This window comes from Cuculus canorus, chromosome 12 (assembly GCF_017976375.1).
Source record: "Cuculus canorus isolate bCucCan1 chromosome 12, bCucCan1.pri, whole genome shotgun sequence".
NCBI lineage: Eukaryota > Metazoa > Chordata > Aves > Cuculiformes > Cuculidae > Cuculus > Cuculus canorus.
The window spans coordinates 2,732,101-3,020,458 of NC_071412.1; the positions used below are offsets into that span (position 1 = coordinate 2,732,101).

Below are 288,358 nucleotides of genomic sequence, written 5' to 3' on the forward strand. Positions count from 1 at the left end.
GGCACTATTCTTAGAATCCTAGATTCTGTTCTCAAAACATGCATAAACAAATCACTTCCTAATTTCCTCAAAGAAATTACAACAAATTACAATTCCTAAACCTTGAAGAATATAATCTTAAAAACCTTGTGATATCTATAAAACGTGCAATTTATTTTTAGATCCAAATCATTATTTTTAAAAGAATAGTGATATGAGAATACTACAATTTTCAGCAGAAGGCTTTCACTGCCTACACTGTGTTTTAAATTCATCTTACCTGAATAATTTTGGCATAAGTTACAGTAGTTTACCTTGATGTATAGCAGTAAATTAATTTGGATGTAATGGTACACATTAGTATTTATCTACTTGTGGCTTCATATTGTCAAAACCACATTTTTGGGGGAAATCGTTCTTAATATCTGTAAATATAGGCATTTTTTTCATAACCAGTATTTTTATGTGCATCTACAAATATTTAAATAGCACAGTACTAATATGTGTACTACTGTTATGAAATGATTCATTATATTTTACCAAGGTAACAAATACAGTGTTGAAAGACAAAATAGAAATCACACAGTTTCATGACCCTCTCTGAGCACAAGATGCAATTAAGGCCCTTGGAGTGACCTTCCCTTTGTGTCAAATTGTGCTAAAATATATGTGACAGTTTTTCTTATGGAAACCTCCATCTACCAATGATTAAACAGAGGCTGTCAAAATCATTTATTTAGGTTCATAAGCAGAACTCACAATTCACATAGAGTGCCAAAAAGTACAAGCAACATCTAGCTTATCCATTAGGTTACTTGGTCTCATACAATTATTTCACTTCCTTGATAAGCAGCTTTTGACTACAAAAACTTTAGCTGAGGTTCCAGTTCCTGCTACTGACTTTAAAGTTAATCTTTCCTGCGAAAACCGGTATTATATTTTTTAAAGTAAGTCGACTTGTATCATCTCATTTTGCTTTCAATATGATTACTACCAAAAGCCCCAGAAAAAAGGTACCTTTGCAGGTTTCTAACTAAAATACCATATTTCAGTAATCTTCACTTGGCCTGATGAAATCTAATTAAACACCACTGCCTCTACTAAACTTCTGTTTTCAGGATTTATAGCTTGCCTACCTAAAATAATTAATGAAATGGTTTAAGAGGTATTATCTTTAGAGGTTTTTCTTTTATTGCATTAAAAACATCTGCTGAAATCTGAACTACAAAGCAGCTAAAGCAAACACAAAAGTCTCTGAGAAATGTTTCACAATGTTACAAACTGTGTATAATCTTTGAGGTGTTTATTACTTTCACAGGACAACTCGAATGATTTCTTTTGTTGCTTTTTAAAAGTGTAGTTCGGCTGAGAGATCTTGTTCCTCAGCAGCAACATATGGAGCGTGGAGGTGATCATCTGTGATCTCATCTAAATGTTTTCTAATTAGCAGTGAAAATAACTTCTCTGTGTTTAGCAGGAATTTTAGTCCATTTTCTGTGGCTTTGGGGCAGGAGGGATGAGGATAAGGCACAACCTTATTGATGGAAGAAACTTTGCAGAGAAAAAGGAGTGATGTTTTGATGGGATCAGCTCTCTAGAGGCTTAAAGTAATTTTAAAAGTTAATATGCTTATTTCTTCTGGAATTTACACGTCAGACAATGGAAAGGGTTGTCAGGCACTGGCAGAGGCTGCCCAGGGAAATGGTGGAGTCATCATCCCTGTGGGGTCTAAAAGCCATGTGGTTGTGGTCCTTAGGGGCATGGTTTGGTGATGGATTTGGCAGTGTTGGGTTTACAGTTGGACTCGATGACCTTAAAGGTCTTTTTTCCAACCTGAATGGTTCTGCGTATGTGTTTTATTCATTGCATTCACTTTCCTCTAAAATGTAGCCCACAGGTGCAGATGACAGGGGACACATTTTAGAATATTACTATTTATCATCAGATGGACACCTCAGGGAAATAGTTTTAGTGTAAATGCGAACTCAATAATAAAAATACCACATCCTTTGGCTATCACACTAATGATATTGAAATAGGAGAACCATGGGCACTAAAAATACACTTAAATCTCTTAATATGCTTCCAACTCCACATGCATTTAGAATCATAGAACAGTCTGGGTTGGAAGAGACCTCAAAGCTCATCCAATTCCACCCCTCTGCCCTGGGCAGGGACACCTCCCACTGGCTCAGGCTGCCCAAGGCCCATCCAACCTGGCCTGGAACACCTTCAGGGATGGGGCAGCCACAGCTTCCCTGGGCAGCCTGGGCCAGGGCCTCACTTCAAAAACCATCAGGCAAACAAATTTTAAAAGCCACAGTTTTGGGGAAAAAACTTTTGTGACGGTGAGGCTCAGCATGGCGCTGGCAGCCCCGCACCGTGCGCCGGTATTCCCGCAAACCGCGGGAACGCGCCTCGTGCCGCCCAACCGGCTCCGCTCCCGCAGAACCCCTCACAGAGCACTGCGGCGACTGACCTCGGGGCAAAGACGAAACAGAGCGAGGAGCGAACAGACACCATGTTTCCTTTTCTTTCCCCATTCGCTACAGCTCGGGAATGGCTCTCAGGCAGCAGCACGCCGGGCTAAGGAGCCCAGACCCCCCCAGCGGGTTCCCACACCTGCGCCAAGCGAAGCTCCGGGCTCGCAGCACCGGCGGGAGAATGGCGGCGGCCCCGGCGCAGCCCTCCTGAGGAGAACCGCCGCCCCGACAGACACAGTTACTGCTGCACAAAGTGCAGTGTTTCTATTTAAGCTAAAGTTTCATCTAAGTCACTGTGGTCTTTGAAAGGTAAAAAGAATGTCCCTCTAACAGTATATTTTCTCTAAAATGGTGGGTTTGCACACTCTGTTGGTTCTTCGAAGGTGGTAACGCCCCGCGTTCAGCGCGGTCGGGGCTGAGCAGGAGTGTTTTATTCGGGAATCACCTCCGTCTGCAGTCTTTCTCTACCTCAAATGCCAGGTCAGGCGGAGGCTCCAAAGGAGCGAGAGCTTTGACTGTTGTGGCGCTCATAATAACGTTAAAATCAGTCCTTGGAATGTGATAGAATATGCATAAGGTCTGTGGGAAAATGTATCCATATGCATTAAGTGGGAAATCTATTCCGTCCCAGCTCTTGTCTGGCTGCCCGGGCTCGACGGAGCTCGCGCTGCTCAGCGCTGATGAAGGACTTCCCTTTCTGAACTCCGAGGCGGTCCGGGGGCTCCTTCCCCGGTGTTCGGTGCCCTTGCAGCCGCGCAGCCCTGGGCAGAGCGAGCTGCCGCCGGCCCCAGCCGCCCCCGAGCCGCTCCCCGCCGGGATAAAACCCGTCCCGGCGCCGTCTCCGCCCCTCCGAGCCCTCTGGCCGCCGCTGGCAGGTGTCCCCGGAGCCCAGGAGCCGCTACAGGTGAGGGGGCCGCTCCCAGCCCGAGCAACGCAGCTGGTGAGGGGCTGGAGGAGGTGTCTGACGAGGAGTGGCTGAGAGAGCTGGGGGTGTTTAGCCTGGAGAAGAGGAGGCTGAGGGGAGACCTTATTGCTCTCTACAACTGCCTGAGAGGAGGTTGCAGAGAGGAGGGAGCTGGGCTCTGCTCCCAAGGGACAAGGGACAGGACAAGGGGGAATGGCCTGAAGCTCCGCCAGGGGAGGTTCAGACTGGATATCAGTAAAACAATTCTTCACAGAGTCATCGGGCACTGGCAGAGGCTGCCCAGGGAGGGGGTCGAGTCGCCTTCCCTGGAGGTGTTTAAGGAACGAGTGGATAAAGTGCTTAGGGACATGGTTTAAGGGAGTGTTAGGAATGGTTGGACTCAATGATCCAGTGGGTCCTTTCCAACCTGGTGATTCTATGATTCTATGACTCCCCGCACTCTTCGGGGCGGTGTCTGGGGGCTGTGGGGGGTTTGGCCATGACCGAGCAAAGCAGCAGGCTCTTCACCCGGGACTGGCAAGGCCTTTGGTCTTATTGGGGCACATTTCACCTGGGAGTTTTGTTTGGTCTCCTGAATGTTTGGCATCAACTGCAGAACTTCATCATGTTTCAGCTTTGATGTTCACTATCTAAGGCTTCTGACTCAAAGATAAACTAATGAGCGATGCTTGGCACCTGGGAGAAAAGCTCCGATGCAGGGACATGTCGGAACTCAGAGTATCGGGTCATTGAAAAGGGCTGCTGTGTTATATCAGTGATGTCTTCTTGAGTAGATACACAGAGTAGAAATAAATTTATATTTGTTTTATAGCTGTTTATAGCTTGTCTACATAAAATAGTTAATCTAAGTGGTTTAAGCAGTGTTATCCTCAACATAAGGAGGAGATGGAACTGTTGGAATGGGTCCAGAGGAGGCTACAAGGATGATCGGAGGGCTGGAGCACCTCCCATACGAGGACAGGCTGAGAGAGTTGGGATTGTTCAGCCTGGAGAAGAGAAGGCTCCAAGGAGACCTCAGTGAGACCTTCCAGTACCTGAAGGGGCCACAAGAAAGCTGGGGAGGGGCTGTTTACAAAGGTTTGTGGGGACGGGACGAGGGGCAATGGGGATAATTTGGAGAGCGCAGATTTAGACTAGACGTAAGGAGGAATTTCTTCACAATGAGGGTGGTGAGGCCCTGGCCCAGGTTGCCCAGGGAAGCTGTGGCTGCCCCATCCTTGCAGGTGTTCCAGGCCAGGTTGGATGGGCCTTGGGCAGCCTGAGCCAGTGGGAGGTGTCCCTGCCCATGGCAGGGGGAGTGGGACTGGGTGATCATTAAGGTCCCTTCCAACCCAAACTGTTCTATGATTCTATTATCTTTAAAGGTTTCTATTGTATTGTATTAAAAACATCTTCTGACATCTGAACTACAAAGCAGCTAAAACAAACACAAAAGTCTAGGAGAAATGGGTTTCAAAATGTTGCAAACAGTAATGTGTTTTTTCTTATAACTTTATTGTATTTCAATTTTGATATTTGTTGTCTGAGGCTTCCAAGTCAAAGATAAACTAGTGAGCGATACTTGGCTTCTTGGAGAAAATCAGCGATGCAAGGACACATCAAAATTCAAAATATCAGCCCATTAAAAAGGGCGAAGGCTGTTGTGTTATTTCAGTGATGTTTTCTTGAGTAGATACAAACCTGCAGAGTAGAAATACATTTATACTTGTTTTACAGCCGTTCAGTTTTCTCTTGAAAATAGTTCCGTGAGACTTGATAGAAAATAGATTAGTGAGACTTGCTTAATTACAAAATGGCTCACTTAGAGCTCTCCTCGTGGTGTTTTTGTCATGGTCACTGTTCTAGTCACTGCTAGGAGTGTTTTCTTAATATGTCATGAAATTTTCCCATGTCAGTAATGCCACTGGTACAGAACTATGATCTTTTGGGACTATCCCTTGTTAAAATGGCTCAAAAGGTTTGTGTCAGTTAGTAGGACTGATTACATGAGCAGGCCTTTCTCATTGCTATTTTTTCAGTGTTAAAATTAGAAGTTTACTGTAATGAAATCTGCAATCCATGCATTGCGGTGCGTTGAATCAGTCTTGGACTTTGATTCTGTTTCATAAACAGTGTCTTTTGACTTAAGCTGATTTGACTGTGTATATATATAATAAATCATTCTGAGTTGTTTACTCTAAACAGCTATGTGCTCTATAGCAAAGAAAGCCACATAGAGACCTGTTTTGTAATTGAGAGTAATCAAAGAGCAAAATGGGGAAAAAAAAAAAAAAAAAGAGTTCTTGTGTCAGTGTTTGGAAGTCTTCATTCATGATGCAGTTGATTACACCACTGATTAGTGATTATTACATTACTGTGCAAAAACTAAAGCCTGATGAAATGTTCTAGATGTTTTACTTCCAGCATCTGATCCCAATTTTGTTTGTTATTGAAACATTCTTGAGTACAGTGTACCTGAACCAAAAACATCACCTCTCCGATTGACTGTTTCAGTTTTTTTCTTAAATGAGTTCAAGGTCACTTAAGGAAGACAAAATGAGTGACTTGAAGCTCTGGTGCATATTCACTCCCTCACAGTTTGAGGGTTTTGTAAGTTTTTTGGCCATTTCATGTCCGGACCTTAGCAGATTTTGTGGTTTTTGTATTAAAGCAGTGTAAACAAAAATGAATTCTGTAGGTTTAGTTGTAGCTAGTTCATTACAGAATCTCTGATATTTCATAAAAATGAAAGTCAGTCAAAGCTCTTGCAGATTACATGAGACTCTTGCTTGCATCTCTTGACACAGACTTAAAGTTTATTGCTCTCAGCACTTTCCAAGTTATGTAGGCCATAAACTTGGAGTTGACACCACCCTTTGATTCATGTGGGATTATGTTGGAATCATTGACTTTTTTAAAGGACGTGAATGTGTCTCTGCTCAAAAGACAATTTATGATTAAGAAAATGTAAGGAGCTGTCTCTACTAGCATAAGTACTTTCTCACATGGAAAACTTACTTTCAATAAAGATAGGCATAACTTAATATATAGAAAACTAAGGTTAAAGCCTGTCTTTAAGTCAGTAAGATGCAATTTTGTAGAAATCGAAGCTCACATTCTCTGGAAGCTGATGGTGGTTTTGTGTCATGGGTGCTTTCCTGTAAGAATTGATGAGTGAATGTCCTAAGACCTGATTAAAGCTCTGCTTCAGCAAAGCATTTCACCATTTGAATATGAGTAATTCCACTGAAGATGACTTATGTGATAATATTTGTATGCTTAAGGCTTTGAAAGTGGCAAATAATTCACGTGTGTAGTCCGGTATAGTGCGTAAGCAGCTTTTCATTTCTTTTGGTTGATGGAATATTCAGACACTATATTTCAAACAGTGAACACAAATGAGGTTGGCTTTTCTTTGAAGGCATTTTATGGCTCCAAGCACACTTGTATAATGTATTTCTTTTTCAAATAAACTTTGTATGTATGCAAGGTCCTTGATATATGTGATTTAAAACCAAGTTAGCTAGCTTACATACATTAATTGTTGTCTAACGTGTTTATACAGCTATTTTATCATTGACTGTTGTTGAAACCTTTAGTAACACAAAGAAAGTGGGGAATTTGTTTGGGTTTTTTTGCATGCATTTTTAATTTTTCTGCCTGGCAAAAGAGCATTTCATGACACTTTGCTAGCAAGCTTAAAATAATGTGACAGTTATGGCGTAAAACACTAACTTCAAGGAGGGAGGGTTGTTCTGCTGTACTGTGTGACAGTGTGTAAAGCACAAGCGTTCAGAGTTCCTCGTGTTTTCACTGCTCCATTTTCCAGCTTAGGTGCAACATAAACTATTTTAATTAATGTTGTGTCACCAAAAGGTTTTGAGATGGCCAATTGAATTCTGCCAAGATAGAGTCTTTTGATGAAAACATATCTTTATTGATTGTAGTAGAAGAAAATCATTCTTAAAATGAAATCCAGAGAAAAATCATATCCCTCGGAGAAAATTTCTGAGTGGCAGACTGAGATTAACATCATAAAATTGAATTTGTGCTGCAAACCTTTGATGTAATCAGCAGCTGGGAGATGGTGTTGCCCTTACTGTGCTCCTTCTGATTGTGGTGAATTATTGTGTGGAATGAAATAAGTGTTTCTTGTGTCATTCGTTCAAGAAATACAAACAAGGTATTACTAGGTGGTTCTTGCTAGTTAAAATGGGTTGTATTGATTCCTGGTCCCAGTCTCTTGCTCCCTTGGACTGCAAAAGCAGAATGTTCATAGTCCAGGGGAGGTCTGGGTGTCACTTAGCAATGACTCCTGGAACCCATTAGGGTGTAGCCCTGACAGGTCTCCAGGGAAGTTCCATTAAAACTGAAACTGTGAATGTTGCGATAGGCAGGCAAGGTCTCCAGGGCAGAGCTGCAAAAACCAAAAAGAGGGAAAAGGTGTGGAATACTGAGGGTTCTGGCAGAATATTTTGAAACACAAGGCCGTGGGACATAGGGTAGAAATGTTGATTACTGGAGTATTGTTGGCCTCTATCTAGTTAGCTATATTAATTAAAGTATTTGAAATATAGAAATATTTGTGCTGCTGTACCTGCAGAGAGCAGGCTCTGCATCTTAAAGGAGCTAATTATTAGTTCTCTTGTACAGTGTGTGAAATATGAACTTATTTTTTTATTAGATTTTTAAAAAATCTCTTGGTAAATCTTTTATTATTTGCTTTTGCTATGGATTACTTTGAATGTCTTTGTTACCTTTGTATTGCCTTGCTGGTTTTATTGTCATCTCTTTGATTGTCATTTCACTTGCCTAGCTTCATATCTTTTTCCTTTCCCTACATTACACATCCCACCTTCTCCCCTACAGTCTCTATCCCCATTCTGTTTTCATTTAAAAACTAAACGTCTTTCTCAGCGTTGTATTTCTCACTTCTAATTTATTCCGTTTCTCACACCTACACAAATACACGTGTACCCTGCTGCTTCACAGATTGCAAAGTATTGTTGACCAGTATTTTGAGATTCATAGGCACGATGAGCTTTTAAACAGCAACTTGTATAAATAGCACATCTGTGAGCAGCATCCTGAGCAGCAGTGCGCGGTGTGTCTTCAGGCTTACAAAGGCTGCATTATGTTACTTCTGTATCTTTAGGTTTTGGTTTTTAGATACTTTTATCTAAAGTAAATTTACACTTTGTAAATGCCATGTATGTTACTATTTATGCCTCTTAGATGGAATTGCAGTATATTGTGGGTTGTAGGTGAATATAACTTCTCAGTTGGGGAAAGTTTGGAAACTTTTTAGTTTGGAAATCTTTGCTGATTTCCAGAGATAACATACAACATCCTTAAGGAGACTGCAACATTTACATCATAAAGTAAAGTGAGAAAGTTGTGAAAGCGATATAAAATGGATCAGTAGACTGCAAGTCAAAGCTGTCCTTAAGGAAAGTAACTAGGTTTTTACTAACAGTACCAAAAAATATTGATAGAACTTTTATTTACTTAGACAGACAGTGAGAGAGAATATGTCAGATAAAGCCAATGAATAGACAGGAACAAGAGAAATGAGGTTGATCAGCAATACAAAATACTTTAGGAATTAGTCATGAAAAGCTATCAGTCTCTGCCTAAAATTTACGTCCTAGCACTTCAATGCAGTGATGAATCTAAAGGGGTGGGGTGGAAACTTATGTTATTGTACTTGTCTGTCAAGAACATTGAAGCCCAGGCAAACGGAGTTTTGCTAGACTGAGAAGGCATATGCTGCTCTTATAAATTTGTCAATAATTGATTTTAATAATTTTGTCCCTTCTGTCCTTTTCTTTCCCAAATATTTGTATTTTTAATGCAATACGAATAGTTATGCTGCTAGTCTCAGTAATTTCAGGACTATCAGCCAATTTTAGCATTTTTTTTCTTGTCCACAGTGATTGTGACATGTTTATCTGTACTCTGAAACAACTGATCTATTATTGATAGTTCAGGATTCACGGGAAACACGCAATAAGTATGAATATAAATTCAGAAAAGGGTTTTTTTGGCAGGTTGACTATTACCTGTAGAGCGATCTTTTCTCCTTCTGTGGATAAGCTATGAATTCATAATTGGTAGTTTTTGTTATGGGCTGAGGGAGGTTTCTGTCACAGCCAATGTTTTATTATGTGAACTGTTTGAGATTAGGTCTCTGGGCAGTTCAGTTCCTAGTTTTAAGGACGTTGATTTATGTGAGAACAGGTGAATTCTGAATTCATTTAAAGATTAAAGTGTGTATTTCTTTTAAATTGAGAAACATGTTTCTTATAACTGTAGATAGAAGTTTAGTATTGTTCAAGATGTTTCATACTTAAAAGCTTCCTTTACGCTTTGGAGCAAGCTCTGCGTGTAGATGGAAGGACCAATAGGGAATGGGAGCCGCAGACTTCAGTGGGGGTGAAGCAGAACCCAGGTGTTTAACTTCGAATCACTGAGCACGTGTGCATGCGTGCTCCTAAGACATAAGCAACTTTTTAATTCTAACCTATATGTTCCCAAACCACCTGCTTTACGATTATAATTTTTATCTTGACAAAATGCAGCACAGGGATGTGTGCTCGAGGCTTGAGCAGTAATAATGAGGCAGTGACTGGAAGGTCTGGGATGAGCCTAATAGAGAAGCTAACAAGTGTTTTTTTAAATTTTTAAGGTCAGTGAAGGAGGGTAGAGTCAAGATACGGTTCCTGTATTGGAGTTAGGGCTCTGTGGGGAAGAGCATATGTTGTGTTATAATGGCACTGTTTCTTTATGGTATTATCTGACCTTTTTCATTCTAGTCAGTTCATGAACAGTCCCAGTCAAAAAACCCAAGTGATGAGGAAAAGGCCTCGCATTAATATGTGCTTAGAAAGGCATTCAAGGTCGGACCTCCTGCTCTCTGGCCCCTTAAAGCTTTTCACTGGACTTTTAAATACCTTGTGGCTTCTGTAGAATAAAAGGTAGTGTACACGGCTTCCCAAATGGACCTTTGATACTCTACAAATGAGCCAAGGATACTAAAGGAGCACCACCAAAGTACTCGGAGCTGTGAATATTGGGATAATTTTCCAAGTTAAGAGGTTTGTTGTGTGGTATCAGTCTGAAAAGCGTTCATGAAATTAGAGACAGGATGGTAGACAAGTTAGCGTTGGGATGAACTGGTGTTTTAATTAAGAATGGAAATTTTTTTTACAGTTAACGAGGGAGGGTATTTTGGCACTGTGATTGTAAGGGCAGGACAAAGGTATTTATTAGGTGTAAGCAGGAAGAAATGGGGAGTAAGACTGAGGAACTTGATTTAAAGTTGACTTATGGGTTAATACTGCAAATCGGACATGCTTGAGTGGGTAGAGCGGGAAGAATTTGGCATGTGCTGATAAGCTACGTGCAGCTCAGATGTGCCTCAGGCAATATTTGACTTTGTGGAAATAGTTTTTACCTTTCTTAAAGGAACAGTCTGATAAATATCTTTTGATTTTATTTAAGAAGTTTGCTGTGAGTGCAATGAGCATCACTGAAATGCTTTGTTAAAGCTAAATATTATCAGGCAAAATGAGGATATACACGTATGAGTGTACAGTATTTCTAGAGAAGTCATGGTACTCCTAGGAGAAAAGCTTTCATACAAAGCACTTATCTTGTGCATCAAAATATCTTAAAGTTAACCAAGAAGCAAGAGGAAAAACATTAAGGACTTCTGTATTAACACAGAAGTTCATATACCTTCTGTTTTCTGTTTCTCTTATGCTTCAGTCGTAATACAGAAGGAAAAAGTAAAAAAGATTCTTGTAGCATTTCAGTCTAAATAAGTTCTTTATAACCAATGTTTCATTCGTAGTACTAGCTGTTTAGTAATTCATGACACTCATGGATATCTAAAAGAAATGTGTGCAAATAGATGATCTATACATTAGCTACTTCTATTAATTTGTTTAGGTTTTAACTTCTGTTGGTTGTCTCTCAGAGTTCTGTTACTCATCACTTGCTCAGAAGTAAGTCTTCTGCTAAGAATATTGATCTCGATTCTGTGGTGCTTCTACAAGAAAATGTAATTTATGACTTTATATTCAAAGCAGTACAAATCTGAATTCTGCTATCTTATGGTGTTTTACACTAACTGAACATTCCCGTGGCACAAGTATAAATGACTATATGATATGCAAGAAAATGGATTTTAAAGACTCAGGATTTGGCTTATCAAACCATTAACTTGGCAGTGTAATTTTATAAACCTTATGAAAAGGATTAATTTTATTTGCTTAGCTGATACTTAAATAATATCATTGAAGTTTAGCTAGAACAACTTTCATTTTGAGGCATGAAATGGAAGAGAAATGGACCTCAGTGTTTGCCAGTAAGCATAATACTTTGTATGACTAGATATTGAAGAAGGAAGTTTTAGAAAAGCTAAATTCTAAAGGTGAGATCAATGACATCTCTCAGTATTTTGTGATATGCCCACAAAGAGCTTTTAAATGGAACTAAATATGATTTAGACTAATAAACTCAACCTCAATTAATTTTCTCTTGGATTCCTTTTCCTCTGCCTTTGTTCTGACTGAGGTTGTATGGCAGGACCTTAATAGTCTGCCATACCAGTCTTTTCAGCCCTTTTTCTCAGTAGACCAGCCCTTCATTTAGTGTTCTTGTCAGGAAGCAAGCCCATTCCTCTAGTTCTGTGTCACTTAAGGCTTTTATTAGTAGTAACAGAGATACCTCTCATCTGTGTCCCTGCTTTCAGCCACCCCTGTGCTCAATTTAGTGATGGATTGTATTACACTTTCTTTAAACTCAGCTTAAAAGGCTGTTTCTGTGCTCTATTTCTGTCCTGTCGTCTTTTCTGAATTATCACAGGAAGTGCTCTTCATGTCACTTTGCGTCATTCCTATATTGCTTCCCTTGGCTGGCCGTTACCTGCTGCCGTGCATTTTGCTCTACCCAGTCTCTCATTACAAGATTTCATCTTTACTTTTATTTGTTTTGGCTGACCTCTCCCAACTGCGCTGTTCTAGCACCTTGTTACTGGCACCTGTTTCATTCTAAAGAACTTTGCTGAGGACATGCTAAGGGCTCTGTCTCTCCTTTCTTCAGGAAAAACTGGAGCGCTCCTTTGCCGAAAGATGATTTTTGCTTAGTGCCTGCTCTGAAGTATCTCTTCAGTGGTGTTGTTGCTATTTGGATAAAAAGTAGGTGACAAACTATATTCTGAAAAGAATAATTTAAAATATTTAAGTGACCCTAGACAGTGGTGCATCTGGAGAGCTTGAAATCTGTTTCTTATTGTTCGCTCATGCTTTGGATTAACATGATGAAGTACACACTCAATTTTGACTGCTCAGTATTTGTCAGCTGCTTGTACATTGCCTGCAGACTGGTAGTAGTCAAAACTGCCCTCAGTAAAGTTTAAGAGAATTTCAGCTTTCAGAGGAGTGACTTTACAGTCACAAGTCAACTTCACACCCTTCTCCATCCCTGACAACCATTAGAAACAGGTGACAACGCTCTTCTGTCATTTTCTCCAGAAAGCTGAAAAAGGAAGGAGGTAAACAGAGATGCCTCAGAAGCATCTGTATAGGCTTTCTGGAAAAATGAAGGAGAGAAGAACCTTCATAGGATACAGGGAAGGAGTGTTGGGACTGTTGTATACTCAAGGCAATTTTGGGGTTTTGATGCAGCTGACTTGTATGTACGGAAGTTGTTTGCATTTGGGCTATGGTAGACACTGGCAGCTTACTGCAGGGGTCTTGCCTGTAGTAAAGACACTAATGTTAAAGATATTGCTCATCTGTGTCTGTTTTTAGCAATCAGTCCTTTCACGTAAGTTGACCCAAAGTAGATCTGCTTGTTCACAGACCAAGGCCAGGGTTGGAAGGGACCTCTGGAAATTATCCACTCCATCCGCCTGCTAAAGCAGGTTTACCTAAGTCAGGTTGCACAGGAATATGTCCAGATGAGTTTTGAATATCTCCAGAGGAGGACGCTCCACAACCTCTCTGGGCAGCCTGTTTCAGTTGTTTTGTCAGGTGTGTTACTGGATGCCCTGAAAAGACTCAACAGCAGGACATACATGATTATTTTCTTTTTTTGCAAATTGACTATTTATGTGCCAAATGGTTTATACTGAGATACTCACTGTTGGTTTGGGTTTTTTTGAAGGTATTGTTGGGAATACTCTTGACATATGTTAGACAGTTACAACCATAGGAATTCAAACAGCAGTGTGACAGAAGGCTTGTTAGGTGACTGAGAAAGTGATTTTTCTCAAAGCTTTTGTTTGAAGCAAAACAAGTACAGAATCCAGCTAGCAAGTAGAAGTGGTTTTAAAACAATCAGGAATCGAATTTAATAAGAAGCAAAGCAGAACTTTTTCAATTAGGAGGATTTTAAGATATAAGTACTGGTATTTGAGCAGATGCTGAAATAGTTTCCTGGAAATTCACTTTGTAAGAATCTATTGCATTAACTAATGACCAGTAGTCATTTTGGATAATTCCATTAAATCAATTCTGCCCATTAGTGAATAAAATCTATTATATGATAAATTTTTTTGGACAAGGGATTCATAAGTTGAGCAGCAGAGTTTGTTCATCCTCCCCGTTTCCCAGCTTGAAGCTCTGCTTCCACCTTTCTTCTGGGTCTTACCTCTAGGAGATGCCACTGAATGTTTGACAGTGTAGTGCTTTGCTGTCCTGGACCACGTTTTTTTGTCACCCCTGACCCACCCCCTGTTCTCTCCTTCCAGCCCTGTCATGTCTGGCTTTATCCTCCTAGGAACCACAGGCTCTCTATTGACACCCATCCTGTGCCATCTCCATGCTCCAGCAGACAGCTGCTGAGAGGGAGCGGCACTGCTGGCTGGGAAGGGGAGGGGAGACAAGGTGTTCTCCACCAGGCAAAATAAGAAAGAAGACAGAATGACGTGAGCCCAGCAGAGCTGAGCCATGTTGTGTGGGGAAGCATGTATCTCCTGTTGCTAGTATTTCAGTATTGTGATGGCACTTGTCCCTGTTAACTCTCGTCCCGTTTGATACTGCCTAGATTTAAAATAGTGGCACATGACTGTCCTGCTGCCTATTTAAACTGTTGATGAACAGCTGTATTAGGGAAAGTGTCAGTGTGATGTTTAAACAGCTAAAAACTGTTTCAATGCCTCATCAACTTTTTTTTTTGCAGCAGTATTTTGTAGTTCCCCCTTTCAGATGTTGATAAATTGCCTTTTTTTATTTTCTTTTTTCTTTGATTTCATGTTACTTGGAATCACTGTGACTTGTTTCTGCTTCCAGGTGGTGACTATGAAGGTATCGGTGCCGGCTGTGGCAGTGTGGGGGCAGATAGCTCCCTCTCACAGTATCACTGCTATTATGATTACAGATGACCAGCAGACTGTAGTTACGGGAAGTCAAGAAGGACAAATATGTCTTTGGGATCTTTCATCAGAATTAAAGGTTTGTGTCCATTGCATTACAGTCTGCCAAACGGACACACTGGGATTTTATCTTTTATTAACAATGGGATCATCCAGATTTGCACTTGCTTAGATTAAGTTTTAAGGATAGTGTTATATTTGTTATAGGAAACTTATGAAGTAAGTTGAAATTCTTATATGAGCAGACTTTGGAAAATTTCTCACAGGTTATCATGACCTGTGGATTATAATTCAACATTGAGTGCTATGAGTAATGACAACAAGGAAACATACACAGTTATCAAGATTCCTATCTTATAAAGTCTTTTTTTTTTTCATCAATTATTGAGCAAGGCCTGTTAGTTAAGGGAAAAAATATCTGTGTATATAACCAGAGCGTTCTGCCAGGTTAATGGTGGAAAAATTTGTAGAAAGATGGAAGAAGCAAGATCAAATATATATTTTCGGTATAATTAAGCTGCAAACCTCCTGGCATGTTATTACTCTTACTAATGCATATTTATTTTGCTGAGAATGGAACAGAGTCAAAGCAGTCACAAGTTTTTACTCTGCATTCCTAGAGCTATGGTTCTGTTCTTTTTTTGATTTGGCTGCCCCACTTGTGCTCAAATATAGCTTGAAACTTTAGTTTGCACTTTTAGGGGGCTACCTTTTCCCGTGAAGGTATTTGCATGCAGTGAAGCTAATCAAAGGATTACTTACAGGTGTCATACGAACACATGCTTAAGAGCTTTGCTGTATCAGTTCATTACTTCACTCTGCCCCTTTTGCTGCATGGTGAAGGCCAAAGATATTCTACAAATTGCCTGGTTTATAACATTTGGTGCCATTGTTAATCTACAGTGAATACAAAGACTGTACTTTATGCAAACATATCTTTGTGCATTCCAGAAACATGACTGAAAACCATAAGGTTATAATTCAGATTGACAATTACTCATTAATAACAATGTCTACAAGTAGTATTCTCTTGCTTTTAGATTTTCTTTGTTTATACAGAAAATACTATGTTTAAGTTAAACTGTTGTGTTATTCCTCTAGATTTCATCTAAAGAAATTCTCTTTGGCCATACTGCTTCTGTAACTTGTTTGGCAAAAGCAAGAGAGTTTGAGAAACAACCATATGTAGTAAGTGCTACTGAAAATGGGTAGGTAACTGAATATTCGATTACTCATTTCTTAAATCATTAAATGTATGGCAGGTATAGGTCAGAGTCTACATTTGGCAGGTGGTTTTTAATCCACTTTTTCCATAATACGAAGCGGATAGCAGCAACTTAGGATAATGACTATATTGCTTATTTACAATAGTCTAACTAAGAGCTCATCTCTTGGACAACAGAAGGGTTTGACAGATTCAGATATCCAGTGTAGTCAGGAGAATAATTGTTCAGAAGGTCAACTAGGCCCCATTCAAAGGGACAATAACAGGCTACTGGAGGGAATTGGCAGTTTCAGAAGCATTTTAATATCATGGTGCTTTTCTGTGTTCCTTTCTGGGCTCAGTCTTAAGAACTGAATCTGTACAAGAGGCTAATGTACTGTGATCCAGGTTATGCTTGCTCAGTGAGTATGTGTACAGGAAGTACAGAAAAGACTGCCCTTGAAAGGCATTGATGTTCCTTTGTTTAAATCTGACTTGCTATTTTGGAGCACATCCTTTTCAGAGGCTTCTGAGCTTGCAGCTTTTCTCCTATTTGTTTGTTATGACTTGGCCCATCACTTGAGGCAAACTAATTTCTGCAGTTCTGCTTGGTTAGCATTCAAGAATTTTTTTCTCTTTGACTATTTGATAATCTTTTCAGCTGGAGTCTGAAGCCTGTCTGTTCAGGACTTCAGGGCTTTCCATAGACAATTTTGTCTTGCTGCTCTAATGATACTGTCCTCTCATTTAGAGTTCATCTTTTCCAATTATCAAGACAGCTCTGTTAAAAACCTCTTCCTGTGAAGAGTTTCTATCTGATCTCTTCCTCCAGCATGAATATACAAGAAAGGGATAACTTGAACAAACTGATTCAGGCTTCTTAATCTTCAAAGGTTAGACTGCCCCACTAGCTTGTGGTAAGTAGTTGTGGTTGGTACGTGCAGAAAGGAGGGCAAGAAGTTTATGGGATAAGTTTTGTATTGGCCTCCTGCAATTCAACTCGAGGGTTCAGAGGTGAATCTTTTTCATTTAATTCTGAAGTTCTGTTAGTGCATACTGTTTTGAGATCATACTGGGAGAAAAGATACTGTATTTCCAAAAAGTCTGGGGGAAAAGCATTAAATAATGAAGTTTTTAGCTATAGATGTAGAGGGACATTCCTATTCTAGAGGTTCTGCCTCTGAAGAGATCATTGGACTTGCTTGGAATGTGTATAGGTAGGACTGAATAGACTTCTGGCCCCTTTAAATGTTCACTTTTACCAAATTAATGCTGACTTCTCATCTGTATTACGTAAGGGCAAAGCATCCATCACTGATCGCTAGAAGGTTGCAGCATGAAGTTGAGATAATTACAAATAGGAAGCCTCATCTTCAAGAGATGCAGTGTTTGTCGAGCTGCATTTTCTGGCTTGTGAATCATTCACTTTTGCCATTTTCAGGCTTCCAATTCTTTGTGTTGACAGTGACAGAAATTGTGGAAGATGCTAACTCTCCTATTCCATTTCAGAATCTCTCAAGTGTTTGTATAACTTATTTATTCCAGAAGGATAAATATTAAACAGTATACTTGCACTTTTTATGTGGAAATCTAAATTAATCCATAATGATTCAGAAGTTCTCACTGGTGTCCCATGCATGCATATAGCATTTGCTGTAGGATAGGTTTATAAACATGTGGTATCGCTCACTCCTTGTTAGCGCACACAGTAAATTAAGTACAACACAGAACCTGAAGTTATATTCTGGTCTTGTTTATGCAGGTTTGCGTGTATGTATCACAGTAGCTAAAACAGTAAATTGTAATTCTGATATGAACAAGGAGAAATTCACTGCCTTGAAATATTTAACGAATGGGATTAAACATTTGATTTAAATTATGACTTTTGCTACAGTACAGACATAGATTTCACTACTCTTGCTCAGCTGAAAAAAATGTAAATTAAGTAATATTTTTAGATTATCTTACAGTGTGAAAGTGTATAGATGAAAATGTAAATCACTAAGTAAAATTTCTGATTATAATGAACTCGTCTACCCCCCCATGTGTTCTTTAATTCCTCAGACACAAAATGTAAAGTGTAATACAGATTGTTAATTCAGAACTGATTATTTCAATTGTGGAAATGACAGCTTGCTGTTTAGATAAGATCTAAAAGCATCGAAGTTTGAAAACCAGTTGTTGAACTGTGACAACATACCTCACACAATCTTATTTACAACATTTGATTGGATCGCGTTGCAGTTGTTCTCTAGTTCCATAGCATGTTGCTGGAACCTTGTGCAGATGTTCACATTGTCAAGAGGCCAGAGCTGGATTGCTAAGAGATCTCAGAGCCTCACGGTGGCACTGTTTATTCTTAACAGAAGTTGTGGTTCCTCTGAGGAGCTGAAATCTCTTGCAGCAGAAGATGCATTATATTTTTTGAAATGTGTGGTTTAAGTTCAGTGAAATGAATCATTTTCAGGAAGATGTAGTTCCAACGACAGATAGTTACGGTGACGCGCTGATGAGCTGTAATGGCAGTGTACCTACAATTTGTTGTAGACCAGACTTGGCCTAAAGTCAGGTTTGTTGCAAGGTGACAGGGTATAATTACCAAAATGTCATCCCCTACTAATAACCAGAGAGTTTTCTTACCCAGTAATCAGTAAGAAAAAGCTACATAAACGACCAGAATGCACTTAAGTATGGCACTAAAGAAAATCTTGGTGGCACGAAATAATTCCTGCCAATTGAGTGGAAATGACAGAGAATAACATAAAGTTATCTTTGGCAGGGAGATGTGTGTTTGGAATGTCACTAGTGGACAGTGCATTGAGAACGCAAAGCTTCCTTATAGGCATACAGCAATCTATGTAAGTATAGCAACTTTTCCTTGTTTGTTACACAAGTTTTGCCCTATCAATGTGATGTTTTTCAGAAACATACAATTTTATATTTAAAACTCGTAACAGACCTAATAGGAGAAAAACGTGTTGCAATGTAAGTAGTTTTGTATCTGTTATTTTTCCTTTTTTTACTTCCCTCTGAGAAAAGAGCAGACTTTTGTGTTCCTCTGAACTCCTTAATCAAATCAAACTGATTATTTGTGAGCTACAAAAGTCTGGAAAGCTGTATCAGTTCACTTATTGTAAAGCCTCGGCATCGAGTAGCAAAGTTGAAACTGCCTTAATCTTTACATTTGTCCTGTGTTAAAATTGCATGGAAACGTCAAGTTTTTTGTGTTGTTATTTTGATGACATACTTTAGAAGTACAAGCAGTCTAGCCCCAGAGTGGGAGACAGTCACTGAAGATCTTGCTTTTAAATGTTTGAAAGGTTTTGATGCCTAATTACTGACCTCCAAAAGACTGCTCTGCCCCAATTCAAAAAATGCACCTTCATTCATTGCAGAACTTGGGACGGATCACTTATTTTCAGGGCCACTTTACTTTAACCATTACTTTAGACAGCTTCAAGTGTCTGCTTTGAACTCCTTCTAGGTACACCGAATATCTAGATTTTGGAGTGTGAGGGTGCATTTGAAATACAAATGTTTATTTGATTCTGGGAGGTGGCTTATTTCTGGATATATTGGTAGAAGAACTTAGGGCTCTTAGGTTAATTAAAGTGCTGACTTTGTGTTTTTCTTTGGTGAGGAAGTCTAGGGTAGAACTAAATTTCCAAGTGATAGAAATATGCCACCCTAAGTGGTTCAAACTGTTCAAATGCAGAATTCAAATGTTTTAAAGCTCCTATAAGAAACAGTATGTTTCATAACACTGTTTTGGTTTATGTGATAAATTCAAACACAGTTGTTAATATCAAAGGGAAAAGGAAAAAACTGGATAAACTACCAAATAAAAATTAGAGTAGCTTATTAATAATGTTTTTCCATATACATGTATCTGTGTGTATATATATATATGAGCATAGATTAAGAAGTTCTTTATCTATAATCTTCACTTGTGTATGTGTTCATAGCATATATAGATTCTTTTTACCTATGTATGTATATAGCACACAAAACAATACTTCAATTATAATGTAATGGAGGTTTGTTATGAACTGTGGTATTACTTAATTAGATTTTAGTAGTTAAAGTTATGGAGGAGTTCTGAAGAGAAATAGGCAGATCTGGCCTGTCTGACAGTCCTTGTACGTTTTTTGTGGGGGTCAGAGGCAGAATCTTCATTCTTATGCTTCAAGCAGGAGAAGCAATTATTTTTTAGAAAATTACTTCTTTATTAGGAGAAATGAGCCAAACCTAATTTTGACTAGGCAGTGGCTTTTTTTTTTCCTATAACTTGGGCAAGATTGCTCAAGAAATATAGGAACATCTAACAGGAAAACTTTCTTAGGAAAAATAATAGGTGTTGCTAGGAGGGGTAATTAGTCTTAAAATGTGACCTTCAGATATTTAAAATAAGTAGAGGGGTCTTTTTGGGAGGGTTATTTAGAGGTTGGACAGTTTTGTGGTGGATTTTTTTATTGTTGTAGTTTTTTCTCTAGTTTCCTATAGAATGTTATTGTCTTGGACGTTTAGTGCACACTGATTTTGATAGCATCACCACTGATAATTTTTCTTTACTTTTAGTTGATGTTTTAATAGGTTTTAATTAAACTACCAGCCTATCTGGTCTAGTATGTTCCTTTTGTTCAGTGTAGATGATTCAGCTATAAATAACAGATGTCAAGCAGTGCCAACTGAATATTTGCCATTTGAAATGAAGTTTAACACCAGGGTCAACTCTTAACCATTTGTGGGTCTTAACCAGTGTGAGGTTTTCTCAGAAGACTGACTGACAATACAAATATCTTAGTTCGAGCCTAACTTAACAGTGACAGTAATTATAGATTGCTCCTACTGCTGAGCATTTCTGCCTCTGATCATTCATAATATCTGTGGTAACACTTATCCTCTTCCCAGTTATTTATGCTTCTTTTGTTTTCAGATTTCAATTAGTTAACTAATAAACCAAGAATTATTATCAAAGCAGAAATTAGTGTACAGACAACTTGTGGGAAATTAGGTACAATTTTATGGGTCTATCTGATATTTCCCTCGAACTACATGATTTTTCCCTTTACTTTAAGAATAGCATTTACTTGTAAATTCCGTTTGAAGTGGCTGTTTATGCATTTATAGCGGTTATGTGTACAATTAGATTGATACTACACAAAATGCAAATGTCCTTGCATGTCTAAAACGCTTAGCAAAAATAAATCTTTCTAGTCACTCTGTGCTGCTTTTTCTGTTCCCTAGTACTTTGTTATATGCTTGTTTTTTCTTTTCTTTACATGATTGTTGGGAAAGAATCAATCTGCTGAACACTAGGGTGTTTAATATCAAAACAAGAATATATTCAAGGAGTAGAAATTCTTCCTGGAAAACAATGGGAAATTAATTATGAATCTTCTATGTTCTCACCTGATGAGTGAGGTTTATTAAGTGTTTGCAGAAATGAGGCTTCTCAAGGGAACAAATTCCAAACTGTTCAGCAATTTATAGTGAAAATTAATATGCTGGTTGCATCCAACCCCCCTAATACTTTGGCAGGATAGATGCTGCTTTCGGTATGAAGCACCTTGTACTAAGCTGTATGCCTGTATTCAATTGTTATAAATGCATATGACTTGCTTGTGCCACTAGCAAAATTGTGTGTGGTCACAGCGATACAGTACATTTCTAGTAATGCTACAAGTGTTGATTATAATTCCACGTGTGACATGCTTAATGTGAAAATTATGCATGCATATTTGTGTAGCTCAGTATGCTGACTCTGTTCTTTCCGCTTGTGCAGTATTACCATTGCTCATTCCGAATGACGGGTGAAGGCTGGTTTCTTTGTTGTGGAGAATATCAAGATGTTCTTATTATTGATGCTAAGACTTTGGATATGCTTCACACTTTATCATCATCTCAGTCTTCTGATTGGATAAATTGTATGTGTATTGTACACTCTGCAAGAATTCAAGGTATACATTTTAGACGTATTTATGTAGGCCATTTAAATTAAGATAAAATTTTTCTGTATAGATACACTAGTCCTATTATATTTAATGTCTAATCATGTTTTACGGAGCTGTTACGTGCAAGGTGTTAACATTTCATTGACAGCACCTAAAAAGGTGTTTTAATGCTCCTACTGTTGGTCATGTATTATTTGATATATTTATTGAAGAGAAAACCAAGCAGCCTCTACACTGCTTGTAAGCAGCTCATTTTTTGTACGTGAGTACAAATGAATTCTGTGATATCAGGGAAATTGAGGCACATACCCACCATTCTGTGCCTTATAATAAAATATGTCTGATTGGACAAAATAATTATTTGCTATTTGCTTGCATGTTTTGTATTTCTGCAATTAGTTATTTTTGTGTAAAGTTAGTATTACATCTAAACAGGGTCCTGTAGAATCCATGTTTTAGTGCAGTATCTATACCAGCGTTCTCTTGGTGTTAGACACTGTTTGAAATTGGTTTCAAGTTTACTATTTTACTGTTGACTTTCCACAGAAGACTCATTGGTTGCAGTGTCTGTAACTGGAGTTCTTAAAGTGTGGGACCTGTCTTCATCTTTGAATAGCATACAGGTCAGTCTGTATGAGGTGTGAAAGAGTGATTTGAACAGTAACATGAACGGAGTAATATTCTCAAGTAAAGGATACTTTGAAGCAGAATATGAATAAATCAAAATATTCTGGATATGTATTAAACAGGATTGATTAATTTTGTCACAAAATTCTGAAAGCACACCCTCTTATTACTATTTAAAATTAGTTGAGCCATCGGACAGCTCATGCCTTGACAACTGCAATGTCTTTTTTCCTAGGCATCTTGTCTTTCCATATTCCACATTGCTGAAGATGCAGTGCTTTCCTGCTGCCGTGATAATGTCATTCCATTCTTTGAGCCCCTTCATTCCATCCTTTAAACTCAAAGTACTTCCTCTTCACCCTTGTTACTTTCTTCAGAATGGTCCTTTAGACTGTATTCCTTGACCTGCCTCCCACAGTGCTTTCTTCACCTGGAAAAGGCTCTTGCTGTGTCAAGTGCCCGATTTCTCCATCTTCAAACTTGCTTATTCTGTGCAACTTCACTTGATGTGCACAAGTGTTGGAATTGGAATATGATGATTTGCTTTTGAATTAAACTCTTAGAGCTAGATTCACAAAGGAGCTTTGGTATTGCAGCTAAGTACTGTGGATCATCAAGAGAAATGGCAAAATGTCAACAGTTTTCTCTAAACATTTGTAATATATTACTGCCTCGCTGGGCAGACTGCAGAGCGTGTCACAGCACTTCTTGTTAATGGGTAGAATCAGGCCTCCCAGCAGGGTCTGTCAAATTTCATACCATACTGGTGGTTTTGTCATGTGTTTATCTCCTATGTGGCTCTTCTTTCCTTTTTCTTTTTATTTTTTTTGGGGGGGGGGGTGGTCTTTGCAATATTTCTAAAGCAAAAATACTGTTATGCTGTAGACATTATGGGGACTGTAACAACTAACTGGTGACATCAGAGAAAGCTTCTGGTATGGTGCCATCCGTTTATGGCCTGAGACCTTGTTTTGTGAAGGGAGAAGTGCGGAGTTAGTATCAATCCAGCTGCTTTATATTTTAAACAGCAGCATTTTAAAAAACATTGTTGGACTTAATCAAAATTAATTGGAGCTGCAAGGTGTAGTGAGAGGATGGTTTGCAGTTTGATAGCCATTTTTCCATGACCAGCATACGCCTTCTTTGAGAGATTTTAGTCAAAACAGAAAACATCAATGTTTTAATCAATAATAAATAAAAATAATTCCAATATAATATTTTTGAGCATGATGGTCTTTTAAGTCAAGTATGTGTGCAAAAATGGTTGACGGTTTAGCCCTGACCTGACTAATTTCAGCTACCAAAACTGTACAGTTGGCTCTCAGTTCTCTCCCTCCACCCCTAGGGAAAGGAGAAAGGAAAATGAGAGGGAAAAAGGCTTGGGGGTTGGAAAGTAAAACTACAGCTTTAATGAAATGATAGTGATGAAAATAATTAAAAGTAATAAAATGGGTATATATCATATATACATAACAAGGTTGTGCCCCCCCCTTGGTGACTATACGCCACCACAGGTACTGTAGAGCAGTCGGGAGGGAATGGGTCTGCGTCTAGGAGGGAGCAGGACTCAGGAACTGGATTCGGGAAGCATGGATCCAGGATCAGGAGCAACAACAGATGAGGTCCTCACTGGACATTGGCCATCGCACAAGAGGGATGAGACCCTCGTGATCTCTGTTTTAGACAGTGTGACGCATGTGGGATGGAATACTCTGTTGGTCAGTTCAGGACACCTGTCCTGTCCTTGCAGGTGTGGCCCTTTTTCACCAGCTCGAGGGTGGCCTTGGATACTATAGGAATAAGTATAAGCATTGGCCTTTCTGCATTCCAGCACGGTGTTATCACTTCTGGAGGGGAACACTGTCTCACAAACATGCACTTAGCTTTCAGAGAATGAAGTTGCTTAGAGCAACTGATTTCAAGTCACAAAACTGACTCTAATTTAGGTCAAACCACAACAATGTTGAAAATACATACGTTGTTTGTTTGGGTTTTTTTTTTTTAAACCATCCGTGCATTCAGCAATAAAAAGCTAAGAAAATGAATTACTCTTCCACTACTTTTTAAAGCTGTTAAGTTTGAACAAGATATATGACAACACTATTAATCTCAGACTAACCTGGTTTCAAGTACGAATGGAAACGGGGAAGCAGAATATACATCAGCCATTCTGAATCTCCTACTGTTAGTTTATAAGTTGTAGATATCTTTTTGACTGAGGAATACATAGCGGATACTTATTACACCAGATGCTATTTATGACCTACCTTTAGTCCTTCTCTGTATTCATTATCACTTTAAGTGAAGTCAAGGTCTGTGCCATGCTGAACGTCTTCTGTTTACACGGTGCTTTTACCCTGCTGTCTTCCTATCTCACTTTTAATTAGGAATTATATGTTGCTTTGCATTTTGAAAGTGTATGGTAACAAGTTTATATTCAGTGGTTTGTTTTTACCCTAAAATTAAAAGGTCAGATATCTAGAATAAATCTTACTGCTTTTTTCTTCTGTGCTGTTAAGGAGAGACAAAGTGTGTGTGAGAAGGAATCAAAATCTCTGGACTGTATGAATTGTCAGGCAGTACGGTTTTGTACGTACACAGAGAGGCTCCTTCTAATTGTGTGCTCCACGTGCTGGCAGGTACGTTATTGGGCATTACAGTTTCTTTTTAATTTTGTTAATTTGAAAAGCTGATGAGATATTTACATGCAGATACTTGTTTTCTTTAAGAAAAAGCATTCAGTAATTGCCAGATATAATGGTACACTTTATCCCTAGTCTGCTTAACTGCTTGACTGAGATGAAGTGTTTCTTTTTATGGATGTATTTCTGCTTTAAAAGTTTGATATGAAATTGGCTGAGTAGAAAGGGGATTGCTTTATGTATTATTAGTCAGCTTGAGAGCATTGGGTGCATCATAGTCCCTTCCACAGTGCGTCTCAAAGGGAGAAAAAGATGCACAAAAACTGTTTAAGTAGGACATAAGTAATCACAGTTGGCAAGTCCTTGGTAACTAGGAGTCTTTGTTCCATCAGAGAAAACAGCTTGTGTTCCCCTAAAAGAAGCCAGTGAACTAGAGATGCCAAACTATATCACTTTTTCTTATAGCTGTAAGAAAATATATGCGTTGTGTAGTTACTGAAAGTTATTAGTTTATTTTTAATTTTAGTTAAACTGAACTTCGTAAAATTCTGTATTTCTTTTTCCTAATGTTATGACATTCCTCTTAAAATAATCCTAAGTGCAACCTGTCTACCTGATCCAAACACCACTGCTGTTGGCAGGGAGGAGCAGAAATTTCAGATGCACCTGGATCAACTTTGAATACTACAGCTGTAGGGTATCCTTGAGGTTGCTCTTGGAGTATTTAAGAAGTTCATAAAGTCCACATATAAAGAAATTCAATAAATAGGGTGGATAGGTTTTTCATGGAAAAATCCATGTAATGTGCGTTGTTTTCTAGTAATTTCTGTGTTTTTCCACAAGAGGTGCATGTTTACTGTAATACCTCCATTACGCATTTTAATATTTTAATATTTAATATTTTAATATTTTACTCTTTACTGCTTGAAGTAGTTTTATAGATACATAAGTCATGTTGGATTTTTTTCAATGTTTTAATGAATATACAGCTTTAAAATAATGATGATGATAATGATCTTACTCTTTAATGCCATTTACTTTTTAATGTGCATTAAAGCCATGTGGTAGGTAGTGTAGGGGAGATTCACGTATGTGTTTAGAGTGGCTTCTTAACCCACTTGTGTAATAACAAAAATACAGAGCAAATTAGTTAGAAATTAGGTAATGAATAGAGATTAGCTATGAATATTTTTGTAGGAATTCTTATTCTGAAATCTATTTCCTCATACTGCTGGAATAAATGATAAAAATGTGGCTATGAATACTTTTCCCCATGAAATGAAACTAGGAATGTGAACAAGCAGACAGTATCCTAGGTTGCCCTAGTTGTATCCTGTTTCAGCTTAAAATGGGAAGGTCAGAGGAAGCAAACAATTCATATTTTTTTACTGGCTCTAGAAATGAGAGAGAGGAGAATTCTTGCAAGCAAAGGGGATTGTGTGTTCTTTGCTTTCAATTAATTTGCAAAAAAAAGAAAAATCTCTGTTGCTCCCCAAAGGAAAAAATCTGCTTTAAGATGTGTGGTGATTAGACCAGCGGATTGTCTTTGAAAGAATAGAGACAGAAGCATTTATAGCTTCTATCAAATTCTTTGATGTTGTATTTATGTGCTAAATTCATTACCTACCTCTTTATAAGAAGTTAATATTCCAGTAAAAATAACAAATGCAGGGCAAAATAAAATAAATCTGATCTGAAATCTCCTCGTACAACAGAAGCCTGTAATGCTGCTTTTTTTTTTTATTTTCAGTTTCTTTATCTTCAAAGTATACTATTTGTTTCTGACTTTGTGGTAATGGTACTATGAAACCTACTTTGGCTTTAAAAAAAGGTAGTCAAAAGGAGTCAAGATTATGTTCTACTTGTGGCCCCAAACCAGCTTGAATTAAAATGAACGTGCCAGTACTATTTGTTTCTGTTTGCTTGGTTTTTTCTGATCTTAGGTCTACGATTTCTGTGATTTCTCCTTGCTTTGTACTGAATTCTGTAAAAGTGGCCAGTACTTCGCTGGTGGTGAAGTACTAGCAGCTTACAGACTTATCATCTGGACAGAAGATGGCCACAGTTACATCTACCAGCTGCTAAACAGGTGGGCTCAGATGGGAAATTCACACAAATAGTTCAGGTACAAGATGAACTTTGGGAGGTTTATTATGGAAAATCTCTGCATGTTGCAAATGATCAAAAACCAGAACAAAACCACTTTGGCACTCAAAGATTTACCCTGAGTTTGACAGCCCTCAGTCTTTGTTTGACACAGCGGGGGACACAGGAATAAGATTAGCCATGTAGAACGTGGGCAGCTGGTGCTGTGGTTTCAAAAAGTCGCTTGTAATTGCTTATTCGGTAACTTTTAATTGAACTTGTGAATCATGGATGTTACTTTTCTGCTTTCTAAAAAATACAACTTTGTAAAGCTTTTAATTTCTATTTTTTCCTCACATGATGCAGCGGGCTTTCTAAGAGCACGTATCCTGCTGAGGGAAAGGTGCTGAAAGAAACTGTTTATCCTCACTTACTCTGCTTTACTGATGTGAAGGAAAATAAGGTAAATTCATAAAGGTTGACAGTGAGTTTTAAAAGTTCATTCATTGTTTGTTTGCTGTTATTATCCCTAAAAAATTGTTGACAGTTTTAATTGTTCTATGAAAACAATGAGTAAGGCTTACTGCTTTATTTAAAAATTTGTAGTTACAAACTCAGGGATGCTTATAGCATATTTTTGTCCTAAATTCTGGCCATATTTACTTTTTTGTGGTGGAGGAAACCCTGTATTTGCAGCTATGGTTTGGCTAGTTGTTGAAGTGTTCTTTTCTGAAAAAGGGAGTGGTTTTTATTGTTGTTGTTGGTTTGGGTTTTTTTAAGTGGCCTAAAATAGCTTTAAAAGCTTTTACTTTGAACTCTAAAAATGTAAAACTAAAAACTGCAGAACAACATACAAGCCAGCCCGCAAGCAAACTGTAGGCAAGTTGTTTAGTTCTTGTTCTATTAAGAAATGCCTGCACGTTTCAGTGTAACTACCGAAATAGGTTCTTTCTCATGCGCATGCATCCTAAATTGAAGCAATTTGAATCTGTGACGTTTCATCCAGAATACTGTTATCTTGAGCCATCGGAGGCATAATTGCATGCTGAACTTTCTTATACTGTGAGCAGAATGACAGTACCCTCAGTGCACAAAATTAGACACGTGACTTTTCAGGATGATGGTCTCTGCTTGAAGAAGCCTCTAAGGCTAAGGAAAGAGGAAGCTAAAAGAAGTAGGTCATCTTTATGTTTCTGATTGAGAATATGCATTTAGTCACACCAATTTCAAATTTAGAAGTTACCACTTGGGCAAAGTAGCTCAAGTGGTCTCAGCTATGTTGGTAAGCCTACACCGTTACCCACTTCTTGAGTAGCGCTTTGTAGGACCACAAAGAAATAGGTAAGGAAAAGCAGTTGATTTAAAGTGGAAAATTGACTAGAATTAGGAGGTAGGAAAAAAAAAAATGTAGCAGGGGTTCTTTGGCAAAAATTGAATCAAAACATATAGAAAAAAATTTTTTATGGAGCTTTGGTTCTGGCTTATTTAAGTCTTATTGCTAATACTGTTTATGTATAGTAGTTATTGGAAGATGTGAATGTAATTCCTGCTTGCAGTTGCATCAGTTTGAGCTGTATTTGCATGTGAGCTCAGGCAGGTATTTAAACAGCTTCTGAAAATGTACAAAGGAGACATTTTCATTTGTACCTGACTAGAAATACTGTCAAATATATAGGTTTTCTAGTGTTCTTTTTTCTTTCTGTTGACCATTATATGCTCTTAGAAAGTATTTTTGTTGCATACTCTTGCAAAGCCTGACATTTAATTTTCAGTTGAAGGGCAATAGCAAAAGCCTTTCAGGTTTTCCCCCAGAACGCTGTGATCTTAAAGCAGATAGGATAACTGCTGAAGGGTGCCAGAAGGTCAGATATCATGAGGGAAAAGAAATAGCTAGAAACCCATGGCTTAGCAAATAATAGGCTTACAGTGGTTGTAGGAAGCTTCCCCCAAAAGTATGCATTTTTTAATGTCTCCTGCCCTTTTCTACTATTTATGGCTTAATATTTCCTATGCTATCTGAAAAACATTGTGTAGCAGACTTGTGAAACTACAAGACTGCCTGTGTGATGACCCATTTTGATCTCTATTCTTAAATTATAAACTCGACCATATTACAGTAAAGTTGGTTATTGTGGAATTTACTCATGGATTTCAATGTTGTAAATAAAATAGATCCAAAATATGAAGATGTTATTAAAATGTCTTGCAGGAGCAAACAGAGTCAAGTTGTGTCTACACTACCTGGGAAGAGGTGATGGGTGAAACAAAACAGTTTGTGCTGATGAAGTTTCATCCACACTTTCTACAGTACAGGGCGTGCTTTGGGGGTTTTTGGCGTGGGTGTTTTGTGTTCCTGCACGCTTCTCCCAGTTTATTTTCGTGCAGAAAGAATCCCAATCTGATCCTTGAAGACAGCATTGCAACACTATCCTAAGCATTCACTTCCAAAGTAGATGCCTGGTGTAAACTCAAACATCTTAATATAGACATACCTGAAGATTCCCCATTTTCCTAACTCTTGCAAGGGTTTTGAGCAATTAGAGGCTTCCCTTTATTATTTGTGGTAATATATTGACAGGCAAAGAAAATTTACAGACTTCTGGTCTTTGTGGGAGAGTAAAAACATGGTGCTTTTCCAAGAGAAATATGCTGCAATGAGTTTTTGTGTTGACTAAATGAAACTAGGTTGATGTCAGTAAGTCTGTTTATTACTGATAATATGCCTCTGTAGTATCTTTTTCCAGGTGTCTAAAGGATGGTGTTATAGACTATTACTTATCTATGTAAAAGCATAGTTCTGATCTTTTTATTTGTAGTAGTTTAAGCTATCCTGATGGAAGCTTTACTGAATTTGTTAATTTGTTTTGATATGAAATTTATCAGTTTGACTGCATTTTTTTTTTTTATGTGTTGGTGATACTATTTATAGATTCTCCATTTAGAGACAGTAAACCTAGGGAGCCCTTCCATTTTGCTTTTCCATTTGGGATGTAGGCTTAGCCAAGGATACTGCCAAAGCAGACATGATCTTTGAGGGCCTTGCAGTAGGCAGGGTAAACCTGATCTAAGCAGAACTTAATGGCAGGTGAGGGTTCAAACATTATTTGTTTTATATTCCTACAGCTTTTGATGTAAAAAAACCTTTGAATTTGCAATTAATTATTACATTATCACCTCTTTTGTATCAGAATATTGATTTATTGTTATTTTTGGCAGAGTTTTCCTTTTGTTATGGGCTTCATGAATGAAAGAAAGGAGCCTTTCTATAAGGTTCTTTTTTCTGGTGAACCTTCAGGAAGGATCACTTTGTGGCATGTTCCTGATGTCCCTGTGTCAACATTTGATGGTTCGCCAAAAGGTCTGGCAATTTTGTGCTCTTGATACTGTCTTATTAGTTACTCTAAGTCAATTTTCATGGAGACTTAAATTGTCACGAAAATATTTTTGCACTAGAAAGTGATGCTCATTCATTCATAGTGTGATGATTGTATGTAGTTAGGAGCAGGACGATAACAAAGAGGAGTGTCTAGAAATTCTTTGCTGAACTGAACAAATAAATGTTCTTGTTTCCTTACTCTCTGCCCATAAATACTTCTCTACCAAATGTCATCAAAATTTACTTAGTTGATGCTGCTTATGGTTGTTCATGGGGAGATATAAAAGAAAGGATTTAGTGAAATGTGACCTAGTGTTGGAATAGGAACTGCTGGCTTGCCATTGCTAGGCTGCAGAAAGGATAACTTAGGGCAAGCAATGAAGAGATGAAAATGTGTTTTGCTTTTATTTGGATTTTTTTTGTTTTGAAAAGGAAAAAAAATTAAAAATTCCTGACTCTCTCCCCCCACCCCCTAGAGATCCCAATTACAGCAACGTGGACACTTCAGGATAATTTTGATAAGCACCACTCAATGTCAGAGGGCATTATTGATCATCTTTCTGCATCTGAAGATGGAATTGGAAGTGCAGTTATCAGTTCCTCTGTATATATACCCAGTCTTGATAAGCTCGTGTGTGGATGTGAAAATGGGAGAATTTTTGTAACAGTAGGTCTAAAAGCTGCAAGAGCAAGGCTTTTAGAAAACATGTCTTTGCTGAAAGGTAAGTTTTAACAATTTTGTCCAAATGCATCTCGGTCAAGCACAGAAGACTGTTTGCTTCCAACATCCCTGTGAAAATTCTCTAAAAAATAGGGGTGATGTTCAGGGATTGAATGAGGAAAATGGAAGATTATGATTTTCTTTCTCCCTCTGTAGCTGATCTGTCAGATCACAGCTTTAGTACTGTCAAGGTGCTTTGCACTGTTAGGAGTCTAATGGCTGTGGAGATGGAATCACCTCGAAGGAGATAGAGAGGATCTTATGATTGGACAGTAGTCACCTTTGTCTTTTTTCCCTCTAAAAGATCTTTCTGCTGAAGGAATAAAAGGGTACATCTCAGTAGCTGAATCTCAGAGTACAGACCTTCGACCTTCCTTTTAGCAACATGTGCGAAGTTATTTGATCATATGTAAAAAAATTGTTGTTTAGTCTTTTGCATCCCCCAACTTTTAGCAAGTGTACTGCAGAAAATGGAACCTCTATTCTTAAAGGACTGAAATAATTTATGTACCATTCTGTTTCAGGTAATTTACCTTATAAGGTTCTGAACGGCCATAGTGGCAGGGTCACTTGTTTACTTTATCCCCATGATAAATCAGTAACATTTGATCCAAGCTGGCTGTTATCAGGGGGCCAGGATTCTGTCGTGATCTGCTGGGATATATTTACTGGAGACATCATACATCAGTTTAAGCTGCAGTCTGGTCCAGTGACAGAGCTCTTACAATCTCCAGAAAACTACAGAGTAAGTAAAGGCGTAATAAGTGATATTTCAAACCCCCCCCCCCCAAAGTATCTCTATCTGTGTATGTGTGTGTGTATGTGTATACATATATGAGAGGAAAAACTACCCGACCATACTTCTATCTTGCAGCACTTTAACCTTAATTTACAGTCATTTAATTGTTGTCTTCGAAAGCTGCTTTTAATTTCAGGGGTTGATTTCTTGTCAGTTTGTAATTTCGGTGATTCAGAAAAGAACAATCTTAAACTGGTGGCATAATATATTGAAGCTTGTAACATTCTAGTCACCATTTTTAATATAATTGTTGTCAATCTATATGTTAATCTGAATATCTCCTAACTTCTGAAATTAAAAACTGTAATTAGTAAGGCTAGGAGTTTAAACATAGTAAGAAAAGGTTTGGACCAATAGTACTTTAATCTAAATGTACATGCTTGATTTCGGTTCCTGAAACATTGTGGTGGTCCTTTGCATCTATGATTTTGTGTGTTACAAGATTTAGAATAATTTCATGTTTTTCTTTAAATGAATTTTGAAGTTAAAATTTAGACGATTATTGTACTGAACACTCCAGGAAATTTTCTTGAAGAAATTCTGTCCCTGCTGTATTCCAGGATGCTGGGATTTCAGTCTTTTCCATTTAAAAGACATATTTGATACTTATGGTTGACTCAAAGTTCACTTGCATGCTATCATTAAGTAGTCAGAAATGTTTTGCAGTTGCGTAAGTTCTTAATGCTTGTAAGGCTCTCTTTGGCCCTTTTTCTGGAAACTAGATAGGATTTAATGCTTGCTTGGATGGTGTTCAGTTCTTTATACAAGGCTGAATTTTTCTATAGGGTGAATTCCTTCATGTGTCATCAAAAATTGCTTGCAGGAAGGGAAGGATTTGCAGAATCAGATCCGTGCAATGTGAAATGAAATTGTAACATACCCAATTTTTCATTAGAAGTATATTGCTCTTGGGTTTTTTGACATAGGAGCTGACGTAATTTTATGTTGCACTAAGAGCAGTTTGGTTTAAGGTTATTTTTTACTGCTTTCTCTTCTAAGACATCTGCTTCTGTGTACTTGGCTATATAATCACTGCTTTGATAGACTAAGTTATGGGAATAAGTGGTATTTAATCTTTTTTAAAGGGAAAATCAGAAGAGATCATATGTTTTCCTATCAGGTTGGTTGTTCAGCTAGCCTCTTAAAAGACAAGTTGGAGGTGTAGGCTGAAATGAACCATCATGTCCTAAAATGAGTACATTATGGGAAAGAAATCAGTGGACAACTTTCACCAGGCTTGTTAAAATTATGTGGCTGTGACTCTGGTTACAGTTGAATCTGAAGTTCTTTCTGTTTTGCAGTTAAAGGATGATAGCATAGTGTGCTGTGTGTGCAGTGATCACTCGGTAGCAATTCTACACCTTCAGAAGAGTGTATGTCTCTTACATGCCAGAAAACATCTGTTTCCTGTGAAGAAGATAAAATTTGACCCTGTTGAAAATCTGCTAATTGTTGGATGTGAAGACGATTCAGTTTATATTTGGGAAATTGAAACAGGTAATAACACGGAGAGGTTTTTTATTCCCTTTCCTTAAGATTTGCTTGTCTTGTGGTGTTATACAAACCTAATTTATAGAAGACCAAAGCAGAAATATTAACTCATTGAATATATGAATTACAAAGTTTAAACATTCATATGAACAAGCAAGAAGCAAAGTGTTCATGTGGTTCAGGACAGGTCACTAGTAAAATATGATAGCTTAAGTCAGATCCTCACAATTAGATGATTAGCTGACTTTGCAGTGAATTGATTAGAATATTTCTGGAAGCTATAAATAAAATATAAGTTATTGTCTTCATTAAAAAGAATGAAGTTTTCAGTCCTAACAATCCCAAGTTAGAGCACAAAGTTCTGCTTTCTTCAGCACAATCACGATCTGAGAACCCTTTTGAGTTAATTGACATTCAGTTAATAGTGGAAGGTAATTACAAAGCTCACAACTGGAACAGCTGCCCAGGGGGGTGCTTGAGTCGCCTTCCCTGGAGGTGTTTTAAAGGCGGTAGGTGAGGTGCTTGGGGCCATGATTTAGTAGTAGACAGGTAGGGTTGGAGTTGATGATCTCCAAGGTCTTTTTGAACCTGGTGATTCTGTGGATTGTGTCATCAGGAAAACTAAAGCTGAGTGTTTCATATGTTAAACTGTAGATTCTCAGGTGATTTGAATGTGTAATGCTGATTCCCAAGGGTAATAAATATAGTTATTCAAACTTTGACAGAACTATCAGAAGCTGTAACGGTACTAGACGTTACAATATAGTGTTTCCATGCGACTTGGAGCTGTGTGCTGGGAGGGTGGAAGTACATAATGAGCCTAGAACCACTGAAATGCACAGCATATTAATACTGCATGAAAACGTAGTTTTACTAATATAACACTGACCATAATATATTTTACAAGTTATTACAACACGCTGCCTCGGCTGACTGCTTTGGACAAAAATGTCCCTTGTTTTAAAGTACAAAATATCTATGCTTAATGAATGACTTGGCAAAATGAGTACACCATAATTTACAAGCCTATTGTGTTAGTGAGCTGCTCAATATCATTAAGCTACTGGCACAGGAAATGCCTTCTGGTACTTTTCCCAAATGTCCTGAGATCCTGCTTTAAAAAAAAGGGGGTTAAGATAAGATTAAGTTGAACTAACAGTTATACTCAGTTAAAACCCTTGTTTTTACCCCAGTGTGTTTTTCTTACAGCTACTCAAAAATATGAAGTTATTCTATGAAGTTCTTGTACTTTTGCACTGTATTTTGAGATTTAAATTCTTTTAAATATTTGTGTTCAAAAAATTAATAAAAAATTAAGAAGAGAATGTGTGACCTGAAACCATTAGGTTTGTATATAGCATTCAACTTATTAACCTGTTTTTCTTATTATTCAACAGTCTTGTTGTTGCTGAGTGACTGAAGTTTATGCAAACAATATTGCTGTTAACAGGAGAAGCTGTAAGCTGTAGCTGCCCCACGCTTTAGCATAAAGCAAATAAAACAGCAACAGTGTGACGTTAATTTGATTCTTATCATAGCCTAGTTGCTTGTTTTGTAGCGATTGCCAGAAAGTCACTTTTCCTAGTGGTGAAGTATAAAAGGTAGAATGGAAAGGTATTGTACTAGATGCCTGTTGTCACTAAGGGAAGCTCGAGCAGGCATTTCAGCAGTCGTTAATAAACACACACGCTTTTGTGGAGAAGTTTGTAAAGATGCTACCAGTCTCCAGCTGTTCTATCTACATCTTCATCGCTCTTTCAAAACTTGTTGAAAATAGATGAGAAATTCACGTGAGGGAAATACTGATATAGAATATTTTCTTTTCGTTCACAGCTTAAAAAGGACATTTCTTTAAAACGTGTAACTGTAGTTAGGCTTTTTTCTAAGTACATACCAAATTGAGAATGAGACGTCCTTGAAGGTCTTAATGCCTGAATTTTATTAGCATTTCTTGTAGAGTCATATTTTAAACAAAGGATTAGTGTGCATTTGAAACTGCAATAAAATGTAGCAAATTTTAATAAAGGACCACAGAATATTTTTTCCTTCTAAATCTGTTGTCGCTATGGTTCTTAACTGATCTGCATAATGTATTTTCTGTCAGACGTTAATCACTTTGTTTAAAGAGGGAAATAGATGAGATATTAAAGCTCTAAAATACAGATGTTGAGCATGCAGTGATTATTTTTCATGCATGCTTTTATGATGCATTTGTTATGGATCCGTCATAGTCTGTGCTGTTGTTGTATTTGTTGAGTACAGTCTAACAGCATCTCAGGTGCCCCTGTGATGGGAATAAAAGTTAAAGCTCACCTGGTGGCAAGTCTTGATGTGCCTCTTGGCAAGACCTTGGATTCTAAGGGGACTCAGATCCCACAGAATGTCAGTGCAACACTTAACGACCTTCTTAAACAAACAAACCAAAACCCAAAGAAAATAGAACCCCCCCAAACCAACCAACCAAAAAAACCCTTCTGAATTTCAAGCCAAAATAACTATGCTAATGACATGAGAGAATATAACTTCATTTATCATAGCATAAGAAGTTAATTTAAAGTTTAATTATTAACAGAGCTTATTTCTGGAGCCGTTGGAGTGCCATGAAGTGTAGTAGTTCCTATGAAGGTGCATCTTCAGTAGGCCTTGTTGCCCGCTGATGTCTGCGGGAGGACAGCAGTGTACAACAGGATAGCTTTGTTTTAGATTTTTCATGGGAAGGTTTGTTTTCTGATAAAAATTTCTAAGACTTAAATATATCCCACATCTAAAAAAAAAAAACCCAGCTTTTTACTTTTTCAGCCTTTCAGTATGCTTTTTACTTCCTAGAACATACGCTGCTAACTAGAAGTAGTGCTGACAGGTCATAGGTATTCCAAACTTCTGGGGCTGAGTAAATAATTGCTAAGTGATTCATCCTGTCATTTTTAAATTGAAGCTTTTGTCTCTTGATTTAAAGAAGCCATCTGTATAGACCTGAAAAAAAGCAGCTCCGTGCATGGTGTTAGAGAAGGCCACGTCTGCACTGCTCAGAAAGGTATCTTGCAGGATTAAATGATACTTAGTGTATCCCTTTGAATTATCTCTTGACAGTGGGGACTTTTTTTTATCCCCACAGTGTGGTGTAATGATGTTCTTCCTTAGTTAAAAACAAACAAACAAATCGGGCAAACAATAATTTCTCCCCTAGATTTCTGGATAGTAAATTGCGGAGTGAATTCAGTGCTGCTGCTGTGTGTGCTTGACAACAAGAAAAATGAATTTGACTCATTAATTCTATAGAGACGCTAGGCCAAAATGCAGATCGCTGCACTCGACAATATAAGACCTAATAGTGTCTATCACCGTACAATACCCGAGGCAGCCCAAAGAAGTTACTGGTCTGGAGGCAGAATCACATCTCTGATGCAACTTTATTTAGTGCAGCTAGGTAACTTCACACTAAAGTATAGTGAATTCTTTGTAAAGCATTGACATTTAATAGCATAGGACTGTAGAGACAAAAATGGGAGTGTACTTTTAATGGTCTCTTCTTTGGCCATAAAAATGCTCCCTCTTTAAAAACTAAAGATGCAGTAAAATGTATGCCACTGCTCATGTGTATCACACATTTAGAAAGAATGCAGATGGTTAAAAATGAGGGGGTTTAATTACTGTTTCTGTGTATTTTGTTACTAGTATCAACTAAGAATGAAAGCTACAGTCACTGCCTCTTAAGGAATAGCTGGAACGCAATAAACGTGTTTATTGCTGCATGAGCAGTTAACAAATTAATTTTTTTTTCATTGCTGTTATGCATTGGTAAGTAAAAGAGTAGGGTGAATACCTGGGAAAGCCTACTAGGGTATACTGTAGTTGGTTTAATGTGAATTATATCTGTATTGCAGAAGAACGTGAGAGGTCACGGCATTGATCCTTGAAATTGGCCTGACCTAGATCAAGAGCTGCGTAGATACTTCAGTGCCACTTGGGCAGACAAAGCGTAGTTCAGATGTATGGGAAAGACGTACACAGCATCACAGACAAACCTCTGCAGGAACATAGCGGCTTTTCATTATGAATTTCATCTGTTAGCAAAGGAACAGGCAGTGTTGCCCAGTACAGCTTGCCTATACGGTTACCTGTGAGCATGTTCCCTGTCTCAGTTAAACGGGATAAAGTCTAAGTAGTAGCCTTCTGCTTGGACTCCTGTTACAGAAATGGACATACGATAAAGTTTTTGTTGTTTCTGTAGCCAAAAAGTGTGTTTCTGTGGGGGAGTTTTGCAGCTATGTGGTTAACTTCATGACTGAAGCTTTGCCTCTTTAACTGAAAGTCAGTGGAGGACCTGATTTTGTCAGGCTCGTCTATCACTCTTTGCAGTTTAAAATCTGAACAGTGTTACTGTATTAGAGTTAATGGATAACTGGGAAAACAGCCAGTCTGTTTATAATTTCAAGCTGAGGATTAAGGAATTTCCTTGAATATTTTGATATTTACGCTGTTGCAGAGTCAGCAATAATTCAGTTAAAATTGATAGATGACTTTTCAAAAGTTTAGGGGCATCTAGTACCTATGCCTCTTTCAGTTATACCAATTTAGCTCCAAAATTGCCCATCCGTCAGGTAATTAAGAGGATTTTTAAGCAGGTGAAAGACTTCATTAGGCATAACAGCAGTTCGTTGTCCATTTTTCTGACAGAGGCTGACGTGCTTTTTAGAAAAGCATTCTGAAGTTTTTAAAATATTTAAGTTGTCTTTAGCATGCTTTCATAACAGTTTTTACACTTTACTGAGTGGGAGAAACATTGTTAGAAATTACATAAAGTAGTACTGGCTTAGATCTTACAATTTATTTTACCCTGTCTTTGTGAGATTGCCAAAGATGCCTAATTTTACATAGTCAGTGGGTAGTTCCTTGAGTACAATGCGCCGCTTTTATTCCAAATGAATCGGTATTTCAGCATAGTTTATGCCACTTGAAGTCAACTATACCCTTGGTGTTTAACCCATTTCAGCTAAAAATGGGTTAAATACCAAGAATATAGTTGACTTCAAGTGGAATTTTCCTGATCTGAGTTGACAGTTCTACCTATACTTAAGTCCTCTACCTATGGAATAGTAATTCTTGTTGGTTTTGTAATGAGTGCAAGGAAGCGGGAATGACTAAAAGTCTATATTTGCCTGTGGACTACAAGTGGAGTCTGAAGAAGAGGAGGGGACAAAACCCAAAGCTAGTTGCCTGCTGCTGTAACAGGTGTAGAATGTGAGAATTTGAATCCTATTCTTTTAGTCCCTTAGTTTGCAGAACAAAGTAAAGTTATTGTTATTGCACATGTACGTGGGTAGTGATATAGAAAGCAATGCAGAAGCCATGAACTATTAAAGTAGTTTAAAATATTTTGCCTAAATTTTAATATATGGATACAGCAGCTTTCCATTACAGTGGAATATCTTTCCATGACAATAAATATTGATCTAATAATACATTTGGAATATTAATGTAGCATGTGTACAAGATATGTTCCAAAATTGCGTGCTAGAAGACAAATACGAAAATCAATAACAAATTTTATTCTAATTAAAGTGCAGAATATTTCTTCCGATAGCCACCACTTGAAATCCACTTCAAGAAGGAAATGAGCCGTTATCTATATTGCTTTTGCATTTTCCTAAGCAGTTGGGTACCTGTTTTTTTAAAAATGGTACATATCTGTAGAATAAGACATAGTGGTAAAAGCTCAGTGGGTTTTTTTCTTGCTGTATACAGTGCATGACAACATGTCTACTGAGCCGCATTTCTGCCCAATATGTATCTGGGAGTGGGGAAAGAATTGGTAAACTTTAAAAAGCAATCTTCCTTGCTGAGAGGTAGCGCTCTTCATTTATCAGAGGTAGATTTACTCTTTCAATTAGTACTAGTTTAATATGAGTTTATTCCTCATGGTTTTAGAGTGAATCATCTACTAATTTTCCTGTTTTTCTTCTGCATTCTTATTCTGTTTTATTGTTTTACAAAATATTTATTGTCAATTTAAAAATAGAATAACATCACTTAATAAAATGTTTTGTTCAGTTATCATAATAATACGCAATTAACTTATGCTGGATGTGTTGTATTTTTTCATACTTACCTAGGGCACAAAAGCTGTGTTGGTTTAGTCGTCTTACAGGCTTCTTACCTGAATGCACTGGGGATTGTCTTATTGTGGTGTTGTCTGTGATACAAATGACCTCCCAGTACCTGAAGGGGCTACAGGAAAGCTGGGGAGGGGCTGTTTGGAAAGGCTTGTGGGGATGGGACGAGGGGCAATGGGTATAAACTGGAGTGAGGCAGATTTAGACTGGACATGGGGAGGAATTTCTTCACCATGAGAGTGGTGAGGCCCTGGCCCAGGCTGCCCAGGGAATCTGTGGCTGCCCCATCCCTGGAGGTGTTCCAGGCCAGGTTGGATGGGCCTTGGGCAGCCTGAGCCAGTGGGAGGTGTCCCTGTCCGTGGCAGGAGGGTGGAACGGGATGATCTTTAAGGTCCCTTCCAACCCAAACTGTTCTATGATTCTATGACACAGTCACTACTGTTACTGCTAATACACTATGTTAGAATAAATTCAAGTACAGATCCAGCTCACTTGTATTCACAACGTCAGTGTGAGCAGTAAACCATGTGATGATGGAAATCTGTCCAAAGTGTAGAAAACGTCCTCCTGACCAGTAAGGGTGCTTTCACGTGTCATGTGCTTCACACCGTAGTAGGGCCATCATAAATTTTTGTTACTTGTTTAGAAGCTCTTTTTAATAATGGTTTGTGAGATCTGAAACCAAAGTTGAAAAAGCTTTGCACCATATTCTAAGCCCCTAGCCTGGGGGATCTTGCTTTTTGCGTAGAAAGGGACTTACTTTTCATACACGAAACCAGATTTCTTAATTTTGCAAAAGCACTGAATTAGCTGAATTTTCCATGTTGTGCTTGCTATCCATATGGTGATCATAATGATTTTTACTGCTTTCTGTGGTGATTTTACTATTCTGTGCACTGCTGGGAAATGTAATTCAAAAGGTGATATTTGATAATAAATGTTATTGTAGGCTTTTTGTGTACTTAAAGTACCTGCTTCCCCTTTTTTCTTTTTTTTGATGACTATCCTCACCTCAGTCTTGTTTATGGGTAGCTTATTTTACTTGTATTTTACTTGTTAGTGTTCTGTAACATTTAATAACATAAGGGACAATTAAAGTAATTAAAAATAAAGGACATAACTAAAGTTTTCTACATAAAATAGAATTGCTATAAATAACAAAACAGAGAAATCCCAAAAGATATTATTGAAGTACGGTTCCATAACTCTACACTGAAGAGATATGTCATTGAAGGAAAAGAAGTTTGTGAAGTTAAGCTTTGAAAAGCTCAAAAATATTAAGGTGAAGACTATTTTTGCAAATCACATTGCACAAGTCTAGCTTTTGCAATTGTACATTTGGTTTTTGTGCATCTCTGAATTCTGGAGGACAATTACTAAATAAATACCTATTTAATATTTTATTCATAATGCTTAGTGTGTATTGTTTTCCAGTTTTGTCCCCTATTAGGAATCCTTTTCCGAATGTAATACGTTTCATTGTAATCTGCCACAATGTTTAAATGCTTAGTAACACTACCCACTACCTCAATTCAGAGATTTTCTTTGCTATTACTACCAGTCTTTGAAAACTTAGCATTATGCTCATACTTATCCATAATTTTCTGTATTTAGATAACTTGGTTTCTAAAGAGGGGTAGGCGAAAGACTGACGTGCGTTCACTATAATAAGCTTGGCTACTTGTCATTATATGGGATGGATTCTGTACAGACCACTCTTGCTTGAACAATCAGAAGGGAAAATGGTGCTTCAATTGAAATTGTGGGAACAAGGCATCAGCATTGACTCTGTGTGTCTCACAAAAGTGTAATGTTCAGCTTTGCATCCATGCTTTGAAGATTTTTATGAAACGTGCATATGACTTTAACAGGAATGATAAATGGTTTGAAACAAACTCTTTCGCTGAGAAACGAAAAACCAAATCCTGCTCCCCTAAGGTAGCTGTTGAGCCTATAAAACTTTAGCTCAAGCATTTAACAACCTACACAGGTATCAGTAAGTTAAAGCAGGTTTTTAGTGGGATTTGCAGCTCTCATAAAACGTGCTTAACGTTAGTCAAATACATTTGTACGATCACTTCTATCATGAAAAGAATCTTTACAAAACAATAGGCAAGAGTTCAGAAGTACTCTGAAAATTTCTTGTGATGTTAATGTGACATTGAGTAATTTAAGCTTGTACATAAAGCCTTTTCTATTTCAGAAACCTCCTTGCTGAGGAGAAAATGAAATTGCTATGCACGTAGTGGTGTTGTAGATCAAACCTTTAATCACATTGGTCAAACATGCTGGTCAAATGTTGTTTAGAGATAATTTGCATGTAGTTTCATACGCTCCAGTATTTTTGTAAGTGGTACCAACAGTAATAAGTCTTCTAAATCTCTGGTAAACTCTCCGCAGGTATCACCTGAGTTGCAGAATGTGTGGGGTTTCTCAGCTTTCTTTGTTTGTTTTGTTTGGGTTTTTTCTATAAACTATCATTCAATATGTCTGACAGCTTTTCTCATCTCAGGAAGAAATTGGCGATTAAAATGCTTAGGAAACTAATGTTTAGGTTTCACTGGGTGTCTGTGAGGACATAAGTTGTACCATTTTAATGAAATTCTTAGAACTGTATGAAAGTAAACTCAGTCATTAATTTCCTATACATTTATGCTTGGGTCATTGTAGAAGCAACAATAATTACACTCCTGTGACCCTTTTGTCCTCACAAAATATAGTCATTGTGATCTCTTTGGGTATCTTTTTTCATTTTCTGTTTCTTTCCCTGTTTCTCCATCTTTCTCTCTCTCTCTCTTTCTCTCTCTCTCTTTCTTTCTCTTCAGGTCATTGGTCAGAATTAGATTTGAGTGGGTGCGTGTGGCCTGGCTGATAAATCCTGTGGTTGCATTTCATAAGCTGGAGGCTGTGGTGTAGCTGGAGTCAAAGTCACAGCGGTCACTACCTTTTTCTTTTTTTCCCTCGGTGAACTCCTTATAGCTTAAAGATCTGAGCAGATGCACAACTCAGTTTCAGAGTCCTTGGTAACTACGTGTGGTGAGTCTTTTGTGAAACACACTACATGCATATTTTTTACATGCTTGGGAGCAAAAAAGCCTCTTAATATTGAGTTTCTGTGAAGTCTGTTTAGTGATTCACTTTCTCCAGGCTAACAAAATTGCCTGTAGGGTCCTGTGCTTCTGGTCACAAATGCAAGTCATTTATACATTTGTAGGAGTAAGATGCAGTAACTGTGAAATGGTTTTGTTAGGAAGGGGCACTAGGTCGATCTCTATGCAGTTCATGTGAGTAGGGCAATGAACTTCATCTTGAACTGATGATAAAACCATAAATCTTCAGAAGCGCAAAATGGCCTAATTGTAGAAAGTGTTACTTGATAGAAACACCTGTGGAGTTGTTTAATAAAGTCTTCTTATACATTTGTATAGTAAAATTGCATAATGTCTTAGAAGGCTTTTGGGGAGATGCAAGTTTTTCAGGCAGAGGTGATGTATGACAAATTTTCATTAATTTGAGGTCTTTAGGGGTGTGTATGTGTTTTGTTTGTTTCTCCAAGGCACTTTGAAGTTTGTGTAAAATTTCTCTTGTTTCTGTCTAACATTGTTTTAAAATAGTCCTGTCAATCAATGTCTTGTACACACACTCGTACATTCTACACATCATCAGTTCACAACCACACAATATTTTTGCTTTCCATCATTTTAGAATTGCACAATATAATATTGGTTAGTAATTTGTTTACTGAACAGATTTATCTTCAGTTAGGTGCGTTCAGATATGTATCTGGAATATGGGCCCTTAAGACTGCTTGGTTATAAGAAACCACTTTTGTATTCTTTTTCTCATATTAGGACAAATAAGTCTCATTTGAAATTCCTTACAGTGGTCTCTCAGACAGTTATATTGCATGTAATTCCATCATCCCTTGTGAAACTATAAAGAATAGCCCTTGCACAACTATGGCTTAAATATTAAGTACCCTGTTGCATTACTAGGAGGAGTTAATTGAAGAGCCTGAAAGGCTTGGATGTGCCTAAAGGGAGCTTTTTGTATTTGGAAAAAGGCTCCAGTGATTTAGCTCTTGAGTTCTTGCGTCATGGTTTGACCTACAACATTAATAGTCAGGGCAGACACCATGTGGGTTGAGATCTTCTTGATTTCTCTCCCTCCTCCAACTTCATACTTAAGAGGCATCCTTAGAGAAAGGGAGAACCTGCAGGGAGTGAGTTAACCCAGCTGTGCACTATTGAACTGAGACAAGATAGCTTCTTGGGCCAAGAGGACTGTAACATTAAACAATTAACACTTAATGTAACATTAAACAATTTCTGGTGTAGACAATCTTCCTCTAAGAAAGCAGCTCTGTGGAGGGATTCAAAGTGTGTTAAAGGAAAAATGCACGATGCAAGTGATACCATGCAGTAAGGTAGCAGGTTGCCCTTGTACTATAGTTTCTCTGCACATCTTATGCTACCACTTAAATCCCTTTCTAAAACACGTAAAGGCTGAGGAAACACGGGTAGCATATCTTGAAATGTGAGTGATTCAAAATAATTCATAAACATGAAGATAGATGCTTTGTGGAAGTTTAGTGTTTGGGAGTTTTTTTCTTTGTTTTAATTTATCAGCCTTAAAACTTAACTAATGTTTTACCTTATTTTATGGCATTTTTTAATATGTATAAAACTTAGGTCAGTCTGTAGCTTGCACTTGAATATTTCATAGTTGTCTAAACACGAGTCATTGTTTAGGAACTACTTATTGATGTAGAATGATAAAAGGTAGTGGACCTTGGAAAATTTTGTCTCAAAAAAAAAACAAACCCCAAAAAAGAGAAGGGATGTCTTTTTACCCAGTCTGCAGAAGCTCAGGTAGCTATTTTGTACTTAAAATATTCAAATACCTTTATATTCATATGTTTACATGCACACATACTTTTATGTACTTTGTGTGTACTAGGTTGATCACGTGTGAAATTTAGCTCTATGTGCATTTCTTACAGTTGATGGTTGATCTTCCTTTTGATTTTGTTATTAATAAAGTAAGAGTTAATTTTAAATTGGAAAAATTAACTGGAAATGAGAACTGATTGACAAGGTCAGTGCAGTCAGACAGAAGACTTAAGATCAGGGAGGGTTTTCATTCCATATGTTCCATTTTATTTCCATCCTCATTCCGTTTTTCAGATGATAATAAAGGAATGGAGAGGAACTGCTCACATGTCTTCCATGGTCAGAATTGTCCCCTTCCTCCACTCAACCAAGTTTAGCACATCTACTGTATCTCAACAATTCCTGTTACAGGATTATTGTTCTTCAGGGTAGCTTAGTTGGAGTCAGGGAGAGAACAGGGTAACTGATGTCCCTGTTTCAGGGAGTTGTCTGCAGCAGAAATTCTGGCATGAGGATCGGCTGCATCGGAAAGCTGCTCTTTTTACCTACATATGTAAACCTACTTGATCAATGATATTCCAGTACTTTTCTTTGTATTGCTCTTTATTTCTTTCTTTAGCTGAAGTATATTCTGACAATAGCTTGCTAATGCTGTTCTGAAAATGTATGTTCTGAAGAATCACAGTAATGTGTAGCAGTTTGGCAGAAATCTTCCAAATGCAGGAATCATTATGGAGTGTCTGCCAAGACACTCTACATGCTCCTCTATACAGTGCAGTAGTCACAAGGCATCTCCCTTGTTAAACAATTCCTATATGTAAAATATACTTTTAAGGATTATTAGATTTTAATGGGCCGTGTATTGTTTGATTTATCCTGTTTCTATTTCTTAGATTGCATTTACTTTTCCCTTGATATTGGTTGAAAATATATATGCTTCATGCAGTGTTTGTTCCATGTTTTAAGACATTTGGTGTTGGACTGGTAGCACTAGCAGTTAGGAGAAATTTTTCAAGTGATGTATTTGACTGCAGTCTTGGAGCAGGAGACTTGTAAAATTCAAGCATCTTTTAGTGAGTAACATAAAATTTCTGTTTGCCTGGCTCTACCAGCATAGAAGAAAAGTGGGAGGGAGTTTCTTTTCAGATGAAATAGGTATTTGCAGAAAGAACGATCTTTTCAGAAAGTGGAACAGATCTTGACAGAAAATAAAACGGCTAATATTACAGGTGCTACTTGTTCTGAAAGGTGAGGGTTTTGTTTTGGCTAGTAAAGAAAAGGATTTGTTCTTGACCATGTTCTCTTTTAAATAAAATCAATTCTGAAACAGTTTTTCATTCACATATCTCTATTATGCTGTAAGATTCAGCCCAGTTACTGGGTCACAACAGCACTGCAGTATTGAGGATTTTCAATACTTTAGCTGTGACAGCAGACAGAAAGCACTGGAGCTTGATGATATGACAGGTCATGTGATGTCAGTGGATACTCGTCTTAAGGCAGGAGAATGTGACCTCCCCGATAAAACTGCATCAGTCAGTAAAGGCAGAACCTGGAGAACTGTGTGGACAGCACTAACACCAAGAGACACAATTTGTAGTACTTGGACCAGAAGAAGAATAAGATGTTGTAACAGTCTCTAGCTGTTCACATCTGGTGGTCCAAAGCTGCCCAGGAGAGAGAAATACTCCGCTCATCTGTTCCTGAGACTTGGTTGCCATGGTCACAGCTTTAGAGAGATAAAGACTTTCTTTTCCTGTATTTTGTATGTATAGTGGGGGGTCATAGCAGTGGTGTTGCTGCTGCATAGAAAACCATATCTTTTTGCTTTCATCCATTGTTATTTTATGCTCCTCAGTCAAAAGCTTTTGGGCTCATTTGTGTTTAAAATACTTTCAGGTTTCAGCATCGTATTTCTGTTCTCTTTTCTGTACGCCCGTGTACAGGCTGTGTCTTTTCTTTCTCCTTTTATTTTTATTTTCCTATAAAATCAGAGACAACATGTTCCTAACAAATAACAGTTTCTGGAACAATAACCACCTGCCCCAGTATTCTTTTGACTGTTTGCAATGGTCAGAATGTCTTTGTCACACGTACGTCCTTTCCTCCTCTCCACAAACATATACCCACCCCATTTTGTTCCTTTTAAAGATGTATTTAGAAATCACAGAATACAGGGCTTTCTGCCACTAGCTCAATCAGCAAATCAGTATTTTGGGCTCTTCAGAAGTGTAAAATTCAGGGCAAGGGAGCCCATGAGGGCTGGGCGCTCTTAAAAAAATGAAATCCTAGCAGCTCAAGAGCAAGCCATCCCTGTGTTTGGAAAAGGAGCTGGTGGGGGAAAAAGCCATCTTGGTTGAGCAGGGAGATCTTGAGATGCATCAAAAAGAAGAAGAAGGTCTATGAGCTTTGGAGGAAGGGGCAGGCATCTTGGGTGGACTACAGGCTGAAAGTGAGATCGTGCAGGGAAAAAATCGGGAGGGCTGAGGCCCAACTAGAAATCAAATTGGCTAAATCTGTGAAAGATAATAAAAAATCGTTCTACAAATACATTAACAGGAAAAAGAGGACTGGGGGGAATATTCAGTCCCTATTGGATGCAGAAGGAACAACAGTGACAGGGGATAAGGACAAAGCTGAGGTACTTAATGCCTTCTTTGCCTCAGTCTTTAATAGCAAGGAAAGTTTTCCCCTCTGTGTACAAACCCAGGAGTTAGAGGAGCAGAATGAGGCTCCCATGATCCAAGAGGAGGCGGTTAGAGACTTGCTTGCCCAGCAAGACACCCACAAGTCTATGGGGCCGGATGGGATCCAGCCAAGAGTATTGAAGGAGCTGGTGGATGTCCTTTCCAAACCCCTTTCCATCATCTTCAAGTGGTCCTGGCTGACTGGAGAAGTTCCACTAGACTGGAGGCTGGCTGATGTGCCCATCTACAAGAAGGGTTGCAGGGAGGATCCGGGGAACTACAGCCCTGTCAGTCTGACCTCAGTCCCTGGGAAAGTCATGGAACAGGTGATCTTGAGTGCTATCATGAAGCACATGCAAGAGAACCGGGTGATCAGGCCCAGTCAACACGGGTTTACAAAAGACAGATCTTGCCAAACTAACCTGATCGCCTTCTATAACAAAGTCACTCGACTACTGGATGGGGGAAAGGCTGTGGATGGAGTCTTCTTGGACTTCAGTAAAGCCTTTGACAGTTTCTCACAGCATTCTGCTTCAGAAACTGTCAGTCTCTGGCCTGGACATGCGCACACTCTCCTGGGTTGAAAACTGGTTGGATGGCCGAGCCCAGAGAGTGGTGGTCAATGGAGTTAACTCCAGCTGGAGGCCATTTACAAGTGGGGTTCCTCAGGGCTCAGTGCTGGGTCCAGCTCTGTTCAATGTCTTTATCAATGACCTGGATGAAGGCATTGAGTGCACCCTCAGCAAGTTTGCAGATGGCACTAAGCTGGGTGGAAGCGTGGATCTGCTGGAGGGTAGGGAGGCTCTGCAAAGGGATCTGAACAGGCTGGACTGCTGGGCTGAGGCCAATGGCATGAGGTTCAACAAGGCCAAATGCCGGGTCCTGCACTTGGGGCACAACAACCCTGTGCAGTGCTACAGACTGGGGGAAGAGTGGCTGGAGAGCTGCACAGAGGAGAAGGACCTGGGGGTGTTGGTTGACAGCAACTGAACATGAGCCAGCAGTGTGCCCAGGTGGCCAAGAAGGCCAATGGCATCTTGGCTTGGATCAGAAAGAGTGTGACCAGCAGGTCCAGGGAGGCGATTTTCCCTCTGTACTCGGCACTGGTGAGACCGCACCTTGAGTACTGTGCTCAGTTCTGGGCCCCTCACCACAAGAAGGATGTTGAGGCTCTGGAGCGTGTCCAGAGAAGAGCAACGAAGCTGCTGAGGGGCTGGAGAACAAGTCTTACGAGGAGCAGCTGAGAGAGCTGGGGTTGTTTAGCCTGGAGAAGAGGAGGCTGAGGGGTGACCTTATTACTCTCTACAACTACCTGAAAGGAGGTTGTGGAGAGGAGGGAGCTGGGCTCTTCTCCCAAGTGACAGGGGACAGGACAAGAGGGAATGGCCTGAAGCTCCGCCAGGGGAGGGTCAGGCTGAATATCAGAAAAAAATTCTTCATGGGAAGAGTCATTGGGCACTGGCAGAGGCTGCCCAGGGAGGGGGTCGAGTCACCTTCCCTGGAGGTGTTTAAGGAACGGGTTGATGAAGTGCTGAGGGACATGGTTTAAGGGAGTGTTAGGAATGGTTGGACTCGATAATCCAGTGGGTCCTTTCCAACCTGGTGATTATATGATTCTATGAATATACACTGGGTAAAATAAATACTTCGTAATACTTTCATGGTCGTGCATCATTTTCCTATGCATTTTGTACCCTTTTATTGGAGCTCCACATGTACACACAAATCTGTCTGCGTGCATATATGCATGTACGGAGATGCATGATTAAGGAGTATAGGCAAGCAGGTGTTTTTATGAAAGGAACCTATTTGAGAAGATGCTGCTTACAAAAGGTTTGAAATAGACGTTATGAATGATATACAGATGATTTAAAGATGCAACTCAGTAAGTTTTTGAAATTGACTTTAGTATATCATAGCCTTCTGTCAGGAAGAAACTAAGCTGGTTGTCCAAGGCCTTGTTTTCTAATCCATATTCCTTTCTATAAATGTGCTTTAAAAGAAAAAAAAAAAGTAACTTCTCTGTGTGAGAGGCTGAGTCATATTTCTTGCCTAGTATGAACCCAGAAGGGTTTTTTTTCACTTGATAAGAAGTTAATTTTCTCTTCTTCAAGCTACACATACAGAACGGTAGACTTGTTATGGCATGATCCTGACACTTAGAAAAGTTTGGTAGTGGCAGAAGTGTTTGGTAACCCAACAATATGTTCAGTTTTTTCTTAGTTTACATCTGTAAGTCTGTAGTTTGTAGAAGCCCATCTGTTAGCAGATGAAAGTAAGATAGAGATACATATAGATATACGTCTGTGTGTGTAAAATACATAAAATACCAATTTGCTTTTGCGTACATCAAGACTGCCTATTTATACTGTTCAGGCCATGGTCTTCAAAGAGTGAAATGCTGTTATCTGCATCTTTTGTAACTTTTTACCACTTCTTCTGGTCTGTTTCTTTTTCTTTCAACTAAAAAATTTTGATTTAAGCAGAAATTGAAAATTTGGCTCTGACGCTGTAGCCGAGAAAGAAGCTCTGATATATGGAAAATAATGCAAGCATTAAATTCACTTCCATTTTTTCTATATACTTGTATGTATAGGAGGATAAAAAGTTAGACAACTTGGATCTTGATTTTTGTTAGAAACATGGTTTTATCCTTTTTTGCCGCTGTAGTATGATAGCCTTAATTAATTGGTTCTATGCTATTATAAATCCACAAGATGATTCCATAGAGTAGTCTGGCTCTGAGGGATGACTGGTGGTGAGGCACTCATAGTTGCATCTGGAGCTAACTAAACCTGTTCTGTTCACAAATTTATTGTAATCTCTACCTTAGCGTCCTGCCTGTAGTTGTAATAGTCTTTCTGAAACACTTGATTGCTGTAGTTGTGAATTGCACAGATGAAAGTGAAGCATAAAACAAGAATGGATATAAATATACCTGTGTAGTGGTCTTGCTGCAGAAGTTGATAGTAACAGTTTAGACCTTCACACTTAATGGTAAGGGAGAACAACTGCTTCCTTGGTGACTTTTGTTCACCTCTTGCTCTGAATGTTGCAGGGAGTTCTGTAAGGAAATAAGACATGTTTACAGCTTGAAAGACTACGTTGCATGTAGAAATTGGCCAAAATAATATTAACTGAGTGACTATATTATTTCCAAACTTGCTAACTTTGCAACCAGTCTAATACTTTCGAGTGTTTGCTCATATTTCTAGTATGAATTGTTTAATCTTTCCTTGCAGGCCTCTATAAATATAGTGTTTGCATTCCTGAAATACTGAAATGTTGTGAGCTTTGTAGCCAGTATTGTTTCGAGGTGTTTGTAGACAGTCCAGCTGTAAAGATCTTTGGGCAACTTGCTTTCCTGCCAGTAAGTGTTCAGTTCTATAATGATCCCTGACACTGGCTGCAGATCCTTGGGAGAGATGAAGAAAATGGTGTATTAAAAACAACTGGGGCTGATCTTTGTTTTTTTTCAGTGCAATATTATAGTAATTTGTGGTATTCAATTGATTATATAGGGCACAAAGAATCAGTTGCATTACTTTCTTCTTCTCTGACTTATATGGCCAAGAGTCTTGGAATTAACAAAGGTGATACTACAGCGAACTGAAATGGATGAGTTTCAGAGAAATGATTTCAGATGAAGAGATTTTATACACACGTACACACACAAACACTTACCGTATGAGATCCCTCAATCCCAGTCCAATATTTTTAGCAGGTGTTACTGATAGAACCTCAGTGTTATACATTTTTTCAGCTAGCAATGAAAGGCAAAATTCATGTTGTATCACTGGAGGCTACAAGGAATTCAAACTTAAGGGAAAAAAACATTTCCTGTTCTAGCAGATATTTAATACTTTAAAAATCCTTCACATGTCTTTTATCTCTGCTATTTATAGGAAACATGCCATTTCAGCAATTTCTTATGGGTTTAATTCCTATAGGAAATGTGTAGTAGATAATAGGAGCTCATTTCAAATATATTTAAACTTAGTTTAGGTATCTTTAGTTATACAGTAAATACTATGACTAGAATTATTACTAAATGGAAATATTACTTAAATAATATAACAGTTGAGGAATTGAACTGTCTAGAGCTGCACAAGTGATGAAATAGTCTCTCAAACATTCCTGACCACTAAGCTACATGTAGTATTTTCAGATGTTCAAAACGTGTCAGAGTTAAGGATGTTTTTTAGGAATGGAATAAAAAAATTGAACTTTCCCTTGCTATTTGTAATCTAGAACACTAGAGGACAGCACTAAAATATTACATAAATGTGTTATTGTTTACATTGTTAATGACACAAATGCTCTGTTAGGGCTTTGAAAAGAAAGCAAATGACACTTTTGAATAGAGTTAGGGCAAGTGGTATTCGTGTAATTTCCTTTGCTCCTTTTGAAGGCTGCATCTGGCTTCACATACTGTACAAAATATGTTAAGTTCCTTATGGTCTGAATCTAAGGTATTTGCTGCACTGATTCATTATAAATTAAGCTTTATTTTTTTTTAAGATAGCAATGCTGTGGAATAGACTCTGTAAAATTACATTTTTAAGGTCCAGAAATGAGCAATTAGTTGGCTCATCCATAAAGGTTTCATGATTTATATGTTTACATGAGGTGTACTATGTTAATTTTATGATACTTGCACTGAAATATGAAATGGTATAGTGACCTGAAAAAACTGACTGCTGTTGCATTTCTCTAGGCACGCTGGAACGGCATGAAACAGGTGAAATGGCAAAAGCAATTTTTGCTTCCATTGAAGATTCGGAATGCTTAGTGGCAGATGCGCTGCTTCCTGTATCTCAAGAGTCAAGAAGAAATAAAAGTGCTGGATGCAAACCCTCTAGCTTTTACAAGCATGGCATGGCCTCTTCCAATCTTACTCATACAGAAAAATATCCAGATAAGGTAAGAATGAAGAATAGAGCATTTCTCAAGACCCATGCATTGTGGTCCAAATCTTTACCCTTTTGTCTTCACAGATTTGTAGCTCTGTGTAAGTGGTGTGGAAGTTCGGGTTTAAGTTTATAAAGCCTTGTTCCAACTGGCTCAATTTTTATGCCTTCAACCCTGTTTCATAGGACAAATCGGAAAGATGGGGGAAGTGCCTTATGCAAGGTCACCTCTATCATCTCAGAAGGGTTTTCTCAGAGACTTAGCACTCACTTAGACCCCATTTCTTTATGCCTATGGCTTATGACTGCGTCTAGTAGCAGTACCCTCACAACAATTCAACCCACCCGTTCAGGTGTAAGCGCCTTGGGAAAAGCTCCTTATGGCACAATCCTACTGGCCTTTCCATTATTGCTTTTTTTTCCTATGAAACCAGAGAGTCCTTTTGTCAATAAATGCTAATTTTTAGGAGGTGTTTGTTTTCTGTTAACATCATCGTAGAGTGCAAGTGCCTTACATTTATAGTAGCGTGATTAGATTTGGTGCCTTATTGGTTAAAAAGAGGACTGTGATATCGCTTGTGAGATACTGGGCTGCAAATAGATGCATCAGTCTTCAGGAGAGATTTGGCCAGCACTGTACTTAGCTTTATCTAACAGGGTTGGGTTTTTTTTACTGAAGTAGTTAAACCAAATAATTGTGACTGATGCAAAAGATGTGCTCTTTCTCTTTGTTTTGTAAAAAACAATAGAATGGAATACCATACTGAAACTAGTGGTAATGTGCTGTTAAGGCTGAGAACGTGAGTACAGAGACACCATATACTGAGAAGTAAGGTTGAAAATGCAATAGTCATTCCTTTTGCTTGTAGGATAGATATATCTATTTATCAGTTATTTGCAGCTGTTTAAAAAGCCTGTGTTTGCTAAATGTAAAACCAATTATTAAAACTACCTCTAATTCAATACCATCTCAAATTCATTGAGTAGGTACTACCTTATTCAGACTGGAAGGTAAGATATACAGTTTTCTGAAAACACTTCTCGTGCATCAGGAGTAAATGTATTCATTGAGCTCTTCATATAAGTGTATCTTAAAAATAGGTCCTTGATGTTGTTTGCTCGTGTTTACCACTTTTTAATTTATGGGTTTGGGGAGTTTCATTCTCCAATATGCAGAGGAAGTTGTGTCTGCTATTTCTCAACTCAGAATGTAGATAAAAAATGTCTTCACACAAGTATGGGAAGATAAAAAATGCTTTCCCTCACGTCATATGTGGGAAAAGCCTTCAGAATGGTCCTTTTTCTAGCTTTATTAATAGTGGTAAATTAAATACGGGATATTGCAAAATTCTGTCTGATAAAGTTACAAATTAACCCAAGTCCTCATTCTTGCGTTTTCTTTTCTTGTCTTTCTTTACTGTGGCTATAAATTTACATCTAACTTGGAGTTCATAATGGTTGTTGTTTAACACTTAATATTTAACTTTGACCTTTTCCTAACCTTAGTTTGATTTCTCAAGTTCTTTTTGATCCCATTTTCTGAAAAGTCTTATTAGAGCATAATCCCGCTGAACATGTTGTGGGGCAGATGGTGCACTAGTTGGCCATTGACACAGAATCTGATCTCGCTGTTAGTTTATTAAAGGGAATAGTTTCTTCTTTCCTTTGTAAAGAGGAACAACAGAAAAAGTTATAGTAGTTGTGTTTGAGGTGTAGTTTTGGTCATGCCTATTAAGTAGAAAATGATTTAAAGTGGCTGGAAAGAAAATGTGCTGCTCATGGAATATGAGAAAATAGGTTTCACTAAATTTTAAAGTGTGGAGTTTAACGTGCTTTGTAGTTTATCATGATCTTAGATTGGAAGTAATGTCTCAAAAGGTGGCGGTGGAATTGTAGTAATTTATAGTGCTTTTCTTGATCAGACATACATCTCAGCTGCTCTTCTTTCTTAATAAAATATTCCATTTTCTTCCTTGAACTTTGATTAATTATCTTGTCCTAGTGAAAACTTTTGTATTGAGAGAATATTATTGATATCTCTTAGACTTCCCTATGACCGTCAAAATATCTTTTTTTTTTAGATCACCTTTTTGTCATTGTAGCTGTGTTACTTTAGACCAATTTCCTAACAAATGAATTTCTATACTTGGGGAAACTACTCTTCATTCATCAAAAATCTGTTCTCTCTTGCATCAGGTGCTGCTTCCCACCTCCGTTCCCGTTAGAGCAGGTTCTATAGGTAGGCATGGGAGATGCTGGAGGCTACAGAAAGTAGCTGAACCTGAATATAACAATAGAGGTCCCCTTAATGCTATTTCAGGAGCTCAGTGCGAGCTACACAAAAGGAGTGTGGAGCTCTACAGCTTTTTTTAACACTGTTTTGTTAGTGCTGAAATAAAGACGTGTTATGAAGTCCGCCATTCTTCTTGGTTCTTATGCAGGAAACATTTTAGGTCTTTAAAAAGCTCTGTATTGACTCTTTGAATTATTCTATTTTAGCATCTTGAAATCGTCTCCTGAAATCTGGATCCCATGAAATTAGAGCTCTGTGGATATCAGTTTTCAACATTTCGTACCATATTAAGTCTATAACGACCACACAGATGAAACTATCGTGAAACTTTCAGATTATCAAAAGATTTTAGCTTGAGTGTGTACAATGAGTATTTAATTATCAATTTGCTTCTTCGGCAAATCGTGTATTAAAATTTAACAACACACTAAAATGTTAATACGTTTCTATTTTTAGAAAAAAACCCAACAATGTGGTAAATTTTAACCTGTTTTTTTAAGAGTTCCATTTCAGAAGATTTACGTAACAGAAAAAAAGTGAGGAGTAGCTATTCTGTTGTGTTGGTATTACACTTGTGACAGACCCTTTGTACAATGAGATGATGCACAGGAAGATTGCAAGTAAGATTCAGCATTTTTTCTTAACTCTGTTTTTATCATTAATATTCTATTTAGGACAAAATAACATTTGCAAAGCAATCATCTGTCTTTACTCTGTCCTAAGAAGAAAGAAGGAAAATATCCTCACGTAGCAGTCTAGCTTCAAAGGCTTTTTTCCAAAACATTTGTCATCATGTAAATCACGGATACAAAAGCAGAATGCTTTGATTTCATGGTGTTTTCACCATTTTAATTCTTTTATTGTGCTGCACGTGCCAGTGGGAGTACCAATAACAGATGAGCGTGACAAATGCAGTTAACACAAGATCCATATTAATGTTGTCAAATCCCCTTGATATATTTAAACAGATTTTAATTATTTTCTATGTCAAAAGACCCCAAATATATAGCTTAATAGTTCTTCAAGAAAGCTTTGCTTAATATGTGAATGTAAAACTTATCATAAAAATGAAACTTTTATATTGGCCTTAGTCATCGACGTGGGGTATTCATCAAGTCAGCAATTTGTGTGGCAAAGTGCCATTTGAATAGTGTATTGTTAGAATACTTATGGTCCACTTGACAAGGGCTCTTGCTGTAAATAGTGCAATTTGACTCCAGCTGTTAAAGAGTGGCTTTGACAGGAGCCAAATAGAATGGAGATGCTTTACTGCACCGCAGAAAAATCAATATTGGGTTCTTGTTCATAGTAACCGTTTCTTTGGGTGGTTTTTTTTTTGTTTTTGGTTTTTTTTTTTTTTTGCAGATTTATAAAAGACAATCAAGAGTTCATTTGTGGAAGTTTAAATATTATTTTAAAGTGGGTCTGTTTCAGATTAATGTTGGTGATGAATGCTTGTGTTTAGTAAACAAAAAAAGATTACTTTGTGGATGTACATAAATGATGTGGTAATGCAGCACTATTTCAACTCTCAGCTTATAGGTGGGGATATTAGGAAGCGGGTGCATAAGTTATGTAACTAATGACAAAAAACCATCTTTCCTTCCTCTCTCTATTTTCCTTTTTGTAGTGCTACTGGAGTAACCCTGTCAATTTTCTAAGCACAGAATTTTTTAGAGCAGATTTCTTTGTTGTTCTCCTTGTAACAACCCCCACAGATGTTGACAATCTGGAGTGCCATTGTAGATTTTCCTGAAGCACTCTGGCTAGTGCTGAACAGTTTTCCGGCAGCAGTCAGTGACACAAGGTTGCTATGATACCTGCCCAGTAGCAATAGGTATTGAATCACTGGGCTTAATTACGATAGACTACTCCCTAGATTGTCCGCTCGGGGTGTTTATATGGAACAATCTCTCATTATACCTTTAAGTCATAGTTATATTTGAAAATCGGAGCTGTGTGAAAAGCTGTTTTCTTAAAAAAAAAATTAAAATGCTTCAGTGCGTCATCTGAAGATTTCACTGATGCACATAAAAAGCTGGATATGTCTGGCAATTGTTTTCCTGATGTTCCAAAAACCACTCCTGTTAGAAAGTTTCCTAGCTTTTCAGCTGAAATAGTCTGGATGTAAATCAGTCTTTATCATGCACAGATATTTCAAGTGATTTCAATACTATAATTAGAGCTTCTTCTGGTTAAAAATGTTGGAGGAAGAGAAGAGCAGCTTTTAAAATTTGTGCAATAATTGTGAAGCCGTGGACTGCTGAATTATACAACAGAAGAGCTGGACCAGAAAAGAGAAATTGTGTGCATAAAATAAACAAGTGGAAGGGAGGGGGAAGGATCGATTAACTTACACATGTAACTTTTATACATATATTTATTGCTTGATTTATTCACTCGACAGTTTCTTAAAATACTGTTCCGTGAACATCCATGTATGGTGCAGAAACCAGAGTAAAAATGTCTAAATCAGGCTTTTACATAAGATTGTAAGAATTCCTTTTTATTTATGCAGTTATTAGACATAATTGACTGTTGTACTGATGTACCCGTTACTATAACACTTGTAAACACAATTTAAACATTTTAAATTGACATACCTAGTATTAATTGTTCCAAACAACTTTTATTCTCTTATACATATTCTGCTCTAAAAAAAACATGCAAAGGCAAAATGCTTCTGAAACAAGAAACAATGTACAGAGAGTAAAAATAATAAAAGAAATATCTCCTAAGTTATGTTGCTGCACATAATAAGTAAAAGACAAATGAAGACTGTAGGAAAATAGCAGGTTTTTTTTAGTGTAGTAAAGGGTGCAATTTGAAAACAAAATTGTTATTGGAAGCCTGGAAAAATCACTACTAGTTAAATTTTACTGATGGAAAAATTGATAGAAAAATGGAAATAAGATACAAGCACAAATACCAAATAATACATATCAAATATGAAATCAGGATTGGTACCATAAACAATGGTACGTTGGACATGGATTCCTTTTATTTCTTTCCTTTTGTTATATTTAGAGCATTATTACAAGGAATTACAGATCTTGATAATTTGCATGAAGTGGATTATTAAGAAAAAAGCAAAGCAGAAAGCAGTAGACCATTTTTCCTTTAAAGCTGGTAATCTTTATGTTGTTGCTGCTATGGCATTTCTGTTTTCTTACAGCAGCTTGTGTTCAGAAGCTGTATTTAGTAATTTATTAAGCAGAGTAGGAAAATTGGTCAAGAAGCAAAGATGGTTTTTTATATATATGTATATCTCCCGTGACTGGGATGCTAAATATTTCAGTACTACATTTCCTGTGAAATTTCACAATTCAGTATTTTATTAAGGGACCAAGACAGCAACGTAAGAACAGTGAAGTAAAAACTTTAGAGTTATGACATTAAATTGGTACCAGTTAAAAGGCACCGATAGCCTGGACCACGTCAGCTTTGCTGAAAGTTACTGCAGGTTTCTGAATTGGTCCACCAAGTCAAGAACTTGCTTTCATTTTTTTCTTCATTTATTTGTTTTGAAGTAAAAAGCTGCCATTGTGACACTGTAGCACATTTTACTCTTGCAGATGTGGATGGCAAGTAACACAGGCCGACAGAGCTCTGAGAATAAGTGTGAACTATTTATTTCAATGTTTTGAACGTTTTCTGTATAATTCGATGAACTCTTTTCCTTTGTTACCATACATAAGGTGACTGACAAAATTTTTGTTTTACCTGCCTAGACAACTAATTAGATCCTGTGCTAATGCGAAAAAAAATGCTGATGTCCTACTAGAAATAATCCTAAGGTCAATACAATAGCCCTTGTGAAGTATTTCACATTGAAAGACCATCTATTGAAGCTAAGCTAGCTGTTGCCGTCTTCCTCTTCTTCATCTTCTCCCATACCTGAACTACATGCTGCAGTTTGCTTCTCTGTCCCTTGGAAACTGTAGCAAAGTTTGTATTTTGCTTTTTTTAGGGACCTATCTTTATGGATAGAAACGTGGCATCTGTCTTTCTGAAGTGATATCTTAGTCTCCACTTACAATTGTGTCTTTCGGTTCTGACTGTGGAGCTGTGTAAAGTTTGAGTTTTCCTATCTCATTTTTTATGTTTACTACTTTCTAGTCCCTAAGATGCGATTTCTTCTGTAGATCAGCCTAACTGATTTTTCTTCTAACTGCTCTACCTAATCCTAATAATGCTAAAATAAATCATATTATCTGTCTTATAACCTTTATATTTTCACGTTGTCCAGTGGTATTCTTGAGTATTCCTCACCATTGATGACAGCAGGATGAAGGAATCTTTACACTTGTGATGATAGTCTTTTCTATTCTAAACATTAAGTTCCTGGCCTCTTATAGTTTAATTAGTATTACTTAAGAAAAGTAATTCAGATCTTTGAGACTTTCCTAGGTTTCAGTTCCACTCATCTATTAAGAAAAAGCAGTGACTTCTTCAGAAATACATGGGCACATGAAATGCAATTATAGAGCTGGGACTTGCAACACCAAACCTTTCTCTGCAAAAGAACACCTTTGCTACCCACTAGCTTCCTTCTAATAACTAGTTGAATGTCTTATCTCAATTAAGTAGTAGAAATAAAATACTAATGGATTCAACTTAATGGGTTCAACTTAAATTGTTTCTTTTTAAAACAAAGCAACAGCAGTTATTACATTTCCATTCTTTTGACGTGTTTTTCTGCGTATTAGCACTCAAGCCTTAGTTTGTGCTGGTGGTCCGATTGGCTCTTGCAATACCTGTGGAAAAGATGCATCAGCCAATCAGGTTTGTTCACTTCTCTTGGAAGCCTATGCAGTTCTACTCCCTTCAGTAAGACTGAACAGCTCTCAGGAAGAGAACAGTATGAAACCTGTGGGTACAGAGGTGTGACTGCTGTCCTGATGCATCCTAGAATTATGTAGAATCTGAAGAAAGTCCAACTTGCCTATTCCTGAGTTTAAGAATGGTGTTTTCTAGGATAGACAGGATTTTAATATTTAAGAATTTAATCTCACAATTTCTTTAGTTCTTTTTCTTTACTAGAAAGTCACTTAGGATTTGCTGTAGTACTTTTTACGTACATAAATTTCCTGGGTTGGGACTCTTTATAATCCAATATGGGAAAGGTGTTACCAGAGCAGCCCAGGCAAATGCATTATTTCGGTTGGAGTCAGCAGCTAGCCATGAGCTGGTAACTTAATTTTTATATACGTCAGTCCTTCTTAGGAGAAAGCTACATTCTTGTACTTGTACCCTCCTTCTAAGGTCATGTTGGCAGTATCTCTGTATTCAGCATTATTCTCAGAGATGTTCATGCATCCAGGAAATTGTTCAGTACAATAATTCCTAGATCCATGAGTCAGTGGTCTGTTTTGTGGATTGCTGTAGCATTGTTCGTCCAGCTGATGATCTAGGAAACACAGGAGATGTTCCATCTTATGGCTCTTCTTCTTAAGTGCTGAATAAGGCTGAAAATGTTTTGGCTACCACTCGTCACTGAGCCCTATATATTTCTAAAGATATGATTAGGAAATTTACCTCTATATGCAAGAGAGGTTAATATATTTAGATATCAACAGAGTATTTGAATCTTGAGTATATAAATTGATAAGATTTCATTTATAAGCACCTTTTCCTTCCCTTCTGTCTAAATTTTTCTTTGTACAGAGACTGTTCATGTGAAAGACGGATCTTAACTTTGAGACGAGCGGATCTCCAGTTCATTTTTATATTCTTTCTGTAGTAAAAATGGTAGAAGAAGCTTTGTTAAGGGTATTGTGTTTAGAATTGCCTTTCTGATACAGCATGACTGATCAGGCAGTGAGTGATCTGGATTCTAGAGCAAAGCAAAAGTTGTCTGTGTAAACTTGTCAATATATCATATGTGTTTCTTCAAATCTTTTCCTGAAAAACAAAATGTAGACTTGTTTCCTGCTGTTGAAACTAATGTGAAAAATATTCTGTATATTACCCTTATTTACCAGTTAATCTTTGATATGATGCTATAATTTGTCTCCAGGATCACTTTAATGTGTACATTTGCCTTAAACCAGATGGGAAATTTAAGTTCAGTGCCTGTGATGAAGAAGCAGGCAGACAGTGTGGAAATGAAAACAGACTCATCAGGAGTGATGACATAATTACTGTTCGAAGGCTTGCAAAAGTAACACTCTCCACTGGGATTAAAAATGAGGATCAAGATTCTAGTGTTGGAAAGAAAGACATTATGCTTATGTTGCAGTTAAATTGATAGACAAAGTTTGGTAATGTGAACTCAAAAAAAATTGTAGCCTGTTCTGTGCAGGAGATGGATTCTTATGAGGTTTTGGACATCCTGAGTAATATGACCAGAGTTGTAATGAATAGTATAAAAGTAATGTAAAGCAAGTTTAAAGCAGTTTCTTTAAACTAGTTCATATAGGAAAATTCAACATTAATTGGCACCTTTGTTTGGGAGTGCGTTGGCCAAATGATCAAGCCTCAGGTCAAGCACATGAAAGCAAACTCGGACACCACTATTGACTCCAGGATTTTTAGACTTATTTCCTTATATGCCTGTCCTGAGGTCTAAAACAGCTAAATGAATAAGAGAAAGTTCTGAATGCCCCCTAAAGAGGATCATCTGCCCATAACCAAGTCAAGTGTCTGAAGGTAAGGAATATGAATTAATGTGGTATAGGAACACCGTTACTCTTCACCCTATGCGTAAGTCCAGCATTTCTTTGGAGAGGCAGGCCTGACCTGTCTGCCCACATTGAGTGGTGGTGGATACCTTTAGGAACAGGAACGATTCTCACACTTCCTAAATTCTAAGCTCCGGGGGGTGTTGGCAGGGTTAGACATAAGGGTGGGCACGTATGAATTGCAGATAGGAGTTATATAGGATTGGAAAGTGCATACGGTCTTTATGTGGAACAATTTGCATCCTTTCTTCCTATGCAGGTTCTTTCAGAGATGGCTTATGGTGTATATTTAAGAGTTACTTCTATTTTCTGCCTGCTGTTAGTTACTATTTTAACCTAAATGCATCTTTACACATATCCTGGATTGTTTATCCTTTCAGCTGAGCCAGAAAATAAGACAGTTGTGATTTGCAAATGACAGTGAGTTCATTGTTATTAAGGTGGTTTTGACTTGCTGGTTGAGTTGGGATGATATTAGAATGAAGAAAATGTTTTGGGCGTGTATTCCTGTGAAACTTCCATGACATCCTGAGAAATACGGATCAGAATTTTACCTCTTGGAAATTTATTGTACTGAAAACCATACCAGGCTTAAAGAAACAAAAAAGTATCCCATGGTTTTATCTAATTCAAGAAATTTTCAACACTAAATCTAGTTAAGCCTGTATAACATTCGTTACTTAAAGTTATGAACTTAACAGGGCAGGTCTGCTGATGTGATTTAGCTCAAAATAAAGGCCATTCAGTTTTATTGTTGAACTATGAACTGTATTATTTCGGTTACAAATACGTAAATGTGATTGCAAAGCTGCATTTATATCTAATCAGTACCAATTCCTCAAGCCATCACCTAGGAAATTTGAAGCTTTTTCAGGTTGTATGACTAAACTTTTGGTGCAGTAATTTTAAAGCTTTTAAGAAAGGGATATTTGAGATATTTCAAGATAAGGAAATTTGAAATGAAGATCAAGTCTTCTCTGAATACTGTGTAGTATACAGCAGTTTTAGTCTTCTTGCACTTAAAGATCTGTTTGATTATGTGCGTTATGCTGCTCTAACTGACCAGCATGGTAAAAAAACCCTATGTTACATTTTCTTCTTGCTTGTCTTTTAATGATTAAAGTAATTAAATTAGGCTTTCTAAATTCAGCAGTGACTTTGTACTAACTAAGCACGTAAGTTTTTAGTTTTATCTGTAGAAGCTAGAACAAAAAAAAATACAGTTTCCTAGTCGATAAAGAGGTGTTGTGTTCATGGTATGGGTTCAAGATGTGCTGTTTGAAATCTGAGATTTTTGTGGAAGTTGCTAACAATATTTTATGCTCATAAACCAGTTTGAAGCCCCAAACACAATTTCATTTATCTTTATATTCTAAGCTTTATGGAGTCTGCAAAAGTGTCCATCTGTTCAGCTGAGATTGCTTCAAATAGTGAGTGGTCGGAGAGACTTAGCTGATAAAGGTCAAAGGAGCCTCTTGACCCCGTGATACTTGCCGAAGCAATTGGAGCATAGGGACTGATATACAGTTAGATATAGCTTGCTAACGCGATCTCCACTTTAATTGGTAATGATAGCAGGAATACACAGTAAAGTCATTGCTGAAAGAAAACAAAAAGTATCCAATATAGTAATTTATTACCAGTCAGTGGGTTTCACGCGCTAGGTTGTTTTACCCCTGCAGTGGTCAGAGAAAGCAAAAAGGTACTCTAACACTTAACTGAAAATGGATGCCCTGCTGCTATCAGAGATGCATGGTGGTCAAATGATTGCCTGTGCCATTAGCTTGGTAATGTTTTCTCTATTGTAAACTCAGCTCCCCATGTTCTTCCTGTGCATCAGCTGCAGATTGAAGGCTTTTTCGTTTGTCTTCTATTTGTGCTGCCAATCATCAAGCTGCTGTCCACCAGGCACATTTCAAGGAGGCAATTTTTTTTTTTTTACTACTATCAACTACCATCTCTAGCAACTGAGGGCTCAGAGGATTTAGAAATGAATTTAATGCTTTAATTTACCCGTGCCAGCCATTTTGTGCATTGCTTATGTATTTGTTTTCTGAGACAATTCCGTGAGACGATTGCATATTTCCTCTTTTGCAAAACTGTGCATCAGATAGCACCTGCAAACATGTCCCCAAAGCATAATGCTTTCTTTTATATGTTTCTTTTTATATGTTATATATAATGCTACTATTTTCTTTAAAAAGATTAAAGAGAAACAATGTCTATGCAAATAGAGACATTTACTAAGCTATTCTGTATTTAAAATAAATAAATATAAAAAACCCCAAACCAACGAAAAAAAAAAACCACAAACCCAAACCAATAACTGTGTTATTGCTTCCTACTGTCAAGGATAAAGCATCATGGAGAATAGAATAGAGCTGTCACTGGCAATATAAGTTAATGTTTGAGCCCTAGGTATGGCAGCCATGCTTCAGTTAAAACAGTTTTTCCAGCTCCATGAAGTACAAATGTAAGAGACAGGTTAGGAGTAGTTAAATAACTTTTACAAGAAGCTGTGTGACAAGCTTATTTTTTGTGAGCGCAGAGCCTGACCAATGATGAGACACGAGTCTGAGAAAAGTGAAATTCTGTTGGCCTCCCAGTAACTGGCGTGTTCAAGACACAAGAAATTCTTACCCCTCAATATATATATATATTTTTTTTTTTTTTTTGGTATGTTCTACTGCCCCGCTCTCCTTTTTTTATTTCTGTAACTGAGGTTCTTCATGTTTTAGTCGTAAAAACCAAATAATTCTACTATGAATGTTCTCGATTGCCACGGAAGTAATGAACAATAAGTGATTTAAACATATAAATACTTTATAAAGTTTCACTTGTCTTTGTGGTGTAATTCCAGGTTAGATTACATCAAAGACAGATGAGAAAAATGAGTGTTAATTTCATTGAAGAAAATATACTGATATTGTATTCTGAAACGTCACTTTGATATTTCAGAAATGATCATATCAAGAAACTTCTTAAAGATGATAAGGCGCAGTGGTTTTAGTGACTTCATACTGGGATTTGCTTAAAAATACTTGTTTGCAAGGGTGAAGTACTTCTGTTCATAGGAAGTCTTCATTGAAAGCAAATGAGCAGACTGTGGGATGGTGGTGATTAAATTAGCAAATTTCTTTATAGTCAGTATGCTTCATTATTAAGTAATTACTCTTTAAAAGAGGAAGTCTTGTTTATCTGCCAGATTTTTCTCATGTACTTGAGCGTGCTGTTGTATTGGGCCACAGTTAAAAGCAAACAGTCTAATGACTGTCAAAATAGAAAAGCATAAATCTGCCCTAAAAACATGGGCAAATGAGAAAGAAAATCTCCCACTCCAAAGGAATCAGAAGCATCGCAGTTTCTGTTAATGAAAGAGTCTTCCAGTCTTCTTTGACAGTGCTTCAATTAAGCTCACCCACCACCCTCAAACCTAACTAATCTCACCTGAAAATTAGTTGTTCAGTTCTTGTCTAATGTTTTCTTGAACCTTTGCAGGCAGCAACTAGTGGATAAAAGAGGACACTGATGTTTTTTCTGACTTTTTTAATGCTTATGGATCAAAATATACTCTCTCTCAAGAGAGAAAACTTAAAGGAACACATTTAAATACCTCTAATGTTACATAATTAAAAATAACTAGAATCAGCAGAATAGCTCGCGTTTATGCTTTACACAGCATGATTCATCCTGCAGGCACTGGAAACTTTGGCCCATTTTCTATTACTTTTATCTTGTTATGTTTTGGATAAAGTGAGAGCACAGTGGATAAAGAAGGCCAAAAGTCTGTAAGAAAGAGTCACGTTTAATACTTCAGGACTTACTTTACTCAGAAGTTGATACTACCCACACACAGTGAGAACTGAGCAATTTCTCATCGCTGGTACCAAAGTGAAGTCTAAATATATTTTGAGTCTGGTTTGCCTTCTGAAAATCTGCCATGTGACTTTACCACTTTATTTCCTTTATGTAAAATGAACGTCAAGACAATTCTTGTCAGATCTGTTTTTAGCACAAACCCCACAATAGAATTCATCTGGTAAAGAAAGCTGATGTGTGGAGCAAGTACATATATATAAGGAGTTGAAACAGTATGGGAATCCCTGACAGCTAATGGAAGGGTGTATTTTAAGTGGAATAGTGTTCCTAGAGCAAGTGGGATCCCAGTGGAAAAAGGCCTTTAGAGATGAGAAGGCAGCTAGGTAAAATAACACTTGAATTGTACTTTCCATGAAATTTTTATGTGGTATGTCTGTCTTAAACCTGTTAAAGATAATGGCATGTCTTGATGTATTTAGGGGCAACAGTTAGGATAGACCCCTGCCCTCCCCCTGACACAGGCAGATTTTTCCTTGGGTACTAAGGTGTTCTGGAAGAGATCTGTAAAGGGAGAAGAAAGGAGGTAGAACAACAAGCTGGTAAGTTTTGGGGCAGTAATAGATTCCATGCCAGAAGAAATCAATTAAAGTGAGTCTGCAAAGTTTGTTGCCCCCGCTCTTCTCGTCCCAGCTCTTTAGCAGAGGACTAGGGAGCTATTACAGAAGTGGTAGTTGCTACATGTGCAGTACAGCTTGCCATTTCAAAGCCTCCCTGAATCCCATTCTCTCCTGGATGTAGAAAGCTGCTTCTGCCATGGGTCGGTCAGAGAGGATGCACAAGAGTTTCATGACTTTCTGAATATTTTGATCTGTAGCCAAACTTCTTGCTCTGAAGTGTGCAGGTGAAGGCTTAATAGGGAGCCTTATCCATCAATGCAGATCTCCTCAAGCAGTAAAAGTGTTCCACGTTCCAGTTTTTAGGCAGAAACGTGATCGTCACACAAATGGTTATATTTTGAACAAAGCAAAGCTAGCCTTATCAATATACTATTCAGCTTCAAAAAAGTGTTTTATTTATTATAAAAACAAAATAAATTTAAAAAAAAACAAGTAGGCTATTTTAGAATGTGATTTGGAAATGTATAAATTAAGATCTAATCGTTAATTATAGAAGCTTCATGAGATACTTACCAGTTTTGGTTAGTGACTGCGCAATATTTTAACTGAAATGGCTAATGGTGCTATTTGACTGATTTTGAGATAATGCATGTATACACAAAATGAAATGAATAGGTGCTTCCTACTTCTTAGTTTCGAACAAAAATAAGTGGTAAGCTGTAGCGTGACAATTAAAACCTTTTTTAGCCCTGAGCATGACCATTTTTACCTTTGTGAAAACATGTCTTATTACTAAAGTTTTCTTTCTTGACTGACGAACAATTAAGGGATTTTGTGTACCTTGGAAAAGATCTTTAAGTCCAAAAAGTCCAACTGTAAATGTAACACTGCCATGTTCACCACTTAACCGTGTCCATAAGCACCACAGCTACACATCTTTTGAATACCTCCAGGGGTGGTTACTCAACCACTTCCCTGGACAGCCTGTTCCAATTCTTGACAACCTTTTTGGTGAAGAAATTTTAACTAATATCTAGCCTAAACCTTCCCTGGTTCAACTTGAGGCCATTTCTTCTCATCCTATTGCTCATTACTTAGGAGAAGAGACTGACATCCACCTAGCTACAGCCTCCATTCAGGTTGTTGTAGAGAGCAGTGATTATCCTCAGCCTCCAGGTTAAACAACCCCAGTTCCCTCTGTCGCTCTTCGTAGCAGTGCTCTAAGCCCTTACCAGCTTCGTTGCCCTTCTTTGCACACTCTCCAGCACCTCAATGCCTTCCTTGCAGAGAAGGGCCCAAAAATGAACATGGGATTTGAGGTGTGGCCTCACCAGCGGTGAGTACAGTGGAACGATCACTTCCCTAGTCCTGCTGGCCACACCACTTTTGAGGCAAGCCAGGATGCTGTAAGGCACATGGTCCACTGCTGACCCATGTTCAGCCAGCTGTCAACCGACACCCCAAGTCCTTTTCCACCAGGCACCTTTCCAACCACTCTTCCCTAAGCCTGTAGCGTTGCATGGGGTTGTTGTGACCAAGTTGCAGGGCCCAACACTGAGGGTTGCTGAACTCCATACCGTTGGAGTTCACTCAGCCCATCGATCCAGCCTGTCCAGATCCCTTTGTAGTGCCTTCCTTGAGCAGATCAACACTCCTGCACAACTTAGTGTCGTCTGCAGACTTACTGAGGGTGCACTTGGTCCCCTTATCCAGATCATTGATGGAGATATTAAATAGCACCAGCCACAATACTGAGCCCTGGGGAACAGGGCTTGTGACTGGCCACCAACTGGATTTAACTCCATTCACCACAACTCTCTAGGCGCAGTCATCCCAGAGGAGATTACGCCTGTTCAAACCATGAGCAGCCAGTTTTTCTAGGAGGCTTTGCTAAAGTCTAGGTGGACAATATCCACAGCCTTTTCCTCATCTGCTAAGTGTCACAGAAGGAGATCAGATTAATTAAACAGGACCTGTCTTTCCTACCCCCATGCTGGCTGTGCCTGATTTCTTGCTTATCCTGTGTGTCCCACGTAATGGCACTCAAGATTGTCTGCTCTATAACCTTCCTCAGCGCTGAGGTCAGGCACTTCCGAAGTGGATACGCTTCCTTTGGAGTAACTCCCTGTAAGGCTTGTGATTACGCTAGCAATGCAAGAAAAGAGGGAGCACATTTCACAAACATTTTCATTACAGCAGAGAACCTTAACATTTGCAGTTATTTTAGATTCATACACTTGGACAGTGACAAAGAGAGTGAAGATAATCTTTCAAAATCTCAATAAAATAACTGAAGCTGTGAAAAGTCATATAGTTTGCCCTCTCCGTAATAGCTTCCAGAAGGTTTTTAAAATGAGTAATTAAAGTCTTTGCAATTTTTCGGCTAAATAGTAAAAGGAGATGGAATAATGGTGGTCAGGGGAGACCTGTAAATACAGAATCAGAATGTTGAACATCAAGAATAAAATTTAGAACCAGCAATGGTAAACTAGAAAAGATGTTTCTGTACTGTCTTTCTAAATGGTAATTACCAAAATCTGTAGGTTGTGTTCAGTACATCGTAGTGTGGTGGTCTTTTGACTTGCAGAATTGGAAGAAGCCTCTGTATTACTAAATTAATTCTTTTTTTGACAAGATCCTTTGAAATTCACTGGGAGAATAATAAGGCTTAAATGGCTTGATTCTTGGATGTATACAGTCCTGTCTGCTTAAACGGTTTGGGTTTGAAAGGCAGTCCTGTGATAACTGAGTATGAGTTGAACAGAAATTGTCAGAAAAGAAGGACAAAGAGAACTTTTCATTACTGAAGCCTGTGTTGGCAACAGAGTGGCCTCGAAGTTGGACTGCGTGGGTCGGAGATAAGTCAGGCTTTGGTCTTGCTGCTGTTAGCCGATTGTTGACACTGAGTTACTAAACTCTTAATGCGCATATTTGGAAAAAAATAAAGGCAGCATTTTTCTGCACGTAGAAGGATTTATTTTTGCGATATACTTCCGGAACTTCAGGAAAAGCACAGTATAGGATGTAAATCTCTGTTAATTTGCTCTTCAATATCCATCATTAAATGCTATTCCTAGCTCTCTAGTTCACAGTTAGTTTTATGGGTTTCCTTCCATTGCGTGTCATCTTCTGTTACAGAAAATAGCTTGTCCATATTTCCTAAATAGTGTTTTATGTCTAAAGCTTTAGATGTCCACCCTCTTTCATAGGAATGAAATGCCTATGGCAGAGAGCTAAGATAACTTGGTGGATGCTTTTAGGATCAACGTCAATAAGCTTTCATGTTGCCAATAAACATTTATTGTGACTTCATGCACATCAGATGCCTCAAGAGATTGACACATTGTCACAGTATTTTCTTTTGTTTGGATGGTGATAGTCCTAAAGTTTCTAAATTGTAATCGACCAAATAGAAATATATAGAGAAAATGAGTATGATAGGTCAAATAATAATAGCTTCTATTAATGTAAAAGCTAACTTGTGAATTCCAGTGTTTGCATTCCATGGGGTTCTCCCTGTGCATTAGGAAACAGCATAATTAAAGATTAAAGTAATCCTAGTACTTAACTATAATGTATTATTTTTTAAAAAAAAAGGAAAAGGGATAGCGATAAAAAATAAATCCCGAACAAGCAGTTAGAATCTCTTACTTATGACTCCCTTTGGAGGTCTTTAAATAAGATTATGTATTTAGAGTGCATACTCATCTGGTCGAAGCATCGGTATCTAAATAACAGGAAGCCAAATGATATTATTGCCCAAAACTAAATAGTCAAATAACTTTTAGGTTTTAGAGAGTCACTTTCTTTCCTTGCTTTATTTGTACAATATTAAAAATTTCAAAATAGCTAATGCTATAAAATCATAGTTTGTAACATAAAAGGATTTTGGTAAGGAGTAGTCTTGAGCCTGAGAAAGAGGAGTTAATCAACATTGCATTCCATTTAAAGCCAATTGTTGTGCTATTTACTGACACTCGATGGTTCCTTTTAATATTCAGCTGTTTTGAACAGACACAATTCTCTGTATTAGAGGGATATTTCAAATTATCACAAGAGAATTAGAACAGCGATCTAGAAAAGTACGCCACTTGTGATATGGAGGCTGGCATGATTGTTTGCAAGAGTATCACTGGGCTGAAAAGTTGCTTCTTGGTATCTTTCTCTGTGTCTGTGTTGGTAAAGGTGAAACATCTAGAATGAACACAGTGCTGAGACTGTAGGCTTGTGCGGCACAATAAAAACATACAAGTCGTAAGTGCTTAAAGAAAAGGGCAAAAGCATCAATGAAGAATTTATACTCCCTCAGATCTGCTGTTCTCCTGAAGGTAAAATATATCTCTTTAATAGATATAGCAGAATTCTGATAGAAGATGTTGTGCCAGAATCTCATAACGTTACCACTGGATGATCTTCTCGGTACTTTCGTGGAATGCGGCTTGGCACTGCGGCATGATGACTGCTGTGAAAGAAAGCAGATGATCTTCTAGGAACCTGTGTCTCTCAGATGAAAATTGAGTTTTGTCTCTCTAATGAAAGTTTATTAGGGTATTTTTAATGGTTCAGCACTTTTCCATTTAGTTCAGGTTTTGATATGGTTTTTAATTGCATGCAGAAGTAGTAAGATTTTTGCTCCAAGTTACTATTGGATGTTTGTCGTGGTTTTTTTTAACTCAGAAAATGAATTCCGAAATGCCAGCAGTTTCATAAAAGTATCAGTGAGATGAGAGTCTGTAGAGCAAGAGGTTTGATGAGACGACATACAGACATTCCTACCGTTAAACATTTCTGTGATTTCTCTGTAATATTAGATTTCATATGAAAAAAGAAATAAATGGAAAAGTTCATAATGACCAGAGATGGTATTTGCAAAGCACTTAAATTTATTTATTTATTTATTTGTTTTTGCTTTAAAGGAATTATCCTTTCAGATTTTATGTTTTAAAATGCAGTCAGTAACTAAAATTGAGGAGGAAAACAGGTTTTAGTGAAACATTAGGATCATCCTTTAAAAATTTTAATATTTATCATTAACTGTTTCTGGGAGTATTAATATTATTGCAGATTCTTTATTAGGTGGTAGATATGTTCCGTCCTTTTGTAATTAAAAAAAAAAGGGAGTAAGGAAGCAGCAGAAGAGGCTGCTGTTCTGCCGTGCCCCCATTCGTGTTTTCTGCGTTCGGAAGCCTGCAGAAGCTCTGTCATGCTGGGAATTCACAAACATAGAAAGTTGTGTCGGGAAAAGGGTGGCAGGAATGGAAAATGTTTTTCTTCTGAATGTAGGGATGTGTGAGGCATGAATCCACTCTTGTAAGTGGATCTGGATTGGGATATGGGATCTGAGGGAACTTATTGTTTTTCTTCTCCTTAAAGACTTTAAAAAATTAGCTGGCACAGAAGCCCAAGGCAAGGTGTCTCTCCTGAAGTACTCATGGGAAACTGGGAGTGGGGGAAAAGCAAGAATGGAATGTTCTCCTTACACAGAAATATCCAAAGGGCTACAATACCAGTTTGGGAATTTCCCCCTCAGACTTGTTCTTCCTTAGGATCTTATTCCTCCCTGCATATGGTCTCCATTCACATGGCTTTATATGAATATTTTTCTTCATCTTTGTGTTTATTCTTCCTTTGCCTTCTGTCCACAGGTCCTACTTAGAATCTAAACTGTAGTCCTAATAGAGAAGACTTTCTTATCCTAGTTTTTCTTCTCAAATATTGTGTTCTTTCTATTTCTACTGTATGCTTAGACTACGTTCTGTGATACTAGTGTCCAGGAGAGATTGTTTGTAATGGGCATTTGTGTGGGTAAGTTTTTCCTTGGTGTTTGTTTTAAGGAGCTGATTTTTAATGTGTCCAAAGACATCCCCTCTTCAGGAGTTTGTCACAGCACAGTATCTGCCCTGTGCCAAGGACACAGGGAAAAGAAAAATTAGCTCTAGCTGTAGAAGATGTAAACTTTTGTTCAGAATAATAATTTGTCATTTATTAATGAAACTGCATGAATAAAACTGAGTTTAAAAAAATTCTCAGAAGATTATTTTGATGATTTTCTCATGTTTGGCTGACACTATTACACTTAATCATTGTTAGATTGCTGTTACCATAGTTTAGTACCTCAGTCTAAAGTTGTGAGTAATTGTAGCTGTTCTCAAATCTTAATTTCTGCCAGATTTTAGGAGGATTCGTAAATAATTGTCCTTGGATGTTTGTTACAACAGTAATCCGACATGTATTTATACCAGGACAATTATCACTTCACTGTGTGGAACTGAAATGATGCTTTGCAAATCTGTTGCTGTGAAAGGCCTTTAAATTTGGGGATGAAGTATGGGGAACTTCAGAGACATCCGGGTTGGAAATAGGGTGTCACAAGGACAAGTCAGACATTCACAAGTGTTGTAGTAGCTCTATAGCCTCTTTCTTTCAATTATTTTTGCCTAAGGTAATTCATTTTATAGCTGGAGATCTAATTAAGCAAGTTCTTTATTGTTGCTGCTAAAGTATATGCAACTTAACTCAGACTTAAGTAACTTTAAGATAGTTTTGCATGTTGTGAAATGGCAAAAGGCATACTCTTTATTTGACGTTTATCAAATTGCCGCAAGGCATTCAGATTCTTAAGGCTTGCAAGAATTTTTCACGTTGTAGGATTCATTTCTCTAGCATTATTTTTAAAAAAAAAAAAAAAACAAAACCAAAGCTTTTTTCTTTAAAACTTTCCTAAGAGCCTTTTAGCTTGAAATGTGACCTAGCAAAAGATATACATGCCTAGAGTTTTGGCAAATATACATGCAATTTATAGCATGGCTGTGTAATTGAAGATGTTAGGGAGCCTGTATTATAGTATTGACATGCATATGTTTCTGTATAGCTTAAGCTGTTTGGAAGAAAATCCTCTTTCCTTAGTGAGAACTGAGTGAATATAATTAAGTTTAACTTAATGAAGTTAATAGATTTGGCCATAATTCAGTATGCAATTCTATACTAATATCTTAAAAACTACAAAACACTGTGAACTTGTCTTTGGACGCTTAATCTTTTTCTTACAGTTAACTGATACCAGCTGCATCCAACAGCCCTTCACTATTTTACCAGTTAAAACAAAATGGAACAATACAAACTTTCATGTTCTCTTATTTGATGTGGAAGAACTTGAGGAAATTCTGCTGTCATCTCAACTCAATGGATTGAAGTCATCAAATTCATTCCACAACCACGGCGCGCTAGAAAGAGCCAAAAGTACTACTGAGAAAAGGGCGTTGACATTAAGAAGAAATAAAACTGCTGGCTCCGTATCTCCAGTGGATGGGCAAGTAGATGCTGTTTGCTCCAACCAGGTCTGCAGGGATAACAACGCAGCCAGGCCTTTGGAAGAAAGTGGTGGCATGAAAAGACAGAAAAAAATGAAGAGTTCAAGAAAGGCTAGAATGCAACCATCAGGAAACATCGATGTGAACGTCACCACTGATACAGCTAAACTGCTATTGTCATGTGTCTTACCGTGGGATATAGATAAAGAAATAGACAATCTTTGTGTTAGGCACTTGGGTATCTTGAGACTTCAGTGTCCTGTTTCTTTTGGACTGGTATCTAGGGAAAACCACCTATCGCTAATGTTGCCGGGAGGGAAATATACTGATTATGGTGTGCTAGAAGAACATGCAGAAATGAACTTCTTTCCAAAAAGAGTGCTTGATTTGTCAAACAAATACCTTGCTGCAACTGAAGGACAAGCTGGAAAGAAGGATGGACTTGAAAACAATGCTAATGGAATGAAAGGATTGGAAACAGTATTCTTCTTATTTAGCAGAATAGCTTTAATCAACAGGGTAATGAGCTTACCTTCAGAAGTTATCGGTGAAATTGAAAGGTAAGAACACTTCATTATGAGTCTTTTCTTCCTTCATATTGGCTAAAAAGTGAAAAATATGAAACAAATGCTTTTCTTAAATATGGACTTCTTTCTCTAGAGCTTTTTCTAGGACGTTCTTTGAACAAAAGGAGATTGGGATAAAGTTAAGTGGTTTTATACTTCTCTGATTAGCAGATGAGAAAACTGATGCAAGAAATTTTTTTCAACAGAACAAGAACTTGAATTATCCAGCTTCACACTTTGATTTTCCAGATATCACTTTTCCTTACAGTTTAGACTAAGTAGAATAATGAAGTCTCTTCAGGCACATTTTGAGACAGGCATTAGCACATTTGTACTGTTTTAACTTCCATTCCATGTAAGCAATATACTTCCTTTACCATTAAACCCTTGGCTCCACACATAAATAAAACATGAGAGATGAGAACAGTCTGTCCCAGTTAAGCTACAAAAAGTAAAACCCCCTCAGTAATAATAGCAGCTACTGGGAATGAATGCCTCATCAGCCCTTACGTTGTGAGTACAATCCAAAGTAACATTTATGTTACTCAAAACAAATCTATTGACTAAATGCTTTTTCATCATTAAAGGAAAAATAGCACACTCAACATTATTTAGAGCATACTAATCAGACAATGGGTATTGTTCACAGACTCATGTTGTTCAGCAAACCTAGGTTGGTCTGTATTCATCATATTAGGGACAATTAACTTCTGTGTTGGTGATGCTATGGCCCAGAGGCAAGGAGAAGGACAAAAAATATTGGTACCGATAATGCAAATATCTGTGCATTTTCCACAAAGCTTTAGGCATTCGGCCTGTGTCAAGAGATGTGCACCGTCCCACAGGACAAATGCGCATTTCTCAGTTACTTTTACTGCTAATCACATTGCCTCTTGGTCCATATTCAACACAAGCTCTCATATAAAAGGTTGTTTCCAGGATTCCACATTGAACATGAGTTTCTTTCCGTGTAAGACTTTACGTTTGCATTGTCTCTGCTGGAAAGACATTGTGTAGTTGAAGTTACTCATCATACCAGAATCAAACATTTTTCCCAGGCATACGTATTCTCTCTTTGGAATATATTGCCCATAAAATTGTAAGTATTAAAGATACTGCAAGAAAAAAGGCACTTTCTTATTTTTCTGAAAACTGAACTATATAATTTAAAGTTTTCTGCAGGACATGTAAAGCCATAAAAATTAGCATCACTTGTGGAAATAAGTGAATTTTTGTATGAAGCAGAGGAAAAATTCCCATAAATTTTGATTACAAAAAAAGTTATTGATTTTATTTACAGATTCTGAAATGTTTTGTTTGGGATTTTCACATGGTTTGGTTTGGATTGCCTCTTTTCCCAGAGCTGACTATTATACCTGCTTATAGCTGTCTTGTAGCTAATTTTCAGTTTGGTGCCATTTGTGATGCTTCAGCGTGGGTTATTGCCTCCCAATGGCCTTATCTGCGTAGGGGCACTTTAGTTATATCCATTCAGTTCTTTTCTTGGATTTCGTTTTGTTTGTGGGCTTTGTTCTTGTGGGTGTTTTTGTTTTGTTTTCTTTTTCCTGAGCTCTGTATTTTCCTGAGTTCCTAAACAGCAACTGCAAGTGCTGTGGGTCTGTACAGAGACAACACACTGTTCTGGCTGTACTTGCACGCTCTTCCTTACTTTTGAGGATGTACCTTCTTTTCTCTTCATCTTTTACACATTAAGAAATTAGAGAAGTAGCTACAATTTTTCTATGTTATTTGAATGATAAAGTGTTCTTTCTCAGGGAACTTGATCAGAACTAGACTGTGTTTGCTGCATTTTTATCAACGCAGACCTCAGAGGTTTTAGTCACCTGGACATTTTCCTCTTTACACCACTGGTAGCAGGAAACTGTTTTTCTCATTCTAGCTCTGTCCCATAATAGCACACAGTTTATCTTTTTCCTGCCTTTCAAGAACTGTTTCAGAACTTTAGACTTCAGCCAACTCACTTTTTTTTTTCCCCTACCACTGAATAAATCTAAAAACATTGGAGGTATTTTAAGGTTTTTGCAGTACTTTCTAACCTCTCTAAAACTGCAAATGATGTCCCATTGCAGTCAAGAACCATCATTTTTAGATGTAGAACCAATGAGACTGTTACTGTGCCAGCATTCGTGGAAGAAGCGGATTAGAACCACGGGAAATAATTTCATGCCACAGACATATGATTTATCCTTATTCATAATTTACTCCATATTCATGGCTGGAATAAGTTTTCTTTGTTATGCTGAGCGGTGAAAATAATGTGCTTTTGCCTAATTAAAAATTTGAAAGAAACAAAGCAAATAGTATTTTGTCCAGTTTGCCTTCTAGAGAGTTGGGGTTGTTCAGCCTGGAGAAGAGAAGGCGCTGAGGAGACCTTAGAGCGACCTTCCAGTACCTGAAGGGGCTACAGGAAAGCTGGGGAGGGACTGTTTACAAAGCTTGTGGGGATGGGACAAGGGGCAATGGGGAAAAACCGGAGAGGGGCAGATTTAGACTGGACATGAAGAGGAATTTCTCCGCGCTGAGGGTGGTGAGACCCTGGCCCAGGTTGCCCAGGGAAGCTGTGGCTGCCCCATCCCTGGAGGGGTTCCAGGCCAGGTTGGATGGGCCTTGGGCAGCCTGAGCCAGTGGGAGGTGTCCCTGCCCGTGGCAGGGGGATGGAACTGGATGGGCTTTGAGGTCCCTTCCTACCCAAATTATTCTATGATTCTAAACGTACAGTATGTAGGCACACTTGTTTGAGCAGTTGTTTTAGTTAAAACTACAGCATAGTCAAGGGAAGAAACCTGTGCACTGAATTCTAATTGGCCACAGCATTTTCAGAAGGATTTAGTAGGACAACTTTCACAGCTTTTAAGGTTCCTGATCTCCTAAGAATTACTGCAGCACAAACAACTCTTATGATCTCATCTCTCATATTAGGAACTAAATTAGTAAGAGTTGTAAGGAGTCCTTTCAGTAGCTTATATGTCAACAGCACAAGGAATGATTCTTCATTCTGTGAAAGTTTGTTTTCTGTTAGCCCACTGCCCCAAACTCCAAGGCTTTTAAACTTTTAAAGCCAGGAAAAAAAATATCTGACCAGATTATCCAGTGACTAAGGCTTTTGCTTAGTGTATCTCCAGCTGATATACATAGTCCTGCCCGCTTTGATGCTGGGAAATGAGCTTGTATAATTATTCCTTGTATTGTAACACAATGTCTGCACGGTTTCATGATAATTTTGAGATTCCAGTTTTCTTAAGTGAGCCCACTTTGCCTCTAATAATGAAATATTCATCGGGCTGCAATGAGAATTATTTTAGTGTCAGTCAACTATGGCCTTGATCTGGGGAATGCAATAATGAAGTTTAAATCCCTGTTCTTTGGCACATCCAATGACTTTGGAAGAGTGAAAGAATTTCTTTTTTGTTAAATAAAACACACACACACATATATGCATGCTTTTAATCTGGAGAATCAGAACTAGAAAAACTGAATTTGGTGAATTCATAAGACTATGGGGTTTTCTTGAATGAGTCTAGTATTCTCATTTTGAGTAGAAATTCTGTCTCTGATAGCATGTGTGTATGAATGTTTCTGTTTAAAACATGGATTTGATGGATCATTATTCCCCAATGAAAAACATGTGGTTGAAAAACTCTTGACCAGTTCCTATCTTAAGTTTTTGGCTCATGTTTTACATCAGTAAGTTTCAGATTATTGTATTTCTATGAATTATTAGTATTTGATTGGATAAATGAAATTTGTGGAATGTGAAAATAGTGAGCAGTGACTGACATGCTTTAAATGCACATTATCAGACCAATGCTAATCTGTGTTTGTTATTTTAAATCCTTTCTAAATCAGTATTTTTTAACATAATTTGAACATTTCAATGAAAAAATGTTCATAATCATAAAAAGAATAAAGTGTGAAAAACATAGTCTTGGAAACACTTGGACCTGAGTCTACAACCTGTTATTCATAAGTGCATTTGAGTATCCATTGGGTTTTTTGCAACTTGACCCAGTCTGTGGAAAGGAACCTGCAGTGAAATGTTTCAGATCCTAAAAAAGGGACCAAAACAGGAAGGAACTAGAAAGAAAAGATCTTCAAGAATTTGTTTTCTCCTGCCTCCGTTCCTGATGCCTAAAGCTGAAAGCTTTCAGACTTATTTATTATTGCAAAGCTCTTGAAATACTATGATTGACTGTTGGTTGTACTGAATTTGAATTTGAAAGGAGAAATATTTTTTTTTCAAATGGCACCTAAATATATTTTGTGCAGAGTCACTATAGATAAGTATTTAGTTTAAAACAGCACGAGGGTTTGGAGAGGTTTTTCACTTCCTTTCCCCTCCATCCATATCCTTTGTCTTCCAGAGGTGAAGTTGCTAAGTCAGTGACAAAATACTGAAGAGCAATAGATAAACACTAAATTGTAGCCATGTACTGAAATGCCAAATATTGCAATAATATTTTAAATTATTTAAAACTGTGGAAAAAAAATAGAAAACTTTAAAATAAAGCTGCCACTTTCCCTTCTTTTCCTATGCAATGGAAAAAACAGCAACAAGTCCTTTGTGAAAATAATATTTTGATGCAATTTTTCAGATTTTTTTTCTATAACACAACATAAAAGTTAATTATAATAATTTTTTACCTGAATGTAAAGTTCCTGCATATGAATGGTACTTTTCAGTACTTGTGTATGTGTAAGTGCTTCAATACCAACTTATGAGCAAAAGAATGCAAGTGGCTTTTAAGAAGAAGCAAAATTGATAGTAATAGATAGTAGATTACCTACCTTAAGAAACCTACCTTTAAAACCTTTTGACGTAAGATTTTTGTAACTATTTTCAGGTTTTGTTTAATAGTTCCATATTCTTTTAGTCCACAGAAATCAGAATCCATACATGACAAATGGCGAAATATAGAAGCAGTAACACCTTCATTGTCCAGTTTTTATGGAGAGTTACCAAGCAGTAAGTATCTGGAAGAGTGGCAATTTTAGCTTCTAAGTGTTATATTTTTTGCATGCTTTTGGTTACTAAAATACATAATTTAACTTCAATAATAAAAAAAAGAATTATGTTCTTTAGCTTTGAGCAGGTCCCGTTTGCAAGTACAGAAACTAAATTATTTTGTGCTCTTCTGTAAATAAGACAAAATCAAGTAAACAAAATGTTGACTGTTAAGTAATGCTGTAATCAAGGGTAGTTTTTCTGTGACGGCAAAACATTCAACTGAGTTTCTGAAGGCATTTTCTAGCAATCAGAAAACTAGAAATGTAGTAAGACAAACAAACACTCTTGTCCCCCATCTCCCCCGTTTTCCTCATCACCATTACCTGCTGCCCAGTACCTTGAAAAGGCTCCAAGAAAGCTGAGGAGGGACTGTTCACAAAGGCTTGGAGTGACAGGACGAGGGGCAATGGGGATAAACTGGAGAGGGGCAGAGTTAGACTGGACATGAGGAATTTCTTCACCATGAGGGTGGTGAGTCCCTGGCCCAGGTTGCCCAAGGAAGCTGTGGCTGCCCCATCCCTGGAGGTGTTCCAGGCCAGGTTGGATGGGCCTTGGGCAGCCTGAGCCAGTGGGAGGTGTCCCTGCCCATGGCAGGGGGTGGAACTGGGTGATCTTTGAGGTCCCTTCCAACCCAAACTATTCTATGATTCTATAATATATATAAGCCTTTCAAGCAATCTGTTGCCTTAGTAATACAAGAGTCATCTTGATTGTTCAATAATGCCCTTAGAGCTTTAGATGCCTAAGCTTTTCTGGCTTAGGACAGAATAAAGTAATCTGTTCACATTAATGTTCCACAGTAAAAAACTAAAAAAAATATGGATATTTGTCAGTATACATTACCCAGCAAAACGTGTTCCTGTTACAGACTAAGTCCTGGCTAGACTGATAACACAAATTCTTTCAATTCAAATCTTGACTCTCTACTATTTATATAAGCCTTACTATCCCCACCTGAAATCAATTTTTAGTGCACTTTTTCTTCTCTGACTCTTGTATGCGCCGTAGCTGTAGAACTTGTGATGACAGCACAAATGCCTGTTGGAAGAAAGAGATAGACTATCAAATCAAGTGGCGTTAGAAAATGAGTACATGAAAGGTGCATTGTAGAGATGACTAAATTATCAGTTTTACTGAATAACCTAAAACTTTTGAGGTAATCTAACTTATATCCCATCTTGTATCTAACTTTTATCTCCTATATCACACATGTTAAATGTATTTCTATTTATGTACTTCTATGTGTATCCTTAGTTCATAAACTATGTGTATGTTTTTTTAGGTAAAAGTAGATATCATTCCCCAGACTTCGTGAGTGTTCCATTGCTGAAACTCATCTGTTGTTGGAGTGACCGATCTATAAAGGTAGAAAATAGCCTATGTCAGTTCATGCAGAGTAATCCTTAAGTAACATTGGCTGTAATTTAGTATTTGGACTCTCTAATGTTGCATAATATTAGCATTTATGGTGAAATGATTGCATAAATCATGCCATTCAGAAAGCAGATTATTATTTCAATATAAAATACACTATTTGTGAAACTATTTTGCCTTAAAGTGCATGTTTAGATGCGGGAAAATAACTGTCCTACTAGTCATTAATCTAGGTGATCTTGTGTCGAGCATGTCTTTAAAAATGGGTACCAGTTCTCCAGCAGCCAGGTGCAACTTAGATTACAAATGCTGTTTTATGCTCCAGGAAAATAAAGATCAAAATAAGGGCAGTGTCATGTACCAATATATTAGAATAAACAGAAAATGCTGTCTTAAAAGGGTAAATAATTCATTCCAAGTCCTTACTTATTAAAACACTCTTGAAGAATTACTTAGAAAAGTAAGTTATGGGTTCCCAGGTCAGATACAGCTCGTACCTATTGTTAGTGAAGAATCTGATGTCTTGAGAGATAAATTACAGTTTCTGGAGAGTTGACAGGTAACTATGACACAGTCTGAACAGTGAGAACTAGAAAACATTTTTCATTTTGGAAATATGCATTTAAATAAAGTTGTGTGGTTGTTTGAGTGTTTTTAATGTTCAGGAGTACAAAACAGAAGACAGTATAATACTACAAGGGATTTTATTCCAGAAGAGGGAAATACCTGTTACAAATGTATTTGATTATGTTATTTCTAAAATTGAATGCAACTCTGTGCTGCATTTCTAGTGCAAAGAATATTTTCGTGTGCAGGGTGTACTGCAGGGATAGTTCCTTGTTCTATTAGACAAACAGTAATGGTTTCTGCAAATCTTCACATTCAGTTTAATTCAGAATTTTTTCTTGAGCTTATCAGTTGTTACATCCCCCTTGTTTGCACATTTTCTATATTATTTAAGCATTCTTCTTCCCTCACAAACTGTCCCTCCTTCTCCTACAGTAAGATTTTTTTTTTATTGTTTTTTTGAATCTTTTTAATAAAAAAATTGAGTACGGGACCTCAGTTTCAGTGCTGCAATTGTTATGTTAAATCCATATAATCTCATGCTGACCTGATCAGCCACTGAAACTCTTCATAGTGTAGAGCTGTATGACCCTGGAACCTGTCATAACTGATTCTGTGAGATCTGTGTATTTATATTTTTCAATTAATTTACTGACCGATCAGTTTATACAACGATGATAATCTTATCTACCATAGGAGCTTAGTGGGCAGGAAGATAAGGTGTGGAATAAGCTGCATCACACTTTTTTCATCAGAAAAGGCTTTAAATTTAAGACACTGAAGTGGTACTGCAAGTACCATGCTATCAATGCCTCTCAAATTTTGACATTATTCAGACACAGCTTTGTGGCTGCAATAAGCTTCGTTAACCTGCTTTGTAGTGCAGATTTTGGGTTGTTTGCAGCCATAGTGCTGTAAAAAATTCTAACATTCAAAATGATTTGTGGCAATAGCTGCGGGTATTCAGCAACCGATTAATTGTATGAAACTGTAAGTTTTGTTAATGGTAAGGTGGCTTAGTTAAACTTTTCTTCTATGCAAACACAGATTTATGGCCAATTTATTAATCCTGAGCAGCCTGGTTAAGCACTCTGAGAATCATAGAATCACCAGGTTGGGAAGGACACACTGGATCATCGAGTCCAACCATTACTAACATCCCCTAAACCATGTCCCTCAGCGCTTCATCCACCCATTCCTTAAACATCTCCAGGGAAGGCAACCCAACCACCTCCCTGGACAGCCTGTTCCAGTGCCCGATGACTTGTTCTCCAGCCCCTCACCAGCTGCGTTGCTTTTCTCTGGACACACTCCAGAGCGTCAACATCCTTCTTGTGGTGAGAGGCCCAGAACTGAGCACAGTACTCAAGGTGTGGTCTCACCAGTGCTGAGTACAGAGGGAGAATCACCTTCCTGGATCTGCTGGTCACACCGTTTCTGATTCAAGCCAAGATGCCATTGGCCTTCTTGGCCACCTGGGCACACTGCTGGCTCATGTTCAGTTGCTGTCAATCATTACCCCCAGATCCTTCTCCTCCGTGCAGCTCTCCAGCCACTCTTCCCCCAGTCTGTAGAACTGGACAGGGTTGTTGTGCCCCAAGTGCAGGACCCGGCATTTGGCCTTGTTGAACCTCATGCCATTGGCCTCGGCCCAGCGGTCCAGCCTGTTCAGATCCCTTTGCAGAGCCTCCGTACCCTCCAGCAGATCCACGCTTCCACCCAGCTTAGTGCCATCCGCAAACTTGCTGAGGGTGCACTCAATGCCTTCATCCAGGTCACTGATAAAGACATTGAACAGGGCTGGACCCAGTACTGAGCCCTGAGGAACCCCACTTGTAACTGGCCTCCAGCTGGAGTTAACTCCATTGACCACCACTCTCAGGGCCCGGCCATCCAACCAGTTTTCCACCCAGGAGAGTGTGCGCCTGTCCAGGCCAGAGGCTGACAGTTTCTGAAGCAGAATGCTGTGAGAAACTGTCAAAGACTTTACTGAAGTCCCAGCAGACTCCATCCACAGCCTTTCCCCCACCCAGTAGTTGAGTCACTTTGTCATAGAAGGCGATCAGGTTAGTGTGGCAAGATCTGCCTTTCGTGAACCCATGTTGACTGGGCCTGATCACCCGGTTCTCTTGCATGTGCTGTATGATAGCACTCAAGATTACCTGTTCCATGACTTTCTCCGGGACTGAGGTCAGACTGACAGGCCTGTAGTTCCCCGGATCCTCCCTGCAACCCTTCTTGTAGATTTACCCAAAATATCACTAGTTACCTTGCTTTTAAAATCTTTTTTGGTTTTTTTTTTTTTGCTGTCTTCAGTGGAGAACCCTGAAGGACTTGATTGGTTGATTCCTCATCTCCTTACAGTAATGTAGCAGATTCTGTGCAAACCAAGAAACTGAAAAAACCTACTGTAAATCATATTGTCTACTGATTTTTTGAAGGACTGAGGGAGGTATTTTTCTGTATTAAATTTAAAAAATACATGTTTTAAAAATATTTTTCTAGGATTATTTTTCCCCAGATGATTTTAAAGGAAAGATTGACTTCATGCATTTTGCTGTTCTTTCAGATAAATTATAATTACTTGCTCCCACACTCCCATCTCACCCAAAAACTACTTCATTGTGCTTATCTTTTCATGGAGATATTTAAAAAAAACCCAAAAACCAGCCATTTAATATGAGGAAACAATGGTGGCATTTCTGCCCTTAATTTTGTTCACTCTATATTTAAAATACCCTATATCTCATTACATCAGGGATAAGTGTTTGGTTGTATTTTAGCTTGCTTAAAATAATAATAATAATAATAATATCTTACTGCGGCATTTTGGCTGAAAGGGTGAACTTAAAAGTCTTAATTTAAAAAGTTATCAAAACAGTCCATCTGTGGTGCCATCAAAAACATTTACCCGTTGCTGACTGTAGCTGATATAAGAATATTTTTGCCATTAGAAGGACTTCTTTGACAATTATTTCCTTGCTCTTCTTACTTCTTAGTCTTCAAATGATAGATGTTGAAATGCTTTCTTCCTGTGCCTTTATTCAGGCATTTCAAAAGGGAAAATGCAATATGAAATAATTCACTTCCTTTTTTTTTTTTCCTGCTGTAAGATCTTTTTAAATCTCATTGAGTGAAGTTAGTTCTTGTTAGGCTGACTTTCCTGAAGTCCTTTATCATGTCACAAAGCAGTTATAGACCAAACAAGCTTCCTTCTACAATATATCTTATTCCCTGAGCTGGACAGTCATTTGTGAAGCAGAGCAAACGACACTGTCTCCATAGCCACCCTTCTGTTTTCAGTGCTCATCTCAGCAAAGAAGCTCAATACTAAACGTGGCAGTGAGTTTTGTGCCAAACTTTCATAGGTCAGTAGTTCTACTAACAAAATGTTATGTTTGCAGTCTTCTCATCTGCGGGCAGAGGTTTCAGTTACATGACAACGCACAGGCAGGCTGTCGTACTCGCAGGTTGCCCATCATCTGTGGGGCTCCAGCAGCTTGCCTTTCTGTTATGTACGGCAGTGCCGGGTGTCTGCGCTGTGACAGACCTGTATAGAAATAACTGAGCTTTATTAGATTAATTACTGAAGCCTCCACAATCAGTGGGAGTTATCCATCTGTTTGTCCTAACTCTGAGTTACCTGGACAAGAGTCAACTCGAGGCTTGAAATGATCCTGTTGTATAGTAACCAAGTAGAATCACAGAATAGTTTGCGTTGGAAGGGACCTTAGAGATCATCCAGTTCCACCCCCCCTTGCCATGGGCAGGGACACCTCCCACTAAAGTAGTAAGTAATAAAACCTTGTTAGGACTTGTATTAATTTTGGAGCATCATCAGAAATACGGTTTATACAGGTTCAGTGTACCACATTTAGGTCCTGATTTGGAAATCTATTGTCACCCTGATGTTGCAGAACTGCTTTTCTGTACAAGAAAATGTGGATCCTCTGTTATCAAATAGCTACTTAGCACAGTCTGCCCTTAGGAAAACCGTTGATGCATATTTAGATCTCTCACATAATCATCTGCATGAGGAATGCAGTTTATTTATGGCTCTCTTTCACCAGTGGAAAAAGATAGACACTGCGGATGGACTGCTAAGATTTCAGGAGGAATGAATCATCTCGGGACTTTCTTATCTCTTTCCATTGATTCCTGTAGTGTGCTTGTATATATTTTTTCCTTTCAGTTACTTCATTGCCATTAATATCTAAGAGTAGGTGGGATGAATCTGAGATATATTGCAAAGGACTTTACTTTCATGTTAAGGCCATTGCAGAGAGTTGTTCTGATAAGCTAGTACCTTCTGTACTGATGCCCAAATTGACAGTAATTTCTCCAACAAGCTCTGAATGCGTTTGTTTTCACAGCATTTTACCCTACCTCAATTCATCTGACTTCAGTGTAAGTGTCTGGTCAACTCTCCTGACACTTGATATTCAGGAGTTGAGGAAAGCAGGCTGAATAATACAATGATACAATATTTTTGTTTAAAATAATCTGTATTTTTTTTCTCCCTGATATGACTGTGTTATGGAAGCATCCGGGAGGCAGTTTCTTCAAGGCTTTGCCCTGTATGGCCTGAGCAATAACCACGCGTGGTGTCTATTGACTTCTCTCATTAGACCCACTCATTATAAAGAGAATAGTAATCCTTGGAAGTAATTGATAAACTGTAGAAAGGAAAGGCAGTATAACTTAGTATAGCTGTAACAGTACAGATTGCCTCAAGTTTTGTTCACTTGCCTTTTTTAATTGCTCTCTGGTATTGATGCTGCACAGTCAAACAATTACCTTTCACTCACACCTTAATACCTGTATTTATAGTCAGACATATGTTATTTATAGTTTCTTAGGCATAGAAGCAGCATAATTTCTGTCATATTTCACAATCTTAATTAAAAAGCAGCCAATGTTTACAATTATGGATTAAAACCAACGAACACATATATTAGTAGCCAACAAGATGTATCCAGTGTGTGTTTAATCCAGAAGGACACTGAAGATAACATGGAGACTGTCAGAAAATGAAAGGCGCTTATGTAGACTTGTTTTGTGTTAGAAACAGACAAAGCTTTTGGACATTTTTCAGCCTGGTGATAATGATAGATGAGGTGTATGAATTCTTGGGGAAGATGCAGTGCGAGGACAAAACAGAATGTGAATCCACGCTGAGCACGGTGGAAATGCATATTCAACAAAGTAATAGACAAGTGGCCAGCAGAGATGCACAGGTACCTCCACAAAAACTTGTGCCATTTGCTACAGGTTTTAATTTTGTTTTAAGGTGAAGAGGAGATTTTGTTTATGAGGAGATTACGTGTTACAAATGCTCTCTAGCTGACATATGCAGCAGTGGCACAGGAAATGAATATTTGATCCACATTAGCGGCAGCTTCTTAGCAGATCAGAACACCATGAAAAACACATAATGCGTGCAATTCTTTTGTGGACCTCTCTAAGTTTTTTTTTTTGTCAAAAATTTTCCCAGGACAACAACAACATGTCTGCATTTCCTTTCCTTTCTTAATTATTGTAGATATATTGTAAGAGGCTGCTCTAAAGTCAGGATCCTTATTCCCTAAGCTCGTGGTTGTATAGATTTGAGGAATTGGAAACTGCCTTTGGTTTCTTCTGTAAAATAAAGTGTAGCTATAACAAGATGAAGGTTTGTGCTATGTCAAAACACATAGGGCCGGGTTCACTTGCTGTGAACTTTCACGCTGTGGACCTGACTATGGTATACTTGTCTACAATAAAGGATTTTGTCACAAAGGACACCTACAGCCTTTGTTCTCTTTAATGATTTGAATTTACAAGGGCAGCTAGAAATGTGATTGAGGACGGCCCACGAATTCACTGTACTTCATTAGTGAGATGAAAGTGTCCCTCTTTCCGGCGGTTTGAGGGAGCCTGCATATCCACTTCAGTTCACATTAAACTTAAGTAATTTTTAATAGATGGTCTGTGATATAAATATCATACAAACTTAAAATTTTCATATTCAATTTAAATTAATATTTAAGTGGAGGTGGAGTACGCTGTCCTGGAAACTTTAGATTCTCTCTGTCTTTCAGGAAATTTCTTGTATTCTTGTACTTGGGAATGAACACCTTCCTGAGGGGGGAAAATTGTATTTCTTTTCTGAAGGAAATACCAAATGAAGAGAAGATATGCATGCTGCCATTCTGCACCATGCTGAAATTTAGACTCAGTGAGGATTGCAAAATTTGGGTCCAAGGTCTTCCTGTGCTTTTATAAACATCTTAGGTCTTTAAAATATCTTTCGTCTCCTGGGTTTTCTCTGCTAAAGAGCAGGAAAGTAGTTACTGTCATACAGTCTCCAAACTGCGTTGTCTTAATATCTGCATGTGATGCATAAGCTATGATAAGGACCATTGATAGTCTGTTCATAATTCCAGCAGATGTTCCTTTTGGATAAGAGGAGTTTAAGCTAGAGGAACAGAGGATCACTACTAATAACAAAACATTATTTAACCTTTTCAGAGAGAGGCTAGATACCAAAAATGCTAAAAAAGTCAAAATACAAGGTCATCATTCACTCTATGAGTGCATTTTTTCACACATCATAGAAAAAAAAAAAAGAAGATATGAAGAAGGAATTTCTTCACCATGAGGGTGGTGAGGCCCTGGCCCAGGTTGTCCAGGGAAAGCGGTGGCTGCCCCATCCCTGGAGGTGTTCCAGGCCAGGTTGGATGGGCCTTGGGCAGCCTGAGCCAGTGGGAGGTGTCCCTGCCCATGGCGGGGGATTGGAATTAGATGATCTTTAAGGTCCCTTCCACCTCAAACCATTCTGTGATATTTCATATTAGCTGTTAGTACCATGTGCTTTGCTAACGTACATTGTTATGACCCCTTGAAATCAAGGAGGCAGTGTATGACTGATTCTAGTTTTGAGATGAAAAAAAATGAATGTTTAATTAGTGGAAAGCAGTTGCAACTGAGAACTTGCACCATTTTATTGTTATCCAGTTAACATTTCTCAGTATGTATGTAGAAACCCACTGTCTGAAAGACACCAATAAGTTTTGACTTTCTAATGACCTTCAATGGAATAGTCTTGAAATTTTGCTGTGATTTTTTAAAATTGTCAGATGCTTAGATAAATAGTTGAACTACCGATGTCATCTAATAATAATTTGCATTTGTGACAGATTTTTGAGGCAATGCAAGCAGTGCTGCTGGCTGAAGTTCAAAGGACTATGAAAACCTTGGGAAAGACTGCAATCTGCAGAGAGCCATTGGCCATAGCAGAGAATGGAAATGGTAAGTTGTCATCACTTCCCAAGTCTGAAGAGAGGGCTCTGCAATTCGTTGAAAATGATTCTTTATCTTGTAGACGGCAAATTTATCGGTATATTCTTTTAAAAGAATTTGCTCTAGTACTCAGGACAAGTTAGGAGAATGAATTCATAATACGTTACTTCTGTGTAAGACAAGCCAAATGCCCTGTTTCAGACTTTATCGAGTTATGAGTTTTCTTCTATGGTTGTCAGGGAGTTAAAAGACTTTCACTCTCTCATTGTCTCTGAACATTAAGGAAGAAAATATAAAGTTTCTTTGGTTGTATGACAGTTCTGGAATTGTAAATATATTGGGAAATAAAGGAAGCAGTGTGTTTGAAATAGAATCAGTAAATCATATTGGAAAGAAGTTTTACAAATTTATCTTTTCAATGACATCAGAAATTATACAGCACTAAAAATTAATTGCTTAGATTTTATAACTTCATAATGGAATACAGAATATTTTATTTTTCTTTTAGAAATAACCTCCCTGCAAGGAGATATCAAATGCATTTTACAATTAGATCATTTAATTTTACAAGAAGCTTACTCTTTGGAACTTTACAATGGTGCTAATGTTTATGGTAAAAAAGATTGAACCTGAATTTATGTTATGAAGTTATACTCATTTTTTTTAGCCCATTAGCTGAGTCTTAAAATGAAGTGACCTAAATTTTAGATCCAATCTTATTAGTGAGTCTTCTCTTGGGAAACTAATTTATAATCTCATTGAGTGTGTGTGTGTCTGTCATGAAAATTTGTTACCGATCTGCTTGTTCCAGGATACTAAAAATGATCAGTTATACTTGCTTCAGGCCATGGAACAAAATGGTGTCTCTATAATTTGCACTATTGGAATATGGTGAAACTCAAACACTTTGAATAATTATCATGTAAAAGTTTATAGTTTCCTTACATTGAAAATTGCTTTGAATCATTTTATTTTCATGTGACTTGGGACAAGGTGCTTTGTAACTAAAAGAGCTGTGAAGCTCAGATATGGATTTGGAATCAAATTTCTTCAAGTTTCAGGCTGTTTTTCAGTATGTTTTTTGTCATGGGTTACAACAAAAATGAGACTAACTGGAAGCCGCAATTACAGGTATCTGCAAACTCCAGATGTGTTTAGGTCCTTGGGTTTGTTTCCAAACCATCTATACTAGATTAAAAAACTTTTCTTCTATGTTAAGATGCAGGAATGATTACAAGAGTCTAGTAGTCAATTGTTGTTTGATTCTATTTAAGTATTAAGCCTCACACAAGTTATTAATTACTTGAGCTTTCCACTCTGAACGGGGGATTTGGTTGTTTCTACGTCTAGTAAAAGATTTTTACCATCATTTTGTTCCTAACTCTATTATTTCAAGATTATTCAACAAACAACTAGAAAATTGCTTGGCTAGAATGAGCACAGTGTTCGTGTGCATTTATATTGGTTAGGGCTTCGTTTTATGCTTTATGATCTGAACTACATAAATATGTCCTGTAGAGTCGATTTTTTGACATATGATTGTTCCGCAAATTTGTGTATTCTGGAATAAACAAAAATCATACAAGAAGACTAGGAAAGAGATGTGGGAGTATTTAATATCATATTAGCTTTCTTTTCGCTCTCATGTCCATTCATATTTTACCTTGTTGCACTATATCATAGTAAATAGCACAAATATTCTTGTTTTGGTTTGTGTGGTTTTCTGATAGGCACTGTAGGACTTGATAGGTTTTTTTCAGAATAAAACAATTCTTTCATGATTTCTAATATGTTGAAGAGTAAAACTATCTGTGGCGTGTAATGATATGCAGAAATTAAAAACCCATCTAGGACTAAGTCCCAAACGAATGTAATTACTTAGACAAGTAACTATATCTAGTTTTAGTCTTTCATCTGATAGGTATGTCGTCTCATATCTCATTAAATACTCAGTATTTATGGGTTGTACAGTAGTTGTCATCTTGTGCGACATCGACATAAAGGTTAAATATTGTTTCAGGTATTTAAGTCATAATTCAAAGCTGGGATCATGCACTCTGACCCAAAGTAAAAGTGTCTGAGTCTTGGCTGCCGTCATCATTGTATTGTATTGCATTTTTGTGTAATTGGAATTCATAGATTTGATCTGAGATATTTAACCTGGTTTAACTCAACAAATTTCCACAGATATCAATAGCAGTTTTCTTTAAAAAACAAACAGAACTTTTAGAATTTTACCTTCAGTGTTTCTTATCTTTAAAGTTTATAGTATATTACATAGTTGCTTCTTCAGAAAACTCCTCACTCCTAAGGAAGCTCCTGTATCCTTACTTCATGGCTAAGGGTGATAGCATTTAGACAGCAGCTTCACTTGATGAATAATTTAAAGTGCTATATTTTTCTCTGTGGTTCCACCCAGACAGAAGCATTTGTTAATTGAATAAAGAAATAAAAAAAAAAAAACCCAAAGGTAACCTATAATATATATTTTTAGATACAAAGATAATTAATTAAAAAAAAACTACTCCTGTAAGGCATGCCGGGCAAAGGGTTAACTGTGTTCTGTCCTAATGCGTTCTCCTGTTGTTGCTAAAAGGAAATATAAATGCAAACAGTTGCAATTTCTTTATGTTGATGTCGGAGATAATCATTTTGGACCTATTCCAAACATATTGATAGCAATCTTACCATTGATTTCTCCAAGCTTTGCTTCAGTTCTTCAAAGAAGCTGAGGTTTTCCCTAATTCTTTTTTAATAAATCATAATCCTGGAAAAGTACATTGCATTCTACCCTTCTTGCTTTTTTCCTGAACGCTGATAATCCCTGGTTAATGTTACCATTTAGCAGGTTGTGGTATTTTTTTTCCACTGCCACATTAAATCAAAGGCAGCAATTTTAAAATCTTGGCACTCTATTTATCCACTTCTATTTACATGAGAGGAATGACGTTTGATGATATTATTCACTCATTTTTCATTTTTAGTATTTGATCTTGTGACATACATATCTAGTCCATACAGCCACGTGCAGAGTTTCTTTGATCGGGGGAACATGGTGCTAATAACACTTGTTATTCGATAGCCCAGTCACTGGATGCAAAGCAATTGCATAGTCCATCCTGTAGTTGATTTGAACCCATATCTCGCTCAACATTAATTCATTGCTTATCCTCAGGGCATTCTGCACTGAGTCATCTAGAGAAATTGTTTTGGTTTTCATAGGAATATCTCAATATTTGCAAAGGTAAGAGTTAGAAATGCGATTCTCTCACCTCCTGATGTGTGGCATCTGTAGAACTGTGGTCTCCTTTTAGCTACTGTACTGGAGCAGCTTCCCACGTGCTGTCCTTGGATGCTTATTTCCTCTAATGCATAGGGAGCCAAATCTCTCTTATCTGAAGCAGCATCTATAGCATTTGCATTGTGTGGAATTCTGTGGCGAAATCTTTTGTAAAATATTAAGAACAGGATTTATTCACCTTTTAAGAAAATTGTGAGGATATTCAACTGTTTAGGATATTCGATTGTTTCGGATATTCATGCTCAGCTATTAAATTGAAGAATCAATGTATGTCATATTCCAGGAATGCCAAAAACTGGAAGAGTGAAAGAAAAGCATGAAGTACAGCCTTTATTCCTAAATAAGGAATATTATTTTAATTGCCTCTTAGGTTGTGAAAAATCTACTTGTGAAAAATCACACCGCTAAGTCTAGCTTGCAATAAATTTTGGCTTGCACTTAAAAATTCCTAGTTTAAGAAACAGCTAATGATTCAAGCTTTTAAGTGTATTTGAAAGCTATTAGCTATAACCTCATCTTTGGTATGTGGTTTTGGAGCTCTGTAAACTATTCAATTAAATAAATTGGTTCTTGCAGGGAAAAAGCTCCTGCTGATAAATACCAGAGTGAAATTAATGGTGGCAGTTGAATTCCATGGGTTAGTGGAAAGAATTGTCAGAGACTTATCTAGAATATAACAATATGTTTTGTTAAAATGAGGAATCCATTCAGTAATGGTAAATCAATGAAAGGTGGGATATAACAGCTTCTGTTCACTAGAAAAGTGTAGTGACCTGCAGCAGAGGATTTCAAACCCTTCTATTGTCTGGGTTTCAGAAATCCGTCCAGTTGCAGACAACTTTTTTATGTCAACTCTTAGGAAGTCATTCTGTGACTCTGTCTTTCTTTATAGCAAATGAATCTCCTTCCCTGCCTGCAAAGTCTGATGGTTTTGTCCGGGAAGAGCAGATAAGGAGAAGGGTTGTTCTTTCTCTGATGTTTTCTTTCATACTGTCATCTTGTTACAATCTACTGCCTTTTCATTTTAGTCCAAATATAAATTCTGACTCTGTATTTAAACAGACAGAAAAGACACAAAAGAAAATCCTGATCCTGAGTCTACTTAACTGTTGATATCACAGAGATTACACAGGATTTCAATGAAAGCCTATACTTGGTTCCCCGATTGCTGGGGAAATGACTTTTAGGGGTGTAAAATTCATTGATACTCTTATTTGCTGTAACTACGTTAATGTAATTTGTATTGTTTGTGTTCTGGTAAAATACTACATGCCTAGAAAACTTGATCAGCATCTGAGGAATCAATTTCTGCTTTTTGCTAACATAAAAGTACATCTGTCTTTACGTCCTTATGCTTTCCAAGTTTGGATTTGGGCTTTGTGATGTATGTGATGTACTCAGTCTTTGAACTTGTTTGCCTCACTGTGGCTCGGTTCCATATCCAAAGTGAATCGAGTAATCGAGCAAAGTCTGGAAAAAGGTGTCCAGACAGAATATGCTTGAGTCCTAGAAATGGGCTGGGATGAGGAACAGCAACCTCACGGAAGGATTTCTGTTAAACAAAAGAAGAAAAGGCTAAAAAGGAAAATGGGATACAAAGAAACCAGAGGTAAAAAAAGTCTAGGAAAATGGAGAAGAAAAAAATTATAAGAGAAGCATGGCAATGTGAATGTGTACTAAGGATTACCAGTTTTCCAATGGAAAACAGAGTCAGGAAACAGCTGATTTTAAAAATCAAGAATAGAATTTGATCACACTTCTGGTATGATAATGGTTAGTGAGATTAGTTGGAACAAAAAAATGAGGAAATTCTTACACTGTACGTGATTTTGAAATGAAAGAAATGTAGAAAACAGAACATTAAATACATAACAGGTAAAAATCCACGTAGCTCAGCAACATGAGTTTCAGACGTGAGAGAAAATGCTCCTTTTTTTAGTACATTCAAATCGCGTGAAAGACAATTCAGTTGTCTGCAAGAAAACCAAAGACAATAAGAAACATCTTTCATCATGACAGATATTGTAAAGGAAAGCAAGCAAAGGGTTTCTCTTAGGTTTATAACCTATTTGTTTATACTCACAAAGCTTACTGATTTCTGGTTTTTTAATATCTACATATTTGAAGGAACCTAAGGTGATGCACCCTATGCAGACTGTTTAAAGATTTTATTGCTGTAGAGGAACCAGTAGTACTTCCTGCTGCTTTCTCAGAATTCTCAGTCGAATTTTTCAGGGGTATTAAGTATCTTCAATTTAGTGTATGGAGGGTCTACAGTATGTCTCCAGAGCTTATGCTTCCACTGGTCAAAAAGTAAGTGCAACAGGACTAATGGATTGCATCCCTTAGTAGTGATGAAATTACATTTGCACAAACCTACCCTAAATTATTTTCAAGAACAACGTTTCTACATTATATCAAAATTCTGTTTCCAAAATATAGTGAGAGCTGATCTGGTTGGGTCAAAGTAGAGTCCTGCTCATATAAATTGAAATCTGACTCGGGCCATTGTTTTGATGAGTCAAGTATAGATTTTGGTAAAAACGAGTGAGAATGTTCATGTGAAGAAGTCTTTATGCTTCAGGAATTCTTTTCATGTATGGATCCTCCCAAGTGCACAAACTGAAATGCTCTTCTGAGCTTCACAGTATCCGTGATTAAAATGTAGCATTTCAAATTAAATTGATCAGAACTGTCCCTCTTCCTATGCAGTGTCTGTGCTTTGAAATATTTCCAAACTTTAGCGTTAGTTCTAGAGCAACATCTGAACCAAACACTTCAATCATATTTTCTTGCAGTACTGGTTTGACTTTCATTTGTTGATGTCTTCCTCTCTGGCAACTCTCACATTTTTCCAGTTTCTCTCTCTTCTCCTTTTACATGTTGCATCTTCTGCCTGGATTCTTTCAAGCTCTTTTATTCCTTTATATTCCCATCTTCTACTTCCCCCTTTTTTTCCAAGAAACAAGAATGTTAAAAATTATCTGCAAAATGTAATTTCCTTTTTCTGCCCCCTCTGTTCTTCTTAGTGGAGACATTTCAGCCAATAAGAACAGAAAGTTTTTTAGATGGAATTGAAGTTTTGTGCTCTCGGACAAGTTCATGCATGTAACAAAATTCATTAAGCTATTAGACTTACTTCAGGCTCTTTTTAAAAATTCTTTGTCAGGCCAGTTTTGTGTGTGTGTGCATTAGCAATAAACAGTGTAAGAAATGATTGTATAATCAACATTTCATCACTATTAATGAGAATTAGATTCATCTGTAATCTCATTTTAGTCTGTGAAACAGCAAACCAATTAATCTAGCATTTATATGATGAATGGACTTTGAGTATAAGCTGGTCACAGCGGTAGCTTTCCTCTGTACTGAATATGCATTAAAAATGAGAGTATTATATCCTGGTTTCATGTTACAAATATTTCCAGTAAAAGAATACAAATCAATGTTATATTTTTTGCATCTAACCTGCGGTTTAACTATACCACTGTATCATATCCTACATATCCAATTAAAACTGTATTATGATCCAGTAGTCTTTAATATTAGTGGTCAAGTAGTAAAGGAAGTAAGCTTAAAGACTCGTTCTAGAACTACAGCTTATTTCATTCCATGCGTCGTATATTTTAACAGAGAACTCCTTAATGTAACAGAAATCAGATTTGGTGTGTATTTTTACACAAAATCAAATTGTACAGGCGCCATCTCGGACTCCTCCAAAACATTAGGAAGGATAGGATTCGCTGGTCAAGGAGGCAGTAAGGATTACATGTATTCTAAATTCAAAGCACAATATAGTTTCGACAATTTTGTTTTCTGTGTTGTTTTTTTGCTTGTTTACGGAATGGGAAGAATCTCTATTATACCTTCTGTTTAGATCTTTAAAAGGAAATGCTTTCTTTTGCAGGACTGTTAATACAGACACAAAATTATCAATAGTTAATTTTTAGTCTCTACTGTCTATTTAAAAGTCTGTTTGGTACAGGCAAAGTGCAGCACAAATCTTTCGAAGATTTGAAAGCTGGTTCTGAGTAGGGGCTTCAAAATAACAAGTGTAAAGAAACTGCAAGTACTCCACGTTTAAAGCAGCATCTCCACCTTTTTTTGGAGCAAGCAGTCTCCTCTGTCTTCTACAGGTTTTTTTGTCACATCTTGCTTTCCTGTTCTGAATTTCTCCTGGCCTATATCGTTGCTCTCAGACAGACGCAGTGTTCAGACTTGCTAAGAGCATATAATTATAGTTTAGGTGGAACACTGTTTTTTTATGACTAATTTAGTATACAGAGCCATGGGTTAAATAACCCTCCTGATGTTCCCTTGGAGCTGGAAGAGCTGTAAACATAACAGAAAATAAGTGTGTAAGTTACAACGTAATGTTTTCATTTCTTGCGTGTCCTGCTTCCTTTTCATCCAGCTCTGTCTGTATAATGTCCAAAAAGGTAAAGAGAACAAAACCTATTGTTTTGTACCCTGCTTGGGTGATGTTTTGAAGTTCTGTTCTTCTACTACTGTTTTAACTTAGCAATACTCAGACTCTTTAACTGCTCAAGTTCTCTCCTGTCCGTCGTTCACACTGTTAAATAACTCTCAGTCCTCAATGGTGTTTCCCTCCTTCCCTCTATTAGTCCTTCTTCCACTCACACGTTCTCCTCTCATGCCTTGTTCATAGTTATTGTTTCAGCACACACTTTATTTTAAGGCCCCAAGTTAGATCCTGTCTTGCTTCAGAATAGTATTTGAGTTCTTCACTTGTACTTGCCAATAGCTTGTCAATAAAACAGGGAAAAAAGGATACTTTAGTTGTAAGTGTAACACTTCGCTAGAATTTATTGTGCTAATAATTCTTGCAAAGCTGGAGATTTTTTTATTATTACTTAATATAATGTTATTAATAATAATGTTCTTACTATTAGTCTGAAAAGCAGACTGTGGAGGGGAGGGAGTACTTCTATGTGTAGTTCATTATTAGTACTGAAACAGCCCTATGCTAATACCCATAGAGCTATTGTATATAACGCCACCATGTCAGGATACCTTCTTTATATATAGAATAACAGTCTGTCTAGAATTTTTCTGGGCTATATTGAAAATATATAGTTCTGTAATATCCAGCCACCTTATACTATTTTTATTAATTTCTTCCAATAAAATCTCATTAGTGTTCATGCACAATGTTGCAAGTAAACAAAGGTCAGGAAAGAATTAAACAGATCCTACTCTAGAGGAACTGCCGAGCTGGACACCTTTCTGAGAAAGGAGTGGTTCAGGGAAAGGGGATAATCCCCAGGTGGAGTTTTCTTCTCCACATTATGTGATTATACTGCTGCCCTGCTTGAAAAAGGTTTTCCAGAGTTTCACAGTATTTTCTGTCTTTGGGCTCTGTTACCTGCCTTTTCCTTGTCCTGTGGAATAAAATCTTGCTGAGAGGTTTGAATTGCAGTTAGCTCTGGCTCTTAGTTGTCAGGATTGTGTTGGGTTGTCAGGAAGCCAGGCTACTCTGCAGTGTGCAGTGGACGATGTTTCCCATGCTTTGGTTAGTTTTCTTTTATGTGATTGGAATAGCATTTATCTAATTTTTTTTTAGGATATGTGAAGCAAGTGACTACATACCTCCCAATTTTGAATCTTGTATTCTTTAGTGTTTTAGAAGGTACAGAATTGGTTCCTGAACCTAGCCTATAACTAATTGTATTTGAAATATTCCTGCCCTTAAATTTCAGAACACATGAATCCCCTAACTTATGTGAAAGGAAATTATAAAATTAAATCAACTCAAATATTGAACTAAACAATAGCACAATATTTATGTAGCAGTAAGACAACTTAAATACTTTAATACTGTTGTTTGTTTAAAAAAAAAGCCTTGCAGAAAGGAAGAAGTTATTTCAAACTACTGCTAATAGTTTTCAGTAAGATGGAAATTTTCCGTTATGCTTTTAATGAAAAACACACTGAAAGGTAGAACTACATTATTTATACAAGTCTTCATTATTAGTATCGAGGTTGAGAGTCTATCTAACACTCACCCAGCAGAGCAACACAACTGAACAGTGCTTCTGTCTAATAATAAGAGACTAAGACATCGCCTTGGCAAACAAAAATTGGAAATAAAAGAAGCCTTTCTTGCCTATCAAGCTTATCAAGAAAATATTGAACCAGTTGAAGGTACATACATATCCATCACTATGTAGAATGTACATCAACAGAACTCTTGAATTTCAGGCTGCAGAAAATATGTTCATCTGTGTGCACTTCTGCAGCTTCACACATATTTAGAAGTGTTGGTTGCATCCATTTGTATTTTATGTCTCTTATGTAATCTAAAATCTCTTTTACTTTTTACAGAAAGATGAAGCAGATGTTGTTGTTTTGAAGCAGATAAACACTATTAATAGAAATAGTATTTTGTATTTGGATCGTGTATAGACTAATCAGCACAAGGTGACTTCTAAATTCTGAAATTTAAGAGCTATTTTGTTCAGTATTTTCTCCTCTCATGACTTGTTCATAGTTATTGTTTCAGCATATGCTTTATTTTAAGGCCCACAGTTAGATCCACCAAATATCCTGTCTTGCTTCTGAATTGTATTTTAGTTCTTCAACTGTACTTATTTAAAAAGGTGCCAATTAAAATCTTAATGAATGCTGAAACTTTTCTATTACATCTGAGGAAGGTTTTTCTCAAATTTGAAGTGTATCAGCACAAGATATTCCTCCCCCCAACTCCTGGAAAAATTAAACTTGTGTCACATTTAAGATACCTATCGGTGATTCCCTAAAGGCCAGGTGCCTGAGTTGTTCTCCTGTGATGGATGTTAGTCACATCACCTGCTACACTACCAGAAGATGCTCAGATAGCCTCGTGAAGAGGGTGAAGTAGAAAGCTGAATTCGGGAGGTATTTTCTGAAAAACAATTAATAGCTACTATGTGTATTCTTCTGTATCACACATATATCAGGATAAGTTTTGAATTTCCTTTTTCCTTTTCTTTTTTTTCCTTAAGATTACGAAGTAAATTTAAAGGAAAGTAACAAAATCTGATACAAATCAAGCACGCTTGCTCAGTTTTATGTACTGATCATATTGTATTGCTAACTTTTCTCTTTCATTTGGAAGTGGAGCGCTGTCAGTGTTTTGCATCTCACCAGACTGGAGAGTTTAATGCTGACAGTGAACATAAATCTTTGTCTTGACTGAAAAGACAATCTATTTTTTTTTTTTATTGTTATGTAAGTTAAGCAAGCACTGGTTTTAATTTGTGTTTTCAGGAAAGAGTAGCGGTTTTATATAAAGTTAGGAAGACCTTTCTTCCTAATAGGTGTGTCCCAGATCATCTTAGCAGGTTAAGGCTGTCCTCAGCCCACAGAAAGTAATTTGTTATTTCATTAGTATATGCCTCTGGAAGGTTCAAAAGGAGCCCCTCTCACTTCTGACCATTGTTGTCTATGTCAAGACGTGATATATAGGATATTATATGAATTACACTGCTGGCAATAAACTATATTAAGGAATAGTGAAAAAAAAAAAAGACCGTGGGTGTAAACCTGTGCTTCTCTGTAATGCAATGTAATGGTTTGGTTGCGTGGTTAGGAATGTTTGAAAATAGGACTTATCTGTGGTTAAGGACACGTCAGTGACAAATACACTAGAAATAAAGCTAAACATCAGTAGAAGGTCCAATCGCACTGGCATGGCGACCTCACATGTACGGGGACAGCAAGGCGTGTCACAAAACCAGAATAGGCTGACAGGGCAGAGAGAACCATTGTTTCCAAAGTCCTCGTGATAGTTGTATGGAGCAGCAATATTTGCAAAACAATTTCTCTATGTTCCATGACTTATAAGGGAGTATTTTCCCTCAGCCTGTGACAAAATTATTTTTGTGAAGGGTCTTGAATGGTCAGTGCAAATGCACGGTTTTAGTTATGCTCTGGTATAGCTGCCATATTATAAGGCAGTGTTCTTTTTCACTCTTTGACTGTAGCTCTTAATGTGTGCCTTTCACCATTTGTGTTCTGCACCTCAAGCAGATTTGAGGGGTAGGGTTACTCTGAAATAATACTGCCCTTTTCCCCCACTACCTGCCCCCCTCAAGTCCTACCAAAGCTGGTGTCGCAGCTTGGACCTCACTTGTGTGACGTGGATGTTTTTTTTTCCTAAACTTATGACTGAATAAGATGGTGAGCATAATCCACTTTATGAAGAAACGAGATTGATAATTTTTGGAACAGCAGTCAGCTATTTTACAGCCTATTTTCCACCTTAGAAATAGAGATTTTAATTTTTTATTAATAAATTTAATTTTTATGGTATTTATAGATCCATTAGATAGCAATATAATAATACAAAATGAAGATTTTGCAGTGTTTTTGCAGCTGTCCTTGTATGATATTTGCAATTATATATGAGATTTTAGAATAGGATGTGAGGGGGAGCTGTCCCTCTTATAAAAGATATTGTTATAGCGTTCGGTGCTGGTGCTTTAAGGACGCAAGCAGTAAAAGCCTTGCAACAAAACAAAAACCTTTAAGAACCTTGTTTATTGAGTTCTGGTGGCTAAAACTGCCAAAAATAAATTAATAGCCGTTACCACTGCAGTGCTTTTTTTGTTCAGAAGAAAAATATCTTGACATATTTTTTCATTTTGTGATTGGTGCACATTTCAAGGGTATAAATTAATCTTCAAAGGATCCTAGGGAATATCTTTCCTGGACACTTCACTTATACATCAAGTTGGCCATGTTAGCAATCTAATCACAAACCTGTAATTCAGTGGACAACAATTTCTTATTGTGAACAGCATAGCAGCTTTTACTATCATTTAGGTCAGCCTCAGATTGCTGATGCACCATATGTTTCAGGCCATGGATGATGGATGGTATCCTCTGGTGCCCATCCCTAAGTGATTGGAAAGATTGAAGACACACAGTTCACTTAAGCTTGCTTACTATTACATCAAGTAATCAGTGTGATAGGCAAACCTGTGCTCTTTATGTCACACTGCCCAACTTTCTGCAGGGACATTGTGTCAAAAAAACAATCTAAGAACATTTCCAGATGACAGGCCAGTTACTAGAACAACCATTTAACAACTGGATTCATCTAAAAAGCTTAATAACATGGAAAAGTCAATATGGGTTTTTAAAACACCTTTATTTATATGAACCAGACATGGTGTTTTGTTTTTAAAGGGTTTTCATTCCAAAATTGAACTTAGGGAACAAAAAGATGTAATAGTGCAATCCTTCTCATAGTTCAGCCCTGAGAATGTAAAACTGATAGTGTTCCAGGGTTTTAAACAGAGTACAACGCTATGCTGAAATAATTCTAAATGCTTTAGAAGTTTGTAAAAATTTTGTGGTTATAAACACATAACATCAGTTTAAATTTGAAGGGAGAAATCTTATTTATTTCTAAATATCTGTCTCTACTGATGGCAATCAATGTTATTTTCATTTTCACCAATTCCATTTTTACCAGTATCCAAAATAAGCCATAAGAAGCATCTTCCTTTTTCTCAGGCTGTACCACGGGGACGAGTCTTTTATGCGATACAGGAGGAAAATCCTAGATGATACTCTAAAACTCATTTTGCATAAAAACTCTGCAAGACTAGCAGGGTATATGCTGTCAGTCAGAATAAATCCAACTAAATACTATCATCTGAAGTGTTTAAAATGTTATCATTTTTAACTGGTACTGGTGTGTGCTATTGTATAAATGAGTTTTATTTTGTTGTAAAATAACTGAGTACATAGACCAAAGTATCTGTATACCGCCTCAATCATGAAAAAAGAGCTGGGCAGTGCTGTGAATTCAAACCCTAAAATGCTCGTATAGCCTCTCATTAGTGAACATTTTTTTTTGTGTATATGTTTTCTAATTAAAAAGCATAGCTGCAGCATGCGCTTTGATTGAATAGAATTACAGAATGTTTCCCTGGAGATTCAGATGCTGGTTTCTTTTGAACACTAAATCCTGGCAGCTGTTTTGCTGTTGTTTTTTAGTTTTGTCTCAACATCTTTGCCTTCCTTGAGCAGTTACAGGTTTCACAGTTATTGTATTGACCTGGTTAGGTGACTGTGTACAATAGAGATACATTTTTCATATTTGAAGCGTGTAGTTAGAAGTGCCCATAAAAACGGCTTAAGAAGAGTTAGTTTTGATAACTAGCCACTCTAAAGTGAGAGTTTCAAGGCAGGCTTCCTCTCGTCAGCCCTTCAATAGCGGGGACACTGAATTCCATAACGAGCGACAATTTAGGCAGCAGCCTCTAAAGTAAATATTAAACTAAGGTAATGGAAAGAAAAAGCTATTCTGAGGAAGAGAGTTTGGGGAGCAGTGATTAACACTGACTTTAAAACCAAACGTGTTGATATTAGTGAATCTCTTCGCTTAACTGCAGAGTAGAAATTGTTAGAAAGCTGAGCAAGAATAATTCTTGTAGACATTGCATGAATACGTGAACCTGTCCATGTTAGAACTGTGCTTTTTGCAGTCACTGACACTTTGGTTGCTTACTGAGACACCTCCTGGGGAGAGATAAGTTTCCTGGGCTTTACTGTAACTTGTTCTGATCTGAGGATGCTCCCACTTAAACCCTTGCTGGAGCGTTAGTGCAGAGAGTAATACAAACTGAAGCGTACAAGCGAATACAAGGGGGAATGAAAGCATTTCGAACAGGAAACGCACAAGACTAGAACAGTTCAGTTAGAAGGGACCTACAATGATAATCTCATCCAGTCTACTGCTTTGGCTTGTGAATGAGAGAGAGAGACCTGTAACTGAGGAAAAAGAACTTTAAATGTCTGAGACCTCATTTTTCTTCAAAGGAGAGTTGATGAGAATGAATGAGAGTGACTTTGGAAATGTTACTTTCACAACCCCATGAGCCAGATATGCAACAGGAACTTTAACTAAAATAGGGCAAAATCAGGGTCAGACTACATACTGTGAAAAAGTCTGTGTGGAATTCTTTGGTTTTCGAAAATCTAAAGGGTCAATCAATGTGAAACTCTCTACAGGATAAATAGTCACAGTCCCAACATCTTTTCTTTCTTCTTTCTAGCTGTTCTGACTTGGATAATAGTGAAAATATACTGGTCATTTTCGTTAGAAAATACCTTGTAGAAGTTAAAACCAGCACCTAAAACTGCACTAAGGTATCCAGAGAGAAGTTTGTGAAGAGAGAGGGCCAGAATCCCTATAAACCAAGTTTAGGTATTTAAGCAGTGAAGAAAATCTCATTAGCCTCCTACACTTGTAGTAATATCAAAGAGTAACACAAGGCTCAAATGCCTATAGTAATCTTAAATGATTCAATCTCTGTTTGCTTTACATTGTGACAGTCATGTGAGAACAGTGACAAGAACAGGCTGGAGTGGGGGAACCCACACCCTGCGTGTAAGAAGTCTGGAAGCAACTGCATTGTAGCATTTGTCTCCAAGTTGAGACTTTCAGACTGAAAAAGCAGCACAGCCTCAGCCGGTCTGAATCGTATGCAGCTAAATGCCTCTTTAAAATCTGAACAAAATAGTCTCAATTCCAAATGTAAAGAGGAGTCACGGCTCTCACCTGCATTTTAGTGTCCCACAGGTCAGGATTGTTTAGGTGACGGTAAATGCTTTATACTGGTCAGGCAGTGTCGGTTCCTTGTGCTTAAAAGGAACGTTTCCTAGATATCACAAGCATGGAGGTAAGAATTCAATTTCTGCTAAAAGCAAACACAATTAAATAATCCTTAGAGTTTGCAAATAGATATTCTATGAAATCAGTAGCATCGTGTCAGTGAAGAATAGAACCACACCTAAATCGTTAGGAAGATAGAGGCTGCGTTTTGGGGAGAGTAAATCACTTCATTTCTGAGGGGAAGCAGCACAGCAGGTAGATTTTGGCTGTTACGTGCAGTGGGATGGGTTTTTTCCTTGTCTTTTAGGCACTTCTCCCCAAACAATCAGCCCTGTCATTCCAATAAGCCTATCATAAAACCGATGATATTTTTTTCAGTCACTACAGTTAAAGAGAAAGGAGTTGAGGCTTTTAACTACTGTGAGCTGCTGTCCCTCTTAAAATCCTGTAAAGATGGCAGACACTTATGTTAAACACAGTGGCTTGTTGGTAAAGTTAACCGTGTGCATCCAAAAGTGGCAGAATATGGACTAAGGTGCAACCTCAATCTGTGCTGTAATAAAGTAGCTGTTCATCTGTGGTCAGAGATCGTCATGAAAGACCTTGAGTTCCTTCACTTTATTTTGCAGAAAGGCCATCAGACAGCTTTGCATCATCTAACTCTATCAATCAAGGGCCTCAACCACTGCTTTCTGCTGAAAGCTTTCCTGTTTGGCTCTGTTTTTCACAGACAGCTCAATAACTTGTCTGTGGAGCTGTGATAAATGTACCATGTGCTTCTAAACTGTCTCTTTAACACTGAACTGAATTTCAACTTGCAATGCTTGTGACTAATTGTTTTCATCAGAAACATTTTATTTGTTTCTGATTATTATACCATAGTCCCTGATTATCTTTTTTTTTTTTTTTTTTTCATTTATTCTCTGGCAGTGGTAACATTTTAGGGCTACCCTGTGTGCAGTGGACTGCTGGAAAACTAGATTTTACTTATTTAACAAGCTGCATGGTATAAAGAACAAAATGAATGTGAACCTGTATGAACAAGAAGTATAAATTTCTAATACTTTTGTTTTGGAAAGTACATGTTAAGCATATTTTAAATCTTGATTTTCTTGCCTGTGATTTGTGAGCCAGTCCTAAGTAAAATATTCTTGGGTTTTTTTCAGTATACATAAAACAAGGCTGGTATCACAAAACCTCACAGTATTTGGCCACAATTATCAGGTTTTGCTGAGGACGCCCAAAATAGAGCTATTATAGCAAATGAATAACTTCTCACTCTTGAAAGAAGGTGGTTCTTAGATCAAGTGGTAGGTCAATGGCAGGGCAGGGCGAGGAGACTCATATGGCAACTGTCTGCAAGTGAGCTTCACTCCTGAAACAGTGCAAAAATGACTTCAGAGTTGGTAAAGGCTGTGGGGACAAATATGCAAAATCTGGAGAGGCAGAAGAGTTTTTGTAGTTGGATGCAAACTCCACAGGCAATTGCAGAGCTTGTGTGTTTGTAGCACAAAATCCAAAAGAGAAGACTGAAATGAAACGCAGGTTGGTGATTGAGAAAGTATGATGATTTTTGACAAAAAAAAGGCATGTAAAATGTGTTGTAGTAAATTAAGGTCCTAATAAGAAATCCAAATAAAAGCCTTCTGATTTGTGCCTCTAGGCATTTTGCAGCATGTGTGCAGAGAAACTATTGTTTTGAAACTAAAAATATGGTTGCAGTTATGTTTATCACTGTGATAATGTGCAAGTTCTACTTAGGAAATTCTCAGCTGATTAGTTCAGGCAGCTTGCAAACCTGTAGTATGCATCAAAGGAAAACATAATGTTTTCGTGGCAAAATGGCATAAGAAATGACTTATTAATAGAAAATAAAAGCTACAGATGGCAGAATCCATTCTGGGACGTAAAAACTGGCAACTGGGACTTCAGTTTGGCCCAAAGTTAGACAAAATATACTAAAACTAAGAACTAGTTTTCCACTTTTCTCTTGAGTGGTTTTAGTAGGAGAAAAAGAAAGACCATGAGGCATGTTAATTGCTTTTGGGAATACACTGTTCCAGGTTAAGAAGAATAAATATTGTACACTCTGGAAAGATTGTTGATCTTTAGTGGACAGTACTAATTTACACGTTCCTCATTTAAAGCGCAGAAGTAATACTAAAATAGGATCCTTTGGTAGGTGTGGTAAAAAATACATCTATTGGGATAATTCTCATTGTCTGTGTCACTGCATAAATGTGCAGAATAGAAGATAAAATGGAATGGCGTTGTTGTACTGCGTGAGAAGCAGGACAAGTGGCAGAAAATAGCAGCCCACGATGCTTTAGCTGTCACTAGAATGGCACAGGGGCAGAGGGTACATCGGAGCACAGCTAGAAGATTTGGTTAACAAACTTAGTGTGTAGGGCCTATCTGAGATGATTTTCTGTTAGAGAATAATTTCCTGTTATTACAGTGCCAGTTGGGTATAGTAACCTGTCTGGCTTCTTCCCATGTTTATACCCTTGGAAGCACGTAGTGAGATCCACTCTGTAGTATGCATTTTTTGATCCTGCTGAGAAAAGCCAAATAGAATTTCTACTTATAGCTGATCCCCCTTCTCAAATCTCTTGAGCTTCTTCTCTCTCTCCTTCTCCAGCATTTTCAGATATTGGTTAAGGGATGTATCTCAAAACTGTGAATATCTAATCCCAGTGCTTCACACAATTAACATAAGCCCAGCTGATTTGTGTAATGGGAGATGTCCTCTGCTAGGCAGAAGTTTCTACTGGTGTACAGACCTGTAGGGTCTTGTCAGGGGAAAATGGGTATGAGGCTATTGCGAACAGCTCTTTGTTGACTTCCAAAGTGACTTGTACTCTCATAGCTATAAAACAGAGCAGCCATAAAATAATCTGGTTGGATTTTTTTTTTTACTTTTATCATGTTCTTCAAAGATCCCAGATATATTCCTCTTTTGAAGAGAGATGTGCCTTCGGAATACCAAGGCACTGCTCAGGAGAACGGAGTCGGGAAGGGGTTAAATTAGGAGTACAACTGTGTATTAGGGACTGATTGCCCAATATAGAGCTCATATCAATTGCAAAGAAGGAAATCCAGCAGATTCACAAGAATACTCTTATCATCTAGTGGCAGGAGAGAAATCAAAGCAAAACTAAGTACATTTTACTGATGCACCGGATGCAGTAAAAAATTCTTGTCCATGTGGAGGCTCCTGCTGTCTTAAACACATGAAGGAAAGCTACAGGCAGATTTTTGAGCAACTTTTATAATCTAATCCATTTATAATCAAATTTTATTTCAGTTGTATGCAGGCTGGGAACACGAGAGCTGGTTACTGCTCCTGGTTCCCTAAATGAATGCACTAAGATTTAGAAGCTGGGTTCACTAACAATGACTTTAATTGGTATCTACACACAGTACTGAAGTCCCAAAATTGTATTCCAGGCACACACTTGACTCAGTGAAAAATTGGGATAGATTATGTAGAGACGGTGTGTAATTCCCCTTGCAAAGTCCTTACAAGTGCAGAGGGAGGATGTGTGGTCAAGACAATCCCTTGTGCCAGCTACCCTAGCTATTGGCTGCTACAAGGTCTTTAGAGGCAGTGATAAATTTGAGGGTAGTCATCTGACTTGCCTTAATCAGCACTGATTACAAAGATCTAAATGGCTCCTGGCAGCCCCTGGATCAGAAGGATACAGATGCACTCTCTGTAGTCAGTGGTAGGCCAGTCACCGCTATGGAGGTAAATTCCATCTGTAAATGTCAAGGGTAACGTTTCAGTCAAAAGGCGTAGAGTGGCACTGAGAAGAGCTGATACACTGTGAAGGTGTAAGAAGAATGAAAATAGCACTGTAAATATTATGAAGTTATTAAGGACATCAATAATGAGGCCTTTTCGGCAAGGCCGTGTTCTTTTCTGTTGACTCTCTGAAAAAAGACAGCATAAATAGAGGTAAGCTTAAAGACAGGCGAGAAAAATTAACAGGCTTCTGTGTAATTGTAATTTTAAAGCTTGTTAGATTAAAGAGGAGATAAATAGGAAAGAATGTTGTAGAAGTATACAGAATTACAAAATGTTTGGAAAAATAAATGAACTATTCTTTATTCTTTATATAGTTCAAGAACGTGCAGTTAAACTGAAAAGTTGAAGCTTTAAAAAGCCTAAAATAACATGTTTCTTCATGATACCTATCACCTCAAATTTCTTTTCAATGAAATGGGGCAGCACTTTTTCTCCATCTCCAGCAAATGTGGCGTGTTTCTTGAGTTGTTAAACAGCAGTTGGTATGTGAGTTAAAATTAGCTTATGCAAAGTAATACAGAATTGAATAGAGCACAATAATTTTTCTGTGTATGTTTTCATCCAGCCTCTAGACTTAAGTGTCTAAAGGACATCCTCCATAAAAGCAATTATGGTGACCTTGCAAAGGCACAGAAATGCTCCTAAGGCTTTTCTAGTTCCTGCAGCTAATTCTATGCGCGGTGGACTACGTAGTACATCAGGAGAACCCAAGCAGTTATCTTCCTTATAAATCAGATCTCAGAAAACCTCCACCAGTGTTTTTCAGAAATTTGGCCTTACGTTGCTAATTGATGCAGAACATAAGCAAACTTGTAGGTATATTCAAGCCAATTCGTACAAGCAGCTGTAGCACACCTCAGGAATGAGATGGCACTTTGGGGAGCTCAGACCCGGCACTAAGAGTGAAGTCAAAACTTGATGTTTCCAAGATCTGGAGTACTAACCTAAGCCATTTGCATGGTGAAATCTAATGGTGCGTGAGAGGATGAATTCTAGTATACTTCCCTTTCTTCTTCAGGAACCATCTGCTTTGTAACTCTAAGTTGATGAAGTGATCGAGACAAGAGTTTTTGGCCTTGCATGCTCTAGGCTTGTCTTTTCCTCACTGAGTAAGGGAATGTGATGGCTTGAATTTAAAAAAAAAAAAAAAGGAAACTCTTCTTAGAAGTAATTTTTGTCAACTTGCATTAAATCAGGTGCCAAACAAATGCACTGAGAAAATATATCTTTACAGAGTACATCCACTGACTGGGAACCATATAAACAAGAAGAAAAAAGGCCTTAAAGGAAATGTTAGTCAGGTATTATATTTTGTGGTTAAAGGCCATCTAGAAGAAGCAGTAAAATAATCGCTGTAGCAAGGATTGCAAAGTACGTCATGTTACACCTCACTGTAAATATCACTTTAATTTTTTATGGCACAGATTATTTCTGAGTTTATTTTATATACTGCATAACACTTAAATGTCACTGGATCTAAAACCCTTATCCAGGAAGCTCATTAGTTGAGCTGTCTGCGTCTGTATATCTGCCATCAGCATCTGGTGAGAGGGCTGCTGCTGACCCTGCCAGACTTGGGTCATGAGGTCAGCAGGTCTCATTTATTATTCAAAATTGCTTTCTGACCTTTTATCAGCTAGGTCAAAGAATGCCGCATTCTCCTTGGCTGAATTTTATAGTGAAATCAGTATCATGCACAGATAATGTAATTACCAATTCATGTGAATCTCATCCCTCTCTATCCAAAAATGTACTCACTTTGAGGTTGATGAAGTTCGAAGAGTTGGTTGTAGAAATGCACGTATGCCTCAAGACCATGTGTATACCTTGTCATCCGTGTGAAATAACACGTGTAACTTCATATCTAATTCACGCTTCAAATTGTGCATCTACTTCCCACTGCTGTGGTGCTGAGACAGCTCAAGGCAGAGCTCCATGGATAGCAGATGACCTCTCGTTTTTACCACTCTTATTCTTTTGAATAGATTCCTTTTACATATTCAATAGCAGTATTCCATATATTTTTGTTAGTAGCTGTATCTCCCCCTTCAGCTATACGTGTGTATAAGTTGAATATGGGAGAACTTAGAAGAACTGTAAAGCAAGAAAATCCGATAAATATGGAGGTAGTTTTCTTGGAGATTATAACAGATTCTAGAAAGAAAAAACACTGAGAGTCCAAAATATATTTAAAATCTTTTCTGTTCTGATCTAGATCTAGGAAATCACTGGTCAGTCCCAAAGAGAATTAAGATGGACTTTGGGAAAATTACCAAAGGATTGATTACATGATATTTTTGTTCTATGGTGGATAAATAGGAAGCATAAGTGACATTACAATAAGAAAAATATTTTTTTGAATTTTAGAACATGAAACTTTGAAGAGAAAATGAGCCTTCAGATCTTAACAAGTCATGCTTCGGTATGGAAAATTGGAAACCATAAATGGCAGATTGATTCTTAAAAGGCGCTGTGCAGTTCAGCATTATTCCTCTGGAATGATTTCATCCTTTTTAAAGGAAAGAGCCAAAGGTCACATTGGTCTTGCCCTTGAAGCAGACAATATGAGATGTCAGCTTGTGCTTTCTGACACTGCATATGATGAATAACCTTGACATAGTAATAAACAAATAACCTTTATTAACGTTTATAAGCACAGTGAAGTATTAATGCAATATATACTTCAACAACATATTGTGAGTATACAGCCTTCATAGAAATAATTTCCTCTAGTAATACTGTAGTAAATTTATGATTTGTAAGGTATTGCTGTAAAATATATATTCATTAAATAATGGAATGTCTAATCTGAAATTCTCATAAACTAAAAAAAGTAATTTAAACAGGCAGGTGCTGAATTAAAGTTATGCAAAAAAAAAACCCCAAACCTCTGTATTCATCAAGGTACTGAAATTGTTGTGAATAGTTTCTTTTTAGTGTTTCAAATACCTGTAGTCAATTGTCTGTGTAAGTGTTTCTTTTGGTGTTTCAAGTAGCAGAAAGATACACTTGTGTGCAGGTAAGATGTCAAGGTGTACATAACGTTTGGTTGGAATGGGGTGTTTTCTTCTAAGCATGGGAAGCTGGGAGGCCGGTTGTTGTGGGGAGAGTGATAACATGGTGTAGCAACCGTTTTATCAAATTCCTTTGCTTTAAGAGCAGTCTTGCATTCTTTATAGCTGTCTTGATGGCACGTTAAGGGCACATTGCTGTTTGATTTTCTAACTGAAAATGAAACAAAGCTATTGGTTATACATCAAATGCAGGTTAACATTACAAGATAGTACTTAGCCCTGTACCGAGTTTGAAGTACAGAGTTTCACTCGTTCATAAGTAGTATTTGTATCTTGCAGGTATTCTGTTATTTTATACATTATTTTTGCTTGCTGTTAACTACACGCCATGCTCCTGAACAAGTAATCTATTTCTAGTACAGGCAAACCGTGTTGAGATATCTCAGTATTCTTTCTGAGCCTTTTAGAGGTATCTGTATGTACTGTTACATGGGAGTTAACCCCAGGTCCTACTCCAGCCCTTATTATCAGGCAAACTCTTTTATAGTAGTGGTACAATAAATATTCACTGCATGTGACAGTTTGAGAAACACCTTCTATCTTTACACGTGCAAAACACGCTTACGCGTATCCCAGTATACTTTACGAAGAGAAAAAAGGCATTTGTCATTCCTTCTCCTGCATACGGTGAATGTTGCAGGCCCACAACACCTACTTTGTAGGAGGTTTGTGTACAGAAGAGATCAAGGATACGTTTCATAGTATCAGGAAAATGTTTTAAAAGATCTAAAATCTAGATACCATTGCTGTACATGAAAGAAACCAAGACTGCTAGTTAGGAGTCAAAGCAATCATAAAATAATACAGCAGAGATTAAATGAGAAAACCTACAGAAAACAGTACTAAGTATATTAGTGACAAAAGTTTCATCTTCCTCTTGTAACAAATATTTAACTGCTCAAGGATCGACATGTCTTTACATATCTCCATCATTATTCCTATGGTTCACTAAGGGTAAGTGCTAGAACTAGATGAACAAAGAGAAAAGGCAATCCCTCTACTGTCTTTACAGTGAGTGTTAAGTGAAACTTCGTACAAAGTAAGAAGTGAAGGAAAGAAAATGAATATACATATAAACGAGTGTGCAGTCCCCAAAAACCTAATAAAAAAAAAATCTGCCTCTTTAGTGGGTGGCATTGTATGAATGAAAAATAAGACAAGAAGGAAAGTAAGCCCTGACTATTCATTTGCACTCAACAGCTGTTTTCATGAACTAAAACAAACCACATGGGTGGTTCTTCCAAACCACGTTTTCACTTTCCTTTAACTCTGACTGACTGAGTCATTCCCTCAGAACAGAACCTGAAGTGGCAGCTGTGAGTGCAGTTTTAAAAGTGCCAGGTAGATAGAGATAATGTGGTTTATAATAATGCAATACAATAATACTGCTATAATCCCAGTTTTGTAAATCTGAATTTAACTTTTGACATGATAGAATTATTTTAGTCTGATCTTCAGCCTTTTGGGTTTTTTTCCCCAGGAATAAAGAGTGTCTCCAAAACCAAACCTAGGCACCAAACGCCTTACACAAACAGCAAATCTCTTTGCATACTCTTGAAGTTTGAAAGGCCACATGCACTGTACATATTGTTTCATGTGCTGCCACAAGAATTCGTGCAATTCAGTAGCGATGTGAAGATGTAAAGCTCTTCTGGCAGACGTGGACTGTTCCCTTCTGTAAAAAGCATTGAGCCGCAGGAGCAATTTCGAGTTAGAAGCTCACATGCATTTGTTGTTTGGCTGTGATACAGAAGGTGCAAACGCTGGGCTGCCTATGAGCTTCAGCGGGCTTCGTGCATTTAATTAACCTTTGAAATCAGGTGGAGTGCTGTGCTACAGCTGTGTGGTCTCAAAACATTGGACTGGGAAGGCTGAGGCTTTATTTTGGAGCTGAGTGTTTATTTGGGTTATTTTGGAAAAGATCAGGCAGATTCCAGAGTGCGACTTATATTCTGGTGGAAGTGAACTTGTCTTCTGCTCTTTAGAGCGGAGCTGTGGAAAATCATCTTTCTCCTAAAATATCTGTTCTAATCTTTCTTTACATATCCGTTAGAGCTTCATACTGCTTGCCACCTCGGCCAAACTCAGGCTGTGGTAAATCAAGAGCAGCATTATTGCTTTTTATAACATTGCACCGAGTTAACGCAGAGCGGAACGCTGCACCCTGAGCCATCAGGGAGGGATTTATCTTACAAGATTGCTGTGTTCTCTGTTAATTATGCTACAGGCATTGCACTGTTCTTTTGAAACTGCAATCAAGATACTGCTGTACATTTGTACCTTTATTTTTCCAAGAGGCCTTTTGGCATTTCCACTTCACTCCTCTTACCAGCTGGAGTGCAACTCTTAGTGATCTCCTGAACCGGCGGTTTTGTTTCCTGAAACACTGAATTTCTTTTTATCCTTCCATATGTATATATATGATTGTCCCTCGAGCCACCTCTGATTGTGTAGACAAGCTGGTAGTTGAAAGTGTTTGGGAACAGGAACAAATCAACCAGTAAAGGAAAAGAACATCGGCATACAGTTTTTCAGTACATGCAGGAGACGGGTAGGATGCTTCCAAGTGGAATTTAATGTTGAAGACTGGATCATTTCCACATAGTTGGCATACGTCTATTTTTTCTGTCTGTTTATTGGCATATATATGTGCACTAATAAACACCCTGGAACAGGCAGATTTCAGAATACCTAAATAAAGATATTCCAGATACTTTTGACTAGATATATTGCAAAAAAACAATGGAAATATTTGCTTTCAGAATTAACTAGAAACTAAGGATCAGACGTCAATGAAAAATCAAATTCTAACCAGTCACTTTGCTACCACAATAATACAGCCAGTGTATGTAACGTTGTTTCGCCAACCTTTGAAATTTTATGGCAAATCTTATGGTACCTGTTCAGTTTCTTTTCTGAAAGTCCCAGTTCTTGGAGCAAAGTGATGACACAAAAGTATTATTTTACAAAAGGCAAAAGAGGCCCAGAGAAAATGACATGAAAAGGTATAGAGGCTTAACTCCCCAAAAGGCTAAATCTTTAAAAAAAAAAAAAAAAAAAAAAAAACATGAAAAAGAAATTTAAAAAAAAATGTCATACCTCTGGAGGCTCGAGTTTCAAGTAGCAGTGGGCAGTTCCAAAACTGATGGCAAACTTTTAAGCCTGGCAGCATTGAGCAGCGTGCTCCTGTTACATTCGACCAGCCTCATTTAAGCAAAGTGCAATGAATTTGACTTCTAAAAAAATCCTGACACCTTTTCGTCTAGAGTTTCTGCCTCACACTCTCATGTAGCACTTGAATGCTCCAATGAGAGTGTGGAAGATCTCTCACTTGTGTTACTACTTTGCTTTTCATCCTCCGTGGTGCTTAAATCCAGCTTGAACATGATCTTGTGCCATGTTTCGCCTATCAACAGCAGATAATTTTTTGGAACCGTGCTTTTTAATTCCTCACGGATGTGGTTTCACACAGCCTCTGGACCACAGACGCACTTGTCAGCCACCTCCTCAGATGTCCATCTTCTTAGAAGTGCCCGTAGTTTGACTTACCTGTTTGTTACATCTCAAAGTGGAGCATCCAGGCTCTTTCGTCCACTTACAAATCCATCTTGATGGTGGCCTGAAGAATAAGTTGAGTGTAGGTGAAAGAAGTGAAAGTGCCGTATTAAGCAGGGGTCATCTTTTACGCATTAAGTGCTTCCCAGCTTCTTGCTTATCTACTCATTTGAGGGTGTGCCGCATTCATTTTCTGGAGATAGAACGTGTGGTGCTTAAAGTGGAGAGTCTGTTTCCCAAACCTATGTCTGTTTTGTGGTAACTGAAACAGATGGTCCCCATTCATTACAGCTACAATTATGTATCATCCATCAGTTCAACGATGCACTTTTCTGATACTTATACATATCAAAAATATTGCTTATTAATTCACAGAATGGCAAAGTCCATATTTTGTTCTCAGTTTCAACAGGAGATTCGCTGCCTTAAAATTAATCTAGATTCAGGCTTCTGTAACACAGCTCAGAATCATTGTCCATGTGTACAAAATAGGTTCCCAGCTATACAAAAAAAAGGCACAGCAACTCCTGATAGCTGTTTTTTTTGCGAAAAAATACAACATCATATAAATTTGTCAGATTCTAGTTTGCTGCCCTAAACACCAGTTCAGTACAAATCTTAATCATGTAACTGGAAATCATTAATTAAGTCTTGTGCAGCCGAGATTCATGCATAATGTAACATGCCTACTGCAAACAGTTTGCTCCTGATCATTTAAATTTCCTTCTTGCTCTTACAGACATGAGGGGCCTGTATTTGAAGTAGTCCCTGATGAGATTTTGCTTTTACATCCTCAGAGAATGTCCTTGTGCATATTTATAGGACAAAGTAGAAGGATTACATAAGTGGATTTTTGCTATTACAGTATTAACTATCATCGTTTAAAAAAATACATACCTTGGCACGATACGATCACATATGCGCACCTCAATAATCTTTTGACTGTCTGGGAAATAAGTGGCCTAATGCTTTAAGCCTTTAAGGAATAATACTATGATTGGGTCATGTGTGTGAGAGAGCCACTTTTAAATTGAACATGCAATTCCATCAGAAAAGCAGGGTTTCCATATCTTCTATTAATTTTTATGAAGAGGATTTTAGAGAGCAGCCCCCTCGGTAGCACGGTGTTATTTCTATGGCACTGTCATGGTAGTGGTAAGGAGAGACAGGCTACTGCATCAGCACTGCTAATGCTCAAAAAAGCAATTTTTTTAAAGGACAGGGACAGAAGAAGGAAGTGGACTTCACAAATTGAAAACTGCACGGCAGTTTCACTGCAAAACCATCTACGAGTCATAGAGTGCTATCCAATTAATCCATTACTCTTAGAAGAGGAATCCCTGTATATCCAGGTACAATCCTTGCCAAATATCTGGACACAATCATAGGATTTTAGGATTACAAGTAACATAATAAAGGATAATGATAAAAAATTAAGCACACCAATACAGAATGCTTAGGTTAACTGGGCCTGCCATGTGCGCTATAAGGCAACAGTCTGTTAGGTTTAATGTGAGATTAAGGCATTGTGTAACCTGCAATTATGCTGTTTTTCATTAAAAAAATAAGATGATTGGGCTCAGTAGGGCCCTTCCTTATATTTACCTCTGTTTAATTGGATTGGGAACTGCTTAAACATCTTTGAGTTGGAGCTTATAAGAAGATGATCCCAGCTGTTTTTCGAAGCTTAAGACAGCAGGCAGACAACATGATCATGTCAAGACTCATACTGAAGCCTTAATCCTACTTTTTCATCAACTAGCTCTACAGCTGAGTCTTTAACCTCCTAAGTACTAAATGTGCTTTGGATCTCTCACAATACATTTGCTGTCAAATGTAATTGTCTAATAATATTAATTTTTGCTTCCTTTCTGAGACGAACTTTAAGGAATATTCTCTGTCTGTCTGAATTTGGAGACCTGTAGTGTAAGCCTGTATTTTCATTCCTTTTAAAAATAGTCTGTAGGCTTGCACATGTTGAAGTCTGTTGTTCTCTAAGGAGGCAAGGAATTGCGTTGACCTGTACCTCACCTTGTTATAACGTAAAACCCAGTATATTGGTAACTGGTTTTCATTGTACACGTATTACTAGGTTGAATGTAGTTTTATTTTCAATAGGAAGGAAATGGCAATAGCATTAGTTTTATTTAGGTCTTTTTCCAAGGAGCTGTTTGCATGACAAAAAGAAATTTTCCAGATTGCTAACTTCAAAACTTACTAACTGGAGCATTATGTAGTTTGATAATCCATAATTTAGTTTGATTAAATGCTTTTATGAGTTTTTCCTGCCTCTGTTAATAGTATCTATGCAATGCAGAAATGTATCCTCTCCTCTTTCTCTTTTCTTTCTCTTTTCTTTCTCCTCTCTTTTCTTTTTCCTCATTTTTTTATCTTCTCTTTTTAATTCTCTTTTATTCTCTTTTCTCTCTTTTCTTTTTTCTCTTTTCTTTCTCTGTCGGGTTGTGCTCCGTTTTGTCCTAGTGACACAGGGCTGCCAGCAGGAAAGCAGGCGTAGTTAATGCTCAGCTGCTCAAACCAGTCAAGCAAGCTAGCAAGTCCCAGCTGTGCTACTTGATGTTTTTTGATTGCACCTAGTCCTCAATCTGTGAACTGTTTTCTGGACTTAGATTCATCAAGCTCTGCCGCTTTAAAAACTCATGCAGGCAGGCATCCTAGGATATGCCATTATAAGCTGCTGCCAGGGGATCTTCTAGGAGATAAATGGAATCTGTGTGAAGTAAATTAGTGTGAACCAGTCAATCTGTGTGTCAGCCTTGAGCCACATCCATGGGTAACTAGCTTGCTGACTGAAAAGTCCACTGTCTTTTGCCAATCAGAGGTCTCAGCCACAGGAAGCAGTCCTATACAACATTAGTTTCTTGGAATAATGCCTGTTTGACAAGCTAGTGAAACTCTTCGGTATACAGCACTGTACTGCCTGAGTTTACTCATTGCTTACAATTGAACTGAAAAATCTTTTAAAGTCAGATAACATTTTAACAGTAGGGAGTGTCACCGAAATGTCTTGGAAATAAGTGCTTCCACTTCCCAGGAGCGGCCGTTGAGCGGAGTCCTGCTGTGCTGCAGTTGGCTTCACCTCCCTATCAGTAATACATCTTCAAGGCCATAATGCAAAATAATAACAATAATCTGGCCAGAAGAGGTTAATAAAGAGACTCTGTATATATTTTTTTTTCCCATGGATTAAGCTATTTGGACACTTGATGGAGAGAGTATGCAAGCTATAGCAGTCACATTATGCAGGGGGATGTGTCAGTGTCACAACCGCACTGTGCACCTTTGTTTCATTTTGGTTTTAAAAGCAAATTGGGGCAATCCACAGCTACAATTCCTCCGTAGAAATGGGTGGAATCAGAATCCTCTGAAAATTCCCTGACTGATGACTTTAGACTTGAATACCAAATCAATCTACTGTCATGGAAATAATGATATTAATAGTGTCAATAATGCAATTTTAAAAATATGAAATCTTTCTTTATTTGTGTGTTGGTTTTGATAGAAGCTACTGATACGCTGATAGGCAGTCCTGGCTGTGGTATGGACTCTCCACGTCAATGATCTAATGGGCAGAAACCAGGGGAAATTTTGCTATATATTGTTGGAAAAATTGAATAGGTGAGGAGATGCTATATTATTTCATTAGGAAAAAAAAATAAAAGAAACTACTTATCCAGTAACAACTAGAGCTGAAATCTGTATTTTTTTACTAATTCCTATAAGAATTGATTTTTTATTGTCACCCAGTTACTGGTTGAAAAAAAAAATAATGAGAGAGGGATAAATAATGTTGCTCAAACGTGATCCAATAATTCAGTCTTAAATGGTTAAAACATGCCCTACCACACATTTAGGGAAACTGGGGAAAAAAAGAAAAAGAAAGCCCTCTCTGGGCTATCTGGCCAGAGAGGACATTGAGAAGAAAAGCAGCGTATAAGGACAGAAGAATTAATTAAAGACAGTTTGAGGTTATGTCTTCCTGTTTTAAATCCTCCGAAGTTTTACAGAAGCATATGCTTCAGAGCTGTGCAGTAAACGTTGTGTGGGATTTTATGGGAAAGTATTTTATTTCTTGCAGCAGAACCCACTGAGACAAATTTAACTAGTTAGGTGTTTTATTATATATACTACACAGAAAACATGGACAGATTCTGATATAAATCACAACTAAGATCAAGACGATGCTTTAAAGTTGAGTGAATGTTTCATTGCACTAATGAAACAAAAATGGGATGTCCTTTGAGAGCATAATTTGTTACATGCCATTGTACTTTAGTTGGGAAAAGTAGGATAGTCCCTCTGGGTGAATAAAACTTGAAGGTATATTGGGAAAAAAAATCACTGGAAATTTCAGTTTTCATGTCTGGAGTAATGCTGTCCTCATAGATGGGAGGATGGAGGAAAATGGATTTTCAGGAGTATTTTTAATTTAAAATAAATAAAAACCTGAAAAGAAATTTCACACTTAGAGATGAAAGAAACGTTCTTTAGTAGCAATTCACTTAGCAAGTGGAATGAATTTTGTTTGCATGTGACTTCACAGAGTGCAAAAGCTCAGGCTCCCCCGGGCGCAAGGGTTAGTATTCCTGCAAACTGAGTTCCACCTCCCATGTGCTGCACCGGTCACTTTAGAATAATAATGTGTTTCTCCAGGTTAATTTCTTAATCTCTCTTTTAAAATTAAAATGTAATGAAAACCGGGCCAGTGTAATATTTAATCATCAGAAGATAACAACCAGCGCTTCTCAATTAAATGACAACTACATATATCAGCGCGGGTTTTTTTAAATGACACTAAAAATTATGAAATGACCAGCGACTGATGTCTTCTGTCAGTGAGATGAATTAGTGGTTTATATGGCCTGAGAAATGGTCTGGAAAAAAATAGGGTTCAATTCAATAAGGACAAGAGCAAGGATCTAGAGTCAAGGTGGGATTAATCTTGTGCAAGGAGGTGGGATGGGGAAGAAATAGCAAGGTAGCAGTTCCTCAGAAAAGCATCTGGATCACAAGCTGAGCACGAGGCAACAGCGTTCACGCTGTGGCAACAAAGGCAAACACCGAACCAGGCTCTGAAAACAGGAGTATCACCTATAAAACCTGTGAAACAATGATTGTGCTCTACTCGGCACTGGTGCCACCAAGGCCACGTCCCCAGCCTGTCAGACACCCTTCGGGCTGGCGTTCTGCTCCGCGGAGAGCACTCCCACCCAATGGGGAATTTCATTAGCTCTCTTGATCTGTTTCCAAGTGACTGTGGTGAGCGCTGCTAATACTTCACTCGCCCTTTCACAAATGTTTTCTGCATTTCTTAGATTATTAATTAGTGAAATAATTTTGTCCTTGAAGGCTGCCATCCAAATGTGTGGGAAAAGCTAAGTTAGGGTAGTCATCCTCAACCTGGAAAAGAGATGCTTCAAAGGTAAAACAGAGGACCGTTCAGTCGCAAGCGCCATGGAGAGAGCGTGCAGGGCTCGTAAACGCGCCTTATGTCATACCAGAATAAGTTTCGCTTAGGGCGAATAGGGACACGCACGAACATATGAAAGGAGATGCCTACCTATGTGATAAAACAGCGGAGCTTGCCATGATAAGGCAAGGTAGGGTGTGGGATTCTACATTCCACCTGGGAAAGGTGGAGAAGTTTGTGGAGCAGAAATCTACTATGAGTTATTAAAGGGAAAAAAAAAAGAAAACTGTTTTGGAATTTCCTGAATTTCAAATTGGATTTTAGGAGAAATTTCTGGTTAAATATGCTTGTGTGGTTGTTGGACTCTTACACTGATGATATTTGGTCTCAGCAAGGACCAGGTGTTCTTACGCTTTTTATGATATCCCTGAAATGTGCTTTTTAAAATAGTAGTCAAAGCATTTCTTGTGCAGCTCTCCATCAAGATTCTTAGGTGTAATATGGTAAGTGCCTGTAGATCCTGTCCATCTCAGAAGTGGCATTAAAGCATTATTGTTTCATCCATTTGCAAAAAAAAAAAAAAAAAAGGAAAAAAGAAAAAGAAAAGTCAGGATTTTGTTTTCCTTTCATTTAGACTCAGGTTGCTTTTTGTTCTGTATTGTACCTTTAATATATTTATCACCAGTAGCCTATCTTGCCTAATATTTTTTGATTGAAAAATATTTTTTGTTGTCTTATCTGCTTGTTTTGAATGACAAATAAGTTATTTTCTCTACAGACAAACTGCCAAACTGCCTTTAAAGTTACTAATCCGCGTTATCAATAACAAAGGCATCTTATCAGAAAATGCTAACTGGTTATTCACCCGTGTTAGGCAAACTCTTCTCCAATGTCTCTGCTCTCTGAAAATCGGTGTGCAAAACAGGATTTTTAGAATTTAGTGTACAATATTTCTAGAGTGGAACAAGGCTTTTCGGAGTTTAATCATAACATGTGGAAATAAATGATAGTGATAATTAGTTATTGTAATTAGTAGTTAGTGTATATTCACAAAGAACAGATTATCGTTTAATGTTTTCTTCACACAAAGACTCTTCTTCCATGGACTGATCATGGATCAGTGTGTGATCTCTTTGGAAATCATTTGGTTTTATGTTGTTGAATTTGAAATATTTTGAAGCTAATCACATAAATGTTTCACTGAATACTATGTTATGACATCCTTTTGCTGTTCTAAATCCCATACCTATTTTTTTAATGTCTTTTTCCGTTTCAATAATGTAAGAGAATGGGTATCAAGTTCAGTAAACAATGCTTAAGAGCTTATTAAGATATATCAGAAAATATTACCACAATTCTCAAGATTGATCCTGAACAATGAAGATTTATGTCATTTTTATATACTAAGTTCAAGGTCATTTGCCTCAATGAAATCTGTCCTTTTACCTTACTTCCTTGCTAACAAAGGTAATTTCTACTGTCCCTGTAATAATTGAAACCACATTGCTCTGAATAGAAGGAAAATATTATCAGAAACTGTCGTTTCTTAACTTTTCTCCGATTTGTAGACTTGGGGCTCATTTACACTCCAGACTTTTGTATCACTTTGGCTACACAAACTGGCTTTCAAATGAAAGCAAAAGTAATGTTAAGGTCCCTTTAAACCCAAAGTAGGACAGAGTAATCTCAGAATGAATAAAGATCCCACTGTTTATGTTTAAATAACTTAAATTCCATCAGCATCCTAGGTATAAGCAATGAAGAACAGTCTTTCCCTTACTGACATTTGAACATAAAATCCTGTTCTCCCAAGGGAGAATACAGTAACAGAGGTGTCAGTGTTAAGATGTTTTTTTAATATTTTTTCATGATTACATAATGCCATTTTTCACTTTCCCTCCCTATTTGGGCCAGACTGTTCTTACCTTATTTTTAACTTTTCAATTCCCTTTGTTCTTTTGTGATATTTTTAAGGAACCTTTCTCTTCAAATTGAGCACATAAGATGTGATGTTTTAAAAAAGAAAAACCTGAAGGTCTCTGCCTTAGGACCCTTTCTTGCTCAGTGCGTACACTCATTGTGTAACTTCGTAAACTAGGATATTGTGAAGTTTATTTACGTGAGCGTTGCCCCGTGAGGTACGTGTGCTTCTGCGTAAGTCACAAGGCTCAGGTACAGATCCCTCACTCACACGTATGACAGGTCCTAGCTGGTCTCCTGGTTTTCTGAAATATGCACTTCCTACCCTTCTCTCCTTCCTGCTGAACCTCATTCTTCAACAGCTCATTTTATACAAGTGTCTAGAGGTCTGCTACTTTGTCCCTGAAGACCCTTCACATCCATGCTTTCCACACTCTGTTCCTTACGGCTCCTTGCCACCGACGATTAGTGTGAGTGTTTCATCATTGGATTTTGCCGTTTGTCAGCCACATCAGCTCTGCCTGTGATCCCTGTTTTCTCATTTTTGTCTTTCTTGGCTTCAGGTGACTCCATCCTCTCGTGAATCCCCCCAGATCTCTCCAGTTTCTACTCAAGCATATCAAATGGAGATCCTCCTGCTTTGTCCAAGGGCCTTGCTGGCCTGGGTCGTCTCGTTTCTTGTTCACTTCACACCTTCCTTCTGATGTATATCGTCTGTTTATGGACCTGCCTTTGGCTGTCTTTTATTCATTATATTCTGAGGTGCTTCTCAGCTGAATCTGGTGCCTTCCCTAACAGCACCGCTCAGCTCTGCTTTGTCGTAAAATTAAGCAGGTTAGTTTGAGTTATATAACCTATGCTGACGTGGTCTGGGACAGAGGGAGAGAACTTGAACAGGTTTGTCCTCAGCCCATTCAAGAGCAGTTACAGGCGATGCGTTCACAGGACCAAGCGTCAGTCCCAGTTAGAAGCTGCCATTGCCGTGCTTGGTCCTGGGGATGCATCTCCCCACCTGGGTTCACCGTGAGAGTTTTTTGCTGGGTGAAAATGCGCCATCCGCTTTGAAATGCTGATTCTGAATTTTTGGTCACTGTTACCCTTTTTAGAAAGAATAGCGCTTGTGATTTCTCTCTCTCTCTGTAGATACATAGCCATACTTTTTGTTTTCTCCCTTCTATTGCAGTGTACACTGTTGGAAATGTTCCTATTGCACTACTTCGGAGTAGTTCTGACTTCTAAATTCATGCAGGTGTAATGATCCAATCTATCACTCAGTGGAGCCGACTGCTTAGTGGGAAGAACTCTTCTGGAAAAAATGCCCAAATATATTTGGCACAAAACAATTTTTTTTTTTGAAAATAACAATGTGCACACTTGTATTTTCCAATTCTTCTTTTTTGAAGTGAGAATCTGGGCCTTCAGTTAGTGTATTTGAAAAGTGTTTAAGTGTAAAAATCAGAGACAAGTACAGATCTCTTTGAAGACATTTCCTCCTGCACATATCATAGCATTTTCACGTGTGAACAAGAACATTTGTTATTTATTATAAGTTATCCTTCAGTGTCAGCTCACCTCATGCAGATTATTGTGTCAACACAATGGCGAAGACAAATATTAAAAGTCCTCTTCCTGTGGATAAGTTGGCTGTTGATACAAGTCCACTGGATTTTCCTGTTCAGAAATTTTACAAGTATTCCAGCGCTCCCTGGGCAGGGTTTTATTTACTGGTTAACTGCCATCCAGGGCAGATTTTTTAGCAAAATTAACCAAGTTTGGGGTTTTTTTCCTGTGAAATGCATGATTGTAGTATCACAGATTTTATTATTTATTATATTTAAATATTACATTTTCAGGTATCTAATTCCATAATTGCATTGAAGCCCTGATTGCTTCCAATGGACTCTGTGTAGATGCAGGAGTCAAGAATGATGGAACCTTTTGGTGACCTGGGATCAATAGCTGCAAACCAATGCAAAGCGCAGAGCACTGGAGTGGAATATGTGTCTTTTGAGCTCTTCCTGCCTGAATAATGCCCTGAGGCCTTGTTGAGTCACTCATCGTTTTGGAAAATTTAAATGGGTGTTTAAATTAAGTATGTCTTCAGCAAATATGCATTTGGTTAGAAAAGGCTAGAAGGGAACAAATTTCTTGTTTTGAAAACAGGACAAAAACTACACTGAGATTGTGTATAGCCATCGGTATCCCATCCACGTGGGAGTTGAGAGCCTTGCTTAGTCTTCTAGATATTAGGAAAAAATAAATATTTTCTAATTAGCACTATTATCTTAAGAAAATCAGTCAGCTGAGTGTTTTAGTGGTGCTGAAAAAATGAGATCTAGTCTTTACTGTGCTCTTCTATACTATATTGTTTAATAATTGTACTTTTTCTTCAAGCTATACTCGTGGCTGTGTACGAAGATATGGACCAGAAGAGAGGGAAATGGACAGTGACAAGGGAAATCTGTTCAGGAAAACTTATGTGGGATTTGTTCAAAAGCCAAGTGAATTAGAAAGTCAAGTACAGACAAATAGTTGTTTCCATGAAAATATTTACCTGCTCTGAAATGAAAATGGGTTTTGCAATTAAGTAAAAGAGGAAATTGAATTTAATAATCTCTAAACTGCAACTCAGTCTGGGTTTTACTGCACCTTGGTTTATCACTAATTTTATTTTGCATTCCAGCTTGTTACATACAACATATTTTCATCTTAAAATGAACACAGTTTCTCTCCCTGGTGAATGACTCCGGTAATTACAAGCCTGCCTAATTGATCTTTCCTGTTGTTTACTGGCTTCTTCAGTAAAACAGACAAACACTTGTTATGGCTTCTAAATTATTTTATTATTTTAGGATTCTATAAGGGAAAAAAATGGGGTTTTTTACTTCAAAGGGATCACATTTAAGCCAATGCCTCAAACTTGTCCCTTAATGTATTCCTGTCTATAGATTTTTTCAACTGTGCTATGATTGCATGTAAATACTTTGAGTTTCTGTTTTATTTCAGTCTGATATTTGTGTTTGCAAATTATGTCTTCAGCATTGAAAGCTCTGCAGAAAATTGGGAAATGTTTGTTTCTGAATAAATTACATTTCTCCCTCCTCCTGTTTTTATTCTTTATGGCTGCAGTCAGTGTGCCGAAGCATGACAAGAGCTCAAACTCGGCAAACTTCCAAGATGTGGAGGATATGCCTGACAGATGTGTCTTGGAAGAGTCGGAGAGTCCAGGTGAGAGGCATTTAAAGACAGTCACCAAGTATCAAGTGATAAATCTGACACAGCTTTTGGGTCTGTAAAAAAAAAAGCACATTGTAATGCTGTTTCCTTTTTAGCAGCTGCAATGTCAAATTAATGGTCACCTCCAGGGGTCACAGTGTGGAGCTGTTATCCTTCCCTCTTTCATCAAGAATTCAGGTCTTAGAAAGGATAAAGGCTTTGTGACCAAAAAGAAAGCTGACACTACTAGTTCATTATAATTAGTTTTGGACTACACTGCTTACTTAATATATGTACAACGTCTGACCCTTTGAAGGTAGCTTGAGATTATGAAAAATTAGAAGGACTGTATATACTGTAGTTGAATGTTGCGGTGGACACTCAAACACCATATCTCTGGAGGAAAGAAAATCGGTGATGTTAAATAGCTTGATTCTTTTCTTTAAATCAGCTCACAATCATGATTTCATTTTAATGGCCTTTAACATTGATTCAGCTAAATACAGGAACATCCATAAAGTGCATCCTTTTCAGTGACTAGAAGATTTATCTTCATGTAGTTTCATTATCTTTCTCGTTAGGGAACATCTATGAAATTTATTAAATGAATCCCAAAGAGAAACAATTAAGTATAAAGTGTAGCAAGTCACAGCTGATTAAAAATATCCTGTGCAACTAAATATTATCTTTTAAGCAAACTGTGAGCTTGACCCACATATACCATATACATAACCTGCACGTAGTCCTCATTAGTGAAGGAGTTAAACATCTTTTTTCACTTGCTGTTTTCTTTCCCTGCTTTATCTGGTTTCTGTGTACCCTCTTGCATCTTTGTGTGCTGATCCGTGTATCATATTTTTGATTCATCGTCTCTGCGGCCTGTCAGCTTAGTTAAGAGATTTCCAAATCTCGCAGCCTGTGCTGACAGGGGGCAGCTGCCAACAGTCCCCTGATCCTTCCCAAAGGAACGCTGCTGAGATTTAATTTTCAGTCAAAGGGTGCAGTCTGAAATCCATGTCAGGTCCCCTAAGTCATCTCAGAACCCAGATAGGACCCATGTCTGGGGGATTATATTGCAGCACACTCTACTCCTCCAAGATTCCTTGGGAGTTCAACTGCTGTCGTATACCCGATTTGAACTACATTCCCTTCTCATCTTTTCCATGGAAATAAGCAACAGTATATGTTAGAACAATTGAAACCGATTAATTGTAAATCCATATTCATTTTAAAGCCACATAGACTCAGACTCAATGCTGTACTGCAGTAGCCAGCATGAGATTTAGAAAGAAATAGATAATCTACTTGAGAAGGAGCCAAGTATAATTCCTTATCACACCTACAGTCTGTGGTGCATGGCATATCCTTCAGAAACTGTCTGTAGACCCTTTGACAATGATTATAGGCAAAAATGTGGATTGTCCCAAGTTCTGATCTGTTCTGAAGTGAGAAAGAATTAAAACAAGGTGGCACTGAAGTGTTCAGGTGAGAATTGGCGTACCTTAAAGATAACATTAATTTTTACCTTAAATTGATTCTGGGTGGCAAAGTGTGCAAATTTGGATGAGAACTTGTGAATAACCAGTTCTGCACTCTGCATATCTGTAAGAAGTAATGGAAAGAATAAAAGCCTGTCAGGAGGTGAATATTGACTGGCAAAAATACATGTTGATAAAGCATCTAAACTTAAAAACTGTGTTCCATTCGGTCCATCTGACATCATTAAACTGGTAATAAACAATGAATTACTCTGGCTTTTGTTTCTGTCCATTCCTGCATTTTAAGACATCTTGTCTTATAGGTCTGAAAACCTCAGGAGATTTCACTACTGGTCTCACTGCTTTCCACTGAGAATTTGTGGCTTGGTTGTCATGGAGACATCGTATTTCTCCAAGAATTGCTCATATTGATCCGTGGACAGGCGTAAATGGCCAGGCGAATGTGAGGAGTAAAGGGGGTTGGGCAGTACTATAAAATGACCAGAGGTTATGGGTTGGAAATAAGCTCATAGCAAACACTTAGGTAAAGAGAAAGAAACAGTTTCATTTTGTTTCAGGATTTCGTTTTTGCACTTTATGCCATTGTCTTCTTTCACTATAGACTGAAAGAAACTTGTTAGTCACTTGTCATGTCAGATCTTTGGTGCTTGTCCTGACACAGCTGTCAGCCTTCCAGCTCTGTGCAGTTCAGGGACACACAACAAAGAGCTAGGAACATGAATTATTTATTGCTCCTTGTGCGGATGAAATTCTGTGATAAGAAATTAAGACACTTCTGACAGAAGTGCTTGTTTGAAAGGAAAGATTTGGTAACACAATACATTTACTTAAAACTTACCACTTATTTTAGTAGCAAACATTGAAACAATAATATGACAATCGGTTGGCTATGATTTTCCCTAGTATTTCTCCAGTGCTTTAACTTCGAATCATATCTTAGACTCTAAGAGTGTCTGGGAGGTCAGCAGTTGGTTTGGTGAAACCTGTGACTTTACAGTCTCTCTCACACATATTCAAAGTCTGGGCAGACTTAAAAACTTCATTTATAAGTATTTATTAAGGAGCCTATAAATGGGTTTTGCAGTCTTTTGCACCTCACCTATGATATGTTGTCATGTGCAAAAGCGATGTTAAGAAATATATTGATTTTATTATGTCTTCTGATGAAGAGAAGGTGAAAATATGACGATATACCTGCAAGGAATTCCGACTGTTCCTAAAAAAAGGGTTCTTTATTACAACTTCTAGAATCAGGAAGGCTGTAGAGCAGCCGTTAACAGATATATCTCTGTGTTGTGTTTTCTAACGGTGAAAGGTGCAGTCTCTAACCTTGACATTAGACGGAACATTATTTTCAAAGTCATCTTAATTTTCTAAAATCACATAAAGCTTACTCTGCTTATTTGACTTTCACGTTTTTGATGTGTCTGCACACGTTTTCACTGCTCTGGATGTGGGCCTCCAGCAATTGTAGAAAAAGGCATATACTCAGATGAATAGCAGGAATCCATTTGACTACCCAAGACACCAATCTGAGATTTACCTGTGATTTCTTGTGTTCAATGTGTGATCTGAACTACTTTCAGATAGGTAATGAAACCCCTCAACCTGCACTTTTCTCTTGGATAATTCACAGTAAACACTTTTCACATGTGATGGACACAGGTAAATATCAGACTGCAGTTTCTTGTCTAAGTGGAATGGATTTTAGTTGCTCCCTTCATGTGCCTACAAGCTGCCATTATCTGTGACAGTGGCTCATGTCTATTTTAGCCCACACACAGAGGAGATGCTGGGCTTCTCTCCCTGATGCCTAATAGTAGGTTTATCACTGCCATTTTCCCCACATGCTGAGGACTACCTCTGTTTGACATGCAAAGCTGTGGCTTTTCAAACTTGTCTCCGCTCCGGCCTTGAATGTAATAATCAGATAAGAATTACAACGGCTTTTTATAGAATTTGACTTTTAATCATATCAAACCCCCATAAAGAATTCACTATCACTTAGAGTACCCAGCGGTGTTTTCCATTTGATCAGACAAATATTTCACATTTACAGAAACTGAGAAAGAAGCTGAAACTGAGTGAACATGGATGTATAAGTTAGATTTCTAGGTCTGAGCTATTCACCCAAGTTTTCTTGTACAAACAATGGTGGAAAAATCACACCTTCAAAGGCGAATTTTCCTTTGTCTAAAGGGAATCGCTTGTGATGGTTTTAAAGAGGATTGAAAATGCTCTGAATTTTGTCAGTCAAAATCTAAGAGAATTGTAGCAGGACTTGACACAACTTGTCTTAGCTTTCATATGTGGTGCAATCCCACAAAGGGTTCTGCAAGTATTGCTTTTGTGAGAAAAAGGAATAGATTTGAGCTGAGGTCACAAGAAACAATGTAGACAGAGGTGCCCCTCGCCTCTTATTTCCCCCGGCTGAAATATTGCAGTAGAGTAGGCAAGAGATTGTTACTTCACTTGGTAATTGAGGGAAACTGAGAATTCCTAATGGAAGATGGAGTTGGAAGCTGTAGACAGAAATTATGGATTTTTTTCTATCTTTTGGATGAAAAACCGTGTAAATGGTAAGAACCGCGTATGCTTATGGCCTTCAGCAGCCAGCCAGTCTCTGCCTGGGTCAGCCGGTCCCTTCTGCAGCTCACAATCTCTGCCATCCCTTCATTCCAAAAGCATTGCCCATACTAAATTCTTCCCTCCTCATTTGTTGACCTTTGAGAACAGAATATAATTCTGGGTGTATAATAGAAAATCCAGGCAGTTTTCAGAGTCTTGCTTAGTTGCTTGTCCTGGATAGACCTTTGTATATAGACTGGAAAGATCTTAGAAACATAGAATAGTTTGAGTTGGAAGGGACCTTAAAGCCCATCCAGTCCAACCCCTGCCATGGGCAGGGACACCTCCCACTGGCTCAGGCTGCCCAAGGCTCATCCAACCTGGCCTGGAACACCTCCAGGGATGGGGCATCCCAGACTATCCCTGAAATACAGTATGTGCGAGACAGAACTGCAGCAAATAGAAATGTCAATGTAGCAAGAACAACAGATTCTTATTAGCCACAGTGTGCTTAAAAATATAGCACAGAAATTGTCGCTATCTTGTTATCAGGCAGGTTAGAATTACTCTATCAAATATTACCAGCTCCAAGTTCTGTCCACTGGAGAGTATGTTATTTAAATCAGCACTACATCACGTCTGGCTATTGATCAGTACACAGGCAGAATGTAAATGTAGATATTCAGTAAATATCCAGCGATGAAGCATCCTAGAAAGGCATAATGTTTTTTTCTCTTATTTACATCATCATGAAAAGTCAGTAGCAGTAAATGAGGAGAAACTCAGGAATGGAGTGCTGGAGGTTGTTGGTGAAGATGCACGAAGCAGGAAGAGGAGGCAGTGTAGGGGCAGCCCAGCGATCACAGGCACTGATAGCCCATACTTGCTCAGCGACTAGGTATGGAGTGCTAGTACCTAGGAATTATTCCAGAAAAAAATCTGGAATTTCCAATGTAGGCATAGGTGAACCTGTAAGAATTTCACTGCCGTAGATGTAGTGTCGCATCCTGTCAGCATTCTGGGTTACTGGTGTTGTGACTCATAGATTTTGTTTGGTTTGAACAAATTTGTAAATTCAAACTATAAACCCAGAAGACTACATAGTGGACATCAAGAAAATGTGTATATCTCTGTGTCTGTGACACAGACAGAAAGATGATAGATAATATTATAAATTTACAAGGTATCCATTACACAGGGAAAAAACAGTACGTGCTGCTTTCTCGACGCTCACGTACTCGACTCATGAAAGATGTATCTGTTTAAGCAGTGTTTCTAATACAAGTGATATTTAAAACTAGGGTTGTTTTACCCTATATCACCATATATCAAATAAGAAGAAATCATGCAGCTACAATGTGATAATTGAGAGTTCTTTTCTGTGGAATTCTACTGAGCCATGACAGAACTAAATTGCAATGTCTTAATAGTGTAACTTCCTATTACTTCTGTTTACAACTCTTGTGGATTAGTTCCGCTGAAAGAAAAAAACCATATAATTTGAAAATTATGTTTGCAGAGGAAACATAAACAGTCTGTTAATTTAAAATAGAAATTATGTTTCTGATGATCCACTGCAATTTTTTCCTTTAAGACAAAAAAGGAATTATAAGGCTGTTCGGAAGAGAAGTTTTGAGGAACATCATACATTCTCTGGTTTGGGTTCCATGTTGCCTCTTGTGGTATAAAAGTTATAATATAAACAGTCTTCTGGAGGTAAATTTGTGATATTTTTTGCACTGGCAGGTTGATGCTGGAAGTTTTCATTCCATTACAAAGATCAGAGAGATTATTGCTCTATAAAAAGATTGGAAAATATCTGATTTCTTAAAAATGGAATCTTGCCTAAACTGTAGAATCATTAAGCCAAAGGAATACGTCTGTTTTCCAGATGACATGAAGCCACATCCCTGGATATCTAAGGTGTGCTCCTGCAAGGTGTGCTAGAAAACCTGCTTAGCCAAAAGAATCAGAAGATGCCCAAAGAACAGCCAAGGAACGGGACATAGGTGCCGTGGACGTGCAGTGGCTTGTTGTATTTATTATTGTGTACCTTTAAGAGTTCTTTTTCCGAAGAAATACCTTCTATTAGTTTCTTTATGCTGATATATTGCCTTCAATTCACACTTCCATCACTGAGAGATTTACATTTATTCTGTTAAATTTAGATAGTCTTAACAGAGAGAAATATCAAATCTTTAATTTTAAATGTTTTGCATTATTCAATGTAGTGATCCCAGATCTTACAACTTTGACATAAATAAAACATTTGCATCAATTTTAATATTCTTTTACGTACATCAAATTAAAATTTATCTCTTCCTGCTTTTGACTTCTATTGCTGATAACATTTTAACACTGAGCAAAACCAAATGCATTTGAAATAATGAGAAAAATTGTTTGCATTTAAAGGAAAAATGCCCATTTTTAATTCAGCATGGAATATTTAGAAACAAGTAAAATACAAGGATTGTTCTCTGCACAGGGGAGCATGAGAAATTCATTATAAATCTGGTCATGTCTAGGATGTTAATTTGCATTTTCTCTAGATGCTGCCATCCCCATGATCTGTAGAAATGTACTGACATAAAGTTGGAGAAACTCATTGGAGCCCTCAACTGAAATTCTACACATAATTGAATTTTTCTTTGTGCTCATTAGGAAAATGCAGCTATATATTTTTGTCTTTAAAAAAAAAATATATATATATAATTTTGTTTGGAGAATATTTGCAATTTATTAGACTCATTTATCCCCTGACCTACTGGGGCATTTGTGCCGGTTTGACAAAGAACGGCCACGCCGAGCAGCAAGCTCACTTTCCCAATAGCTGGAATGCTAATAAAGTAAAAGGGTCCTGAGGATGTACTTGTCTGCATCTGTGTCTTATGGTGGAAACCATGGTCTGATGTTATCCTCCCTAATTGCATGTTAACCACAAGCTGCCTTAACTAGGAGTGCGGAAAGATTCTCTGGCAGTGAATCTCCTTCTTGCTTGGGGCGAAATGTCATGACTGGGTTGTGACCAGCCCAGGTTTCTGTTGCCATGCTACGGATGGCTGAGATTTGGTTAAACATGAAACAGACATGAAACCTTATTTCTTCTTTATCTATATCCCATGAGTCCATATATCTAAGTGCAGCAAGGTCTTCAGAAACGTTGAGTGGAAGTGCCTTCTGAGAAGTGGTATTTCAGTTTTTATTTAACTAAAGAATATATCATTAGTGTAGACTGCAATCCAAAAGAGAGAAAGGTATTTAAAGCTATTTCTTCTGCAGTTGTAAATCCAATGCAGAGAAATAACATCTTGTAACAGCAAAGTCTCTGATTTTTACACATATGGTATTTTTCAGTAACAACTTTCCTTATTCTTAGAAGGCATTTTCCTATGTTAAACGTACCTTTGTTTATATAAATTCATATTTGACTTATGGGGACTAAACAGTCTGGGTGTTGAGTGTTACGGCTTCATTCTGTCACTTATTGTGCTGGATGTCTGAAATAATTTAACTGACTTATTTCTATTTGTTCACTGTAAGAGAGCAGAAAATGTCTTCTGCTGGCAGGTATCCTCCTCTGAACTTCTATGGTTAAATCAGAGTTGCAGACATCGAGAAGATAAAAATAAAATTGCAAATATAAATACAGGAACTTAGTAACACTGCGGGAACATTGCAGACAGAAAAACAAATGGCAAATAAAGGATGGACCTTGCTGTCTCCTTTGCCACACATCCTCATCAACAGTCACTCTGCTTTGCTGCAGAAATCTTCCACTGGCATTGAAAAGTCCGTTTCCCTTCTGCACAAATGTTACTGCTTTGCATCAGCATCTGCTTGCCTGGTTTCCTTAGAACTATTTCTACTAGAGATTTTAAAAACTGCTGGTTTGAGGTCTCATAACGCAAGGAACTGGCGTTGTCCGTAACACCCTCTACTGCTCTGGTAGCAATTACCTTTGTGCAACACAGTATTTGATTGCTTGTCTTTAATTGTGCTAAGCAGTGCCCATCAGCAGCTGCCAGTACAGACAGCCCTTTGGAATGGATTGTGCGGTGATGATTGGTGTTTGGCACATGCTTGTGTGTGCTTCGTGCTAATTATAATTACAGGATCAGTAAGGTAAGGCAGGAACTTTTTTATCAGATACATTTATTTACCAGTAAAGCAAATATATTTCCCATGTGGTCTTTCAAACAACCAACTTTACAGTACATGCTCAAGGTGAGCTCTTGCTTAGAACGATCCTGTTGTATCAAAGTGACAATATTACAGCTATACACAGAAATATGCATTAACCTCCTGCAATTGTTTCTTGTAAGCCATAACTGAAGAAACATCTCTGTACTACTGCAGTCTGATGTACCACTGTATTCGTGCTTATGGAGATGGGTTTTACAAAGAAGTTGCAAGGTAATTTTCTGTTGTGTTACAATGAAGGAATCCTGCCAAAAGAGTAATATGCTGATAATTAGTCATCTAAGTTTTAGATATGGGGTAAAAACTTAGTTGATATCTAAACTGCTTAAGGAGTGAGGTTGGGTTTTTTGTCTGTTCGGGGGTTTTTTAATCCAGAAATCACAGGGGTGAGGTTGGGGTTTGGTTTTTTGGTGTTTTATTATCCAGAAATCACAGGGTCCGATAAACTGTATGGCTCAAGTTGTGGTTTCATAGTCAGGGCAGTTTCTCCCCAGTCCAGGCATATGCTTGTATGTCTCCTCATTTATGATTGCATTGGTTCTTCTATGACCGGGACACGTCAAGCCAAGCGCTGGCCTCAATGCAAACGCAGGGGAGGAACAAGCAAGCCAGGCTAGGAACAAAGCAGAGATACCACGTAAATGTGGGATAACCCACACATACATCAACATTCCCTCAGCACGATATTGGAGTTTTAGGGTGCTATATGCAGAGGTCTCTCTTGAAATTTTCTGCTTTCAAGTCCTGTAGGCATTTTTTTTTACATTATGTGCATAATCCAATATGTTATTAAAAAAAATTAAAGGAACTTGTCATTTAGTACAAGCCCAAAACAAAACTCACTGACATCTCTTTGATTTGAGGGATTTAGAATTTTCCAAATGATACATACTTGCTACATGGTCACTGACCTAGATTCCTGCCCAGAAACATCCAAAAACTTTAAAGTGATCATTTATGGCTCCAAATTCAAACGTTATATTTTGAAATCTTTTGTGCTATTTATGTATTTCAAATTTGCTCATTGAAATCAATTGCTTCTATTTTGGATTATGTTTTGTTGAGCAATGCTCTTCTCCAATCCAATAAAAGTCATTGTGTCAATACTGAATAGCATTGCATGCACCTTCTTGATGGGGGACCTGTGAAGACAAAGCCCTGCTTCACACAAGAGATATTCCCGCTGAATTGTGTAGACCATTCTTCTTGCATGAGAAAAGGATGCAGAGGAATTTCAAGAGCTGGTCCTCTCTTCCCTTTCTCACAGGATACGCAGTCTAAACTGCAAAGCAAAGCTCATAGAATTACTACTAGAGTTTGAGTTGGACTGTAATTTGAATTCATAAGTCCTTGAAGTGAAGATCTTGGTTTTGAAGAAGTAATAATGAACGTGGATGCAACATAAAATTCATGCAATAACCCAAGATTGTCTTATGGGAGACATATGGGAAGTTTGTTTCTTGAATGACACCTGCTGGAAAGTCTAAAGTGTGTCCGAGAGCTGTGCTGCAGGACAGAGGTACGATCACATCAAGGCTGCCTTCCCTGTCTTCTGATGAGTCTGAGTGACTTGGATGTGGTGTGACGCGTAAGTACAACGGTAGCTGTCAAGGTGAAGCTGTGGGAGTTGCTGAACTGTACAAAAATTATGAAACTTAAGAAACGCCTGCTCATGTTTTAAGAGTGGACTGTGCATTCAGTAATTCCCATACGGTACAATCTTAACAGCACTTATCGCTTTCTTTCACATCTTTCTAGAAACCTTAGCTTGAGAAGGCAGAGTGGTGCAGCCTGAATTTACGTTGTGTCTTGCAAACATAGGGATAAAGGCTGTTTTTCCTCCTCTGGCAATACTCTCAATTAGATAGCTGTGAAAAGTTGCATCACTAGAGTAAATAGTATATGGTATTTCATTAAGTGCATTACTTTTTCAGTTTTTACAGCAGCTGTTAAATTATCTTTTTTTTAGCATTTGAAAGCTTAATATTCAGCAGAAAAAATTATTAACAATATCCAGCACTAGTAAAATAATAATGTTTTCCTTGCTTATTCTCAAATTTTCTCTAAATAATGTATAAACTTCTTGATAGTAAGGACCTGGGGAAATTGTACTCTAAATCATTATGAATTTTCCATGCAGAAGCTCAGGGTAATAAAAGATTCTGTTCAGTTTCTAAACTTTACAGGGACACTGGCAGAGCTCTGCCAGTAAGTGCAACATGCATATTTTTGTTGTTTGTTTTGGTTTATAGTCTTCCTGCCATGTAGATGGCAGCAGCACTCAAGCCTTGAAATTCACTCCAGCTTTTTCTTGAGTTTATTCTGAAACACCATGTTTAAGAATATTGAACCGCGATTACTTTAAAGGAGGATATCAGCTTAGTTACATATATCTTTAAAGAAGCCTCTATGTTCATATCAGTGTTTAAAAGGCACTGAGTCATATTTGTCCATATGAATTTAGATGCCACCATTTGAGGGCTTTTGTACATTATGACATATTTTCTTTCTTTAAATTAAATTGCTAGTATTTGCTCTGCTGGTTGCAGGACACACAGGATGTTTCTGAAAGTTCAAAAATGTTAATATTTATTGCACCGGCATAGTCCCCACATTGATTTCTTTGCAAAATGAGAAGCAGCTTCCAAGAGCTTTGGCAGGAAAGCTGTTGACTGTGGGCATCCTTGATGATACAAAGAGAGGGGTAGTGGGGTACTCAGTGTAGGATTTTGTGCTACAGACTCTACTAATCAGACTGCTTTACAAAACATATTAATTATCCTGGGGGAAAAAAAAAATATTTTGAAAGCCTAAATATCTTAAGCTTGGATTAGCATGGAATTTTCTGCACTCTGACATTTACTTTGGCTGAGAAGTAGAGAGGTTTTGAAAGAGGAGCAATGAAACTGAGAACCAGAATCAAAGCTGTCTGGCAGCCTCAGTCTCTGCAGCATCAGCCGAAACCTCAGGGAGGCTTTGTGGGATCATCTCCAGGCCCTAGGAGATAAAAGCGGGTGTTACGCACGTGACTGTGCACGGAGGAAAGAACTAGCACAAAGAAGCATGATGGTGGTAGTTCCTTGAACTATGAAACAATGTTTAAATGGTGGAGGCAAATGTAGCGTTTCAGTAAGTTGTCGTACAAAGTAGCTCAGCCCTAACTCCCTCAATGCTTCTCAACCAGTATCAGTTGAAGTAAAGGGGAGATTAAATATCCAAAGGACAGCATTGCTCGTGCTGTAGGATCTTGCGTGGGGATGCATTTGGTTGAGGTTTAATCCACACAGAACATACAATCAGCCAAGGCAACTGGGAAAGTGAGCAGATTGTGACATCCTCATCCAGCTGCGGACTTGGACAGGTCTGTTCTAGCCTTGGGCAGGATGATTTGGATGAAGGGATTGGACGTACCCTTAGTAAGTTCACGGATGACACTAAGCTGGAAGGAAGTGTTGATCTGCTGGAGGGTAGGGAGGCTCTGCAAAGGGATCTGAACAGGCTGCATCGATGGGATGAGACCAACAGGATGAGTCCTGCACTTGGGGCACAGCAACCCTGTGCAACTACAGGCTTAGGGAAGAGCAGCTGGAAAGCTGCACGGAGGAGAAGGACCTGGGGGTGTTGATTGACAGCGACTGAACATGAGCCAGCAGTGTGCCCAGGTGGCCAAGAAGGCCAATGGCATCTTGGCTTGGATCAGAAACGGCGTGACCAGCAGGTCCAGGGAGGCGATTCTGCCCCTGCACTCGGCATTAGTGAGGCCACACCTCAAATCCTGTGTTCAGCTTTGGGCCCTTTTTTACGAGGAAGACCTCAGTACATCCTGTGATTCTGTGATTCAGAAGCTGGAAGAGAAATAGAGAAATATCCTTCTGATGCCTCTTTGTGTGGCATGAAGTAGAAACCCTTGGCCCAGTATATCATCCAGCCACTTGTATTCAGGCAGAAGGTCTTCAGAGGAGAGAATTCCACGCTGGAGGGTCCGTTACAGCTTCAAGCTGCATTCGGTGAATGATCTGTAACCAAACTGGCTCCTAATGCCTAATGGGGCTGTGACGAAAATACTGTTACAGATGTCGTGACACATGTCTTGGAGTGACAGTATTCATCCTGTTTAACTGCTGCTTCAGGTAAAGGACTAACAAAAGGTAATGAATTTGTGGCCAACAAAATTTATAACAAAAGTAAAAGTAGAATTAATGGTGGTGAGAAAAGAGCAGTAACAGGATACGTGTCCCATCAAAACACTGGGACAGCTTTTGTTTCTCCTGCAAACTGCTGAGTACGATGCTACAGCTGCTGCACTGGACAGTGCTGATTGGGAAAGCACTTCCCTTCTTAAATCTCTTCCAGAGAGATTCTGCATGCCTAGAGCAAATATAGTTTAGCTGCTTATGGGATATGTTTTGGAGATTGGGTGGTTTTTACTCTCCACTTCATAGCACCCATTAAATCGGTCTCAGATTCTATTCCAGTGGGCAGGTATTTGTCTGAAAGCTGCTTCAAGGTCTCCCAAATCCACATGGATTTTGGTTTGGTTTTTTGTTGTTGTTGTTTTTTTAATATATATTTTCAAAATTATGCCACTACTTAAGTAATAAAAATATCCTTTCACCTTTCCATGGTTACATTGCTAGCACACTTATGTAGTTACTACTTACGAAGTTCTGTGTCTTGCAACCAAAAAATACGTTTAAATTCCAGCAGAGTTCCTATTAGTGCTGGTTGTTGATGACATATAAAGAATACATACTTTAAAACCTCTTGGAAACTTAAGATAGCTTTGCTTGTGTTAGTATTTTGTCTGTGAAATGGAAATACTTGCAAGGCCCTACCCTGGAGAAGTTTTGTAAGGTTATACTAAGGGCTGTGATCACAGCATTTTGTAACTAAAATATATGATAACAATTACCTAATAAAAATGTTGATAGATTTGTTATCCCTGCCTAAGCTTGTTAGACTAAATCAACCAAACAACCTGAGCAATACGATATAGAAACACTGAGAGCTACCGAATATGGCTTTCCTTGGACATATTTGTGCAGAATCACCTCGAGATTTGCAGCTATGATGTTTCAAGATTTTAAATAAGTTAACAAACTTATAATGGAACTGATACTGAGAAAAACATCAGCGAAGACATCACAAGCAAAGACTCATTCCAGACGCTGTTTCTTATATTTGTTGCTTTAGTTATATGGAGTGACAGCCCAATGAATCACTGGGTGGTCTTTTGTTCTGACAATTTGGGTATTGTCCAAGCAATTAACAGACAGTCAGGCAGTTGCAGTGGCTAGTGATTAAATTACAGAGGTTCTTTGATGGTTTCCATAAAGAAATCTCCTGGAAGAGTTAGGTGGATCCAACATCTATCATATGATGAACATGTGTCTTGTTACATATTTATTCATCTAAATACTTAAGAATATTATGTCACTTGAGAAAAGTTGCTATTTGAAAAACATTTAATGCTTTTGGTTTCTGCTCTGCTGCCCTTGTGCTTGAGGAGAATTTATGATACTGTTGAGGTAAACCTTTAGCTTTTTATTTTTTGTGGGAGATTTAGGAAATATCTTTCCTCGTGTGTTGAGCCGCATCTCTGACTAGCTGCAGAAGTACTTCACCAATTTCATTCTAGATTTTTTATTACAAATTGCCTTCTCTGTTATTTAAGTCCTTTAGGCAGATATTATCAGTGTTAACTTTTTGCTTAGCCCACAAAACATGCCACACTCTGTGTTACTCCACTTTTTTTACAATGCTTTAAACTATAGAAGCTCATCTGTGTTTCTGCTAGTTGGCTGTTTCTTTACGTCCTCATGCGTGGGACAAATCTATCACAGTCTCTCCAGAATTTTGAGGTTTTTCTTTCTCACGTGATAGGCAGTGGTTAAACTTCCACAGGGAGAGAACATGGTAAAAGCAGCAATAAGGAAAAATATAAAGAAGTAAACTCTATTAGCAAGAGTAAATATACCAGCATGGCCAACTTATGATCGCACTGACCTCCAAGCTGCACTCTGATCTTCTATGGTAATTCTGAACAGAGCTGTTGAAGGTAGATGTAAATGTCAATACCTTAGGAAGACTGGGAATTTCTGAGAATTTGCATAGGATGAATATATCCATATCCACAATCCTGTAGAGGTTGGGTACAGTGCCCGCTGCACTGAGCTCACACAGCGTTCTTGAAAGGGGGATGGGACTATAAGATTAATCTCAGCAACATTAAGTTTTATTAAGCATTTAGCCCTTTTTTCCTGGGGGTAATCTTTCTGGATTAGTTAGGCAAGAGACCTTGCTGGATAGAACGGAGGGAACAATGTAGTTCTGTACATTTTAATGTTTTACAGCTTCTATACTAAAAGACACTGGGAATAAGAGGGAAGCTTGCATGTCTTCCTTAGAGATAGATTCAGCTCCCTTGCACACAAAGGTTTTGCCAAGGTTCTGACAAAATGAATCCCCACACTAGATTACCCCTATTTTCTTATCCAGTATTCAGTCCCGGCCCACATCCTCCAGCTGCTTTTACTCAGCCAAAGCTGCTTCCAAAAGGGCTCAAGGGCATCACATGGTCAGCAGCAATGAGTGGGTTAATACAGCCTGGCTTCTGCTTCTCTCAGATGTTCAGGAGAAGATAATGAGGCAGGGATAGAGCCTGCAGGTTAATGAGATACCCCAACTGGCAGGCAGAAATCTGAGAGAGAGACTTGGGAAGCAGAAGAGGAAGAGGGAATACGGGGATCTTTATTTTCAGGTGTTACTAAGCTGAGAGAATTGCTGGGGAAGGATTGTTTTCCAGTATTGTAAAGACCAATTGATTTGTTAGAGCATAGCTGAAATTACTTATCTACCTGGCAAAAATAGTCTGCCTTTTACACTCCTATTAAAATCAATATTAGACTACGTTCGGAACTCTGTTATGCTAAAAAAATGCTCCCCCTCCCTGAACTCCAACAAAACACCAAAATCAAAAGGCGGTTATGTTAGGATAAACAGTGCACTCTCTAACAGAGTCCAACTACTGCTTGGGTAAGCATTGTTAGAGACATCCATCATGCATTTGAATAAAATCTAGTAATAAAATGAATGAGTAGAACTTAGACAACTATAGAGAGGTAATACAGTGAAACAAATGGCCCTACTGCAGGGAACTATTGTATTATGCTGTTTAGAATATTGTTGTGAAAGCAGCTTACCTTTTTGTGGAATCTTTTCAGTAATCCCGTGCTGTAAATGATGCAGCCATGTAAATAACTGTGACAGTTGCACTTTGACCGTATAATGTGAGCAATAGCTAGTTCTCTATAATTGCATTGTCAAAAAATTCCTCCTTCTTATCAGTATGCGACCTCGTGTTACAGACAAGCGGAATACAGAACAATCTACAGAGTCTGCGGCGTTCAAGATGCTATTCTTACTGTTATTATCAGCAATGATGATTACCTTCAAATGTTCAACAGTAAATCCAGAGGAATAGATGGAAACGTTTCTCCTAAGTGGTGTGTAACAATACCTGACATTTATATAGCACCTTTCATCTGTAAGAATTCCAAAGTGCTTTACAAAGTCTGCTGGGATCACTTCACCCAGCACTGAAATGTAGCTATCTCTGTAGTGAAATTCAAGTTCTATTCCACCCCAATGCCATTGCACAACAGTGTTTTTGAAAAGAGTGACAAGTAAGTGGAGTGCATTGAACTGTTCTTGTGAAAGCTATGATAGGATCCTCAGCGACAGACAGTGGTTAAAGCTTTGGTTTGGCATCTAGAGCGAAAAACAGCAGATGCTTCATCCTCCTCTGCCCTCACGCACCTCCTTGCCGGCAAACACACTGCTGTTCTCTTTCTGTTCTTCTCAGATGACGGTGCCCTTGGTGAGAATAGCAGCTGCAAATACACTGACCGTGTCCAGGTTTTACTTTGTTTATCCTACCTTTTACCAGCAATGGCAATTGGTTGTAATACTACTGGTGAATTAAGTTCTACTAATGAATTCACACTAGTAACTCTGCATGCCCGGAGTTATCCTTAGAAAGTAAGTAAGCAGTAAGTAGTGAAAATACAATGTTTAAAAGTTTAAAGGAAAAAAATGAGCATAAGTAACCTACAACTTTTTTTTTTTGGACAACTTTGGTCTGTTTGAGCCCAGTTCTGTTGAATGAAGTACTAATCTGTTTTTCCTTGTCAGGTAGTTTTAATTCTTTTTCATAATCTTAGAACGAGACATATGTGTTTATTTGAGCAGTTACGCCTGGGCCCTCACTGCAAAGTGACTGTAGAAAGAGATGCTGCACCTACACTTGTAAATTAGAGTCAGGGAACATTCTCACTTATGGGAACTCAGATACATTGATAAAATGATGGAACAATCTCCGTGTTCTTGAGCTACCACAATTAATATATTCCTGATGACTGTATCTGCAAGGAAGTATTTGCATATATCTGTGCTTTTCTGGAGGATAAAAGAGTTGTTCACTCAACCTTTCTTTCTGGTCTTCCTCTAACAGTTGGCTTTATTGCCAAAAAAAAGTCCTCGGCACATTTAATTTGCTATTACAAATATATATACGCACAAAGGGTGTGTACAGAATAATGAAGTGTATGTTCAGTGTGATATCTGTGCATTCCTCGATGTGAAAAAGATAGTATAAAAGTGGGTTGAGTCCTCTTCAAGAGAAACACAGGGTTTGCAGTACGAGTCATCCTGAAAGCGCTCTACCAATGTTAATCAAATCATGGAGCTGAAAATCCATGTTCTTGCTAGAGTTTCCTATTACATTTGCATCTCACAGAAGGATGGGAGCGAGCCCAGGCAGGAGAGCTGAACTCTGCTGAATTTTTGGGAGCTTAGCTCTTGCTGCTGATGCAGATTTGATCCCTCCAACTCAGGTTTATGTCTGTAAAGTGTCACTTTAAAACGTCAAGGTCCATCAAGTGGAATGTGTTCATTCCACTGCAATGTTACTACTTTTATCCTATATTTCGTCTTCTCTGTGGCTGTGGCTGTTCTTTGGCAGAGTGTGAGTTCCTTTCCTTTTCAGCCTGGGAAATGTTAGACGTGAGCCGTCACTGAATTAAGGTGTGGGGGGAAGTTAATTAAGTAGAGAGAACCATTTTAGCACTGCGAGTATGGTGGTCTCTGCTCTTCCACAGCTACAGAGAAGGAAGAGAATCCAAAGGGTTTTTTTCAGAAAATCTGTCCTTTCTAAACCAAGCTGTTGTATTTCCTTACTAGAATAAATGCAGGTGAACTGATTCATATAAGTTCTCATTCTGTGCATAAATATAGACAACGTGTAAATACTGTACTTGATAGGACACACTGCATAACTTGATAAAGATAGCTTTTCTTCTTGATATTATTATATAAATAACAGATGAGAAAGTTTTGCATGCTTTGTTACAGGTTTTACTTGGTAGCTATATAGCAATAAAAGGGACAAAACTGAAGTGGATGTAATATACTCTATCTAAAGTCGCTTTAAATGTAACCTGAGCATAAAAACAGTTTATAAAGACAAGCTGTTCTTCTGAACTGAAATATAGACTTGAGTTTCATTCAAGTTAAAACTTCTCATCTGCTCTTGGGCAAGCCGTGTAAGTCTCTTCCCACATCAATTGAGGAATAATTTCCGGCTTCGTGGGATTTTGGTGAGTGTAAGTTCATGAAGTTAGATGCTATTAATCACTTACTGTAAAAGTAAGAGAAATTATATTAAGTTCTTAAATGTAGTATTTTTTCTCCAAGAAGCTTTATTGTACTTTTAAAATAGAGACAAAGTGAAGAGTGCAGACTAAAGTAACAGCAATAACTCTGAATCCACCATAGATGTTCTAAGTGGCATCTGAAGAAAGTACAGTGTGAATACGCTATCAGAGTTTATCTTGCACATAGATCAAAAAAATTCTACTACCAGAGAGACAATATTTTTATGTTTATGATGAAAGTTTGGTTTCTGAAACATACATGTTAAGATGTAAAATATCTCCTATTAGAGATGCTAAATTAAAATGTTTAATAGGTTTTAAAATGCAGTAAAAAATAAGGTTGCAAATTTATATTAAAAACCTCACATTTGCTGTGAGCCTGCTGAAACAGGCTCACTGATTCTAAAATATTTTGAGTTGTCTTGTATGTCTGTATATGTCTGTGTAGGTGTACATATTTATATATATCCGCTATTACATATTCCATATTGTGTCCTGTTTTAAAAGTGAATGTGAAGAGTTACCTTAGGAAATGTCAGCCCTAAGAGTGGATGTGTCGACGCTTAACCCTTCCCACTGCACATATGTATTATACACCAATCTCTCTGTGCGTTAGCTCACGCCCATTCATAACCAATAACACTGCCTCATCTAACTCTTCTGTATTTTTATATACATGTATTTTTAACACTCTTAAAGATATTTTAAAGACAAATGGGTCTAAGTTTGGTCCTGACAATCAGATGAGAACAATACGATTGATAGAGTTGCCTCCACATTTGAAATGTTAACATTACGCGGCAGATCTTGGTAAACATGCAAACAAAAAAATAGGAAAATCTTACTACTTATTTTCCCCGACTTCAGAGACTTCATCTTTGACAAAGAAATTTATAATTCTGCTTTTTATATTTGTCATTTGACGACATCGCCCATAAAAGCCATATCGTCCTTACATTTTCCACTTTTTTTCCTTTAGTTGACAGACAGTTGCTAATCACATGTGTAATACCCTGAGCAAATTTCAGGCCATATGGGGATAGAATCGCTTCCTGCATATTTTACCCCCTTCCATCCCTGTTTTCCCCACTTTGTATGAGAGACTGGTTTGCATTTGTGAATGAATGCTGCGGTGTGTATTGTCCTTGATAGGAAGACAGATCGTGTGAACATTAAGCCTTTAAACATAGATGGTGATGTTTAAGAGAGGCTTTCAAATTCACACGTACAAAGGCGACATTTACTGCTCCCTCTGCCTGCTTTGAAGCGCTCTGCGATGAATCTGCAGAGTACACACAACAAAATATTCTTTACACTGATCCTGGACTGCTGTTTTGCAGTTTGTGTGGCAGATAGGACGCGGTGGCACTCTGAACGCCGCCCTGGGCTTTGCTGGCCAAGCCTCGGCTCTGGTGGGAACAGGGATATCGGAGTTTTTAGGTAATACATAGCAATGACACAAGAGATTCTTTTGAGAAGCATCATCCACTCCTGAAGTTGGATTTAGAGTTTTAAAGACTGGGAATATGGATTTTGATCTCTGAGTTGCCTTAACAAAAAGCAAATTCCCTAACTTCCTCTCCAAGGTCTGTTTGACTTTGCTGGAGGAAGAACGCTCGTTCAAAGCGAGCCCAGCAATCATCATTCATCACGCTGTCAGTCACACTCAGATACCAAGGTACCTTCAACAAATATTTTGTAGTGTAACTTCTTAGTTAGTTATTAAATTAATGTTTCCCACGAAGTTCCAGTAGTCATAGGACATTTTGTGAACTTTATGGGATTTATATTAACTCATAGCAAACTTTACAAGGTTGCCAGAAGGTGTAAAGAAACTAATTATTAGCCAGAGCCTTCTTGGTAATTTAGAAGTATTGATGAGTGCTACTTCAAGTTGTTACCAGCAGAGTATTACCTACAGTGCTTGACTGCTGCTAAGAAGGAGTTCTTTTATACTTAATGCAATCTTACTTTTCCTTATTTCATTATTGCAAGATACTGTGGTTATTTTATCTCTGTCAAAATTCATTTTTAGCAGCTGCTGAAATCGAGTCCTGCGACAGACAGTCATCAACTGTAAAGTGAGTCCCGAGTCTAAAATAGATGCTGTATTCTCCAAAATTATTGTAAGTAAACATAGTTACAATAATGGTCACTAATGAAAAAGTTATTTTCTTTTTATCTAGTATCATACAAACTGATTTCAGAAGCTTAATATGACCTCATAACACGTATGTAGCTTCTCTGGAACTAGAGATTTAGTATTATTTTAGCATATGGAGAAAAGTTTAAAAACATTTAGACTTTGTTCAAACACTGTCTTGTGTACCTTTCGGGAAGTGTACATACCTGGTAACGTAACAACAGTACCACATGCTCCTGTTCCCAGAGACGGCTGTTTACTCAAGGCCTAAAGCAAGGTTCAATTTTGAAGAAAACTTGACAAGGACAATTTCTTTCTTACCTTTACTAGCTGACAAAACACAATAATAATAATGATGGGTGGTTGAATTCCAAGCTCTCATTCACCTGAAATACCACAGTGCAATTTATACGTATTTGTTCTTTGCTTTCACCATAGTATTACACAGCTAGATGGGATTTCCAGAGAAGCCCAAGAAATAAAGCATTTGGCTCTCAGCAAGAGTTACTGACCTGCATGAAGCCATGCTTATTCATCAACAGCAATGCTGAGTTTTTCCAAGACCCTGCTTAGGAGTGGGAAGACCACACTCCTGGCACTTCCTTGTGTCAGTTCTCTCTGCAGTATTGTCACATGTCCTGGGCACTTACTGGAACTATACATGGATTTCCTTTATCTCCTTACCTGGAAAGGCTCAGGCAATCCTCTAGAGCAGTTTTGCTCTTTAATCCATCCCACTTCTCCTCTTTTCCCAACATCTAAACCCTCATCTGCTTCTCCCTTTTGCTGCATTTACTTAACTGTGGATCTGAGGGGTATGGAAGGTGCTTCTCCCTCAGCTCTCCGAGAGGTACCAACACAGAACTTCTCCCTTGAAACCTCATCACTGGCAAGAAAGCGATTTTCTGCTAATATCTGACCCTGACCTGTACGTGGTATTGGGAGCAAACACTTCATCCTTCCCTACACATTCTCTCTGTGCCCAATTACATCTGCACTACAAATATTAATACAGGAGGTTAACATTAACATTAACATTTCCTGGTCAGCTTTTTTGTAGATATTCAAAATATCTAATAAATAAGAGACACATTTATTTATCCCTAGAAAATCCGTTTGTAGGTGTTTGGGACTGAAGCACAACAATTTTTACCTGCTTGTAGAGGTGTGTAACCAGGGTCGCACACTAATCCAAACCACTGAATTAACAGCATTGCAAGATCTAGCATTTCTGCATTTTTGCCCCATAATCTTCTACAGAAGACAGTTCTGTGTCATAAGTTTAGATCTTTATCCTTTAGCTGGACAAACAGCCCTGGAGAGTAGTTAGTTGCCTTTGTGAAGAAACAAAGACTGTCTGAGCTCCGTCACTCACCTTCTGTCACACTTAGGCAGTAACGTACAGGATTTTAATGTACTTTCCTACACTGAATTTTCAGTACGTATTTTTGTGGTTTCCCACATTCGATGCTAAAATGTTTCCACAGATTGAGTATTTTTGTATGCCAGCACAGTGTGCCCATCTGACTCACCCTCTGGATCAGTTTTGAGCCGTGAATCATTTTTTCCACGATGCCTTTTGGAAGATAGAGGTATCAGTTGAGCAAACCAGAGCAGGCAGTTTCCTGTAATCATCTGTGCCATCATCTGTGCTGGATCATGGCAGCGGCTGATCAATAGAGGAGTATTTAAATATGTTAGAGCCTGAATCTGATATTCTACATGTTTAACTGCATAAACAGATCAATGGGACAGGATTGATCTCCATTGATATTTGGCAGTTTTCAAATACAATTAAACCACATTTGGAGTACTGAAAGCACTTGAAATAAACAACTGGGTACTATTTATAATTTAAAGAGCTACTCAAAAAAAATTGATAGATCAAGTGGTTGTTTCAGCAATGCCATTGTCAAGGGAAAAGTTGAAATCCATATGCTGTATATAAATAGCAAACTGAAATTAATGGCACATTGAAATTCAATGTGTTCTTTAGCGCGTATTATTATATGCAAATATTTCAGTCTTTGTGATGATAAGGTTATGCAATTAAATTGTCATTAACTGATATATATGAATGATTATACCTGAGCAGAATCTAGGACTGGAATTATTTGTGAGTAAGCTGCCAGTTTATTCATGAAGTGTTGTTGATAAAATGGCAACCTCAACTTTCTCACGTTCCTAAAACAGTGGAATGCAGGAGTTACCCAGGTGGTTTTTTTGGTTTCACTCATCCCTAATGGCTGTAATCCCACTGTCTGACAACGTTCCAGTAGTTGCTTATGTTCCATAGCACCTCCGAGAGCTGACCCCTGGCATCTCTGTTGTTCCTCTTGAAAGCATGGCACCAGGCTCTGATCCACATCTATTTGCTCAACTAGTGACAACCTAGGAATGTCCCTGTGTTGCCTTTGAGGGCAACGTCGCTGTCACCGCAAAGGCACACCAGCCGGCCCGAGGCTGCTCGGGTTGTTTGACTCTGACATGCTCAGGAGGGAGATACTGGAAATCATAAGAAGAACCAGTGCCCACAGATTTTCTTGCTGGACAATTTAACTGAGTTACACCAAAGTTAACCAGAAGAATATTCATTTTAGGAAGTGAGATTTATTGACCGTTCTGGCCTCCCTCTGGGCAGTTTCACACAGCAACCCAGATGCAGTCCTAATGGAACCTACTGTGAGAGCCGAGGAGCTGATCCAGAACATACAAGGCGATTAGGTGGTTTACTTTCTAAAGAATTCTTTGCAAAGAAAGGCTTACGGTTTAAAGCAATTTGAAATACATAAAGGAAACATGGCTCTGTCAGACTACTCTCTGCTGTAAACCCAGAGCACACCGCTGTAAACCCCTATTTCTGTAAAGACATAGACTTGATTTATTACAAGAACAATGAATGTCAGCTCAGTAGTACATTTACCGGATAACTTCAGTGTGAGCGTGGGGAGATGTATTTTTGCACTTTATGCTGACAACATTCTGAAACATATCTAAGCAGTATCAATGCGTTTTTCTTTCCCAGACACTTTGAAATTATCCTATGTTTGTGCTAAGGTTCATATCCTGAAAAGCTGGGAAAGTGATTTCTTTTTGTACCATTTGCCCAATCCAATGCCAACATGAAAAAATAAGACTTTTGTTGTGATATGGATTGAGAAGAGGAAAATATAGCAAGCTCCTTTTGCCCAGGAAGAAGGACTGGTTAAGCAGCGCAGAGACAGTAGGAATTCCCAGTGAGTGTTTATTAGCACTGGGACAGGGCAATTCTTAACTCTTTAAACCTTCCCAAACCCCTCCTAGTTTCTGGAGGGTTCAGAACATGCATATGATTGTGTAACCTTCTCCTCAAAGTACATACGTATTGTTCTGAGGGTACTGCTTTTTCTGTTAAAGATATCAGAAATACTTTCACCTGAGAGGCTATTAAGAGGTTAAGATTAAGAGGATACGTTCAATATTAAACTCTACACTGTTCCAATGGCCATGAGGACATCCCACTACCAATCTGCATTGCACAGAGCAACACACTGAAAACTGTACAACAGAAATACCTCAGCGTTTTACCTGAAGAGACGTGGTGATGACTTATAGTACACCCTAAATAATATTTCTTCTCTGTGCTTTATCTGGACCTATAAATGCTTATGCTTCTGGATGCAGGAAGAGCTGTTTGTTCTCCTCAGCTGACAACCCGTTAAAAATAAAATAAAGTAAACACATCAGAATTAGTCCCCTAAAGCTTCCATCAAGCCTTCTGCCATGAGCGCTTTGCTGCTGGTTTTGTGTTTTTTTCCCTTTGCCAGCTTTTGGCACTCAGGGGCAATCTATCTTTGGGACAGAGAATAGCATCACTCTTCTTCCCCAGGATGTACGATCCAAGAACTAAAAATAAAGGCTATCTAGAACAATATCAGAGGTCTGCATAACAAATAAGGAGCCAAAAATTGCTGAAGAAATCTTATTCAGGTGGTGAACAGTACAACATACTTAAGAAAAAATACAAAACCTTACAGTGAGCAACTATGAGATAGCTAATAAAAAGAAAAAGTTATTTCCTTACCCCACCCAGCAGTGGCCAATTTGAATCCTGAACCTGGAGCAATTTTCACAGGGTAACTCTGATGAATTTTTCTGACTTTTGATTGTATTTCCTAAAAATAACAGTCCATTTATTGTTCATCATCAGATGGTAAGAAAACAAAGAAATATCACCAGCAGAAAAAAACCCACAAGGCACTGTTTCACCTGAATTTTTCTGTAATGACTGTCAAGCAATGGGCTTTAGGACCTACTGGAAATGCAAACCCTCTAACAGCTTTCAGGCAAGCTCTAGTTTTCAGCTGATCATTACTAGTTCTGACCTTTTAAATCCTCTGCTGCTAAGGGAGAATCTGGTCTTTACAGAAAAGCTGTTCTGTATTCTATTCATAGACAATGGAGAACTTAACTATATTTACTGGTATTTAACATATGGAGCATATTTGCCTGGAAGGTAGATGAAATCTCCTACATTTAAGATCAAATCAATTTGAATTTAAGGTCACATTTGCAGAAGTCAATGTTCCGTAAAATCAAAGAAGAGCTTAATTCTACTATTTTTTTCTCTGTCAATCAACTGTGTAGTTTCACGGCGCACTTTGCGAGCCTTCCTCCCTGAAGGAATCCTTGGGCACACAAACATTCAGATGGGAGGCAGGGGCACGACTTGGATCTTACTCATTTGAGTGGAGCTGTGAGTGTTTATGTCCAAGACAAACATGAACTGTATTCTGTAAGCTTCATATTCTTAATTTTCATTCCCATTAATAGTCTCGGTCGTATTGCTGAGACTATTCACACGAGTATCTTGCCTGTTTAAAGTGAGGCTCTCAGGGTCAAACTCCTTTTCTTAAGATGAGATGTATCCAATTTGGAACATCTAATTCATGTGCTTCCAGGACTAAACAGGGAAAATAGGTTCATGTGATTTCAAGGTGAAAGTGTGTGTGTCTTCATTCATAAGCAAGTGCTGCTACTTCAAAGCAGAGGAGATTTGCAGGAATCAATGATCTGCAATATCTTTTTGCTTAAGGTGTAATTGCCATCTAACAGCACGTAGGAACTTTGTTATCGCGGAGGTCTAGGAAACACAAGCCCAAAATACAACTTTCTGGTTGGGAGGTTTCTAATATTGGAACATTGTCTTTGCATACTACTAACCCCCAGCCTTTTCCCCTGGAAGTCTAAACAGGAAAGGAAAAAAGAGGAAGCGCTGTTGATTTCCTCTTCCACTTCTCCTATGAAACTGTGATACAGCAGCTCGGAAAATGACATTTATGTTCTTAATATTTTTGTCTTTATTTTCTAAATGAAAATATGCATTACTTAGCTGTGATGAAATATGAAAATAAATAGTCAAATTGATGTAGTAAAAAAAAAGAAAATTTAGTATTAACTGCCTCCCTTGTTCTGAAAGAAGAAGGATTTTCTTAAAAAACAATGGAAACAAGAACAAAGAAATAGCGCAGAAAAGTGGGGAAAAGTTGCAAATTCATATTTAATGGATTTTTAAGCGACATTATTCATACTGCATATGGGATAGCCAATTGAAATGTGTCTGGCAGCATTTTCTGCTCCAATGAAAATTTGTCAGCTGCTTGAGCAAATGATTTTGATTCCAGAAGTTACAAGAAGCATCTTGCTGGATGCTCCTATTTACATTTTAGATAAACACAGGGCAAACTGTAAATTTCTCTTTATGTTTCATGTTATTTAGTTATTGGGGTTTTTTTACTTAAAGAAAACAGCCGTTTGAGCATATCTTGGTAAGATGTCTTGATGAGCATTTTTGAAAATCAGTGGTGTCTTTGAATAATATGCATAGGAAATAAGCAAAGAAGTGAGATTTTTAAGAGAAAAGGTGAAGGATTGTTGGTTTTTTTTTTCTGTGTGATAAGCCATACATTTGTTAACACATTTTCAAGCCAAACCTTTGTTGTTTCTGAGTGTGCCGTATCTTTTAAGAAAATAAGTTTCCACTTTTATTCAAACCAGCCCTTCCTAACTTGGCATTTGTAAGAAACATTCTCTCATACTGCTGAGTTAACAGCTCTTAACTTGTCCCTGGGTGCTGGGATTGGAATCTGTTTCCATGCAGTCTTGCAGGACAAATTCACCTCTGATGTAAATGAGCACAGTTCCACTGAAGTCAGACGAGTTGCTTTCTCTTGCATCACGGCTTAATTTGATCCTAGATATTTAGATCACTAAGCTATCCCCTCTGGCTTAGCAATTCTCCTGCTGAAAGATGACTTTCTGACTGTGAATGCAAATACTCTTTTTACTCTGTTAGCTGAAGCAGTAATAAGTGCATATAAGGGCTTCGTGAAGTGCTTCCCAGGTGAAAGGAGACAGCCCATTGCGCTCTGGAAGCGCCTCTTACCCTTCACATGAAGAAGAGGAATTCTGAGTGAATGAAACTTTAGTGTATTTTTGTAACTTCCACATGACGACCAACAGAGTTTGGACCTTTAGAAATGAGGGCAACCATTGTAGCTTGTTTCCCTACAGCACTCATTCAGCTCTGAATCAACAGCTTGTAAGTCTCTGACATACAGATCAACCTGGGGAGAAGAGGGAAAGAAGGATGCAATTGTGCCAATTAACCTGGAACGGCATCTGAGAGAACAATGCGTTTAAAGAAAGCCTGATTCTGATCTTGGGTAGACTAGAGTAAATCTAGAGCAAGGTCACTGAAATCAAAAGACCACCCTGTACTTGGTTTTAACCCGGATCAGAATTTGGCCTGGAATCAGTATTCATCCTGGACTAGCCTCGGTAGTTCTAATCACACTCTCTAAGGAGAACATCAGTGGTTGTAATTAACATCAAATATTCCATAGAACAGCAAATATTTTTGAACGGATAATTTAAAAAACCCAATGAATTAACAATGCTGTTTTGCTACTTTTGCATTTTGCTACAAACCTCACAAGCTATTTTGAGAAGGACTTTGTGTGGTGTTTATCAGGAAGGGAAGAAGAATCAGTAACGTGTACAGATCTGATTAGTAGGTTTATTCTAAGACCTGTTATATTCTATAGTCAGGACATCAGAAAGCAAGGGAAGGAGGAGGAGCAGGCACTGATCCCTGTGGTGACCAATGACAGGACCCAAGGGAATGGCAGGAAGATGTGCCAGAAGAGGCTTAGATTGGATGTTAGGAAAAGGTTCTTTGCTCAGAAGGTGGTGGAGCACTAGAACGGCTCACCAGGGAAGCGGTCACGGCACCAAGCCTGGCAATATCCAAGAAACATTTGGACAATGCACTCAGACCCATAGTGTAAATGTTGGGGTTGTCCTATGCAGGAATAAGAGTTGGACCCAATGATCTTTGTGGGTCCCTTTCAACTCAGGTCATTCTGTGATTCTGTGCGATTTTATGGTCTCCGAAGCAGAATGAAGACAATGAACCATCTACCGTTTTGATCTGTTTACAGTAAGAGATTAGGAAGTCTGGGGAAAGAAGAAGAATGTAAAACAGAAGTATATTCTCCTTCCTGAGAAATGGGGGCATTTGTGAGTCATAAGGAGTTGACCGGCTAGAAGAGGAGCTCTCGTACCCTGCAGTGTTTGTCCATGCTTCCTGTCCCATTGATGCAGAAGCAAAGCCAGTCTGTCTGCTCACTCCCCGTGTGAAAGGGGCTGCCAGCAGAGAGGTGCAGAATCCAGTCTGTGGCCTATGTATGTACCTACAACACAGAGGAATGCAATCAGGTGCCTCTCATCCTTCCAGTCCCACTTCTTGATGCAGGATTTACTGGGCTTAATGAAAGACACACCGACAGCAAAGCCATAGCTAACACATAATTTAAATAATCCCTGATTAACTAGTGAAATGATAATTTTAGGAAATATTGAGTGAATTTGAAAGTGTGAAGTCCCACTGAAACACAATATTGATTTGATGCCTTCTAATTTGTTAGAGACTGTAACTAGCAATTCTATTCACCTATTTAGTCTTCCCAAGTTATTTATTATTGACCAGAAATAGGTCTGGATGAGACCTATTGATACAGAAGCGCCAGACACTGCCCAGATCTGAATGGGGGAATGAAAGCTTGGAGGTGAACCTAAGACAGATCTGGATCGTGGTCAAGGCTGTTTAGTTGCAAGTTTTCTAAGCCTCTGCATTTTATCACTTGCATAGTGCAGCTTCCTGGAATAGTTACCACATAATTGTTCAAATGTAAATCGGTAAACAACATCTTAGCCCTAAACCTGGTGTAGAAACTCTGGCAGTGACGATAGCCATTGCTGGGAATATTAGAAAGAGAAGGCAGAGCTACTTGCTCTGTCTTTGTGTCTTTTGAAATGATAGTAAGCTTTTCAGTCGGAAGTTATGCTGTTTGGTGTTCAAGGTTTGGGAATCTGAGCTTCTTGGCTGCCTTTGGCACAGTCATTTTCAGAGGTTCACTTCCTTCGTGGGTGAGGGATTGAACATAAAGGGCTATAACCAAAATTTTCCACTCATTGCATTGAGGATTAGTCCTAGCTGATCAAATTGAAGGCTACTGGGATTGTTTGAGTCTCTTAAACTTGAGTCTAATGGCTGCTGCCACTGTTTCTTTGACATTGCCAGACACAATGAGACATTAGGTCTGGATTTTAATCCACCTCTTTTCTTAGGAAAAATGCAGTTGGGAGATTTAAGATCTGATCCTGTAAATTCTGTTTCACAGGAGCAATCTCACTGCAGATTAAAGACTAATCATAGAAGGATTTGGAGAATTGGGCCCTTTGATTTCTCTTCATGTTAAGGCTCTCTTTTATCTGGATCATCCCGTTGATTATCCTTCTCCATCTTTTGCATAGGGCTTTAGGAATAATTAGAAGGAAATAAGATTTTCTGACTTTAACTTAATCAGTAATGTGTACTTTGAAAAGTTGCATTTTTACATGACAAAGAATGCACCATCCAAAAGGAAATATCTCCAAGGTATTTGGACTTGATTCTAACTGACAGCTTGGACGTTATCACAGCTATGTGGCTGCTCTTTGTTCTGACTCGCAGACATTGTGAATGTTTGATAAATGTTACCTGTTTAATTCTTGATAACATTATGAAAATGTTAAGAAATGTTACAGCAGATAACCTTTGTAAACCAAACAGCCGCATTAACCATGTGAAGTTAATAACTGACTACAGGACATTTACTTAATTTTGTTTTAAAAAAAGTTTTGCTCACACTACTCAAACTTTCCCTTCATTTTTATCTCCTTTTCTCCAAGGCCACAGATAAGATTTTCCTCTTACTTACTTACAGGTCAGCTTTCCATGACACTCAGATCTGTCTACAACCAAAACCAAATATTTATGGGTATGTGGGTATGAAACACTATAATGATAAATGCATGATAATACACTAGAATGAAGGATTTCAAGACAGCGGTGTTTGCTGTCTGAGCTGGACGTTTACTTAGTCTCTGTAGCCAGGAGCAGGTACTTGGATATAAATCAGATGAAGTGGTTTTGAATGAATAAGTCTATACTCTGAAGTATGACTTCAGGGATCAGGACATATGGGCGCTCAGGTGTCATTTTGCAATGAAAGCTGCTAATGCTTTCTGTGCATGTCTAAAAACACTTTGTTTCAAGGTTGTGCTTCTGAGGATATAGCTCTGCAGGTTTCTTTTAAAGAATGAAGTGCTAAATAATGGATTAAAGGCTAAAAAAGGATTTGAAAGGTCTTCACCGTATTTTTAGCACATTTCAGTTATACTTTTCAATCTTTAGAAGCACACTTCCAGACTGTATTTAAATTTGAAGCATGTCATGGCATTGCATATTCTTAGAATGATCAAATAGGCTCGGAAAAAGTAGTGTTTAACCTTCATCAATTATTACACAGAGCTTCTCATCTAACAAAGCAGCTGCTTAATTTTAAGCATGTTATCAGCCGCACCAGTTTTATCCTTAAACACTTTGCTAAACTGAGGACATAGTGGACTTTCATGAAATTCTCAAGTCCTGCAAAAATATAAACGTATCATTTGGTTTATGCGGATAAGTAATGCACGCAACTACCAAAATGTTTAAATTAGATGCTTTTACTGCCTGATAACCTAAATAGAAAGTCTCTTCCTCACTTTCATCATTAACAAGAGCACGAATCAGGTCCTCTCTCAGTGCCTCTCTCTCAGTGCCTCTCAAAGGAATTCTCATGGGAATCTGCCAGTGAAAACACAAGTTTCACTTGTGTTGAGTGTTTGTGAATTGCACACTGTTACTGTGAAGTGCTTTGCACATGGAGTAGGGGTTTGTTTTATACAGGGGGAGGTGGATTTTGAGGCTTTAAAAAATCATCACTTTTGAGCTAAAAATAAGAAAAAAGAATAATGAGGTTTTGCAGTGTTTATCTTCTTCTGCTTCTTGTATTAGGGAAAACATCGGTAGTACAGCAAGAAGGAAGTGATGGTGCTGTTGTTAATGGAATTCGTTAATACCGCCTGTCTTCTGTCATTGTCATCAGCAATGTACTGACATCTTCTTTAGAGCCCTCATACTGTAATATTAAGGGTTAAAAATGTCAGTAATTGCTAATTGTCCTACCAAATCGTTATCATTTTGTGCTGCTCTGTGAAGATGGCTTAACTTACCAAGGAAGCATTTTATTTCCAGGCATGATTACTTGATTTTTATAATTAAATATATGATGAGAAATATGCTTAACCATTGTTGCTCAAGCTGTGTTTTGAATAACCGATAGACTTCCATCGTATTTTTAAAGCAAACATTAGAAGCAGAGCATCTATACCTGGTGGCTTAGCTCAGCTCCTATTTTTTTCTAAACGACTAATATTCAAATAAATGTTCTTACCTTTAGATTTTACCAAGATATCTTTGATAGGATTTGTTAGAATGCCTGTCAATCAGGGCTCTGGTCACAAATATGCGCTCATTCAGAAACCTTACTTTGGTAAAGTTTGTTTCCTTTAACAAAATATTGTAGAATTTATAATTTACTTGCCAAGAACAACCATCTCTGTTTAAATTGTATTTATGGTAATTGTACTAGAGATTCTATGGGAAACTCCAGTATACTCCTGTTTTACAGAAGCTCCAAGATGTAAACTGTCACCTCATAGAGTTAGTTTTATGGAAGTTTTTGGTTTGCTTGTTGTTTTGTTGGGGTTTTTTTTGATTATAAAGAATATGAAAAATGGCTGGTCAGGAATGTAGTACTTGGAGTTACACTGATGGCCTTATTCCCAAGCCTGCAGATCACTGTCTTTGGAGAGCAGGATTCCATTTACAGAAACAACAGAGGCTTCTCCAAAAGGAATTATAGACACAGACGTGTCAGGAAAAGCTGTGCTTTTAAGTGATCACAATCTGGTGCTGCCATTTCTTTTTCATATCCTGTTATACAATCATGCCAGTTTACATCACCTTATATAATCCTGCCGCTTGAGAGATGTTTGGAGGCAGTAGTTTGAGGGTATGAGTTGAGTACAACCCAGGAAAATCTTGTCTCCTTATTACTCATCTGTGTACTGTACCAAAATAGAATCAGAGACTCATAGAATCATTTGGGTTGGAAAATACCTCAAAGCCCGTCCGGTTCGAACCCCCCCTGCCACGGGCAGGGACACCTCCCACTGGCTCAGGCTGCCCAAGGCCCATCCAACCTGGCCTGGAACCCCTCCAGGGATGGGGCAGCCACAGCTTCCCTGGGCAACCTGGGCCAGGGCCTCACCACCCTCATGGTGAAGAAATTCCTCCTTATGTCCAGTCTAACTCTGCCCCTCTCCAGTTTGCACCCATCGCCCCTCATCCTATCCCCACAAGCCTTTGTGAACAGCCCCTCCACAGCTTTCCTGCAGCCCCTTCAGGTATCAGAATGTCGCTATAATAGTGCTTAATCAGTTTTAAAAACTAGCCCTTAAAATCTGGGACCGGTTTGGTAGCATCTTCCTTCAAAACTCTGACTTCTTTGATGATCTGATAGCATTTTGCTCTTGGAACCCACAAAAGCTCACAGGAGTGCACGTTCTACTAGAGTTGCAAAGGTAAAAAGAGTTATTTCCAGGTGTGGATGTTATGGCATCTGGTTAATAAGAATGCGCTTCCAGGATTTAGCTGTTCAGAACAGTGGCAAAGCCCAAAAGCATCAGCAAAAACTATGGGAGATTGAGAAGCCTTAATTTTTTTGTGTCCCCTCTCTGTGTTAAGACAAACCCTATACTAATTTCTCAGTCTGTACTGTAAGCCCACTACTGTTCTTGCTGCCTGGTATGAAGGACACCGTCTCCTCTTTAGATTTTTGTAAAGTTCGAAGTACAACAGAGACAGAAGAGCCAGAGAAGATGATTGTTTTATTTCCTAGAAACTATTTTCTATCATTTACCAGGGTTTGAAGGATTCTATCCCATTTAGATTTCTTTAATGAATTAAAATTAGTGTTGGTATCGGTTCTTGTTTCCAGTGTTGCAGTCTTTAGCCTGTTCAGCGGTAGTTTCTTCTTTTTTTTACTTGACACCATTTAAATTTTAATCTGAAAAACTGAATTATTTCCTTTTGTTTAACAGAGTTCTCATTTCCCTTGAACCTACTACTGTGGCATCACTGGAGATGCGCTTAACTGCGGTGTTTACGTCTGTTGAAGTGGACATCAAAAGACCATTTAATCACTTGTAATGTTTTCTCCTTGCCTGGGCCGGGGTTTTGTAAGGGTAGAGTTCCGCTAATGTACACTTCTGCCGGGAAGCTTCCCAAGGTGGGGCGCAGGAGATGCTAAGTGGCAGAAGGAGGAGGAGAAAAAGCCATTAACATTTCCCCAGCAAGGTCAGATTTGATGTTTCCTTTGTTTGTAGTATCCAAATTAAGAAGATACTCCTGGGTAATCTCAGGCTGGTCACATCCCCTCACTATTAGCCACCCATTAACAAGCTGATTGAAAAGGACCCAGTGCAGCTTACACAAAGTGCTGACTATTTTCCAGGAAGACCAAATTTCTCATCGGCTTCATCAACGCTTCAGACTATCAGTATACAAAATAAAACACTCCTGTCCTGAAAGGCTACGATCACAGGAGAAACCTTTGCATTCTTTCTTCTGTGTTTTATTGCAAACATGTTTGGGGAAAAAAAAAGGTGTTATCTTGCTCTTCTTTTTATTTTTTTTCCTGAAGCCAGTATTACCGGCCATTTTACTTGTACTTTACTATTATTATCTAGGTGATGGCTGTGACATGTTGATCATATATGGCAGTGAGAAAATTGATTTCCCTCAACAGAAATGCTTCCAATTTTCCCTGGGCCATAATTTTATGTCCACAACAAAATAAAAGGGTCATTTTCCTTAAGATGAGGGAATTGAAATCTTTGATAAAAGCCATAGTAAATGTTGTACTTTTGATTGCGGAAACGGCAGTTTTCGCAAACATCTCTCCCATCTGTTCTGTGTGTATGTGTGTTTCTGGGCACTATGTGGGGGTGAGAAAAGGAGAGAGAAAGAAGCCAAAAACACCTTTTGGAAAGACTGATGTTGCTTTAAGAAGTTCTGCAAATATATGAATTCTTCCTGAACACATTTGTTTTCTCAGGGAAAATTTAGGACTCTACTGGTAGTTTTCTCCTTTCCAAAAAAAGACTCTCTAGTTAAAGCCATACTTCTTAATCGCGTGGTTTCAGTTATGATTGCCTAACTCTCTGGTATGATTTTAAGCAATAGTTTGGGAAATTTTCTTACAAATAAAATTGTAAAAAAATATATTTCTTAAGAGATTATAAAAACAGTGCACTAATGAAAAAGAAAATTAAATTATCTTTTTTTTTTTTCTGAGGGGGATCTCTATCTTTAAACAATTTGAAGCTATATTTATTAAATTACCATTTCTAGGAAAATGCAGGCAGTTTTGGCTGACTTAAACACTGCTTAAGGCTGATTCTTCTGTTAAAAAAAAAAAAAGAAAGTCTTTAAATATATAATAGATAAATTTCAAATGTTTGTTTCTTCTTAGACACTCTACATTCGCAAGTAGAGAAGCTCTGGAAAGTTGACCAGGCAGTCTGCTAGCAGGGTTGTTTTCATTTATGTTGGTTTTGTTCAATAATAGGAACAAAACATATGCTGAATCCTTGAATATTCAGGAAATCCTGAAAACTGACCTTTCGATACACTGATCTTTTATGTCCGTAGTCCCATGTGTGCGTGTAACCCATGTGATATCTCACTAGAAGTTTTTGCCTCTATCAAACTACACTCTCTGATACCTCACTTCTACAAGATGAAAGATTCCCATAATTGGCCTCATCTCAGTTTGGTTTATGGAGTGGCGAGGGAATTATGCCCAATCAAAGCTGTGTTTCCAGAATTTCTACTGAAGGCTCGTTTGAACAAGAGGCAAAGCGTGAACAATCCTTTCCCTATGACTCTGATCTAAGTCTAGTACCTAAAGCCAGATGTAAAGAACAGCCATCATTTTGACTGAAACACATTTTCAGGTAAATATGAAGTTTTCTCTTGCTTTCATTTAAGTAAGACAGAGTTTACTCAATGTGATGGCTTGATGGTTTTTACTTGGCTGCATTTCTTCATACATTTATGATACTCTATGTTTTCAAAAGTTGGTGGAAAGCAACGTGTTTGATATCCTTTAAATCAAATATTTTTCAGACTTTCTTCTGCTTGTAGATAGGGGCAATGTATGCAAGAATCCAGCGTATGAGAAACACAGGAGTGCAAAGGCTGGCTTAGGATGCTGAGGTGCTGCTAACACCTAAAGAGAAGAGCAGCTGAAACTCTGGACTCTCCTTGCATGTTACATGTGTATCGTTCACAACATCCAGAAAAACGTGTATTTGACAGAAGACTTAATCTTGTGATCTCTTTGCTTAATTCATCTGTACTCAGAGAGAAGAGAGATGGCGGTCAGTTCAGACAGGCAGGTTGTGACTGTTTCACCAGGGACAGATACAGGCGGCAGTAAGTCATGAAACAAGGGTAATGTTGAAAAAAGCTTGGTTTGAGATAGGAATTTTCACAGAGCCAAGAAAAGTAATTCTTCTTTCTTTTTTACTTGGAAGGTACTTTTTGATTAATATCACATTCAGAAAATCATAGTCCTCATAATTTTCGCTCATAACTTAGATTGCAGCAAGCACCGAAAAGGTAGGAAGTCCTTGTCTTTCATGCAGCCACAGTTGGGAGGGCTTAGTTACAAGAGGAGACTTTTGCATTTTGTGTTCTCTACACTGTATATGGGAGAATAGATGGGACCAGCTGTCTGAATTGCTGCTGATTTTTGCCCCCGCGCATGATTTTCACATGCTGAACTAGCAGAGAATATACAGTCAAAGGAAGTACATCTTAAGGACAAAAGGAATTCCGCACCTTGTTTAGAAGTGTTGGGGAAGAGTCACAAATGAAAAAGGAAAGAGCATGCGCAATCAAAAGCAAGAACCACTTTCTGGTGGAGTGAGCAAAAGAGAGGTGGATGGGTTTAATATGACATTATGTCTCATCAGATAGAGCAAGCTCCGTAGCATAAAAAGAAGGCACTTGAGAGGCAGAAACAGATGCCAGAATGAGGCTTTTCCTTTTCTTCATAGAATAGACACACTCTTGAGCTCTCCTCTTAACTGTTACTTCAGAAAATAGTACAAGAAATAAAAAGTTTGGCTCTGAGGTGACATTGATACCAGCGGTGATAATATTGGTGACTTTTGCTGTCCTCCCTCGGGGAAAGGAAGAACTCAAACACACTGAAATGTTCCTGGGTAGCCAATAATAGCCTAATTTGATCTTGGAGACTGACAAACGTGTTTTACGTGGACTGTGTTTTGCCACTCTTTGTTAACTGTTTGGAAATGTGAATTGGAACTTATGGTACACTGGGAGCAATCATCCATTACAGCTGAGATTGGGTGATGGGAAATGAGATGGCAAAAGGGAGCAGACGGTGTTTTCTGGAAAGCTGAAATGGCCCAGAAAAAGAGTACACAGGAGGATTCATGGAAATCTTAGGGTTACATGGTTATGTATAGTCCCAACTCCCTATCCTCCTAGTCCCCAGACTTTTTAAGGGGGACTCCTGCAGCGTTGTTTCTTGTTGCGTGATGCAAAACCATTTTGGGACAGCGCAAAGAATTGTGAAATCATTTTGAGTACTGAGTAGGCCGCGTTCTAACATCCGTTGTATCTGAGCAATTTTGTTCACTTCAGTGAACTCACATACTGAGAATGGAACCTGGGCTGCCTTGTGTATGGGACTCGATAGACAGGTTTGTGACCCAGTTGGACTCTGTCTCTTTAACAGATCATTTCTACAGGAAATAATTTCCTAAGGATTCATTCCAAAATACAGGGAATGCAGTTGTCAAAGTACAACTCTTCAGGGTTTCTTGGAGCACAGGAAACTACCCAGTTTCACCCAGAAGGCAGATTTAAAAAACTCAAAACCAACCACCTGATGACTATGTACCTTGTTTAATAATAATAAGGTTATTGGTTGTTCCTAATTTAGCTCGGATTTGCCACTTTAAGTCATCTAGATCCCAGATTTGTCTGGCCAAACTCCAATAGCCCTTATAGGAGCAAAATTTCCACTAGCAAATACTTTACAAAAGGCATTGTTTCTTTGATTATAACTGATATAAATAGCTGCTGTTCATAGTCAAAACAGGACAAAGGCATTGAAAAAAAGTCTGAATTGAAAGGATGAGAAACTGACCTTCTGGAAAAGTAAAAAAAATTTTGCTACATACTCATGAAAAAAATTATTTGAGACAGTGGTGCTTTTGTTCACATTCTATGCTACCTCCATGAAGGAAATTAACATTATTTGCCAGTGTCATCCCTAACATTTGGCTGTTACTTTCCTGTAAGGTTATCTGTCCTTCCTTTTCTTTAGCTTTCCCGTATATTTCCCCAGATCTCTACTGATTTGGTAGGTCCCACTTTCTCTCTCAGACATCTTACCATTATCAAAATAAAAAATTCTATTTATTAAGGAACGAATCCACACCTAAGTGGTGATAGTTTAAGAGTCCCATAAGCGGACGTAGCTTAATAACATCTGCAGAATAGCAGAAAATGACAGATCTTAACTGTTTTTCAATAAAAACCTAGCTAGGCAGCAGCCCAAAGAGTAACAATTCTATTTTGGATGCAAGTAATTCTTGGGTCCTTGCAATTCTCCATACAGATGTGCATCAAAAGCAGCGTGGCCATCAGGTGGAGGGAGGGGATTCTGCCTCTCTATTTCTCTCTTGAGAGACCTCATCTGCAGTATTGTATCCAGTTCTGGAATCCTCAACGTAAGAAGGAAATGAAGCTGTTGGAATGGCTCCAGAGGAGGCTACAAGGGTGATCCGAGGGCTGGAGCACCTCCCATACGAGGACAGGCTGAGAGAGTTGGGGTTGTTCAGCCTGGAGAAGAGAAGGCTCCGAGGAGACCTTAGAACAGCTTCCAGTGCCTGAAGGGGCTACAGGAAAGCTGGAGAGGGGCTGTTCATGAAGACTTGTGGGGATGGGACAAGGGGCAATGGGCATAAACTGGAGAGGGGAAGATTTAGACCAGACATAAGGATGAACTTCTTCACCATGAGGGTGGTGAGGCCCTGGCCCAGGTTGCCCAGGGAAGCTGTGGCTGCCCCATCCCTGGAGGTGTTCAAAGCCAGGTTGGATGGGCCTTGGGCAGTCTGAGCCAGTGGGAGGTGTCCCTGCCCAGGGCAGAGGGGTTGGAACTGGATGGTCTTTAAGGTCCCTTCCAACCGAAACTATTGTATGATTCTCTGATTCTATGATTCTGTGTCAATTTTACCCAGAATGTCATGATAAATGGGGGTTAATAATAAATAAAGATATTAGTAAAACCCACCCTTTCATCATATAAAGTTCATAACATGAAAGTGTTACGGTATAGATTTTTACTATACTATTTCACTATACTATTTGCTAAACAATGATCTAATACTCAGAACAAAAGTTTCAGCTGGTATGATAGAATTTTTTTCCCCAAGCCTTTTCAATTGCAAGGTTTGCTTCCTTAAATGAAACTTACATAATGAGAAAAAAAATATATTTAGAGAAAGAGAGTAGTATATCATGTCCTTTTGGAAAGTAAGTCCTGAAAATCAAACCTAGTACACGCAAAAATAGGCCCCACACAAAAGGTTGGCTTCTGAAAGTTTGGGTCTGATGAAAACATAAAACATCCAAGCCAGAATCAAGGCACATCATTTCCTAATTCTCTGTTTTATGCTCAGTTCTTTCAGACATATTTCTTAGTGTGCAATAATGTTACAAGAAAATATATTTTCTCTGAGTATCCAAGGGAATCGCTGAAACAAAAGACATTGGCAAATGAGAAACAAACCGTGAGGCACCACCACAGGAACCCTGAACAACGGTGGGGAAGTGGTTGGCGCAGCCAAGGTAAGATTCAAGAAAAAACATCAGAAAATATTCATAAAACTAGGGCAAAGCTTTTTCCACATTTTTGTAGGGGTGTGCTTTTCTGCAGTATTTATAACCCCCTCCCCCCCTTATCCTTCTTTTTGAAGGGGTGGAACATATAGGGCTATAGGGGAAGTTTAGACCAGTGCAGCAGACTGTGTTGCACATCCATGTAAATCATTTCCTTTGTGTCTCAGCTAATCATATATAAGTTACCTAAAGCCCTTTCTGCTGGTGGAGAGCGTAAATGGGACACAACAGAAGAGAATGGAAGTAATAATGTTATCCCTATGTCTCTGTTCCCCGCTATAATAGCACAGGCTCTATACTGTTTATCTTTTTTAAACAATGCAGAATTTGGCAGCTTTTACAAGAAGGCAGCTTTATTTCTTTCATTATTTTTAGCTGATTCCTCACTATTTCTCCTCAGTCATCTCATTCAGACATACCTCATAATCCTATAGCATCAGGTTTGGTGCAATATTATTGCATATTTTTCCTGAAGACTGCAGACAGAGATTGTGCCTTTGGGGAAAGCAAAATGTCAAATTATTGCTTCAGGAGCTTAAAGTGGCGGCCCTACCATCAGGTATGCAGGTACAAAGTTTGATATGTGAGAGAAGTCTGATTGCTTAGTCCTCACCATATGAAAAAAAACCCTCAGAAATTCAAAGCTAGATGTTGGAACCAAAAGGACAATTCTAATGCTAAAGCAAAGTCCTCTACCTTTCGTTTTTGATGAGTAACAGGGCTCAGTGACTATTATTAGAAGTGATTTGGCACCTCAAAATGCAGTAGGCAGGGAGTGAGTTTTTTCAAAACCACTATACATCTAATTTACATTGACTGAAGATCCCACGAGACACCTAAATACCTCTGGACAACCTTACTGTGTCAATTCATAAAGCTCGCTTATCTTCCTCTTTCTCATGTTGTGCAAATTCCTGATTTTTACCATGTGGAACACTATGAATTCCTGTTCCCTTGATTAGGAGAGACACGTAAACAATTTTCAGCTATTATAGGAAACCTTTACAAGCAATGCTTTCCTTTTCTTCTAATGTTTGCTTTTAATATTTGCTGCAGTTCTCCGCAGCCATCCCGCTGCTGAGCACATGGATCAGATTCAGATCAAGACACTGCGATGCAACAAGCTGAATTTCTTAGCTGACATTCAGTTCTCCCCCTCTGTTGCGATATGCAGCTTTCTGTTCTGCTAAGTGAAAGTCAGAAACAGGGACCAAGTGAAAAGTGATTGTTTTTCACTCTTTTGCAAAAACAACAAAAAGGTTGCTTCTTTATGTGAGAAATTCTTTTTTGCTCATCTCTATTGGAGACGGAATTGTGTATTGTATTGACTGCAGATCATTGTGGGCTGGGGCTTAACAGCTATGCCAATTTATCTGTATCAAAGACTGGGGGAGCTGTTTTGATACATTAAATACCTTTGCAATCCTTTCTTTCTCTCTTTCTTTCTTTCTTTCTTTCTTTCCTTCCTTCGTTCTTTCTTTCTTCCTTTCTTTTTAGGCACTAAATTTCAGCATGACTATATCCTGCAGTGGAAAATTACTACACATTCAGAAATGTGCCTTGTTGCATTACAGTCGTATATTTGAAGACTCAAAGCTCTATCTGCAGCACAAAGGCAAGCTCAACAAATGACTTAGCATCTTTGTTCCTTTAGCACAACACTTTATGGCAGCATTTTGTACTTGCTGCAGTCCAGTTGTACTTGTGAAATGAATATTTTTTGGTCTTTAGCTTGTCTAACAATTACACATCTTCATTAAAATGGAACGTTGCAGTTAATATCTCTCTGAAATTGTTTCTAATAGTGTCTGAATTACTCTATGAACGAATGAATGAGTGTTTTTACAGCACCAGATGATAAAATTTACATTGTTCTATCTCTTTATCAAAAAGGTTACCTGAGACAGCATTTAAAATAAGATGATTTTTTAGACCAAATGTAGAGAGGCACATTCCTTGTCAGCTCTGCATGTAAGATGCAAAAGGTAAGAGGATCCAGCTACACCTACCCTTTTGGGGAGTGGATTGTTAAGAATTTCTCTCTCAATATGCACTTGGATCCACATTAGAAGCAGTCAGAGGCTTTTAAGGGGAGAAAATCTCAGGACACTGTACAAAATCAGAGCCAGGGTCGTGACCTTGACTATTGATCCAGCCTCTCTTATTTCCACAGCTTGCTGAGGCTTGTTCTTCCAACCTGCTGGTGTACATTAGAGCAGAAATCCATAACATGGCCATGTTCATCCAAGCACAGGAAGAAACTAAATTAAATGTTAAAAAACAATCTGAGGCTAGAGTTGGAGACAATTCATCATGATCCTAGACGTCAGGCAGGTAGGATGACCAAGAGTTCCTCAGCCAATAGACCCCAAACAGAATATGGAGGGACCTCACTGCCTCATTTGTCAGGTACAGAGCAGATAGTCGGAAAAACATTGAGGAAAATAAAGTCTACTGAAGGTCAGCATTTTAATTCCCAACCATGCACAAATATTCATCTTTTGGAATGCAGCCTGTAATTGAGGTTTAGGGGGGATAGGGAGGGAGATAAAAAATTATCTGATATCGATACATTAGCAGTCAGATTTAGGAGAAAAAAACTTTGCATGGAAGAAGTGTACTGAAAATTGAGTCCAACTGAGTTCTTACAACTCTGGAACCCAAGTTTAGATGAGAGAATTTGACTACAGACTCGAGTAACCTTTTATAAAGAGCAGTCAGTCTCTTTTTCACTTTCAAAAGTTATCTCAGTGGTATCTAACCTTTTTTTCATGGGGAAAGGGGTTTAGAGTAATATAATCTGTGATGCACAGACTTAGCTCAGCATGTTTAATGAGAGATTTGGTAGGTTCGTTGAAATGTTCAGAACTGCCATTTGCTGCTTCTCAAGCTGATGTTATTTGTACTGGACACAGAACTCATCTCTTATATACTTGTCCCAAACATGTAACCTAAAGAATACTTTTCAAATGGCAGGTTTTTTCTTCTGGGAACTACAAAACATACATACCTTGAAAGTACTGTGCAAATATTATGGTGATTGAAAATAGTCACAAGCCCCACTGCGGTCTGCACAGCTGCTGTTCTAATTTAGCGGGCTAGTGAAAAGAAGAACTTGCCAGTTTTGTGAACATGAATTACATTTCCTTTTGTGGTTGAATTGTGTTCTCTCTCAAAACATTGATAAGCAGTTATCTGAGCTGAAAATAGTCTACTGTCCTTTAATTTTATTCCTAAGTTATGTTACACTATTTGTGCGTTATCAGCATGTGCTGTTAAACCTCATCACGCTGAATGCCAATCTGATGAAACATAATAAGACATAACACAGTTTGACAGCTAATATTTAAAGAAGAAATCTTATCTCTCACTATCTAAATAGCAAAGGGCTTCCATTCAGATACACACAGATTCTTAGGGGATATCTTAAGAGAACAGTTAACCCAAGATTTCTTGGAATGGTTCCCCAGCATAGACAGCAGCTTTTCACATGTGCAATCTTAAATGCACTGTTAAAAAATGTTAGATTCACAACGAACTATTTCTGAACTGCCTTTTCCGTTTGTAGTACTCTAAGCAAGGGTATGTAGGAAATATGAATGAACTGTTGGAATTTTGTTCCTTAGGCCCCTTTTATCAAATACTTTGCAATATCCAAATCAGAGAAAGGATTTTAACAAGTCAATAAAAACTGAGGTAATTTTTCACTTCAACAGAAGTGGGAAAGAATTGGTGTATCTTAGGTATAGTGGTTTGCTGAGCATAAATTCCTGGATGCTGTGTATCACAACTTACTGTGTTTTCTTGCCTGTCTCTTTCCAGTTAGGCCCTGGTGATTATAAATCCATTTTCCTGCATTATTATTGCCTTTCACACAAGCTTAACAAAGTACTTGTTGGTCTATAAATTGACAGGAGTTCTGTATTCTGCTGTTAAGGGTTTACACTTTGCCACATTTTTCAAAAATGTCTCAGTTTTTAGAGTCTTACTATCATTCATTTTTAGCCTTATTTTTACCACCAAAAACTAACTTACGATTAACGTTGTTAACTTACAGTATTACAATGTACAGTAACGTACAATTATAGATACGCGTGGGTAAATATCAGGGCAAAAATACCTTATCAGAATGTGTTCATGTGGCAGCTTTGTAGCATGCTATAGGAAGGGGGTGATTCCCACTTGTGCTTATAATGCCCCATGACTGTTCCCTGCAAGTCTCTACTCATGACAATATTTATATTCCTTAATATAAATTCCTTAATATAAATATTCCTTAGTTTTCTAACAATCAAATAACAGAGAACCCCACCAGCAGGGTCTGGGATATTATCTCAGGGAAAAACAGGCAAATTTGGACAAATTCAGAAACGCTTTGAAATATTAATTTGTCATAGTACATTACCAGCTTGATTCTATGTAAGTATTTGTTTTGTGTTGATGATGTATTTGTATTGTGTTTATTTTTGCATATTTTTTTTTTATTTAACCGGGAAATAAGATGTAGAATGGAGCAGAAAGCTCACAGAAATTCTAGCTCTGCAAAACCCACTTAATAGTACAAGGTAATAAACTAATATTTAAAAAACAAATCAGAAACACATAAGTGTTTCTGAGAAACTTGACTGTATATGGCAGCCTTTGACGTAGTTAAGAGGGATAAACACACCAGTGGCACACGGCTGGCCATTTTGCTGTTACTGTTAAACCATCTAAATCTACATTTTAATTACCTTATAAACTACTGTTTAGAACAGTTTAATCCAAAAGATATTGCAAAGTCATCTATACAGTCTTAGGGTACCTCCAGCTGTGCTTGCTTTCTGTAGGCTGAGTGTGATCCTACGTGTTGTTTCACCCAGTCCTGAAATAAGAAAATAATACGTGGGTGACACAGGCATTGGTTAGATAAATGTAAGCTGAACTCTCAAACTAGACTACATCTTTTTACTGCACCATATAAAGACTTTTGGATGTTGTTATTTGATCATATGGATTTCTGAAACACCATAAAAAAACATTTTCCCATTTCACTTGGAATTGGTATTCTTAACTTTTATACCCTGTTAACATCTAAAAAAAAAATAGATCTGAAAATAGTTTTGTGGTCCAGTACTTAGAATGTAACTCTCCAAGGACGTGTAATTTTAATTGTTTGCTTAACCTAGCTGTGAAATTTGACTTGCTTTTTTACAGCACTTGAGCCTGCACTTCTTTTCCAAATACACCAGTGCAGTTCCCTACTGCTTAGGTAGCAAGGAAGAGTGTATCCGATAATTTACCTTGTTGGAGTCCTAGTATTTTACTTCTTGCATGAAGAAAAGTGGCATCAGTATCTAGGTGTGCTGCAGTAGAAGCAGAACAGGGCTTTAAAAGCAGGACCTTAATTCACTGTAGTCTCTTTATGGACTATAATCCAGTGGAATTCTAATATTTTGCAGTGAAAGAAATACCATTGAAAGTAATGTTTGGATTTTTTTTTATAGTATTGCACAGTTATGATTGTCTTTTTTAAGACATCACAGTGGACTTAAAGGACCATGACAGATAAATGCAGTCTTTAAAGCTACTCATGCATTCTTAATGGACGGCCTGTTAATTTGAGGTCTAGGTCATGAATTTGAATGCCATTCACTAAACACCTCTTTGTCAACAAAAGCTAGTTTTCCCTTAGGGTAAATTGTAACTCATTAATTGTAATTAAATTAAACATACACGACAACAAGAAAACCCAGGGTGCATTCTGTGAGGAACATCAGTCTAGCAGTCTGTGGCTGAGTACTGGAACCTTCAGGGGTTTGCAAGTGAGAACAAAATATAAGTCTATATTTCTAGTAACAGGATGAATAAAGAGGGTACATAGTAAATATCTTGTCCATTAGGTACTAAATATAGGAAAAATTTTAACATTAGAACTCACTTGGGGTTTTTTGCAAGTAAAAGCCAGTAGTCATGATACTCAAGATATTTTGCACTCTGTGTATCAACCCTAAGAAGACATAAACAATTTTAAGTCTGTATTTATGTTTAGAATAGTGATTAAACTGTGATAAGAGCAGAGGCCTTTGTATTTGGAAGCTCTGCATAATCCATCCTCTGGTCCTAAGTTAAATCAGTTTGGTTGTCAAAGGTGAGTCCCTAATGGGCAATGGTCCACATCACAAAGCCATCATGTAATTGCCACTATTTGGCATATTTGGCAGTTCCTATTAGGAGAGGCCCAGGACTGAGCCAGTACACTGAAGCGTTACATCATTGCGGACTGAAGACAACAAAACAAGAACAGGGATGAGAAAGATACACAGGTTCGGGCATTTTTTTTTCTGCGAAAAGGTGAAAACACCTTATTTGGGAGATTTGCAAGCTTCTGTCATTTCTCTACATGTTGATTTTTTATTTAAATGGAAGTGTTTGGATTTCAGGTTTTTTTAACATTTTCATTTTTACAAAAACAGTTTTTCTTTCCCATTAATTTGCTGAAATTGTTATAAATTCAGAGGGAAATAATGTTTTTATTATATAGTCTGCTTGCATGTGGAAAGATATAGTTGGCTGAGCATCATTGCGCTGAAGTCTGATACACGAGGAGAGAGCTATAGTGCATACTGATGCTGAAACTGCATTTGTGATCTGAACAGTAAGTGGTTAAGTAGAAGACTGAGGACATTCAGAAACAGTAGATAACTGACCTTGTATTTTTTGTTCAGCTGAGATATGTGCTTATAAAAATTCAGCTAACATGGCCTCTGCAGTTTCCTCACTGCAACTCTGTTGGGAGCACGTGTCTCTATTTAAAACACGTGTGTTGTTTAGCATCGCTATTTGTATCAAAATCCCCACTGTGAATAGTCAAGTGACAAATATTAAAGTGGGGAACCGTGTGTAAACAGGAGTGCTAGGCCCCTGTGAATGTATTTGGAAAATGTTAAATGGACCGTAGGGGGAAGGGGGAAGACATACCTCATGGAGGGGAAGATACACCTCACCTCTCCCCTGTGTTGTTTACTCAGAAGAAACCTAATAATATGCCTTATTAATGAACACCTCACATGAGCTCTACATGAAAAGTCATCCATAAACTCCTGCATCTAAGGCTTCTTTCACGTTGTGAACTTTACAGTTTGAGGATCTCTCCTCTCACCTTCATCACTGACCTAGTCACGAGCAGAAGAACGTCTCATCAGCAATAAATATACCATTTCTACAAGTTCTGATTCAAAGTGGCAGTTGGACTAACACGCTGCCAGCACTGTAACAAGAGTTTGAATCTCTCCCTGCTGTACAAAATGCAAGCTACTGTGCAAGCGATATGAGTACATGGGAAATGCAAACTCCCAAAGAAGGCTGCAAAGCAGAGGGAAACAGGAAGATAAGTATCAAGTTTGCTTCCTTCACTGGCATTAGAAACATAATCTTGAGAAAAAAGCCATTGCCTGGGAGCTAAGCAAGCCTTGATGCAAACGCTGGCTTTGTCACAACTTACTCCTAAGGTCTTGGATTTAATAAACCCACCTACCATGGGGAATTACTTTTTCCTGCTTCAAGTTAACATAGCTATGCTTAGGTAATACAAGAATGAAGGCCATAAGAATAGGAATAATTCTTACAGTTGACAAAGCTTTGTCCAGCCTTCATTCACCTCCTGTAGTGGAGCTTGGCATGAACCCCTTTTTCTTCATGTTTTCTGCTTACTTCCTTTGGAGAGCTTTTCATATCAAAAACCTTCCTGAGAACTAGCTGTTCAAGCTCTGGAAACCTCTGTTTTACTGATAAGTAAACGGAAACTGAATGGGATTATGTACAAGTCAGTCAACAACCTGTGAAATTCTTTGCTGTTCCCTTTCCATGGTAGAATCATCTTTCCCCTTCTCTACCAGTGATCAGTGTCCTGTTGGTTCAAGCCTGTCACCTGTCTTACTTGTGTGACTCAGTGATGATCAGACGGTGACATACCTATTTTCTTTCTAAAGTGTTATAGCCTCCTCCCCATAAAATGTATTCTTGCTGTGAAGTACACTGCTGGTTGCTTTGTTCTCTACTTTTTTTCCCCTCTAGTTTACTACATATGAAGAAAAACTGCTTTCTGAGTCCTGACATTCATACACACAATCACCTCCCCTCCTGGTACCAAAACCAAGAGAGAATGCCCCTCTGTTGGACTTCTGATATTCTCTAACTAAATTCACAATTTGGAAGTGATTGGGAATTTGTTACGTGCTAGTGCAATATTTAGTGTGAGGCTTTGCCATGATGCTTGGCCTTGTCTGGAAGGCATATAAATGTAGAAAATGCTCATCATAGTTCAGCAGATACGACTCTTCTGTAGCCTGGTTGAACTGAGAGCCTTACGGAGTAATCTGACTTTGAGTGGACGCAGCCTTGGAGCTTCCTATCTCTTTTCCCAAACCTCAAGGATTACCTTAACATTTAGCAATGTGGCAACAGACCCTGACCAGAGATTCTTATTTACCCAGATGGCCTTAGGCCACTCAGTCACATTGGGCTTTGTTACTGAAAATGACTTTTACTCATTAAACTTGTCATTCACATGGGACACATTACAAAATTTAGCTTTTGAGTCCTATTGGCTCTGTTTTTATTGATGTTGCCAAGAAAGAAAATACACCTGACTGGTCATCTCAGGAAAACCCATGCCTTACCTCTGCAAATTCTAGACATCCCATAGCATGTATCATGCCATCTATAATTACACCATGATGACAGTGATCACAGGTTTATCACTGTGGTCACAAGAAAATAATGGAGGTTTGGTAAGTGCAAACAAAATACCGCTTGCTGGCACCCTTGAGGAGTTGCTTGTGACCAGAATCTAAAGTCACAAAGGACTGCAGTGGACTGATGAAGGGGTGGTCACAAGCTCCATCATCCCAGCCTAGTCAAAACCTCTGTCTACTCCCAGACTGAGCGTGGGGAGGGGACGGCAATGCCACTGTTTCTGATATCATTTCATATTCTGTAAAATCTGCCACAGAGGTGAAGAACAGGAAATCATGGTTAAAGCCGGTAAAAGAACATGGTTCACACTGAGAGAAAGCACTAATGTGAGTAATACATCTTATTCACAGGTTGGTGTTAGCTTGCTTAGGGGTGTCAGCTCTCTGGGTGTCTGGCTATATGATTGCCACTGTTAAGTCCTGTCAACTATTTGTGACTTGATGAATTATATGAGTGCTCTACTTCTTCATAAAATTAAGTTTTATGCAGATCTATCAGTGCCATGGGAGATCATTCCTAGGCTGTTCCTCCAGTGCAAGCATCTCCTGTCCAGAACACCAGATCAGACATTAGTGAAAACACATTTCAGTTGCAAAAAAAAAATTTTAGTAGGTGGTTTCTGTGTCTATAATGAGTCTGCAAGTCTATTTGTAACCAACAGTATTAACATTTCCTGTGTCAAGAGTCAATGTCATTTTTTTATGGGGGTGAGGGTATGTGCACAAGTGTGTTTATGTGTGTCTCTTAATAGACTACCTCTCATGTCAAGAGCCTGCATGTTTCTTGGCAATTTCAGACAAATCCAATGTTCTTTTCCACTTGCTTAGTTTACTATTGAGTGATCCCAAATAAGAGACAACAGTCTATGGGAAAGGAAATTATTTCTGTATGGGCAAAGAAAATATTAGCAGCCATCTTCAGCAATTTTTGTAATGGTATTGCAACAGCTACTTATATTGTCCTGTAATGATGACAAATGGTGCCTTAAAAAAATTCACACTCTCAAGGAAGGTGGAGCAGAAAATTTTATATTGTGAAAGCTATGTACCGGATAAAGTATGGTTTGGTGAGACAGCACTGGCCAAGTGCCCTTCAGCCTCACCTGGTGCAGGCGGAGCACCTCATTAACACACCTGCAATGGGTGGCAGAGCCTCATTTCTTAAAACCAACATTTTTAGAGAAAAATTAAAGTTAGCTAAGCATGTTCTCACTATTACAAGTATGAAAACGTTTCCCTGGTGAATGCACTCTGTTGATTTGGTGAAATCTCCATCTAATACAGCATTACATCCGTGTACGATACACACAGCTACTGGGGAGAACACGACCAAGGCTTCCACTCTCCTCAAGACCCACATCCACCCAGAACATGCCATGAGGGCCTCTGGGCCAGCCTGGCGCTGGGGGTTGGGTACAGCAGTGTCGGGGCGCTATCAGGGCTGGCACAACCAGCCCCAGCGGGGACCTCCCCACGCTCCGACACCCCCGGCAGCCTGAGCCTGCCTCAGCCCTGCTGCTCCTGCCCACCCGCCCTGCTTCACCCTCAATTCCCCCTGCATCACCCTGAGCTCCCCCTGCCCACCCTGCTTCCCCTCAGCTCCCCCTGCCCACCCTGCTTCCCCTCAGCTCCCCCTGCCCACCCTGCTTCCCCCTCAGCTCCCCCTGCCCGCCCTGCTTCCCCCTCAGCTCCCCGTGGCCAACACCGCATCGCCTGAGCAGGACCAAGTTCTCAGGGAGCTGCAGTAAAGTATGTGCATCTGGAGCCTGTCTGGGTTGCATCAATCAGATGTGGAAGGAGAAAAGGCACCCAAGCTCCAAACGCCAGGGCCAAGGCTTGCTCTGGCTGCTGATTTTAAGAACTATGGCATAGGCACAGCATCAAATCCTGACTGCACTGTGACACAAACCCCCAAACATTCCAGTGACAGGGACCTCTCCTTTCCTTCAGGTGCTACTGGGGTAATATCCTGCTTGTTAGGAGGTGCAAACGAGCCTCATTAGCAGAGCTGCCTGCCCCTGGGGTTGCCCAAACCCATCAGGGCGGAGGTGCTGCTGTGCAGCCGGAGCGCCGCTGGCCGAGTGGTTTCCGCCACGGAAAGATGACTTTTGTGCGTGGAACGCAGCAGCTTTGTGCTGCGGGGTTAGTGCCGCAGCCGCGCGGATCCTGCCGTGGTGGCTTCCCCGAGCGAGGAGTAGCTGCGGTGCCTTCGGGGAAGCAGCCGCAGGGCTCGCTCTGCGGGGCCGTGTCCCGGCAGGCCGCGGAACCCGCCACGGCTCCCTTGCCCGGCCCGGCACGGCTCCCCTGCCCGGCACGGCCCCGCGAGGCCCGCGGGGCTGAAGCGAGCAGCGGCCTCTTTGGCTCCGTGTCCCGCAGACAGAGCGCTCTGTGTAACTTATGAGCTGGCAACAGTGCCCGTAATGACTCTGGAACAGAAAAAGTAATACTTCAAGGAGCTGCACTGACAAAAGAGGACAGATAAAAGGCATCTTATGCCTTTCTCCGACAGGCTGCTGAGGGCACTTGAGAGCTGGAGTGGAGCGCGGGGCGTGCTGGGCCGCCTGAGCAGAGCGGCTGAGCGCAGGTAAGAGACCCGCTGGGAGCCCCTCTGCTTCTGTTCATGGCATCGGCTGCCCCGGAGCGAAGAACTGTGCAACTCCACGGTGGAAACTATGAGCAGTGAGGCGCAGGTGACAGAAAATATTGAAGAAAACGGGGGATGTGGTGGAAATACAGAGAGCGGGACTTTGATACATGTCTAGCTCCAGAACCGTTCTCTAGCTTTGGTTTCTTCATTTTGCTTTCTTGGATATTTGCTTATGAAAAGCAAAGGCTGGGAAATTTGGAGACGGTGGTGTGTGATTAAAGTAAGGCATTTCACCTGTTGCTGGAGTTCTCGTTCACTGTGAAGTCAGGAGACAAATATTAACAAACCGTGATCTTCTTAGGGGTTGATGCTGTAGTACAGATTAAGGGTTAAGATATTAAACAGCAGAGATATTAACTGTTTTGCATCTGGTTTTACAAATGAAGATGGTGGAGATTTACTTAAACTGCATCAGATGTTTAAGGATAACAGATGAAGAATTAGGAAGTGTGCAGATTAACACGAGTGATGATTAAGAAAAGCTTATAGGCTCTAAACCCTATTAATGTTTCTGACAAATGACAAGTGATACAAGAAGCATATGCACAAATGTAGTTTGTAGGAGCATGGAAAGAGACAGAGCAAGGAGTTCTTGGTTCAATTTTGGGCCCCGAGCGTCATTGCAAGGATGAAATTGATTTTGACAAATTCCCAGTTCTGTAGATACCCTTCATCTATCCTCTTCTCTTCCTATGACCTGTTAGCTCTGAGTTTGTTCATTATATGTCTGCTGCTGGTTGCACAGTATTGAGAATACTCTCTGGCCTGCAGGGTATTGCCTGGTTGCCTAAGGCTGCATAAAGTAGGACTTGAAAGGGAAACCTGGGTCATCGGATTTCTAAATAACAAATGGACCTCATCCTGGCACTCCATTCTTAACTTTAGCTGCAACAAAAATGACTTATAATGTGGACATAATGTATTTTTGAAGACATAATTGTTGTCAGTGTAAAATATAAAAGTATGGCAGAATTTTTAGAGAACTAACAGAAATATAAGGCTTTATCTGTTTGAAAATGGCACTTTTAGCTATCTTAGTATATGAGAACTCTTACAACTAGCATTTGATAGGTCATTCCAGCTCTTTTTTTTTCTGGGACCTCCTCTGTCACTTCTGGAGAAAGGAGTTGAGAAGGCTCAGCTATACAGATGGCCTCAGGGGATTGGGGGGATGCTAAGAGGAGCTTGTTTGAAATTTGGCAAAAAATAGAGGGCTCTATAAGAAAAAAGAGTTTCTGAAATTTTAGGGGAGGGAGATGGGCAAGCAGGTGTGCTTGGACATAAAAAGCCTGAAATAAACGAGAGAGGTATGTGGCAAGAGGAATTTTACTGCCCACCAAGCCTGGATAGAAGACTGTAAAAGTAAGAGAAAAGAGGCAGCTGCAAGTAGTGACCTGGTAATTATCGTGAGGGAAGTGGGAAGCGGTTGGTGCCAGTGTGGTGCTGGCACTGGTCTGGCAATCTTGCTGAGAAGAGGGAAAGGGGAAGCCTGGCAGGGCTGGGGAATGCAGTAAATTCTGTGAAAAACACTGAGATCTGATGGAGAGGGGGATATATTGGGGGGAGAATGAAGAGCGCCAAGGCAGGGTGAAATGCTGAGGTAGGAGGAAATTCAGCAGTGGTGGTGTGTGTTGTGCTCCCCTGTCCTCATCGGAGGCGAAGGGGAGTAAAATAGCAAACCCGGTTTTACTGATGCTTTCTTTTGCTTTCCTCATTTCCAAGGCCTGTTAGTCTGTCCTACTTGATGAGGGCCCAAAGGTTGCCTGGCTTCTTTCCACCCTTTCTCTAGCCATAAGCATTGTTCTTCTGACTCCTTTGCTTTCTGCTCGGTGTACCCCCATCCCTGGAGAGCCCTTTTGTGTCTGTGAAATACCAAGTGAATGAAATTGGAGTGAGCAGTCAAGGGTGTTGTCATCTTGTAGCTTTCATGTGGAAAATTCTGCTTGCTTTTTCCTTTTTGCACTGAAACTATTACTACAGGGATATAGCATACTGTAAAAATGTTATACAGCCCTATGTACTTCTTGATTACAACGAATAAAAATTGAAAACCAGGATGATGGTCACAACTGAATTCACAAACCTCTTTAAGGCAATATTTAAAAGGCACTACTGTTATCAATATGTTCTAACAGTTATAGCTAGAAAAATAAAGGGCTGGTTTCTCCCCTGGCGTAGCCTAACTTGGGTAGGGCTCCAGCAGCGACTGTCAGGGAGTCCTGTCTCACGATGCTGATCAGAGGCTTTCTTCTCCTGAGACACCATTGGAAATGCTGCTTCGTTTTTGTTGACTGTCAGTCATAAGTCAGAAGTTAAGTAACACTTTCCTTTTCTCCTGAAATAGTTTTTTTTGTAGATCTTTCCTTTTTCTACTTAAATTGTATTTTTGTTTTTGTTAATCCAGCCTCTTCAGATATTGTCTCTTCTCATGCCTGTGTGACACATTAGCTGAGATTCTCATGCAATCTTAAGCTACATACTCTGAAAAGTGACTCATTTTAATTTACAGAGATAATAGTTTCAAGGAAGCATTTTGCTGAAAGGTGACTGAATTCTTTGTTGATATAAAGAGTTGGACTCTACAACACTAGATCTGACCCAAGAGCTAATACTCTGCATTTTGCCTTGATAAAGGTTATGCTGTGGATTGCTGCATTATACTCCGGTTACTAAATCTCATTGAATGTTATAAAAGTAATTATCATTTTATCAGAAAATGTGATTTACCAGGAAAATACGTAACAGCAAAGTGTTTTGACCCTAGGCCATATGTGCATATGCAGACCATATGTGTATGCAGTGAGTAAGTACAGACTTTTGGTGTTGCCTTTCATACTTCGATAACCTTGCTATTCGCATTATTGACTGTGCTAAGGGCTTTTCTTTTTTTGTCAAATGAACTATATTTTGCCAAGTATGCAGTGTGAGAGAGGGCTGGGGGAATAGAGTCCTCTTTCCTCTGTGCTGGGAGCAGATTTAGCTGGAGAAATGTGGGAGCTTGTGGGAAGCTGTGTCCCAGTCTCAAAGGGGCACCATCTACTGATCCCTCCCGTTCCAAAGGCTAGAGGAGGGCAGAAGGTGGTGGCTTCCAGGCAGACCAGCAGGAGGAGGACAAGTCATCCCAAAGGATATCAGGCTTTGTGATTTAACCTAGAATTGGTAGAATTTCTCTGCCTGCTGTTTGGAGTTACAAGGTAGAGATCCTGGCAGTTCATAGAGCAGTGTGGAGACTGTCTGTGAAAGTGAATCTAAGGTTGTTGCCATGGGAAGTGAATGTTACCTCATGGCAATGAATTGCTAACTCGGACTACAGTCTGCTTTAAGGCTATAAATGATTTTCAGTCTTGGAGAGGTAACAGAAGTTCAGCTCCTGGGCTGTGCTTTCAGAATACAGCATTAGGAGGAGACAAAGTTTGCAGTAAAAATCTTTCTACTAAAGAACGTTTTAAACTAATATTTTTCCACAAAAGTTGATTTTGAGGGGGGAAGGGAAGTATAAAGAGAAAATGTAAATTAATTTGACTATTGCATTGCTCAGGTTTGTTTCTTAAAACTGTTGCAATAGATGGAATGTGTTAAAACGCTGAGGCAAAAATTCTGAAAGCTCTTCTAAAAAGGGCAATTAAAAGTGAAAAGCAGATTACAGTACAAATATGTTATTTTTTTTTTCTTTTTAAGTTAACTACAACAAATCAGTACATAAGCAATTTTAAACATATTTGAGCAGAAAACGCATACAGGATCACCTCTCTCTTAATTTGAAGTCATATTCCCTTCTCAGTGCGGTGGTGATCGTAGCATCACCAAAGACTAGTGACCAGTAATGAATGTGTCGCACTTGAAGATCCCTCCAGGGTTCTGATTCAATCTTTTGAGTTATAGGATCAGGACAAAATGAACTATTTTTCAGGCTTGTAAATATGTGACAAATGACAGTGCAGGAACTATTGATTCCAATCACAGTGATACAATGTTTCATAGTCAGGACAGACCCGCTTTACAAATTACTTGCAAGTTGAACAGCAAAGCCATACATAACATGCTTCAAACCGTATCAATCTTCCAGGGTGTTTCTGTCACTAGTTGCCTTCAGATTTGAATAAGGTGCCCAACATTGAAATGTGTGTTTTAAATATTTTTCTGGATGAAGTCATTGCGGTGGTATTTTAACTTGAAGCTGAATCAGACAGTGAGACTCTAACTCCTTACGTAGGCTTGGGGCTCTTGTAGAGCAGCAAGCACACATTGTCATTTATGTAATGATGGCAATGCTTAAATTGTCTGTGGATGTGTATGGAAGACTCCTCTCTGTAAAGGTTGTTACTGCAATTATTGCAATAGAATCATAGAGTAGTTTGGGTTGGAAAGGTTGTTAGAGATCATCCAGTTCCAACCCTCTGCTATGGGCAGGGACACCTCCCACTGGCTCAGGCTGCCCAAGGCCCATCCAACCTGACCTTAAACAACTCCAGGGATGGGGCAGCCACAGCTTCTCTGGGCAAACTTTCACTCTCATGGTGAAGAAATTCTTCCTTATGTCCAGTCTAAATCTGCCCCTCTCCAGTTTATCTCCATTGCCCCTCGCCCTATCAATACAAGCCTTGTGAACAGCCCCCCTCCAGCTTTCTTGTAGCCCCTTCAGGCACTGGAAGGTCACCCTAAGATCTCCCCAGCGCCTTCTCCTCTCCAGGCTGAGCAACCCCAACTCTCTCAGCCTGTCCTCGTGTGGGAGGTGCTCCAGCCCTCAGATGATCTTAGTAACCTCCTCTGGACTCATTCCAACAGCTCCATCTCCTTCTTATGCTGAGGATTCCAGAACTGGACGCAATACTTCAGATGAGGTCTCACAAGAGAGGAAAAGAGGGGCAGGATCAACTCCCTCACCCTGCTGGCCACGTTTCTTTTGATGCAGCCCAGGACACAGTTGGTTTCTGGGCTGCGAGCACACATTGCCGGCTCATGTCGAGCTTCTCATCCACCAGCACTCCAAGTCCTTCTCTGCAGGGCTGCTCTCAATCACATCATCCCCCATCCTGTATTGAAACTGGGGTTTGCCCACACCCGGGTGTAGGACCTTGCGCTTGGCCTTGTTGAACCAAGAAACTTTTAAACACTGAGGAGCTGGTTAAATTTTTGAGGAATTGCTTTAAAACAGTGGACACTTTGAGAAATGTGGTCAAATTTTCTGTGTGTTTCTAAAGCTAAAATTTTAATGTGGTGTTATCTTGATAAAACATAGTATGAATATTTTAGACTGCAGGCTAATAGAAAATTATTACCCACTTGGGAAAAAAGAGACAGTAATGAACAAAGGAAAAATCATGTTGCATACACATGTTGAATATACAGTTTTCTTCTCGGAGATGCTAAGAGGACACAACTGCATATGACAAGTTAGTAGTGTCACTTAACTTTTAGTAATGAAAACTGCCTAGATGTTATGGTAATGAAGACAATACAGTAACCTATATAAAACAGAAAAGATGTTTCTAGTCTACTATCTGTTGTATAAAAATAGGCTTTTGGTGGCTGTTTTTTTGTTATAGCTAGGGACCTACTGTGTTTATAATACTTGAAATCTCCTTCCACTATATAGCAAAGTCAAATGAAAGCTGAAAATTAAACACTTTGGAGTTTTATTCATTAGGGATAAAATTACAGGAGCTTTAGAAAAGCTCCTTTGATTAACTGATAATAAATGGCCTACAATGCTTTTCAGTGGGATATGAATAAATAGCTTCACCTGAGAACAGCTCTTGGTCATTAGTAGTGGGTCATCTTCTATGTCAGTTGTGCAGGAAAACAATAAAAAGAAATATCATTGTTTCTAATGAATTATTATAGTGTGCTTTTAGTTACAGAAAGGGATTCAATAATTTGAGCTATGTAACCATTATTTCTGTCTTCCAGCTTGCTATTATTATCCAGAATTCAGCCTTCTTCATACTTAACACATACTTATCACATACTCACCTTAAAGGAGCCCTGTGTGATGATTTATTATAGACCTTTTTCCCTGCTGCTTGAAGGAACAAGCCATCTGTATACCATAAAGGTATGATAAAAAGCTTTACAATGTTGTCTGTGAGGCAGATCTAGACAGCTATTACAAAGCAGATCTTGTTTTAGAAGGTACATCTACCACTGTGAGCTCTGTTGGACCAGCTGGGATGTAGTCCCACTCTTTGCTTGACACCCTTTCCCCTCCTTGCTTCTCATCTATTGTTCTTCTCTATTAAAGTGTGATAAACCAGAAGGCAAGAGAGGTTAGTGAAACAGTAATGCTACAACCAACCTCTCAGGAGAAAGTCAAGCTCCTGGCAAGGCTGTAATTAACTCGGATTCTGTTTGACCACGTAACTGTATTAAACTATGTCATTGGCTCTGTCTACTCAAGCCAGGTCAAGCTTCATCTACTGATCTCACAAAGTGAAATCTTGGTTCTGGAAGCTCTTTTAGCTGCAGCATGCTGCTAAATCTAGGCTGTAATTGCCTGGAGTATATTTGGCTGTGCAGGCTGCAGTTATAACCCGCAAAGAATTCAGCTTTGCCACGCCAGGTCAAGCCGGGCTTGCAGCATCCCAAGTGAATTTTTCCCTAAGCTGGAATCCATTTTTTTTACTGCTTCACTTGGTTGATCAATGGGTCCCATTCAGTGATAATATTGACTTAGAAAACTAGCTCAGAATGTCAGATGAAGTTCATACTGCTCCAGTCTACAGGAAACAATGGTAATCATCAGCACTTTATAGCACAGCAACAGCACAAAATGAAGATTTTTTTTTTTTTATTTAGTCCTTTCCTGAATCTACAGGAAGATACTGTTCCAGTTTTTTGTCATAGGTTTAGGGAAGCATTTAATTACGAATTTTCACTAGCCTCTGTTACTCCCTTTACCCTTGTGCTTGCTGTTCTATAAGTGGTTAGGCTCACAATTTGACCCAATTTTCACAGGTAAATCTGTCTGTCTGGTGTTTCATCCAGCAACTGTTTTTTAATCTATTGCAATGTGACATTTCATGCTGGTATCCATATCTTGAAAAGGGAGGTTCACTTAGGCCTTTTGTTTCAAAAAGCATTGTTATGGTGATACTTATTTGATTTTAGCCAGTAAGAAGACTTAAGGATGAGAATAATGTATATTCTCCCCTTTCCTTTGAGTTGTCCGCAAAGCTTTATGTTTGAGTTTCTTTGCCTTTGAATGGTACAGTACACGGGGTAACTTGACTTGATGGGGGGTGGGGGATAACGCCAAACTTGCCTGTAACAGGCTGTGGGATGACCCTCCAAAGTTAGAGGGACGAGGTGCTAGCGTGGGCCCTCAGCCCGTGTTCGAGACATGCCAGCTACGCTGCAGCACACTTGAAATCTTAGAGGTGAGCTGGGTGCTCCTGAAGTAATAAGAGCCAATGGAGAAGCACCAGGGAAACACCTCAAAAGAATGAAGGAGTGTTTCTCTTTGAAGGTGACACAGCTGACAGCCCACCTGAAGGGCCTCTACACCAATGCACTCAGCATGGGCAACAAACAAGAGGAGCTGGAAGCCACCATGCCGCTAGAAAGCTAAAACCTAGTTGCCATTACTGAAAACTGGTGGGATGAATCTTGTGACAGGAATGCAGCTACCAATGGCTACAGGCTCTTCAGAAGGGACAGGTGAGGAAGGAGGGGCAGAGGCGCTGCCCTTTACATCAAGGAACAGGTAGAATGTGAAGAGCTGTCTCTGGAGAACATCCATGAGCTGATTGAAAGCCTCTGGGTAAGCATCAGAGACCTGAGCAACAAAGGAAACTTTGTGATATGTGTCTACTACAGGTCACCCGATCAAGGAGAGCCTGTTGACAAAGCCTCCTTATTCCATCTGCAGGAGGCATCACACTTACAGGCTTTTGTCCTGCTGGGAACTTCAACCACACCATTGTCTGCTGGAAAAGTACTACAGTGAGCTGTAGGTAATCTGAGAGACTCATGGAATGCATTGAGGATAACTTCTTAAGCCAGATAATAGACAGCCCTACCAGACGGGATGTGATACTCAACCTGATGGTCACTAATGCAAGTGAGCTAATCAGTGACATCAAGATTGGAGGCAGCCTGGGCTGCAGTGATCATGCACTGGTGGAGTTCACAGCCCTACGAGTTATGAGTCAGGCAAAGGGTAAAGTTAGGACCCTGAGTTTTAGGAAAGAAAGTTTCCAGTTCTTCAAGAAATTAGTCAATAGGACCTCTGGGAAACTGCTCTCAAGGACAAGGGAGAAGAACAGAGCTGGCAGGTCTTTAAGGATGCTTTCCATGGAGTGCAAGAGCTCTCAATCCCCAGAGGTGTAAGAAATCAGGAAAAGAGGGCAAGGGACCAGCGTGACTGAGTCAAGACCTGCTGGTCAAACTAAAGAGCAAGAAGGAAACTCGCAGGCAGGGAAAGCAGGGACAGGTTTTGTGGGAAAAGTATAGGGACGCTGCCCAGTTGTGTAGTGGTGAAGTCAGGAAGGCCAAGGCACAAGATATTTTTACTTCATCTTCACTGTCAATCTCTCCCCCAGCACCTCTTGAGTGGGTGGATCTTAAGATGGGGTCTAGGGGAGGAAAATGTCTCCCATTGTAAGAGAAGATCAGGTTTGTGACCGCCTGAGGAACTTGAACATACTTAAGTCTATGGGACCTTACGAGATAAATCCCACAGTCCTGAAGGAATTGGCTGATGTAGTTGCCAAGCGACTCTCCATGATATTTGAAAATTCTTGGCAGTCAGGTGAAGCCCCTGGTGTATGGAAGAAGAGAAGCAGCAGACCCACTCTTAAAAAGAATAGCAAGAAAGACCATGGGGAACTACTGACCCCTGTCAGCCTCACCTCTGTGCCTGGAAAGGTCATGGAACAGATTCTCCTGGAACTTATGCTGAGGCACACAGATGACAGGGCGATGATTCGAGACAAGCAGCATGGCTTCACCAAGGGTGGATTCTGCCTGATCAGCCTAGCAGCCTTTTGTGATGAAGTGACAGTGTTACTGGACAAGAGAAGAGCTGTGGATGTCATTTATCTGGAATTCTCTAAGGCCTTTTATGCCGTCCCCCACAACAACCATATCTCTCAATTTGAGAGAGATGGGTTTGATGGGTGGACTGTTTGGTGGATCAGGAATTCATTGGATGGTTGCATCCAGAGGTCAGTGGTCAACAGCTCAATGTCCTGATGGAGATCAGTGACAAGTAGTGTCCCTTAGGAGTCCATACTGAGACAAGTACTGTTTAATATCTTCGTTAACAACATAGGTAGCAAGATGGAATGCACCCTCAGCAAGCTTGCAGACAACACCAAGCTGAGTGGTGAAGGTGACACACCAAAGGGATCTGAACAAGCTTAAGGAGGTTCAACAAGGCCAAGTGCAAGGTCCTGCACCTGGGTCGAGGTGATGCCTGGCATCAAGACGGGCTGAGAGATGAAGGGATTGAGAGGCCTCCTGAGAAAGACTTGGGGTACTGGTGGATGAGAAGCTGGACGTGAGACTACAATGTGTTCTTGCAGCCCAAAAAGCCAAATGTACTCTGGGCCATGTCAAAAGAAGCTTGGACAACAGATCAAGGGCCGCGATACTGTCCCTCTACTTGGCTCTCATGAGACCTCACCTGGAGTCCTGCATCCATCTCTGGAACCCTCAGCACAGGAATGACACAGACCTATTGGGGTGGGTCCAGAGGGGGGGGCTACAAAAATTATTCAAGGGATGCAGCATCTCTCCTGAAGAAAGGTTGGGAGAGTTGGGGAAGTTCAGCCTGGAAAAGAGAGGACTTTGGAGAGACCTTATTACAGCCTTTCATTACTTAAAGGTGGCTTACAAGAAAGATGGGGACAAGCCTTTTAGCAGGGCTGTTGTGGTTGGACAAGGGGTAATGCTTTTTAAATTAGGACTAGATACAAGGAAGAAATGTTTTTACAATGAAGATGGTGAGACTCTGGAACAGGTTGTTCAGAGAGGTGGTGGAAGCCCCATCCCTGGAAACATTCAAGGTCGGGTTGGATGGGGCTCTGAGCAATCTGATCTAGTTGAAGATGTCCTTGGTCACTGCAGGGGCTTTTGGACTAGATGACTTTTAAAGGTCCCTTCCAACCCAAACTGTTCTATAATTCTGTAACACATACTGATGCAAAAGTTTAAGAAAAAGAAATTTTTTCTTTACTTTCTTACCATCCTCAAAAGTGCTGCTGCTGGTGAAACAAACACCTGCTGTGGCGGCTCTGTAGGCAGAACAGTATGCTTTAGCTTCACTCTCCCAAACTGCACTGGTCCTTTCAGATGATAAACTGGCAGAGTTCATACTGTGTATAAACCTGGCAAAAAATGTTTTCAGGATGTCTGTGGGAAATCTATAGGAAAGGGAAACAGAGCAAAGCTGTGACCCTTAGCTCTTACATTCTCAGAAATAGATGCTGACTGCAGCTGAGAACTTTCAGAAAAAAACACAATTAAACCTTTTTCTACTTAGACCCTACAGAGTGTGTCTGATCTGTTTGCTGTGCACACCTGGGTTGGAAATTTGGTATCAAAATGCTCTGGGAGGTTGTATGGATAAACTTGCAATGCCTCTTTGGAAAAGCAGTTTCTGAATCTGGCATCCAGTGTATAAGATTCAGATCCTGAGAAGTTAATTCCTCATGGATAGAAACTTAAAGCTTGCTTTAACAATTTGACATAAAGCTCTTAGAATCGTAGAATGGTCGAGTTTGGAAAGCATCTCTGGAGTTCATGTGGTAAAACCCACCTGCTCAAGCAGGTTCACCTAGAGCCAGTTGGGTCTGGTGGCTTTTGAATATCTCCAAGAATGGAGACTCCATAATATCCCTAGTCAAGCTGTGCCTGTGCTCAGTCACCCTCAGTAAAAAGTTGTTTTCCTGATATTCAAACAGAACCTCTCGCATCTAAGTTTGTACACACTGCCTCTTGTCCTGTCACTGGGCAGCACTGGAAATAGCCTCCATCAGTCCTGTTTGCACCCTCCTCTGAGGTGTTTATATACATTGATAAGATCCCTCCGAGCCTTCTCTTATTTAAATGGTCCCAGTACTCTCAGCCTTTCTTCATAGGAGAGATGCTCTAATCCCTCAGTCATGTTTGTGGCCCTTTATTAGACTACCTCCAATATGCCTGTGTCTCCACAGCGTTAACTTGTCGATTCCTGGCCAAGATCTGTGTCTGTAGCGTGTGTTTGGGCTACCAGCCTGCCACCCCCTTCCCCTATAGAGACCCATCAAATTGTGGGAAAACAGGTACTTGCGTCTCCTGTAACGTTCAATTCCAGTTGTCGTGCTGTGCACTCAGCCACGTGAAGAATTGCCAAACGTAAGCATGTAACAAGAACCTTTAATCTGTTAATTTATCTTTAAAGTCATGGCATTAAAAAGAAAATCCAACTCATTCTGTCTTTTGAAATGTGAGATTACTGCCTGGATGTAGACACGGTAGCAAATGCTAGGGGTTCACAGCAGTGGTACCCAGAGTCCCACTGCTGCTTCAGCCCATGCTGCTGGTGAGAAGGGATTATGTCCTAGCAAGGTTTTTATCACGGTCCTAGAAAGGATATCTTCTGTCTCTGAGCTGGCACGGAGGGTGATACAATTGTGAGGAGGCTCCATCTGCATGCAGACCTTGGGAGCAGCAGATGGCTGACCGCTGTTATTAAACTCTGCATCTTTCCCTGAAGAATTAAGGTTGTCCAAGTGTAATAACCTTTCCTTTTTGTCTCAGGTTTGTCCTCGAACAACAGTTAAAAGGGGGAAAACCGCTGGTAAAATATTATCCCTTCATCTTGGGTACTATGTTTAGATCTTTTGTGAATTTTGTGTGACGTAGCCAAAGAAAAGTTTAACTAGCTACTTGACATCAAAATTGGAGGAAAAGCAGGGGAGAAAATCTGCTCAGTTTAAATGGAGATTAAGTAAACTGCATGAACAAAGCTCTGGTGTGTTGCCTTTCTACAGTTATTAAGAAGAGGGGAACACGTATGACTTGGTACCACTTTGGTGCTGGCAGGATTTTATACAGTCACTGAATGGTCCTCTTGTAACCTTTGGCTCCTTAGCATTTTTCCCCACTCAGAGTGAATGTTCTTTTATTATCCCTGAAAACATAAAAAATTATTTCATTTAAAATTAGATGTGTGCATCCTCAGGTGTCTGCTATATTTCATTAATACTGAGTAATGCCACCCCTCTAACTGATGAAATGCATCCGTAATAGAGCAATATTTTTTAAAGATATGATAAAGTGACCTTTGAAGTGTCCAGTGCTTGTAAATTCATCAGATGCTATTTTAATTTTAATGGCTTGAGGTCCGGTAATACTCTGCTCATTCACTTAAGACTTTCCTACTGAGAAAAATAACTTAGCATAACTCATATTCTCCAAATTCAAAACTGGTTTTCAATGTAATGTTTCCAGAATCTTGTAATATGTGTATATATTTAGATTTTATTCAGTTCTTAAGGCAAGCTTTTGTGCATGATTTTGCACAAATAGGTAATGTGCCATTACTAATAGCCTACTTTTTAAACCATATCAAGCAACTTCTCCCAGCATGGAAACAAATTAACTATTGAGGATCTAAACCAGAAATCATTGATAGATCATAGTTGGGTCTTCAGGGTTAGCTTGAATCATAGTGCTAGGGGTGAAAGGTCAGAACTTCAAATACTTCCCAATTCGTTATTTCCTTTCTTAATAACATTCACTTAGTTACAGCTGTTACTACTTCCAGGCCCAAATGTGTGGCCTTGTTTGGTGAAGATAAAATCTCATTCAGGGAAAACCTACGTGCAGCTTCTTACCTTTGTAGCTGAAGCATTAAATGATGAAACCAACAGCCAGGTCACTGGCACGCACCGTGCGTACACAGCTCTCCAGTGCACCATCGCATACATTAAACCCTGAGGAGGGCAGGGTAGAAGAGGAAAAACTCTCTTTGCCCTTTGGTAATGGACTATTTTGAGTCTATTGAAATATAATTACCTGAAAACTTACGGACTTGGGGTGAATGCTCGACTGAAGTGTATTTTCTCATCCCACTTGTGGGGACATTCCATTCCTGTGCAAAGTCAAGTTCATGGATTGTAGGCTGTGTTGGTACACAAGCTTTCGCAGAGGTCTGCTCTTTAAAGGCATGTCCTGGAGTAGAAGGGACATTAGCAAAGTCCAATAATCCCTTCCTGGCAGATTTGATTCCCAAGGGGCCAATTCATTTGGCATATATTAGAGCAGTCCTCTGGCTCATCACGTGTTTCATGAGGATGCAGAACCCAGCCCTGGGACTGAACTGCCTGGGGTGGTCCTGCCTCCTCTGCAGAGATGTGAAGTCTTAAAGAGCTCCTTCTGTGAGCACTTTTTCTTGTGGCTTCTTGCCTTAGAATAACTTGTGCAGTTTGTTAGAAGCAGTATTCCAGAACACTATTATAATGGAGACAAGGGGCTTTTGTAGGGTGTTTTCCCAAAAGAAAGTAGAGCTAACCATTGCCTTCAGGAGGCAAGGTTAGTTTTGTAGCTTGTAGTCTTTTAAAATAGTGTTTTGTCTTTTGCCTGTGTGTCAATGTTTTCAGAACCTTAATTTAATCAATAGTTTACAAATGGCTGGAATTAAATGTCAAGTGGAATTTCAAAATCTGTGTAAATGCATTACCTTTAAATAGAAGCTTTCTTTTCCTATTTCAGGTAAACAATTAGTGTTTGGCCTTCTCTAATTTTGTTGTCCTTTCAAGTGTTTTTTATTCTCCCCCCTAAAATGTTTGTTCCTCTTCTGACTGATCAGTATTATATCATGTTTTGAAAAAAGAAAAGCCATGGTATTTTGGTGAACTTTTATTTCATTTTGCTCATTTCACTCTCGCCGCAGCAGTCTCTAAGCCGGTAAGTGATGCAGTGCACCCCTGAGTGCCATGGCTGTTTCTTTCCCCCTGTGAAACGTTAAGGGTTAGCTCTACTTAGGTAACAGGTAAAAGCACACCTGGGTCCTGGCTGCGGCTTTCATCTGGAAACTTGTTAAATGCCGACAAAACATTGTGTTGTCCAGAGAGAACACTTGATTTACCTACCCAAAAAGCACTTGTAACTCTGTCATTGGGTAACTGCCCTAAGATAATTTGTCTGCTAAACAGATATTGTTTAAAATCTCAGCTACTTCTTGCTGCTTGTATTCAAAGTTCAGATGTTTCTTTAGTCCGTAAGAACTGTGTTAGTAATCAGTTTAACGAGCTGTATGTATTCCTTTTCATTCTTCAGCACACTGAAAGAATCAACTACGTACCCAGTAAAAAGAACTAGTAGCATACCTTGCAACTGAATTTTTGGAGACATATGGTACGTGGTTTTTTTTACCTCTCTGCTGAAGACTTTTTTTTTTTTTTACCAGATATACTTTTGCATGATAAACTGAATGGATAATTCTGTCTGCTTCTACCTCTGAATTTGTTTTGCCTAGCAGTGCACTCAGAATACTGTTTTTTTTTCACAGCTGAACATTAATTCTCGGGAGTAGATAACATTGTTTTCTTGTCACAGTACTATAATACTTCTATTGTTTTTCCTCTTAGTGTATTGAATCTAGAGATGCAGTGAATGATATTTGTTTCTAGTTTTTCTAAGCAGAAATATATGAAGTGCCATTGGTAGTTGCAGTAGTAGATATGTTCACAGCTTCATAATTAAAAGTTGCATAATTTGAAAGAGAACAGAAGGCTATTGAAACATATGGTAGGTCATTCTGATTGACCTTACAAGCATCCAAAGTGATTTCAGGGCCAAACCTTAATCGATAAATACAGTTTCTCTCTAGAATAAGTTTATTTCTGTCATTGTCATGAGGTAATCTGTGTGCATTTGAATTCTTATCAGTGCTTCCAGGTTTAAAACTTTGGATGCACATTGTGTTCTCAAGCTGAAACTTGGGATATGACATTGCATTGCACGCAACCAGAGTTGAGGTCAATAGACAAACAGAGCAAAGCTCATGTGCGCGTGATCAGTATAAATTGAATTACCACTATGCTTCTTTATGTGTAAACAATTCACGCTTTCACTATGGGAAAATATTAATTGGAGTATTAAAATAAATATTAATATAAGTAAGGCTGAAATAGCTGAGATTAACAACCAAGGAATGTTATGAGATGATAAATTTCTTCAATTCTGATCTCTGCAGTATTCAATATTCTGACTCATTTAACTTCAGAGGGAGAATAGGAGAGAACAATACTGGGACTCGAGTCCCATTTGAGTAAAGAGAAATTATGAAATGAAACAGGTTTAAAAAATTATTTTAAAATGAGGTTAAAGAAATCTGTGGGTTTTAACTGCTATCACCACAAATCCTGCTTCTGCAGAACAGCTAATGATCTAAGATACTGAGGGAGCAATTTGAAAAGTTAAACCTTGAAAACGAATTGGTGTCAAAGTTAAAGCTACTTAATATTTCCAGAAATTTTAATTTGTCTGTAAATACATGCTAGTGCAAAGACTTTAAAGGAGTCTTTCTATTCATTCATTTATAATGGGATTATTCTAGTGTACACTATAGAAGGGATTTTTCCATGCATCAACTGCTGTTGTATGACCATACATAATTGGGTCTAAGTGCTTACATCAGCTGCCTATTATGTGAAATTAATTTTTGGAACATATGCTGCTGTATTTATACCATTGTTGTTTCATGCTAGATTAATTCTTCAAGGGTTATAATCACATGACACTTATCATTTTAATTATGCCTCTTTAGTTGCAACATATGACAGCTTTTGACTTCTCACCCTCTCCTTCTGCATGTGTGACAGATAAAATTATTAATAAATGCCTGTTTATTATGTAGTTATGCTGTACATGTCCACAGGGTGTAGGTTGGCCTCATGTATTTTACCCAGAGTACAGTGTCAGCAGTGCCTTTGTGGTTTGCTAATGAGCTAAATCCCACTAACACCACACACACTCTAAACTGCCAAAAGCCCTTTACACATTCAAACACATACAAAGACTCAGCTGGGTCCTTTGTATAAAAGATTAACTCTTTTTTCCAATTAAAGATGAGCTGGCCTGGCTTGGTCCAAGCAATTAAGAACTGGAAGTAATGAACAAAATGATGGGCAGGGGGGATTCATAGCAACATTCAACCCTGTTATAGTAAACAGGTATTTTTGCAGATTTTGAACACTGACAGGAAGAAACAGTTATGCTCCTGAGAACCTTTGACGCTCTGGTTTTGGCAAGTCTCATTTCTAGCAAGAAGCTTGTTTTGGCAGTGAGCAGGTAGAAAGGGAAGTGTTCTGGGATAACTTGGCACGCTTACACACTGATACTCTCTGCACTGTCATTTCCTCCTTAGCTCTGAATTGCTCACAACTTGAATTTACATCTTTGATTTGGGGAAACTACTAGTCATTTCAAAACAGTTTGGCTTTAAATAAAACAGTTTGGAACTGTTGGTTGAGGGCAACTGACTGTATGCAGTGGGAGAGATGAGCATGCACCCAGTGCTCCTCAATACGCAAAGAAACTAGAATGCCTTTTGTAATCCTTTTCAGCATTAGTAGTATTTGAGTGGCTGATGGTAATAGGCAATATCTTTCCGGACAGAAGTATGATTTGGATGGTTTTAAGCACGTGTAGATAAATAACATTGCTTTCACTCTGTCTTATTCTGTGCCCAGTGCCACAGGGCCCTTCTAAACTCTTATGCTTGAACTTTATTGCAAGCAACAGGTAGTTGTACACTATGGGTTCCAGGCACAAATTTGTAGTCTAAATATAGATTTTTATGCTCTATTTAGGCAGGCCTGTATAGGCAGAGGGATGCCCTGGCCCTGCTTGCTCTTAACTCACCGGGGCTATCAGTCCTGAGTGTCTACTTGCCTTCTAGCTGGGGACCTGGTGGCTTGTATGAGGTAGCATGCTGGCACTCTCAATACAATATGTCATTTGCAAACCTTAGAAAAAAAGTACCTAGTAAATTAAACACTACTTTCAGTGAGACACTTGTTATCCCAAAAAACAGAGCAAGTTTTATTTGTTCTTCCTCAAGACTTAAAATGACTACTGTTCCAGTTACACCTGGCTTAGCAGGAAAAAGGAAAGCAAAACTTGACCTAGTGTGATACCGTTTCAGTGACTGGGGTTACATAATCCCAAGGGAAACAGGAGTTCAGGTGTCCTGCTAGTTTGAAACTGATTCTACTATTTTCCTTAAATGTAGCTATAAAGGCAGAAAAACCTCCAGTCTGAGCCAGGTCTGTAAAATTATTTGAATGCCAAGAATGCTGATGAGATTACTCTGTCACTAATGGGAATTAGATATCTAGGCTCTCTTAAAAATCCCACTGGGCACAATTTACTGTGTTAAATACCTGAAAACCTTTAAAAGAAACAAACAACCCTGTCCTTCTGTAGGTTACAATCAGCGGGAAATTCCTGTGATATTCAAAATGTCTTAATACTCTCAGGACTGGACATAAATCTCCATTAACTTCTAATGAGACTAAGGGTTTTTTGAAACAATTTTTTGTATGTTATTAGTATCTTATTCTAACACTTGTTTGTCTTATTTTATAATCACATAATTCAGTGGATTTCATTGTCACTTTGAAGGGTGGCACAGAATAACTTTCCTGATGCATCAGTTAAAGCGTGTCACAGGCAGCTGGTGGGGGGAGAGGGCTGATTTTCTTGTTCTTGCTCTGCTTTTTTTTTTTTTTTAACGTGTTCTGTCTTTTCACCTCCATAACCTTGTCTGATGGGCATCCCTCACATTTACAATGCCTGATGTGCTTCCTGACATCTGTTCAATTTGATTTTCTATAATTTCCATTGATGCCCCTGTTTTCCTGCCATTAAACTAGTATATTGCCAGGCTGTATTCTGGGTCAAGAATAGGCAATCTTTTAAATCTAGTATAAGGTGAAATATGACTGTGGAATGAGAAAGGGAGGAGAAGGAAGACAAGGATTATAAAACTGACTGAAGCGTTGTCTGTCCTGGAACAGGAAGGCGTGTGTCTTATCTGGGGGAGCGGAAGAGTGTGAAGGTGCATGTATATTTAAGGGAAGAGTATAATGTATTTGGCACTGGAAGGCCGTGCATCACCAGCAGCTGAAATTCTATGTATCTAGTTGAGATGAATACAAGCAGACAATATCAGCCCGTCTACCCCACGGTGACTAGCCATTGACCTTAACCCTGAAGGAAAGGGGCGCTCTCGCTGGGGGAATTGCATGCTTACTCAGCCCTAAGCCACATCTGAGCTGCCAATTTTGCCAAATTATGTGTGATGCTTTTGAAATGTGGACTATTGTCCACCAGGGACTAAGCTGAAATGACTGAATTCATTTCACTTAGGTTTTCAATGGCAATAACATTATTTAAAAAAAATACCAACTATAAAACATTTATCATTCTGATTTTATTCATCTTTGTCGTTTACTTATGTTTCATGGTAGTTTGTAAAAGGCAGTGAAGTTAATGTCCCATTATTTCAAACCCCCAAGGTCAGATTTTCAGGCTTAAATTGAATTTAAAAACCACATGTATAGTTAATTTGTACATTAACAAAATTTCTATCAATCACAAGAGCCTTGAGCTCTTGCAGATTTTTTCATGTTTTACTGAAATCGTTAATAGCTGTAAAAGAGCCTAGAGATATTGAGATAGGTACTCTGAAATGCCTCCGAGCAATAGACACAGAAGTGCTTCCTTAGCAGATCTTTAGCATTCCTCTGCTGTGCAGAATAGCAAAGATAAACCTAAGAACTAATGTATCTGTAGGTCGTTGGTGCTTCTGTTGTCAGAGCTCCTCTACCCTTGCTGCTAGCAAAAGTAATAACACAGGATTTTGTTGGGAGTGTGAGGAGTTGGTGTTTTGGGTTGGTTTTTTTGGTAGAAAACAAAATCATAGAGCTTGTAACTGAACTTTGCTAAATCAACCAGTAAAATTCAAAATAGTTGCTTTGTCATAAAATCCATCTTTATTTTCCTTCATTAAGAAATGTTTAGAACTCACTGTCTTATTTTCCTGGAAACAATGAAAACCAGCCAGAGAACTCATTGGTCTTGAAGACAGAATGATAATGTGTTTTGTATTAGTGTTTTTAAAAAAAAATCAGATTCTCTTTTTGAAAGGAATAAGGTTTTAGGGAAATCCTGCTGTTTATTTAGTTTTGAAAAGAAGTAGAAAATTTCCAAAGAACAGAAGTTGTGCCATGAGCTGTGCCCAGCGCAGGTGGAGAATGATGGTACCGAGTATGTTCTTCAAGGCCTTAACTGTGAGTCACTACACATTTGGCTGCTTGCAGAGCCATATGTTTGTAAATGCCCATAAAGCTGCCTCGCATCTTGAATTGAGCTGCGGAATTGGGGTCAGCCTTACACTCCGTCTTGCTTCAGCACTCTCTAAACCTGTTTGAGGCCACAGAAGCTCTGAGAAATCAATTATTTGATAGCCTATTCCTCTGCGATCAGTTGCTTGCATCACAGAACTAACTTTTGGTAGAACTGAGGATGAACAGATGTAGGGGCAGCCAGCCCACACATGTTCTTTTTGGACAAAGAATGGAATACAGGAACTACCTTGAAATAACCAAAGAACCCAAGATGCTCTAGCTGTGCTTTAAAAATAATAAAAATTTGGTCTTCTCCCCAAGCACTCCTTATGTTTTCCCCATCCTACGAAAGGCCACACTGGTTTCATACTCAGTTGACAACCAGGTAGTTGCAGCAACTGTTGTTGGTGCAATTATTAATGGAAATACTCACACCTTCACTGACCTATTTCTTGTATTCATATTTCCAGAAAATTTTGCCTGAGTAAACTTGTTTCCATAATATCTCACCTGTTTCCTCTTACCAGCTACATTAATTTCTTGCACTTCTTTTTATTCTGTTTTTTTTTTTTTAACATTCTTAGTTCTAAGGAGAAAGGTTTATGGCTCCTTGGGTTAGTCAGCTTCAGGCAGTGAGAACACTGCCCAGGAGGAAGGGTGCCCAGGCCACCACTCCAGCAAAGCAGCAAAAGCCACTGATTGTGGCAGGGGCTTTCTGAGAACTGATGGGTCATCCCCTGCTGTACATTATGGTCTATAATGCATCTCTTTTCTCTTCATTTGAGGAGGTAAAAAGATAGAATTTGTGGTTTTCAGATCTGTGGAAATAAAATTTTCTGATTTGTATGTATAATTATTTTAGGTTTTGGAAGAGACCTGGAAATAAATTACCTGCCAAGCATTTTCACCTCAGTTCATTTGAAAGCCAACATCTTCTGTAGGTTGGTAATGGTTAAGGGAAAATTAAATTGGCCTTTTGCTGATAATCATGTTTCTCTCCTGCATTACTTAACATTGCGGTAGGAATGAAAATTAATCTCATTCCCCAGTCTTAAACCCCCTTGACAATAAATATGTATCTGGCCTTTGGGTAAGCTGTACCTTAGGAAAGGAAGTGCGATGGTGGTGTCAGGCTGTGTATTCAGATGACTCCTTGCTAACACGAAGCATGTGCTGAGCACATATGACATTGCTCGTCCCTGTCTGTGTCGGTTGCTAAGGTACATCAAGATCCACCAAACCTTGACCAGAAACAGAGTGGGCAGCAGCCAACACATGCTGTTCTCTGAGAAGTCCCCAAGTTTCACTGTGTGTGCTTCTGCTCTTCATGCACTGGGCAGTGATCGCAAGTGGGACTTTGGGTATGTTGAGGGGAACACAACGCTTTCAAAAAATGCATTTGGAGGAAAGCTTACGGGGGAATCTTCCTGTGTTATTGAATGCCTCGAGCCTTGTCGTTGATGGTTGATTTTTTTTCTGCTTAATATTAACATAAGTTATAATATAATCTTTATAGCTTTAAAGAGAAGCAGTAGAAGGAGTAGGAGAATGATATGAAGGAAATGTAATTTTATACACATCATTTTTCCTCATTGAATTATGCTGGCTGAAAAGCTTCTATCTATCCCCATCAGAATCTCATTACAGGTCAACTTGCAAAGTAAAGGAATAATCAGTAAAAGTAAGTGACAGAATTTCTCAGCTGGCAGATGGCCCAATTCCACAATTATTCACCTTAGATAGTAGTCATAATAATAATAGCAAAAAGCTTGTTAGTGTATTACCCGCTAAAGTGATTAATTTGCACACGCATGTACTGAAGTTCTTTGCAACTCAGAAGTGAAGAACACAGTTTGTCATATATTTAATTTAGATTAACTGAGACCCAGTGAATGTAAGAGTGGCCAGACTAGGGTAACTTTGAGGGAATTCTGTATATTTTCTGGCTTCTAAGAGGAACAAAAAGCAAATAACTAAGAAATAGTACCAGGACAGGGCAAAAGCACGTAGTGATTCACTAAATTGATCTATCCCAATGTGTTTTGTAGCTCAGACAGCCTGATGTGATACCTTTTCCATTCAGTAGCTCTCTATGGATTTTCCTTCCATGAATTTACCGTGTTGCATTTTGACCTTATGTACCTATTACTAGCTAATAAACAGAATTTCTTAATCTATGTTCAATCCACATGAAACAAGCTTTATAAACAGTTAAATGGGTCTGCCTGAATGTAAAAGTAGATTCATATTTTTTTTAACAACCAAATTGTACCCTACTAGCAAGACTCGTGAAGCAAATCCAGGGAGGTTTGTGAACCCTGCTACTGTCTGCTTCTGAATTGTTCTTTAGCGCTGGGGAGACAGCACTATGCAAGCACAACTATTGAACAATTTTCAATGGGTAAATAAACCTTACATTTTTGTGTGTAATTGAGTCCTAGCAAAGCATAGAAATGAGCATGAGGCAGGGGACAGCATAATTGGAAGACATGGAACATTTCAATCTATAATACTCTTTGTTCTGGAGAAATTTTTGGTATAATATTTTAGAAACCAGAGAAAATCACCTTGAATTAATTGTTTCTAGGAAAAAGATGCTTCCAAGGAAAAGAGAGGAAAAAGAATTCCAGAGTAAGTGTTTTTTAAGCATCTAAGATCCTATTATGAGGATTTTGGCTGGTACTATTGGACAATGCTTTTTACAGATTAACTTTTGTGTATGTATACTCATGTGTACATTCTTCATGGTTTTTGTTAGATGCCTACAGAAGTTTTTGTCTTTGTAGAATCTTACTGATTCCTTCAGGTTCAGTGTCTTGTCTGAGGAGAGTGATGCTTCCCTAGAGCTCTGCTGTCGGTCTACAAAGCTACAGAGCTTCCTCAAAGCTCTCCAGCTTCCCCATAGGATTAAAGCCACTTGTCTTTAGGGTTTTGTCTGACTGAAGTTATTGAAGGCTTTCGTCTCTACTGTCTATGAAAGTTCACTTCTATTGTAAGGATTACTGTTTGCCTTTCTTTACTTGCTACTTTAGACACAGACTGTTTTTCCTCACTCGTTTAATTTTGGCTGTAGTTTAATTGCATCTTCCTAGGAAGAAATAAAGAGGAAACAAAAATAATCCTTCTGTCACAAAACAATATATTTTCTGGTGTTTATTTTTTCAGACTGAATAGCCTATTTTTTAAAAGAAAACGGATTGTCAGCCCAGTATATTAGCATCCCTTGAATTTGAACTATTCCTTGGCATTTTTATAAAAGACAGCAATGCTAACTTTTCTGATTTTTTTCAGTTCTTAGGATGCTAAAATACTTCTCAGGGGATGGTTCTCACTGGTTCTGGGAGTACTGACTATTTGAATCTTCGGTTTGACGGGGGCTGTGCATATAACTGATCTAGAACACCTTTCTGAATTTTTTTTTGTTGTTTAATGTCCTAATTGTGCATTATAAAGAAATTTGAGATGCCTTGGTTGTATCAATTTGTTAAAATTAAAACTGCTTTTCTGCATTTTCTGGGGTCTTGAGAATGTGCCTAGTTGCTAAAAACTGTTTAACTTCCCCAAAAAGCTTTCCATCCCTGGAAAGACAGCGTAATGGAAAATACTGTCCTTCATAGAATCTGCTGTTTGAGCTCTGCACCCTAGCCGAGCTCCCATCCTCCCTGTCTCGTAGATAGGCCAGGGACATCTGCATGATTCAAAGCACTAAGCAAGGAGTATTCCTCTTTCCCTCTTTAATGATCGCATTAGTATAAGACAGATGATATTGTCTTCATTTTTTCAGGGTATGGCTTCTTCACCTCTTTATATCGCCTTCCTTGACAGTTTGATAGTTTCAGACAATGACACCTCATTGTAAAGAGAGAGTTTGTAAAGGGGCAAAGGTGGCCACATCTAGAAGACGGTTGTCTGAACACAAGAAGGACCAGCCCAGTTAAGAGATCATCCCGTAGAGCTGCTTTTGCTTCGGAATACACTGAGAGAAACACTAGACGTGTAGACAGACCTGGTAGCTTGAATATCGTTGGCTCCAGTGATCTTCCTGCTTTTCGGTGGTTGCTGTGTATCCACACAATATCTCCCAGAAGAAAGAATTTCATAAGAAGAGAAGTCCAACTCATGCTGCACAGGCCTACCAAGTTTGTTCTCAAGAAGCCTTGCCTCATAATCACAATCTGCAACTCTTGCAGTGAATTCAAACACTGCACTAATGCAAAGATGAACGGTGAAGTTCATCTTCATTTCTTCTTTGCCTGTATTCGATTGGGATATAGCATCTCAGGCATCTAAGAGTGTTCATTGTTGACCTCAATTTCAAATACATCTCTGCTGACACCACCCTGTCTGAGCTATTGGCTGCTGTTTTCATTTTGTTGAGCTTATTTATCATAATAAGGGGACATGCAGCACTTTTTCCTCGGTTCCAACTTCATAAGCACACATGAGTCGTTTTTTTTAGCTTCGTTTGCAATCAATGTGAAGAAATTGATTTCAAAACCCAGTGAATTCAGTAGGAGTTACTCCATTGACTTTTAATGTGCTTTCAGGTGTGCTCTGTAATAGTGGTATGATCACACCTGAAATAGGAATAATTCCATTTTTAAATATGCAATAGGATGTTGAAATCCTTACTAGAATGCAAACTATCCTGCAAGGTGGACTCTTGGGGTAGTGTTTGCCACAATTTTTAGCATGCGCAGCCCTCAATGAGGAAATAGTCGTTTTCAATCAATTCAACGAGTGCAGAATCTGAATCCTCAAGGTTGTAGTAGGCTGCTATAAATTTAAAAAGCTAAAGAAAGTATTCCTGAACTTCAAAAGTGACAGCAGTACTCTGGATTCTTTCAGTTGTTTTTTGACTCACTTTAAGTTAAATTATGTAGCCTGTTGCTCCAGTATCTTTGAAGTGCCTGTGGATGCCTGTATGTGAGAGCAAGTACTGAAATTTAAAAAGAAAAAAAAAGATAAAACCAACATTGAGTTGTTTTTTTTGTTATAGATGAGATTCAGCAAAGTCCAGTTTGAGATAAAACATAAGAAGCATTCACTCTAAGCTATTCATAATCTCTCTTTTCTGATGAAAATTGAAACATTAAAGCATTTTTTTTGTGCTCACATATTTAAAACTTTGAGCCGTTTGCAGAGACAGCATTATAGCACAGCTTTTAGGTAAGTGGATCCATTCACAGCAGCTTCCCAGTGACATGGATGCTTGTGTTATTCCCTGTATTTGGTGTTTAGTATTAACCCCTTGATTTTTTTTTCTTTCCTGCGCCAGTGTACATAAATGTATCTGCAGATTTATTCCAAAGCAAGTGTTAAATTAATGCAGTAGGCAGTTGATCCTTCAAACGCTAAAGAAAAGCTCCCTAGTGAACAGGGCAGATGTCACCTGTGTTGTATCAGGCTACAGGTTATTGTTCCATCTACAATTAAATACAGACAGCCTTCAAATTCAAGCTTATAATAGCTGATATGGAAATGGTTGTCACGTGAAGTGCTCAAATAACAGTACAAATAAATATCAACGTATGCTCCTGACTTCATCTTTGAAGACTTTCATTGGTTTCCTTTATTTCAGGCCCCCAGGTCTTTTAAAAAGGGGCCAGAACGTTGACTCCAAGAAAAGAATCATAGCATAGTTTGGGTTGGAAGGGACCTTAAAGTTCATCCAGTTCCAACCAGACTGTCATGGGCAGGGACACCTCCCACTGGATCAGGCTTCTATCTTCCATATTACTGATTGGCTTTAAAATAAAGCAGCTAGTTCTTCAGACAAATAAGCAAGAAATTTTGGTTTTATTTAACTGGTGAAACAGAAACAAAAACTAGTATAATTTTCCTTAAGTAAAAAAGATGGACTAGTTCTGGTGTATGCAATCAACTCTAGTTTCCTCATGAGTTGTGGGATCAGAATTTGACTTGATGCACATAAGCTGCTAACACTTCTCTAAATCCTGCAGGGAAAAATGAACTTTGCAGTGACTCCTGTGTTGTTCTTTAGCATCCATAATTGAAATTTGCTGTTTTATCTCTAATGCCTACTACTGTAATAGATTATATGCATATATCCTGTCTACAAGAAGGGTTGCAGGGAGGATCCGGGGAGCTACAGGCCTGTCAGTCTGACCTCCGTGCCAGGGAAAGTCATGGAACAGGTGATCTTGAGTGCTATCATGAAGCACATGCAAGAGAACCGGGTGATCAGGCCTGGTCAATACGGGTTCACGAAAGGCAGGTCTTGCCAAACTAACCTGATTGCCTTCTATGACAAAATGACTCAACTACTGGATGGGGGAAAGGCTGTGGATGGAGTCTGCTGGGACTTCAGTAAAGCCTTTGACACAGTTTCTCACAGCATTCTGCTTCAGAAACTGTCAGCCTCTGGCCTGGACAGGCGCACACTCTCCTGGGTGGAAAACTGGTTGGATGGCCCAGAGAGTGGTGGTCAATGGAGTTAACTCCAGCTGGAGGCCAGTTCCAAGTGGAGTTCCCCAGGGCTCCATACTGGGTCCAGCTCTGTTCAATGTCTTTATCAATGACCTGGATGAAGGCATTGAGTTTGCAAGTTTGCAGATGGCACTAAGCTGAGTGGAAGCATGGATCTTCTGGAGGGTAGGGAGGCTCTGCAAAGGGATCTGAACAGGCTGAACCGCTGGGCCGAGGCCAATGGCGTGAGGTTCAACAAGGCCAAATGCCGGGTCCTGCACTTGGGGCACACCAACCCTATGCAGTGCTACAGACTGGGGGAAGAGTGGCTGGAGAGCTGCACGGAGGAGAAGGACCTGGGGGTGTTGGTTGACAGCCGACTGAACATGAGCCAGCAGTGTGCCCAGGTGGCCAAGAAGGCCAATGGCATCTTGGCTTGGATCAGAAACGGCGTGACCAGCAGGTCCAGGGAGGTGATTCTCCCTCTGTACTCGGCACTGGTGAGACCACACCTTGAGTACTGTGCTCAGTTCTGGGCCCCTCACTACAAGAAGGATGTTGAGGCTCTGGAGTGTGTCCAGAGAAGAGCAGCGAAGCTGGTGAGATGGCTGGAGAACAAGTGTGACAAGGAGCGGCTGAGAGAGCTGGGGTTGTTTAGCCTGGAGAAGAGGAGAGGGCAGACCTTATTACTCTCTACAACTACCTGAAAGGAGGTTGTGGAGAGGAGGGAGCTGGGCTCTTCTCCCAAGTGAAAAGAGGACAGGACAAGGGGGAATGGCCTGAAGCTCCACCAGGGGAGGTTCAGGCTGCATATCAGAAAAAATTTTTCACAGAAAGAGTCATCGGGCGCTGGCAGAGGCTGCCCAGGGAGGTGGTGGAGTCACCTTCCCTGGAGGTGTTTAAGGAATGGGTTGATGAAGTGCTTAGGGACATGGTTTAAGGGAGTGTTAGGAATGGTTGGACTTGATGATCCCGTGGGTCCTTTCCAACCTGGTGATTCTATGATTCTATGATCACACTGGAATATAAAAAGAAAATTAGTACTAAAATGAGTCTGAATAAATAGGAAGGAGGTTGGTTAAAAAATTATATCTCCACACAGTATTTGCATAATAAAATATAGACTATTTTTACTGTATTTCTGGTATTGCTTCTGTAAGTTTTCCATGAACAGACTTAATAAATGAGAGGTATGAGGAAGTATGAGATTTTTTCCATTTAAAATTAAGATTTAATTTCTAAAAACCGTTAGCCAGTCACACACTCAAAAGAAAGACTGGAAGTGTTCCATGCTACCCGCTTCAGGAGGACAAAGCTTCCACTTGTTTTGTTGACAAGGTTTGAATTCTAGAAATTTGCTTCATGGTTGTGAACTGGATATATGCCTAGATTGACGATACCTCTACACCTTCTGTTTCTTTACCTAAGTCTGTCCAAAGGCAGGAAATTGGGAAAGACCAGTATACTATTTTAAACAAGGTCTAGTTTGACTTTTATTATGCTTAAGTCTTCAGCCAATTTGTCATTCATCTCTTGAAGAATTAAAAAAATCAAGAATCTCTAAAGTGTGCAATATTTCCCAGTTCAAGGTCAATTCTGTTGTCACTCAACAGAAACACAAATTAAAGCACTTCTAACATGGAGCTCCTGGCAGAGCAGTACTTAAAACTAACCGTGTCTGAATTCCTGTTGAAATAAATGATATTGCCCACATTCAAATCAAGAGGCCCTTACATGGAATAGGGTTTGCTTTTATTGGTTAAGAGACAGAAGTGTCCATAAATGGAAAATAAAAACAGGCAAGGGGTAAAGTCTGGAATGACAGCACAAAGGAATCTTCAGGGCTTAGCCTTGGAGGGGTTCTGCATCACCACCTCTTGGAAGCTGATCTTCCCATTGGCATATACCCTCTCGGGCAGATTAATGCTCAGCTGCAGACTTGTCGAAGTGAAAGGAAAAAGCTTATTCTTGTAAACACAGCATTTCCATACTGCCACATGGGTCCGAGTCTTTGTCTAAGGCGAAGCTGCAACTGCAGCCTCAAGGCAGGAATGCTTTAGTTACTCCACTAATACAGTCTATAAGGACAACAAAAAAACCCTTATAAATGGTTAGTACTCAGCTTTTTAAGTTGCTGCGGATGCTGTGATATTTATTTATTTTTGCAATTAATAAGCTTGAATCAATTATTTAAGCATCTTTCTGTTCTGATTTACAAGGGATAGTGAGCCATCAAACCTATCGAAAGCATTAATCTTTAATACGAGGGCAATTCAGTTATCTTGCCAGAAAGTTTTAATTAGAAGGAAATTCTTCATCTCTGTGATGCTTAGCTGTATTAATCTTTCTGCATCAGTGTATCAAGTTTTGGCTGTGGGAACAATGTTTTAAGTTAATTAATTCGTATGGAAAAAAAAGTTGCTCTGAAGATGGGAGCTCAGCTCTCATTTGCTAGGCAGCTACTCGGTGCCTCTTCTGCCCTTGAGTAGAAACTTACTTTTATAAATTGTACCAATTTAAAAGCTTGAACAAGGCTTTTAGAAAGCTTGCGCTTATAACCTCAGAGCGTGCAAGTAGCTCTGCATGCGCTGGCGGGACAGTGAAGGGGCCTTAACTCTTCCAGGTGAGCTCCATAACACTCCTTAATCCCCTTCTCACAGCAACAGGACTGCTTCTTGTTTCTATGTCCTACAGAAAGCTAATGAATGTAAAAGACACTCTCCAGAAGTCACTACAACCACAATAGTGGCCAGCAATTGTAGTGCAATTAAATCTTATTTTGTTACATGATACATTATTAAAATGAGAATTTTTCTTTTTCATTCCAGGAAAACATTTCAGACATTATTGTCAATATGTTAGTGGTAAAGCCAGATTAAGATGATTTGTGCAACAGAAAAACATATTTCAAAGTTTCTAATTTATCCTAAATTACATTATGTAGAAGCTACTATTTTTCTTTAGTAAGCCAATTGCATAAACTGAGAGAGAAAGCTTATTTTAAATGAAAAATAAAGAAGTAATTCCTGGTATTTAAAGAAGTTCACAAGAAAAAAATACTCTCCAATCAAAGAATGATATAATGCTGGCTATATATTTATCTGTTTCCCACAATAGTGGTTATTCATTGTAATTGCTGAATTTACAGGAAATTGTTAGTGTGCTTTCATCTAATATTAAATAACAGATGCATATTTCTTTCTAAATGTTTATAGACATCTCTTTCAATCGGCAAATTTAATTTAAATGTTATTTCTTGCCTCTTTCTGACTACCTTCCAACAGTTGGGGCATGAAAACAATATGAATTCACTGCGTATAATTTTTTGTTAAATTTAATTATAAAAGTTTTATATGCAATCAGGAATTATTTTTTTAAAAAAAATAAAAAAGCTTCCATTCTCTGAAGTTTTCCTCTTTCTGAAGAACCACTGTCCTTGGAAACAGATAACCCATGATATTTCCAAAATTTGCCATACAAATATACTTATTTCCTTATATTATATATTGTGAATCTGCTCTTAGCAATCATCTGCTTGTACTTCACGTTTTCGTGAACACACTGGTAAATTGTACCTGTATTGAAAGGTCCATCTGCAGTTAGGTTTTTGGTTTGTTTCTCTTCCAAGATGATCAGAAGTATGCCTCATGTCTCTACCTCATCCTTTGTCCAAGTCCTTCCTAACTTGATTTGCCAGAATAGAAAGATGAAGGTGCACACCTTTCTCTCAGTTCTGTAGTTCTTTAGAGAAGCTAAATATTTCAGGAGTATAGTTTCTGTTTTCCTCTTGTATCTTTGACTTAGAGTGGTTTCTTGGCTATGCCGGATATGCTTACACAAGCAAACATAACATGTTTGGCACATCAAGACAGTCCTGCGTGGGAGAAATTATTTCACTGTATCAAACATAGCTAATGCCACCAACAAAAAATCCTGATCTGAGTTTTCAAGCAAGTTGCTTGATGAGTGTCATTCCTACCCCCACGGTATATTCAACTAAATATTGTTCATACCGTTAGGTAGTACACATACGATAAACTTTGCTTAGCCTGTATATGCTGGAATATTTGCACTTGGGAGGAAACCTTTCCTTCAGAAAGGCACACATTCATATCTAAATCGTGAGTTACAGCTGAATAAAAATAGTTTTGGGGGGCAAGTATCATCCAGGAACCATTATGTATTAGGTAAATACGAAGGACTACTCAAGACTGCATAATTTTGTCAATATCTTATAAGATCTGTTAGGAAACATTCATATTTCAGGTAACGAATGTTTGCTGCTCCTCTGAGCAGTTAAAATGTCACTGAAAAGTGACAGTGGGGCCAAGACTTACTTATCTATATTGTCCTATATTACATCATTACTTCTGATATCAAGCTTTTCAAGAGCCACCATATTTGTTTGTTGTCTCTGAATGATCAGTACTTGCTTCAGGCAGTCTAATTCAGCATCAGTTTCCAGAAACAGTATAGTTTCAGAGTTGTCTCAACAGTGCATCGTTTAAAAGCTTGCTCGAACTACTGGCTGTGTGTGGTGTCTCTTCAACGGAAGGACTGCCATGTTTTCAATTAAGGTCCAGTGTTTTGAATGTATACATCTTGCAAACAAAGACATTGTGCCCCATCTGCATCAAATGCCAAAATTTAACCGAGATTCTTAATAAAGAGCTGAGTACACTGCTGCCGTTTTGAGAATTTGACTGTCAGAATAATACTGAAGTGTTGATTAAAGGCATTAGGAAGTTTGGGGCTGATATTGTTTCTGCGGTTAAATGTTTTTGTCTAACCTTGTCTCAGATTCACTCAAGGCTAGTTTGTTTTCGCCAATTTCATACAACTAATGTTATCCTATGCCATAAATATGATCTGTAAGGCTGTTGACTACATATAGTCAACTTTTTTTTTTCAACATTTCCTTTAAATCCAATGGAACGTTGCTAGTAGTTTGGGGTCTTTTCTGGGGAAAAGAAATAATTGTAATGCAAAGAAAGGTATAACTGTTTCAACTAGGATTGACCTCTGGAGTCAGTCAGTTCAGTTGGTTTCTTAGGCCCTGTGGGAAGCTTGTAATAGGGAGAAACAACGTAGATAGACCAGAACAGTGTGCTTTGTGACCAGTGAGGACCTGACACGGTCTTACACTGAATACTAGACTCTGGTTTGATGTTCAAACATGTCACTTAGGAGACCTCTAAAATGGAGCAACACAGCTAGAAGGAACAGGACTTCACAGGGTGCATAGAAATCATTGTTCAGCAAGAATTATTTGATTGACTTGTGAGGCAAACACTGGCTCATGTAGATGAATAGACAGAATAAAAACAGTGGAGTTATCTACAGTTTTCTTTGTACTATTTCATTTTTTCCATGCTGAAAACTGAGTATCCAGTCTTCTTACTCAGTGTTTGGTGATCCTTGTTGCGATTTTTGTTTTCAGGCTCAGTTTGGCATGCTTAAGTGTCTTGTTTATTTGTTTGGTATTTTTATTTAAATGAGATACGCATTCAAATTACTTACAGTGTAGAAAAGAGTAAACACGGTCAGTAATTGCTTAAACTGTTCTTTCTCATCCAAAAAGTGTGAACCCACATATTGTTATCAGTTTAAAAAAAGTAACATAAATACATTCATTTCTGTCTGCACTTGATCTAAAAGCCAGATCTAGAACCCCAACATAAGACTTATTTTGTTCTGTGAGGAAGTAAGAACTGCTTTTCTATCAATGTTCAATCTATTGAAGATTGGATTCTTGTGAAGTTTGGTCCCATCCATCTCCCAACACTGGATATCCCCACAGTCCCAGCTTTCTCTCTCTGTTTGGCCATTGAAAGCTCTTGCTACATCTGATTCTGAATTGTATGCATACATATTAATTAAAAAGGCCAGTGTGTATATAGAGGGATTAGCCAAGTGGATGCTGATTGTCAGAATAGAAATAAGGACAGGATATTGAATTCTTTCATTTCAGTGTGAAGTGCTAACACAGATTTCTCTCTGCTGTCTGCTCACTGACTTTCACAGAGTTGTTATTAGTATTTTTTGAGATTTCTACTGCCTGATGAGGTTTTGTTGAAATTGGCCATTTTTAAAAAATTGCAAGACCAGCTAGATGGCATAATCCCAAACACTTCTTTTTTAAATCCTACAATTAAGGTCCTTATAGACTTTTTTTTTTTCTTTTTCATAAATTTTAGATTTACTTTTACTCTGGAGTTTGGAAGTCTTGAGCAATAGACTTGTGTGGCATTTTAGCCATTTAAATGGTGCTTAGCCTGCTAGTTGTTTTATAAAGGCTGTAAAGCTCATCGTGAAGTTCAGAAGAATTGCAAAACTTCTCTTCTGTAGATCATAGACTTGAAACCAGAAGAATGGTGTGAGCAGAAGTATGCTACACTTTCAATAATGTCAGTGTTATCATAGCAATATGTAGTATTTGTACCTTTTCTGGTTCTGACTGAGAAGCTCAGTAACTCAAAGACTTGACTTTTCTCCCTTCTAGAGATGGGCCACAGGTCAGGGCCTGAAGTATGTTGAAATAGCTCTTCAGTAAAGTAGCTACTCTATACCACCAGCGTTCTTCGTAATGTATTTGCACAGTGGATCAATGGCTTAGATTTTCAGTGTCATAAATCTGGAAGTTCAACAGTTTTCAAAAGCAATGTATGCACTTACTAAAAGGTAACTTAGTGGTTGAGTAGAGGTTTCAGTAATGGGATCATCAGCGCTTGTGGAAAGCAACACAATGGGGAAGGCACATCCCAGCAAAACAAAGCAGTAATCGGATAAGGCACGTTCATATAAATAAGTTACTTGATTTCTAAACGCACATATGAATAACCAATATAAGGCATTCAGACTTCATAAATGAATGTGCTAATAGGCACTTGCCAAAATACAATGTAGTGCTTTTGCATGTGTCAAATGTCCATAACCTTAAAGACATTTGTGTTAGCTAAACAGATGTTTAGCTCTTATATTTGTAATGCCTTTGCATGAATACTTGTCATATGGGCACAGATGCTGGCTCAGGTACTCGGGGATTTTCGGCACCCAGGACTGTACTTAGAACAGAGGTCTTAAACAGGTCTAGCAGCAGAAGTATCAAAAATGACCCCCTGAAATGTGAATTATGACAAATTTGTACAAATTTTTAATATGTTCACAAGAACTTAATGTTCCCATCAGTTTTGGTATACATTATGTTCATACTCTGTATTCATCTTTGTGGAGGGAAAGTAGTAATGGAAGCGCATTAGTTTTCTTGTCATATTGTATACTCTCCAAAGCATGAATGCGATACAGGCTAGTATATTCACCTGTATGTAGAATTTTTCTATGGATTTAATGTGCTCTATCAAGAAATCTTCAAACTGCAATATGTATAGGATACACCTTCCTTATTAGGCACTTACTTACGTTATTCTCTTTGAAAATTTTCTGGCTCTCAAATACTGTGCATGAAAGCCTATTAAATTCTCCTTTATTACAGCAACATCTCCCTGTGACATTCAAAATGCTTGTCTTTCGAGGATGCTGTTATAATAAGGTCCAGAGTGTGTTTAATAAATTCATAGAGATCAATGGGTAGTTCATGAAATGGCTTTACAGTCACTTGTGTGAAGCAGCAATGCAGCAATATAGAACCAAAGAAAAAGCAGCTGCAGTTGCATACAAAATTAAATGCTTTGCTGCTTTTGACATGAAATTATGAAAGGTTATGCTTTTCTTTTAATCTACATATAAAAGCATTATGTTTCGGTCTTGAAAAGAAACCTTCAACAAATTCTTGAAAATTTGCAGATGCTGAATTCCACCTTTCTTTTGCTCTGATTTCAAGGATTCCCATATGTAGATGAAAATATGCCAAAAGGACTAATCATAGGACTATTAAATGCTTGGAGTCAGTTAATACAATAACTGGCTTGTAGCACCTCCTGTAATTCTTGTCTATGTGTTGTTGCTACCAGTGAAATTTAGGTGACTTTTATGCCAGGTAATTAATCTTTCACTATTTCTCTATATTTAGCTTAAATGCATTAAGAACCTGCTAATGTTTTAGCAGTGTCCATGTAAGATGTCTTTAAATGCTGTTTCCAAGGAGTATCTTTTTATAAACAGGAGCATTTTTATGTTTTAGAAAGAACGTGTATTTGTGCTGTTGCAATATACCAGTTATTTATTATTTAAACTTTTTTATAAAAGCCACTGTAAAATTATTTTATTGAAGCTACGTGCTTTGTAAATAAACCAACCAGTTTGATACATACATAAGTGCATGGTGGTCGTGGATTATGGCACCTAAGGATATTGTTATGCTGGACCTGAGTAATTAATGTAGAAGATGATTCTAAAAGCACAAGCTTTACACTGTGTTTATTCTTTAGAAAGCAAATTTTAAATCAAATGCATGTAGATTAACTGTGCAAAAAGTAAATTTAAAACCTTCTAGTTTTAACTAGAAACAGCTAAAATTATATGGTTAGAACTTTATGAAAGAACCTTCATACTTGGTCCAGAAAGCTAATATCAAAAGTAGATATTTTCATGCTGCAAAAGAAACACAGGAGAAAATGCTTTTCAGTCATGTCGAACCCATCACTGTTGCTCTCTAAAACAGCTAAGCTGCTCTTGGCTTCCAAAGATGGAGCATCACTCTGCTTTACAACTGCTTTAAGCCAGTTTTGCTCTTTAGAAATGTAGAAGAAAGAAGAATGAGCTGGTGTGGGGGTTTTGTCTATCAGTCTGCATAATCAATATTTGACACAAAAGGACTAATTGCTCTTAGCATTTAAAAAGAAGTGCTTATTAGCACAAAAGCTGTGTATCCTCTTATTGTACTTGGTAACTCTGCTACTCTGATACTTATCTACAGTCACAATCAGATAAAAAGAGTTGATTTCAGCCAGGATCAGGGGAACAACTAAGGACTATAGGAAGGCAGGAAGAACATGTTAGAAGTCGAATCCAGCCTGTCAAGAAGTTTTTCTTTATCGTTATTGAAGGATTGACCTGATGCCTTTCCATCTTACCTCTATTTTTCCTATTGAAATCAAGATAAACTAGGTGAGAGAGATGTTGTATTCCTTGAAATGCAATTAAATAACACTTATTTTTTAATATTTTAAAGTATCCTGCCTCTTAAAATATTGTAAGCATATCTATTCTGTGTTTCCTTCCTTATTGAAATCTAGAAGCATAGTAGAATCATTGTGAAAAGCTAACATCATTTTGCGATGCTTTATTTTAAAACAGTGAACAGGAACAAGCATAACAAAATATGAAGTGCCTTCCACTGGCTGACTGCATCAGATAATGCCCCAGACTATTGATTTTGTTGCTTGCACTTATGTAAGAAGCAATGTGTTGGCCTGATTCAGCACATATGTATCATGAAGTTATGGAAAAGGATAATTCTGCTTACCAAAGGGGTGTATGTATGTGAAACCACATCAGCGTGCGTACACAGGAAAAAAAGAGAATTGTAGAATCATAGAATAGAGACCTTAAAGATGATTTAGTTCCAACCCTGCTGCAATGGCTCAGGCTGCCCAAGGCCCATCCAACCTGGCCTTGAACCCCTCCAGGGATGGGGCAGCCACAGCTTCCCTGGGCAACCTGGGCCAGGGCCTCACCACCCTCACCGTGGAGAAATTCCTCCTTATGTCTAGCCTAAATCTGCCCCTCTCCGGTTTATCCCCATTGCCCCTCATCCTGTCACCACAAGCCTTTGTGAACAGCCCCTCTCCAGCTTTCTTGTAGCCCCTTCAGGCACTGGAAGGTCGCTCTAAGGTCTCCTCGGAGCCTTCTCTTCTCCAGGCTGAACAACCCCAACTCTCTCAGCCTGTCCTCGTACGGGAGGTGTTCCAGTCTTCCGATCATCTTTGTAGCCTCCCCTGGGCCCCTTCCAATAGCTCCATATCCTTTTTATGTTGAGGGTACCAGAAAATTAGATTGACTATGATGCTTGCAAACTACACGTCTTCCACACCTATTGCTTTCACGTTGCTCCACAAACACATGCTGAAGTCTAATTAAATGAATGAGGAGATTCTTGCAAATTTCTGTGACGATTTGATGGGAGCCCACATTCCCTGTGGCAGGGAAGCAGTGTACAACTTGCTGAAAGTAGGACACTGTGTATAAGAACAAGTGTCATCTTCTTGTCTTAAAAACATGATTGAAGTATTGAGATGACTTGCAGGAGTAAGTGTGCCAAACCAGAGTATTCTGCTTCCCATAGAAGCAAATTATTTTTTGTTCCCAAAAACATTATTAAGCACGGATCCTTTGGCTCCCTGCTTTGCCATTTCCCAACTTTGTACTGTCTTCATTTCCAGGTGTTGGTTGCTGTGTAGCCACGTAGCAGCTTGTGCTACTGTAGCGGGGAAGGAGCAAAGGGGCAGAAGCAAAAGGGTAAGGGGTGGGACTGTTAGCAGGATTTCTTCAGAAGGTTGAATTGGAGAGAAACTTCTCTTTCATATTGCATTTGGCTACCATTAGATATCTAAAAACATATCTAAATATCTACATGGCCATTGTCTGGTAGCTCCCTTCTTCCCCAGGATCCACAAGAACTGTAAAGGAGAAACATCTACAAAAATAATCTTGTGGGTTGGAGGCCTGGATGGACTTCAGGCCCAAATTTAACACTGTTGATTACACTCTCACTGCAATGTATCTGAGCTGGTATTGCAAAGGAAGAAACAGGACTGTAGTACACAGAACTGTTTCTTCAGTTTATATAGAGTATTAAACATAACAATGTGCTTTTAGGTGAGAGATGTTTTTAACTTGAGAACCAGACCTTATTCTGTTGTAAAATGACGTAGTTTCATTAATTTCCAGATCAGGAGCAATCAGTACTTATATTTAGGTATCTTTTCATAGATTGTTCCCTCAAAACTTCTTTCCAAAGATCTGGTTTCATCAATGTTTTCTCTACTGCATCGTAACTCTGTTCAGCTGAGTTTCCCCCTCACTAAGGTTCTCTGGCCCTTTGTGTTCTCAGTTGTTGAACATTTTGCTGCTGTTTTAAACTTCTTCCTTGGGGTTTCATGGCCTTAGGATTGTCTCTTTTTTGTGCCAATTCCCTGTGTATTTTTTTAAACTGTTTTTTGTTTGTTTTTCCTTCTGAATCTCTTCCAAAATAGCAGTTTGGGGCCCTTTAGGAGCTGGATAGAACAAATGCTTGATATTTTTTCTGTGCCTTTGTTGGTATGTAGTATACCTGAGATATACTTCAGATACTCTTCTACTGCCTAACACTATGCCTAGTGTCAATGTTGCTACCAGCGCCTCTAATTCTAATCAGAAAGTTTCTGCTCTTTCTCCTTAATATGTTTTCAGAAACAGTACATATTATTATTGCATTATTATTGCATAAATTGTTTCAAAGAAACTTTAAAGCATCCTTTGGCGCACATGGCTGGAAACATTTCCTTAAGCAGCTATTTCTACCACAACTCTCAATTTGGTCTAGAATTTATTAAATAAATAATCATACAAAAGAAGCCTTTGCTATAGAAATCTATGTAATAACGCATAAACACTGCCTGGCTAATTCAGGGCATGAAATGGAGAAAACTGTATTTCTCAAAGGTAGCTTTTCCAGCAGTGGCTTTTCAAAAGTAGGTTTTTGTCCTCTACTTCCCTTTTACATTTATTCCTAAAGACTCTTTCCATCAATGTATGACTAAGTCATTCTTTTATCTTGATTTTTGTGAAAAACTGCTTTTCCCTTATGGCTTCTTTTGGCCTAGAGCTTGTGAACCTTCAGTCTTTGTCAGTATGGAGTGAAGGAATACAAAATTTTCTGCAAATTGCCCCAGTGTATTAGCACTGGAGCTATGTGAACCTTTCCAAGGGTGATTTGAAAGGGTTACTTTCAAATCATAACTTCTGTGGGAGATCCAGTTCATATGGGTTCACAGGCCAACCAGTTAAAGAAAAGGTTTCAGGCTGAGCCGCCCCCTCCCTTCTCCCTACGCATTTTCCCATGGGTTGGATCTCATTACAAACCCACAGGCAAGGTACAGGGTCAATCACATCATGTTAATTCATACAGGTTGACTGGTTCACTGGGACTGGGAGCTGGATTAAAGATGAGAAGTTTATCACAGCAACAGAACTCTGATCTTAAAAAAACAAACATCTCTAAAATAGGTCTCTAATTATAATATGAATCAAAACCTTAAATAAAAACAAGATCATTTTAAATAATTGAGGGAATCATACAGGGAATCAATCTTCCCCTGCTAGGAATACTCAGAGGTTGGCTTCACTTCTAACACAACAAGAACTCTGATCTCAAGGAACTAGTCCTCTCGGAAACTTGGGTATAATTACGTGAGCTGAAATATAAAATAATAATGAGTCAGTTCTATATACCTGGGAGAATTACAGTGTGAGACACACAAGGGAAGGAAACATTTTAATGACTTTTCTGGCTGAAAACTCAACTGAAGTGCTTTATCTTTCTAGGGGGAGGAAAAAAAAGTAAAAATACCCTCAGCTGAATGAAAATCACAGGAGGCAGCTTTGATCCCACGCATTAATTTTAACTAATCAGGGAAATATAAGAAGCATGAAATACTTTTCCTACATGAGCTCTCTTAAGGAATAAATTTGAGAGACATAATGAACATCATGAGTTTTTTACTATGGCTAGTCTGAAACAGACAGTGGTATCCCAAACAGTTTTTGTTTCAATTATCTTCACTTATTTGTATTGAATTACAATCAGGCTGCATTAAAAGATTATTGTATTAAAAGTTTTTTTATCTCTAGACAAAGCCAACTACAAATTTGGATTATTACCCCATAGTGGATGGAGATAGCACATCTCCATTTTCTTTCTGCTTTCACTTGACTAGACTGGCCTCATAAAAAATGCAGTTCAGTTTGGACTGGATATGTGCTATACATGTGTGAATTATCTTTGGCAAGTATGGGAATATTTTTAAATGGATGTAGTATGTGTATCCATGTCTTGTACATACGTGGTACGTACTCGCAGTGATTGCTCTACTTTTGAAGGTACTGCTCAATAGTAGATTTGAACCTAAAATGGCTGACTAGTTCCTAAATAATCCCCTAGGAAACAGTTTAGTCTAGGCCATTATCTTGATAGTTCATAATTAGGTTCAATAATAAAGCTTGTTTTGCTGACCTAGGTCAGATCATGGCGTCCACTGCATCTGTGCGCAGTGACCTTGCTCTGAGAGTGTATTGTTAGAAAATCCATTATTATCATCACATACACTTCGGAGAAGTGGCTGTTTTGTGAATTGATGGTGTGATGTTGCCACTTTAGATAAAAGAATCCATGAATTATTGACTTAATGAGTTAATGTTGCTTGATTTCACAACAAGATCTTTTAAGTCTGGATGCTATTTACTGAACACATAATCACAACATATGAAGGAAGGCACAGATAGTAGTACGATGCATTTACAACCCTCTTTACTTCTAACAAAGCAGAGTGTTAGCTAAGAATTGTTCTCTTTCCATTAGAAAACCATTAAAACTTAGGTAATTATAAGCAATTCCCGTTTAAACAATTAACAAATAAAATGTTTGTTGCCAATTTCTTATCGCTTCCTTCTGTTTGTTTTGAGGTTGATCAATAAGAACTTCCTGATTTTTTTTTAGAACCTGGACATCTCTTGTGCCTGTGACTGAGCCTAATGCTGCTATCACATGCTGGTCCAGGAAACACTACTAAACTTGTCAATGCATGTCATCAAAAGTTCATCATCTTAGGTTTTTTCTTTTAAAGCAGAGTTTTCTGGTAAGTTCATGATAGTCAGAAAACTTGAGAATATAAAGGTTTTATTACAGAACGTGACTTGAGAGAAGAAAGTGGGGTAACATACGGAGCATGTCCCAGAGCAGGTATTTTAATGGTATAAGCATCAGGTTTCAAATACCTATGCTCCTTTGATTCCAAGATGTGACTCCCAGCTCTATTAACTGCTCACCCTTGCAAGATAAATAAAATAAGACAGTGTCTTATGGAAACATACATCCAATGGAAATGTAACTCTTACTAAAATTGAAGGGAAATTTGTTTTCACAGAGAACAAGGACTGTAGAATTCACCCACACAAAGACCTTTTGGAGCAGAACGTATTAACCAATACTCTCTCATTCTTCTGAAGTTTACTTTAGTTCTTAATTAACTTTATGCAAAACCAAATAACTGTATAGAATTGTCCCAGTAGGTATTTATATGTATGTAACTTCCACCCTTAGTTTCTGTAGAAACAGGTATGGTTGAAACGTGCTGGCCATGTATGACCTGAAATGCTAAATCAAGAAAACTTGATTCTTGGACTTTTGTTTTTACATTACTTTATCCTTTCTAGTGTCTCCAGTCTAAGGAGCAGCCAGAAGGAATCGTGTCACCAGTGGTGAATGAGCTGATGTTTACATATACGAAAAGTGCACGGTTTAAGAGCTGGATCTCATGTTTTCTTTCATGATTTTTCATGTTCAGTTTGGTATTTTCTATATGCCTACCACAAAGGACTTTGGTCTACCTGGAAAATAGAAATTGTGGGCCATAAGTCCTGAAGTTCAAATGGCAATGTGATATTATCCCTAGTGGCATGATTTTTGTGGGAGAACCTGGGAAGCAGACACCCTAGGCTTTGTGGAAACTTCTTGGGGTGAAGATGCCGCAAACGGCACCCATACAAAGCCTAGTTCCTAAATCTGGATGCTAATATTATACTGCAATCTTGTCATCTATGATCATTGAAACAAAGCGAGCTGAGGACAATATCTGTGGTGGTTCCTGACAAGTATGACCTTTTCTAAATCACTGAATTAGAACACCATCAAGATTTCAAATATTTTCAGAACACGTGGCTTGCAAATGGTTCTGTTCTGCAAGAACCTAAGGATTAAAAACTTTATTATGTGTATGGGGGATTTCCTGGAAAAGTAGTGTACACCTAACCAGCTCTGATCACACACACTGTTAGCTGGAAGCAGCCTTTGAAATTCACTGCAAAACAGGATTTTGACTGTCCATACGTCATAACTTATTACGATGTAACACTGATTTCTTATAGGTGACGCTCACTAATTGTGTTTATTTCACAGGCAGGAACAATCTGCACAGGAGTTAACTGAAGCATTGCAGTCACAGTGAAACTCTTTCAAAGGAAAAGGGAAAGTATCTCTCCACTTTTCAATGTTAGTCTGTTAATCTCATTCCTTGATCTTCAGTATTTTAAAATTCTTTTTAGAAACTGTCAGCATTGCTTTGCTGTCCCATTAGTACACTCTGATTACGCTGTTAAAATGTTAATAATGATTATCTAATTATTTTGCACCATCATCATAGCCATTTTGATACATTACTGAGGAGAAAGTAGAATAATTTTCTTCACTGTTCACAAGCCAAAGCATAAAGGGAGAGGAAGACTTTAGGGCTCTGAGGAAACTTATTCCTCTAGGACCAGAGCCTAAACCAAGAATCCCCACATTTTTGCTGTTATCAGTTCAGCGGAGGTGGTTTAGAGAGCTGATGAGCTCTTGCACGAGTGGCTAGATTAATTTGCCCTGTTGAACGGTGTCTTTGATTATATCAGGATTTTTAAAAGTAATAGTGAAAAAGAATAAGTTCCCATGATGGAGAAGGACAAGATACCTGCACAAAGCATGAGTTTCCTAAGAGATGGTAAAGTGGAAGTGCAATTCTGTCAGGTCCTTGCGAAGTGAGTTGCGTCAGTGGGGGCAGCACAGGCAAATTTGCCTCTCCCTCCTCAGTTACTGTACAAACTTGCTGCTGTTCTCTTCCTTGGCAGAAGTGCTCAGCACTGACCCAAAACCATGTTCCAAGGGCTCCTGTTTCCTGTGACATTAGGAGGAAGAGAAGGGTCAGGGCAGGCTCTTGGCTATTTGTCTTTCTTCCCAAGTGCTGTGCTCTTTGTAAATGAAAGAGGGCAATCAATAGGGCAATAAGGAAGGAGGACAAGTAGCCTGCTGGTACACTGCATGGGCAGGTCTGCTCCTTCCCGAGGCTTCACAAATGCTGGATCATGCTAACTTGCCAGTTGTAGATCAGGGAAATGAGATGGACAGAGCTTTTCTTAGGAGTACTTTAGAATATGTAAAGGCGCTTTGTTACTTTGCAGTGTCTTATATCCTTCTAGAGCAGTGCATGAGGTGATGGCTGCTTTGGTGTTTTGGTTGAATGTTATGCCTTCTGTTGCGGCAGAACACAGACCTTGATTTCACTAGTTCTCTGTACACGCACTCAGATACTCGAAATGTTGGCAGCGTCTCCTGGTATTTTGTGTATAGCGTTAAAGAAAAAAAAAAAAGCTGTGGTGTGACAGACTGCGAGGCTTCATCTATGCATGGACCTGATTTGATGTGAATAAACAGACTGGTAGAGCATGTAGCCAGATCGCAGGAGATGTGTCTTGAAGTTTTTAAGCATCATGTATGTAAGCACCTTTCTCTTTATTTCCCTTATACTAACCTTCCTCAATGCTCGTTAATTCTACAGGATTCTGAAGGCAAAGAACCTGAATAATTAGCTTTAGAACATTTAAGTGTGAGCTGAGAGCCTTTCTGTGCCTCCCAGTTTGGAAATTTTACATCTTATGATCTACCAGGACTGAAGTAAAACCCTTTACATCTGGCAAAGCCTATATTCAACAATTAGTGGGGGTGAATTCGTAGTTCTTCCCCATTTATAGAAAGTACTCATTTCTAACCTTCAAGTGTTCTGAGATATTGGACTTTAAACTTGTTAGTGCTCTAAGAGTGCCCTGAACCTCAGACCAATACATTTTGGGGGCAAATTCCTCATTTGTAGGAAGGAAGAAAACATTTTTTTTTTAGCAGGTTATTATCTGAAAAAAATGATGGTTGTCTGCAAGCAGCTGATAGGTTTGGAAGGTTAGAGGTAGTCCTGGCAAAGATGGATTAGTGGGCAGAGTGCAGGTGAGGCGGTCAGAGGTGCTGGAGAAATGCAATTTATCACTTGGATTTGGAGTTTAGTACATGTATGTCGCTGCTGCATATATGGTGTGTGTAATTATTTTATACGAGGGTTAATACCGGTTTTAGCCTTGCTGTAAAGGGAAGTGATGTCTTTACTAGTAAGATAATACAAATTAGCAGAGGAATTGTAATTATATTAACTAGAAACCCTTTCTGGAAACTCTTTGACAAAGCAGATCTCTAAGCTTTGTTAAAAAAACATGCCTTTTTATTTGCCATTTTGTGCATTTGCAAAGCAGAACCTTTATATTGAAATTTGGGATTCTTTCTGGCTTTGGGTTATATATTCCAAACAAAATAAAATGCTTCATTAGCCCCACTTTCAGTTGACTCCTTACTTGCTTCCCTGTTCTAGTGCCATGCAACTACATGTACTTCCACTTCGCTACTCCATTAACCAGATTCACCTTGGGCTATCCTGTCTTCTAGAAGATTCAGGTTCTCATATTAGGTTATGTTGAGTATTACTCTTTGTAAGAAATATCATTTTAAATGTAGATGCTCTTATTGAAACTAATAGCTGTTGTAAGCAAGAGCAGCAGAATCTAGCTCCTTGGATTTACTAAAATAAGGTTGGTTTTTTGCCATTAGTTCAATTTATACCTTCACAGCTGTAATACCTGTTGGGTATCAAGGAAGGTGCTAAGAGCATCAGATGATCTCTCTGCTCTTTTCTAAGAAAATAAAAGTAATTGTTGAGAAATCTTCTGCAAGGCTGACTATACCGTTTCTTCACTTTTCTGAAGTAAGTGGTCTGCTTTTATAATTGTGGGAAAAAAATAGTAGGTGAGTGGCACCAGAAGAAATCTTGGTAGTAGGAGCAGAAGTTATTAGAGAAGCAGTGTTAATGAGAGCACATCTGCTTTTCAAAAGCATCAATAAATTATTCAGAATACTAAAATGCTTCCTGTTCATTCCTACATATAGTATAACAGCACAGGGTTTTGTTGCATTTCTCTACTGGTATAACTTTGACAACGGCATGTATTCTCTGGTGGAAATTGGGATCTAATGTGGTTTGCAGACATAGTAAACATATACAGCAGTGGAAGTAATAGCATGTTGGGGGGGAAGCATATAGTTTGGATATAATTGTGTATGAAGTGCAGTTTCTATTTTGATATTCTAACTGAATTAATTTCTTACCTTGTACACTGTACAGGTTAGTTTGATTTTTGAGACATTGCCAGTTTTCAGCCTCCTAGAAGTCACCTTGTTTGGATTTCACAGGTCTTTTATGCTGCTCTTCAAGCAAAGCTTGTTGTCAGACACCTGTCACTCATCCTCACAACAGCTTTTTAAGCAACATTTGACAGTTCACAGGGTGTGCTCTGTTGGTATATTTTACATCTCACTACACTATGCAACTGCCCTATAGGCGGTAAATGTGTAGGTAGCTGAGGGCGTGAACTTTATGAGGGAATTAATACAGGTGATCCATTGGGATAATGGGTCACATATTATGAACAATCTATTACATGTTATGAACAGCCTAGCAGAAATCACAGCAAAATCCGAGAAATGAAATTTTAGGGGAAAAAAAAATCTGTCTGAAATGTCTAAATGCGTGTCTTCTATGGGATCTGCCATCTGAGGTGACAGTAACAAGTGTAATGCACACTTCAGTTCTCAAGTGTAAATCAGAAGTAGCTCTATTCTGGTTTGTTATTTAAATTGGCACAAGCAGGGGAAGACTGGTTTCTGACTCTTCTGGTAACAGTGTAAATGGCTCCTGACACCACAGGACTGGGAGCCAAACATGATCACTGCTCCAACTGCATTTCCTCAGATGTGGTCCATGCCTGCCTCTGCCAAGCTGAAGAACACTTCAATTACTGTAGTCCTCATGCTTAGCGAAGCTGCTCTTTTCATAAGAAACCCGACCACAAGTTCAGTCTTGGCCACCAGGAAAACGCTGAATTGACTCACCATAGTCAGGCTTGACTGAAGAATCTTTTTGCAGATGAAGATGTCAAAAGGCAGTCTGTAGTGAGAATGACAGCATGATTAACCAGAATGAAGCCTAAGTCAGAAGTAGCATGGACCACTGGGAAATTAAGGCAACAATTTTCACCGTCAAGATTGGCTGTGATAGGGCAGTATATCCTAGCAACAGCAGAAACCTTAACCTCGCCATCACAGTAAAAAACTAATTTTGTTGTGTTATCTGTTCCAATATCTTTTAATCAAAAAAGTCTTTGAACAGAAAGTAAATACTCACATGTCACTTTTCCTGGAACTGCTTTCTTTTCTAATTAGGAAATCCCTAATTCAGTGAATTAAAGGTTACAGAATCTTTAACACTAATTTCATTTACCTTACCTTCTTGAAAAAGTGTTGTGGGAAAGGCTCAGAACACCTCTCTGCAGCTGCAACAGGTTAAGGAAAGTTTTAATGGGTAACATGGTTTTACTCATGTTTAGGATAAAAGCTGTATCTCAAAACCCATGCTATAAAACAGGATATTATGGTTTGGACCCATCATACAAACACTATTTAGAAAAATTACTAGTGGATCATAAAGACAATTTTCATAAGAAAGAAACTGTAGGATTAAGCACTATATCTTTATGAAGGTCACATACTTCACATATGGGAGTATATGAAAAATATTGAAAATCCTTTTGTCTGAACGATAATGTGTCTGTCTTCACGGAATGTGCTATTTTGCTTTTTTTACTTAGTAAAGGATTTCACAACCTAATAGTCATTAAAGTGGATTACTTTGCATGTTGTTAAAAAAGCACTGTCTCAGTGGCACAATTTGCTATGTTAACTTTGAGTGACGCTGGTGAATCTTTGGGTGGTGCTTAAACTTGATCCTAAACTTTGATGGACAGAGATTTTCTTCAGTTATAGCTGTGCAAAATACCTCCATTTTCACAATGTATTTTTCTGATGTGTGTGTACATAAAGTCCTTATATATGTGTGTATTTCTGTAGGTATGATCTGTAAGAGCAGACTCCTCTTCCATGTCCTGCCAGTTCCACAGTTAGTTCTGCACTGAGGGGGCATGAGGCCAGGACTAGAGCAGCGTTTGTTTCCCTTGGGGAAAGCCCCATATCACAATTTGAAGTGGGCATCTTTCAAGCAGAGAGACAGTTCTCTGGGGCTGCTCTGTTTAAGGAGCTTTGAAAACTTTTAGACTGATTGATTTTTATTCTTTTTTAGTCTGATTTTCAAGGAGATATGCCAGTATGTCTTGACAGTCTTGAAAACTGGACTTTATATAAACTTGATATTTATGTAAGCTTGATATTGAAAAGGCTGCCCATGGATTACACTGGTATGTACATGGTAATATCAATGTACTACCTAAATGTAGATTCTAACTCATATTCATATGTCTAAGTAGAAGAAGATGTATTTTCCACGCTGTCAACTGCCTGTAGTGCTCTATAATTGCAACGAGATTCATGGCCATGTATTGCTTCTGAAACACAAACCTCTTCCATCAGAAACCCAAATTTGGTTCCATTGTAAAGTGTATTCTTTAAAATTTCCAGACTTCGGCCAGACCTCAAGTTTATATTATTTTTAAACACAAACCAAACATAGTAGCCTTGACAGTAGTAATAGTTGCAAGTCCTGTACTGATAAGAAGTTAACCAGATCCTTCTTTTCAGTCTACCAGTTCTGAGTGGTCAGAGCCACTGTTTTGTAAATTTTGCAAGAAAACAAAAAAAAAAAAAAAAAGAGAGAAACATTCTACTATCGTCCTGCTATACCTGTTGATTTACGTGTGGAACGTGTATTCCCGTTAGCTTCCAGGAAAACTTTGAAAATCTAGATATGTAAGTTTGTCATTCTGTGAGCCAACTGTGCCACACTGATGCAAAAGGGTGAGAGGAAAAGGCAAGAAAAATGCTTTAATTGATTCATCAATGCACCAAAGGGTGAACAGGTGTGATGAAGTGTAAAGAGGGATGTGACACCAGTGTGGCAGAGCTGTCACGGTGGAAAACACTTCCCGTAAAAGTGATGGCACTTAAATGTTATCTAGGCCTCCTGTCTGAGCTTTCACATTCCCTTGAAACTTATGTCTTAGGGGAAGTGTCTGACCAACTTGTGAGACCCAGGCATTGTGCTGCCTCAACAGGAAAATATATTCGGGCTCTGAAGAACGGAACAACCCTTAGTTGTATCAAATTTGGGAGTTATGGCGAGTAAGTAGTCTCTGACAGATCCAAACAGTATCCCATCCACAGATATAATCTTGTGGGGAGAGGTGGTGATCATTAGCAGTGATTTGTTGTGGTATCTTCTGTCCTAAAACATCCATTTAAACAAAGTTTAAATTGGAATCGATATTCTTGGTGTTAATATGATGCCCCATCCAAGGTTTAATGCAGCAGTTCCTAGGCATCCTGTGTTAGGATATGTTTCAGGATGGTAGGGTAAGACTGTGAAGGAGAGACTATTGAGAGTGAAATATAATTGTAGGAGATGGATTCAAGCCAGAGTATTGTACCAAAGTGTTGTTGCAAAGTTCTCCAAGGAATTTTTACTAAATAGATTGTAGCGTGCATCTCATCCAAAGAATAGGAAATCAAAGAGGGCGGAAGCCTTCAGAGTCACTCTGAGGTTTTGGCTCTGGATTCATTTGATTAACTGGGTATAAATGTTACTGATTTAATATTGATGCTTCTTACAATACCTAAAATCATTGGTATGGGCATATTCAGCGTGTTAAGCTTGCTTGTAGGGGATTAGACATGAATTACTCTGAAAGGGTTATTGCCACCTTCAAGAGAAACACGTTCGGGAAGGAACACCTACCATTATGGTTTAGGCCATTTGCTTTGGCATTCAGAGATGCACCGGTTCCTATCTTGTTCTGGGAAACCAGCAATTCAAATATGATCTTGAACGGAAAATGCTGGCAGAAGTACAAATGCAAGCAAGTGTGTTAGTACTACTACAGTTACTCTGCCACTTTGAAAATCACTAGTCAGGCTCCATTTGGAATACCTGCAATTCTGCAATGTATTATAGGAAGGACATTGCTGACTGAGCTTGAAAACTGCAGCGGAAAGCAAACAAATGCATGCTTTAGGACTTTGAAAGTATGACTTCTATAGAATACAGGTTAGGTCAATCTTTCTTTATAATTCAGAGAAAAAAAGATTTGAAGGAGTGAGGAATAATGAGCAAAAACTACTGCGGTCATCTGGAGATAGATAGATGTTCTAGTTCCACACAGATTATATAGCATCATCTAATTAATGGCATGTCTGAGGCTAATTTAGACCACTTTTAGCAGTATTACCAAGAGTAGATGGCTGCTGCTCCAAAACTGTGTGCTCGGTGCTGTGCCCAGCCTGGGAACGGGCAGCAGAATGGGGGACTGCAAGGTACCTTTGGCCAGAACATCAGGCAGGAGCTCAGCATGGACCTGAACTCATTTTATCAAGGGCTTGGCTGGCAGCATAGGGAATGGAACATTTAAACTGACGTTTAGGTGAGCGTGATGAAATCCCTCTGTAGCTTTGCAGAGGTTCCTGGAAAGCCCAGCCCAGCTGAGTAGGGCAGCACAGGAGATGCAAGTGTTCTTTTTAAAAAAGACAAAAAGAAGAGGATGGGCTGAGTTGCAGAGAGGCAGGAACTGACCTCTGGCAGTGAGAGTCAGCAGATGCAGGAAAGATGAGATGTGCCTAGTAAATAAGAAATGAAAAAGGTTTTTTTTTTTCTTTTATAATTCAGAGAAGGTGGAACCAAACCAAGACTCTTAGAGGAGGTCAGAGAATGTGGAAAATTATCTGGAAGTCAGATGCTAGATAGGTACATTTAGAAAGTATGGCATTATCTGAGTATTGCTGTGGAGAAGCATAATGCTAGCTAAGCATCTAAGAGTTCAGAGCACTTCGTTTCATTACTGCTTGTACTCCAGCTAAATGGAAAGGAGGACAGAGTCTGAACTGATGGGTTTGAATGTTCAGTTCCCCAGTTTCTTGTGCAGCAGGGGAGGAGAGGTGTGTGTACCAGCCACCTACACGTTTTGTATCTTAAAATGTCTGTGATGTTGCCATTGCGCTTCTTGGAGTGAGATTACACAGTGTGCTTACTGTGTTGCAGCTGTACATTATCTGTAGTGGGAAAGACTTTGAAACAATTCTATTCACGACTTTTTTGTTCTGTCTTCACAAATCTGCAGCAGGCTAGATGCTAAATGAGCTTTAAATGATTGGACATTTGCATCAACATTTCACTTTCGATTTTTCTGAAGTTTTAAAGTCTGAATCTTTATGTATATGAAGACAAATGCTCTGGTCGTGTAACATGGTTGTGATCCAGGTCTTTAAGAATGAGTTTGTGAGATGCCTAAAAACATTTTTTGTTGGTAAAAATTGATTTCCAATCAGTACGATATCACATGAAATTGAGTCTTTCACTTAAAGTGACCAATTACCATTGATTGCTAAGTTCCAAATTGTACCTTTCTTTCAACTACAAACATAGCAAAGACAGCAACAGGGGTATAATCCAGAGCTGAGGGTTCTCACTCTGTAGGTAGCGAAATAGCTCAGGTTTCCCTGCTGTAAAAGGAACTTCTGGGTGGAGATATAATTTCTCAGCTGGTCCTACGCTACCTGCTCTCTGTCAGAAATGAGAGACATTGCTAGAAAAAAAACACGAGGTCAGGTACCAGGGATGAAAATGGAAGAAGATCAAGCTTAAAGGTGTAAAAGATCTTCAATTAAAACTTAAGGACTGCTGCTTAAAGTAAGCACTGCTTTCAAGAAATGAACAGCATTTTCATGCCATTTGAGAAGCTAGAATTTCAGAACTTTATAAGGATACTTGCATTCATCTGAGGAACAGAACCAGTGCAGACAATCTGAATATCTAGGTTTTTTTTTATTTGATATTCATCAGTCTTAGGAATAAAATCGTCCCATTCCAAGAACATCTGACTAGTCGACAAACATGACTATCCAGCTCTGGGAAGTATTGATATGCTTTTTTTCCTTATTTGCTGTCTGGAAAAGCAGATGGGAAAATGAAATACTGTGACCACGATCACATAAAAAGTTGTGACAAATGTTATAGCTTACTTACACTAATACCCTGTCTTCTTTCACTACCATCTTATGAAAAATGTGTCATTTTGAGCTAGCGATTTCATAACTGGTAAAGCACAGATACAATTGTAGTGCTGATAACATCAAAGAACTGTGTCTGTCACGTGTGCCCATCCATCTATCAAACAAAATGGGAGGAGTGATTGGCTCGTAGGCAAGAAACTTAACATACATTACCAAACTTGGAAGACACTGAGAGAATAGATGGCATTCATAACTTGAAAATATTTCAGCAGCTGGAGGATAGTTTCAGTTCATGAAACAATCCATAGAGCAGAATTTGTAACAGGGAGCAAGCATGTTGCGGCAACGTTGTGGGTAGCAAGAGTACAAAGAGCAGATTGAAAGAAGGTCTGTATTGCTACCAAAGCACAACACCATGTTAGCTTTTGCCAGTGAACTGGCCTGTGCTAAAGAGATGCTTCATCTTCTCTATTCAACTGATATTCTTTATACTGGATTAATAAAGGAGATGGTTCAGGTTAATGAAATGCCTACATCTCCTGAAGCCATGAACTGCTCTACTCACTCATTTCTTTATGCAGTATGGGCTGCTTGCTACAGTATGAGTTATGGGATTTGTACCTCTTCCCTTTCAGCCAGAGGAGAGTCTTCCTCCCATGAGAAGAAAGTCCTTCACTGTCCTGGAGAGTCCCTGGCTGTAGAGCCTCTCTCAGGCAGGTCTGAGCTGACTTGGGATGGAAGGAAGCAGCCAGGAGAGAGCTGGGTTGAATCTGGGTTTGAGAGATCTATAGCCACGGATAAACGAGGCAAATACATGGTGGGGAAGCTCTTCACAAGGTCCTTTGTGCCAGGGACAAATCAGGCTCAGCTGGTCTAGAATAAAGGATTGGCAAATCTGGTGCTGCTTTGCTCCTATGCTGGGCTCTCCACCAATGCTGGATTCCTTCTAGGTATTTTTATAATGCATTATAAAGCATTTCATCATTACTGAACTCAAGATTTGTTAACAAAGTCACTGATTTCTGCAAGACACAATTCCTTATCATGTAAGGACACTTATTTGTCCTTTTATTTTTCCTTTTCATCACACTTCTACGCAAAGGGAAAGCATCTACAGCTTTTTAAAAATCTTTGGATATATCTTTTCTCTGTGGTCATGAAGAACCCCAACCTGTGAGCTGGAAAACAGGGGACACTTTTTCCCAACAGGTCAATAAAATGATAGATAGATTTGAGTAGAGCTGTAGTAGAGAGCACAAACTTCATTCTCTGTAGAAATAACTGAAAAGACAAGTTTATACTGAAGTGGATAATATTGAACTATCTTGCAATGCAGCAATATAAACTAGAAAATATTGTCAGAACTATACATATTCACTTGCATGAGCTTTCACATCTCTATATAATACACATTAAAGTGGGCAGCAGATTGGGTTACAATCTCTAGTGGGGAAAGAAAGTATTAGTAGCTAGGTTTTGGTAAATGGAGTACCTGTTGTGTTTATATTTAGATACATAAAAGTCTGATTTTCCTCTCTCTGTGACCTACCTCTCTTGATTTCAGGAGTGTTATTCTTGATTTATACTTGTGGTGAGAAGAAAATCTCACTCATGAGACTGATTTTTTTTTTTTTTCCCCATTATGCACATGCTGAACATTGTTGTCGTTCCTGCCAAGTGCTGAGCCCCTCTGGAGTTGTCTCAGCTCTTGCTGTAGTACCCAGCCCACTACTAATTCTGCATTTTAGCGCTGCCTAATTCTGCAGTTCTATGAAAATGTACAAGCGGTAGAAAATTAGAATGCAGTATTTTAATTCTACTTGCTTGTATTCTACTTGGTTGTCAAATAAAGAATTAACTTTGCTGATTGTTTTGAAACTCCTAAATATCTTCGCATGTAACATTCCAACGTTATATCAACAGCAAAGGTAGCTGACTGAAAAGGTCACAGACTTTTTATAAAGACGTTTCTCACGCACCAACAATGCCTGAGTGATGAGTTCCATTCTTCTGGAGAGGTTTACAGAAGGACACAGGCATTTTGAGTGTTGTCAGGGAAAATCCATGGTAGATTAGCACAAATGTCTAAACTGAAACCTATCTGCCCTCTTAGGCACTTGCATACTTTTGATTAGTGTGGCTAGTCTACAAATATATTAACTGAGATATGTTAAAAAATCATACTTTAAATAAGTCAATATGTCCTAAACTGATTATGCTGACTATAAATGTTTGTTTTAAAAGTTTAAGATGGTAGCATAAACTAAAGTTACAATATGAGGACAAGCTGAGAGAGTTGGGGTTCTTCAGCCTAGAGAAGAGAAAGCTCTGAGGAGACCTTACAGCAGCCTTCCACTACTTGAAAGGACCCTACAGGAAAGCTGAGAAGGGGCTCAGGGAGTGAAGGGATAGGACAAGGGGGAACATTTTTAAGGTCAAAGAGAGGAGATTTAACTAGATATTAGGAAGAATTTTTTTTTTGCGCGGTTAGGCTCTGGCACAGGTTGCACAGAGAAGTTGTGGCTGCCTCATCCCTGGAGATGTTCAAGACCAGGTTTGGATGAGGCTGTGGGTAACCTGATTCAGGGGGTGGTGTCCCTGTCCCGTGGCAGGGGGGGTGGAACTGGATGATCTTTAAGGACCCTTCTGACCCAAACCGTTCTATGATCCTACAACTCTATGAATTACAATCTATATGTGTCATCTTTCACTAAATGTTCATTTAAAAATGCCTAAAACTGAAAACTAAACTGCTAAATGCTTAAAAACCTAGAAGTCTGAAAAGTATTTAATAGTTCTCACAACTCTTCCATTTCTTGCCTTTAGAGGGCTGCTTTGGCCATTAGACAGAGACAAGCAGATTTTTGTACAACCTTTGAAATGGTGAAAAGTAACCTCAGAGGCTGTGGTGTTTCGTGCAGCTGGTTTCACCTTACTTCAAAAGAATTTCAGCTAAGACACCATATGCCCCAGATGTTCGGGTGAGAGGTGCCTACTTTGAGCACAAAGAAGATGCAGCAGTGTCAGGGCTACAGCATCACTACCAGGGACCCAGGATGCAGTGTAAATACATAAAAAAGGGGGAAAAAAAAAGAAAAAAAACCCAAACAATTTCTTTCCTAAAGAGCCTCTAGAGCCTTCAAAGTACAGTTCATGTGCTGTAACTTCTAGCTGTGAAAAAAGCTCTTGGGTGTTGTAGACATCTTGACTGACATTTGCTTCTCTTAATGGCCTGAGAAATGCTCCAAATCATGATAGTGATCAGGACTGTGAGAGAAAGAGGGTCCTGGGACAGCTGCTGCAATGTGGGATGGGGATCTGCTCATTCAGTGCCACTGCTCCAAGATGTGTTGCTCTTTTTTAAAACGCAGGTTGGATTTCCTGCAAAAATGGTGACTGCAGCTCCACCACTTAGAGGGCAAACCAAGTGAAAGGACCTGTTTCTGTGCAGCTGTAGACTCGTGTGTAGATATGAGAGCTCTGTCTGCGCTAAATGTCTTCCCAAGTCTTTGGGATAATGGAGCCTATGGGTTTTTTTTTCCTTATTTTGTCTGCTGTGAGTATCCTCTGCTCTTGATAACCTCCATCTGCGGCATCATGTGAAGGCTCATTGTCTTTAAAGGCTGCGTATCTTGTCTCAAATAACCTCTTTAATTTGGAGATTCTTTTCTCTATCACCCTGGTATCGTGAAACTTCCTCAGTTTAAGGTATTGAATTAAGGTAATCAAGAATTCAATAGATGATGTTGGCCAGATTCCCTGTTGGAAAAAGTAGGTAAAGCTCCACTGACTTTAATGGTTTCTGACAGTTGTGAATTTGATCCCATACCTTCTTTGAATAATAAGATTTAAAATAATGTGGGTTTAGGGTAGGGCAGGAAGGCCTGGATGAAATATCTTATTGCATTGATTTGTCTCTTATTTTCTCTCCTATGAGAATACCAAAGTTGCAAATAAAGGGTCAGAAGGACATTCAACAATATATGGTCTATACAGTATTAAAAGACCATCTCACAGTTAATCATATGATTAATTTCTACAAGAAGGCTCCACTAAGTCTGCAGTAAAAAGAAGTAATGAGGTTTTATAATAAAATTGAAACGCTTCTGCGATGCACAGAGAAGTCTTTTAAATAGAAAGGTAAGAAAAATCAGCTGTCTTCCTGTCAGTCCAAAGATTGCTGCTATAGCTTTCTCTGTGAGGGCTCTTGGGCCCCGGAACAACAGCTAGTCCTGCCTTGTAGTGGTCACGTTGTAGGGCATGGTTTAGGACTCTTTTCCCTTTGTAAGGTGTATTTAAAGCGTGAGAGGAGGTTCACAAACTGCCTAATGTGCTCTTATTAGGTTACTGGCATTTATAGTGAGAGTTGCTGATGTACAGGAGGGTTGACTCTGAGGTATATAGGATGGCACTGTAATTGTATAAGAATTGCCTGGTTCCTCAGAGACCCTGTGGAGCACGCATTCACGTTACAAATGGCAAGCAATAAATCTTGCTGCAGTGCTACAGCAGCCATTGTTGTGGTGACTTGGCACTAATGCTCTGTATTATAAAGATTTTCAGCAAACACATTAGATTCTACTGAAAAACTCATAATGCTTATAAGGACACCTGCTTTCTAGAGGACTGGAAAGATCATGAATCTGTGAAAAACACCTCGTTGAAGCAGAGGGCCTCAGATAGAGCAGCTGAATACTAATCCACTGTAAAACCACGCTGTATACTGGTGTTACTCGAGCGCTACAGCAAACTGATGAGAGCTCACTTGTACAGAATCCAAATTATAAGGCTTTATGGAGAGAAACCTGCAGCTTGTGAAGCTGATTCTTGGTCAGTTCTCTGCCCACCAGAGAAGAGGCCAACTGTTGAAAATGTCAGGGAGATCTTGTGCTTTCTGTTGGGGAACCATCCAATAAAGTATTTTAGAGCAACACGTCGTCGCAACGTGCCGTAGTTGGTATTTCAGTAATTTTTCTGTCAAGCCACATTTGCTGTCTCCCCATTGCAGCTGGCCGGAGCCTCGCCAATGCACTGGCAGTCTAGGGGAACCTGACTTTAGGATCTATTAAGTGCATTTCAGTGGCAGAGCACATTTAATGTGTATGGATATACATTTTGGTAGCTTTATCGTGTTAATGTGGTCACCACTGATTATTCACTTTCTAATATTTCCAGGACAGCAGTTAATATGCTATTTGATTCTTAATGTAGTAGGTAGTTAAGCTATATTCTGGATAGCATGTCAGATTAGCTGGTTGTGTAGCCACTAAATAGAATGTATTATCCGAAGTTATCAAAGACTTCTGGGCTCCAGAAGACCAGGCATTCCTGGCTGGAGCAAGCCGTTAGTTCAATGGCATCCTGCTTGGCTGTAAATGCAAGAGTGAAAAATCTGTAGTCTTCCAGCCTGGTCCTTAGGGAGCAGACCTTCAGTTAAGCTCCTGCCTTCCTCTGTTCCTCACCACAACCACTGGAAACAGTCATTCCAATAACAGTATATTCTAAGACCTGTTTCATAACATCTCTAAGTAAAATCATCATCATACGATTGTGCATTTTGCCCTTGTCGTGGGAAGGCGTTCGTAACAAATATGAAACAGCAAACCGATCTCCGTAACAATGAATGGCTTCAGTGGTCAAATACGCTCTTATATACTGACAAAGTTGTACCTAATGTGTGAGTGTCCCGTGTTCTGGTTTCCTGCGTTAAACTTAAGGTTGTGAAGATTAACATGAATGAGAGCATGAGAAAGCTGGAAGCACAAAGGAAGTGTGGTGGTGTTTTAAATTAGCAATTAAAGTTAAAAATCAGATAAAGGCAGACCCAAAAGAATAGTCGTAATGCTGATCTAACAGTCCTACTCATTCCGACTCTGAAATTCTTTTGGGTTTTGAACATAAATGACTTGATATGTTTCTAAAGAGTCAAATATTGCTCAAGAATTAGCAATGCTGTGCACAGGGACCAATTTTCATTACTTGGAATGTTTTCTGGTCTTTTTTTCTCCCTAACTTCAAACACAGCCCCTCGAGATGACGTTGTCGTAGGGTTCTTACTCTTTGTAAACAGAATATGCTGTTAAAATAGGAAACAGTTTCTCACCTTTCATAGTGAGTCGACATAATTTTCTGATTTCTCTCATGTAATCTTTCTTTTGTGTAAACTTGCTAATTTAAAATATCTAATATAGGAATAACTATTTAAAAATTTACTAGTCTTCCTTATTTAAAAAATGAAAATAATTTAAAAAGAGATATTTTGACCTGTCTCTATGTACAAGAAATATTTCAGATTTAACCAGTGTGTGTGTTTTCTAACTAAACTCTTACATGATTCCAGCTCTAAACTCAAAAACCCTTCTTAAGTTTACGGAGTCTTTGTTCGGTCAGAACCTCACTTGGAGTTAAAATGTGCTTTATTTTGCCTTTTGTTAGGAGTAGGAGGAGTGTCATTTTTTTTAGGGAATTCTGTGATAACTCTTCAAAAATATCGTTAGATTCTGACTGATTCATGTAGATAATAGCTTCAAGGAGATTAAGTTATTTGAGAAATTTCTATGAACTTCCATATAAAGTTTCTGCCCTTACTTTACCCTGGAAAGTTTTTCCTGCTTCAAAAAAGGAAAAAAAAAAATAAGTGACTACAGAATTGGGCAAGCTAGAATGAAAGCACTGCAAATAAGCAACCAATAAAATAAGCAGTTTGAGTGGACTAGCCGTAGAGTTGTATGTAATTCCAAAGATTTACAATGAAACTAGCTAAATAATTTTTTAGAAACAGCTGAAGAATTGCACAGAATGTCAGTGTCTGCATGTCTCAGAAAGCACTTATGATTGACTATCAGGCAGAAACTGATCTCTGGATTTGTAGTTTTACTTGCTATTATGGTTTTTGCAGCATGCTGAGATAAATTGATGTTTCTGCTAAAGGGATTACATTCCTTGGAAATCTCCTCCACTGCAGAATCTGCCTTTAAGAAAGCATTTCTTATGAGATCTGCCCTAATGCACTAAATACCCTCTAGAATGAAGGCAAACTGGAAGTACTCCTTGATCCCTCTTCTGCATTGCTTAATAACAGTAGGACAAATCCCAGAGTCCTTATGAAATCATTACTGAAATCATTAGGCATTTTGTCTGATTAGGGATCGACTGTAAACTGACCAGAGGCTTCATGACTCTTCCTCATGGGACTGGGAAGGCTGATCAAAGTTAGATTAGTAATGCTGTGCGACTTATTCCCTTATGACTGAAATTTAAAGGGCACAAAAATAGGTTGAACCAGGAGACAGTCATCAATTCTAAAATATCGGAAAACCTGTTAATCTAAGAGGTATAAGTGAAACATACGAATATGTATTTTAGTTTCCTGTATTTCATACATGAGTAAACATGTACACATCTTCATTCTCATCTTTCATGTGTCCCTGTGAACGCATAAGCATGTGAAAATATGGAAACCAGATTCAGTGTTATGTTATCTGCAATACTTATTTTGACGAAATACTAATCCTGAAATGCTTAACAGAACAATCGCTGCCATAAAACATCAGGTGTACAGTGTTACGTTCACTACTTCAAACCACAGAAAAACAGTTCATATGGGTCAAAAATACCAGAAATTCTCCTCTATGTATATACAAACTCTTTAGATTGCAGCATAAAGGAGGTGCAGGCAGTGTGTAGGATAATTAGCTTTTGTGGGTGAAATCCTTGTCCATGGCTGTCACAGTGAAAACTCAAATTTGCCATGAGTGCAAAACTTTATTCTTTGTCGTTGTATTTGCCCTGCTAATATTAGCACAGGCTGCTTTCCCCAAACTACATGAAGATGTAAGCAGTTGGCAGTCCTGGTGACAATATGTAAATTACTCAGAGTGAACCTAATCTTGTATAATAAATGCCAATTTGACTCTAAATTTGTTAACAATATTTTAATGTGGTAATTGAGGTCAAAGGAGCCTCCAGTTAAATGCTAAGCTATCTATAACTGTCAGTGTTAAATAGTACTTAGGTATCCTTGCTGAAAATCAGATATCCAGGTTAACATATATCATTGGGGTTTTGCAGCCAGAAATCAAATAAAGTGTATTAGTCTTGACAGCATGTAAGCATATTAGTTTATAAATGCGCAGCTGCAACTACCCATGGCTTTTTTGGACTTGTTTTGTATTACAACAGACCAGTAATTAAACTTTTTCCTGTTCTGTATATAATTTTGATTAGAAATCAAGTAATAAATATATGCCTAAAGACTTCTGAAATTAACTGGCTTGTTTGTATTCTGTCAGCTGATTGACAAGGTTCAATTTTAACCAATTTTATTCTCAGTTTCAGTTATCATTTCTTCTTTCAAAAGCTTTCCAACATTGTGATAGACATGCAAGTGATGAACTTCTATAGCAACTACACTGGACTGAAAGGGTTTTGTCTATTACAACATTCTGATTTTTCCCTGAAGGTGTTTGCATTCCTCAAAAACATGTAGGTATTTGTGAGTCATTGTGCGTCCATTCTGTTGTTACAGCTTGAATGTGACTGCAGAAGGTATGGGGGCAAGTTTTATGCAGTAACCTCCTTCCTTCCCTCTCCATTTAGCATGGCTATAAACATCACAGGTGCTATCTTTCCCTTGTGCCCAGGAGTAAATTTATAATAGGTAACATGAACAGCTTTTTTTACGCCCAAGGATATTTAAAATAGTATATCCTAAATAATAAATAATTAACACACAGAAAATATTATTTTGTTTCAGTGGGGTTCCTTTTTTTGTGACTGTTCCAGCTGAGTGTTTCATTAGACAGAGCAGGCTTGTGCTGGTTTTCGTATCCTAGTTTTGTCTCTTGTTAAATGCTCACTATGTTCAGCGTAAGAGAAAACATCATCTTCAATGGAAATCAGCCTCTTTCAGTGTCACTCGAACCCTGATTTGCAAAGGAGATCATCAGTTGAGAATAGCAGCCTGTTTCCTTACGCAACACACGGTAGTGAACAGCAGCTCTGTGCGCTGTGGGACAAATTACAGAATTTCTTTCCACCACCCTCAGTGGTGAGAAAATGCAGAGCTATGTACCGTGTTTTACATGCGCAGACAGTGCTCTGGAAAATGAATCCTCAGATATTTCACGCGTTAAAATGCAGGGAGCTACCGATGAAGAGGATGCAAGGCTGTGGTGCATGAGAAGGAGATGGTTTTAAAGTACTACAGGAGTTTAGTGATGGAAGTAACTTTAAAGTTATAGGTGTGGCAAATGTTGTGGTCCTTGCTCATTTGGTTCCTACAGTGCCTGCATGGGACAGACAACAGCTTCTTCTCCAGGACTGTCTGCAGCTGGGACCCTGCTCTTAATGGAGGGCTGCATGTGTTAATAGCCTAATAATAATAATAATTAGAGGAGGGCTACAAAGATGATCCGAGGGCTGGAGCACCTCTCATAGAAAGACAGGCTGAGAGAGTTCGGGTTGTTCAGCCTGGAGAAGAGAAGGCTCCAAGGAGAACTTAGAGTGACCTTCCAGTACCTGAAGGGGCTACAGGAAAGCTGAGGAGGGGCTGTTTACAAAGGTTTGTGGGGATGGGACAAGAGGCAATGGGGATAAACCGGAGAGGGGCAGATTTAGACGAGACATAAGGAGGAATTTCTTCCCCATGAGGGTGGTGAGGCCCTGGCCCAGGTTGCCCAGGGAAGCTGTGTCTGCCCCATCCCTGGAGGTGTTCCAGGCCAGGTTGGATGGGCCTTGGGCAGCCTGAGCCAGTGGGAGGTGTCCCTGCCCATGGCAGGGGTGGGACTGGATGGGCTTTAAGATCCCTTCCAACCCAAACTAGTCTATGATTCTGTGACAATAATGATTTACAGTAGATTTAGATGAATTACTGTTTAATCCAGAAGTTCAAACCTTAATAAGCAATTCGTATTCAATTTTGATTCCAAGGAAGAAGAACAAAATCTTATTTTATCTGACCCTCTAAGTATAAAACATAGACTTCCGTTCTGAACACTCAGGACTCTTACCTTGTAGATGGTATTATCGTATATAATAATACCCTGAAATCTATTCCAGTTAATCTGGTTGGTTTGGGTCTTGTTTAGCACTTTGTAAACTTTGCAGGTCTTACAGGTCCGCACTGACTGAGTCACCAGATAAGTGATAGCTTCAATAAAATCTCCTCTGGTGGAAACACTTCATGATCAAGTTTACAGAAGAAGTAGAAAAGTTCCACGTATAATCCTTTCCTTCTTTGTGAATGCATATAAAGGACAACACTACTATCAAGTATGTTCATCCAGTGAATAAAGGTACTGCATGATAACCCAGTTAACAAAAAGCTGATGTTAAATTTAAGCTGATTGGATCATTTCTACTTCCCCAGTTTCAGGCTCCCACTGCAGGCAGTGGGGATGTTTGCCTAGGGGAAGAAGGGAAAGGCTGGGCAAGGACTTTAAGATTTAGCCCCTGGGCTTCAAAATGGATTTAATAAAAACAAGCAATAACCTGCAATACGGCATGAACCCTGCAAGATATAAGGAGAGAGAAAGTTGCCTGAAAATGACTGTACTTTTCAACAGTAGTGTAGTGCAGGCAAGTCTTAGTTAATATAGTAAACCTGGAAAGTCTGATTCAAATCCCCTTGAAGTCAGTGCTTGTGGCACAGACTTTGAATCAGGTGCATGCTCTGTGCATTCAATGGTCAGCATAAAGTTTCTGGAATCATCAATTCACTCTGTGTTAGTGTGGTTATAATTTCACTGATTCTCAAATAGGCTAAAAATGTAGCATCACAGATGTCAGCTGTTAGTACTCCTCTGCCTGTTTGCAAATTACACTCCTTCAAGTGTCACTGGGGGACCTGAACAAAAGATTGTGATATAATCTGGGGAAGCGGTAGAGTCAAAATCCTCATAAAAATACATCAGGTCTGAATGCAGTGTCTTGATTATCGCACTTTCATACATCATTGAAGAATAATGTCCTTGTTTTTATTGGGAGCCAGGGCTGACATACAAAAACATTATTAGTAGCTGGTCCAGAGCAGCTGGCGCAGTGCAGTGGCACTGAGTGCAGAAGAAGCGGTTCAGGCACAGAGCATCTTTTGTCTAGTGGTATTTCCTGCTCATCCTCAGGGGAATCCAACTAAACCCTGGACATTCAAACCCAGAAAATTGCTATGGCCTTGGCTAGACTAATAGAAGTCAAAACTTCAATCAGGCACTTATTAGCTACTTTGTGCACGTGATATAAGGTGCCTTTGTTGGTGGCAAACAAGTGCAATAGCAGCTTGGAATTGACAATGAATTTTTTTGCTATCTTTGACTGCTCAATACAAGGTTAGTACTGGGTCATGTACCGGGGCTTTTACCAAATTAATGCTATCAGGGGAATTACTCTTAAATGGAATTCTTTCAGTCTAAACAATTTCATCTACTTTTTTCTCTGCACTTTCTCTTTGTCAGTTGGTATGAGTTTACAAAATAATTCAGACGAGTCAACAAATGAAACAATACACAAAATGTCGTGTTTTGTGAGAGAGACAATGATGTTTGCATGAGATCTTGTGCCACTCCTGAAAGTTCTAAGCACCTTTTGCTTTTTGTCAGTCTTTGAATAAGATTTTCCAGCTTCCTTCTTGATAGGAGATCCTATTTAGGTTGAACCTAGGATGTTTCCCTGAACTTTAAGAAGATCAATTGCAGTTTTATTGAGCCCTAAGCAATATCATTAAATACTTACTATGAGTATTTCTGCACTATTGTCACGAGAAATTATTCACATGTGACTCAACTAAATACCAATGCAAAATTGTAGCTGTTTCTTTGTAAATGAAATCTGAAAGAATACAACAAAAGCTGCAGCTCATGCACTTGCACTTCAGGATGATGCTTGATCACATGAAATGACAAAGCTGTTCTTGTGCCAAAGGTTATTCCATGAGTAGACCATTCCCAGAAATAGGAAAGAAAAGTAGCATATAAGCAGCACAAGTACTTAGTGAAGTTCCATGACGATATCTGACTTCAGATTCCCAGATTAGAAGAATAGACAAATTCGTGTATAGACTTTCTAACTTCATGGTTCGTGCACTGTTGATTGCAGAGTTTGTGTTTGACTGATGATTCCATATCTCATTGGAAGTAATTGAGGATTGGTATCCCTTTAGATATGCCTGAGACAGAAAGAAAACCGTTTGAAACAACCTTATCAAATGCTTCATGCTGACCACAGAAGTCATGGTCAATGCTATCAAAAGGAACCTGGTGGAGTTGTTTAGATCCTCAAAGCTTGTTTACCTCAATTGGAAGTCATAACTGGTACTCATGTTTCCTTAGCTGCATCGCTGCCATCTGTGCTGAGACTGCCAGGAATCTGCAGTGGAAATTCCAGTGGAAATGGGTTGCTCAGTTACATGCTTATCATTTTCTTAGACTTGGGCTTTGCTATGTATCGTTGCCTTCTTTTTTTTGAAAATGCTAACATTGGCAATATAAGAAGTTAACTCTAAGCAACTGTATGTAAAGACTATTTCTAATAGAAAAGGAGAACGATTTCCATTTAATAACATGGCACTATTAGCAATAGGGAGGGAGGTGATGTTGGGGAAGCAAATTATATCCTCTGAAACTTTAAAATGAAAGGAAATTGAAGAATAAAAAGAAGTCTGGGTGATAACATTTGTAAAGTTTTTTCTACAGATATAGCATAAGCCTAGCTTTCAAAGGCAACAATAGAAAATAAAAACTATAATTGCTCTACCAACGGAAGCTCACATTTCCTAAATGGTATCGTACACGTTTTCTATAAGTGGTGATCTTTCCTCTTTATTATATTAACAACATTTTGCATGTTGTTAATCAATGGAATTTTAATCAGTTCACTTTGATTGTATTTGAGTGCTTATTTTGATAAATTATTTTAATATGCTGTAATTTTAACTATGCAAGTGTAGGCTGACAGTCAATGATCTTTAATTTGAAGAGTGCTTTCACCACTGACAAGAATTTAATGAAGTTTTTGTATTTGTCTTGACTAGGAAATAATTCTTCATCCTTTGTTGTCCTACCACCTGAATGAATTGTACATGATTCTGGAACATAACTAAGACTTTTCTCTCAAAATATCTGCAATTAAACCCCATCAAGTAGTTCAAGTACCTCTATGCACTGGTTGTTGACTAATAGAAGTTCATAGATGGCTAAAAATTTCTGTGAAGACGACATTATGTAGATAATACTTTTCATTAAAACATCATAGCGCCTGATTATTTTGTTAAAACTTCCTTTATCTTTTTTGAAATAATAAAGATCATTTTTTACTGACACTTATGTCAGCATCTTCTCCCAGATTGTGTAAGTAGTTTTAAAATGCCTTTAGAACAAGAACTTCTGTACAAGTAAATGTGAACATTTGCAACCTGAGAATTGAAGAAATGCTAGAAAATCCAGGGAAAGAGTTGGAATCGTTTGTCAGTTATTTTGCTCTAGGTGTATTTTCACAGTGAATACATAAGAATCAGATGATGCAGCTGTTCCTCACCCCACCTTTAAGTGCTCCCTCCATGCATCACACCACAGAAGGGGTAGTCCAGACAATACCGTGGTCTCCTGTCTTCCAGCACTTATCACAGACCGTCTCGCCCTGTTGGTCTCCTTTTCTCAGTAGTACAAGGATTGCTGGGGAGCTTCACCCAAGTCCTTAATGCTTATCATTTTGTGCTTTAGAAAACATAGCTGATCTGCTGAGGTGCCACGCTGGGTCTTCACTGCAGCTGCAGGTTTGAAGTCTTGCTCTTCCGTGTGCTCAAAGTAGTTCTCATATGCTTCTTGGTTGTTAGCTAGGAAATTCTTCAGGAGAGAAAAGCAAAGGCTGACCTCTCAGCCTCCTCACGTCTCAGGCTGGCAACCCAGCCTCTAGGTCATTTTCACAGCTGGTTCTTCACCTTTCTGTTGCCGTTTCTCTTATCTGGACCAACTGTAGAATGATCCTTTGCACATCTTGTCACTTGTCAAAATGGATTTCATGGAGGTTGTCTTCATCCTGTGTGTGTAAGATCGCCAGGAACTAACTTTTTGTGTTTCAAAGTCCATCATACTAAGATGCTTTGGTCTCAGACTGATTTCTGTTCCCTGTAAGAGTCAGTCTCCTAAAGTATTTCAAGGAGGTTAAGCCTAGAACAAAATCTACGGTGAAAGAATGCTCAGAGTTGAATCTAAGGCTGGCATTTAGCAACACAGAGGATGTCAAGTTTATGCAGTGAGAATCAAGTATGTTTAATATTCGTTTCGTGATATGGGAATAAGAAAGAAACCCAAGAAGAGATCGCAGTACCTAATTTTGAGGGTTTCATAGTTTTAGTTAGCCATAATTCCTTTCAAGGTTTTGTGATTTTTTTTGCATTTCTACTCCTTCTTCTTTAAGCAATAGATGAGGTTTCTCATCCTTTGTAGGTTTTGAGAAAAATCACTGTACAAAGGAGCTATACTGTGTGTTTGCAATGTTTACATGTTTAATTTAGGCACTTCCACACCAGTACAGGTGAGATAGGTATACCTTTTCAGATCAGAGTGAGGTTTATGTCTCTTACCAACTGTTAATTATGGCAATAGTATGGCAGGACCTATAAAACTCTGACATCAGATTCTTTTTGCATGGATACCTCCTCATGGTCTTCACAAAATTTCTGAGACCATTATTTTTCACAGTACTTTTCAGTATTTCCTTCTCTAATTTCCTTGTTGTATGTATCCCAGGAAATAGATGTGTTTGGAAGTAAAGGTGTTTTACAGATTTATTGACTTTCAAAATGTAAAATGGCTCAAAATGTTTTGAAATATCAATAATGGGTGTTATCTTGCAATTATCAGAGCTGGCAAGGTATGAAAAGAACCTTCTTTTACACTAGTAATAAACTTCTGCGGATTTGTCATTAACAGCTGCACCTCGAGCAGTCGCATTTTAGATGACTTGAAAATTTGCCAGTTTGTTTCTGTGCATGTGAAAAGGGAAAAAAAAACTACTATGGAACAATGCAGCTCTAAATGCTTGCCTTGCAATCTAGTGCTATACCAATGTGATCTAGAGGCATTATGTCCAAGTCTGTAAAATTTACTTCTTTGATAAAGCTTGATAAAAGTCAAGTTTCATCCAATATTGAATTTTTATGACTACTTAGAAATGCCTGAAAGTTTGTTTCAGAATTGCTGCTGACAGAACTCTTAACTACAGAAGTGCATAAAATTCATGATAATAAGAATAGAGTTTTTAGATTTACATTATAAAACAACTGCGTGTTATTGCCTACAAATAGAAAAGAAAGAAAAAAAGGAAATAAAAATTGCCTATCTTAAATAGTAGGAAAACAGTGATTAATCATCCTGCTCATGTAAACAGGGTTATTTTTCTTTTTATAACATGACATCGAGCCAAAAGTATGTGATTGATTTTATAAATCAGTCACTACCCTGTTCATACCATCATTTTTTTCTTTTAATGCACTCTGCATTAGTATCCTGCCTCTGGCTTATTTCATTTAATTTCTTCCTTGCCAGTAGCAAGTAAGCAGCTCTGTGTGTTTGAAGGCAATAAGCACTTCTCTAGCAAAAAAAAAATGAAAAAACGCAAGTGAAGGTAGAATTTGGGGAGCTTCCAGTGGGAATTCAATGATAAGCATCATAAGCTTGTTTTGTGTTTGGAACTAAAGAGTTAGATTTTCTGTTAGGCTTTCAGAAATTGCTCCTGAAATAATAGCTTTACTGCTGTTAAACCTCTCACATAATATGCAACACCTTTCTGACTCTTTATAAGGATTTCCAATATCTAGCAATGGTAGATAACACTCAAGACTGCATCCTGACCTTCAGCTCTATGACTGACTAGGCCATTTTTTCACTGTCCTTATGTCCTTGTGAAGCACTAAGCTTTTTCTCAGCCTTTGTTTTTATTCTGATTGCTAACTGGGCAATAATTCAGCTAGCTTTTTTACTTGGTCAAAGAAACAGGGAATTTCAGCAAGGCATAAAGCCAGAAGTCCAGCCAGGAGGGATTTGATCTACAGTTTGAATTCTGTAAACACGGTTTTATGCGTGTTAAACTATTTATTGACTCCCATGTGCTGGAGCTCTTCATAATGAATTTGGTAAATTCATAATAATTAAAAGAAATACTCAAAGTACGGTTTGTTTGTTTGTTACTGGCCTCTTTCTACTCAATTTAGGTTTTTCTCAACCCATTAGTAAAATAATAACATTTTTCTGGTTATTTCTAGTTTATGTCACTGTACCCTGGTCTTGTAAGAATGAAGGTATGGGGACTACTGATGAGAGTCTCAAATAATTTTCTGGTATAACCTGTAGAGATCTCTCAACACCTGCTGTCTACTGAGAGCACTGAGGTCCGTCTTGTACTGTTAGTATGGATCGCACTGATACATTTAAGTTGCTTTTAAAGTTTCTCTGGAAAGTCCTCTTCTCCTCACAGTTCTTGGTTTGCATCTGATAACTTCTAACACTTTCTATCAGCATCCTAAAGATACTCAACGTGTCCTCCTAATTCTGGAGGAGACAAGTTGGTGGCTAAATTGTACTGAATTTCTCTTTTGTGATGAATTCTCTCCATTTGACATCCAATGTCTTTCTTAAGTGCACGTATTTCAGAAGTCATCTTGTTTCCCACCTAATGTTTTAGCAGATCTCTGCTTCTAACCAGACACTTGCTAACATCTGTGGGGTCGATAGTATAGACTGGTCTTGGCACTCGGCCCTTTGAGATGTCCTCATACTGGTCTGTCAAGTCATGATGCTTTGGCTTAGTTTCTTATTGAAACTGCAGAAAGCATCTGGAATTATACTGAAGTAAACCTGAAGGAATGCGGTATAAAATCAGCTTGGAATTCTTTTACTGTGGATTTTGATAAACACCATGGTAAGCATATTGCATCAAGAATATCTCATTCCTTTTTAGTAACAGATGGAAAAGTGTTTATCTATGTATTTGTGTATTTTTAGGATTTTCTATTCTTTATGTCAGGAAATTAGTCTTGTTATCTGCTAAGAAATCTTTATGCCACATTTCTTACAATTTGTTAAAAGATAGTGCTTCTTACAGTATTTTCGCATGTGAGTTTTTCTTTTTAATTCTTCTCTCTTCAATTTTTGGACTTCTTTCTAAAAGCCTACAAATCTCTGCTCCACATAATGGTTATATAGTAGCTATTCTTCCTCCTTATCTTACGTTTCTTTATACTTCTATTAGTCTCTGTATCTTAGTATAATTATTAATTTTAGATCAGTGCCTTTTTCACATTGCTCCTTTTTCTACACTTGACTTTCACACCTTGTAGTGCTTCCAGAACGTTAGGTTTGCTCTTAAGGCTCAAAACTGACTGGAAATAATTTCAGAACCAACTTACCTGTAATCGTTTCTTCTTTTTTTCCTGGATTATATGGCACAATGCACGTATGCCTTTCCTTAAGCAGTAGATCACCTAGGATGTTCCCCTTAGGAAAATGAGCGTGTTTCTCCATAAGTCCAGCTGCTTCCTTGCCAGGGCAGTTGGACAACACCTGGTGTGTAACTGTACATCCAGTGAGGCTAAGATGACTGCAGTATCCCAGCTGAGCCGGGATTATTGGAAAAGCCCTTAGACCCTTGTCATTCACACGGTATGCAAAATGCACATCAGTTTTAATGTAGTGCAGCATACGTGCTCCCATCCAGGAAGACTGTTCCTCTTCAGTTGTGCATTGTTCTCTTTCACAGGCTTATTTAACACTGACTGGCAGGTAGTTTTTACATAGCAAAAAGCAGGGGGTGTCATGGTCGTGTTAGAGGAGCATGCCATTTTTAAAGGGTTTATGTTTGGAATGGAAAAAAGGCCAACAGCTTGCTACTAACCACATGATCAGAGTAGTTAAATGGACAGCCCTGGACCACATATTTAAAGCTGCGGCAGTAGATGTGGGGCTGTTTGTTCAGTGCTATCCCATCACAGAATTACACAGCTCGCTGTGGTTGCAGTCTGATAATTATTATTGATTCACTCTCAGGCTGTCAATCTGGGGACAGCGCTAAAGCAGTCCATGATGGACAGAAAGAGGATTGGACAGCCACCATCCAACGAGGAAACTTCATCTTGAAAATGAACTTAGATGAGATGGTGCTAGTGGATAAGGGTAATTGATGATTGTTTCAGAGTGGAAGAAGGGAAAAAGGAGAGATAAAAAATTCCTCTTTGGCATTCATCCTTAGAGTCCTGTAACACTCCAGGGACTATCTGCAAACTCTATAAAGTTTAGAGTTTCTGTTTCTAAGGGTTAGCCGTTTACGCTGCTCTTACTATAAGTAGTGATTACCTTACGGTCACCGAGATCCATGATAAAGACAGAACAGCACCTCGGGGCAATAACTTCTCCCAACCTAGACATATTATCTTGATTGACTTCTGAGTTCCTAAACATAAGCAGATCTTAGCACTTTTAAATGTTTAATACTTAAGATGTAGATGCTATGGATCCCCACACTAATAACGTGCACCTGCAGTAATGAGACAGTTATAAATTATATTTTGAAGCATCCATACTTGTTATACATTTGTTTATAAATCTGCTATAATTAATTGTCACCTCACAAAAGAATAAGCAGTCATAACAGAATTGCTGAACTGTGTAAACCAACCAATCTTATTTTATGATGCGATCAGCCTTTGTGTTTTTAAAACACTATACAAAATGCTTGAGGTGGAGAAATCAGTGTAGATGAAATAAAAGCCCAGCTACGCATCTTGATCCGTCCCTTTAGCTGAATTCTACCCAAACCTTTATTTCAGCCTCAATAATGCCAGTTGTAATTTCCTCTGCTCTTTTGCTAACTTAAGTTGATTCGTTGTGTTTCAGTTGGGGGTCTTCTTTGTTGATCATCTTGCATGCACAGCATATGTGGGACCCTAAATCTATAAACTCCACAGACCACAGTGTGTGAATTCGGAAGTGCCACCTGGAAGCAAGCACTCTCGTTGTAGCTGCTGGCTGACAAGGGAGCACATCTGAGTCTCTCCTGAAAAATAAATCTCTGGGCAGAGGGCAGCAAATGAGGGCCCTTCCCTCTTCATAAACACCAGATTTACTCCAATATAAGTGCTTTGGAGGGGAAAAAGGATAAGAAGTGTCTTTTGCCAGTTCTGATGTTCTTCAGCAGGCAGGGAGTGCTCAAACCGTTTCCTCCTCCCCAGCAGGCCAGCAAGGAGGTTGCTCGCAGCTGCAGGGTTTTGTCGAGCTTGTAGGAGTGACTCCTTATTGACTCACACATACAAATATTTTCTTCATGTTACATTTCAACCCAGCTGCCACTGGATTAACATAAATATTTTGCCTCGTATTTCTTTGTCATTTGACTGCTGTAATATTAAACATCAGTTGTAAGTGAGAGGCACGATGCATTAGGAAAATTCACTTGGATTTTCATGTAAGCCCTCATAGGGACCGATCTTAAGTGTCTGCACTACGAAGCTTGTCTCCCAAGATTTTTATAGATGAAGACATGGGCTCTTGCACAGGACACATCTGAGAGTGTCTAATTTATGTGACCTAGCTTAATTCCTTGAAGAGTTATTCTCTCCTCTCACTGCGTGATCAGAGACTGTCAGTAAGAGCAGAGACCTTAAGGCAGTTCAGATGAACAGCAAAAGCAAACTTTCCTTTCTGATGTCTGTCTTTATTTCCAACCAGTGATATTATCCTCCACAAAACACTATGGAAGAGTGAAATGCACCCAAGAGTGTGTATTCCCCTTCCTATCCCATCCAGTAGAGAGGAGGAAGAGTATGTTTACTCCTACTGATGGAGGCAGGGGAAAAAAGGGATTATCTCCATGGGCTTTCCAGGACCACAGGGCTGCCTAAAAGGGTGTCAGCAAAATGGAAGGTGTAAGCCTGGTAAAAAAGATTAATAATCTTCTTTGTGGGTAGCGAGGAAGGTTTATACTCTGGGATATAGCTAGAAAATGGTTAATCCTGCTTTCCTTTTATATTCTCTCTCTTTAGATGAACTTTCAGATAAAGCAAAATTGTATGACACTTTTCATTACTGTACCTCAGAAACAGCAGAAGCAGAATATTTCGAACCTGATAAACATTTGCGGTCAGCCTGGGACTAATTACACCAGCCACTGGCCAAGAAGACTGGGCTTATTCTCAAATTCCATGATAGAGCAAATAGAGGTTTGAAATCAAATTGCCTGGATTTACGTGCAGAAAATTACAACAGTGATAGAAAAGACATTATTCATTTATTTGTGACATTTCTGGGGTTTACCTGGATCGCCTGAAGAATTAACCAGGACAGATAAGGCAAGATCTGTGTGGCCACTTTTTTGGGGTATATCGAAGGCTCCTAAATCCAGTTGGTTTTTTAACTTGGGTCCATGGTCCCCTTCTGTCCACAGTGTAGATTAATGTTGGGATTATTCCTGCCCTTCTGATTAACGTCACCCTTGGGAAATTAACACTGTCCTCAGAGGAGCAGCGTACAAATGTTCTCTCCTATCTTGTCCCTTTGAATGCTGTCCCTCCAAAGGCTGAGGATGAGGCTAAAGAGTTTGTGCGTCCAGGGAGAGTACCTAATGCTGTGCTGCAGCACCTTGGTTGCTGTCAAATCTGCCACAGCTTCACCGGTGTCCGCAAAACAGCAGAGTTTCAGCCTTCAGCCGCAGCAGAGGGGCTGAGCGGGGTGTGAGAGGAGTCGTCTTGTCACAACAGATGTGGAAATGCTGTAGCCCATCAGGATCCCTCTGTGCAAAGTGAACTTGCCATTTCTGAAAGGGATTACTGAAATGTTATATTGGAGTGAACAAATCAAGCTAGGATTCCCAAGGGCTGGCTCCTTTAAAGCTGTTTCAATCAACATACACTTTAGGTGAGATGTGGAAGTTATGGTGCTGTTTGTATTTGGATCTTCTATTTTATTGGCCTTGGTGGTGCAATCTTATTTCCCTGTTTTCTAGTTAAAGGTAGAGCTAGATGTGGTGTTAGCAAGAAGAATATCAGACCAGACACAACTGGGGTGTGCAAGGGACCATGTTCTCCATGGCTGGAGAGGCTCTCCAAATTCTGATGCTCCGTTTACAAGATTTTTAGTACAGTTCAGGTACTATTTTGAACTCTACCTGGCTGCCCAATCACATTTGTGTACACAACTACTTGTACTTAGTGGCCATGATGCCCTGTATCTTAGAAGTCCCCTTTTTACTTAGATTTGCTGACTTTCATGGTCACGGCAAGGTCTGTCTATTCGTTAGTCTGTTCCCAGAAATTGTGAATTCAATAAAGCTATATACATTGAAGAATTGTTTCTGTGATAAGGTTATGGTTTTTCACTGTTGATATTAATTTGTATCTTTATTATTTATATTAACTAGCTTTCTTGGCTACCTCTGTTTGCGGCAACAATAACTGCTAGTCCTGGGCCTGGGCCAAGCTGCATGAATGCCAGGAGAAAGCAGTCAGCGATCCACAGGCTATTTGTGTACTGCTCAGAAATGGCTTGAGTGTCACTGTAGGTACTGCAGCCTTGGAAACCTTGGCTTTGATGGCTTATGGTCACATTGCCCTGTGATATAGGTTATTGTTTTTCAGCCCCCTGTCCAGCCAGGCTGCAAAACAAGGAACTGAGCTATGCTTGGGGCATGAAAGAGGGTTGTGGCTCAGAGAAACACAGTTCCTCCCTTCTTTTATCTACTGGGCAGTAGAAATTATCTGCACCTTGCAAAATGTTCACTTCTAGGAAATAACGTCCCATCCTCTAAGCTTGTCAGCCCGGCTCTTCCCAAGTCTCTCAAATCCCTCCCAGAATGCGAGGGCTGAGGCTCTGTGGGCCCCTATGACAATTATATGCCGTGAGAAGCAGGTACAGAGGACTAAGGCAACACGTTTTACTCTCCTGCATAGGTTTATAGCGCAGGTCATGCTTTGACTTTAAGGACCATTTTCTCAAGCTACAAGCTGTGACTTGAGGACTTCAGCAGGAGCTAATCCCATCCCGTTAAATTCCTCCAAAGGCAAAATAGAGGAGTAGAGGTGAAGGCACAGCAATAGCGGGGATGGCCGAATTCCCAGTGCTGTGCCAGGGGAATAATTGACTGTACTGGGCAAATGATGGGAGATCGTTGTACTCTGACAGGGAAGCATATGCCTCTCTCACTCATAACCACTGGAAATGGAAAATGGTGTGTACTCACTGAAACAAGTAATACGAGGAAGAGACTGTTCCATCAGTTCATTTGAAGAACACAAGTGATTAATGGGTGTCAGCACCGGTATTTTCTCCTAGCACAAAGAGTGCCTGCATGCTCTTCGTTATGAGGAGCTCAGGGTTGCAAACTGGTGTGTGGGGTGCATTTTCTGGAAGCTGAAGGCTGGCAATTGCTGAGAAGAAAACTGCAGCTGAAAATATTGAATTTCTTTAGATCCCTGGGCAGACCTGCAGGTATAATAATTGATCACAGAACATTGTAGACTCGTCTGAGATGTGCAGAGATGAGGCAGGAAAAGGCACCGTTTCTCAGAAGCCTCACTCTGCCTCTCTCTCTCCATCACGCTGTTTGCATAGCATCTGCTGCCCTGGGTTTTTCAAGCATCTCCCACATCTCTGACCATTGTATGACAGCTATTGTCAGATGATGACTGTCACTTGAGGCTCGTCTTTGTGTCTGTCTGCATGTGTGTTTTGTTAATACTGCAGTGTTTTAGGTGAGTCCTGTGATACAGACACACCCTTATTTTCCTCTTACAGAACCAATACGGTATTTTGTACACTCATTAAGAACCGGGATTTTTTTGTAGGAATTAAGAAGCTTTTTGCTTAAGGCTCAGTGACCTGAAAGTAATATTGTGCACTGAGTAGTTCAGCAAGTTCCAAGAGTCTTGTAGGAAGCAACATTGCTGCTCTCCTAGTAACAGGATAATAATCCAAAATAAAGATCCCGTACCACTGTAGGAAATGAGTGTGATATTTATTCCTTACATGTTGCAACTCTGAGTAGTGAGATCTTGCACAGAAGCACCATCTTCTGATTTCTGACCCGAGTCGGGGTGGGGGTAGGTACTAGCCTCCTCATGAAAGAGGAGCACGATAATCCTATAAACGGTTGGGACACACTTGTACATCATTTGAATGAGACTGTGTCAGTCAGCAGGTAAGCAGTTTTGTAATAGAAAAGAAGCTGGTTTTGCGGGAGCTGCCCTGCAGTCCCACCACTTGGAGCAGGTGTTGCGATAAGATAATGGTCTCTTGTAGTAACCCTTGTGAATCACAATCCTTGAGGAAAAAGTAGGGACAAGCCCTTCAAATTGGGTTTCAAAAGCATATAAAGAGTTGACCTTACAGAGGTAGTTCAAGGAATAACCTAATCTTTCTGTCCCATATCCTCCCCTCGTGTACAAAAACTTGCCTGAAATTGAAAGGAGGAGGGGGGGCACCTTGTAAAGGCGATGTTGCTACCAAATAAAGAGACCGGTGTCCCCACAAAATCATTTTACTACCTCTCTCTGCAATCTGCAGAGGATTACAGGTTTGCAGCACGTTTATGTCTGGCTGAGACCAAGGAGGGTTTGCTGCAAAATGGTTATAACTGTAGAATCAAGGCATAAACAACAGCACCAAAGTAGAAAGCCTCACAATCCTAATGAATTGAGTGGAAGAAATGATGCATCTTAAAGACAATGTTGCTTGAAGAAAACATATTTTCTGCTGGGTTTTTTTTCCTGTTATTAACCTGTAGAAAACTCATGTACACTCACAGACTTGCCTTCTGCGAAACCAACATAATTTTAACAATTAAAGACTGAAGTGTGGACTTCTAAGATGATCCCTTATGACCTACACTTTATTAGATTTATGTTACCTTTTGATATGTTCTATTTGCTGGAAGCCCCAGCATCCTATCATTATGATTCAAACAGGCTTTGCTCTCCGCTCACAAATAATTGATGCTCCCTTTGCACAAAGCATAGTTTTCAGCTGATAAGCAGCAGGGTAATTGGCACCTTCACAGGATATTAGGCAGAAAAAAAAAGCATCACACTTAGCAGACAGGAAGCAGACAGGAGAGGGTAACCAAATAATTGTGGTAGTGTAAGCAGGGCTAAATGCTACTTGACAAGTTCTGTATGTTTGCACTTCCTGTAGTAAATATTAAGATTTGTATTTATCAGCAGAGGCGTGGGGAGTGTAGTGGGGGGGAGCCTTTGTGACACGAACGTTTGTGAGAGGGGGTTCGTTGCTGGCAGTGTCTCTACTGAATACACTCCACTCATTTAAAGCCAAGGTGCAGTTTTAAACACTGCTACATGAAGCATCTCTGCAGTCCCATGTTAGCTAGTGGGTGTGACATAATTAACAGCGCTGTCATATCAGATAGGTGGCTCTGGATAACGCTAAATTGCAATGGATTCCTGCGCAGCAGTGTTATACGTCATGGCTTCAGGCTTGCAGCCTTAAAAAAAAAATTAGATATATTTGAGGGAGCCAAGGAATGCTTTCAAGTCTAAAATCTTTCTCCATTTGAAGCAGATAAAAAGCTTCTTGGCTGCAGCCACTGGCAGTGTCGCTGTGTCTCTCAAAATATTTTTAGTTTGTTTGACTTTACAGTGCTATTCTGGTATGACTTTTGTGGTGTCCAGAAGCTAATAGCTATACATTTCTTTTGAAATTATCCTTTCGCATTCGGCCGTGTACCTGTTCAGGCTAAAACCATCGAACAAGTGAGTCATATCAAATGTGCGATCTCATCAAATTTGGCTTCTTAGGCGTTGGCTGGTATTTTTAACAAGTGTGGAATTTCTCATCGGTAATTGTGTTTTCTTTCTTTTCTTTGTATAGATTATGTCCTTTATAGTAAATGTATTGGTGCATCTTGAATCTTGCAAGTCATTCAAATACTTCACACGGAGGACATTTGAAATGTGTATAAACAGAAATGTCAAAAATAAGTGTAACTATGTAATGCCATGCAGTATTTCTAGCAAAAACATTTCTGTTTACTAAGATCCACTTTTATTAGCTGCTATTTACAAGTTCCTTATGTGCCATGGAAGTGTGTGAGAGGAGGAAAATGTTATGTTAACAATATAATTTGTCAATAAACTAGATTGTATTTTCCAGGCATAGGCCAATTCTTAACATTTAATAGTTACTAAAACATCCCTTTGAATCTCTGCGGAGCACAAATATATATGTACAAGGTTTAGTTATTACTATAGGGTTGCAAAAGCTGTGACGGTGTATTTTATTGGATAAGAATAAAGAGTTTCAGGGAAAATAAGACCCATCACGTTATACAACAGCTCGTTCCCAAGACAAGCACTTGTGTCTGTCCTGATGATGGTGTTGCTGTATTTGTTTTCCAATTACATCTTGAGTGAACTCAATAGAGCACAAAGCATGATGGGAGAAATCACCTTTCACTGCAATTACTGCTGAGGGTCTGCCCAGAAATAGGTGAAGAAACACTGTTACTTACCATCTTTACTTGATTTCTGAGTACATTCCTTGGTACTTGTGCCAGAATATGAACCTGCAGCAGAAGGAGCCACCTCAAAGAGCTCTGTTGGGTTTGGTCCTATTTCGCACTTGCATGCACAGCAATTACACCAGAGAAGAGGATTGATTTCTCCAACCAATTATGCTTAAACATGCAAAGCGTGTTATTGAACTACATTGTTGTTATGTAGAACACTGTGCTTGTGTGGTACGCTGCTTTCTACCGCTGCTAATTATGAAATGAGTTCTTGCTGCCTTCACAATGGAGCGACAGCGTAAGTCTGAGTGACACACATAGGGAGGCAGCGCGTGATAGCTCTTCATATACCATAGAGTTTGGGTAATTATGGCAGTGTGTGTCTCACTGTGGTACCAAAAGAAAAATCAAAGAGATTTAATATCAAAGAGAATTAGCACTTCAAGAGGTCATAAATTTGTTATAATATCAAATCTCACTGACTTTTTATTCTGTCCATTTAACATCTCCAGAAATAACAGTCTGTTTTGAATCATAGAGCAAATGTTCATTTTATTCTCTTCTAGGCAGAAAAATAAATACTGGTTTTATTGGAGAATACTCTCATTTGCTTTTTTAATATTATGACAATTAAGGTTTCTTTTAGAGTTATGGAGTGTCTAATATAATTCTAGAACCTTATATTCCATTTTTTATGTTTTATTTGACCGCTTTATTGTGATCAACACTGTTGGCCTGTTATGGTCTGTTGTACCTCGCCCATTTGTGTATATGTTTATCCTGTTTATGTGTGCAGAAGGGCCTTTAGTTCAGAGCAGCTTCCGACATTGCCCAGGTGCTACACCGTATAGGTATCACCCTCGCAGCTTTTAACAACCCAGCTGCTGCATAACTATGTTTCTGCAGCTCTGATTTCGCAGACTCTACCGGCATTAGCCCATGGAAAGCCTTGCTGCTGTAGAGCATCAGGCCATGGCAAGAGGATCTGGAGCTGAACTCCTGCTGAAACCACGCCAATGGTTCCCTGTGATCTGCTCCTCCAGAGCCTGCTCGTGTCCCAACTGCACTCTGAGGAATATAAGGCTCCTATAATATTCCTTAAAGATCCCTGGAGTCTGGAGGGCTTACTGCAGCGTTTAGAGAAATAAACCCTTCCTGGATTAATCTCAATCTGCTCTGCCCTTTCAGAGCAACAGCCTTTTACTTAGTGACATTTATTCACACTTAGTCCGTCCTCCTCCCGAGGCTCTACTTTACAAAAGTGACATCTACACAGAAAAACTTTTAGCATTTCCTTTGATGGGGAATCCAGGGTACCTCCCCTCCAGCTGGATCGAGGAAACAAAGCATCCAAGTCATCAGATCCAGAGTGAGATGAGTTTCCCCCAATCCCTGCAGCCACGATTTATCTGTTTCTACCAGACGCTTTTCAGCAACATAAGCCAGTGCTGGAGTAACAGCAGGATGAACACATGCAATGTTTTCTTTTCTGTCTTGTTGAATTGAGTGTTCGGAAGGAGAGACAAAGCCTAGATTGCACCCGGATTTTTGCCTCTAATTCGCAGCATGTTCATGTTGGTGGCAAGCAAGAAGTCTTTTAAACTATATGCTCTGGTGTGTTACATTAGGAGGAGGGCTTAAAATACAGCCCTGTGCTCTTGGTCATTGCCGCAGATGTAACTCTACATTAAGAGACTGTACTCTAATAAAAGAAGTATCACTTTTCCTTGCACAGGACATTAACCCTACGTTGCTCAGACAAATAAAGCTATAAATTAATGTGTAAACTTAGTTAACAATAATCCTATCCCGCCTAAGAAAGAAAAATCTACTTGAGACAGGACAGTGGCATCTGCCTTGGACAACTGAGGTTGAAGTTACAGCCTCTAGTAACGTCCAGCCTTGCAGCACTCCTCTTTGCTGTGGGCAGAGCAAGGGCCTTTCGCCTTGAGGAACTGCGGGTTGCAAGGCCCACAGGTCTAAAAAGTCTCTGTGCTTTGTCATCCTGTTCCTGCTGCGGCTGCTGTTTTAGGCAGTCTTTTGCTGGCAGGGATCTGAGTCATGGTATATATTGCAGCTGGAGTCCACAAGCAGCTTCCTAATCTAGTAAAAGTGACAAGGTACTTAGCAGTTTTACAGATGCTCATTTGTAGGTTGCGCCTTTTTCCCCCTGTATTCTGAGTGTGAATTAACAAAATACTTTCAATGCCAAGATGACAATTTGGCATCCTTGATATGATGTGCATTATTGGAACAAGGGAAGGCAGAGCCTGCCTGTTTAGATCAAGAGTACACTTAAGAGGATACTTATTGCTCTTTCAAAGTCATCATTAGGCTCAATTAGTATTTGTTAAGTGGTTTGAGATTTTTAGGTGTGGAGTAGTATGTTATTTACCTACTATTGCCATTTATATTGTATAACCATTTGTATGGTAATAGAGAGGAGGAGCGATCTTGTGGTTGAAGCAGAAGCTGCGGAATCGGGAGATGTGGCTCCATGTCACAACTCTGCCAAAGATTCTTTTTTTTTCCTGACAAGGCATTTAATCTGTGTCTCAGTTCTTCAGCTATAAAATGGGAATAATAATGGTGCCTAGTTCCCAGCTTTTGCTTGTCTTATTATTGATGACTGCATTCTCTTTGGGGGTTAGACTTTCCCTTGCTTAAAGGCTTAACACAAAGAGATCCTAATCTCAGCTACTTTAATACAAATAACAGCTACAAAAAATAGCGCTATTACTACCTGGGCATCAGCATGACTTGTGACATCAATATCATGCTGACAAGCTCCTTACCTCTCAGGATTTGCTTTGCCCATCTCTGCTCCTAATCCTAATGCATTCAGTCCTGCTGGTGTGGAAAAACATCTTCATGGTTAATACTCCTCCCTCATGAAAGGAACATTACTCTGGTTTTCTGCCTATCTCTGCTTGTCAGGATGAGTTGCTGGCGTTCTATCCTGCGTACATCATTGCTTAGTTGTTCTACTCGAGGAAACCTTTAGTTAGTCCTGGCATTTATTTCTCTGACCTGTGCATTTTTAGAGGTTTGCCTCTCTTGAAAAATGCAACCGCCTCTTTTCACTTCTAAGCATTCGCTGGGACATCTTTCCTTAATGTATCTGATGCTACCAGCTCCTTTTTCTTCTCTCCTTTCACTCATCATCTTTAACAGGTTTACACAGGCCCTTCCTCTGACAGCAGAATCAAAACAGCAACAATATCACCATCGCACTTATCTGTTTTTTCAGGGCAGAGTTCTTGAAGCTCTCTGTTGAGAAAACTACAAGATCTTTCCTGGAGCTTCTTGAGGATCATATGCCCTATGATAACCCCACAATGATGCCACCATCTCTGAGTGACTGGGTACCCGGGCTGCAGAGAAGCTTCTGGACAATTTCCGTGATTGCAAACCTACTCTCACTGGACCAGTGACCTGTAGGATTTCAGAAAGGTCTGTTTGGTCTACAGCATCGTCTACAGGCAATACGTATCCTGCCCGAATACAGGGATACAGGCTGTAGTACTCACATCTAGTAGCAGGATAGTTCTCTTCTATAACCCTCGTTAGCAAGGGAATGAAATACACATTTATTCAGGAGTGGATTTGGCTAGTGAGGCTAATGCACTAAATGACAGTGAAGTCCACCTACCAGAATATATGTTAGAGAGTCTTAAAAAAATCTGAAATAATAGAAATGAAAGCTACCATTAAAGAAAATTTAGGGCCAGGTTAAATGCTTTTATGATGGGTAGAAGTATCATAAATTAAAGTATTTCATACTGTTTATTACAGTTTCAGCCAAAGGAAATAATAAATGCAGTGACTGGCTGATTAAAAAATATCCTATTATTGGCTAAATTATTAGTGGACAGTGACCCTAATTAACAAAGTAATAAACCTGAAGATTTGCTTATGATGCAGCTGTTGAGACACCATATGCTTCAGGTAAACTTTGCCCTGAAAAGGAGCCCAAGGTTCCTGGAAGAAACAAACCAAACAAAAAATTGGTTGGTGAAAGTCACTGGATTACTGGAATTGATGCTGCATTGTAGGTTTTAGACCATAATTGTCCTGTAAATTTATGGCTTAGGTAATAAGAAAACAACATAGTTCCCACATATCACAGCAATGAAATGTGGAGGTCAGATAACCAAGTTCATAGCCAAGCATCGGTTCCCTTGTTCTGGAAATAAGACTGACTTCTCTGCTTTTCTTCATTCCACCTTGCAGTTCAGCAGATGAGTACACAAAAATTCTTAATTATTGCCTTGATAAAATACCTTTACAAGGCATTTTTGAAGGGAAAGATAAAAAACTACTCTAGTAACACAGTTCAGTGGATCAATCTGCTTTGCACCTAGTATTCCTTTTGGAGATGTCCCTCTTGGAATCACCCTTTTGGCTGTCACTTCTTTGCTGAGGTATTTCATTTTAGCTCGCAGCCATCTAGGTGATTGTTGCATGGTCTGTGCCATGTTTAGAACAACTGAACCCTTCCCTAATTATGCTACCTTCGGGTTTTTTTCAGTAACTCATCCTGAAAAATCCAGAGGAATCTTAAGCTCTAAGCATACATTCTGGGAATTTTAGAAAAGCCCAAAAGCGACCTCTGGATTTATTGATGCATTTTATCTTTAGAAATAATGACAAACTTTAATTATTTGTGCATGTTTATAGATTCAAGTAAAGGGATGATTAATTTAATCATGCTTACATGTCCAGCTATCTGATTTGCATGTTTAATCTGGTCATCAGATGTCTAAGGGCTATAAAGTGCTCCTGTACTTACTCTGGGTGCCAAACTGATGAGTAAAATTAAGGTCATTTTCCAACATCAGGCCTAATTATGTGCAGGATGGCCTTAAGGCAGCAAAATTAATCTTGTACGTTCAGTGGGGCAAAATGAAGAGCACCAAACCAGAGGGCCGTCTTCCTCTTTATATGATTTGTTTTACCACAAAATAATGTGCAATTCCCTGGTTCTCTTTGCCTTCCCAGCTGCTTGGGGAGAAAACAGTTATCAAACAGCTTGCTGTATGGATATTTATATGTATTTTTATTAGCTGTCTTGTTGTTTGGAATTCTTCCTGCTCAAAAATGATGAGGAAAAAGAAAGGCTTTTTAATTTGAGCACTGTTTGCAGCTGGGGATCTCCTACATCTCTGGATCCTGAGCCAAATTTCAGTGACGCTTTTGGGAATTTTCTAACTCCTTGGGAGTGGTTTTGTAATAAGCTGTCGGTGGCCTAAACCCATAGCATAAAATGCCTTAGCCAAAAGTTAGACTTGGGGACAGAAATTCACAATTTTACTGTTCACAAAATTACTGATAAATGTGAAGGTTTTTAAGGCAAACTCTTTTGAATATGGGTGAGACCTTATCGGTAAAATAATCATGTGGTGTTCCCCCCCACAAACATACCCTATCAAAAAATCATCAAAAGAAACCCCTTCCTTGGCAAAAATCCCTGCTTCCCATAATGCCATCTGACACTGCTTGTCCTGGGAAATTTTTACTGTTACTGCTGCTGTGATTAGTCAAAGGAATTGCCATAAAATATACATGAATTATGGTCAGCACTCACCCTGAAGATTTCGGGCTGTGATCAAACATGAAGGCTGTGTGTAATACATTTTATTGGTTTCAGGACCTTGTGCTAGAGGAGGGGTGTACCTGCTGTACCCTCCATTAACACTACTGGCATGACTGGAATCTTATCCTGTATTTCTCACCCCTGCTACCTAAGGCTCTATTTCCTGCTAAAATTTAAAGGCAACCGAGCATCATCTTCTCCATCATCTGTGCGCGTATCTGTATATAAGTATAATAATGTTTGCAAAGCTTTCATGCACTTCCTCCCTCTGCTACCTCCTTCTCCAGTGATTCAGTCACTTCATATTGTAATACTTTGTTGACTATTGATTTTTGGTTAAGGTTGGAGCCCAGTACAACTGTATGAACATTCGTTGGCTTTAATTTGATGTTATGCTGCTGCCTTCCATTCCATATTGACAGGCATCCTCTTATTTTCAGATTGGTGTCCATTCACTGATGAACGCGCACTAGGGGGATCATGACCTTTTCTCTTATCTGGACAGCTCTTGGCTTCATGAACATTTTTTGCTGCAGGGTGTTATTAACAACAGGGTGATAGAACAAAGAAATGAAGCAATGGGAAGCACGTCAATGTATGAAATTTGCTTTATTAGGATTCCCCTGAGGCCAGAGCAGTCCCTAATTACAGAGGTGTTACATCCCTTCTTGGAATAACAAACTATATTTTTAGCAGTAATGAGAGCGTGATTTTGAAATCACTGTGTGGTCATCCTCCCACTGTACAGATGCTTGTTAATTCACTTTTTCCCAGATACTGATTCTGAGAAAAGCATACAACAAAAGAAAAGCTAAATATCAGTGAAATTGCCTACTACCAAATGAACAAATCAGCGTATATTTCAACGTATGTATTTCAAATTTTGAGCTTTTCTGCAATTCTATTGCGCTATGTAGGAATGCATTGTAATTTGTAAAATAACCCCGTTTGTTAACACACTTATATGGAGACAAGGCCACAATGTATAAGTGATGAGAATCCATCCAAATCTCTCGTAGCATCTGCGTGCTCTGTTTAGATGAATACTGGGAAGTTTCTTTGACTATAGCAATCTTGTATGAGCATGCCTGGGAGATGAGCTGGAATACTGAATTCCCAAGAATAGGTCTTAGCTGATAATTCTCAGATTCTTCATTCCATCTTGATGGGAATTGTTTCCAGAATATCCTATTTTAATCTTCTTTTGGTCCTCCTGCTCCAAGAGTTCTGAAACACACCAAAGCTAAAACGAAAAACAACCAAAATATATTTGTTATGCTTTGACATACAACCCATACAGAGCTTAAAAAGAAGAAGAACCAAAATATGCTTGTTCTGCATAGACATACAACCCATACAGATATTAAAAATAGCATAAGCTCAGCAGAGCACATCTTAGCTTGCGCGTGCCGGACATGCGCCTATGACAGATGAGACCAAGAGGCCCCATCGCAAAAAATGTAGCCTGCTGATGACCTAAATAATCAGCCCTTTGCTACTGCCACAGTTTCTGACCTCTTATGCCTGACAGATTGGCCTTTCTCAAGACTCTTACTTTACAGATCTATAAACAAATGCAGGCAATCAAAAGCAAACAAATGAAAAAAAAAGCCACCCAAACCACAGGAGACAACGTGAGCAATTCACCTACTTGAACGCTCCTTGAAACTTTAACTGCTCTCTTCTTGCCGGTCCTGCTTTGTCTCTTCCATGTTACTGTGTGTGAGGCAGTGCTGTGCGTAACAGAGGCACAAAACTGAAAATAGCCGTGGTGGTTTTGAACTGAATGGGCTTTGACCAGCTTTAGCGTCTTTGGTGGGGTAGGGATCAGATTCATGCCAGTGTATCCCATTGCCCTCTGTTGGGCTCATCCAGTAGTACTCCCTGTATCAAACAACTTCGGCTGTTGGCAAAAGTGATTCATGTTCAGAGCAGGTGCCGTGTGGGCTGGGTTTCAGGGCTAAATGGGTGTGATGGGTGGTAAAATTACAGCTCTGGTTTAATCTGATTTTAAAGGTATTTCTTTGTTTAAAATCAAAAAATAAAAAAAAAATCTTCTGGCAAAGACCTTTCAAAGATCTAGATTACATCAGGAATTACTGAAATATTCCATTTTCCTGCCATTCTCTCTTTCATCTGCTGTTAATTACCGTGTTTGTTTTTTTTTTAAATAATAACAAAACACAAACCTTGAATTGATAAGAAGTTTTATGTGTTCCTAACTGCATTGTAAATTGAGACTTATACTGTCTCTTCTTCAGCCCATAAATGCTTTTTCTCAATAATAAACAGATCATAAACAGTGGAAGCACTCCCACGTGTTTGAAAATTGTGATGGCAATGCTCATCGCTGCTTTGTAAACATAATCAAGCATCCACCCAGCCAGAGAAGGAGAGAGAATAATTTTGAGTAAGTAGGGTCCTCAGTTGGGTTAAGGGACAGGAATTTCTCTGCCTGGCTTAATGTATGCTTATTTATACAATACAAAAAAGTTTTGCAAGGTGAGATCCTAGTGACCTCACTTCAAACTCCACACGAGAACAGGGTGAGCCTCTCTCCTAGGAAGTGCCAAGGGTGACTCCCTGCCTTCTCCCAGCTCCCCAGGGAGCTGCCCGTGTGTCACCATCACACCTTCCTCGCTGCTTTAGAATAGGTTCCTTTTCTAGTATATCCTGGCGTTTTGAACAAAAAGTATTTGGGGGGAAAAAAAAAAAAGGTTTGCTCACCCTAGCATTTTTTTAAATGGGAGAAAAAAGAATCTTAGGGTCGGTTTTGTTACCTGATTCAACTTGGAGTGTCCAAGAGGGATTCACATGTGCAAGCATTGCTCTGTGCTCATTTGCCTTTTTAAGGACTCTTGTGGTTTTTTATGTGTGCTTTGTACTTCACCACTCAGGATTGCATTACGGGCATTTCCCTCTCTCTGACAATAATTCAGTCAGCCAAACACAAATCAAATGAAACACTTAAGCGCCTCGTTCCCTTTTAAATGAAAAATGATACCGATGAAAATATTTGGCTTTAGCCCTTTTCTGCCCCAGAAGCTCCTTCTAGTGTCTTTTACCTCTCCCCGAATAGTTGTTTATTGAATATTAAGCTCCCCTTTCCCTGAAGACCAAAGGATCCACATTCACACTTCACCAGCAGTGCTGTGATTCAGTAATGAGGATGAAATGCTCTCAGAATCCTGTGCTCATTGAAAGGCTGAAGCTAACCAATCTACTTCATAAGAAGATGACTTTGTTTAGCCGAGAAATATCTCTTTGCTGAGCTTCTAAAGCCCATCCTAACTACTAGAGAGAATGCTAATTGAAAGATGAGGGTGTAATTGCACTAGACAAGTAATTTTTATTGAGTAATTTTTCAGTGTTAGGTGGGCAGAAACGGTGGAGTTTCCTATTAGTGTTAAGGAAAGATGCACAGCTGAATCCCAGAACCTGATAATGAAAGTTTTCCTCTTTATTGTAACACTCGAAACACATGAAGCACCTCTGCAGTTAAATTGCGAGTAAATGCTTTCCCTTTTTAGATGGCTGACAAATTTACAAAGCATTTTTTCCCTCAAGTAGATATCTTTGTGCGCTGTGTACCTGTGAACACAGCATTCGCTGGCATCCTTCAAAGTAGGGAGAGAAAACCACACATACTCACGTGCTGAAAAAGCGCCTTAGGTGGCTGATCTTTCAGATAAAAGGAGTGGTTCTTGCACTAAAAGGGAAGGCGGCAGAGTATGTACAGCATCTTCTGTTGTAGCATGCCTGTATTATGTCATGAAAGGAAAATGGAGAAGGCAAGGGAAAGAGAGCAACGCTTCAGAGTAAGGTGGTTTTCTTACTTTTGGAGGAATAGTGTGACTTAAAAGCAAATTCTGAAGGCCCTTGTATTTAAAACCATTTGGTAGCAAGACTATACTGGAGCCAAGGATATGCTCAAATCTATCATCTATTTTACCACAATTCAGTCCAGCTTATTAAAGCAGCAATGCCTAAGACAGCAGGCTCAAAATTTGCAATAGGACATTTATCTTGTCTTGTAATAACCACACAAACATGGGAAGTTCCCACTTTCTAGTGTAATAGTTAACTCTATCAGCAGGGGTGTATTTAATGTCTGCATTTAAAACAAAAGCCCTCATAAACGCGGAGAGAATTGTGTCCTGCTCAGGCAATGGACACTCTCGGCTAAGGCAAAGAGCTGAAAAGCAGATGTTCTCCTTTTCCGAGTGCTGGTAAGTCATGCAGTGGTGAACTGGGAACATGAGGAGGTGGGATTCATGGTTTGGATAGGCAGAGGGGACCAGGTGGGACACTTGGATTCTGTCTGAGATAACATCATGGCAGGGCTTGTGGGGTTCAGAAATGCTGCAGTACGCAGCAGTGTCCTTGCCCAGGTGGGTCCCGCTGACAGACTATGTCGAGTGAAATCACCATCCTGGGCATCACTCACCTGGAGAAGGAAGATACTTCAGGTTTTCATGAATTGTATGCGACTGAGGAAGGAACAGAAACATGTTTATTCCTTAGATGTTACACAAGTTGTTTCAGCAGGGAGAGTGAAATTGCCAGAATAAGAATAGTCAGGTAACCAGAAGATAATGTTTCCCCTCAGTCAGAAATAGCCATAGGAACTACAATGAGTACAGCTGTCAGGGGGGGCTAAAAATAGCACTGAGCCCACTAACATTATATTGAAATATTGGCTCAGCACTGATTAACTCTCTCTGCTTCTTCCCACCAAGTATTGAGCCGTTGCAGCTCCGGTGTCTTCCCCAGCCTCACAGCAATATAAAATGTGTCTTGTTAAAATGAAATACTTTGCTCTAGGAAACTGAAAAATAATTTGTTTTCTATGCAAGAATGTATAAAAATGAAATGTTGTGGAATTTCAGATGCGGGCAGGGGAAAATCCCCCCTCGACCTCCTGACAGAGTGATTCTGGGAATCATTCCTGTGACCACTGAACGTCTGCAGCGCCTGGCATGGTCAGTCCAAGCTGAGAGAGCTCCGTGTCTTGCAAGGTTGGAATTGAAGGGCCAGGGATGAAGGGGAAATAGGCTTCTGTTCCGAATGTCTTGTCATCTTATAAACAGCCTTGAAGCTGATTTTCCGCTCAAAATGGACAAGAGGGATATCTTCTGCACTTACCTGAGTGCTATTATGGAAAGATACTTTACCTTGATACACAGAGCAAAGTGCAGTACGAAGAGACACTCGGTGTTATTTTTGAACCATGGCCAAATGAATTGCTGGTGCAATCAGTTTAGGTGTAACCTGAATAAAAAAGAAACAAATTTGGTCCAGTATTTAGTATTGACAAAACCAAGAATCTGTTGATGCCATACAAATACAGGAACAGTCTCTGGTTTTCAGGGCAAGCTTTCGCTTTCTTTTTTTCATCTGGTGTTGACTCGTTCCAGTGAAATGCATGGGATACTTGGAGCTTGTGGAAGATTCACTATACTCAAATGAAAATGAGATCCTCAAGACAATTATTATTCTTGAAGGTGCTGGAATAGTTGGAAAGGAGAGTTTGTGGTGAACAGAGCCAATCCCCAAAGCATCTGTTCACTGTTGAGCAAAGATATCCAGGGCTTTAGGGAAGGGAGGGGATAGTATTTTGTTGTGTGCGTTGGTTTTAGCTTGGACCATCTTAAGGGTTTGTAACAAAGTGTGAATACAGTTTGTATTCATTTTGGCTTCCATTACAAATGGCAAACTTTCACAACGACAGAGAAGTGGTGAAAGCGAAACTGGGATTAGTGGCGCTTAACCAGAGGGTGAGAGCATTTGTGATGTGAGGAGAAGAGAAAAAAAATAAAGCTAACTCAGTAGTATCCAGGCCAAAAACTTCCTTCTGAAGTCTGAGATAAGGAGATTTGTAGAAATTGGCAGTGGTCTTACACCATCATGAGGGTGGCCAAAACAATGTTTGCCGTGATGTGCCTGAAACAGGGCCCAGTTATCTTTCTTTGGCTTGTGAGTTGAACCCCTCGGTTTGCTAACCACCTCCTCCAGCATTCTAAACCCTTCCACATTCTGTTGGCAGCAGAGAAACTCAAGGACAGTCAACACTCTCAAAATACATTATTTCAGAGCACTCAACATTGAATTAAATGCTTGCCAGGCTGGCTGATATAGGGTATTGTGAAAAAAAAAAATCTATCTGCAACTACGAGTCATAAATATCAACTATTTCATAATAATTATTGGAAATACAGGAATTTTCCATGTATTCAGCGGAGACCCATGCTACAGGCAGAGGTGCTGGGGCCCAAGAGTTCTCAGCCAGGGAGAGAGGTTAGGACCCTGACTCACCCATACTGCAACCCCTTCTCTCTCCATCTACACACACTTACTTGGCAGAATCAGGCTGCTGTGGTCAAAGCAGCACAGAGAGCATCCTTTAAAGTCGTAATTTACAAACACTGTTTTAAAACTTATTTTGAAAACCAGATGCTGTATTTTAATGACAATCTTTGAAACTTAGCCGTGACCAAGCTTGGAGGGGTTTGGGGACTGATAATTTATGTAAAATATACTACACTCCAATAAAACTCAAGTATCCACACAAATTATGTCATCTGTTTTCCCAGCATAAAATTAATTGTATCTGTCGCTTACTCTACATCAGCTAATGTTTGACAGTCTGAAGTTTGCTTTGCTGCTAGTTCCACATGCAACTTGTGGCAGTGAGCAAAATTGGTCCTGTTTCATGTGGATGGTTATATTTATGTACACAGCGATATCTACAACTACTTATCAGATCTGGGATCTGTACAGAAAGCCATACAAAGCCATACGAATAGATTGATGCTGTGCTGAACCGGATTTTTTTGTGACTGTGAGGTGCTTGCAACGTGTTCCTCTATAGAAACCACTGCAAAATTGCTACTTTTGAAGCAAGGGATTAAATACCAGGTTTGAGGTCTGACATTCATGTGACATCTGTAACATTTTGTCGAGCTCCACTGAAACTGCTCAAGTTCTTACTGCGCTGTGTTTTACAGAGAAAATACGTAACAAAACATGCCACCTAGGGCTGCCCCCACGCTTGTCCTGCCTCTGTAAAACCTTGCCAAAGGAGTCCGCTGACACGGCTGTAAAACAAAATTAAATACAAGCATACACAGGTTAAAAGTAAAATACTCCTTAATATCTCAGGTAATTTACACGTTAAAGAGCACTGTGGAATGAATTACGATGTCATGTCAGAAGCCACGCTTCAACCCCAAATCTGCCAATCATTATAAAGCTGAGTTTGTTGGGCCTTAGATACAGGGACCCAGCCAACTGCCTCGGGCAACATCCATACTTATTAGACAACATGGACCCCAGGGAGCTTTTCAGAGCGTGGCCCTCACCACCTGGCTAAAGCAGAGAGTAATGAAAGGAAGCCACACAACAAAGCACTGAGCGACTACAGCCCTGCCTGCGAAGCATGAATCCACAGCCTACCAGGGCAAGTAGACTCAGTCTCAGGGGACAGACAGACATGTTAGATTTGTTTTTCAGGTCGTCTACGTTTGGCACTTTTGTCAGAAGGTAGTCCAAAATCTTTGTAGCATCCCTGTTTCATACAGGCACGAGCCTGTGGTCTTCGCTTGGCTTTGCAATTCCTGCAAAGAAGCAGCAGCTTCCCTTTATCTGGATGGATCTTCTTGGGGGGTTGTTGTTGCTTTGTGCTTTGGCGATGGGCAGATGTAGGGTTGGATTATTGATCCGCCAGCGCTTCCTCCTGCTGTGTTGGGTATCAAAGCCTAGAGGGAGCCATCTACGCGGGCTGTGCTCGGAGGAGGAGGAGAGCTTCCAGCAGGATGAAGCATAATGACAGAGCGGAGATTTTTCTGAGTGTTTTCTTTGCTCTTTTGGTAGAGTCAAGTGTGAATATTTTCTAGAAGAAATGCCTGCTTGATGCCGGTTTTGCAGATAATTCTATGCTCTGCTCAAGCAAAGGATTGGGAAAAAAAAATCAGAAAAGCAATTTTAAAAGCCGAAAGGAATATCTAAAATTGTCACCTATGTCATAGGCAAAGGAGATACTTTCTTTCTATGTCTTTATTCATTGTAGCGTAGAGTACAATAATATTTACAGATATTTCTACCCTGGTTAACGCGGTTGGTCAATGCACTCTGCCATTATTTTTTTCCCTCCTGCAACCTGCTTCGTAATATAATGACTAGCATTAAATCCTTCAGAATGGAGGACTTAAAGATAAAGCCCGGTACAAAGTCGTATTTCAGCAGTTCAGACAGGGAAATAAAGTAAATTTTATTTTCTATTCAGAGTGGACTGTGGAAGAGGAGCATCCGTAAGGCAGGGAGATACCGTGCTGAGCACAGGGGCTGTCAGTTCTGCTTCCTTTAACAGATCACCTTAGATTTTCTATTCTCTTTTGAAATACTGTGGGAAGCACTTGCTCCATCTCTGTATGTTTTTTATACATAGGGATTTATAAAATCCAAATCCAGCAAACTGTTTGTTTATCTGTTATCAGACTGTAGCCACAAGGTATATTCAAAGCGCTGTTGGATTTAATCTTAGGGAGAGTGTGAAAATAATGATGGTTATTTAAAACACTTACTTCTGCATTTAGCCATACCTATATGTATCTTTAAGTGCATCTCAACAAAGGGACGAGTCACCACAGATAGTTAACACTTCCTATCTCCTTTTTAAACCTTCCCATTGCTGTTCATCAGCAGAAAGAGCATGAGCAGGATAGTGCGTGTGTGTGAGAGAGAGAGAGAGAGAGAACAATTCTATAAAAGATTTTCTTGCACACAAAGCGGACGGCCCTGCCCCCATTGTGAAGGCAGAGATTCCCCCGAGATTAGGCGAGGAGGAATTGCTTGTGGTCAGCAGAGGCGGGAGAACAATAGAGCCCAAAATGGGCAGCAGCAGCAGCAGTCACAGAGGTGGGTGGGAGACTGGCCAAATGGTCATTGCAGGCTACGTGGCATTGTCACTGCCATCAGAAATGGCTAAAAAGGTCTCAAATTAGCAATTGTTATGATTAGCAGGTGGTTTGAGAGATAGGAAGTCTAGGGAAGTGATTGGTGGTTTAGACATCACATGCTATTTTGTCCAAAACACTCTTCACTTGCTCATTAAGAGAGAATTATGAAATTACTTAAAGGAAAGCAATTCTAATGAAATATAGAGGGCTAGGGAAATCAATTATTTAAAGGGGATTTGTCTTTTTATAAAAAGTATTAAATTCTTGCAGATTTTATTTTTGTGCAGGAATTCTGACAGAAAATCTGGCAGGGAAATCAATGTTATCCTACAATATTTCATTTGACTGTGAAAAGCTGAAAAAATTATTCTGTAACGTGCATTCCATAAATACATGAATAACTCATGTATTTAGATTGTGAATCTGCTCTTAAGAGAGGTTCAAAGAGGCAAGATTCAAAAACAGATTTATAAGAATCAAAGCTCAGAAGTGTTTTGGTCCAGAGGTTGGTTCAGTTTAACCCACTGCTCTGAAAGAAGATCACATAAACAAACTGTGAATCCCGTTCTATTTCTTGACTTTGAAAAATAAATTCAAGGATGTCAGGGCCATATTATCACTGGCTCTTTTAAAAGCTAGGATTGAATTCCCCAGTTTCATGGATGTGCAGATACCAATACTCTCTCGAGGACTGTCTCTGTTCCAGACCCAAAATCTGGAGCACAGCAAGTCCGAAGATGCTCTTGGAATACTATCCATTTACACTTTAACAGTCTGCTCTTCTCTTTCTTAAGACTTATACTACCTGCTCCTATTCTCACAGCAGAGAGGGTGAGTTGTACCCAGCTTCAATGTCATCAGCACTCACTGAGTTATCTGCAAAATCCCATCCTGGACATGCTTGGGCAGTTAATTCCACCCAAAACATCTCTAGTTTGGGACCCAGACCAAAACTAAATTTCGCTATGGTATTTTATGTTTAATCGGAATATTGCTGTTCATTAAATATTGCAGAAAATACCAACCTGTGACTGCATTAGTGTTGTGCTATATCACTGCTACTTCTTTCATGTGCTGCAGGACACTGGACAACTACATGATATTTTTGCAGTTGCAAGAATTGAGTTGAAAATTATACTCTGGAGGCAAAAACTTCAGTGTCCTGTCCCTACTTCCAAGCAATACCGGCAGTAATCGGGCTGACTTTGTCTCTAGATAGAAACGAGCCCAACATATCTGTTACTGGTGGTTGTGTGGGAAAATATTAGCCCTACTGTCAAGAAAGTCACAGCACAAGTTCTACTCCAAGGTTCTTCTGGATACAACCTGCAGGAGTGTGAGAACAGCTTTGTGACACACACATAGGGAAAGAGGGGAAAAGAGTGAGAGCCCAAGCAGATGTTGTCCTTTGAGTTTTAGAGTAGTTGTGTAAAATAGAAATACAATTTCCTGAGATGACAATTTCTCTGACCTTGCAACAAGGGAAAAAAAAATAACCACCAACCCATAGTCTCTATTTGAATGTGCAGGCAGATGGCATTTAGGTCGCTCTGCAGCTACCGTCACAGCAGCTGGGTTCAGGGAAGCTGAGTCCTGATTACGGACACAGCTTAGGACAACTGGGGTCCTGAATTTGGCACTCAGACATCTAAATTTTGGTAGTATGGATCTGCAAAGAGAGAGATTTCAAGACAGAGGAGATAAAGACAATTTGGCAAAGGAAAGTTTAGTTCCAGGCGCATTGAATAAGCATAAATATGCCTTTGGTCCAGGCTCATTGACTAAGCAGTCCAACTGCTCGTGCCGAAGAAAGTAAATGGAATAAGTTAAAAATGGAGAAATTAACGTGAAGGACAGCGAAGAAATGGGAGCTTTTACAGTCTTTGTCCTCATAATTATAGATTTGCCAATGTAAACAGTGCAAAAGTAGTTCTGTATGGCTTATAAAATTATGATATGGATATTACAATTATGAAGGTTTAAAAAAAGTATTAGATTTAAATACTACAAAGTTCGCAGCTACCTTACCATTAAATATACTATGTTTCCTACAGATGCTTTTTGGTGAAGCCACCATGACTAACCTTTTGTCTTACATTCACTGAAGCCAGAGGTGTTATTTCTCATAAATGAGATCATTTCCAACTCCAAATGATATGCGTATAATTATATATATTCTAAACAAAATATTGTCAAAAACCTGCAATCTCCCCATCTTACTGTCATATAAATTATACTTGCAGCTTGAAGACAGAAAATTATACTTCATGTCTGAGTATCTTTTTCTTTGAGAAGTTGTGTGTGGAGGTATCTAGATTTGTACCTGTATATAAAGGACAAGAAGACAAAACCCAAGGCAAGTAAGGTGAAAAAACTTACTGTCCCTTTCATACATCTGATATATTATTCTATAAAATAAACCAGTAATCAAATACTAGTATTAAAATCATCCATGTCAAATAATATTTATCCTCACTGCTCATTTCTGAAATAATTGTTCTAGGTTCTGTTTTATTTTCACTTGAAGCAAAAAATACCTTAATGGTTGTAGTATATCTATGTGTGATTTCTTTTTCCTGTCTCCTTCTGCTAAAGGAAGTCAAGAAGGGCTATGACTTTACCAGGGCATGGTCCTGCTTCCATAACCACCCAGGTGTCTTCAGGCTCAAAGCTGAAAACTTGGGCTTCTTCCTGATCTTCCACTCTTCCTTTTTTGCAGTTTGTTGTTTTTTATCAATGTACTGAACGAAGGAAAGCATTCGGTAAGTTTTCCAAGCTTTTGTAGTTTAAATGTATTTTTTGTCTGGTACCATACTAGAGAACTGATGATGAGGAATGAGTTGGAAGGTGTCCTTGTTGCCATTGCGTTTCTCTAAGGTAGATGAAGCGTAGCAAATTCTATCAGCTCGATTTTAAAATATGTGCATTCCAGTGGTCTTTTGTGAAAAACCATGGAATTTCCCCACCACTCTGCCTTCATAAAAGTTCCCAAACCTTGCAAAAATCGAGCTGCGTAATACTCACCGTTTCTTCTGAGGCGGAAGAGAGCAAACCTCACCTCAGCAGTGTTATCAAGGGCACATGGGCTGTGCAGCGTAAACGAGAGAGAACCCTCAGTGATGTGCAATCTGGTGCTTTAAACTGTTTTCTCTGGGTTTGCTCAGGTACCTTCCTTTTGTTCCTCTATTTCACCATGGTTTATTTTGAGGTTTGTCCGGGTATAAATCTGCAGATTAAGTATCTATCTTGCTGCAGAGAGTATCAACCAAGCCTGGGAAGAGGTCTACTCTAGGGTGCAAAACTTGGACCTGTTGATTCAGAAAATGGAATTTTTTATGAAATACCTGGATGATCATGTTATGCTCTTCTGTGGGAGAAAAATAACGAGGATTTTCCTTAAAACCACAAGAAACAGATTTGAACTCCTAATTCAGAAAAGGAATAAGGATTAAATCTCCTATTTAAAATTTATTTACAAACAACAGAAATTTCGGCCCAAAAGGATGACCTTTTCAGAAAGCTGCGGAAATAAAGTTAAAAGGGAAACTGCTTCGCACAGCCCCAGTGCTGCAGCTGCTGATATGGGCATCCAGGAGAGAGTGCAGAATGAAACAGCACTGATAAACCTCATAAAATATTCAGAATGAATGCAAGCTTTGAAACTTTTGTATCCCAAGTGGATATTATTTGTTTGGTCCACATTGGAATCCCTGGCTGAGGCTCATTAAATGACTGAAAATAAGGAAATAAGAAAAATTACAGGTTTTCACTAGTCTTTAGATGGTTGAAATTATTTTTCAGTTATTGTCACTCTTCTCCTCTATTTTGTGTTATGTTTAATTCTGTCCAAAGAATCGTATGAAAAAGAAGAATGATTAGAAAATTCAGCTTGCTAAATATAATTTGCTGACATCTATGGCTTTTCACGTGGAACTCAAATGAACATTGCAAACAATTAAGACAAGTATGTTCCTTGTAAGAAATCTGGGTGAGAATGAAGGGTTTGAAAATAATTCATAGAATTTAAGTGAGGCATCAGGCTTTACACACTTTTTTCCCCCAGACCCTCAGAAATTGTACATACCACTTCTCATTTTACTGTCATTATAAAATGGGTAAAAATGAAATGTCTCTGTGCGGCAGATGCCTCTTTGCTTTCAATCCCTCTTTGCTTTCTCATGATTCTGTGGTGATACAGAGAAGCTGTAAATTTCGTTCAGATAGACGTGGAAATTTCCCCTTTTGAAGGAGGTAGAAGCAAAATTGGAATGAAAATAGGAGCTTGTAGAGGGGCTCCCGGTCCTCTAAGTGGGGAATCGAGGCAGAAGGATTGTGCCTGAGCTCTTCTTTACTGGGACATTGAAATACATTCAGGATTTAAAAGCAAATAAAGAACATTTTAAAGATTAACAAGGCTCTATTGACTTCAGCAACTTCTGTCAAAACATGTGAGTACTCAAAGTTTTTTATGTGGGAGGAGAGAGGGAAATCAGGCAGGAAATGGGTGTAGGAATGTGTCTGGGGTGCTGCAGGGGAAATGGGAAGCTCTGGGGGTGCTCAGCTCAGGAGCAGGTTGGAAACAGTGGGAACACAAAGTGAAAAAGGACTTTATATCTTAACGGCAGGGAGAGGATTCAGAAGACCACTGAGGTCCAAAGAAGCTGGGGAAATAGATTTTCATTTACGGAAGGGATATGGAAGGTGAAATGGAGGCATAATGTAGAATCAGAATGTTTAAACATGAAGATTAACCCAAAAAGGATTAAAATAAATAACGCTGGATTTCAGCCAATACCCGGAGAACAGTGGATCTGATTAGATCTCTGTTATTTTCCATTTACACATGCAGAACTGCACCGACTTAGTGCAGTGAATCCGGTTCACATCTCCGGTACTGAGAGCGGAACACTACTAATACCTGTGTTAGGCAGAATTCAGAACTCCAGCATTAGTAAGGCTGAACACCAGCTGATCAGAAGATTTTCAGGTCCCGTTTTCAGACATTTCACTCTTTTCAGTGAAGTTGGACTGTGCTTCAAATATTGTGAGATAATACACAAATGGTCAAAACAGGGAAAAAACTAAAGCATCAGAGTAAGCAAAAACGGGAGTTTATTGAAGGCATCCGGTTCCAGCTGATACTCATGAAGTACATACGTGCTATATGTGCACATACATAGAAGACACATTTTTCTACAAATGTGGCTAGTGATGCTTTGCTTTGAAAAAAAATATGTACTTTCCCTCTCTTTTTTAACCTTATCTGTGCATTCTTGGGTCATGTAGCCTTTGTGCTGACTCTGGACAAAAATCCCCCTTTGATGGTAGATACATGCTGAAAGGTAGAATTCTGAATTATGTTCTCTAAATTATCCCGTGCTCAGAGAGCAAGTATTGATTTTAAAAATGACTGAGCCAGACCTCGCATTGCAGTTCCCCCAAAGCACAACAAGCAGCAGTCATGTGTTCAGCTACCAAGAGGCCACTGTGCTGGCATTGTTTCAAAAAATCAGAAAGTCATCAATCAACCAAATAGTAATCGGAATAAGTACACGGTATCTAAAGACACATTTTATCCAGTTACATGCTCGAATTCAGTTAGCTACAAGAAGAATTAGAACAATATCGGAACGATTAACAAATCTACCTTGGGAACTGCGAGCTGCTAAGTTATTCATTTTGCTGCCTTGTATAAAAGAATGAGAATTTCATCTGCATAGTTAGGCATTCAGTAACTTCCCACAATAAATAACCCGTCATCTCTTCATGCTAGAGTGTATTTTATGGAACCTGATTGAGAACACCGAATTTTACTGTAATTGACTTCTGTAGCTTTCAGATGGTTTGGACACAATTGTGTTTGAGGACGGTTTTTCTGTTTTTCTTCAGGAGCCATTAGTCATCGGTGCTGCACGGGAACTTCACAAGCAGTAAAATTATTAGGAACAGTGTATTCAAAACATCACGGAGTTTTATTTTAATGATATGATTTAAGGATCAATGCAAAAAGCACGGTTTAGAATTTCAGTCTTGCACAATTCAATCGAATCAATAATCTGCAGTGTTGCTATGCAGGATGCGCTTCACAATAGTACAAAATATACGATTTCTAAAGAAATACATGGCTGAAAAATACACCGTTCAAGTGAATACATCCAGCTCTGTAGACTGTCTTTTGGGAGATACAATGCAGAACAGACAGACGATACGGAATGCTTTGTAAGTTAAGGTAATAGCTCATACAATTAAGGTGGTTGAATTTTTCAGGACTGCTATATAGCACCCCATAATCAAATCTCTGATTTTTAAGTTTAGAGGTTTAGAACTCCCAAGCTCCAATTGCTATTCAACCTAGCACACGGGTTTCAGTATAGGGGGAATTAATTTAAAACTATTTGAATTCAATAAATCTAGAGTTTACTAATGAAACAGAAAGAAGGTGCGTGTGCACTTAAGATGCTGTAGTACAGTCTCCTAAGATCTAAGCTGATTTTTGCATGTAAATCGTACATACATTTTTTAGTCTCTGGAGGAGAGGATGTTTTTCTATATTCTTAACAACAATAAATATAAATAAGTTGATGTTTTCTTTTCTCAAAGCACCCCACTTGTCTGCGTTGTGTAATTATATATGAAACGTGCAAGATACCATTTACTCTGATTTGGGGGGGTTTGCTGTAACTCAGATTTAGTACAAGTTTGTACCACACAGCCACTCCCTGCCCTTTGTTTCCTTAGCTTTCAAGAAACAGCAAGGTTGAAGGAGTGGAGCTTTAATTACCTTCTGACTGGAGAAATGGGTGTCTTTTCTAGGACTGAGCTTACAAAACAGAGCTGGAAAGATCAGAATTAATCTGTATAGTACCTGGCCTATGTATTCAGCTACTTGAGGGTCATCATATTAACATGCTGTCAAGTCCTATCCCTCTCAAAAGCACTTACTTTCTCCTTGGGAAAAAAAAAACCAAACTAGCTTCTGAGCAGCATGCGCTGTTCAAGACAGGTGAATAAGTTTGACCTTAGCAATGGTGATAGGAAACATTTGGATTTTTGCTTTCCCATGCAACAGTCAGTGCAGGGCACTGAAAAATATGCAAAGAGAGCATTGCTTATTCCTTCACTAGTCCTATATATTCAGGAAACAGCATCCAGAAAGGAGGTAGGTCCTAGCTCTTCCTCACAGTTTTCAGCGTAAAGCATTATTCAGAATCTGTCTAACGTGAAGGTAAATTGTTCAAGTCTGCTCAGGAGCATTTTGCGGTTATCTTCTTCTCCAGATGTTTAAGGACAATGGAAAACTCAGGCCTTTGCGACTGAGAAGCTCAATTCCTTTGTAATCTGGTTTTTTTTCAGTAACTACAGTGCTCTTCAAATTTCCAGTTCAGCTAAATACGCGTCAATAATGGCACTAAATGAGGTGTACTTTAATAGTTTTGTAGAGGCATAAAGCACTTTATATCTTTGCTAATTAGCTAAGAGGTCTCATTTTGGGGACTTTTCCTGCTCTGATGGGTCTGTCTGTCTCTACCTATGTTTTTCAGTCTTCTTTGCGATATTGTCAGGTGCCTCTGCCCTGTTGAAAACAAACAAACAAAAAAGAATGCTACACCTGTGAGACGAAGTATGGAAATCAGAGCTCTATTTGACAGTTAACTGTTATTAGTACTGTCTTTACAACAATGAATAGAACAATATTTCAGCTCATTTGGGCCACATCATAATTATCCAGGCATTTTACTGTAGGTCTGCTGTTTGATCGTATCAATAATAATTAACTGGAGAGACAGCTGTTTCGGTATGTGGTTTTTGGCAGCAGGAGCTATTACGGGGCAGGAAATGTTGCCCAGCTTACAGATATGAGAGCTGGGAATCATTACAGGGAGTGCTGTTTGCAACACTGATCTCATCTAATTTCTAGGAAAAAATTATCCTTATTTTGCAAAAAAAAGGAACACAGAATTTTAAAGATTCTCCTTTGCTTTTCATGGGAAGAGATTCCTACAGTGTGTTGCACTTTCCTGTTTTCCCCCTCTTACGGTTTGAAGAATTAGCCTTGTGAAAAACTAGTCACTGCATATAATGATTAACCTATATGAAAAATCAAGTTAGGAAAGCCTTAGGAAATACTGAATAATAGTGCAGAAGCTGTTCACCACGTGCCTGTGGGGCTCGTCTGCAAAAATGCAAAAAAAAGCACGTTTTTTAAAGGAAAGCTGGCTCATAGTCACAGCTTTTCTTCTCCTTTCCAGTTCATAGCAGACATTTTTTCTCTTCTGACAGTGTTAAGCTGACAGGTTTTTCTCTAAAGAAGTGGATTTGTAAGAGGTTTGAGTTTTTCACGCATGAATGTTTGTAATTTTGGAGTAAGGTGGGCACAAACAGAAGAAGGAAAAAAGGTAGACGGTGTCATTCTTATCTGTTTTGAAGTCCCGTATGCTACCTAAAAATAGCTCTTTGCAGAAATACCCTTTCCAAATACCCTTAATTTGCAAAACAAAACTTACATGAAATCCAAGGTTAAACAAGGATGCTGTGTTGGGTAAAATAGGAATTTTCCATTAAAGCAGAACTTTTAAAAGTTGAGTACATAATTTTAAGGCAAAGTGATGAGGGCAAAATGAGCCCCTGATGAGTTACTGTGACCTGCAACTGCCTCATCTGCTTAGACCCGTTGGCAAGTGTCAAATGGCCATTAAATCCCCCAGACTTCTCTGTTGGCTTGATCCAGGTTTGTCAGGAGAGTGGCAGGACCTGGCCATACGGCCACACCGCGCCGCTGTTCCAGGTGGATGGCTCTGAATGGATTCAGGTGGCCAAAACACATCAGTCCCTTGTAGGCATGGCTTCTGTAAGGTGTTTTACCTTTAAGATAAAATTGGGACCTGAAGGTTGAAGGAAGGAGGAAAAGGAAGACAGAGAAAGAAATCTTGGTTCTTTTCTCCTTCTGCCAATATTTTACCGCAGCCTAAAGATAGGGTCATAAAATCATAGAACAGTTTGGGTTGGAAGGGACCTTAAAGATCACCCAGTTCCAACCCCCTGCCCTGGGCAAGGACACCTCCCACCGGATCGGGCTGCCCAAGGCCTTGCTCTATTTCTTCATCTGCATCTTCTTCTACAAAATGGGAGGCGGAGGAGTTGCCCGATGTCACAAAAGTAAAAACAAAGCCCTAACCCTCAAACTGTTCTCCTTGAATGTTGCAAGAGGGTTTTCAGGTCCTAAAAACTGTATGTGTTGCAAAATACGTTTATCAGCAATAAGGAAATTTACATAATACTTTGATATTTCAGGGGGGGAACGGAACACATGAAATGATCTTAGATCTGTTAGCCACTTTGTTTAATTATTGCTGAGGGCCTGTTTGAATTAGAAAAAGTAAACGAAGCAGTAAGAAACATGTGACTGAAGCCAGCTGTGGCAAACCTCTGCTGGGAGTGAAAGTTTGGTTCATATTCACATTCCCAGTGGACTAGAATAACATTAAGTGAAATTCACATACTTCAAAAAGGTTCCTTATTTGCAATTTATGAGACGGGTGTGCATCAAAGGCATAAAAGCCAGCAAATAGTCAGAAGGTAAAAGTGAAGGATAGCCAGGCTTCAGAAAACTTAGTTAACGGATGATGCCATTCTATGAATAAAGTAACTTACTGCAGGAAATCTATAGCTGGATCATCTCCGTTCAGATGAATATCTTTATTTTAATACCGTACCCTGCACTGAAAATTGTTTTCAGTGTGGTTTGCTCGCTTCTCTAGCAAAGTGCAAGAGTCACAAATTCGTTGAGAGGCTGAGTACGGACCAAGTGCTGGCTTTCAGGTCTGCTGAAGAGCAGCTCCAGGCTAGCCAGCGGCTGGCCTCCGTAGTCCTATATTGCTCTATTGACTCATGGGTTTGCTTCCACATCCTTGACTTGGAAGCCAAAACCAGTGGAGTGAAAAGGTGTGCAATAGATCTTACACATGCTTGGTTTGCATCCCAAGGTGTCCACTGAGATATGATACCATACAAAGCTTTTTCTGTTCTGGATTTTGCAATAGGAGTAGATGCTATCTTTGTTGCTCTTGCTGTACAGCATGAATTTCAGCTGTTTACAACCCTTGGCTCAGCCTACATTCTCTCCTCCTATAATTTAAAGCTATCATTGTCATTGATGAGTTCAAGTTCATATTGACTTCATATTTCAGTTGGAGAATTTTTTTGTATGAATATTGACCAATGTTATATATTGCAAAAAAGGAAAACACTGTTTAAGAGAGTAACAGCACTTACTTAACAATGGTCTTTTGCACCTTTTTATGTAGGGGTTCAGAGTTCGGGTCATGTCTGTTTTGCTCTCTCTAGGAAGTGTCTAATGGCAGTTAGTTAGGTCACAAACTCTCTGAGAGAAGGACTGTCATTTTGACCTTAGATTTAATGAAGCTGTCATGATGGGGTCTGTGCCACCGAGGTGACACAGCAGTGGTGCTACATGGTATTACCATTCCTGGAAGTCTGCGGCACAAGACTGTCCAGCCTGCCCGATGCTCCACTAGCCTCTCATGATGAGTGTCCCACCAGCCATCTATACTATTTGCCTTCTAACCTTATTTTCCTGCTTCTCAATGTATCAATTAGATATTCTCAGAATACACCCAGAGGAAGAACATTTTTTTCCTTTTAAGATTCTGTTTAATAAGAGAAAGAATAGGGTTTGGCTCAGCTACTGCCTCCACAGTAGCTTTGGTCAAAATAGTGTTTTGGTAGTGTTTTGGTCAAAATATGAAGGAAAAATGTATCCTATAAAAGGTCTTTAGTTATTCACTAGGTGTTTATTCAATAGGCACTCAGTAATTACTTCTAATGCTCATTTTGTAGGTGTTTGGTCAGCCTTTTCTGTCCCCATTAGTAGTGTTGAGATCAGTGCTACTTGATGGGTGTCATATTCACAGTCGAAGGTGGGACTGCATCAGGGCTCCGTGAGCTGACTGTCTGGATGCAGCTTACCTGTTTCTTCATATTTAGATGGAGTCTGCTACAATGAGATTCATTCAAACGGGCATTAATTGTCTCCGCACAATATGATGTTCTAGTTTTTTCATGGCTTTCAGGTACCTTTTTTTTAGGGACTCTGCTCTTAAAAGTCATGGCAGACACTTGAGAAATTATGTCCTTTTCATGACTTACTTCAGGGAGCTTCATATGTGTCTTCAGTTTACTCAGGCGTGATTTCTACCTCTTACTCTCCAAGCAGGAGAGAATCGCCATTAGGCTTTTACTAGACTTAATTGTTAATTACCACCAGGTAAACAGCGTCATTGCATTGCTCCAAGCTTATTACGTTTTGCAAAGGAGATCTAAGCAGAGAAATCTCTGCAGAAACAGGGCTAAAGGGCATTGAAGGACCTCCTCATTTCTTCCAAGGTTTCCAATACCTCCTGGTAGGTTTGAGAGCTCCTCATACATTTAGTTGGAATAACATAGGTTTTCCTGTTAAAAACTCATAATGTTGCCATCCAACAGCCAAAGAATTGACCTTCACAAAATAAGACAGTTTTATTTTGAAAATTGTACCAACGCTAGCAGACGTGGTTTTCCATGTGATTTTTGAAAAATGAGAAATTGTATATGCATAATGAAGCAAAGAAAGGAGCATCTGTGTTGTTCTGGTTTGTTTAATCCCATTTCTCCATATTTTAAGCAGAGCAGGTCACAAGCACAGTCCAGTGGGGGAAGTTCAGTGTATTAAATGCACCAGCAGTTTTCTCTTGCAAATTGATTATTTAAATTGAGCTACTCTCAAGTAATGGACAATACCCCTGCTTACAAATATGAGTTTGTGTGGAGATTTGCATTCCAATCCATTGTTCTTTCACTCTGTGCTACCAGAGACATCCAACTTAATTTCTTTGTGCCTATCTCAGCACTTACATCTTAAAATTAAAACTTACTGGGGGGTCATAAATTACTGTAAAGGGTTTGGTTTTTTTCCCCTGCTGTTCTTCTGCTTTTGTTTCTCTCCAGACCCCAAGCCATATTGAGACAAACATATGCCTGGATGCAAGAATTTTTTTGCTGATGCAACTAATGAAGAAATTTGGGAAGGTTAAAATAAAATTATTTTGACATTTTGGCTCAGCTATGATATCTATAGTGCAGAATTGGAAAGCAAGGAGCAGTGATGGCTTCTCTTCCAGGAACTAAGCCCCACAGTGGGGAAGGCCTTTTTATGTAGAGATAAGGGAATCACTGAGAATCCATCCAAAGATTCTTGAAAGGATATCCAGCCTCTAGTGTTTCTGCTGCTCTGATTTTTTGATAATTCATGAGCCAAATGAAGTTGCTCCCATATTTCTTGCAGCATCCACTGCTGTTAACAGCATAATCGCAAATAGAAAGTAATTATCTCATTTTAATTAACCACAGACACTCCTGATTGCTCTAGCTGGGTAGAACTCTGTACATTAAAACCTGCCTGTCGCTGTTTCACTGAGGACTTTGAATGTGAATCTCCTTCACCGTAAACAGTAGAACAATCCTTTTGGATGTAACCAGAGTTCCCATGTTCTTCAGGGTCAGCCAGCAAAAGGCCCTTCTGCAGATCTAACTAAATTTCATTGGCACATCTTGTCTCAGTTATGCTTCATTCCTACTTGGCAACTTGGCCATATCTCATAAGCCTTTGCTTTTGGAGTTAAACTTGCCAGTGCAGCTTTAAACTAAATGGGGCTGTAAATCAAAATGTCCTCATCTACAATTCTTCCCTGAGCATCTGATCACAATCATGCTGCATGCTATTTGTACAGGGATGTTTAAAACTGCCTATAAAACAACAGCTAATTGCTGATCTGCTTAATTAAAGTAAGTCTTTTGTTGTCACATATACAAAGATAAATGAAATAATCAGCTTTGGGCTAATGAGAGATAATTAGATTATGCAGTCCGATAAATAAAGACAAAAATCCTGCAGATTGCCACCGTACTCTGGGCAGCTGAGATCACAACAGGGTTTAGAGGTGCACTTTCCTCTCCTTTCTACTTTAGTTATAGTGGTTTGGATTTTTTCCATCCCAGAGTTACCAGGCATTAATGACTGTTGTTGTGTAGTGTAACTTAGGATTTGTTATTTAATAGCAGTATGATTTGCATGGACCGAGTTTAATTTACTTAGAATTTAAGCTCCCATTTAAAAAAAAGACATACTAGATATGACCGTTCAGTCATGACCTTCTGGTCCAAGCAGATGTGTGGCCGTCTTGAGTTCTACCACACAGCACACACAAGACAACTGGCTGCCTCTGGCCTGGGTGGGCGCGCCTCTGCTGGGTAAAAAACTGGCTGGGTGGCCAGGTCAGAAGAGTTGCCTTAAAGAGCTAAATCCAGCTGGAGGCCCATCACAAGTAGTGTCCCCAGGGCTCAGTGCTGGGCCCGGTTCTGTTCAATGTCCTTATCAACAATCTGATTGAGGGGGTTTAAGGTACCCTTATTAAGTTTGCATTTGACACTAAGCTGGGAGGAAGCGTCGGTCTGTTTGAGGGTAGAAAAATCCTCCAAAGGGATCTGAACAGGTTGGATTGATGGGCTGAGACCAGCGGGATGAGGTTTAACAAGGCCAAGTGCCGAGCCCTGTACTTGAGACACAACAACCCCATGCAGCTACAGTGTGGCTGAAAAGCTGCACAGGGGAGAAGGACCTGGGGGTGTTGGTTGACAGCCACTGAACATGAGCCAGCAGTGGCCCAGGTGGCCAAGAAGGCCAATGGCATCTTGGCTTGGATCAGAAACGGCGTGGCCAGCAGGTCCAGGGAGGTGATTCTGCCCCTGGACTCGGCACTGGTGAGACCACACTGTGAATCCTGGGTTCAGTCTTGGGCCCCTTCACTACTGGAAAGACATTGAGGTCCTGAAGCAAGTCCAAAGAGCAATGGAGCTGGGGAAAGGGCTGGAGAACAGGTCTCAGGAGCGGCTGAGAGAACTGGGGTTGTTTAGCCTGGAGAAAAGGAGGCTGTGGGGAGACCTTATCAATGTCTACAACTACCTGAAAGGGGTCTGCTGGATATTCAGTTCTCTCTTTAACACATTTACAAGACTAAGTGCTGCTTCGGGTCCTGTGGCTACCCTTGGTTTGCTGCTTGGTTTCCTGTAGCTAAGAAAGCCAATGGGATAGTGGGTTGCATCGAAAAGGGTATCACCAGCAGAGGTAAAGTCTTTATCCTACTCCACTCAGTGCTTGTCAGAAAACACCTGGAATACTCTGTTCCGTTTTGGTCCTTTCTATACAAAAAAAAAGATGTGGGCAGGCTGGAGAGGATCCAGAGAAGGGCCACAAAGGTGATCAAAGAACTGGAAAGCCCACCATATAAGGAAAGACTGGGAGAACTGAGTTTGTTCATTTGAGAAATGAAGGCTTAGGGGTAGCTACAAAGAGGATGGAGACTCCCTTTTTACAAGGAGTCACATGTAAAAGATGAGGCACAGAGGGTGCAAGTTATTCCTGGGGAAATTCCAGTTGGACACAAGAGGAAAATTTGTCACAATGAGAGCAATCAGCCACTGGAATAATCTCCTCAGGGAAATGGTGGATTCCCCAACACTGGCCACTTTTAAGATTTGGCTGGACAGGGTGCTGGGCCATCTTGTCTAGACCATTCGTTTGCCAAGAAAGGTTGGACCAGATGATACTTGAGGTCCCTGCAACCTGGTATTTTATGATGCTATGATACGATTTCTGTAGAGACCAGACATTTCAGTGTATATTCTGACTGTGTGGTGCCTAATTGTTTCTAGGCTCTTTCTCATAGTCTTGCTCAAGTCCGAAAAGCCGGAATTGTGGTGCTCTGTGCGGTGTGAGACTGAAAGGGCAGTAGGTACTCCTGTGTGTTGGAATGCTTGCATGCTTCTTCCATGTCTAGTATTAAGGTCACCTTCACAGGGATATAATGTCACACTGGCACCTATGTTCAACCTATTTTTCAAGCCTCTTAAACCTAGATTAGACCAGTTAGTTATTTTAATGCCTTCACATTCAGAGTTAGGCTGTTGCATGGTATTAATGCCCATTTAATTAAAGACAACCAGCCAAATCTTCCATTTCATCTTCATAAGTTTTGCCTATTAACAACACTGTATTTTGTCTATCCTTAAATGGATCATGACATGGATGCAAAGAGAAAAAAAAAGGTAGAGAAGTGCATTTAATTAAATAGCAGGCATAGGTCAAGTGTCTGCCTCATATGTCAGTGTGTAGCAAAGATGACTGCAGGAAAATCTCAGGAAAATCAACTACTCAGTAAGCCAAGTCTGCTGGAGAGCCCTGTGGGCTCTCTCCCTTGGAGAAACCATCCACAGAGCCTTCTGCCCTGCCTTGTACCTTCATCCACATTATGTCATGTTTATTTACTCAGGTAAGAGAAAGAAAGCTGCAGGACCACCGAAAAGGGTGAGTGTTGCTCATCGTGAGGAAAAGAAGCAGAACTGGACCCTTTGTTACTGGGCAACAGCCTTTTTTCATGGATTTTCAGGAAGATCTATATACAACACACATCCTCCCTCATTAAAGGCAGCTCGAACACTTAGCAAAGGTCAGCTCCTACCTGGGATAGAGCTGTGGGGAGACAAGAGGTTAAGGCTGGTGAAATTCCCATGATATCTCGTATGGAAGTGAAGAGATAGCATATGAGAAAAAATCAAAAGAACTATCATGTCCAGCTACTTAAGAGGAATGAGCTTTTAACTCTTGGAACTTCTGCAGTAAATATTTGTCAGCTGATATCTGGACTGCTCATTGCTAGCTACTCAAAAATAGTCCTGTAGCAGTTGGTTTCTGAGAAGACTTTTTCCTATTCTCTTTATCTACTGAAAAACTGCTGTGCTACTGTAGGAAGCCAGCCAGTGCTCACCCACATTATCTGGAGGCTTCAGTCCTGGATCACAACACTCTACTGACAGGTGCTGCTCAAACACAGAGCAAAAAAATGATCCTTACCTCAATAATTTACGAACAAATTAGTCCTACACAAATTCCTCTTTGTAAAGGTTTGCATTATATTTTCTTTCCATTACAGATGGGCCAAAACTGGAATTCCTTTGAATCACAGATTTAAAATAAAATGCAGAAAGCAAGAGCTAACTGAGATTTTTATTTAGATTAAGATTTGGGATAAGAAATTTCAAATTTGTAGAGGGAAAAAATGAGAGGAAACCACAGCTTTTGCACTTGTTTGGGAAAGGTGATTTTTTTTTTTACTTCACAAATTCCTTAGGGGTTTTGCTGATGTTTCTGGTCATTGCAGAATGACTCGTGTTCTCTGTACAACTGATGGTGTTTGGCACTAGTGGAGTCACCAGCACTTTGCACTGCCAGGTTCTAACCTTTCTCCCTCGGGGCTCAGCTCAGCGTAGCCAGCAAGCATGACCACCTCCAAATTAACAGGAAACATTGCTATAGCTTCGTTGAAGGCAGTGACAACGCCCCAGTTAATAGAATCAGCCCATGTAGGTTGAGAACTTGATCCTAAAACCAAAGATCCCAAGGGCCAAAAATCCCAAGTCAAATCATCTTTGCAAATTGAAGGCCCTTCAAAGTCTTCCCTTTTCTTTTTTTTTTTCAGAACTTGGTGCCCGTGTTTTCTTCTTGATTTTCTGTTTTGCCTTTTCCTTAGTTTAGCTGTATATTTGGCCTCTTCATGCAGCAGTTCAGAGATAATATATGTTTAGTGGCACTTTGCCAGTTAGAACTCACAAGTGCTGAGCTTATTCATTACTAGAAATAGTGGTTCTCTGTGGGGAAATGTCTCCAAACATGATTAGCGAAAAAAAAAAAAGGAAAAAAAGAAACCCTTATGAAAAATGCGTGCACTACTAATCAATGGCAAATAGTTCTTTTGTACATTTCTTGACACAATTAAAATGCTCCTGAATATGAAGAGTGAGGCGGGAAAAGTGGGGAGGTGACACCATTTCTCACAATAGGCAGGTCAGCCTGGCATGGATGAAAAAGGCACTGGGCCTCTGCAGGAGTTTGTGTGTGTTTTCGAATATTCCCATCCCCAATCTGTCTTTTCCCACACACCAGTGAAGCCAGTTGGGTTGCTTGAGTTCATCTTGGACACGCTCACCCCAGTAGGATGTGAAGGTGTACTGGTTAGAGGTGACAAGTCTTTATTTACCTTCCCACATGCTTCTGACTTTATTCTAACCTCGTCTCAAGGAGCCAACGGCTTCATTTCATCTGTAAAGGAATTAACTCTCAGCCTCTCCACCAGCAACATCAGAAAGCATTGACACAACAGGAGATCCAAAGCACGGGGAAGGGCCACAGAGCAGACGGCAGATGCAGGCGTGCAAAATTAGCCCAGGGCTGCTGGTGTAAAGATGAAGAACATTTATAGTAAGCTAAAGTAAACTTGTAAATGTACTTGTGCGAGAGATTTAAAAACTAATATTAATACACTTTTCATTACCTTAAAGCCACGTTACTAAATATTTATGATAGTATTGTCAGTTAGATCTGTGCACAAATTCTCATATAGGACTAAGTGTCCCATTACCTGTCTGCCCACCAAAGCTTTCCGAGAAGCAGTTGAATCCTGACAGAAAGCAAAATCCATTCGAGTTAACATGGAAACCTCAGGGGAACTTTAAAATGATTCTTGAATAATTTTAAAATCTAATTGTATTTACACTCCCAACTGCTATAAGCCCTTTTTCAAATTCATTGGCAAACAAGCGAAACACATCTGAGTTGTATGATTTATCACCTGAGATTTCATCAAGGGTAGCACAGCTGAAATGAACTCTATATTCTCAAAGCTAACGGGCAGATCCTGCCCCTTTAGAGAATGACAGAGGTTTTGCCACTGACTTTTTAAGAGGGAGAGTCTTATTGTTAAAAGAAAGTGCGCTCCTCTAAACGTTTAATGTCATGACTTCGAACGTTTGCTGCTGGGCACGTTTTGCAAGACAATGATGAGAAAGCAAGATATAAATTAATTATTAGACTCACAATTTTGATATTAATAATTCTTTCCATTTTCGTGGCACTTTTCAACCTAGAAACTCAATGCACAGCTATGAGTAGAGATGTATGTGACGGTAAGCTAACAGGGCAGTCGTGTAAGGCAGTGTTTGTGTCTCGAAGGCCAGCTGCTGTTTAGCAAGGTGAAGCCACAGCTCAAATCCCTTGGAAAGGGATGATGACAGTGAGAGTCAGCGTCCTGCTACACTGCCTTGTCGTAGGAGGGTAAAGCACTATCAGCTCTCCGTGGTGGGTCTGTCAGCAAACCTCCAGTTCTTGGTAGCTCTCAATTTTCAGGTCCCTAACAAGGACCCTTCGCTCTCAGTAATCTGTGAATATTCTCTGGAGACAAAGAATCCTGATAGTATATGTGATAAAAGACTGTCCTTTTCTGGTTTGGTCCCAAGGCATTGCTTTCAGGATCTGTTTTTTTAAGCACTTAGTTGCAGAATATTTTTTCATTTGGGTGCGTAGAGCTGTAGATCACAATGCAGACACATGAGGGTTTGCATCTGATCTGAAGAATCGATTGCACGTGTATAGGGACCCAAAACCAGCCTGGTCCATTATAGACCCAGCAGCACACGTTCAACAATTCTGAGTTGTAAGAATTACATCCAGCACAGTATTTATTTCACTGAATGCTCTGTTTTTCAGGAAAAAAAAAAAAAAAAAGTCTGTAAAATAATTTTTGTCACAGTTGTAATGTACATTGTGGTAAACAACGCTTTTTCTGTCTTGCAGCATTGAGTTGTTCTGCTTTAGCTTTAAGGGGTAGATAAATCACTGTATATTCATTGGACCAAATGAAGCTTGCAATTAGCAGATATAAGAAAGTTTAATTATTAAATTCATCACACACAAAACTCCCAATTAACTGTATTGTTACACATTATGGGTCTACCAATATCATAAAAAGAAAATGCTAATACAGAAGTGAAGGTTCTGATGCAAAACTAAATTCAGCTAGATTGCATATTCTCCCATTTTGGGGGGGCACAAGACAGAAGATAAGCTGCAGTATTCATTGTGCTGCTCCTTAGTGAAAAACACAGGAGCACTGCACACACACGATGGCCACAGAGACACAGATTCTCACAGCTTTGCAGTTCTCACATTTGATGATTGATCGCGTGATTGTATTAACACTATATTAGCCTGGTATTATTGGCATTTAGGTTTCTTGTTTATTTTAAAGTCTGAGTGAAAAAGAAAGTGGCGGTATTGAATTTATTCACTTGCTACTATCGTTTTTCTCTCCCAAGTACGTACAAATATACGTCGCATAACTTACCCACTGAACACCACCACCAACAGCAGAACGAGTCACAATACACAGTATAAACAGCTGCAGACATTTTTATGGCATCAGACCCTTAATATTGAAAAGGAATAAATTAAAATTCACATCTTGTTTGGTTAAGGTGGGTGCTGAGTCACTGTTTGGATGGAGATACCTTTCGGTTTGCAGCATAATGTCTCTTGGTAACATAGGAAACAACTTTGTAAAGGGTAAAATCTTAGCAGCTAAGCAACAGACACATAAAACCTTGTAAAGTTGTCAGGGCAGGGCCAAGACTTCCTACAGATATGTAATGAACCTTTTTAAACATTAAATAAATGTTTTTACTGTAGGAAATCTCTTAACATGCCGCATTTTTTCAGAGCCCATATGGTGACACGAGAAAAGAAGGCAGGGAAAAATCGGAGGTTATTACATAAACAAAACCAGAGATGCTGATGCGGTGGCCAAAAAAATTTCTGTATATTTACTGGTCTTTCTTCACTGTGTTTCCTGTAAACCAAAGTCCACATTAGAAATGTAAAAATAGCAGGTTTCAAAATATTTTTATGATAGTTTTGTCTCTCACATTTCAGCCACTTCTTGGTTTACTTCAAACCACATAACAGTCATAAAAAGGTCATGTTTTCTGTGCCCACCAACTAACAGACCACTACAAGAGGGCAGCCCATGTGGCCTCCTGCAATCAAGGAGCAGGATTTTTTGTTGCTTTATTTACTGGCTTACTCTTCCATAGGAACAAAGCACTATTTGATCCCCCTTTTTTTTCCACTAAATCTCATTTGCTCAGTAGTTTACTCCCCTTCCATGTGTTCAGCAGAGGTATTTACAGCACTAATAAAAGCATTTTTCTATGAAGGGTCAAAAAATCATTGCTCTTAATACATCTGTGGATCTGCTTTTGAACATCATCTGTTGGTTGTAGCAGGTATTTACAGTGGAAACTGAAAAATACTATTTTAGTGACAGAATTAATTAATAAGGAATTCAAGCATATGTTAGAAAACAGTGTTTTTTCTTACATCAGTGATGGCACAAGTGACCCGAGAACTATTGTGTTCACGCATCTTATTTTTAGCCATCTACCTGCAGAAAGGAGAGCTTCCACGTTCTCATTGCTTAGCGTGTGGGAATGTAGAGGTCTTCTCTTCCAATATGTTATGTCTGCAGATTAGAAGAGACACAGACTCATCCCTGGCCAGGAAGCTGCTGGCTCCACTCTCATTATGGCAGATTGATCAGTTTATACTGATTACAGGAAATGGCTGTTAACTGAGTGAATAAATAACACATCTGTAAGCAGGGATTATCTTAAAATTTATTATTCCTTTCTCCAAAAGTGATAATGTAGAAAATCAGAGGAGGAGCAACCACGTTCCAGTCGATCATAGAAAAATTTCCTTCATTTCCAGTAACGGCAAAAGTTCATTTCCCAATTCACAGAGGAAGAAGCAAGTATCATTTCTGTCCCTTGGAAGTTTCCCTCACAGACATGCTGTATCCCAACTAATATTAACTGTGTGCCCTTGTGGGACTGTTCTGTCATTTCAAGAAGGAGGAGTAGGTTGATATTAAAACCACGGAAGATCTACACATTGCCTGGGCTGCAGGTTAACGAAATGTCCGGCGCCGTGGTCTGCCTGGAGCAGTGGTCAGTGCTCCCTGAGCTGGCTGGTTTGATTTGGGGAATGCTTCGCACAGTTCTTGCCTTCTCTTCCCTGAGAGATGGTGAGGGGCTGGGGAGAAATGGAAGTGCGAGGTCACACACCGCAGCTGTCTGTCTTGAAGCCATCTATTACATTGACCACACTATCTGTGAACATTTTGGGAAAAAAAGTTTAGTAGCCTGCACTAGTCAAAAATATTTTATTCTTTCATATTTTTCCCCATTGCAAAAGGAATCATGTAAGTAAACTTTTTACATTTGAGCCATTCTCATCTATCTATATTTTAGCATTATTGTGCTCCTTATTTCCAGTCTTATTCATAAGAAACTGATTTTTTGCATCATATTATACAGTTATTTGCTTTACCAAGAGCATAATGAAGTTCAAAATAAAAAGAAATTCAATTTTAATATCGTTGTGAGTGTAAACATGTTGTTTGCAGAAAAGTTTTCACCTCCATTTGCTTTTGGTGCTTATTAGAGCTTAATAAGTTTTTTATTCGGTTTGTAAAGTGCCCCTTTTTAGCCTCTAGCTGCTGGGTGACACCATCTGTGATTTTCAATGAAATTAAATTAAGTGAAAATTCAATCAACAAAAAGATTGTTGCTTCCACAACTTCACTGAGTGGCTTGGGATCATATGTAAGTGACATGTCTTTCACAGGGGAAGCACAACCGCTGTGTGAGCCGGTGTAACTTAAAGGGGGAGATTTCACAGAGAACGGAGTAGCTAACGTGCTATTTCCAGTGCATCATGCCGAGTTTAATTAACGATTAATTATCATTAATGACTCTGGCTCAGCCCTTCTTGGCAATAGGCATTCAGAGTGACCTCTCCATTATTCTTCAACAAGAAACCAGTCTCCAGGTACATCTTTATTAAGTCCCCCGTGCTCTGGGAGCATAGGTTTCGTTACCTGAGCAGTCCCCCTGCACACAAGCAGAGAATTCTCCAGCCCAGGGAGGCTGTGCGGAACAATACGCTGAGGAGAGGGCACAAGACTTTTGCTTAGAGACTGAAGCCTGGAAAACACGGCACGTTTATCAATCTTGCTATTCCTGCAGTGACTGGCAGGATCTGAGGTAGGTACAAGAGCAAGAAAATAAGGAAATTACAGAAAAATTGTTGGTGTAGGTAAGAAAAGAAAGATCTTTTTGCACCTGCCATTTTCTCCTTTTCTGTTCTCCTGAAATGCACTTCATTATTTTATTTTGTCCTTTCCCATAACAGTATTCTAATCTTCTGTTTAACCATTTCGGAATAGGAAGTATAGTGACTGAGAGTTCAACAAAATACCACTAAAAACATCCCTTGGGAAACAGTTAAGTTGTGAAAGCTTGGAAATGTGGTTTATATTATTGCATCTGCACTGACATTTTCTCACCTCTCCATACCTTTTTGTGAACATATCCAAATAAAAGATACAAACTTCCCCCTCCACTGTACTCCTTTCTGAGTCAGAAAGATGTGTTTAGTTGTCACCATCTAATTTTTACAGGATTTTCCAGTAGTCCATGGCCTAGATGGCTCATAGTGTAGTTACCAAAGAACAGAAGTAGTGATTTCCACCGCGGTGGTGGGCTAATTTAATAACGGACACAAATGATAACTTACAGAACCAGAACAGCAGAGTATATGACAATAATCCCTGCACTTCCCAGCAAACACTTTGAGAAAGTGGAGATCAATGTCTAACAGTATCGGTTATTACTAGTATCCTCCTGACACATCTATCTCTTTTTCATCTTATTTAACACAAAAATGAGGTCACTTTGAGAATATATTGGCAGAGAAACTCTATGAGAAATCTCGAAGGATTAAGTGTTTGGGTTTTTTAAACCAGAATACCTTTCTATCTTCTAACCACTAAGTCTGCAGAATCTTTTCCAAAGAACATGGAGTCCTTAGCTCAGGGAATGTCATCTACAGGAAAAGGACTTAATTGACTGCAGCATAATTCATTTTTCATTTTATATTAAAGTCTAGCTACAAATGTCTTTTCCAGGTGGACCGTGTGGTCTCTGGTACATCTCCTTGAACATGGTAGCACAGTGGGTAAATCTTTTGATGGAAGTTAACAGTGTCAAGAAGAAAAACAAAGGCAAAGAACAAGACATCAATCCAAATTCCTTATATGTGAAAGTTTAGTTGTATAGTTCTACCTCCGATCGTTTAGCATAGGTCGGGAGTTTTCAGTTGAAACCTGGTATATTTGGGAAAAAGAGGCATGCGTATGTGTAAGCGAAACAATAGGTGTCACCAAGTGTCACTATTGTGTCACGGGGTTTTTCTTCATGTGCGAATACATGGCCAGTTTGGGGAAGATAGATTGTATTATCAGCTCATGCCTAAGTATTTGGTCTAGAGCCACTGCTGTAGGTAGAAAGGGCTCTGCAAGTGCAGGAGAACTTGCTGTCTTCTCTAGGCTGGTGACTTATACATCATTTATCACTGGGAACAGGAGGAACTGCCGGGCTGAGGTTCCTGCTGGGGAAATTGCCCCAGGTACAGTTGTAGCACCTCTGTTCTGGAATTAATATGAATATCTCCTGTAAACGCATCACTGCATCTTCTTCACTGACAAATTGCTTTCAGAGGCCTGATCATCTGCTATCTAGCAGAAGATAGATGTAGTACTAAAACAAGGTGCACACCACTCGTGTGTTTGCTTTACAGTGTTGGTTATTGTATATCAAACAGAAAACAAGTCTGAATATTTGGAGAAGGAAGAAGGACAATGGTGACTGCAGACTTACTTTTATTATAAAATTGCACACGAACAGCCCCACTGCTATCTCACCACAGATGAGAAAGGCATAGGCAAGCACAGAAGAGAGAGTTCGGGTATTTGCTGAAGGAAGAAATAATACCCACCTATTGCATGGAAATATCTGAAATGAAGTGAGGTTGGTTTGTTTTGAGGAAGCCTTCTTCAGCCTGCCTGACGGCCACAGGGTCCTGAGGAGCTGTGCTTCTGCTGGCCCCAGGGGCTGAGCTGGGTGGGAAAGCACTCAGATGCTTCAGGGTGTAAGTATTTGTTGCTTCAGTCTTAGTAATCCACCAGAGAATGCCATCTTCAGCAAAAGAAATTTCCGGCAACTAAAACTGTTTTCAATAGCTGCCCTTCTCCAGAGCTCATTGGAGGCAACAGGAATCTTTAAGCTGATCGAATAGACTTCGCCTCATTCCCTGTTTTTAAGATTTCTTGCTTCCTACCTAAAATTGTGGCTTGTGATGTGCTGCATTGCAGCTCCATCTCTGGAAGAAGTAGTGTTGGAATTGATGAATCACTCTCCTTCTTGAGACATTGCCATATAGTCTTATAACTGTCATAAATAATATTGCAGTGATTGAACTTAAAAGTCACGATGTGTGGAAGAATCTAATCCCCTCTGAACATTCACAGCTGTCTGCCTTTCGCTCTTTACCAGTAACTTCACCTGATTCACTTCAAGGGGTAGACCTCTTTCAAGATACTTTCTTTCCTTTGCTTAAGAAACACTATCCTTTTCTCTGTGTGCTCTGACATTGCTTCTTCCCCTGAAAGCTGGTGCCCTTGGACATTTGAACCTCATTAAATTTAGAAAGCCTGGTGACTTGGTTTTGTTCCCACAGTGATGTTGCAAATCTCATTTTTGCAAGGGAATTGCATGAGATTCTTTTTAAACAGATTCATTTTCTCTTGCGGTTGCTGCGGCTAAGTATAATATCACATCCTCTCTTATTTAGAAAATGTGAATCTGAGACCTTCCACAAGACAGGAGCTTTATAGCAACGTGGGGAAAAGGACACGCACAG

General features: G+C 38.9%; 1 protein-coding gene and 1 long non-coding RNA gene across 6 annotated transcripts; one reads left to right on the plus strand and one right to left on the minus strand.

Moving 5' to 3' along the window:
- Positions 1-3,150: 3,150 nt before the first annotated feature.
- WDR72 (WD repeat domain 72) lies at positions 3,151-133,075 on the plus strand. 5 transcript variants are annotated; one of them, XM_054078128.1, is made up of 21 exons: positions 3,318-3,366; positions 12,475-12,569; positions 14,667-14,828; positions 15,851-15,957; positions 18,733-18,811; positions 21,739-21,913; positions 22,454-22,530; positions 25,054-25,173; positions 27,120-27,265; positions 27,628-27,724; positions 30,478-30,619; positions 31,114-31,359; positions 31,883-32,103; positions 33,459-33,654; positions 52,058-52,263; positions 72,712-73,532; positions 78,431-78,522; positions 79,847-79,929; positions 87,684-87,795; positions 123,634-123,732; positions 129,679-133,075. In XM_054078128.1, the coding sequence occupies exons 3-21, from the start codon at positions 14,676-14,678 to the stop codon at positions 129,732-129,734; spliced, it is 3,228 nt and encodes a 1,075-aa protein (XP_053934103.1). In that variant the 5' UTR covers positions 3,318-3,366; positions 12,475-12,569; positions 14,667-14,675; the 3' UTR covers positions 129,735-133,075. The 5 variants fall into 5 exon arrangements, 4 of the variants coding, with proteins under 4 accessions (XP_053934102.1, XP_053934104.1, XP_053934103.1 ...); XR_008451933.1 differs by lacking the exons at positions 12,475-12,569; positions 123,634-123,732; positions 129,679-133,075 and adding exons at positions 121,068-121,338; positions 122,358-123,626 and having other exon boundaries at positions 3,151-3,366; XM_054078127.1 differs by lacking the exon at positions 12,475-12,569 and having other exon boundaries at positions 3,151-3,366.
- A 122,266-nt stretch (positions 133,076-255,341) lies between these two features.
- LOC128853333 (uncharacterized) lies at positions 255,342-258,653 on the minus strand. The gene is made up of 3 exons (XR_008451796.1): positions 258,291-258,653; positions 256,290-256,541; positions 255,342-255,881 (listed from the first exon to the last, which is right to left on the minus strand). It is a non-coding gene; the product is annotated as an uncharacterized LOC128853333 (long non-coding RNA).
- Between the last annotated feature and the right edge of the window lie 29,705 nt (positions 258,654-288,358).

What these genes read in the sequence shown, in the direction of transcription:
- WDR72 (XM_054078127.1), top strand. Translation starts at nt 14,676, where the DNA reads ATGAAGGTATCGGTGCCGGCTGTGGCAGTGTGGGGGCAGATAGCTCCC. An exon ending in ATAGGCATACAGCAATCTAT is followed by an intron (nt 18,812 to 21,738) that starts GTAAGTATAGCA and finishes CCGCTTGTGCAG; the next exon opens with TATTACCATTGCTCATTCCG. An exon ending in CATCTTTGAATAGCATACAG is followed by an intron (nt 22,531 to 25,053) that starts GTCAGTCTGTAT and finishes TGTGCTGTTAAG; the next exon opens with GAGAGACAAAGTGTGTGTGA.